The sequence below is a fragment of the Tamandua tetradactyla genome, chromosome 11 (assembly GCF_023851605.1).
Source record: "Tamandua tetradactyla isolate mTamTet1 chromosome 11, mTamTet1.pri, whole genome shotgun sequence".
NCBI lineage: Eukaryota > Metazoa > Chordata > Mammalia > Pilosa > Myrmecophagidae > Tamandua > Tamandua tetradactyla.
The window spans coordinates 13,451,671-13,730,875 of NC_135337.1; the positions used below are offsets into that span (position 1 = coordinate 13,451,671).

At 42.4% G+C, this 279,205-nt stretch overlaps 7 protein-coding genes, 1 long non-coding RNA gene, 1 other non-coding gene and 2 pseudogenes across 19 annotated transcripts; 6 read left to right on the forward strand and 5 right to left on the reverse strand.

The window, feature by feature from the left end:
• Nucleotides 1-33,678: 33,678 nt before the first annotated feature.
• Nucleotides 33,679-34,578, reverse strand: LOC143649907 (small ribosomal subunit protein uS10m pseudogene; annotated as a pseudogene).
• Nucleotides 34,579-36,254: 1,676 nt separating this feature from the next.
• Nucleotides 36,255-64,921, forward strand: PSMA5 (proteasome 20S subunit alpha 5). Its single transcript, XM_077120005.1, has 9 exons — nucleotides 36,255-36,419; nucleotides 46,852-46,918; nucleotides 52,720-52,846; nucleotides 54,976-55,043; nucleotides 55,989-56,096; nucleotides 56,748-56,806; nucleotides 57,493-57,595; nucleotides 58,533-58,619; nucleotides 64,682-64,921. Exons 1-9 carry the CDS (start codon nucleotides 36,391-36,393, stop codon nucleotides 64,757-64,759), a joined length of 726 nt encoding a protein of 241 aa, XP_076976120.1. The 5' UTR covers nucleotides 36,255-36,390; the 3' UTR covers nucleotides 64,760-64,921.
• Nucleotides 64,922-69,184: 4,263 nt separating this feature from the next.
• SORT1 (sortilin 1) lies at nucleotides 69,185-146,328 on the forward strand. 6 transcript variants are annotated; one of them, XM_077120006.1, is made up of 21 exons: nucleotides 69,185-69,543; nucleotides 97,931-97,990; nucleotides 99,494-99,567; nucleotides 110,455-110,557; nucleotides 111,722-111,886; nucleotides 117,724-117,797; nucleotides 120,144-120,193; nucleotides 121,088-121,218; nucleotides 128,761-128,905; nucleotides 131,508-131,663; nucleotides 132,835-132,941; nucleotides 133,549-133,651; nucleotides 133,932-134,100; nucleotides 134,875-135,065; nucleotides 138,002-138,191; nucleotides 141,575-141,691; nucleotides 142,287-142,395; nucleotides 143,186-143,284; nucleotides 143,812-143,918; nucleotides 144,199-144,322; nucleotides 144,526-146,328. In XM_077120006.1, the coding sequence occupies exons 1-21, from the start codon at nucleotides 69,235-69,237 to the stop codon at nucleotides 144,538-144,540; spliced, it is 2,598 nt and encodes an 865-aa protein (XP_076976121.1). In that variant the 5' UTR covers nucleotides 69,185-69,234; the 3' UTR covers nucleotides 144,541-146,328. The 6 variants fall into 6 exon arrangements, with proteins under 6 accessions (XP_076976121.1, XP_076976122.1, XP_076976124.1 ...); XM_077120007.1 differs by having other exon boundaries at nucleotides 121,091-121,218; XM_077120011.1 differs by lacking the exon at nucleotides 69,185-69,543 and adding an exon at nucleotides 69,832-70,031.
• On the forward strand, nucleotides 91,242-92,771 carry LOC143650910 (RNA-binding protein FUS-like; annotated as a pseudogene).
• On the reverse strand, nucleotides 96,488-96,674 carry LOC143651136 (U2 spliceosomal RNA). Its single transcript, XR_013159871.1, has one exon. It is a non-coding gene; the product is annotated as a U2 spliceosomal RNA (small nuclear RNA).
• A 4,663-nt stretch (nucleotides 146,329-150,991) lies between the features above and the next one.
• Nucleotides 150,992-161,201, forward strand: MYBPHL (myosin binding protein H like). The gene is made up of 8 exons (XM_077119474.1): nucleotides 150,992-151,170; nucleotides 156,616-156,704; nucleotides 157,205-157,400; nucleotides 157,630-157,769; nucleotides 157,900-158,059; nucleotides 158,161-158,297; nucleotides 159,409-159,595; nucleotides 160,711-161,201. Exons 1-8 carry the CDS (start codon nucleotides 151,017-151,019, stop codon nucleotides 160,719-160,721), a joined length of 1,074 nt encoding a protein of 357 aa, XP_076975589.1. The 5' UTR covers nucleotides 150,992-151,016; the 3' UTR covers nucleotides 160,722-161,201.
• Nucleotides 161,202-166,670: 5,469 nt separating this feature from the next.
• On the forward strand, nucleotides 166,671-169,993 carry PSRC1 (proline and serine rich coiled-coil 1). Of its 2 annotated transcripts, XM_077120017.1 has the most exons (8): nucleotides 166,671-166,742; nucleotides 167,140-167,197; nucleotides 167,283-167,340; nucleotides 167,783-168,224; nucleotides 168,526-168,883; nucleotides 168,974-169,222; nucleotides 169,547-169,640; nucleotides 169,883-169,993. In XM_077120017.1, the coding sequence occupies exons 1-8, from the start codon at nucleotides 166,740-166,742 to the stop codon at nucleotides 169,884-169,886; spliced, it is 1,266 nt and encodes a 421-aa protein (XP_076976132.1). In that variant the 5' UTR covers nucleotides 166,671-166,739; the 3' UTR covers nucleotides 169,887-169,993. The 2 variants fall into 2 exon arrangements, with proteins under 2 accessions (XP_076976132.1, XP_076976134.1); XM_077120019.1 differs by lacking the exon at nucleotides 169,883-169,993 and having other exon boundaries at nucleotides 169,547-169,644.
• A 2,679-nt stretch (nucleotides 169,994-172,672) lies between these two features.
• CELSR2 (cadherin EGF LAG seven-pass G-type receptor 2) lies at nucleotides 172,673-198,263 on the reverse strand. 4 transcript variants are annotated; one of them, XM_077120013.1, is made up of 34 exons: nucleotides 194,821-198,263; nucleotides 189,732-190,379; nucleotides 187,634-187,856; nucleotides 187,082-187,197; nucleotides 186,781-186,869; nucleotides 186,183-186,340; nucleotides 185,631-185,794; nucleotides 185,301-185,426; nucleotides 184,769-184,935; nucleotides 184,220-184,507; nucleotides 183,953-184,127; nucleotides 183,570-183,711; nucleotides 183,273-183,393; nucleotides 182,130-182,313; nucleotides 181,847-181,948; nucleotides 181,019-181,113; nucleotides 180,437-180,646; nucleotides 179,666-179,849; nucleotides 179,440-179,568; nucleotides 179,172-179,352; nucleotides 178,874-179,041; nucleotides 178,645-178,771; nucleotides 178,321-178,521; nucleotides 177,822-177,996; nucleotides 177,439-177,551; nucleotides 177,238-177,317; nucleotides 177,022-177,148; nucleotides 176,782-176,904; nucleotides 176,068-176,195; nucleotides 175,737-175,825; nucleotides 175,475-175,654; nucleotides 175,166-175,336; nucleotides 174,803-175,037; nucleotides 172,673-174,382 (listed from the first exon to the last, which is right to left on the reverse strand). In XM_077120013.1, exons 1-34 carry the CDS (start codon nucleotides 198,119-198,121, stop codon nucleotides 173,743-173,745), a joined length of 9,360 nt encoding a protein of 3,119 aa, XP_076976128.1. In that variant the 5' UTR covers nucleotides 198,122-198,263; the 3' UTR covers nucleotides 172,673-173,742. The 4 variants fall into 4 exon arrangements, with proteins under 4 accessions (XP_076976128.1, XP_076976130.1, XP_076976129.1 ...); XM_077120015.1 differs by having other exon boundaries at nucleotides 173,935-174,050; nucleotides 194,821-198,262; XM_077120014.1 differs by having other exon boundaries at nucleotides 174,178-174,317; nucleotides 194,821-198,262.
• Nucleotides 188,543-190,184, forward strand: LOC143649912 (uncharacterized). Of its 2 annotated transcripts, none has more exons than XR_013159224.1 (3): nucleotides 188,543-188,772; nucleotides 189,149-189,216; nucleotides 189,839-190,184. It is a non-coding gene; the product is annotated as an uncharacterized LOC143649912 (long non-coding RNA). The 2 variants fall into 2 exon arrangements; XR_013159223.1 differs by having other exon boundaries at nucleotides 189,974-190,184.
• Nucleotides 198,264-208,774: 10,511 nt separating the features above from the next.
• SARS1 (seryl-tRNA synthetase 1) lies at nucleotides 208,775-230,948 on the reverse strand. Its single transcript, XM_077120020.1, has 11 exons — nucleotides 230,720-230,948; nucleotides 220,558-220,628; nucleotides 217,192-217,272; nucleotides 216,083-216,241; nucleotides 214,972-215,115; nucleotides 214,319-214,474; nucleotides 211,487-211,708; nucleotides 210,769-210,898; nucleotides 210,327-210,484; nucleotides 209,517-209,646; nucleotides 208,775-209,173 (listed from the first exon to the last, which is right to left on the reverse strand). The coding sequence occupies exons 1-11, from the start codon at nucleotides 230,853-230,855 to the stop codon at nucleotides 209,016-209,018; spliced, it is 1,545 nt and encodes a 514-aa protein (XP_076976135.1). The 5' UTR covers nucleotides 230,856-230,948; the 3' UTR covers nucleotides 208,775-209,015.
• Nucleotides 230,949-255,834: 24,886 nt separating this feature from the next.
• Nucleotides 255,835-257,782, reverse strand: LOC143649403 (26S proteasome non-ATPase regulatory subunit 5-like). Its single transcript, XM_077119475.1, is given in 5 exon segments — nucleotides 255,835-256,848; nucleotides 256,850-257,114; nucleotides 257,117-257,284; nucleotides 257,287-257,576; nucleotides 257,608-257,782. Coding segments are annotated over 5 exon segments (1,527 nt in total). The 5' UTR covers nucleotides 257,781-257,782; the 3' UTR covers nucleotides 255,835-256,217.
• Between the last annotated feature and the right edge of the window lie 21,423 nt (nucleotides 257,783-279,205).

Here is a 279,205-nt window from a genome sequence, read left to right on the forward strand (position 1 = left end):
GCCTTTTATTTCTTTTGCCTGTCTAATTTCCCCAGCTAGGATTTCTAGTACAATGTTGAATAATAATGGTGACAGTGGGCATCCTTGTCTTGCTCCCAATCTTAGGGAAAATGCTTTCAGTCTCTCACCATTAAGTATGATGCTGGCTCTGGGTTTTCATATATGCCCTTTCTGATATTGAGACAGTTTCTTTTGATTTCTAACTTTTGAAGTGCTTTTATCAGGAAAGGAGCTGGATTTTGTCAAATGCTTTTTCAGCATGAGATGATATAATCATGTGATTTTTCCCTTTTGATTTGTTAATGTGTTGTATTACATTGATTGATTTTCCTGTGTTGAACCACCCTTGCATTCTGGTGTAAACCCCACTTGGTAGTGATATATAATTCTTGTAATGTGTTGTTGGATTTGATTTGCTAATAGTTTGTTAAGAATTTTTACATCTATTTTCATTAGGGAGATTGGTCTGTGGTTTTCCTTTCTTGTAGCATCTATCTGGTTGCTGGTATTAGAGTGATTACAGCTTTATAAAAATGAGTTATGTAGTGTTCCTTTTCCCTCCATTTTTGGAAGAGTTTAAGCAGGATTGGTGTTAGTTCTTTTTGGAATGTTTGATAAAATTCACCTGTCAAGCCATCTGGTCCTGGGCTTTTCTTTGTGGGAAGATTTTTGATGACTGATTGAATCTCTTTGCTTGTAATTTGTTTGTTGAGCTCTTCTATTTCTTTTCAAGTGAGTATACATAATTCACGTGTTTCTAGAACTGTGTATATTTCACCTAAGTTGTCTAGTTTGTTGGCATATAGTTGTTCATTATATTCTCTTGTGATATTTTAAATTTCTTCATGCTCTGTGGTAATGACCCCCCTCTCATTTCTCATTTTGTTTGTGTCCTCTCTCTTTTTTTCTCTTTGTTATTCTAGCTAGAGGACCGTCAATTTTATTCAGTTTCTCAAAGAACCAATTTTTTGGTTTTGTTGATTCTTTCTATTGTTTTATTGTTCTCCAGTTTGTTTATTTCTGCTTTAATCTTTGCTCTTTCTCTTCTTTTATTTGCTTTGTGGTTAGTTTGCTGTTCTTTCTCTAAATTCTCTAGGTGAGCAGTTAAATCTTCAAGTTTTGCTCATTCTTGTTTATTCATATAGGCATTTAATACATTCAACACTGCCTTCACTGCATCCCCTAAGTTTTGATGTATTCTCATTTACCTCCAGTGAAATTTACTGATTTCACTAGCAATTTCTTCCTTGACTCACTGATTATTTAAGAGTAAATTGTTCAATCTCCATATAGTTGTGAAAATTATCATTCTTTGGTGATTATTAATTTCCAACTTCATTCCACTATGATCAGAGAAAGTGTTTTGGATAATTTCAATCTTATTAAACTTATAAAGACTCAGTTTGTGTCCCAGCATATGATCTATCCCGGAGAACATTCCAGGATTTGCTAGAGAAGAATGTATATCCTTGTGTTTTGGGATGTAATGATCTATACTTGTCTAATAGGTCTAATTCATTTATTCTATTGTTTAGGGTCTCTATTTCCATGTTGATCCTCTGTCTGGTTGTTATATCTATAGTGGAGAGTGGTGTATTGAAGTCTCCCACTATTACTGTTGAAATATCTGTAGCTCCCTTCAGTTTTGCCAATGTTTGTCTCATGTACTTTGGAGTTCCTTGATTGGGAATGTAAACATTTATAATTGTTGTTTCCTCTGGTGAATTGTCCCATTTATTGATATGTAGTGTCCTTCGTTGTCTCTTATGACATTTTTACATTTAAAATCTATTTTATCTGATATTAGTATAGCTATTCCTACTTTCTTTTGGTTACAGCATGCACAGAAGATCTTTGCCCAACCTTTCACTTTCAATCTAATTGTGTCCTTGAGTCTAAGATGTCTTTTGTAAACAGCATATAGATAGATTCTGTTTTTTAACTCATTCTGCCAGTCTGTACTTTTAATTGGTGAGTTTAGTCCATTAACTTTCAAAGTAATTACTGTAAAAGCAGTTCTTGGCTGTACCATCTCATCCTTTAGTTTTATTTGTCATTTTTATATATTCTTTGACTCCTCTCTCATTTCATCCTTTAAATTACCCTTACTTGTGCTCTTCAGTTCTGTGTCCTCCTCCAGATCTCCCTCTCCTGTCTTTTTGTTCAGCTGACAGGGCTCCCTTTAGTATTTCTTGTAGGGCAGGTCTCTTGTTGACTTGTTCTTTCAATCTTTGTGTGTCCTTGAAAATTTTAATCTCTCCTTCCATTTCTTAAAAATATTTTTATTGACAAATCTTCACACACATACAGTTCATACATGGTGTACAATCAATATCATCACATAGCTGTGTAATCATCACCATGATCAGTTTTTAGAACATGTGCCTCACTCTAGAAAAATAAGTAAAAAGAAAACGAAAAAACTCATACATCCCATACCCCTTACCCCTCCCTCTCACTGACCACTAGTATTTCAATCTACCCAATTTATTTTACCTTGTATTCCCTCCATTATTTATTTTTTATCCATATTTTTAAACTCATTGTCCATACCCTTGCTAAAAGGAGCATCAGACACAAGGTTTCCACAATCACACTGTAAAATTTATATCTCTATACAATTGTCTTCAAGAATCAAGGCTATTTGACACAGCTCCACAGCATTTCAGGTACTTCCCTCCAGCCACTCCAACACACCATAAACTAAAAAGGGAAATCTATATAATGCATAAGAATAATCTCCAGGATAACTTCTTGATTCTGTTTGAAATCTCTCAGCCACTGAACCTTTATTTAGTCTTATTTCTCTCTTCACCCTTTTCATAAAGAAAGTTTTCTCAATCCTTTGATGCCGGGTCTTTGCTCATCCCAGGAGTTCTGTCCCATGTTGCCAGGAAGTTTTACACCCCAGGAGTCATGCCCCACATAGCAGGGAGGGCAGTGAGCTCACTTGCTAAGTTGGCTTAGAGAGAGAGGCCACATCTGAGCAACAACAGAAACTGTTAGTCTCCCTCAATTTTGAAGGATAAACTTGGCTGGATAAAGAATTCTTGGCTGAAAGCCTTTCTTGTTCAGGATCTTAAATATATTATGCCATTGCCTTCTTTCTTCCATGGTGCCTGTTGAGTACACCAAAGTCAATCTTATATGTTTTTCCTTGTAGGCAGCAGATAGCTTTTCTCATGCTGCTTTCAGGGCTTTCTGCTTCTCTTCAACATTTGACAGTTTGATTAGTATGTGTCTTGGAATAGGTCCATTCAGAATTATTCTATTTGATTTGTTGGGCCTCTTTGATTTGCATATTTACATCTTTTATAAGGGTTGGGAAGTTTTCCCCAATTACAACTTTCCCAGCTGTTTACTCTTCTCTTCTCCTTCTGGAACACCAATGATTCTCATATTTGTACACCTCTTGTTGTATACCATTTTCCTAAGATCCAGTTGCATTTTCCCCCATCTTTCTTGCCATTTTTTCATTTGTGCACTCTAGTTCTATTCTTCTGTCTTCAAGCTCACTTATTTTTCCCTCTGCTTCTTTAAATCTGCTATTGTGATATAGAGAATCAAGATGGCAGCATAGCAATGTGTGCATTTTAGTTCGTCCTCCAGAATAACTACTAAATAACCAGAAACAGCAAAGAACAGCTCCTGGGGCCACATCAGTGACCAGACACACAGTGCACCCCAGTCTGGACCAGCTGGACTGGCTGTGAGCCCCCCTGGAACTGTGAGTTCCCCAAGCTGTGGCGGCCAGCAACCCTCCCCCACTGGCTACTTCCCAGAGGGGAAAGGAAAGAGACTTTACCAGCAGCAGGGGCTGAACCCAACCAAATGGCAATCATGGAATTAATTAACAAATTCTGAGTACTAAAAATAGGCCCCCAGCTCAGGTGAACCTGGTCAAAGTGGAGGTCGATCATCTTTGCCCCGGTACCAAGGGGGCAGGCCTGACAGAAAAAGGAACAAAAAAGGAAACAGAGGTTTTTGTGGCTGTGTTTCTACAAAGGCTTCATTGCCTTTGGATTCAGTGACAGGACTTCTCAGGCTGCAACCGCCCCAGGCATAGGCATAAACAAGCTCGTTTGAGGGCTTGTCTGGAGCCTGTGCCTTCCCCAGGGGAGGGGTGAAGCCCAACTCAGGTGGAATCCCTCCCTCAAGGAATTCAGACACCAGGGCTTGGTAATTTGAAGCCATTAAAACCAGCCTACAACCTCTCCTCTGTCTCCACCATGTCCCCAACAGGGAGAGTCTGCCAAAGTTAAAGGTACCACATCACCTTATGTTGGTGGGACCTGCAGGCAGACAAGCACCACATACTGGACAGGATAAGAAAAACAGAGCCCAGAGACTTCACAGGAAAGTCTGTCAACCTGCTGGGTCTCACCCTCAGGGAAAATTGATACAGGTGACTCTTTTCTCCTGATAGAAGGCCAGTTTGGTCTCGGAAAACCTGGCTGGGGTCTATAATACCTAAGTAGACCCTCCTACCAGTGGGGAGAAAAAGGCACCATACAAGCAGGGCAAGAAACAAGAAAACAAGAACTGAAAAATTCTCCTCTGTTAAACAAAACTTAAGCTAGAGGTCCAGAAAAAGCTGAACTGAATGTCAAAGAACAGATAGACAACAAATTCATCCAGCAAGAAAACCCTAGGTAAAAGAAGTGAAAGCAATCTCCAGAATAAACTAATTAAAGTAATCAAATGCCTAGACACCAGCAAAAAATAACAAATCACACTAGGAAAATTGAAGATATGGCCCAGTCAAAGGAACAAACCAACAATTCAAATGAGATACAGGAGCTGAAACAATTAATTCAGAATATACAAACAGACATGGAAAACCTCATCAAAAACCAAGTCAATGACTTGAGGGAGGATATAAAGAAGGCAAGGAATGAACAAAAAGAAGAAATTGAAAGTCTGAAAAAACAAATCACAGAACTTATGGGAATGAAAGGCACAGTAGAAGAGATGAAAGAAACAATGGAAACCTACAGTGGTAGATTTTGAGAGGCAGAGGATAGGATTAGTCAACTAAGGAGGATGGAACATCTGAAATCTGGCAAGAAAAAGAAAACATTGGGAAAATATGAGCAGGGACTCAGGGAATTGAAGGAAAATATGAAGTGCACGAATATACATGTTGTGGGTGTCAGAGAAGGAGAAGAGCAGGGAAAAGGAGGAGAAAAACTAATGGAGGAAATTATCACTGAAAATTTCCCAACTCTTATGAAAGTCTTAAAATTACAGATCTAAGAAGTGCAGCATACCTCAAAGAGAATAGATCCAAATAGATGTATTCCAAGACATTTACTAATCAGAATGTCAGAGGTCAAAGAGAAAGAGACTCTTGAAAGCAGCAAGAGAAAAGCAATCCATCACATACAAGGGAAGCCCAATAAGACTACGTGTAGATTTCTCAGCAGAAACCATGGAGGCAAGAAGACAGTGGAATGATATATTTAAATTATTAAAAGAGAAAAACTGCCAACCAAGAATTCTATATCCAGTGAAAATTGTCCTTCCAAAATGAGGGAGAAATTAAAACATTTTCAGACAAAAAATCACTGAGAGAATTTGTGACCAAGAGACCACTCTGCAAGAAATACTAAAGGGAGCACTAGAGACAGATATGAAAAGAGAGAAGAGAGAGGTGTGGAGAAGAGAGTAGAAAGGAAGACTATGAGTAAAGGTAAAAAGAAGGAAAATTAGATATGACATATAAAATCCAAAAGGCAAAATGGTAGAAGAAAGTACTACCTGTACAGTAATAACACTAAATGTTAATGGATTAAACTCCCCAATCAAAAGACATAGACTAGCAGAATGGATTAAAAAACAGGACCCATCTATATGCTATCTCTATTCAAAGGACATGAGGGCAAGGACACAACGGACATTTGCACACCAATGTTTATAGCAGCATTATTTACAATTACCAAGAGATGGAAACAGCCAAAATGTCCATCAACAGACTGGTGGCTAAACAAACTGTGATATATACATACGATGGAATATTATGTAGCCGTAAGACAGAATAAAGTTATGAAGTATATAACAACATGGATGGACCCTAAGGGCATTATACTGAGTGAGATAAGCCAAAAACAAAAGGACAAATACTGTATGGTCTCACTGATATGAACTGACATTAGTGAATAAACTTGGAATATTTCCTTGGTAACAGAGACCATCAGGAGATAGAAATAGGGTAAGATATTGGGTAATTGGAGCTGAAGGGATACAGATTGTGTAACAGGACTGAACATAAAAACTCAGAAATGGACAGCACAATACTACCTAACTGTAATACAATTATGTTAAAACACTGAATGAAGCTGAATGCGAGAATGATAGAGGGAGGAGGGCTGGGGGCATAAATGAAATCAGAAAGAAAGATAAATGATAAAGATTGAGATGGTGTGAATCAGAATGCCTAGAGTGCATAACGATAGTGACTAAATGTACAAATTAAAAAAAGTTTTTGCATGAGGAAGAACTAAGGAGTGTTATGACTGCAGGGTGCTAAAACTAGATGGTAATTAATATTTTAAAATTTCAACTACTGTGTGAGACTAAAGCAAAAAAAAATGTTTATTTGGTACAAAATTTATATTTTGACTTGTGCATTTCCTAATATAACTTATGTAGATAGCTTGGTTGAACAACATAAGTACATGTGGAACCTTGGGTAGGACATGAGATTTTGTTGGTTTGTCCAGAGTGATGCCCCAATGAATCCCAGAGTGATCTGATCAGTGAGTGGAAAAATATTTGCAAAGGCCCCTTCAGGGAATGGTGAGAACAGGGAGAAATTCAACTTCCCCAAGTTGAATTCTTGATATTCTCACAAACAGTGTGGACAACCAAAGCTATAGGCTGAGACCCCAGTCTTGGGGTTTGTTCATATGAAACTTAACCCCACAAAGGATAGGTCAAGTCTACTTAAAATTACTTAAAAATAGGTCAAGCCTAAGAATCACCCTCAAGAGAATCTCTTTTGTTGCTCAGATGTGGCCTCTCTCTCCAGCCAACACATCAAGAAAACTCACCACCCTCCCCCTGTCTACGTGGGACATGACTCCCAGGGGGTGAACCTTCCTGGCGATGTGGGACAGAAATCCTAGAATGAGCTGAGACTCAGCATCAAGGGATTGAGAAAAACCCTAGAATGAGATGAGACCCGGCACCAGGGGATTGAGAAAGCCTTCTCAACCAAAAGGGGGAAGAGTGAAATGAGGCAAAGTGTCAAAGGCTGAGAGATTCCAAACAGAGTCGAGAGGTTATCTTGGAGGTTATTCTTACGCATTAAGTAGGTATCACCTTGTTATCCAAGATGTAATAGAAAGGCTGGAGGGAACTGCCTGAAAGTGTAGAGCTGTGTTCCAGTAGCCATGTTTCTTGATGATGACTGTATAATGATATAGCTTTCACAATGTGACTGTGTGATTGTCTGAAAACCTTGTGTCTGACGCTCCTTTTATCTACCTTGTCAACAGACGAGTAGAACATATGGAATAAAAATAAATAATAGGGGGAACAAATGTAAAAATAAATTTAGTTTGAAATGTTAGTGATCAATGAAAGGGAGGGGTAAGGGTATGGTATGTATATATATTTTTTCTGTTTTCATTTTATTTTTCTGTTGTCTTTTTATTTCTTTTTCTGAATTGATGCAAATGTTCTAAGAAATGATCATGATGATGAATATGCAACTATGTGATGATATTGTGAATTACTGATTATATACGTAGAATGGAATGATCATATATTAAGAACGTTTGTGTTTCCTTCTGGTAATTTTTTATTAATAAAAATATATATTTTTAAATCTGCTATTGTGTGTCTCTAGTATATTTCTAATTTAGTCTACTGTATCTTTCAATTATGTAAGAGCTGCCATTTTTCTATTTAATCTTTAGAATTCTTCTTTGTGCTCTTCTAGTGTCTTCTTGATATCCTTAATTTCTTTATAAATATCCTTAAATAGTTATTTCATCTTCTCTGTCCTCTCTGGAATTTTGATTTGCTCATTTGGCTGGGCCATTCCTGCTTGATCTTCATGTGCTTTTTTATTTTCTGTTGTGTTTGGGACATTTGATTATCTTAATATGGTTATTTTGCAAGTTGGTTTCCTTCACTTGTCTAAACTTTTGTGTTTACTTGGTTTTGTGTTGAATCTTTCCTTATGCACTTGGTTTGTCAGTTATTCCCCACCAAACCAAGGTTTGGATCTCATGTAGGGGATATAATTCAACTTAAGGGTCTATTAGAAGCTAGGCCAGGGTGCATGCGTACTTCAGTGCTTCAGTTGCCCACCATGTGGGAGACCTGGGCTTGACTCCCAGCCCATGCACCCCCAAAAAGAGAAAAAAATAATAATAAAATAAAATAAGAATATTATAAAATATGAAAAAACAACAAGAACAACAACAAAATACACTTCAACTATAGTAGGCCCTAGTATCAGGAGATACCCCAACATATATTGGTAGTGAACTCCACAGACTGGTGCCCACCAGAGGGAGAGAAAATTTAAGGAAAAAAAAGAAAAAAGAAAAAAATAAGAAAAAATATTAATAAAAATAAATGAAATAAAATATAATAATTAAAAATAATATATAAAATAAGTAAAAAAATAGCAGGAGACCCAGGTTCGATTCCCAGCCCATGCACTTCCCCCCACCAAAAAAAATTCAACAAATGGTGCTTCAATAATGGGATATTCACATGGAAAAGGAATGAAATGTGACCCCCACCATACAGCATATAAAAAATTAGTAAAAAATAAAGAATCAATAAAAATATAATATATATATATAAATAAAAACAATTATATATTTATATATATTTAGAAAGAGAATATTAGGAAAATATAGAAACTATATTAGGAAAAATATATATTAAAACCTAGGTAGATAGGGAGTTAGCCTGCCTGCACTTTCCCCTTCTTCCCAGCAGGTGGTGGCCCCGAGGCACCTCCTCCCCTCAGGCTTCCCCCTCCCCAAACTGCAGCAGTTGGCATGGGTTTACTACTTCTCACTAGCAGGCAGTAAGTACTGGATGGAGATGGCCTAAGGATACAAAGACTGAGATAAGGAAGGGAGAACTGTGGTGCATACATACACTGGACTACTGAGCAGCCACAAGAAGGAATGAAGTTGTGAGGCACTAGGTGAATGAGACTTAAGGACGGTATATTGAATAAAATGGCAGAAACAAAAAGACACCATAATTAATATTCCATGTAATTATGGTGTTCAATTAAACTGAATGTAAAAGTTAAATTAAGTAATGAGCTAATCAAAATATAAATTTGGCACCAAATAAACCTCTCTCCTTTTGGTCTCACCAGAAGTTGTAGTTTTAAAATATGGACCATATCATCCTTTACCTAGTGTTCTGATTTACCTTAGTCCTATCCAAATCAGTTTCATTCATATCTCTAGCTGAAGTCTGATCACTTTTTCAGCTTTGTAAATAGTTGCTGTATGGGATAATGCTGACTTTCACAGCCTCAGAGTTCTAAATTTGAGTCTCAGGTGTCACATAAATACCTGAAGTTTCAGGAAACGACCAGATTATATACAGCTCAGTGTCATGGAATTTAGAAATAACAGTTACAACTCCTGGATATATGTGACTGCTGTAAGAGCTTACAATCTAGGACCCTTTACAATAGGCCTCAACCTGATAATCCATGCTCTCAAGTTCAGTTCCCTGGGTTTTTATGTTATGGTTAGACCATATGAATGAGGCATGATAATGTTTGTCTTTTTAAAGAGGGCATGAGATCCTGTTAATTTACACAGGTTAGTATGATATCTTGATATATTCCAGAGTAATTTGGACAGAGAATAAAGAAGTATTTGCAAAGTCTCCTTGGGGGACTGAGAAGAAAGGAGGAAATACTCAACCTCCCCATCTGGGGAATTCCTGATATTCTCACAAGCAGTGGAGACAACCAATTCAATAGGTTGAGCTTCAATCATGGGGTTTGTTCCTATGAAACTTATTCGTGCAAAATAGAAACTAATTCTACTTATAAATTATGCCTAACAGTCATCCCCAGAAAACCTCTTTTGTTGCTTACCTGTGGCCTCTCTCTCTAAGCCAACTCGGCAGGTGAATTCACTGTCCTCCCTGTTACATGGGACATGATTCCCAGGGGTGTAAATCTCCCTGGCAACATGGGACAGAACAAAAGGGAGAAGAGAAATGAGACAAAATATGTATATCTGTGCAACCAGATCACCATCTCAGCCAACGGCTGGGGCAGGCTGGAGTGGAGGGATGATACGTTCCCTTCAATCACACCTCCCCTCACGCCACAGCCCACCCAGGTAGGGATCACTATTGATTGGCCCACCCTGCTCTCCCTGGCTGCATACACCCCCACCTCTCTCCTCCCCCAGATACTCTAGAGACCCTGCTTGTTTACTTACACTCCAGACTGCAGTTTTGGTAATTTTCTTCCCATCCCCTATCTTGTTCTGTAGAGGTGGAGTGAACTCAATTCACTCTGTTTTGCCATCTCCCTGGAAGTTCTATTCTATTGTTTTTCATGTCTGTCCTTGTGCCAATACCATGCTGTTTTGATTATTGTAGTTTTGTGATAAGTTTTAAGATCAGGAAGTATGAGTCTTCCAACTTCATTCTTCTTTTTCAAGATGGCTTTGGCTATTGGGGTCTTTTACCCTTCCATATAAATGTGATGGCTGGCTTTTCCATTTCTGCAAAGAAACCTTTTGCAATTTTGATTCAGATCGTGTTGAAACTGTAAATTGCTTTGGGTAGGATTGACATCTTAACAATACTGAGTTTTCCAATCCATGAATATGGAATGTCCTTCCATTTATTTTAGGGCTTCAACTTCTTTTAGCAATTTTTTATAGTTTTTTGTGTACAAGTCTTTGACATCTTTGGTTAAATTTATTCCTAGGTATTTGATTCTTTTAGATGGTACTGTAAATGATTTTTTTCTTGATTTCTTCTTCTGATTGTTCATTACTAGTATGTAGAAACACTACTGATTTTTGCATGCCGATCTGGTGCCCCACCACTTTGCTAAATTCATTATTTGTTCTACGAACTTCGTTGTGGATTTTTCAGGATTTTCTTTACATGGGATCATGCCATTCACAAATAGGTAAAGTTTTACTTCTTTCATTCCAATTTGGATGACTTTTATTCTTTCTCTTGCTTGATTGTTCTAGCTAGAATTTCCAGTACAGTGTTGAATAACTGTGGTGACAGTAGACATCCTTTCCTTTTCCTTGATATGAGAGGGAAAGCTTTCAGTCTTTCACCATTCAATATAATGTCAGCTGTGGGTTTTTCATAGAAATTTCCTTCTAATCCTAGTTTTCTAAGTGTTTGTTTGTTTCTTTAATCAAGAAGAGGTGCTGAAAGGAAGCAACAAGAAATATATCCAAATTCCACATACTGTTATACAGTTCATAACAGAGTTTTTACCTGGAAAATATACATTGAATTAATACATTAATCAAATAATAATTCAGAAAAAGAAGAGGTGCTGGATTTTGTCAATTGCCTTTTCAATGCAGAAAATTGATGCAAATTGAGATGATCATGTGGTTTCTTTTCTTTGTTCTGTTAATTTGGCGTACTACATTTATTGATTTTTCCTATGTTGACCATTCTTTCATACCTGGGCTAAATCCCACTTGATTGCCATGTATAATTCTTTTGATGTACTGTTGGATTCAGTTTGCTAGTATTTTATTTGTAAGGGATATTGGTCTGTATTTTTCTTTTTTATGATTTTTTTAAAATCTGGCTTTGGTCTGAGGTGATGTTTGCCTCATAGAATGAGTTAGGTAGTGTTCCCTCCTCTTCAATTTTTTGGAAGAGTTTGAGCAGGATAGGTATTAATTCTTCTTGGAATGTTTGGTAAAATTCACCTCTGAAACCTGAGCTTTTCTTTCTTAGGGGGTTTTTGATTATTGACTCATTTTCTTTACTAGTTTTGATTTGCTGAGCTCTTGTACTTCTTATTAAATCAGTGTAGATAGTTTGTGTGCTTCTAGGAATTTGCCCATTTCATTGAGGTTATCTAATTTGTTGGCATATACTTGTTCATAGTATCTATCATCTTATACTCCTTTTTATTCCCCTGGGGTTGGCAGTAATATCCCCCCCTCTTTACATTTCTGATTTTAGATACTTGTGTCCTTTCTTTTCCTTTGTCAGTCTAGCTGAAGATGTGTGAATTTTATTGATCTTTTCAAAGAATCAACATTTGGTTGTGTTGATTCTACTGGTTTTTTAAAGTTTCATTTCTATTTCATTTCATTTATTTCATTTATCTCTGCTCTAATCTTTACTTCCTTCCTTCTACTCACTTTGGGTTTAGTTTGTTCTTTTTCTAGATCCTCTAGCTTTGACATAAAGTCTTGGGTTTGAGATATTTCTTCTTTTCTAATGCCAGCATTCAGAGCTATAAATTCCATTCTTAGTAGTATCATTTCTGCATCCCATAAGTTTTAGTAGGCTGTGTTTTCATTTTCATTGCCTCAAGATATTTTCTAATTTCCCTTGCAATTTCTTCTTTGACCCATTGGTTGCTTAAGCATACATTATTTGATTTCCACATTTTTTGAATTTTCCATTTTTTCCTCTGTTACTGAATTCTAGCTGCATTCCATTGAGTTGGAATAGATGAATTGCGTGACTTCAATATTTTTCAATTTATTGAATATTTTGTGTGTGTGTGACCAAAGGCATGATCTGTCCTGGAGAATGATCCACATGCACTCAAGAAGAATTGTGTATTCTGTGGCTGTTGGGTGAAGTGTTCTATATATGTCTATTAGTTCTAGCTTGTTTAGAATATTGCCCAATTTTTTTATTGATCTTCTGTCTAGATGTTCTATCCATTATTGAAAGTTGTATATTGAAATCTCCTACTTTAAATGTAGAACCATCTATTTCTTCCTACAAATCTGTCAATATTTGCTCCATATTTTTCTTTTTTAGAAATCATACCATTCTACATATGCAATCAGTAATTCTTAACATCATCACATAGATGAATGATCATCGTTTCTTAGTACATTTGCATCGGTTTAGAAGAACTAGCAACACAACAGGAAAAGATATAGAATGTTAATATAGAGAAAAAAATAAAAGTAACAATAATAGTAAAAAAAAACAAACAAACCTATAGCTCAGATGCAGCTTCATTCAGTGTTTTAACATGCTTACTTTACAATTAGGTATTATTGTGCTGTCCATTTTTGAGTTTTTGTATCTAGTCCTGTTGGACAGTCTGTATCCCTTCAGCTCCAATTACCCATTATCTTACCCTGTTTCTAACTCCTGCTGGTCTCTTTACCAATGACATATTCCAAGTTTATTCTCGAATGTCAGTTCACATCAGTGGGACCATACAGTATTTGTCCTTTAGTTTTTGGCTAGACTCACTCAGCATAATGTTCTCTAGGTCCATCCATGTTATTACGAGCTTCATAAGTTTATCCTGTCTTAAAGCTGCATAATATTCCATCGTATGTATATACCACAGTTTGTTTAGCCACTCTTCTGTTGATGGACATTTTGGCTGTTTCCATCTCTTTGCACTTGTAAATAACGCTGCTATAAACATTGGTGTGCAAATGTCCGTTTGAGTCTTTGCCCTTAAGTCCTTTGAGTAGATACCTAGCAATGGTATTGCTGGGTCGTATGGCAATTCTATATTCAGCTTTTTGAGGAACCGCCAAACTGCCTTCCACAGTGGTTGCACCATTTGACATTCCCACCAACAGTGGATAAGTATGCCTCTTTCTCCGCATCCTCTCCAGTACTTGTCATTTTCTGTTTTGTTGATAATGGCCATTCTGGTGGGTGTGAGATGATATCTCATTGTGGTTTTGATTTGCATTTCTCTAGTGGCCAGGGACATTGAGCATCTCTTCATGTGCCTTTTGGCCATTTGTATTTCCTCTTCTGAGAGGTGTCTGTTCAAGTCTTTTTCCCATTTTGTAATTGGGTTGGCTGTCTTTTTGTTGTTGTTGAATTGAACAATCTCTTCATAAATTCTGGATACTAGACCTTTATCTGATATGTCGTTTCCAAATATTGTCTCCCATTGTGTAGGCTGTCTTTCTACTTTCTTGATGAAGTTCTTCGATGCACAAAAGTGTTTAATTTTGAGGAGCTCCCATTTATTTATTTCCTTCTTCAGTGCTCTTACTTTAGGTTTAAGGTCCATAAAACCGCCTCCAATTGTAAGTTTCATAAGATATCTCCCTACATTTTCCTCTAACTGTTTTATGGTTTTACACCTAATGTTTAGATCTTTGATCCATTTTGAGTTAACTTTTGTATAGGGTGTGAGATACGGGTCCTCTTTCATTCTTTTGCATATGGATATCCAGTTCTCTAGGCACCATTTATTGAAGAGACTGTTCTGTCCCAGGTGAGTTGGCTTGACTGCCTTATCAAAGATCAAATGTCCATAGATGAGAGGGTCTATATCTGAGCACTCTATTCGATTCCATTGGTCGATATATCTATCTTCATGCCAATACCATGCTGTTTTGACCACTGTGGCTTCATAATATGCCTTAAAGTCAGGCAGTGCGAGACCTCCAGCTTTGTTTTTTTTCCTCAAGATGTTTTTAACAATTCGGGGCACCCTGCCCTTCCAGATAAATTTGCTTATTGGTTTTTCTATTTCTGAAAAATAAGTTGTTAGGATTTTGATTGGTATTGCATTGAATCTGTAGATCAATTTAGGTAGGATTGACATCTTAACTATATTTAGTCTTCCAATCCATGAACGCAGTATGCCCTTCCATCTATTTAGGTCTTCTGTGATTTCTTTTAACAGTTTTTTGTAGTTTTCTTTATATAGGTTTTTTGTCTCTTTAGTTAAATTTATTCCTAGGTATTTTATTCTTTTAGTTGCAATTGTAAATGGGATTCGTTTCTTGATTTCCCCCTCAGCTTGTTCATTACTAGTGTATAGAAATGCTACAGATTTTTGAATGTTGATCTTGTAACCTGCTACTTTGCTGTACTCATTTATTAGCTCTAGTAGTTTTGTTGTGGATTTTTCCGGGTGTTCGACGTATAGTATCATATCGTCTGCAAACAGTGATAGTTTTACTTCTTCCTTTCCAATTTTGATGCCTTGTATTTCTTTTTCTTGTCTAATTGCTCTGGCTAGAACCTCCAACATGATGTTGAATAATAGTGGTGATAGTGGACATCCTTGTCTTGTTCCTGATCTTAGGGGGAAAGTTTTCAATTTTTCCCCATTGAGGATGATATTAGCTGTGGGTTTTTCATATATTCCCTCTATCATTTTAAGGAAGTTCCCTTGTATTCCTATCTTTTGAAGTGTTTTCAACAGGAAAGGATGTTGAATCTTGTCAAATGCCTTCTCTGCATCAATTGAGATGATCATGTGATTTTTCTGCTTTGATTTGTTGATATGGTGTATTACATTAATTGATTTTCTTATGTTGAACCATCCTTGCATACCTGGGATGAATCCTACTTGGTCATGATGTATAATTCTTTTAATGTGTTGTTGGATACGATTTGCTAGAATTTTATTGAGGATTTTTGCATCTATATTCATTAGAGAGATTGGTCTGTAGTTTTCTTTTTTTGTAATATCTTTGCCTGGTTTTGGTATGAGGGTGATGTTGGCTTCATAGAATGAATTAGGTAGTTTTCCCTCCACTTCGATTTTTTTGAAGAGTTTGAGGAGAGTTGGTACTAATTCTTTCTGGAATGTTTGATAGAATTCACATGTGAAGCCGTCTGGTCCTGGACTTTTCTTTTTAGGAAGCTTTTGAATGACTAATTCAATTTCTTTACTTGTGATTGGTTTGTTGAGGTCATCTATTTCTTCTTGAGTCAAAGTTGGTTGTTCATGTCTTTCCAGGAACCCGTCCATTTCATCTAAATTGTTGTATTTATTAGCGTAAAGTTGTTCATAGTATCCTGTTATTACCTCCTTTATTTCTGTGAGGTCAGTAGTTATGTCTCCTCTTCCATTTCTGATCTTATTTATTTGCATCCTCTCTCTTCTTCTTTTTGTCAATCTTGCTAAGGGCCCATCAATCTTATTGATTTTCTCATAGAACCAACTTCTGGTCTTATTGATTTTCTCTATTGTTTTCATGTTTTCAATTTCATTTATTTCTGCTCTAATCTTTGTTATTTCTTTCCTTTAGCTTGCTTTCGGATTAGTTTGCTGTTCTTTCTCCAGTTCTTCCAAGTGGACAGTTAATTCCTGAATTTTTGCCTTTTCTTCTTTTCTGATATAGGCATTTAGGGCAATAAATTTCCCTCTTAGCACTGCCTTTGCTGCGTCCTGTAAGTTTTGATATGTTGTGTTTTCATTTTCATTCGCCTCGAGGTATTTACTAATTTCTCTTGCAATTTCTTCTTTGACCCACTCGTTGTTTAAGAGTGTGTTGTTGGGCCTCCATGTATTTGTGAATTTTCTGGCACTCCGCCTATTATTGATTTCCAACTTCATTCCTTTATGATCCGAGAAAGTGTTGTGCATGATTTCAGTCTTTTTAAATTTGTTAAGACTTGCTTTGTGACCCAGCATATGGTCTATCTTTGAGAATGATCCATGAGCACTTGAGAAAAAGGTGTATCCTGCTGTTGTGGGATGTAATGTCCTATAAATGTCTGTTAAGTCTAGCTCATTTATAGTAATATTCAGATTCTCTATTTCTTTATTGATCCTCTGTCTAGATGTTCTGTCCATTGATGAGAGTGGGGAATTGAAGTCTCCAACTATTATGGTATATGTGTCTATTTCCCTTTTCAGTGTTTGCAGTGTATTCCTCACGTATTTTGGGGCATTCTGGTTCGGTGCGTAAATATTTATGATTGTTATGTCTTCTTGTTTAAGTGTTCCTTTTATTAGTATATAGTGTCCTTCTTTGTCTCTTTTAACTATTTTACATTTGAAGTCTAATTTGTTGGATATTAGTATAGCCACTCCTGCTCTTTTCTGGTTGTTATTTGTATGAAATATCTTTTCCCAACCTTTCACTTTCAACCTATGTTTATCTTTGGGTCTAAGATGTGTTTCCTATAGACAGCATATGGAAGGATCCTGTTTTTTAATCCATTCTGCCATTCTATGTCTTTTGATTGGGGAATTCAGTCCATTAACATTTAGTGTTATTACTGTTTGGATGATATTTTCCTCTACCATTTTGCCTTTTGTATTATATATATATCATATCTGACTTTCCTTCTTTCTACACTCTTCTCCATACCTCTGTCTTCTGTCTTTTCGTATCTGACTCTAGTGCTCCCTTTAGTATTTCTTGCAGAGCTGGTCTCTTGGTCACAAATTCTCTCAGTGACTTTTTGTCTGAGAATGTTTTAATTTCTCCCTCATTTTTGAAGGACAATTTTGCTGGATATAGGAGTCTTGGTTGGCAGTTTTTCTCTTTTAGTAATTTAAATATATTATCCCACTGTCTTCTAGCTTCCATGGTTTCTGCTGAGAAATCTACACATAGTCTTATTGGGTTTCCCTTGTATGTGATGGATTGTTTTTCTCTTGCTGCTTTCAAGATCCTCTCTTTCTCTTTGACCTCTGACATTCTAACTAGTAAGTGTCTTGGAGAACGCCTATTTGGGTCTAATCTCTTTGGTGTGTGCTGCACTTCTTGGATCTGTAATTTTACGTCTTTCATAAGAGTTGGGAAGTTTTCAGTGATAATTTCTTCCATTAGTTTTTCTCCTCCTTTTCCCTTCTCTTCTCTTTTCTGGGACACCCACAACGCGTATATTTGTGTGGTTCATATTGTCCTTGAGTTCCCTGATACCCTGTTCAAATTTTTCCATTCTTTTCCCGATAGTTTCTGTTTCTTTTTGGAATTCAGATGTTCCATCCTCCAAATCACTAATTCTATCTTCTGTCTCTTTAAATCTATCATTGTAGGTATCCATTGTTTTTTCCATCTTTTCTATTTTATCCTTCACTTCCATAAGTTCTGTGATTTGTTTTTTCAGTTTTTCTATTTCTTCTTTTTGTTCAGCCCATGTGTTCTTCATGTCCTCCCTCAATTTATTGATTTGGTTTTTGAAGAGGTTTTCCATTTCTGTTCGTATATTCAGCATTAGTTGTCTCAGCTCCTGTATCTCATTTGAACTATTGGTTTGTTCCTTTGACTGGGCCATATTTTCAATTTTCTGAGCGTGATCCGTTATCTTCTGCTGGCGTCTGGGCATTTAGTCAGATTTCCCTGGGTGTTGGACCCAACAGGTTGAAAGATTTTTCTGTGAAATCTCTGGGTTCTGTTTTTCTTATCCTGCCCAGTAGGTGGCCCTCGTGGCACACGTTTGTCTGCGGGTCCCACCAATAAAAGGTGCTGTGGGTCCTTTAACTTTGGAAAACTCTCACTGTGGGGGAGGTTCGCCAGCCGAAGCGGCTTGGAAGAGTGCCAGCCGGCCCAGGGGTCCGAACGCGGGGAGGGTCGCCGGCCGCCGCAGCCTGTGAGAGCGCCCGTCCGAATTTCCTAGTCGGCCCGGGGTGCCAAGCATGGCGGGAGGGCGCCAGCCGCCATGGCTCGGGAGAGTGCACCAATCCCATCCAGACCGGGAAGTCACGTGTTTGGAAGGGACCCCGCCCCCCTGTCACCATTCTCCGCGGATTGGGGATTTCCGATCCAATTCTCTCAGTTGGTCTGGGGGGCCGCGCGTGGTTGGGGCGCCAGCCGCCATGGCTTGAGGGGACCGCCTGCCCAATTGTCCCAGCTGGCCCGGGAAGGAGGAAGGGAGGGCCTCTGGCCGCTTGCCGCCCCGCCTGGGGAAGCCCGCGCCCCTCGGCGATCTCATCGGAGCGGGTTCTCTCAGCCAGTCAGCCGTTCCAGGATGGGGTACGCTGTCTTTTTGATCTCTGTCGTGGCTCCGGGAGCTGTTCTGTATCATTTCTACTCCCCTAGTAGCTGTTCTGGAGGAGGAACTAAGATCCGCGCGTCTTAGTAAGCCGCCATCTTCTCCGGAAGTCCCCTTGCTCCATATTTTTGCAGCGCTGCTATTAGGTGATATATATTTATAAATGTTACATGTTGTTGAATTGATTCCTTTATTAGTATATAATAATTTTTATCCCTCCCAACAGTTTTTTACTTACAGATTATTGTGTCTTATATTAGTATAGCTACTCCAGCTCTCATTTAATTACTTCTTTCATGGTATTTTTTCCATTCTTTCACGTTCAACCTACTTATGTCTTTCAATTTAAGGTAAGTCTCTTGTAAACAGCATATAGTTGGATCATGCTTTTTTATCCATTCTGTCAACCCCTACCTTTTGACTGAGGAGTTTAATCCATTCACATTTAAAGTAACTATGTATAGTGCAGTATTTTCTTTTGCCATTTTGCTATTTCGTGTTTGTAAGACATATCTTTTCTTTTGGCCCTCAATTCTTCCATTAATGCCTAATTCTATACTTATTTTTTATTATGCCATTTTGAATTTATTGTACCATTTTTAATTGAAATTACATAACATACAGTACAATACAATGATATTGACATTAATAATTACCCATATGGATAACTTCTAGATGAGGCCTTTATTTCTGTATGCTGCTTTGATCGACTATCTAGTGTCCTTTCCTTTCATTGTGAAGAACTTCCACTAGCATTGCATGTAGGGCAGGTCAAGAGATAATGAACTTCCTCAGCTTTTGTTGAATGAATGTCTTAATCTCTCCTTCATTTTTGACATAAAGTCTTGCCAGATACAAAATTCTTTGTTGGTAATTGTTTTGTTTCAGCACATTAAATATTTCATACGACTGCCTTCTTGTCTTCATGGTTTCTGATGAGAAATTGGCACTTAATCTTATTGGTAATCCCCTCATACATAACTCATTGCTTTACTCTTGCAGTTTTCAAAACTCTCTCCTTATCCTTGGCCTTGGACAATTTGATTACTCTGTATCTGGGCATGGTTCTCTTTGAGGTTATTACGTTTTCTTGAAGGTGCATTAAATTTGGGAAGTTTTCTGCAATCATTTGGAATATTCCTTCTGCCACTTTCTCTTCTCCTTCTGGGACTCCCATAATGTATACATTGGTACATTCAATGGTGTCTAACAGGTTTCTTAGGCTTTGTTCATTCCTTTTTATTCTTTTTCCTTTCTGCTCCTTAGATGAAAAGAAAATAGAATCATTTCAGTTTTCTTTCCCTGTATTTTCCTTTATTTCCTTGAGCATATTAAGGATCATTATTTTAAAGTCTCTGTCTGATAAGCCCGAACTCTGTCCTCTTTCTTAATGGTTTCTGAATTTTCATCTTCTTCTTTTGGATAGGCCATCATTTCCTGTTTCTTTTTTGTCTTGTAATCTTGTGTTACACGCTGTACCTTTTAATGTTTTATAGTGTTAATTCTGGACTCAGTGCCTAAGTTGTCTATTACTAAAGTTTATACACAGCTAGTGATATGACAGATTTTTTAAATGCCTGAGCTAATCAAAACAAACATTTCAAGGCAAAAGCACCTTTCACTGTTTTTGCAAACTGGCTTTCTTTGCTTGGTGGTCTCCTTCAGAGCTTAACCCTCCTATCAATATGACCAGCTCAAGGCAAAGGGGAAGTGTAGGGCCTTTTCTGTCTTATCAGAACCTGCTTGGGTCTACAGCCAGAAAGCCTGCATCTTTTCCTAGGATTGTCCTTGCTAGAGACCTTAAGAATCCCCCTCTTTACAGTTTACAGGAGTTTGAGTAAAGGTCTCCTTGACTTCCTTTGAAATAGAATTTCTCTCCTCCCTGGGTGCTCTCGAGTGTCTGGACATGGTTCTTTTTGAGTTTATCATGTTTTGATAAAGCCACATTATCAAATAATGTGGGCAGTCATTTGTTGCAGGCCACTTCAACTTAATTGTTTCTCACACTGTCCCAGCTGTCTCTACCCTCAGGGCAAAATCTTGGAAGGCGAGCCTGAGATATGTTCCCAGATCAGTCTCTCAGACTTCTTTTCAATAGATAGGCACTGTCATACCTGCATCTCAGTATGCACAGGGGCCACTCTGCTACATTTGAAATAGGGCCAGGGCCCATCAATGGCAGTGCAAGCTGGCTCCACCCTGTGTTGTGGGGGGAGTGCCAGCAAGAAACCAGGAGCTTCTATAGCTTTTGAAACTATGTTCTCTTATTCAGCACTTGTCCGGTTAATAGCTGCCCTTTAACTATTTCCTGTAGTATTTAGGAATATTATTGCCTTTAGGATTTCTCTGCAACCTTTGCCCAAGGTGGACTGGAATAATGGCTTCCCTGGAGCTGGCCCCCAGCAATTAGAAGTAGCTGATCAAAGATAGAGATTTAGGATCAGAACACACATTTCCTGCAGTTGGAGATCTAGTTCTTCATGCCCCACTCTTATATCAGCAAGCCAGGTCAAAAGCCTAAGCTCCAGTCCCCACTCTGGCCTTTCAGGAGATTGGGGGAACTGTGGGGAGTGTGAAATGCCCTGGTCTTTGTGGCAATTTACCAGCCTCTTCCTCTGGCTCCCTCTTGCTGCTGCACAGTGTTCCTCTAGACACCAGAGTTTCGAAATAGTTGATTCAGAGAGTTCCTGACAGTTTGATAGTTGTTTTGGTGGAAGGACTGATTCCTGGAGCTTCCTCTTCCACTATCTTCCCACAATCCTATAAAACAGGTCTTGAATCTGTTTAGTTTTCACCATCTCCACTGCTATCACCCTAGCCCAACCTATGACCACATTTTACTTGGACTATTGCAATATTGTCCATCTATTTCTCTGTATCCATTCTTATACCCCTTCAATACATTCCTCACATTGAAGCCATTATGACCTTTTTTAAGTGCAAATTTTATCATATCATTCTCTTACTTATAACCCTTTAGAGGCTCCCCAATTTCTCTTAGGATGTTAGAGAACCTTAGCATGGTAGACAAAGAAGCCTTGCATGATCTGGTTCTCACAGCCTATCTAGCATGCTTTCTTCCATGCCCCCTCATTCAATGGGCTCCAGTCACACTGTCCTTCTCTTTTCCTGAAGGTGCCAAGCTCCTTCCTATCTCAGAGTTTTCATACATGCAGTTCTTTCTACTTTGAACACTCCCTATGCCCTATTCCAATCTCCATCAACCTCTTACCATGGGACAGGAGTTGCTCCCTGAATAAGACACAGCCCCCTTCTCTTAAGAAGCTCACAGTTTAATAAGAGAAAGATGTGCAACAAAAAAATTCCAGCATAACATGATAAATGCAATAGAAACCTGATCAAGGGAGGAAATATTTATCTATCTATGGGTGTCATGAAAGGGTATTTAAGGAGAAGGACCAGTATGTCCCAAGAACAGAGGCAAAAAACACATGAGGAGATATAAGCAGTTTGGTACTGTTGGAGGTAAAGGCAGGGGTTGCAGGGTGGGAGGAGATGTGGCTGGAGATTATTGGCTTGAGTTTTATCCAATATGCAAAGGGGTTACCCTAAAAAAAAGATTTTAAGTAGTAAAGAGACATGAGCAGATATCAACAATAGCAAGACCTAAATAGAGGAAGGTGAAAGCAGAAAGTCAAGCAGAAGAATACTATAACAGAGCAAGCAAGTAATGACTGCAAGTGAAAGAAACTGGACTGAAGAGATCTTTAAGAGGTAGAATAGTTAGACCTTGGTGACTGAATCCAACAGATAAATTCCATGTCCCTATGGAGCTCACATTGTAGTAGGGGAGGCAGATAATACATCAAATAAATAAATAGAGACATGATAGAATCCCTGCAGTGAGCTATGAAAGATAATAAAACAGTGTAAAGGCACAGCAAGTAAAAAAGTTGTTTTAGATAGGGTTCCCCGGAGGAGGTGACAGTTGACTGTTATAAGCAAACAAGCCATGTAAATATCTGGAGAAAGATTATTTCAGGCAGAGCAAACAGCACATGCAAAGGCCCAGAAGTGGAAGAGTGTTTGGCACACATTGAGGAACAGCAAGGCTAGTGTGGCTAAACACAGCAAAAAAAAGAAGGGGAGCAAGGGAGGAGATAAGGTCAGAATATAGCAAGAGGCAAGATCATGAGGGCCTGGTAGACCATGGAAAGTACTTTGGATTTTATTTTAAGTGTGATATGAATCACTGGAGTGTTTTTAAAAATATATAAAAATATCTTTAAAATAGTTGCTCTATTACTAATCTTTGGAAAGAAAATAAAATGCTATGTGCACGAAAGGACAAAATCCTATACAACAGATGCAGTTTTGGCATATAAAGAGACGTGAAGGCTGAGACGGTCTTAGAACATGTTAAGATGGTGGCATTTTAGTTGGGTTCAAAATGGCAGGAGTGATAAGAATGTGTCATTGAAAAATGGCATGTATTTTCATAACATTTGTATATTGACTACTTCATCTTGCTTTGTGATGCCTTTACCTACAAACCAAGGACTGCTTCCCATTTTTTCTGCTCCTCCACTTTGCCATCATCCTTCCTTCCCATGGCAGCTCATTCTATGCTTCTAACCACACACCTCCATATTATTCTGACCTTGTCTACATCAAGCAAAGTGCCCTGAGTTATCCAGGAACAACAGCCCAATGTACTGACTATTATTCTGTGCACCCCCAGAGGGTCTGTTGAAGGAGCTTCTGCATGCCACAGCAGTAGAGGAAGCCCCATGTACTTCCAAGGTAAGACTGCCTTTCCTTGTCTGAGATAGAACTTTGATCTTCTTGGTTTCCTTCTTTTTCAAATCTATTCAGATATGGAAATACGGCCATGTACATAGATGATATATACAATTTGCTTGGTGGATACAGTGCTCAATGGGAGTCTATTACTAATTGAGCCAAGATTCATGAGGGAAATTACATGTGGCAGCACCAGTTATATAATATGGTAGAGGGTATATTCCTCAGCAGCAATATCTTTTCATTAGATTAAGAATTCCATAATTGCCCACCAAAATGGACTTGAGAGATACATCATCCAGAAAAGCTCATGTCTTTTCCATAGCAGTCATTGGAGGGTTTTGAACAGGGGAGTAACATGTTCTATTTCACATTGTAAAAGGTTACTTTAAATGGATTGTAGTGGGGAAAGAGTGGAGGCAGGGTAGCAAGTTAGGAAAGAAAGGATAGATGTGAAATATGATGGTGGTTTGAACTCGTAGTAGTGATTGAGGTGGTAAGAAATGACCAGATTCAGGATAAATTTCGAAGGGATGTGATGATGGATTGAATGAGGACATTAGAGAAAGAGAGGAATCAATGATGATCCCAACATTTGTGGCCTGAGCAATAGGGTGAGTTGTAGAGTAACTTAATGGGATGAAAAAGACTGGAAGACAGGAAATCATGAGGTCTGTTTTGGATATGTTTACTGCTAGACATCCAAATAGAGTAGTTATTAGAGATATGAATGTGGAATTCAGGAGAGAAGTTGAGGCTGAAAGTGTGCATTTTTGGAGTCGATAGCATATAGATGATTTTATTTTAATTTTTTCTTGTTTTCATTTTGTTTTATATAGATGATAGATGATATCTTACATGATAGAATTGTTTAAGGTTTTCTAAGAAATGAGCTGTAGAAAAAAATTAGTTAAAGTCTAAGGATGGAACACTAGAATATTTCAACACTTAAAGGGTGAGGTGAGAAAGGATTAAACAGAGACTGAAAAGGAGTGGCCAATGAGGTAGGAAGAAAACCAGGAGGATGGAAGCAGGTAAAGACAATTTTTTAAGAAAGAGGGAATGATCAACTGGTGAAATGCTGCTGTTAAGTCAAGTAGGTTGAAAACTGGATTTGACAACATAAAGGGTACTGGTGACATGAGCAGTATAAGAAGAGTAATAAGGATAAAAGCCATATTGGAGTAGGGTAAGATAAAATAGGAAGGCAGGAAGAAGTTTCACTCTCTAAAAGGGAGCAAAGAAGTAATATCGTAACTGTAGCTGGAAAGACATGGTATTAAGTAGGAGGGATTTCTCAAGAAGGGATGGAAAACTGGTGATGCAAAACAGAGGACAAGTGTGGAGGCAAAGTCCTTGAGTAGGGGGGTTCTGTGATATTTTGATATTTAGGACTGGGGCTCAATAGAAAGGTGGAGGCTGTAGATTCTGATTTTTTAATAATTAACATACTTATGATAGTGACAAATGTGGGAGTGAATGGAATTGCTTAAGGAGAGTGAAAAACAGAAGCCAAGGACAGAATCATAAGGAATCAAAAATGTTAAGGGCAGAAGGGGAGAAGATTCAGGAAGGAAGGCTGATAAGAAATGTCCTTTCTCCATTTATTATTATTATTATTATTGGTATGCTGTATGGCGGGAGTCACATTTCATTCTTTTTCCTTGTGAGTATCGTGCTATTGCAGCACCATTTGTTGAAATTTTTTTTGTTTGTTTTTTTGTTAGTTTGCTTTGTTTGGGAAGTGCATGGGCTGGAAATCAAACCTGGGTCTCTGGCATGGCAGGAGAGAATTCTAGCACTGAACTACCCTTGCACCCTTCTCCAATCATTTTTATACCTGCGCCACATGGCATATTTTTTCACCTCTCATGCCTGGAAAGTCTTCTTTCCCCAGATTCATCCCTATTTCTCATAGTACTTCATACATACCTTTACTGGCACTTATCTCACTGCATTAACATCAAATGCCTGCTTCCTCTATCAACTTGTGAAGCAAGTCCCCTGGTTGGAAGCTATGTTATATGGACTTGTTATATGGACTTCTATGCCTGTAGTTCAGGCATTACACAAGCCCCAGGGAGTGGTGCTGGATGATGCTCTGTGGGTGGGAAATGGAAACTATAAGAATGAACCACTCACTCCTTCAGGATGAAAGGGAACCGATGTAGTTGACTTACCATCAAATGACCAGTTGGTCCCCTTGAGCAACAGTATCTTTTGGTGGTGTTGGTGGGGGGCGGGTCTCAGCATTTGTCTCATGCTAACAGGTTAGATATTTGAAGGCAACAGTAGCCATAGCAATCTTGGAAAGTCAGAGTCCATATTTTGGGGGCCCATACATAGCCTTCATCCCTGCCACTGTGGCTACTTCATTTATGTGCCAATTATGCTGGTTCCAAAGTAGCCAACAATGAATGCTGGTAATGTCCACTGGCAAGTTTTTTTTTTTTTTTATTTTTTTAATTGTTTGGTGGCTCTTCCCTAGTGGATGCAATTTGTGATACAAAAATCTTTACATTTCACGACCACTCCTATATATTCATCCACATGATCTTAACCCAGACCTACTTGTCTTTGATTTCCCAATTTTTCCTTTCCAGGCCCCCTACCAGAAGGCTTGGTCATTAGCCATTGCCAAGGAATCTATTTATATTCTTAATTTGATCTACTTCTCCTCATACACAAAGTAGATGACTAGGGACAATGCTTGCACTTCCACGCATTGGAAAGATTTCCCCCTTACCACTGATTTTCAAAACCATTAAAGAAATATGGCTATAATGCAGCCACTATCTAGTTTTGGCTTGTACCCACATACAAGGATGATCCATAGTTAGGGATGGAATCAAGTCCCCAACCAAAGGCATGTTCAGGTCCCAACCCCTGGTCCTGTGTGAACCATTTGTAAATAGGGCCTTTGAAGATATTATTAAAGTGTGCCCAAACTGAATTGAGGGTAGATCTTGATCAATATAGCTAAAGTCCTTATAAGCAAAGGAAATTAAACACAGAAGGAGAAGCTACAGAGAGTAGCCAGAAGCTGGAAGTCAAAGGAGCCCAGAAGAGAAAGGAAATGCCACTGTTATATGCATTGCCATATGACATAAAATTTAAGGACCAAGGAGAGAAGACAGCCAGCCCCAGAATGTCACAATTTGGGGGAGAAAGAATTGTCTTGTTGATACCTCCAGGTTCACTTCTCCTAGAGCTCAAAACTATGAACCAATAAATTCCCATTGTTTAAACCAACTCATTGTATGGTATTTATTTTAGTAGCTGGGAAACGAAACACCTTTTTCTTTTACTCTCCTCCTTCAGCTGGTCATATAGGAAAACCCACCCCTTCCCCTATCCCCACCACCACCCAATACACCACTAGGTATGAGCTGGGGGAGGAGTAGTGGTGCAGCTGTGGTGGGTGACATGTGGGTCTGAACTACCTGCTCATGTAGCTTACATGTGCTGTCTAGTCTTGTTTGGGCTTGATCCCTGATGTTCTATTCTTATCTTACAATAGATACTGCTGGTTCTGTCTAAACTAACAGACCCCAGCTCATAATAGGCAGTTTTGGATGTATGGTTACTTGGTGCCTGTGTTAATCAGGGTTCTCTAGAGAAACAGAACCAACAGGAGAGATCTGTAATATGAGATTTACAAAGGTATCTCATGCAACCATGGGTATAGAAGAGTCCAAAATCCATAGGGCAGGCTATGAAGCTGGTGGCTCCGATGAAAGGTCTGGACAAACTCCACAGGAGAGGTTCGCTGACTGAAGAAGCAGTGAAAGAGTCTTTCTTCTTCCTTAAAAGCCTTCAAATTATTGGATTAGCTCATTGTGGGAGATAATCTAAGGCTTGTATTAGTTGATCACAGATATAATCAGCCAGAGATGCAATCAACTGACTGATGATTTAATACACCAACCTTCTGGTTTAGCAACGAGCCAGGAAATACTCTTGCAGCAACCGTCAGGCCAGTGTTTGCCTGACCAGACAACTGGGAATAATCACTTGGCCAAGGTGATGTCAGAACCTAACAATCACAGTGTCCTATGGCAATGTGTTCTGTCTCCACCAAGGCCCAATATCACACTAGAATACTCAAAAGGTATATAAATCTCTGCTACAGAAGATATGGCTTTGCTCCAGAATCGCAGGGGCTGCACTGCAGTTTTTCCACTGGGGCTTGCCATAAGCTCAAAACTGCCATCTTTTCCCATCTCTGACAACTACCATACAACAGAGTCTACTGGAATATATGGCCCAAGTTAAAGAAATGCTTTTACTGTAGGCTGGACCTTCTGAAGAGCACTCATCCTGTTCTGGGCCTGGAACCTAAAATGTCACCAAGTATATGGGCCACAGTGGTATTCCCAAGGGTGGAATGTATTACACTAGGACATAAAGAGAAACAGCTGGAACTGTGCTTTCTTCTTTGTGGTAAGGGGATACAAGATGCAACAATCTGTCTTTTACTTTGGAGGGATATACTGACACACCTCTGGCTCCTGGCTCCTTGAAAACCTCATTGAAGTGGCAGGCCCTTGAATCACTGTAGCATTTTACCTAGTCTCTGAGGCACATATGCCTTACCAAGGTCTCCAGCATACTAGCTATTTCTTGCTTCTCCTGCCTGACCACCATAATATCATCAGTGTAATGGATCAGTGTGATATTCTATGGGATGTCTAAGAGGTTCAGATTTCTTTGGATTATATTATGCAGAGGACAGAGAGTTAACCTAGCTTTGGAGCAAAACTGTAAATGATTATTGTCAACTGTCCCACATGAAGGCAGACTATTTCTGATGTTCTTTTCTAATTAGAATGAAAAAGAATGCACTGAACAAATCACTGGCCATATACTATGTACCTGATACCTTATTAATCTGCTCTAACAATAAAACCATGTCCAGCACAGCAGCTGTGATTGGGGCTATTACTTGCTTAAGCTTGCAGTAGTGTGCAGTCTTTCTCTTAGGAGCCATCTGATTTCTGCAGGAGCCAGAATGACTTAATTAAATGGAGATATGATAGGGACTATCCCCTCTACCCCCACAGCCTCTAGGTCTTTTATGGTTGCACTAATCTCCACCATACCCCTGGTATGTAACGTTGTTTTGTATTTACCATGCTGGCTGGGGGTGGAAGGGGTCATTTTCAGGTATTTTCACTCAGTCTTTCCCACTATGATAGCTCTTAACTCACAAGTTAAAGATCTAATGAGGGTATTACTCTGTCAAGTATATCAGTTCTAATTATAAACTTGGGACCTGGAAAAATGATCACTGACCCAGTGGACCCCACTGTATGCTGGATGTCAGACAGGACTCTATTTATTATCCAGCCTTCCTAATCATGCTATGATGATGCTCTGGTCCTCAGGATATCAGTGTGAACTCAGATTTGAATTGTCTGCTCATTTTTCTGTCCCATGTAAGTGGCCATAGAGAAAGGCCTGGCAGAATCATTATGTATATCTTGCTCCAGTGCTGCAGAGTCTTTCTTTCTAGGAGCATGTGTGCTGGCTTGAAAGGAAGTATGCCCCCTAAGAAAAGCCATGTTTTAATATAAGTTCCATTTCATAAAGGTAGAATAATCTCTATTCAATGCTGTATGTTTGAAACTGTAATGAGATCATCTCCCTGGATGATGTGATTTAGTTAAGAACGGTTGTTAAATTGGATTAGGGGATGACATGTCTCCACCCATTTGAGTGGGTCTTGATTAGTTTCTGAAGTCCTATAAAAGAGGAAACATTTTGGAGAATGAGAGATTCAGAGAGAGCAGAGAATGCTGCAGCACCACGAAGCAGAGAATTCATTGGAGATGAAGAAGGAAAATGCCTCCCGGGGAGCTTCATGAAACCAGAAGTCAGGAGAGGAAGCTAGCAGATTACGCTGTATTCACCATGTGCCCTTCCAGCCGAGAGAGAAGCCCTGACTGTGTTCGCCATGTGCCTTCTCACTTGAGAGAGAAACCCTGAACTTCATCGGCCTTCTTAAACCAAGGTATCTTTCCCTGGTTGCCTTTGATTGGACATTTCTATAGACTTGTTTTAATTGGGACATTTTCTTGGCCTTAGAACTGTAAACTAGCAACTCATTAAATTACCCCTTTTAAAAGCCATTCTGTTTCTGGTATATTGCATTCCAGCAGCGAGCAAACTAGAACAGCATACCACCTCTTGGGTCATCAGGTTTCAGATCTTGAGTCATCAGTTCAGATTCAGGAACTGAACAAGAGATAGTGACTTTTTTGGGGATGACTACCTTCAGTCTCCTGCTCCTTCATTTTTGCATTTTTTTTAGTTGTAGTAACTAGCACCCATACTGGCTTCTTGCCTATTTTGCCCCTAGGGATGCCATGCTCTACAACCAGCTCTATAGTTCCCTATAGGGTCTTGGCTAAGGGTCAAGCCCTCTTGGCTGCCATTGCCAGGTATTGCTGGTCATTATGATAATTGTAGCTTCTGGCTTCTGATGACTAAGTGCTACCATCTTGTTCCTAATACTTGGAGGTGGGGTGTGTGTTGAATCAGTCCCATGAATATTAATGAACCCATATCTGTGACTGTCTCTCTTACTGTCAAGCAAGGACTTCAGAAAATTTCTTATTGATGCCTTTGCCCCATTCACCAGAGTGATTTTTTGTTTGTTTTTTGTATGGGCAGGCACCGGGAATTAAACTGGGTCTCCGGCCTGGCAGGCGAGAGAACTCTGCCACTGAGCCATTGTTGCCCACCCTCAGAGTGTTTTTGATTCTTTGGTGAATGGTATGTCTTCTGGGTCCTCCTGTGGAACATATTCCTCTGATAGGTCTTATGGCCTCACATATTATATCGATTCCAGCATGCCTACTTTCCTCAGCCTTTTTATTTATTTCTCTACTATAAGCCAGCACAACTCAGACATTTCTTCTTTGCTCAGCATAGGTCATCACTTTCTCCAAGTTTCTAAGAGCCCCACCAGCAGTGAGTTTGTACCACCATCTGCTGGAGTCCTTGCCAGGTGTTAAGTCCTATGTCCCTAGAAAGCACTCCAAGTCAATGAATTCTTGATTATCTAGTCTCATATATTACAGACTCTTTGATCAAACAACCTCAAAATCCAATCCCAGAGGTACTCCTCTGGCTTCAGACTGTGTATGTGAGCTAATTCTTTTAGCTCCTTTATGTATAATCTCTTTCCCCCTTTATCAGACCCAGCATGTTCCCAGCAGGGTTATGCTAGGATTTAACTCCAGTTATCGGCTTGGCAGCCAGGAGACAAGATAGGGGCAACTCTTTTTTGCCTTGTGGCAGAGAGGCGCTGTAGTATTTCCCAACGTGGAGAACTTACTAACTCTACCTCTGCAAGCTTTGAAACTTCAGAGAGGTCTGCAGAGCTAATATCCTTAAGGATGTCCATTAAGGATCCCCATGCCTTGTTTTAGGGTCTCAGGTTTCTCCAGTCAGGACCCTGATCTGCTTTGGCTGTGTACTTAAATGTTTCTGGAGCTCTGTGATCCTAAGTATCATATCCTGAGTCTATGGCTCAAATGTGTTAGCTTTTCCACTGCAGGAGACAAAAGCCTCTTTGTAAACTACTAACAAGAGGCCCTCTGTCTCTCACACTTTTAGCCATTAACCAAGGGTGACCCTTAGTTTCTCATTATCCCTCTTCAGAGTGTCAATAGAACTTAGCAGCAACCGGCCAACTCCACTGTCCTCATAGGCACTGTTCCCCCATATATTTCAAATGTCTGAAATTGTATCTACAAGGCACTCCCCTCCATTGGAACGTATTCCCACGTCACCACCAGTTAAATCTTGAGATATTGGCCCGCCACCTTGTGCTAGGAACTACCCATACCCTCATACCACTCAGGATGGCATGCTCTTTGCCCACTGGATAGCAAATGAACCAGTCCTGAAACCCCTTCTTATTATCTGTTCCCTTGGACCTCTCCTGGCACCACTTGTGTTAGTCTGGGCTCTCTGAAAAGCAGGTGCCAAGATGAGACTTGACGTGCAAGAAAAGATTTATTGGGGGAAATTTCTGAGAAAGATAAAAGGGGACAGAGCAGAAGGTGAAAGAGTCTGAAAACAGTAATGCAGGGCTGACACCTATGAAGGAGGGGGTAAAGAAGGGAGGGTTGGATTGGCAGAGTCTCAGACTGCAGCTCAGTTCTAAAAAATTTTCAACCAGGCTGATGGGTAGTCCTTGAGCCAAAGCTGCCTATTAGAAGACTGCTAAGTTTTGCAGGAATGGGCCTGCATTAGTACTCATGCTGTGTGTAGTCACTGACTAGGACTGGTCAACTCTTTCTTGGGGGGGGGGGGGGGTTGCAAGAATCAAAGCTAGTTAAGCCCTCCCACATCCTTGAGCTGAAAACATTTTGCTATTGAAAATATTCTTACAAAATGACTGAAGTAAAAAAATCACCTACAGGGTGAAGAAACCAAAACTAAAATATCTTTTTATGCAAATAACAAAATAGCTGCTGTACAATGAGATACCACCTCATACCTATAATAATGGCTGCTATTAAACAAACAGGAAACTATAAATGTTGGAGAGGATGTGGATAAACTGGGACACCTATGCACTGCTGATGGGGATGCATAATAGTGCAGCCACTATAGAAGACTATTTGGTGGTTCCTTAGGAAACTAAATATTGAGTTGCCCTATGACCCAGCAATAGCATTACTTGGTATATACCCAGAAGAGGCGAAAGCAATGATACAAACAGACATTTGCACAACGATGTTCACAGCAGCATTATTCACAATTGCCAAAAGATGGAAACAAACCAAATGCCCATCAACAGAGAAGTGGAACAACAAAATGTGGTCTATACGTACGATGGATTATGCAAAATGATGTCCTGAACTACATGACAAGATGGATGAGCCTTGAGAACATAATGTTGAGTGAAATTAGCCAGACACCAAAGGACAGATACTGTATGATTCCACTTTTATGACGAGCATAAAGGTATAATCAGAGGCTTATAATATAGAATATAGGGGACTTGGAAATACATAGAAGCTAGAGATGGGTGAACTGTTAGCTAATGAGGTTGAACTCCAAGCTAAGGGGATAGGAGTAAAGATGGTTCTCCAGTGGGTCTAGAAGTAATATTACCATATTGAAGATGAACAAGATCAAAAGGGGTTGTATAGACCTATGTGTCCTACTGATTCACACTAGAAATATGAATGAGTTCTTGTAAGAATTACTTCAAAGATATGATTCTCGTATAGAGTGTTTAAGTCCAGGGTACAGGGTCCTTTAATCCTGTATAGATTATTGTAATGTCTGGATACATCCTCGACAGATATTAAGCAGATAATCAAAAAGTACTGGCAAGGTGGGTAATGGTGGTGCCCTGGCAGAGTTCTTGCCTGCCATGCCAGAGACCCAGGTTCAATTCCCAGTGCCTGCCCATGCCAAAAAAAAAAAAAAAAAAAAAAAAAAGGAAAAAGTATTGGCTAAGACCCCTGAGGGATGGGAGAAAAAACATGGAATTATTAAACTTCACCATCAGGGAATCCCCGATACTGTTCAAACTTTAGGGACATCCAAATCAATAGGCTATGTCCTCGATCATGAGGCTTACTTTTGTGAAGCTTACGTAGGTAGCGGAGAAGCTTAGACCACCTACAGGCATGCCTAAGAGTTACTTCTGGAGGATATCTTTTTTTGGTCAGATGTGGCCTCAGTCTCTCTAAGCCCAACTCTCCAAGTGAAATGATTGCCTTCCCCACCATGTGGGACATGACATCCAGGGATGTCTATGAATCCAGACCTGACACAGTGGGTCAACAATCAATCCTGACCAAAAGGGGGAAAAGAAGTATAATTAATAAAGTATCAATGGCAGAGAAAGTTCAAATAGGGTCAAGAGGCTACTCTGGAGGTTGCTCTTATGCAAGTTTCAGGTAGACCTTGCTACCTATCATAACCTACCAACCCAAATAACTTTTTTTTGAACATTAGCAGCCTAACAAAATATAAATTTTATTCTTTTTTTTGGCTCAAAGTAGTCAAATGGTTTGTTCACATTTGTTAAAATCAGATCTGAAACAATGACATGCATAAAAGAACAGATAAAATAGTTATTTTGCTGCAGTCTATCATTAAAGTTACATTCTCTGCTCTTCACTGATTAAAACAGAGTAGTTAGGTGGATTCAAAATGATCTCAGCTGGAAAACAATCTTCATTGAAACATGCACATCTGGTTCACCCTCATTTCAAACTCAAGGCATAAATGGCCTCTTTAAGCCTTTATGGTTTGCTTGCTTCATTTTCTTCTGATATCGTTTTCCAGATTGGCTCCTTGATGTGTTCTGGTAACTGTTCTAATTTTGTCTTTGTAACCTCCATGGCAACTCCTTCAGGTAAGTTTCGCTGTATATATTCCAAGTAGACATCTGCTGTACTTCCAGTTAGATGTTCTAACTCTAAACATCTGTAAAGTGTTCTCATTTCATACTGAACTCTGTGCTTCTTGAAAATATGTACTGATTTGAGAAGAGTAAATCGTTCTATTTTCCTTGGAGGTTCGTGTGCTTTAATAGAGATACCAAGTTCTTTAGCAGCAAGCACGGCAAAATATTCATAACTGTCCAATATGGCCTTATCATGGCCTTTTACTAAAACTGACAGGTGCTTATATAATGTGTCTGGTTCATCAGAAATGGTTATCATAGGCTTAGACAAATCCTTGGGAACGTCAATATGTAGGTTCGAAAACTGTACCCACTTTATATTGGTACTGAGAAGAAAACCACCATTTTTGGCTGTACTGCTCTTAGAACTGTTTACAGAAAAGTTCCCCGAACTCTTCCAAAAGCTCCCGCACACCTCCCAAACCGCCGCTCGGGCCGCCATCTTGCGGTTTCGATCCAAATAACTTTTTTTTTTTTTTTTTAAACATTTTCTTATTTTATTATATTTTGTTTGTTTGTTTGTTTTTTACATGGGCTGGGGCCGGGAATCGAACCGGGGTCCTCCGGCATAGCAGGCAAGCACTCTTGCCCGCTGAGCCACCGCGGCCCGCCCTCCAAATAACTTTTTAATGAAACAATTATTTATTGAGTATTTGTGGGCAAGGCATTATGCGAGGTGCTGGATTTTTATCCTATAATGACCCACTCTATTGGGAGAACAAGATTTCCCTTCTGACCCATAACCAGCTACCTGCAGCTACTCTTAATTTACAATATTTAGAGCACAAACACATTTACCCAGAGAGATTCCACATTCAAGTACATTCTATGAGACAATTCATCACTGTATGGGCTGGAGAGCACCTTGCATTCCTGGGTGCTCAGGAAATATTATGCTCAAACACCTATACAATAATTTCCAAAGAACTCTGAAGAGCAACTTTAGTGAATTTATGACCGTTTTCCAAAAGAAAAGCCACACTAGCTGACAAGAAAGCTAGAGAGTACTATTCTTTTCTCAGAAATGTAATAGATCCCTGAGGATCTGCTGTTTGGAATACTTCCTCAGTTTTATTAGTGCCAAACATTTCATTGGTTTGGGACCACAAAACTAAATTTCTGTTGAATTTACGAAGGAAGACAGGAAATAAATTATGTAAACAAACATTAATATCTAAAAGGCATATCTCTTCATTTCCCCCACCCTTGAAATGGCTTTGGTGACTTAAATTAAGGTAGGGCCAAGCATTTTTACCTAACAGATACAGCCCTGGAACGTTACTAATAACTGGAAATTACTAATAACTGGGCACTTCCCTTTCAATCATATACTGCTCATTAAATGAATTAAATAGCTATCTTTCTCGAACAAGTAATTCATTTATTGTCTCTATGAGGCTGTGAAGTTACTTTCCCATTCTTAGTAAATGGAAGCAAGATGCACAGAAAAAGAATACACAGTCTGCCAGTTCTTCACGAATGACAGAAAGAGCAGTAAACAATCTGAACCCCGGATCCAGGGCTCTGGGTCACCAGATCTGAAACCTGTACAAAGAGCGGATGGGGAGAGACATCGAAGGAAGAGCTTAATTAGCCATGGTACCTTGAAGACTTTCAGACTAAAACCTATCAACTTTTCTCAACAAACGAGCCAGCTAGGGGTTGGCTGAGGCGAACGCTCTCGCCCACGGCGCCGGCTCAGACCGACTCGAGCGCACCCCATCTCCGCCCAAATCGAGTCACGGAACCATCGTCACGACTCCAAGGACCAATACCGCGCCAGCGCCTGAAGAGCCGGGAATCCCGCGAAGGGCTGAGCGAGCACGAAGGAAAAAGTATGCTCTGCCTGGCATAGTGGGAGCCAGCAAAGTACCTATCAGAGTTCTGATAGCCCCCAAGTCCGTACGCGCTCTCCCCGCGGCCAATCTTCGGCGGGCTTTACATCCTCTAAAGTGACGCTCTCACCACACGCCTCTGATTCCAAGCGCCCGGGGCAACCACCGGCCACTTAAAGCGGAAGGACAACTCTAGCTACGTCCTCCCTGGACCAACCACTGCCTGGAGGGGAAGCACGTTAGCCCTATCACCTCGGCGGGAACTATAATCAGCCAATAGGATGCAAGCAAAGGAGGGCGGGCTGAAGGGGTCGCGGACGCACGCGCAGTTGGGTGCCGGGCCCTGGATTCTGTAGCTGTGTGAGTGAGTTAGGTACTGGCGGAATCGTGTTGGCCCTCGGGATCCCGGGATAGCCGCTGCTGCCGTCTCCTGCCCTCGCCATGTTCCTCACCCGGTCTGAGTACGACAGGTCCGTGCGGCGGGGAGAGCTTGAGTCGGGGTTCTGGGCGGGCAAGCACGGGGCCCGGCGTCGGCCTCGGCCTGGGTTCTGCCGTGTCATGGGGCTCCCCAGGAAACCGCGTCTGGCTGGGTCTGGGAATCCCTTGCCTTTCCTAGCTACTCTCTGAGCTGGGTTTGGCCGTCTCTGCCGCTCTTGCGCTACCGCTGAGTCACGGCTGGGTCCTAACTCGGTGTGAAAACGAGCAGCTCCGGTTTGTGCTGGGAAGACGGCTGAGGACCCGAGACTCCGACCTTTAACCCGGGGAAGACCGGGGGGGTCATTCCCCCTCCCCCGGTTCATCTCTTCTTGCCGAGTGCGACTGCGTTTTCAAATAATTTAAACGTGCTGCCTGAAAGGAAAAGTAACTGGGGATCTCCTAAATTGCTTGATAATTTCAGCTCCCGTTCTCTGAGAATACCCTCGTTTTCTATTTCTTAGCTGTGGGGACAGAGCAGCCCTTCCTCTGACAGGGATGTAGTAAGGCATGCTGGGATGTCTAGTTCCTGCGAAAGCTCCAAGGCGGTCCCAACTGTTCCCAGATATTTTATTGTCTAGGGTCTGTGATTTTTGTAGGAATTGAAATTTAAGGTGGTTCTCAAGAGATTTCACTTGTTGATTCCACTTGACCTAGACTTTTTTGGGGTTTGTTTAAATAAAATTTTAAAGGAAGTTAATTTTAGCGTGCGTTAAAGGCCAAATCTAATGTTTTTGAAAGTTAAATTTGTAAGAATATTGTGTTCGTTCAAAAAAAAAACTTTTAAGGGCTTGAGAATGTTAAAGCGATATTACATTGCACATGTTTATGCTGTGACATTTTTGCTTTCAGTTTCTGTTTTGATCAGTTAAGTTTTTATATAGATAATTGTTTCAAAGAACGCCCTGAAAAACAGGTGTTTTCTTTGTACTAGGTGGTTTGAGAAGCTGCATTTCTTGTGAAATATACGTCAAAGTTTTGTCACCTGGGACTACCACATTTTCATCCTTTTACTGACTTATAGAAGATGTGTGTTAAGTTTGAAACTGACATCTTTTTCTTGCTGTTCTATAAAATGACTTTTGTTACTCAAAATTTACCTTCCAGGCCATTGAAGAGAATCATCTTTGGGTGATACAATTTTTAAAAAAATATTTTTATTGAGATATCTTTACACACATACAGTTCATCCAAAGAATACAATCAGTGATTCACAGTACCATCACATGGTTGTGTATTCATCACCATGATCATTTTTAGAACATTTGCATCACTTCTGAAAGAGAAATAAGAAAAAAACTCATGTGTTCCATACCCCTTAACACTCCATCTCATTGACCACTAGTATTTCAGTCTACCCCCCCCCTTTTTTTTTTACCCTGTATCCTGCATCCCTATTATTTATTTATTTATGGTCTTTTTTTTTTTTTTTAACTTATCTGTCCATACCCTGGATAAGGGGAACATCAGACACAAGGTTTTTGCAATCACACAGTCATATTGTCTTCAAGAATCAAGGCTACTGGGATACAGTTCAGCAGTTTTAAGTACTTCCCTCTAGCCGCTCCAATACACCATAAACTAAAAAGGGATATCTATATAATGCATATGAATGACCTCCAGGATAATCTCTTGATTGTGTTTGAAATCTCTCAGCCACTGAAACTTTATTTTATTTCTCTCTTCCCCGTTTTGATGAAGAAGGCTTTCTTAATCCCATGATGCCCGGTCCCAGCTCATCTCCGGGAGTTCTGTCCCACCTTGCCAGGGAAATTTACACCACTGGGAGTCATGCTGTAGTAGTGGGGAGAGCAGAGAGTTCATCTGCCTCATTGGCTTAGAGAGAGAGGCCACATCTGAGCAACAAGAGAGGTTCTCTGGGTGTGACTTAATTGTAAGTAGGCTTAGCTTCTCCTTTGCGGGAATAAGTTTCATAGCATTGAAACCCAAGATTGAGAGCTCAGCCTATTGAATTTGCTGTCTCCACTGCTTGTGAGAATATCAGCAATTCCCCAGGTGGGGAAGTTTAGTATTTCCTTCTTTCTCCCCAGTCCTCCAAAGTTGCTTTGCAAATACTTTCTTATTCTCTGCCCCAATTACTCTGCCTGTATCCAGGCATCACACTAACCTAGTGGAAATCAACAAGATCTCATGCCCTATTTAAGATTCCATGTAAATAATCTTCAAATAAATCGACCATACAATTTAAATTAGGTAATATGCTAAACAAAATACAAATTTTCCACCAAATAAGCATCTCTTCCTTTGGTCTTACACAGAAGTTGAAGTTTCTGAATATGGGTCATACCATCCTTTATCCTGTATTCTGATTTACCTTAATCCTATCCAGAACAGCTTCATTCATATTTCTGGTTGAAGTCTGGTTACCTTTTCAACTTTTTTGACAGTTGCTTTATGAGGTAATGCTGACTTTCATAGCTTCAGAGCTCTAACTCTTAGTCGCAGGTATCACATAAATACCTAAAGTTTCAGGGAAGGAAAGGTTATAAACAAATAGCTCAGTATATAAGAATTTATAAGTAACAGTTACAACTCCAGAATAGATGTGACTGCTGTAAAAGCTTACAATCTAGGAACCTTTACAGTGGGCTCCAACCAGATAACCCATGCTCTCAGTCTCGGCTCTCTGAGTTTGTATATTATCGTGAGTCTATGAGTGAAGAATGGACGAACTATATTAGTGAGACATGATAGTATTTGTCTTTTTGTTTCTGACATTTCATTCAACATACTGTCCTAAAGTTTCATTCACTTAATTTAAGCATGCCTCACAATTTCATTCTTTATTGCAGCCACTCAGTAGTCTGTTGTTTGTATATGCCACAAATCCCCCTTCCATTCCTCAGTCATTGTATCCTTAGGCCACTCTATCCATTGCTAATCTGCAGGCACTATGCAAATGTCCATTCATATTCCGATTCTCAGTTTCTCTTTGTACTTAGCATAGGGGTTGCAGGATTCTATGGCATCCCCACCCCTAGCCTCCGGTGGAATCACCCTACCCTCCAGGTGAATAGGTACATCTCTTCGCATTTTCTCTAGCACTGGTTTCTCTCTATTCATTTTTAAGCAGTTTTATTAGTACGTCATACAATTCAACCTAGGTAAATAGCCACACCTTTGCTGTCATAATCTATAGGAAGACATTTCCTTTTCTTTACAAAGAATCCGTGCCCCTCCCCCATATTCCCTGCTTGTTGACATTTAATTTTGGCATAATGCCTTTGTTACATTCAGTGGAAGCATATTGCAGTGTTACTGTTGACTACAAACCCTAGCTTGCATTGATTGTATTCTTTCCTGTATACCATCTCATTTTCAACACCTTGAAGTATTGACATTTATTTGTTCTACTTCATGCAGAAACATTCTTATATTTGTAAATTCAATCACTTGTCGTTGTCTACTCTAGACATTCCTAAGTTATTCCATCTCAGTCTTTATCCTCTATCTTTCCTTCTGGTGTCAAACGTGCCTCCCGCCCTTCTCCCTTAACCATACTCAAATTCAGCTTCATTCAGTATATTTATGTTACTATGCACAATACTGTCCAATGGTAGTGCAATAATATGGTTGATATAATTTTGAGTTAGGGTGTGTACATGGTGGAAATGTTAATCCTAATCAGAAAGTCTTTGTTAAGTTAAATGGTCATTTACTTAACATATTCATTGACTACTTTTGGTTGTTTATTTTTGTGTCTTCACAAAATATAAGACAAGAATGCCTAAGACACACACTTTTTTATTCACTTAGCTAATGTATTTAAGTGCTTGCTATGTACAAGGCACTGTTCAAAGTGCTGGTCATACAATGGTGAACAAAACCAAGATCCTTGCCCTCATATAGGAATCTGTTTCTTAAAGAACCGTTTACAAAAGTAGTGTACTATGAAACAAATTATTAACATCATTAGAGAAATTCAGATCAACACTACAGGAGTTTTAGGGAGAGAGATTGCATTCAAAAGTAGTGGCTCATGGAAGACTTCACAAAGGAGCTGATACTAAAACTGGGTTTTGAGAAAGGGTAAGATTTGAATAAATAGAAACAGTGAGGGTAAATGTATTTCAGGCAGAAAGTATGGGATGAACAAAAGAGATGCAGTGGGAAAGCACGGTACTTGTTTGGGAAAAGTCCAGTCTGGTGGGTACATAGGATATATGTATGGGAATAACAGTAGAAATGGGAGAAACAGGATAGTGCTAGATATTAGATGGTTTTTAATACAGGATCAGAGTTTAGGTTTATTCTGTAGGCAATTTGGACCCTTAATTTTTGTTTTAAGAAGTTACATAGTCACATACTATGTTTTATAGGGATTAATTCACTTGAGTAGAGGAAAGAGCGAGTCGATATCAGTTAGGAGGCTATTACAGTACTTAGGTGAAAGGTGATGAGAAGGTTGAGAATGTAAGGAAGAGAGTGAAGAGGTTCTGTGGAGGAGGAATTGATATGAATTGATATGACTTGGCATATTGTTGGATATGGGGGAGGAGAGAGCAATGAGTCAGATCATTAAGAACTTTCTAGTTTAGGAAACTAGGAGATTGGAGGTGTTTTAAAGTGAAAATGAAGGCGAAATGGCCGGAGATGAAGGTGATTTTGCAAGGGGGCCCAAATTTATTTATTTATTTTATTATTATCAAAGCAAAACAACATACAAACATGAACATTCTTAACATACAAACGTTCCCTGCATGGTGTACAATCAGTGACTCATAATATCATCACATAGTGGTATATTCATCACCATGATCATTTTTTAGAACGTTTACATCACTCCAGAAAAAGATAAAAAGAAAAAAGTCATACCTACCACACCCCTTACCCAACCCTCTCATTGACCGCTAATATTTCCATCTACTCAGTATATTTTTTTTGGGGGGGGGGCTGAATTTTAAGGTGTTACTTTTTCAGATTGGAAAATGTTGAGTGTTAAGTATTAATGGGACATCAGGTGGAAATGTTCAGCCTCTCTTAGATTATTCAAGAGAGGTCAAATTGGTTATAGAGATATGGGAATAGTTGGTGTTTGGCATAGATGAAATAATTCAAGAAGACTGTAAAGTTGTAGAAGCAGTTCAAGAACAAAACCCATAATAGGTAACTTCCCTAGGGTGACATTCTTGAATTAGAGTGAAAATACTACATTCACATTGTTCTTTACAATTTACAGTTTGTTTGTACACTATGTGATTCAATACCTAAGTGTCTTCTGCTGGACTCAGGATGGGCATTATTATTTCTACTTTTCAGTTGAGAAAATTAAAGTTCAGATCAGTTGTGACATACTTTTTACTTAGCTAGCAAGTGAAATTAGTACTCAATTCCAGGTTTTTCTGACCTCAGACTTTTCAAAATATTCATTAGAGCCCTAAACTTCACCGTAATGACCTCGGGCAAATGGTAGACGAGCATGGTGGGATTCTTCCCCACCCCTGATTTAGCTAGTATAATTCCCAAAGATAGTATGAATGGAGTATTTGAGAGCTTGGTCTTTAGTCAGATTGCCTGAGATTTAATTCCAGCTCTGCCTCTTATATGCCAAGTGACTGACCAGATTAACCTTTGTGCCTCATCTGCCTTAGAAAACCCACTTCATAGGACTGTTTTGAGAATTAAGTGAATTCAGTCATTTTATAATAGTGTTATTAATCAGTTTATAACAGTGCCAGGCATTTAGTAAATGTTTAGTCAATGTCAGGTCTTGTTATCATCTGTTTTGTGTATTGGGATATGTATAAAATTTCTTTTGAAAAAAATTCCTTTAATAAACACAATTTGAAAACACCGTACTGTATGTCATGTTACCTGTTTAAAGTATAGACTGTAAATCAAGGATCACACCCATTTTCATTCTTTTGTTAAAACATATTTTTTTAACTTTTTATTTTGAAAAGCTTTTTATTTTCAAACTCAAAGGACAGTTACAAAACTAATACAACCCCATGCAGAGAATTCCAATATACCCCTAATTCCCAGATGCCCACATCCATCAGTGTTCCCATTTTGCTATCTTTGCTTTAATATCTGTCTGTCTAGCCAGTCATCTGTGAATCCATTTTCTGAGCACTTCAGTGTAGATTGTGTACATCATGCTCCTTGAACCCTTAATACTGCCATGTACATTTCCTAAGGACAAGAATATTCACTTACATAACCACCTTTTGCAGTTACCAAGTTCAGGAAATTTAACATTAATATAAAGCGTATAGTCTATATTTCAATTTTTTCATGTACTCCAGTAATGTCCTTTTTTATTTTTAATTTTTTTCCTTTATTAGAGAAGTTGAGGGTTTGCAGAACAATTATGCATAAAATACAAGATTCTCATATATCACCCCACAATAATGTCCTTGTGAGCCATTTACTCCTCCATTATTAGGTTCTGTCTAGGATCATATATTATATTTCATTATCATTGTCTCTTTAGTTCTTTCTTTTTTTTAACCATGGAAACAAGTGTACAACATAAACTTTCCTATCTCAACCACTCACAAGTATACCATTCAATAGGATTAATTATATTTAATGTGGCGGTACTCTTACCACCTTCCATTACTAAAACTTCCCCATCTCCTCAAAAAGAAATCCCATACCTAATGCATTAGATCCCCATCCCTGCCCCCACACCTGCCCCCTGCTCCTGGCAACCTGTATTCTACTTTCTTATCTCTGTTACTTATACATTCTCCAATATGTCCATTGTAGTTACCACGGGGCTTAAATTTTACATTCAGATCTATAACAATCTTGTTTGCTTTGATACCAACTTAACCTCAATATATAGACAATGTTCCTATGCCCCTTTCCCCTCACCTTTATATAATTCTTGTCACAAGTTACATTATTTTTTTCATTTTTTAAAATTAATTTTTAAATTAAAAAAATGTAACAGGTACAAACGTTCTTAACATATGATCATTCCTTTCTACATATATAGTCAATAATTCACAATATCATCACATAGTTGCATATTCATCATGATCATTTCTTAGAACCTTTGCATCAATTCAGAAAAAGTAATAAAAAGACAACAGAAAAAAAATTCATATATACCATACCCCTTACCCTCCCTTTCTCTGATCACTAGCATTTCAATCTACTAAATTTATTTTAACATTCTTCCCCCTATTTATTTTTATGCCGTATGTTTTACTTGTCTGTTGATAAGGTAGATAAAAGGAGCATCAGACACAAGGTTTTCACAATCACACAGTCACATCATGAAAGCTGTATCATTATACAGTCATCTTCAAGAAACATGGCTACTGGAACACAGCTCTACATTTTCAGGCAGTTCCCTCCAGTCTCTCCATTACATCTCAACTAACAAGGTGATATCTATTTAAACGCATAAGAGTAACTTCCAGGATAACCTCTCGACTCTGTTTGGAATCTCTTAGCCATTGACACTTTATTTTGTCTTATTTCTCTCTTCCCCCTTTTGGTCGAGAAGGTTTTCTCAGTCCCTTGATGCTGAGTCCCAGCTCATTCTAGGATTTCTTTCCCACATTGCCAGGAAGGTCCACACCCCTGGGAGTCATGTCCCACGTAGATGGGGCGGGCAGGGAGGGGGGTGGTGAGTTTGCTTGTTGTGTTGGCTGGAGAGAGAGGCCACATCTGAGCAACAAAAGAGGTTCTCTTGGGGGGTGATCCTTAGGCCTAATTTTAAGTACGCTTGACCTGTTCTTTGTGAGGTTAAGTTTCATATGAATTACTTTTTATATGTTATGAGTTCAGAACCACTGAATTATTATTATTGCATTTGTGCATTTGTCTTTTAGATCCTGAAGGAAGTAAAAAGTGCAATTAATTACAAACCAAAAAATATAATAGAACTGGCTTTTTTTTTTTTTTTTTTTTTTTGCATGAGCAGGCACTGAGAATCAAACCCGGCTCTCCAGCATGGCAGGTGAGAACTCTGCCTGCTGAGCTACCGTGGCCCACCCAGAACTGGCATTTATGTTTAACCATGTTGTTATTTTTACTGGAGATCTTTATTTCTTCATGTGGCTTTAGTCTATTGTCTATTGTCCTTTCCTTTCAACCTGCAGAGCTCACTTTATCATCTCTTGTAAAATGGTCTAGTGGTGACTAACTTCCTCAGCTTTTTTTGTCTGAGAATGTGTTAATCTTTCCCTCATTTTTGCAAAACAGTTTTGTTGGATATAGAATTCTTGGTTGACAGTTTTTTTCCTTTCAGCACATTATGTCATCCTACTACCTCTTGCTGCCATGGTTTCCCATGAGAAAAGGGCATTTACTCTAACTGAAGTTTCCTTGTATGTGACATGTTGTTTCTCTTTTGTGGTTTTCAGAATTCTTTTTTTATCTTTGGTATTCAGTAGTTTGATTGCAATATGTCATGGTGTGGGTCTATTTGGGTTTATCATTGAGTGCCTTGGATGTGTAGTTTCATATCTTTTGTTATATTTGGGGGCAGTTTTCAGCTTTTTTTTTTTTTTTATATTCTCTCTGCCCCCTTTTCTCTTTCTTCTGGGATTCCCACAATGGGTGTATTGGTATGCCGATGCAATGGTGTGTCCCACAGGTTACTCAGAGTTTATTCACTTTTCTTCATTCTTTCTTCCTTCTGTTTCTCAAATTGGGTGATTTAGGTGGGTTTACTTTCAAGTTTACTGATTTTTTTCTTCTGCCAGCTCCTATTGTTGAATCCCCTAGGGAATTTTTAAATTTCTATTACTATAGTCTTCAGCTGTTTGGTTCCTTTCATAATTCCTCTGGTTCCTTTTCATACTATCCATCTCTCTGTTGATATTCTCTCTGGTGATCTAACATTTTCCTGGTTTCCTTTATTTCTTTGTCTGTGTTTTCCTTTAGCTTTTTGAGCACATGTAGGACCATTTTTAAAGTTTTTATCTTGTATGTCCCAGGTCTGATAGTCTTCATTGATGGTTTTTAATGCTTTTATCTTCTGCTTTGCCTGGACCCTCACTTCTGTTTCTTTGTATGTTTTGTAATTTTTTGTTGAAACTTGGACATTTTGATATTTTAATGTGTTAATCACTGGATTTTAGATTCGGAAGCACCTGTCTGTTCTTTAAACTTGTATCCAGGTAGTGTTATGAGAGAGCTTTCCTTGAGTGCCAATAGCTAATGAAAAAAAGAAAGGAAAAAAGTAACACCTTTCCCTGTCTTTGTAGGTTGACTTATACCTGTGAGCTCCTTCAGAGTTTATCCGTACATTAAATCAAAGCCAAAGTGTGTGGGTGTCCCTGATCCTTTCTGCATAAATGTGTTGTCTTTGGCATGTACTTGTGACCCTTGGAATTCCCCTATTTACTTGGATGTAACCATTACCCTACTTCATTAGGAAACAGTTTCTTCATGGGCCTGGGCAGTGTACAACATGTAATCTGTTACTCCAGTCAGCCGTGACTTGACTACTCTCCCACAACATTCTCTACAGAGCTCTGTTAGTTGCTTTCTACAGGCAGGGCAAGTTCTGGGAAAACAAGCCTGCAACAAGTATTCTAGTTCAGTCCCTCAGGCTACCAACAGATAGATTGGGCCAGACTTACATGGCCTTAGTGTTTGTTCAAGAGTGACTGTTCCCTCTGGAACTAAGCTGAGCAATCCACACTGGGAGTATAGGTCAGCTTTGCGCCAGGCCTGTAAGGGGATGTGAGAGGGGCCCCCAAGGGGACTAGGAGTATCTGACCACTTCTAAGTTGCTCTTTTCTTTGAAGACTATGTGTGGGGCAGAATCCTGAAGCTTCTCATTCTGCCACCTTGAGCCAAGCAGGCCAAAGTGTCCATTGTATACTGGAGGCTTTTATAGATAAAACCATGATTGGTGCTGCTTCTCCACAGGGATTTCTAACAAATTGAAACAAGGAAAGGTGGGGAAGTATTTGGAGAGAAAAGCAGTCTGACCTGTTAATTGACATAAATAGGTATTATAGGCTTTAGGAACTTCACAGATTTCAATCTATTTTTAAGATAACAATACTAATTCATATAAATAAATAGAGAAATGTGCCTGTGATTAATTTACTAAAAAGTAAGGTTATAACATTAATGCATTTATTGGGAAGAAGGTAAAAATAAATGCGCATTTTCTTGGGAATTAATAGTTTTAGGCAATTCTAAGTTGATTTAGGGTTGAAGCGGAAAAGTCACCTGCTCTCATTTGATCAATTTGAGGACTTTCTGGGAATAGGGGAGAGGTATACTCTGCATGTGGGTTCCATTCCCTTAAGACGCTGCTAATTTATCAAAAAGTAGCAAAAGTTTGTTGAGGGCAAAGAAAAAAAATAACAGTAATATACATATTTTGTAGTCAGCCATGTAAGCTCGATGTCGAGGAACTTGAGTTTAGTATCTCTGTGGATAGTTTTTCTGGCAATTTTTAATCCTTTTTTTTTTCCTTTAATTTAGGGGTGTGAATACTTTTTCTCCTGAAGGAAGATTATTTCAAGTGGAATATGCCATTGAGGCTATCAAGGTATAGTAGCAAGTAGCATCTGTGAAATTTTGTGGCAACGTAACACTGTTGGCAGGACATACATTTGGAATAAGTGTCTTTTAGTCATTCCTTTAGATTCCCTTTAGCCAATCATTATTAAACATTTTTATAACAATTTCAATCCGATCCTTTAGCATTATTTCAAAACTATTTGAGTATACGGACAGAATAAGAGGTTCATCTTATAATCTTGTAACATAAAATGTAATGGTTCAGGGCAGGTGATGGTGGCAGCAGTGGCAGAGTTCTTGCCTGCCATGCCGGAGACCAGGGTTCAATTCCTGGTGCCTGCTCATGCAAAAAAAAAAAAGGTATTAAAAAAATTAGTTAGAAAATATGCTATCTGTACCTAAAATTAGTTATCGAAGTGGAATCTATATTTGTTGGATTATGAGTAATCTTAAAAGCTTTTCAGTTGGTGGGTCTTTAAGAAGAAACCTATCAAAAAAACAGTTATAGGAAACATGGGTACCAAAAATCTTGAAATCTAGTGTTGAGAAGGAACCACTGGGGAATGCTTAAAATGAAAAAGAAGGATATCTAGGCTCTACCCTAAAAATTCTGATTTAGTTGTCTGGGCCAAGGCCCAGTTGTCAGTATTTTTAAGGATTCTTCCTAGTGATTCTAATGTTTAGCCTGGTTTGAGAATCAGTGATCTAGTTCAGCACTTCACTCTGTGCTTGAATCACATCTGTATCCCCCAGTAGTCTTTATTTGTATAATCTCTGCTTATGTAATTCTAGTGACAGAATTTTTCCTTAGAATATAGCTCATTCTATTTGTATACAGTTCACATGATTTGGAAATTTATCCTTGTATTTTATCAGAAGTACAGCCTCCTAAATTTTCTTTCATTTTTGTCTTTGAATCACACAAGATGTTTAAACCTCTTGCATAAGACAATTCCTAGGGAGAGCTATATTCCCCTCTCAGTTACCTCCTCTAGAATAGTGTTATTTTGGGAAATGGTTGTGTAAGGATATGGAAAAGTGCAAAAGAGATTCCGACTAGTTGAAGATTTAGAAGTAAAGAGGAAGCATTTTAGTGGGACAGAAAATATGAGCCAGCTACAAGTGTCTATTTCTATTTCTGATAATCTGTTATATATTGAAAATATACATTACTATGAAGTATATGATTGTCACAATTCTAAGTTATAGCATTATCTTGAACCTCAATTTAAGACAACAGTTCTTACAAATCAAGAGTAATCCTCATTTTGAGGCGAACTTCTTTTAAATTCCTTAGGGCTAGTTTGCCTAGCGATGATCTGATCTTTGTGGCCCTAGTTTGGACTAGGGTAGAGATAGTGATATGGCTCTTAGTGATGTTACTTAACCTGTGTGAAAATTCAGACCTGGTTGTTTCCTTGGCAGCTTATAAGGGACAAATGAGAAAGCACTATGATAAATGTAAGGTTTTGGTATTATGAAAGGAGGTGGAGAACACCTAAAAATGTATGACAGGAAGAAATTATCACTTGGAGGTACAATACAATGGCAATACTTAGAACTGTTTTAGCAAATAATTGGCTTAAATATTTTTTTGTTTAGGCCTTAGCCATTGACTTTTCATTATGGAGATTGAAATTTTAGAGTAGCTTTTTGGGGGAAGGAATGGGAATCTCTTACAATACCAAAATTCCAGTATTGTACTGAGATCCAATAACCATTTGGATATTGGTTACTATGCTTATGAGTTACATATTTAAGAAATACTACCTATAGTCAGATGTCTTTCAATGTTCGCGCTCCCCAGTTCCCAACAAAGGGGGAGGGAGAGAGAAATTTAGGCAGAATTGTAATGTAATATGTGGGGGGAAATGTAAGTGTATTTTATAAAATTAACCATCTCAAAATACTGACCTTTTTTGGAATGAAAGTTTAAGAAGTTATTTAAGTTGGATACCAGGTTGAACAGGACTAGAATTTATTCTCATGCTCTAAGAGCACCTGCTCCCCTAAATAATTATAGCTCCTGGGACTATTGGCATTTTGGGTTGGATAATTCTTTATTGTGGGAGGTTGTTCTGTGTATTGTAGGATGTTTAACAGCATTCCTGGCCTCCATCCCTTAGGGGCCAGTAGTACCCATCCCCGAGTTGTGACACTGAAAAATATCTCCAGACTTTGCCAGTTGGCCCCTATTTAAACCCCTGGTTAAGAACCACTGAGCCAGATAAAGTAAAACAAGATGAATTCTATTCTGTCTTGTCCAATTGGGTATTCACGTTCAGCACACTATACATAAAACAGAAGACAACTAAGTACTAAATTAAATTCTGTGGCAGCAGTTTCAGACTTTCTTTTTTAAGGTATACACACAACAGGGAAATAGTTCTATAAATAGTGTGATAATATCCTTTCCTTCCCCCCATTTTCAGCTCTTCAGAGGCCACACTTTAAACTCTTTTAGCTGATAATTGGCTTATTTTTGTTGTTTAGGCCTTATCTATTCGCTTTTCATTATGGAGATTGAGGATTTTGACCCCTGTAATACACACACACATTTCCTCCTGGGGTTATTGGTGGACAACACTCTTAATATCTCATATATTTAATAATTTTATTAAATCATTGTTAAACATCTATATTAGCATGACTATGACTGCTATTCACAGCTAAACCATTGTGTGTTCTATGATTATTTTTCTGTTCCTGTGCAACATTGTTTTCCATGGAGTTAATGATAAAGTTTAATTTGCTTACTTTAGTTTGTACAGATCAGTAATTCATCTCTAAAGTCTGCCCAGTTTATGCAGATATCCTCTCAAAACATCCAGACACATTAACTATCCTATTAAGGCTCCCTGAAGAAGTCATGGAGCTTTCTGACATGGTCCAATAAGGATTGATTGTTCTCTGAGCCTGTTGCACAGCTGTAGACTTAAGATCTTCTACCAATATCATCCTAGGGAATCCTTTCAACTCCCTCTTGTGTTGGATGCTGTGTCATCTTCTTTCTTGATTTATTCCCTCAGTTTGATGAAAAGCATTCTATAGTTTCATAAGAAACCATTTTTAATGTTTGAGCTCTTGTTTTTTCTATTTCTTTATCCTGTTCTTTTTTAATGGATGACATACCTTATTTTTCTTTAAGGATTAAAAAAGATTTTTTTTTCAAATTTTTTTCTCTTGAATTGTTCACATTATTTAGAGCCATATGCTTTATAAACTGCTGCTCTTGACCCATTAGTGGGTATTGAAATGTTCATGAAGAACATTTCTGTTTTTAAGAAGTGGAACAGAGCTGTCAGTATCAGGATGCCTTGCTGATGGTATCAGAAAGTGCTTTTTTTCTGCTATATGTGTGTATATATATATATATATATATTATCTGTACCCAATTGTGTGCTTTGGCTATGATATAAAATTATTTCCTAGTGTGAATTTTGGTCAAGGTTTGAAAACTGCTGCTCTATGGACAACTGCTTCGATTCTTATTTCATGCCTGGACAATATTTCTGGCTGCTGACGTCTGAGAACTGAGTTGGATATAAATGATTGGGGTTCCTAACATTAAATTTATAAATTGTTACTTAATACCCCTGTTTTCTTCAACTGTATGTACAGTTATCTTCAGCTGTGTCTAGTGTCCTCCAATCCAGTGACCCTCTGTTTTACCCTCTCCAGAGAATAAATGTAGAATGTTTTGCAGGATTAGAGGGGTAGGGGGCAGTCTTCTAGCTTTGTGGCATAAGAGAGGGAACCTGGGAATCTGTTTTATTTGTTTTAATTTAATTTTTCTTTTTCCTTAATTATGGAAGTTCTAGATTTACAGAAAAATCATGCATAAAATAGCGAATTCCCATATATTCCCCTATTACTAGTGTGGTACATTTATTTTTATAATCGTATTATTAACTGTAGTTCATGGTTTACATTAGGGCTCACTTCTATTTCTTAAGTAGACATGAGACCGATCTTCCAATTTTTAGCCCCTCCTTCATTTACATTTCCAGAGGTACTTGTTACCACAATTTCCTCAGCCTTTTGGGGGGTCCCATGATACAAATAAGATTGTTTCTTGACTTTCCCCATTGCAGGTTTAGGATTTGATTCTCAGGTCTGCTAAGTAAATTATCACTTGACCTATCTGCTGTCTACCTTCAAAATTTTGTTGCTGTGGTCTCTCCCATTCTGTTTGTCCTAGTGGATTTGTGCACCCCCCTCCTTTTTTTAAGGCTTTTAACCTTGTATTATAAGTCTTGAGGAGGAATCAGGACTAATGTATATATTCAGCCTGCTCCTTTAACTAGACATATGCGCACCCATTTTTTATGCAAAATGTTTTGACTATTCATCTCCTTTATCATGCGTGTATCCATTAAGAAAATATACGATAAAGGGTGCATGGATGGTTCAGTGGTAGAATGCTCATATACCATGCAGGAGACCCGGGCTCGATTCCTGGCTCATGTACCCTCCCCTACCAAAAAAAAAAAGTATACACAATAAAAAATTGATGTACATCTAATGACAACTGATAACCTCTATGTGTGAAACATGATCAGTCTGCAGACATGTTAAACCTGTTACATATAAAGATTCACGAACTGCTTTAGAATCTTTTGCAATAACTGAGGCCTCTGGGAGCCTGAGGCTCACACTTGGCAGTTATTGCTCTGAGGAACTAATTAAATATAATGTAAATTCAGGAAAGAAATCTCATATAGTCTTGGAATGCTTTATGAATGATGGGTGAGATTTGGATAGGCAGAGGGAAGATTGCAACCTAAGCAGGAGAGAGCCTGAACAAGGTGAAAAGGTAGAGGATAGGATTGGAAAAGACAAGTAAAATCACGTTTTGGGACCTCTGGAAGCTTATTTGGATTTTATCATATAGGGAGATTGTTGTTTCTTGAGAGAAGAAGAAATATAATTAAAGTATTTTAGTAGGTCATTCAGGCCATACATATGAAAGATACATTATGATAGAGTGAAATATGGGGACACTAAACCGGAAACTATTGAAGTAATCTAGGCATGTAATAAGAATGACATTTGTTGCTCATTTATTATGTGCTGGGCACCACTTTTAGCATTTTATGTTAATATATTTAGTCTTGATGAAGTTAAAATTATTATCATTATCTTCATTTTGCAGATAAGAAAATTGAGGCACAGAGAGCTGGTGACTAGTATCGTGGCTTGTAGGTGGAGAGATTAAGCTATAATGTGAACCGTTAGTGATGTAGAATGATTCAATTCATGTTTTATAGTGGTTGTAGTTGTGGTGTTTCTCTTCTTTTTCTTTCTTTCTTTAAAAATAAATTACTTTTCTGGGTGGGCCACGGTGTCTTAGCAGGCAGAGTTCTCACCTGCCATTGGTTTGATTCCTGCATGCAAAAAAAAAAAAAAAAAGAAAAATTACTTTTTTGGAGGTCATGTATGTTTGGGGAATACTTCCTTTTATAGACCAAGATATCAGATGTGAAGAAATCAGCTCTTTAAAAAAATTAAGTGTTTGATTACTTTCTTGCCTGCTGTGTTTAGAACTTTAGAGTCTACCCCCACCCCCCAGATATTGACATTAGAGTTGATTTTTTTTTCCAAATGCTTTCAAGACCTTTTTGAGTTTCTCCCTTAGATGCACAAAACTGTAAATCAATGCTCTTGCCATTGATAGCAATAGTATATTACTTCTTAGGGTGTTCCTTTTTCTCTCTGCATACTAGATGTGCTGAGTGAAGCTTTTATCTTGTGAAGATATGCAGAAATTCCTGGTGAGTATATTAGACTATTCCTTGATCTATACTTGGTAATCATGTTTCTCTTTAGCTTGGCTCTACAGCCATTGGGATCCAGACATCAGAGGGTGTGTGCCTGGCTGTGGAGAAGAGAATTACCTCCCCACTCATGGAGCCCAGCAGCATTGAGAAAATTGTAGAGATTGATGCTCACATAGGTAAGGAATGGGGGAAAGTTATTCTGTAGCATTTGGTCTGGGTTAATTAGCCTTTCATGAAACCAAGTTCTCTTCTCAAGAACCTCAAATTTAGACTTGACAGATGTGATATTTGTTGGAATATGTAAAGATTGGATCATAGGCTGGCTCCCTGTGATGGTTGGGTCTTCATTGACACATAATGTTAGCCCTGATGGGGTGCCACCTGATCTAGGACCAGAGGTTCATATGTAGAAAGCTAGAGGTACCTACTGAGAAAACAGGAATTCTGAAAGTTATCTTCAGAGTTATAATTCCCTTGTATAACTTCTGGCATCATTGTAGCATTACAAAATGAATAGTTCTACTTACTTATAGATGGCATTTTAGTTGGCTATGCAAATTTTCTTAACTTATCTTTCCTTAACCTATCTAGTTATCTGCTTAATGGAACAGGTAAAATACTTGTTTGAAGGCATCAGAACCAAATGCCATGGTGATTTGGGAGCTTGAAGTAATCTCTTCCATAGATATAAAAACTGAGATTTAAATCTTTTAGAATTAGACATTGTGTCTGCTTTATTTGAAGTCACCTGACTGTTGTATTAGGTCATTGTTACTTTATTCAACAAACTGAAAACAGCTATATATCAGACACTGTGCTAGACATTAAGGATACAAAGAAGAATAAGATACAGTCCTTGTCTTCTAGGAGCATCCAGTCTAATAGTGGAAGTGGACATATAATAAGTAAATACAATTAAGTGATATTGGTATTCAGAAAGACTGTGTTTAATTAGTGCTCATTAAAGGCACAAAGGAGGAAATGATTGGTTCTGTGTGGAGCCAATGGTAGTGACACTTTCATAAAAGGATTCAAAGAAAGTGGTGCTTGAGCTGAGTTTAATTCTGAAAGATAATTGCTTTCGAGGTGAACAAATGTCTGGGTATAGCAGGGGAAATCATTCTAGTTTGAGGGAGTAAAATGCGTTAAGTCTTAGTGATGTAAAATATACCAAGGCACAAACAGTTCAGTATGACTGAGAGGTGGAGTATGGCAAGAGATGGGTCTGGGGTCCAACAGTGGATGTCCTTTCTTACCATGCTAAGGAACTTGAACTTGTCCTTTTGCATTGATAAGGAAGGTTTTAAGCAATGAGGTAATGTGGTCAGATTTGAATTTTAGAAAGATTACTCTGATAAAGAGTGTCAAACCCCCCTCAATAGGGGTTGAGACTGGAAGCAGGGAGACCAGTTAGGAAATTTTCCTAATAGTGCAGACAAAGAGGTGATGAAGACTTTAACCAAGGCTGTGGCAAGGAAACAGAACTAATGACAGACAGATTAGGTTAATCAGGTAAAGATTGATAGAATTTGGGATCTGATTGGTCATCAGGGCCAAGGAGGAAGATGGAGTCCAGAAGAGAAACAACTACATATCAAACACTGTGCTAGATACTAGAAATACAAGAGGAATAAGATATAATCTTTGAGTTGAGTTGAGGAGTCTGTGTTACATCCAGGTATATATATTAAGGGGGTCTTTTGGCCTTATGGGTCTGAAATTTGGGAGAAAGACCTAGGCTAGAGATTTAGATATGATTTATTGGCATATAAAGTAACAGGAAAAGTAACAGTTGTGGCCACCATCTTGGCATCTTGGACCACCAGGCAAAATGTCTCTAATACAACTAGCTAGTTTGTATTTCAGACAGGTAGGTAAAAGACTTGATTTTATTCTAGGGTTTTCCACTGTAGCCATGGTGAGATAGTTATTTTTCTTTATTTCTCAGGTTGGGACATTAGTATTTGCTTAGTTTGGTACTTTATCAAGGTCTAGAAAGAGTGCTAAAAGGATGCTTAGGGATGTAGTATGTGCAAACTTGTTTCTGTGTATTTGAGCTGCTGCTTTTCTCTGTCTCCTGTCTTAACAGCTGGACTTCCTTGTTATTGTGGATGGTTTTTCATTTCTTTATATTGTAATTATACTTGGGTTCAGTACGGATCATTCCCATCTAATCTATTGGGTGTACTCCCGTGGGATTGCTGAGTGGCTACCATGGTTCCACTCCAGAATTTCAGTATTTCCCACGTGGATGAAAGTTCTACAAACATCTGGCCACTGGGTCACTGTTGCTTTTACATTGCAGGTTGTGCCATGAGTGGGCTAATTGCTGATGCTAAGACTTTAATTGATAAAGCCAGAGTGGAAACCCAGGTAAAATTAGCATCATCTCTTCTTTTTACCATGATGCTTGAGTTGCTTGCTTGGTGGTGATATAGCTGCCTGAGCTATATTGCAGGTATCTGTCAATATCAGATACAATTCTTGGGAGTGATTTTGGGTAGAATTCTCAATTCTAACTTACTGAGGCTTAGAGTCTGGCCATCCAGCTATTGCAGTTTTAAGGAATCCCTTATCAATAGTACTGACACTTGCTTGCTACTTTTTGGTTGCCTCACTTTAAATAAAGCATGAATTGTGCTCATTCAGTACCCTAATGGACTTTCTGTGGAGGCACCAAAGCAGGAGGTAGTTCTCGCTAAAGAAATTTCTTCTTCCAATTGCCTTTGTTGCCAGGTTTGTAATTAACATCTCTTCTGTGGTGAATAATGATTTCTACAAGCTGACTGATCAATAATGCTGATTTATTTATTTATTTATTTTTTAACTGAGTACCTACTGCCTGGAGAGTAGACGAGTAAGAAAAAAAAGATGATTGGCAAAAACTTATTTGCAGGTTTGCTGTCAGTACCATATTCTGTTGTCAAAATAAGTGGTTTAACTTAAATACCAACAAAATGTAAGATGGTTCCTTTGAAGGAAAGTAGTATTTGGCTATCAGCATTCACTTTGTGAGAATACTGAGCTTGGTACTCGGAGTAGTTAACCATATTTTCAAGGGCGTAATCTTTTATTCAGTCATTGCTTAGACTCCTTTTCATTATAAGTTAATTTCCAGAACTATTTCTCATCCTCTCATCCAGTTCCAAGCATTCAAATTTAGTCTGGTCTTTTTACCCTGGTCATGTTAATAAAAGGAAAATAAACTCGAGCCTTCAGTTCCCAAGCATAGTTCAGAGGAATATGTGTAAGGAGATGGTATGCTGCTTTAATGATCTTTTTATTAGAAGGCTAGACCATTCTTTGCTCTTCTTTTAGAACCATTGGTTCACCTACAATGAAACAATGACAGTGGAGAGTGTGACCCAGGCTGTGTCCAACCTTGCTCTGCAGTTTGGAGAAGAAGATGCAGATCCAGGTGCCATGGTGAGTGTATTGCTTGTGTCAAGCTTTTTTACTGTTTTATGGTATTTAGGACGTTTACCTTCTGAACATATTTTTATTAGTCTCCCCATCCCCTTTACTTTGTAGCCATTTCTTTTTTTTCTTTTTCTTTCTTAATTTTTTAAAAATATTTTTATTGAGAAATCTTCACACACACACGTTCTGTATATGGTGTACAGTTAGTGGCTCACAGCATCATCACGTAGTTGTCTGTTCATCACCATGATCATTTTTTTAGAACATTTGCATCACTCCAGAAAAAGAAATAAAAAGAAAAAACTTGTACATCCACTATCCTTTTCCCCTCCCTCTCATTGACCTGTAGTACTTTCATCTACCCAATTTATTTTACCCTTTGTCCCTCTGTTATTTATTTATTTTTTATCCATCTATTTTTACTCATCTGTCCATACCCTGGATAAAAAGAGCATCAGACACAGGTTTTCACAACCACACAGTCACATTGTAAAAGTTATATCTTTATACAATCATCTTTAAGAATGAAGGCTACTGGAACACAGCTTGAACAGTTTCGGTTACTTCCCTGCAGCCACTCCAATACACTATAAACTGAAAAAGAGATATCTATGTAATTGTAGCCATTTCTTAATACACTTTGCTCTTTGGTTCTAGTCTCGTCCCTTTGGAGTAGCACTGTTATTTGGAGGCGTTGATGAGAAAGGACCCCAGCTGTAAGTACCACTTGCCATATTTTTTTCTACTTCCTTTTCTGGGAAATTTTTTAAATTTGGAATGGGGACTGGTAATTTAAATCAACTGAGAAGATTGTTTTACCATTGTGAATGTTCTAAGAAATGATCATGGTGATAAATAAATAACCATGTGATGATATTGTGAGTTATTGACTGTGTACCAAGATTGAAGTGATCATATGGTAAGGATGTGTTTGTATGTTGTTATGTTTAAAAAAAAAAAGAATAGCTTCGAACTTAGTATTCATACAAAGATAAATTTGAGAATTCTATGCAGAATTCCCCTATTGTAAGAAGTCCTCATTCTGGAAAGAATTAGAATTAACTTTGTTACTATAGCAAGGATGTGTTTAAAGCTGTTGTTGGAATTTTTATCTGGTCCTCATCCTCAAATATTTTTTAAAATAGGAATACACAAGTGCCATACTTTATACAATATGTTTCTTTCCTAACCCTCTGAGGAAGTTACTAGTTTTCAAATACATTTTTTGAAAGATCTAGTTTCTCCAGACATTGAACATCTTTTTTGATCTGTGCCCTAGTAATTCAGTGGATTTTCCTGGCTGCAGGGCTAAGCAATTATACTTTTTTCAATGAGAAGCTCGTTAAGTAAAATGCCAATACCCTTAAGTATTTTAATCATCTTCTTTCTGGGGGCTTTGTAGGTTTCACATGGACCCTTCTGGGACTTTTGTACAGTGTGATGCTCGAGCAATTGGCTCTGCTTCAGAGGGTGCCCAGAGTTCCTTGCAAGAAGTTTACCACAAGGTAAGTAAGCATTCTCACAACTTTTATTTATTTTTTTAATAAAGGTATAATTTATATACAATATACAAACCTTAAGAGTTCAGTTCTGTGCGTTTTGACCCTTGTAAACAAGATACTGAAGTCTTTTATCAACCCCAAAATGCTTGTCCCCTTTGCAGTCACTCTCTCCTCCTCCCCCACAACCAGTGCCTTCTGTAACTGTAAATTAGCTTTGTCTATTCTTGTGTTGGAATCATACAGTTTGTATAGAATAAAATGTTTTTTAGATCATTCATATTGTTGCATGTTTCAGTAGTCCATACCTTTTTATTGCTGAGTAGTATTCCATGATCTAAACGTACTACAATTTATCTTTTACCCCCTCACAGTTTTACTTAGCAGTTTATACTTCCTAAGTCTGACTCTTGAAGCAGATGGGCTTTTGGCACCTTTCTTTGTTGGATGGGAAGATTTAGTTTTGGATAATTTGTAGGTGTGGTTGAAAACTGCCATGCTTATCATTCAGGTGACTCACACTGGGATACTGATCACATCAACTCCTAATAATAGTGATTTCATACATGGAAGAAATTAGGTACAGAATGGGATAATTATTATTCACTGGATATCACCAACATAACATTGTCTTGTTTCTAAATTAAAAAAAGATAACTAGGGAAGTTTTGCCCTTTCCCCTTTCTCAAAAATCATTTATCTTATGAAAGTTGGCAGTTCTTTTGTGATTCCAAATAAAGCATTTTTTTCTCTAAATAAATGAATTTTACTTATTTACCATTTGCTTGAATTCTAGAGATACTGGTAATATATTGTACTAATTTAGATGCTTTATTTATTGATATTTACTAACTCATTTCTTCAGGTAGAGAACGGAAATCTTTGAGGGAAGGAGGAGTTATGCATAATTAATGGCTAATCTTCTTACTCTCTTTGTTTCAAGTCTATGACTCTGAAAGAAGCCATCAAATCTTCACTCATCATTCTCAAACAAGTAATGGAGGAGAAACTGAATGCAACTAATATAGAGGTAGTTTTTGTTTTTAATGACTTTATTCAGATATCATTGCTTCTAAAATGCTATGAAATAGATCAAGATAATTATATTTTTGTATGCTAAGTTTTTAAGAAGTTACTATCTCCTTTTAATAAGTAGCTTTAGTAAAATGGTGGTGGCCGAAGCTAGAATTTGATGAGTTAAAGAGTGAAGAGGTAATGAAATAGAGAAAAGAAGATACACTGCTCTTTCTCAAGAAGTTTTATTAGTGTCAGCAGAAGGCAGAATTAAAGAAGATAATTTTTGTATTTTTAAAGATGGGAAGAGATTTGAAAACATTTTTGTAGACTGAGAAGAAACTACTGGATTAAAAAAAATTAAGAAATAAAAACGGGTTAGATTGTGATACAAAAGTTCTAGAAGAGGGAAGGCATGAAACAAATGAAGGAGTTGGAATTGAAAAGTAGAATTCATTCAGCATTATATTGAGTATTCATTATATGCTAGGTGCCAGGGATATAAATATGGAAAGTCTAGTTCTTATTTAAGTAGTGTACTGCCTAGTGAAGGAAATATATAGATCATAACAGCTTGGGATGATACTTCTATAATAGCAGTAAGAACAGAGTGCCATGGGAACATATAACTTTGGAGCATTAGAAAAGCTTCATGGAAGAGGTTATGTCTGGAGAAAGGATTCCAGGAAGGGGGAACAGCATGTACAGAGGCTTAGAGATGTACAATAACCTTGTGCATATAAAGGGACTTTGAGGGTTTAGATTGACTACTGGGCTATGGGTTGTACATAGGATGGGAAATAGCAAGAGATGAGATTGGAGCGGCATAGACCAGGATTTGAATGTATTTGTAGGGAATGCTAAGAGTAGACAAGAGACAAGGAAACACTGGGTCCTCATTGGGTAGAAGGAATCCAGGTTGAAAGTCCTTAGTGGATGTGGAGATGAGTTTAAAATGAGTTTAGAGAAATGCTCTCATCTGGTAGCGCAGACTAGGAAGAAGGTGTGTTTATTGAAGGAAAGTTGCATACTGGTATGGAAATGTAGTGGGGGCAAAAGCATACCACCACCATCTCCTAGCCCCAGCTTGCAGAGAACAATGGGAAATGAACTTTTCCTAAAAGGGTTATGAGCAAAAAATATTAAGGAAATCCAGATTTCTGATAAGGTACTGACAGAGTATACTGGAACATTCTGGAATATTCACCAGTAGAGCCAGGTTCCAGAAGCTGCTGTGAAAGGGGCAGAATTGGATTATAAAATAAGGGTTGGCCTAAAAGTGAGGAGGCAGTTGAAAGAGGATGGTGGAGGGCAGTTGGTTTGCTCCATGAATGGAAGGGGTGTTTCACATGGTTCTGCAGTGGAAAAACTTTATAAATTTGGTGGTGTTGCAACGTTTTAGCAAAGATTTGAAATTACTTCATCTTATCTGTTTATCCTACTGATATCAGAGACAAAGAGGTACAACAAATGCAGTGATACCCCTATCTTGACTCCTAGGATGGATTTTGTGGTTCCTTTCTAGTACTTTGTGTTCTTTGTTACTGAATGAGCTAGGGTCTTGACATTTCTGGTAAGACTGTTTCTTACACCTCAGAGAAATTCAATTAGCTCTCTTGATTTCACAATGAAGGCTCTAAAGCCTGTTTGGTTTAGTTCCCCTGTAGCTGCAGAGATAGTTTCCAGCTCATTCAGTTTCAGTGCAGCTATGGTGTTGCTTTGCAAGGGCTCCAAATTAAGAGCCTGGATAACTGGGTTGTTTCTCATCCAGGTTCTATCATTAACCACATGTTTGGCCTTGGTATTTAACTCCCTTGATTTTGGTGTTCTTCACAGTTATAAAAGGGGCACTTCTTTTCCAAGACTAACGGCTCCACCAGTATTCTAACTCATGTTCCCAAACCTGGATGTCCATCAGAGTCTTTGGAAACAAGGCCCCCAAATTTGTGTTTCTGAAAGCTGCTCCAGATGATCCTGATGGTCAGTCTAAGAAAGACAGGCATTTGGGAGCCACTGCCTTAGGTCCCATCCTCCTCTTCCTCCCTTGGGTCCTTGCTCCATCAGTTGTCCCTTAGATCTCCACCCTTCCCATCTCTACCTGTTTCTTCCCCTTAGCAAAGGAGAATATCCAGGTTGCATCTTTCTTTTAAAAAATAAAACAATAAAATCACCTCTGTTAACCTCTCCCACATCTAGTATACTTTTTTAAAAAATCAGCTTTGCTGAGATATAACTTACATACAGTAAGATGCACCCATTTTAAATATAGTTATTGAATTTTAAAAATGTATAACTCCTGTACCCACCATCACAGTCAAGATCTAAAGCATTTCTATCATCCCAGAGTTCCCTCATGCCCCTTTTTAGTCAAGCCCTCCTCTCCATTGATCTGCTGTCATTATCATTTTGCCTGTTATAGAATTTCATATAAATGGAATCGTAATATTTTGTGTCTTGCTTCTTTCAGTCAGCACGTTTTTGAGGTCTGCATTATTGTGTATCAGTAGTGCTACTTTTTTTGCTCAGTGCTGTTCTGTTCATCCTATTTTTTAACCTTCTTTTCAAGTCTCTTCGAAACAAATTTGCATTCAGTATCTCTGCTGCCTCACCTTACAATTATTTCTCCATCATACCATTTGTTTCTGCTCTTATTTCCCTGAAACTGCTCCTTGAAACAGATGACTCCTGTTTATCAGATCTTCTTGGTCACTTTTTGGACCTTAATTTGACCCTTTCTGAAGCAGACACCACAAATTTGACCATTCTAAACCTAAACTCATTATCTTTGGGGAAAACCATTTTCTTTTCTTATGTTTAATACTGGTTGATAATCATCAATGTACCTGTCACCGCCACCTGAAACTTGAAAGTATTTGACTTCCTTTTCCCCTTCACTAAATCATGTCTTTACCCTCATAAATAGCTCGTATTAATGCCCCCTCTCCATCCTCACTCCCCGTGCCTTCTGTATTCAGACTCTTTTTTCTCCTGCTATGTATATTTTCAGAGGTCTCCTATCTAGCTGCCTCCACCCTTGCCTTCCCCCATTTCAGTCCATTTTTTTTCCCATTATCATACTGGAGTGGATTTTCTAAATTGCATATTTGGTCTTGTTTTTTTTCCACTTAATAAACCTTCTCTTACTCCTACTGTGTACAAGATAAATTCCAAATTTCTTTAATGGCATAATTCGCTACTTTATAAATCATTGTATGTTTAATTTATTAGGAATGGATTTTATAAATTAATTATTACTCAAATAAGTGAAAGAAAATATCTGTTTACCTGCTTCACAGAGGTTTTTTGGAGAGTAAAGTGGGATAATAAATAAAAAAGCATCTTTCGAACTGCATTATGTAAATGCATTCATCATTATACAAATGCAAGGGGTTATTTTTACACATCTAGTGATGAATAACTATATATATTGTACTTTTAAATTTAAATATATGTATAAATTTAAATATATATATTGTATTTTTAAATTTTTAAGTGTTTATATTACATTGGTAAATATTAGCAACACTATTAGAAAGTTGAAAAGAAGATCTTTCACTTTATCACATCAGTTGTATTCTAGTCCTTGCTAAAGTTGCTCCATACTCTTGTGTGTGTGTGTGTGTGTGTGTGTGTGTTCCCTGCACCAGCAACATCAGCATCACCAGGGAATTTTGTTAAAAATGCAAATTCTCAGGTCCCACCCATCCTGAATCAGAAACTCTAGGGATGGGGTGTTTTTTTTAAATATATATATATATAGAGAGAGAGAGAGAGAAATATCCACATACATACAGTCCAATCATATTATGCAATTAGTGACTTACAATATCATCACATATATTCTTGGTGTATTCCTCACCATGATCATTTTTAGAACATTTGCATCAGTCCAGAAAAGGGAATAAAAAGAGGGAAAAATAAAAGATGTCACATCTGATGTGATACCTATTCATCATATATCCCATGCCCCTTACCCCTCCCTCTCATTGACCCATGGTATTTCAGTCTACCCAATTTTTACCCTATTATTTTTCTCTTTATTTTTTTTTTCTCTCATCTTTCTATACCCTGAATAAAAAGAGCAACAGACAAGGTTTTCACAATCACATAGTTACACTGTAAAAGCTTTATACTTATACAACCTTCTTCAAAAGTCAAAACTACTGGAACAGAGTTCAGCAGTTTCAGGTACTTCCCTCTAGCCACTGCAATACACCATAAACCAAAAAGGGATATCTATATAATACATAAGAATAACCTCCAGGATAACCTCTTGACTCTGGAATTTCTCAGCCACTGAGACTTTATTGTGCTCATTTCTCTCTTCCCCCTTGGGTCAAGAAGGCTTTCTCATTCCCATGATGCCAGGTCCTGGCTCATCCTTAGGGGTCAGGTCCCAGTTGCCAGGGAGAGTTACACCCTGGGAGTCATTGGGGGTGTTGGGGTAGGCAGTGAGTTCACCTGCCAAATTGGCTTAGAGAGAGGGGCCACATCTGAGCAACAAAAAGGTTCTCTGCAGGTGACTCTTACGCATAATTATCACTAGGCTTAGCTTCTCTTTTGCAGGAATAAGCTCATTTAGTGATGAAAAACTTCTTGAAGGCAGTACTTGATTCAGTCCTGTTAATGATTTGCAACCTGATTCTATAGAAATATTGTGTTCTACTCAGTTTTCCAGTTTCTTTTTTTTAGTAGCTGTGAGCCATGAGTAACCTGATAAAAAAAATTCTAGAGGCCCTCAGTCTCTAGTTTTTATCTGTCTCTCTGTCCTTGTCTTTGATCATCAAGTAAAGATATTTTACATTAAGAGAACTGGTAGTAATGCTTTTATTTTTAAATTTCCTTGTATTAGAACTTATGGTCTATATGGACTTGTAAATTTTTACACATATTTTGCAAATATAGTGTGACTCTTCTGACATACCATGTAATTGGATATATGTTTTGGGAGAATCTAGTAGAGACTGCAGGCTTTGAAAAGAGAACTTTTTTTTTTTACTGTGTTCTCAGACTAGATCTTCAGGTGTTTTAAGTTGTATGGTAGTCATTTTCTAAATTTTACCTGTAGATGAAGTAGGGAATAATAAACATGTAACTATATTATGCTAATTATGCCTGGCAGCTTATCCGTATTAAATAATACATGAGAAATGCCATAGTATTCTTAATTTTAAAATTAAAAAAATAACAAAATAAAGAAATGACATTTAAAACATAATTAAATATAAAAACTCTTTGAGTACATGCGATGTGGCACCTGTTCCTCAGGATTGCTCCCTAAACAAGGACTGTTTTTTTAACAGAGGTGATAGTTTTTGTTAAATTGAAAACTAATCATCTTCTGATCTTTATCTTTTGTTGCTTACATAGATTATAATCTGAATTGCTATGTGTTACTGATATTCTTCAGTTACAGCTGATTTTCTGTGTCATTGTTAATGGCATTTTTTCATGGTCAATCCTTTTATTATTAAGTTGCTACATGGAAAATTTTATAGAAAACAATATCTAATAAGAGTTAATAGGTTATTTAGTGTTTATTATGTTCTAGGCACTGTTCTAAGTACTTTACCTGTATTAATGCATTTATTCCTCACAACAACTCTTATGTGTCAGGTAGGATTTTTCTCCATTTTAAAGATGGGGAAACTGAGGCACAGAGTGACCAAGTAACCCAAGGTCACACACAAGTTCAGCTTGAAAGTGGTTAAAATATATCTCTACAGAAATTTTTAATAGGAAAAAAGTACTGACCCCATAAACTTTGCTGTATTGTGTGTGTGTGAGAGAGAGAGAGAACTTTGTGAAGTAACTTCAAGAAGTGAGAATGACACTAGGCATTTGCTTAACTCTTGTGTGGTAGTTAATCTCAAAATAGAAAATCGGTCAATAAGAATTTTATTTTGGAATCAGAGCTATTTTAGGGACCTATGGCCTGGAAAGGAGATCCCTGGGACAGCAGATCCCTTAGCTCTTAATGAACAGTTGCATCACCAACACAGCTTCTCCAGGCCATGCTAGGGTGATCAGCAGGGTAATTGAGCCCAGCTCATTAACCCTTCCCTATTTTCTTTCCAGCTAGCTACAGTGCAGCCTGGCCAGAATTTCCACATGTTCACAAAGGAAGAACTTGAAGAGGTTATCAAGGACATTTAAGAAAGTGTGATCCTCAGAACTTCTGGAACAATTTCAGTTCTCCCAGTTGCCCTCAAGTTTTATTTCCAGCTCCTGTTTCTAAGAAAATCTCCAGTGTATGAGCATTTTTTTATGATGTCTGTACATAAAGGCAATTCTGAAAATAAAGAGAATTTAAAAATATTTGTTAATAGACTGTCTTACATTGCAGTCTTTTGTTTGAAATACTTATGTTAGGGGGAAGAAAGGGTAGTGGTATTAATTTTCCTATCCTACGAGAATGTCTATTCTAAAATTCTTTTAATGACTGTCGAGAATCCTTTGGCATTGGCAAGTGAACTCAGACTAGTCCAGCTCCCCCCAGTGGTTTATAGATGTTAATGCCACTGTAAACGCGTTTCAATCCTGTAGTAGTTTCTCTTGAGTAAATATGTATTTTCGCTCTTTCCTTTTGTGGAAAAGATGCTACTAATTGACTGTTGAGAGGATTCGTTTTGTGGTCCTCTCCAAAACACTGATGGGTTATAGTAAGTCGTCTACACTGTTGTACCAGGCCTTGTGTCTTGATAGACATTGGTGTTATGTCTAGAGAAAGGGCACAGATTTTTTTTTTACACTAGTAGAAGTAGATTCTCTCAGTCTATGGAAAATTAAAGTTATAGGAGAGCTAATTTCATAATATGGTAAAGCTAATTTACACACACACACGGACACACAACTGTGTGCAATTGTATGTGTGTATATCTGGAAAAGAGAACATGCAGGATCTTTCCAAATGCTCATAGAGCAGTCACAACAATTGTACATCAGAACTCCTCTAATTTGGAATTAAGAATGATAGGAACATAATTAAGATAAAGGGTACAATTTGAAAAGAGATTTTCCTTTTATGAAGTTAAGGACTATAAAAGAAAGAAATTCATGATCTTGGTCTCATTGGCAATCCACTACAAATCTCAGAAGTAATTCACATTAGACTTAGGGATGGGTTATATAATTATCCCCATTACAGCTTCCATCATATGATTGGTTGAGATTATTTAAAGACTCAATCTATTTGAGCCTTAAAAATGACCATACAATAAAATAAAAATAAAAAGAAATATAAAACAAAACCAAAAAAATGACCATATGAAGTAGGTATCATTATCCCTACCTTAAGATTCAGAATCTGAGGCCCTGTGCCATAGACACAGAAAATTTGCTGCTGAGATTTGAACTGGTTTCCTATCGCCAGCTCTTCTTGATTTTATAATGCCAGGCCCCTTGAAACCAAATATTTTCTGAGTATTAGGGAGAAATATGGAAATTTGAAATGTACTTCTAATATCCATAATGTGGTAGTCCACCGGTGGATAAGGCAGAACTGGTTGGTGGTAATTCACTAGTGAGAACCCCAGAATTACTTGCTGGGATCTATGTATTGGGTTCATTAACATTTGTAAGAAACTACTCTATGATGTGAAATACATTCTGATTATTTGAGTAGGCTGAATTCTTATTAAATTCATACTGTAGTTTCAGCAAAAAATAATTTGTGGTTATGTACATTTGGAAGCTGCAATGACAGGAAACAAATTTAGAAGAATTTTGCCCTAGACGCACTCATAAGGAAAGGAAACTATTATATATTGTCACCAATGTTCTGGGGACTATTCTAATGATTTTAATCTACTATCTTAGTGAATATAACATGTTCATATATATATATATATATAATATCATGTTCTTAGTTTCTTTGATGTTCACTATTTTATTAAACCCTAGTGGAAAATAGCATGAAAAACTAATTATCAAATGTATTGGGTACCAACTGTATGTCAGGTACTCTTAAGCATTGGGCATAGAGCTGTGATATGGTTTGTGTTTTCATGAAGCTCAGACAATCAGTATTCCCTTTTAGCTTAGTTTAGGTCAAAGTAGAAATGGACCAAGCACACTGCTTAAGGGAGAGGTGAGAGAGGTGTGTGTCTGAATCACATGAATTATGTAGGGAAGAAAAATACCAAGAAGTAGCTCTTAGCCCAGAGCTTCAGCTTATACTACATTTTCCTCCCACTGCCTGGGAAGTTTATTTGTATCTGAGAGTACAACTAGTAAAACAGTAAATATACCCTCTAAATTATAATGCATATTCTTCAAAGAGTTAGACCTTTGATTTTCTGTAGAAAATCAAATACAAAAAATTAAACATTTCTACAAGGTTTCTTCTTGTGTCCATTTAAATAGAAGGAATGATCTTACTAGGAAAAGCAATGGTTTTGTGATGTGTAATCGCTTTCTATTCATCTTTCTCCTAGAGAATTTATCTTAGAGAAAAGTTTAGTTTCAATAAGATAAATACACATATTTTGGTCCTACAAGTAAGATAAGATCTTATGTGCAGTGTTTCATAAGGGAGAATTGATAGTGAAAAGTTTTTGTATTTAGTGCCTGCTATTAAACAAAATTGAAATACTATATTCATTTGCTCATTTTTTTCAGTTCCTAAACCTAACCCGTTCCCCAGCAGTTGATAATTTGAGGAAGGAAATATATATATATATATATGTATATACTATAAGCATATAATAGCTATTAAAAATGGAAGGTACTAGATAATTGCAACACCTTAATATTCAATTTAGAGTTAAATCTGCATAGGATAATTCCTTTAAAATAATCTTTTATTAAGTGTATTTGGTAATTTCTCCAAGAGATGGCACTGTCGAGTTGGCTCTTTTCAGACAGTAAGACAATAGACCATTCATCTTTGTGTCACCTAAACAAAGAAATATTCCTTTTAATCCCTCTTCTCCCACTAATCACATGCTACTAGAACTGACTGTCTTGTGATCTACTCCATAATTGGCATAGATTAAAAAATAATCTGTATTTTAAAAAATAGTTCCGGAAAGGAGAATATTGTTCACTAGATTTCATGGCGCTTTATCTTGTCCGTTCAGTAGCTAAGAACTTAGAGGACTATTCTAGTGATTTTACCATCCTCAGGTGGCACTCAAAAATATTTTTCAGGCGGGCCACGGCGGCTCAGCAGGGAGAGTTCTCGCCTGCCATGCCAGAGACCCGGGTTGGTTTCCCGGTGCCTGCCCATGAGAAAAAAAAAAAAGAGTGAAAAAACTACCCACAGAATGGGAGAAAAAAAAAAAATATATATATATATATACACATATATACATACATATAAGATATATATATTTTTTTTCACTTCGAACCTGACCAGAAGGATTTTGATGTAAAAATTGGGTTAGGTGCACCACACCATTTCGCTCTACAATGAATATACTCTCATTTGTGTTTACTGCCAGTTTATAGTTAAAAGATAATTTTCAGTTACTTTCTTTATTTGGATGTAACATTTTGCATATTTTTTGTATCTTTCTCTTTGCTACCTTTTATATTGAACATCTATCATTCTGAAGGGATGGAGTCAGATTAAAGATCCAGAACTAGTTTTATTTGTGCTGCACGTTCTAAAAGTTGTTTGCAGTTTCTACAGTAAAGGGTGCAGCGTGGGGGGGTTGTTTTATTTATTGGGGGCGGATGCTAATTTAGGGGACATCATAAACAGAAAGCCAAATTTGTGCATTGCATTCACTGCACGGTTAAGGCATATGGTAAAGATAAATATGCATCTATGAAATGACCAAATACAAGGTAAGCATTTCCCCCTTTTTCCTGCCCCTAATGTCTAAGCTACTTTCTCACTCCAGGAAAATCAGTAATTATGCCTTTGGCCTACCTCCCTGTAGAAGAGGAAGGCGAATGAGGCCATATGTAGTGGAAAGACTTTCTTCACTTTTGCATGAGTCACGGATGTCCTGATGTCTATCTGCCTCTGGAGGATTTGGCCCACACAGTTCGCGTTCACCTTGGCAGCAAGGCTGCTGCTTCAGCAGACAATGGGCGCCCCAGTGCGCGGGGGTTAAAAACCTGAAGCACCAGTTTACGACGAAGCCCCCTGTTGCAGCTGAGCGAGCTCAGGAATTCCCTGAGATTTTCCAGGCGCTGCCGCAACCGAAGGAATTTTAAGGGAATTAAATTCCCTTAAAATTCCCTGTCTCTAGGGAAAGGGAGGGGACTAACCCAGCCTTAACTTGAGGGTAACAGAAAAAATACCAAGGAGAGCGGGGGGCTTCGCGGGAAGGTGGGGAACGCTCCCTAAGCGAACTCTGGAAGCCCGGCCCCAGAGACGCCGGGCGAGGGCGCGGGGGAGGGGCGGGGGGAGGGATGACCTCAGCCGTCTCTGCCACGTTCCAGCCAATCAGTCCTGCATCCTGGCATCCGAATCCAGGACCCCCTAAGCCAGCGGCGACGCGGGCCAATAAGGAGTGGACCGGGGAAGAAGGACAGGCGATCAGCCTACGGGGGCGGAGAGGCCCGGCTGCGCGTATCCAAGGAGCGCCAGGCTCGGGCTCGGGGGTGTGGCGCGGCGCCGGCGGGGGTGGGCGGGCGCGCCGGGCGGCAGGTGTCGGCGGCGTCGGCATTCGGCGGCGATGGAGCAGCCCCGGGGAGCTGCGGACAGCCCCTTGCGCTGGCCCCACGGCCTCAGCCTCCTCTTCCTCCTCCTCCAACTGTTGTCGCCCGCGACCCTCGGCCAGGACCGGCTGGACGCGCCGCCGCCGCCTGCTGCGCCGCTGCCGCGCTGGTCCGGCCCCGTCGGGGTGAGCTGGGGGCTGCGCGCGGCCGCGGCCGGGGGCCCGTTTCCCCGCGGCGGCCGTTGGCGCCGCAGCGTGCTAGGCGAGGACGAGGACTGCGGCCGGGTCCGGGACTTCGTGGCCAGGCTGGCCAACAACACGCACCAGGTGAGTGGGCGCCGCCCGGACTGCGAGGTGCCGCCCCCGGGGCCCCTCGCGGCCGCCTCTACGGCGGGGACCCCCATTCTTTTCCTCGCGCGCTTCGCGTCTCGGAGGAGAAGGAGACCCCGGGCTGCTCGCGGGCCTGGCCCCGCCCGTGCACCCCGCCCGCGGCCCCGAAACTGCGGCGTTGGAGTTGGGCTCGGGCGGCCCCCGGACCCGCTGCCGGCACGCCTGTGTTTCGTCACAGGACAGGCAATCTTAGACTTTTCACGGCATTCTTTTTTTTTTAAGTTGTCAAAATCTCTTGAGCGTCATTGTTTTCCGTCTGTAAACAATCAGGATCCAAAACGCTAATGTCTACCAGGAAGCTGGAGAAAGCAGATACCTCTGAAGTGCTTGGAGAAGTTGGGCTCGGAAGTAAAGGTGTGCCCTCTCTGGATCACTGCTTTCAGGGGGACAGAAACCCGAAGAGCAGTTGCTGGACGACACTTTTTGTACGTGTGTGTGTGTTTTAATAGTTAGAGAAAGGTGCAGGTTCGGAAATGAGATGACAGTACATATGTGATCTTCTTCAAACCTGGCTTTCTGTCGTGGACATCCCACTCAGGCCAAAATGTCCATATCCAGCCTTCTCAGTATTTCCAACAGTAAGATAGACGTCGCAGAGATTCTGCTTTGAGTCAGTTCCTAGTCAGAAGTTTCAAAATCGTGGCAGTTTCTCTGGCCGTGGGGACAAGTAGCTCAACCTTTGTACACTACTGGATTGACAAGGCCGGTTGTTAGGGATGTCCTGGCTCCTTGCTTCAGTCCAACTTGGGCGTCTTCCTCATGTTTTTCTCAAGTTAACGATTTAGTTGTTGCCACCCACATGTGCATAATGTACCCACATGTGCATAATGTACTTTCATTTTAATGTATTTTCTCCCTCATAGTCTTGCCTGTTTTCTCCACTTTATTTATCATGATTGTCCTTTTTCCTCTTTCAAAGAGAATTGCTGTGTTGTCCTTGTGTTGCTTTGTCCACATTGCACATCAGCCGAGCCTCAGTTTACCCTTGAACTGTCTTTCTCCCTCTTCCTGGGCCATACTTGTTATCCGTGACATAGTTCTCACATCGGGGACCCAGGGCACTCTTGGGTCAAGGCACAGACATTCTGAAATAATTCAACTTTATGCAGCCCAAGCAGTTGGAAGAAGGTAGCCAAGTTAGCACTGAAGGGTGGGTGGGTCCGTTTTGTGCATGTTGATTACTGATGGGGTGGAAGATTTACTGAGAAGTCTTCCTCTTTGATGAGGAAAAAAAAAATTGTGTAGATTTCTTTCTCACAGCTGGGGGTTGAGAAAGACTTTACAACACTGATGCTTAAATTATCCCAAGACAACTTCCGTTTTTGTGACAGCTAGATTTTGCATTCTCACTTCACATTTCAGGTTCTTCCCTTGCTGGATGGATCACCTTTAGGTCTGGTGCTATTCCTGGATTTATTCCTTTAGTCACAGTCTTCTGTGGTTGGTTTGAATTGATATGTCATTTCTAATACATTGATTCTTAAAGTAAAAAGTTGAGAAAACTGATTCAGGGGGCTCTTAGGCCAAATCTACTCCAGAGCAGATCTGAAACCATTCATTTATTGAAGACTATGTAAAGAGACTCCCTCTAATTTTTTCATTTTATTTAGCTAGTTTCCAATGATTTTTTCTAGTTTCTATTTTTTTTTTCATTCTTTTTTCAGTGACCTAATTAAAAATAGCTATTTTTGTATTGGTTAAGCATGTATGGTCTCTTCTTCAGGAATCCCATTTTTTGTTGTTGTTGTTAGTTGATATCTGATCAAAAGTAGAGCCATTGTTAGTAGGCTTCACCTTAAAAATGGTTAGGTAAAGTAGCTGTTAAAGATTCTGTTTCCTGAACCAAGAATTGTTATCTAATTGTCTGCTTTGCTTTTTCATTCTCTATTTTTGTAAGTCATAATAAGTCTTACAGACTGTATATAGAGCTCTTGTATTTTGGGATCCTTTTATAAAAAGTGTGAAAGAAAAGTATCAGCATGGCAGACCAACTTTTTATCAGAAATATTGTACACTTTTGTACAGCTGGGGAAGGGACGTGTCATTTTCTCTATAAGGCAACAGAATTCAATTCTGAAGAAAAATCAAAGATTCTTGATTTTCTTATTTTTTGTAAATTGATGCTGTTCATTTCAAGTCATATTAATTTTATATAAACAATATATGTGAATGCTCACGAAACACCCAGATTTCTGCTAGATACTGGGGGTGCTGTAGATGTCCTCCCCTACTCCCAGAGATATTTCAGACTGGAGAATGAAAATCTCCAGCACATTTTAGCAAATCTCCTAGACCTGTTGTTGTGACTTATTTTGCTTGTGAGAATATATTGGCATTTAATTAATCTTCTTAAAATAAAATAATACTAAAGCATGATAGTGCTTTTGGTCTTTTTGTTTTAGGAAACCTGTGCCCTACTAACTCAGGGTTCTACACTCATGAAATCCAACAGTTTGTTCTCTAGCCTCCTTATTTCTCTCTGGGAGGTTTTCTTTCATATCGTTCCCCACCCCCCCACCCCCCCACCCCCAATCTCTTGATTTTAAATTTCACATGTACTGGATTTAATTATTGTGGACAGTATATATTTTTCATATAGAGGTCATCATGATTAAATGCTGTCTTTTAGGATTTGAGGAAGGACAGATAAATATTTTCTCTTCTGTTTATATTACTATGAAAAATTTGTAACAACTTTATGAGAAAGAAGGCAGGAGTAAAAATATTGGCTATTCCCTTAGGGACATGTAAATCAAAACCACAAGGAGATACCATTTCACACCCACTGGAATGGCTACTATTAAAAATGGAAAATTACAGGTATTGGAGAGGATGTGGAGAAATAGGAACACTTATTCATTGTTGGTGGAAATGTAAAATGGTGCAGCCACTGTGGAAAACAGTTTGGTGGTTCCTCAGAAAGTTAAACATAGAATTACCATTACCTGCCATCTCGCTTCTAGGTACATACCCAAAAGAAATTGAAAGCAGGGACTTGAACAGATATTTATACACAGATATTCATAGTGGCATCAACCCAAGTGTCCATCAACTGATGAATGAGATAAATAAAATGTGTATATACATACAGTGGAATATTATTCAGCTTAAAAAGGAGTGAAGTTCTGATACATGTGGCAACATGGATGAACCTTGAATACATCATGTTGAATAAAATAAGGCAGACAGAAAGGGACAAAAATTGTGTGATTTCGCTAATATGAAATAATTAGGATATGCTAATTCATAGAGTTGGAAACTAGGACACAGGCTACTAGAAGCTGGGATGGGGAATGGGGAGTGTTTTAGTTTGTTAATACTGCTGGAAATGTGATATGCAATGAAATGGATTGGCTTTTAAAAGGGAATTTATTAAGTTACAAGTTTACAGCTCTAAGGCCATAAAAATGTCCAAACTAAAGCGTCCAGAGAAAGATATCTTGATTCAGGAAAGGCGATGGCCTGCTGGAACTCCTCTGTCAGCTGGGAAGGCATGTGGCTGGCGTCTGCTGGTCCTTTGGCTTCTGGTTTCAAACAGCTTCCCCGGGAGCATTTTCTTGTTGCTTATCCAGTGTTTCTGTGTCTGCTCTGAGTTTTTTCCAAAATAATTCCCTACTTTAGGACTCCAGTAAGCAGGTTAAGACCCACCTTAAATGGGAGGTGATACATCTCCATGGAAACCACCTAATCAAAAGGTTCCACCCCCTAATTGGGTCAGTCACATCTCCATGGAAACAACTTAATCAAAAAGATCACACCCTAAACTATAGGTCTGTCCCCACCAGTGTGGTTTAGGATTGAAAGGATATGGCTTTTCTAGGCTACACACCCTACTCAAACCAGCACAGGGAGTTCATACATAATTGGTACCGAGTTTCTGACTAGGGTGGTGGTGAAGTTTTGGTATGGATGGGGGTGATGGTAGCATAACATTGTGAATGTTACACTGAATTGTATATTTGAAATCTGTTAAAAAGGGAAACTTTAGGTTGTATATTCTCAGAATAAAAAATTTGAAAATCCCTTAGACCTGCCCAACCCAAAGAGAACCCTAATATAAACTATGGGCTATAGTTAATAGTCTAATTATAGTGTTCTTTTATCACTTATAACAAAGGTACCACACTAATGAAAAATGTTAATAATAGAGAAAACTATGGAGGGGACGTATATGGGCTCTCTGTACTTTTTGCATGATTTTCTGTAAACCTACAACTCATAAAAATGTGTATGTATGTATATATATATGTATATGTTTATGTATATACTGTTATTAAAAACAGAAAACAAAAGGGATGACCAGAAAGCAAAGGAAGAAAATAGCTGCTTGGGCCTTACCAAAAGTTACACTCCCTAATTTTGTTCTGAGGGCTTGACATATATCAGGAAAAGGCAGTATTTCACAGCGGGCCTGGCTCTGGGGCCAGCCTGTTTGTATTCAAATCCTGGCTCTGCTGTTTTATTAGCTGTGTTATCTTGGGTAAGTTATTTAACTCTCTCTGAGTTCTAATGTATAAAATGGAGATAATAAGAGTACTTAATTCATAGAATGATTGAGTGTGTGTGTGTTAATGTTTGTATTAATGCACTAGAACAGCGAGCATAATCAGTATTCAGTAAGTAGTTAGCTGTTATTTTTATTATTTATCATTTATAAAGGCCCTTTTCAGAGGCTTAATAAATAGACTTCCTTTCAAACCTAAAACTTTACATGCTATGCTTATAATTGATTCTTTCCTGCAAGTGTTTGGAGTGTCTATGACATGTATAACCTTTGTACATAAGAGAAATTGAGCAACCCTAGAAGATGTTATTAATGTTGGTTGCTAAGTTGGGTTGCTGCAAAACACTCCTGCGAGCACCCTTTTGAGGGTGGGCATGAAACTGTTTTAAAGAAACAGATGAAATGCCTTGGCCAGAATCATGGTGGTGGCCGACAGAATCTCCTTACCTCTCATCCCGGTGTCAGACAATTTGGCGATTTCTTTAAAACTTTTAAAACTTCTGATTAATAAAGCCAGGAGCTGTTGTTCATTTTCTGTCCTCTCTCTTCTGTTACTAACTACTTCCCAACTTCTGCCCCAACATCAGTGTGCTTGGTTTCTTAAATAAACAGGCCCCAGAGAGAGGCTTGTGTTGTTTGGGGTGTCAGCTCCGAGAAGAATGCGTGTGTGTTTGCTGTGGTGCTGGCAGGCCTGAGTGCAGGCCAGCAGGGCCCAGTGTCCCTTCAGAGGCTTCATGGAGCTGCTACCCCTGCCTGTCGTGGTGATGTCAGATCTGTGTAATTCCCAGAAATCCGAGGGCCAGCACCTTTACTGCTTCAGAACTTCCTGCACTCTCATTTATTCTAGTATTTAGCCTCACTACATACCACCTTGCCAAGCACCCACACCCCGACTTCTAGTTTATTTAATCTACTTTTGTATCCTGTTTCTTCCATTTGTTTTGGGGTCAAGGTATGTATGTGAATTTTATAGGGTCTCCTTCTTAGTCCTGTTTGAACAGAGTGCGCAGAACCTTCCTGAAAAGTTCTCTCCCATACAGCACACTAGTGAGACCTTTAACCCATCGAGGGGTGTTAAAACGATGTCTGCATTGGGGATTTCAGTGAGAAGCGTCAGCAGATTTGATGAAGTACAATTCATCTCTGGGAAGGGTAAGTCTTCATCTGAGGTTTGGTTGGGGTGAAAGTAGAGAGCTGGCCAGGTACGACAAATAGCCTGAAGAGAACGCAGTGTAACAATTGAGTGGGTTCTCTGTTGACGCGAATATCTGGCTCCGTGCATGGTGATCTTTAATTAGAAGTCTATATGAGTCTCATGTCTGTTTGTGGAAATAATTGGAAGAAGGCTTATGTTCTGGCCAATTTCTAAAGGCTGTTTTCTTTTTACAACGGTAATCATGAAAATGACAATAACAATAGACTCTCTATCCTGCTGTTTTGAGCAGATCTTTCATGTCAGGGTTACAAAAGCAATCAGCAGTTGCTTCTGGGCTGTGCTGGTTCCCAGTCAGCCCTGTCCACAGGTTTGGGGTCTCAGCGGGTGACTGCCGCGACCGCAGTGCTGCCCTTGCCCTGGTTTGCCTGTTACTCTTGTGCAGTCGCCATCCGGAACGGTGCCTGGCACTGAGGTGCAGTGATCAGAACAGGAGAGCCGTGCCTCCTCTTGTTTCTCCCCACCCCCACTCCTCAAGAAATTGCTGTGTTTTGAGGCTGGTGAAATGATGTTCAGATGTTTTATGTGACTAGGGGGTCCTAAATGGATAGGACCTCCAGTGTCAAAGCCGACAAAACCACTGAATTTGACACGTAATTTTTCTAAAGAGGGCTCTGAGGCATCACCTCCCAAAAGAACATGAAATAGAGATTGCATTTATAAATTTCTATTTCTGTCCCTTTTGTAACTAATGGTCCTAGTGCATATTTTACCCCCTTTTTTAAAGTGTGGTGAATTTGATCTTCCCACTGTGTGCCTTGCTGATCCATATGGAGGCGGATTTGGGTACTAATGAGGTTTGAAGAACAATCAGATCAATTTCAGTCAGTTCTAGGCAGCTTTTTGGTGTTTTCGTAATGACTACCCTCACAGTTGGGTTAGTAACACGTGGCTTTCAGCTAGTTGGGTTGAATGAATCTTTATGACAGACACTCTACTCCCATAAAGGTTGTTAGGTGAATGCTAGACCCATTTTTTCTTAAGATTGAGGCTGTTTTTCCCTCTCCGCCTATACCCCCAGGTCTCAAGAAACCATAGTAAAAGTAAAATTTTAACATTCATACTTTGGTGTTCTACTGGGAGAGTTTTCTCTGAATATAATTTATTTTCTGTTTTGCCTTTCAGTATTTGGCCCTCATCCTCATTTACAACATGAGAAATTTTGGACTAGATTTTGTATGTCTTTAAAAATTCTGTGATTCATCTTGGTATTCTCACAGGCAGTGGGGACAGCCAAAGCAATAGGCCAAGCCTCCAGTCTTAGGGTTTGTTCATGTGAAACTTAATCCTGCAAAAGATAGGCTAAACCTACTTAAGATTAGGCCCAAGAGTCACCCCCAAGAGAATCTCTTCTGTTGCTCAGATGTGGCCTTTCTCTCTTGGCCGACACAGCAAGCAAACTCACCACCCTCCCCCTGTCTACATGGGACATGACCCCCAGGAGTGTGGACCTTCCTGGCACCGTGGGGCAGAAATCCTAGAATGAGCTGAGACTCAGCATCAAGGGATTGAGAAAATCTTCTTGACCAAAAGGGGCAAGAGCAGAATGAGTCAAAATAAAGTGTCAATGGCTAAGAGAATCCGAACAGAGTTGAGAGGTTATCCTGGAGGTTATTCTTATGCATTAAATAGATATCACCCATTTAGCTAAGGTGTAACGGAGAGGCTGGAGGAAACTGCCTGAAAATGTGGAGCTATGCTCCGGTGGCCATGTTTCTTGAAGATAATTATATGATGATATGGCTGTCGCAGTGTGACGCCGTGGTTGTGAGAGCCTTGTGTCTGATGCTCCTTTTGTCTACCTTATCAATGGACAAGTAAAACACATGGATTAAAAATAAATAAAGAATAGGGGGAACAAATGTTAAAATAAATTTAGTAGATTGAAATGCTGGTGATTGGTGAAGGGAAGGGGGTAAGGGGTATGGTATGTATGAATTTTTTTCTGTTTTCTTCTTATTGCTTTTTCTGAATTGATGCAGATGTTCTAAGAAATGACCATGATGATGAATATACAACTGTGTGATGATAGTGTGAGTTATTGATTATATAACAAGAATGGAACAGTCATATGATAAGAATGTGTTTGTATGTGGTTATGTATCATACATAAAAAATAAAGTTAAAAAAAAAACACTGTATACCATTCTATCTTATGCTCATTAAAAAAAAAAAAATCTGTGATTCCTATGAAAGAATAGGAGGCCAGAAGTTGTGATCACAAGTGTTCATAGGTTGAGTCCAAATTTAGAAGCAAATTGAGGCTCTTCTGCTTCAGAGATGAACTTGAACATAGCCAGGATTTCACATCTGGGGGTGATTTGTTACCACCTCCAGTGCTTACTTCAGTGAATATAAGTGTTCTCAAAGATAGCAGGAGTATTCCTTTCATATAGTTATGAAAGGCATTGACTCTCTTATTTGGGGGAGCAAGGCTTTATTATTCCTTGGGAGCAATGCTTTATTATTCCTTGTTGGCTGAAAAATCTAATACCAAGAAAAGCTACTAGCTTGGATAGTCCAAAAGCAAACCTTGTAGATATATTTAGCAATAAATTTCTTTCTTCCTTCCCTGCAGTATGATGCCAAAACTGGGGCTTTTTTTGTCTTGGCTTCCTGTGTGTTTGAAAATAGATGGTCGGCTTATCACCAGTATACTCAGCCTTGTGCTAGTTAGAAACTTACGTGTGATTATTTGGCTTGTTTCATTTTCATTAGAAGAAAATTATTTATGCCTTTGCTTTTTCTAGGACTTATGGATATTCTCTCTCTCTTATGTTTGCTTTTGTTGAAAATTTTATTCTTTTCTTCCTGTCTCTTCTAAAAAACCCAGTTCTTATGTTGTACCTGAGCCAGACTGCAAGTCTTGTTCAATAGTGAGATCATCCTGAAGGATGACCCATCCCGGCTGACCTGGGAAGGGAAATTTTAATTAAGTTTAATATTTCCCAGACAAGGTAGAACAATTCAAATGTCTATTTAGTACCTATTACTTGTCATAATACAGAATTCAAAACACAGATAAATTGCAAAATTTAAAAGAGATTTCAATTCTCAGTTTGAGTCCTGGGTCTGCTGCTTCATAGCTGTGTGATCATGAACAAATTATTTGACACTTGTCTTCTCTGACCTTTTTGGTTCTGCTTTTTATTGTTTGTTTTGTATTTTTACTAGAGACAGCTTTTAGGATTCTTTGGAGAGTCATTATGAGAAGTTTTATCAAGAGGCTTTGTTAAATGTAAAATATTATGTCATTGTCATCATTAAAACACTTATTAAGCCATCTGCTGTGTAATAAGTGCTGCACTCTTCCTTGCCCTCAAGAAGCTTGAATCTCATGGAGTCCAGAACTGTGCACAAGCAAAGTTAAACATTAAAGGTATTGGCATTGGTGCCGTCTTAAGATTTGGGTGTACAAAGACATCTAGCTGGGAGTTTGGAAGAAGGCATGAGCACTATAGTTCAGTGGTCTGGGAGAGATGGAGAGAGAATCAAGATGGAGGTGATTCTTAGAGAGATCTGTAAGGTGGAGCCTTTACAGATGGGTCTGTATGGAGGTAGAAATCCATGAAGGGAGGAAAATCCAAGATATATCAGGGAATGGCAAATGGAACATTTATGTTGGGGAAAAGTAGTTCTTGAGGAACATTACTAAAGTTTCCAAGAAAACATACAGAGAAGTCAAAAAAGATAGCTCTTTGGAGAAATAGAAAGACAGGAGTGAGTGAGGAGTTTGGCATAAGAACGTACTGTTGAAAATATTTTAATATCAGGCTAGAGCTGGAAAAACCAGAGGTGAAGATGGAGAGCTGAAAAGAGTTGCTCTTTCAGAGGTGTCCGTTGCTGTGGGCTTGGAGGTGTATATGGAATGGGAGAGCAGGATAGAGAGCAGGGTAGTCCGTCTTTTATGGTACTTGAAGCTCTCAAGTTTCCAAGGATCACTTGTTGACTCCTGGACCTTACTAAAGAATGTGAGCCAAGGCATGAGAAACCCAGGAGCTATGAGCTATCTAATAGTGATGCCCATAAGCAGATTTCTCTTCTGAACATTTATGAACAAGGAGAAGGTTAAACTCTTGCCAATAATGTGCTTAACACTTTAAATTATAGATTGTTAGGCTGATCAGCTGGTCAGATTCCTTACTTTGACAAGGTTAAATAACTCCTGTACTGATCGAGAACTAGGGGTGAGACAGTGAGAGTGAGATAGAGAGACGCGCATGTCTCAAGTTGATGCTGCATTTGGAAGAACCACTGAGATGTGTTAAATCAGCGCATTTGTCTTTAGGGATTGGTCATATAGTTGTGAAATATATTCTACCAGCCAAGGTCACAAGTAGACAGAGCAGTCCTTCTGAGCCTCAGTTCCCCATCCTAGAAAATGGAGCATTATCATGAGGCTCTGAACATACAATGGGAAAGTTTCAAAGATCTTGAAGCACTATATTTATATGATTTGTATAATTTCTTAATTATACAAATTAATTAATTATACCTGTTGGTCTGTCATAGCATCCATCTGGGTCCTCCAGGACCCACTTGTAAGCCAAATGATCCTAATAAATACAACCCTTGAACCAGCTCCAGAGGCACATGAGCATAAAAGGAGACAGATGAGGCATGAATGTATTTGGTTTTTTCACTTGGCAGGGCTGGGTGACAGGCTTGCGTGGGGGTGGCAAGAATGAGAGTGAGTCAAGATTGGCAGAAATGTAAGAAGCATATGTGTTCTTTATTTAACCTTCATGATTGCATCAATTTTTCAACTTGTTAGTATGGTTGATAGTTTCTGTATGTGTTTGGCAGTGCTTAAGGGAGAATGTAATTTCAGGTGTCAGACAAACTTAGATACAAACTTCAGTGATGACTGTGGACAAATTAATGTCTCTGACCTCAGTCTTTTCAGCTATAAAATAGAAATAATAATAATACTACCTCCTAGGGTTACCATGAGAATTAAATGAGAGACCAGGAGATTTAGCATGTATTCATCCTTAATTTAGGGTTTCTTATATTGGTTATCTCCACAAAGCTTCGGCTGCATTACCAATTAGATGCCCAAATATTTGTGTATGTGCTTAACATTATTTTTTCATAGATGTAATATTCCTATAGAATTTTCATGAGTATTTGCAGAAACTATATCTGGAATAAGAAATATGTACTACGTATGTCCATGGACTCAGAATTTTAAAAAAATAGTGAGGGGAGTTGTGAGGAACAGACTGCTTATCCAAAGTGTCTTTCTTGAAACTTCGGAAGTGGAGGAGAAGATAATAATCAACATCATCTGATACGTGGTCATCTACTTATAATAGTTCTAAATAGATACTGTTATTTACTTATAGTATTAAACAACATCCAATTATAAAAATAACATTATTTATAAATTAATAACTATTTGTCTACTCCTTCATTCAGCTTCAGTTTATTAGAGTTAGAAACCATGGTTTTAAATCAACAGCTCTGAAATAGTACCTTGCCTATTTCATCCCCACTCATCAACTGAACAGCCACTATTAGCTTGTGCTCTGCTGTCCCCTGTAAAGTTTTAAGAAATTGTAACAAGAGATTTGATAGGTATTTCTCATGAACTTTGCTTGGAAGGATAGCAGACCAGAGTACTGATGGAGTTATTTTTTATTATGTGCTTATCTTTTTAGTGTAATATTTCAGCATTTCCTGGCTTTTGCTATCCCTTGTACTAGTTAAAGTGACCTTCTTACCAGTCCCTTAATCTTGCCATATTTTCTGGAGTGTCTCTGTGTTTGTTCTCACGGTATTCTGCCTGTCTGAATGCCCTTGAAGCTTCGTCATTTTTTCTCTTCTATCCTGTAACATTTAACCGTGCTATGAAACACAGCACTTGCAGTATTCTAACTTGTATTCAGTTTCATTTGTATAAGTTTTATTCCTCAGATTATAAATTATAAATTCTTAAAGGTAGGAACCAAGCCTTGAACCACTCTTGCTTCATACAGTGCTGGAGAAAGAATAGTCATTAAATACTATGTTATGTAATCTGGAATCAGACATGAGTCTGAATCCTTGCTCTGCCACTTACCACCTGTGTGGCTTTGAGCAAATTATTCAACCTCTCTGAGCCTGCTCCTTCATCTGTAAAGTGACATATATAATGAGTGCTCAGTAAAAATTAAATTGTCTTTATTTGTTAATTCACCAGTTGCTTCTTGAGCACCGTTCATGTGTTAGGCACTGTACTGAATCCTGGGAACAGGTGTGGAACAAAGCAGACGTGACCCCTGCCTTTGGGGAGCTTACGAACCAATAGAGAAAACAGACATTACACAACTATGTAATTATAAATTCGGCAAGTTCCAAGAAGAAAAAAAAGTAACCACAGGAGAATAATAGTTGTTTTAGAGATGGGCATTAGGAAGGCCTTGCTGAGAAGTTATTTCAACTGATGAGTAGAGTTTTGCTACTAAAGATGAGTAAAGTTTTGCCAGGAGGAGTGTCCTAGGCAGAGAGAACAGCATGTTCAAAGGCCCTGGGACTAGAAAGAGCTTGCTGTGCTCAAAGATCTGGAAGAAGGCCAGCGTGGTTGTAGCAGAGGGCCTGAGGGGGTTAGTTCCCGAGCTGCTGGTGAGACTGAGAGCCTTTATGGTCCTGTTATAATTTAACTAACAACTGGAGCATATCTCTTTGTCACATTCTTTTCTTTGAAATGGAACTAAGATGTAAAAATTTTGAAATTCAGCTAATTTATTGGGCAGAATTAGGGAATTGTTTCACGTAAGTGAAATTTTCAAAACCGAAAGTTTGCTCTTTTGAGTGCCAAAAGTTTTTTTTTTTCTTTTTAGTGGGAATTGTTCTAAAATAACTCTCTGCTTTCTTTATTCAGCAGTATGACCCTGGATCATTAGGAAGAGATTAAATTATGCTATACCATGATTCACAGGATTATAATGTAGTTTGATATTAATTCCCTCAAGGGCTGTAGAGATATTGCCCTTTCCTTGAACACCGGAATATTGTGGAGCAGGAAGCCTTCTTTTTTTTTTTTTTTTTAACCAATATATAGCAGTCGGAAAGCAAACTGAGGATTAAATTATTGATGAGTCAGATAATTTTAAAGCTTGGAGAGCCTGGCAATGTTGCTGCAGCCCCCTTACATTGGTGGTGAAGCTAGGTTGCATTGCCCAAGTTGACACAACCTTAGGCAGAGCTGGAGATAAAATTCAGGCCGACTCATTCTTAGCCCAGTCTTCTCTGTATCATTCTGCCTCTCAGAAAACTCTGAATAATTGAATAGATTTGAAAACTTATACAGTATTTTATGTTTAGCTTTTTTATTTCTAAGAATAGTCTCCATGAGAACTGGAACATGTGTGATCTTATTTTTGGCTCAGGTTTATGATCCCAGCAGCACCTTATTTAAAAGAACTGTATTCTGTACAGATTTTCTCCCTGCCTGCAAGAGCACAGCCCAGTTATGCCCCAGCTTGCTCTTGAGCAACACTGTGCCCTCCCCGATGTTCCGTATTCGGGGTTTGGAAGCCTAATCCTAAATTCCCAGTTTTTATGGGAGTACTAGTTAGTACTTACCTTTGTTTCTTATTTCATCTGATTCTCATTATCTCTGAGTGAAGAATCATAGTTCAGTTTTACTCCTGAGGTGATAGGTTCCCAAGAGGGAAAATGTTTTGTGCCTACTTTCCCAACCATTTGGACTAAGCTTAGTGTCCTTTTTTAGTTACATTTTCACTGTGCCGGGCTGTCTTTTTTCGATTACATGTCTAGTGTGTTTAGCATTACTTTTGAGACTTCTGTAAGAAGTTTGTTTTTAGAGGCTAAGCCCCATAGCACAGAGCATGTATCATCATCACTGTTTCCCTAGTGCCCAAGTAGGATCCAGCTTATGGTAGGGATGAAGACATATTTGTTGAATGTAGGAATATGTTTGAAGAATGCCCTTATTTGGTTCACTTCCTTCTTTGCTTGTCAGAGAGGCTGTCCCTGATGGTGTGATGTTCAGGCCATGTGCAAGTGGCCTTTAAAACCGGGGCATGCCATGTGAAAATTGACCCATGGTCAGTTGTGCCAGTGTTACTTCTCTCAGTATTTTACTTTGGATCGGGCATGTAACTAAAGATAGGATGAAGTTTCGCATTACTGAGTTTTTTCCAAGCAGCAGGGACTCTCGGGACCAATTTCATGTTCTTAAGCTATAGTGACAGTAATTTAATTACTTCTAGTTTAATTAGATGTGAAGACAAAGTTATTTCCATGAGGAATGGTGGTGTTTTGTGGCCTTTCTTCATTCCTGGACACAACTAGGGATTGTGCATGTGACCAGAAAATGGACATTTGTGTTAGTTCATGGTCTCCAAAACATGTGGACCTCCTGCTTTAAGGTGGTAGGTGATGAATGGGTGGATGAGTCTTGCATCATCAGCCATCATGACGAGTGTATTTTAGAGGAGACAGTACAGGTGTCCCCTACTTTCAAACATAATGAGTTCCTGAAAAACTATTTGACAGTCAGTTGGCAACAGTTACTCCCTGTTGTCTAGAGCTTCCCTATGGGGCTGGCCGTGTCACCTGGGGCCCTAGAAATCACTGTTGGATAGGTGATAAACAAAAGGTTATATGAAGCTCTGAGTAGATAGTTTATCTTTATGATATTGCATTAGGATGTTAGGATAACTATTCTTCACCTGTAAGATCCAGGTATACTAATATCTCATGGGGTAGTTATGTGGATTAAATGATTATGATTATGTGTGTAAAATTATTAGCACGATGGAGGGCATGTGGGAAATGCCTAATAGACACTAGCTCAATGGACATCAAAGTATATAACATCTTTTATAAAGGTATGTAGCTGTCATCTTATGATAAATGCCTAAGAGTAGGGTTGCTAGGTCACATGGCATAGGCATTTTCAGTTCTGATTCGTATCACCAGATAGCTCTCCAGAAAAGTTAAAGCAGTTTATATTCCCACTGAGAGTAGACGAAAGTGCTCTGGTCTTCACAACTTCTCTGGATGCGTTTTGTCAAGCCTTTTAATCTTTGCCAGTCTACAAGATGAAAAAAGTCGTTACATTATTTTTCTTTGATTTTAATGAGGTTGAACAGCTTTTCGTATGTTTTTTGGCCATTTCTATGTCCTTTTACAGAGTGCTTTTCATGTCCTTTGCGTGTTTTCCTTTTGAGGTCTTTGCCTTATTTTTCCTGATTTGAAGACCCTTTCTATGTTAACCCTTTGTCATACTGCAAATAATTTTTCTGTTTCAACTTTCTCTTTGGTGCTTTTCCATTTAAATTTTTATGTATAGTCAAAATAATTCTTACTTTATATTATGGATTCTTGTTTTTGTATCATTCTTTATAAAAGTCTTCTTCTAAGATTATAAAAATATTCTAGTCTTTTTTATGTTTTAACTTTTTTTCACATTTAAATCTTTGCTTTATCTGGAATTTATTTGGAAATAGGGGTAAGAAAGGAGTTAGGAATCCAGCCTTTTATTTTTTCCAAATAGGCAGTTGTTGCATAATCTTTATTAAATAAACCATCTTTTAATACTAACTTCTATTCGTAGCTTTATCATAAACTAAAAGAAACCTCAGTCTATTCCTGTTTTGTTCTATTGATCTGTCTTGTCTATTCCTATGCCAGTAACCAGTTTTAATAATATATATACCTTATATTTATATATAATTTTAGATTCTTTGTTTTACATCTTTGTCTTATTTTCCAGAATAGAAGTACTTGAAGTGTTTATTACACCATTTTAGGCCCTTGGTGAAATAAATGTTTAGTCTCTTCTAGCTTCTGGGAGCTAGTATCTGCCAAGTTATTTGAGTCAGGCTGGTTGTAAGAATGATTCCTTTTCATACTTCTTAAGCAGGCACGTGAGTCTTTGTACTCCTATCTCTTAGGGACACAGGAACCTTTAGAGTATTTGGTAAGTGTAGGAGTTGTCTTGGGAATACAGTGAAGATCTTTCAATCTTTGGGTCTGAGCCAGGCTTCTGCAGCTTTGTGCACTTGGAGTGCTAAGTTGTGCAGGACAGTGGGCATGAGCAGGTCACCGAGACAGCACAGGAAGCCAAGCAAGCTGCCCATAAATTAAGGGGCAGGCATTAAGGGTATGCCGGAGAGTGGAAGCATGGCACATACAGGAAAGTGCACAGGCTTTTCAGTATGGGTTAGGAGTTAATTGACCTTGGCAAACAAACTTGTTGAACCATAGCTTTCTCATCTGTAACATGGAGATAAATAAAGTCATTGACTTTGAAGGGTTCTGTGCCCCCCAGAACTTCCTGGAAATCAGAAAACAGATGGGGAATTAGGAAACATATGTGTTTCTGAGAAAAGATCAGGGTTCAGGTAAGAAATTGGGATAAGGTATAAGATCTTGAATTCACAGCAACTCCTCTGCCATGCCAGAAGCTTTTTCATATATTTTCTTCCTGTTGGAGAAGAAGCTGGTTACACAGAATATCCCTCATAGCACATGTCCCGCAGGTGAGACAATGTGTCTCTTTTGGGAAATAGCAAATAGGCTAACTTGGCAAAATGTGAGTTTGAGTTGAGAGTAAGCCCTAGCTCTTGGCTGTTCCTGTATTAAAGCAGTTTCAGCATCTGTATTGGAGTTTAAAGGCAGTGGTTGCCTCCTGTGTAGAAGAGCACTGTATACTAGGGAATTAATCTCTCTAGGAGCAGCAGTAATTTTATGCTCACCTTCTGCTGATAGAATCAAGTGGACATTTTCCACAACTCGTCTTAAACTTCTTGGTTTCTGAACTTCCTGCTTTAGAGACTAGGTAGTCTAAGTTTCTATGTTTGCTCTATGGCTCCTCTCTGGAAACTGACTTTTGGATTGTTAAATCACACAAGCAGCATATTTACATGGTTTCCCTTAATTTTTCTGTGTTTTAGGTACATTTGGCCAATTATTTACTGTGTGGTGGCCAGATTATGTTCTCTTTGTACCTCTTAGGCTCATTACTTTAGAACAACACAACTATTGTTTACCGGAAATAAAACATGCTTCCGCTAGCTGCACCTTGCATTTCAATTGTCATGTAAACAACTAACATATAACATTTTTTTTATTACAGTACTTAAGATAGACATTCATTTCTACTTTCTGTTGGCTAGACTCCCCTACTCCTAAATGATTTAATATAGTTTATTATTTTAGTATTGTAGGATATTCATTAGTAATATTTTGTAGGCTTGGCTTTTTCTCTTCCTAAAGGATTATTCTTCCTTTCCTTTCTTTCTAGTCACAAAGCTTTTTTCTCTGCTCATATTTCTTTTATTCATCCTACTTTGCCTTATGAGAACAATTGAACCATAACTTATTGGCTGATTATGTCAGCTCTGTATGCCACTGAAAACCATTGCTCTCTCAGTAAGTGACCCTGTGGCCTCATCTCAGCTTTCTTTGGGTCGTTCTTTTGTTCCTTAGGGGTCTTGGCAAACGTTTCTTTTTCTCTGTTTTCCTTAAATTTAAACACTAATTTGAGTGTACACTGATCTTTACATTCTTATTTGTTTATTTATTTAATGTTTAAGTGTGGTAAAATATACATAACAAGAATCATTTTAACCATTCTAAGCAGACAGTTCTTTGACATTAAGCACATTGACAATACTATGTAACTTTCACCCCTATGTATTTCAAGACTAGTTTCATCTTCCCCTAACCCTGGTGACCACTGTTCTGTTTTCTGTCTCTATGAATTTGCTTATTCTAATTGTTTAATATAAAAGAAATCATACAGTATTTGTCCTTTTATGTCTGACTTATTTCATTCAACATGATGTCTTAAAGGTTCATTCATGTTGGAGTATATAACAGCATGTTACTTCTTTTTACAGATGAACAACATTCCATCGATATACCGCATTTGTTTATCCATTCGTCAGTTAATGACACTTGGGTTGCTTCCACCTTTTGGCTATTGCAGTCAACATTGGTGAACAAATATCAGTCTGAACCCTGTTTTCAATTGTTTTGGGTTTATACCTAAAAGTGGGATTGTCAGTTCATGTAGTAATTCTATGTTTAACTGTCTGAGGAACTGTCAAGCTGTTTTCCACAGTGGCTAAACCAGTTTACGTTCCCACCAACAATGTATGAGGGTTCCTGTTTCTCTACATCCTTGCCAAAACTTGTTTTCAGTTTTTTTTTTAACTAATAGCCATCTTACTGAATGTGCAGTGGTATCTCATTGTAGTTTTAATTTGCATTTCTTTAATGGCTATTAATGTTGGACATCTTTTCATGTACTTATTGTGCCTTTGAATATTTTATTTGGGGAGATGTCTGTTCAGCTCCTTGGCCTATTTTTTTTTAATTGAGTTGTTTGTCTTTTTGTTGTTGAATTGTAGGAATTCTTTATACATTCTAAATCTTAAACCCTTGTCAGATATATTGTTTCCATGTATTTTTCCCATTCTGTAGTTTGTCTTTTCACTTTCTTGTGAAAGTGAATATCCTTTGATTCACAAAAGTTTTTACTTTTAATGAAGTCCGTTATATATATATTTTTTCTTTTGTTGTCTATGCTTTTGGTGTAAAATGTAAAAATCTGTTACCTACTTTAAGGTCCTGAAGATTATTTCCCTATGTTTTCTTGTAAGAGTTTTATAGTATTAGCTCTTATATTTAGGGCATTTATCCATTTTGAATTAATTTTTGTATATGGTGAGAGGTAGGTGGGGGTCCACATTCATTCTTTTGACAATTTCCAGTTTTCCCAGCAGTGCTTGTTGAAGGAATTGTTCTTTCCCCATTGAATGGTCTTGGCACCTTTGTCTAAAATCAACTGGCCAATGACATGTGAATTTAACTCTGGACTCTCAGTTCTTTTCCGTTGGTCTGTATGTCTAGCCTTATGCTGGTATCACATCTTTTAATTATTGTAGCTTTGTAGTATGTGGGCCAGAAAATGTGTGTCCTCCAACTTTGTTCTTCTTTTTCAAGCTTGTTTTGGCTGTCCAGGGCCCCTTTCACTTTCATATAAATTAGGGGGTCAGCTTTTCCATTTCTGCAAAAAAAGGCTACTAACATTTTGATAGGGATTGGGTTGAATTTCTAGATGACTTTAGGCAATATTGACATCTTAACAATATTAAGTCTTTGATCTGTGAACCTGGGGGGTCTTTCTATTTATTTAGATCTTCTTTCATTTCTTTCAGCATTATTTTGTAGTTTTCATTGTACAAGTCTTTTACCTCTTTAGTTAAATTTATTCCTAGGCATTTTATTCCTTTAGATACTATTATAAATAGAATTGTTTTCTTGATTTCTCTTTCAGATTGTTCATTACTGGTATATAGAAACTCAGCTGACTTCTGTGTGTTTATCTTTTATCCTTCAATTTTGCTGAATTCATTTATTAGTTCTAATAGCTTTCTTTTGGGTTATGTGGGATTTTCTTTATTTAGTATCATGTCTTCTACAAATAAGGATGATTTTACTTCTTCCTTTCTTGTTGGATGAGTTTTATTTCTTTCTCTTGCCTGATTGCTCTAGGACTAGAACTTCTAGTACAAATGATGAATATAGTGGTGACAGCAGGCATCCTTTTTTTGTTCCTGATCTTAGGGGTGGGGAAGGCTTTCAGTCTTTCAATATTGAGAATCTTGTTAGCTTTGGGTTTTTCATAAATGACCTTTATCATGTTAAGAAAGTCCCCTTCTATTCCTAATTTTCCAGGTGTTTTTATCATGAAAGAGGTTAGATTTTTGTCATATGCTTTTTCTTCATCAAACAAGATGATCGTGTAGGTTTTTCCTTCATTCTATACATATGGATTGATTTTTTTTATGTCAAACTATCTTTGCATTCCTGGAATAAATCTCACTTCATCATGGTGTATAGCCCTTTTAATATACTGTTAGATTTAGTTTGCCAGTAAATTTTTTTTTTTTGAGGACTTCTGCATCTATATTCATAAAGGATATTGGTCTGTAATTTTTTTTCTGTTTTTTGTGCTGTCTTTATCTGACTTTGATATCAGGGTAATGCTTGCCTCATAGAAAGAGTTAGGGAGTAATGGAATCCTCTTTAAATGTGTGATAGAATTCAGCAGTGAAACCACCTGGTCCTGGACTTTTCTCAGGAGGTTTTTGATTGCTGATTCCATCTCTTTACCTGTTATAGGTCTGCTGAGAGTTTCTATTTCTTCTTATGTCAGATTTGGTAGTTTAAATGTTTTTAGAAATTTGTCCATTTCATCTAAGTTTTCTAAGTTGCTGGCATACAGCTTTTTATTTCTGTGAGTTAGGTAGCATTGTCCCCACTTTCATTCCTATTTTAGTTATTTGTGTCCTCTCTCTCTTTTTATTTGTCTGGCTAAAGGTTTATTGATTTTATTGATCTTTTGAAAAGAACAACTTTTAGTTTTGTTAAGTTTTTTGTTTTTCTGTTTGCTGTTTCATTTATCTCTGTTCTAATCATTACTATTTCCTTCCTTCTACTAACTTTGGGTTTAGTTTGTTCTTGTTCTAGTTTCTTTAGGTATGAAGCTAGGTTATTGATTTGTGGTAATTCTTTTTTTTTTTAAGTAGACATACAGACTATAAATTTCCCTCTGAGCACTCCCTTCACTACATCCCATATGTTTTGATATGTTGTGTTTTGTTTTTGTTCATTTTAAGATACTTCCTGATGCCTGAAAATGTAGAGCTGTGTTCCAGTAGCCATGTTTCTTGAGGATGATTGAATAATGATACAGCTGTCACAATGTGACTGTGTGATTGTGAAAACCTTGTATCTGATGCTCCTTTTATCTACCTTGTTAACAAAGGAGTAGAGCATATGGAATAAAAATAAATAATAGGGGGAACAAATGCTAAAATAAATTTAGTTTGAAATGCTAGTGATCAATGAAAGCGAGGGTAAGGGGTATGGTAGGTATAATCTTTTTTTTTTTCTTTCCTGTGTTCATTTTATTTCTTTTTTCTATTGTCTTTTTATTTCTTTTTCTGAATTAATGCAAGTGTTCTAAGAAATGATGAATATGCAACTAAGTGACGATATTGTGAATTACTGATTATGTATGTTGTTTTATTTTATTTCTTTATTTTTTAATTAATAAATAAATTTTAAAAAAGATACTTCCTGATTTCCCTTGTTATTTTTCTTTAATCCATTGATTGTTTAAAAGTGTCTTGTTTCATGTTAAAATAAATTGGATAGAGGGAAATACTAGTGGTCAATGAGGAGGGTAAGGGGTATGATATGTATGAGCTTTCTCTTTTTTCTTTTTATTTCTTTTTTGGGAGTGATATCAGTGTTCTGAGAAATGATCATGGTGATGAATGTACAACTATGTGATGCTATTTTGAGCCATTGATTGCACACCAAGTATGAAATGTTCATGCATTAAGAATGTTTGTGTATGTGTGTTGATTGGTTTTATTAATAAAAAATTTAAAAAAAAAGAATGTATCGTTTAATATCCCAGACTACCAGCTTTTTCTCTTCCACTTAGGTTGACCTCTGGGCTCTGCCTAGGTTCCCCTTTTCTGCACTGTGTCTTGGAAATTCTTTCTAGGCAGTAAGCTGGGACAACTGTAGGGCCCTCCTTGTTCATTTCCTGTCTCTCAGAGAAAATTGAATGTCTGCCTGATGTCCAGTGTCTTGAAAACTGTTTATTTTTGTTTGTTTCTTCAGGCAGGAGAGTAAATCTGATCCTTGTTACTTCATCTTGGCCAGAACTGAAGTCCTCTCAGAACAGAACTTTTATTTACATTTCACACTCACTTCTGTTATGGGGAAGTTAAGTTGATTTGGCTATATCTTTTCAGCATCCTCCTTTTCAGAACTTCACAAGTTGTTTTTATAGAAAATTAATTCAATACTTAGTGAGTGCCTACTGTTTTCTTTGCTTGGTGTTGTTAAAATGAATAGACTTGATCCTTGCACTAGATGAGCTTCAGGTCTAGTGAGGGCAGCAAACAAGCTTTGGGTTGCTGTAATTAAAAGTAGTACATATTTTGAAAGATCTAAGATGCTACCACAAGGAAGAGTGAGCTGTACATTGTGTTAAATATGATAAATGACTTAGGCATGAGACCTGAATGGCTTTTTGTCAACACTTGTAAATTCTGTCTCCTAATCATGACTAGATTGTCTTCCCTTTTACTGGATATCTGAATTCGGTCTCCCAACTCTCTTGGACTTGTCTCCTTTGCATATCACCTTTTCTTTCTTCCTGTGCTTTGGTCTGCTGTAGAATCTGATTTCATTTTTCTCTTTTACTTTCACTACTACAGGAATGCTAGAGCCTAAAATAGGAAACGTTATGTCTTTTGTAGACATCATTGAGTTTTCTCAATAATGGTTGCACATTTTTGAAAGTAAATTTTAAGTGGTTAAGTCCTCGAGGTGTTGGTACTCTGTAGTGTTGGAAGCTTGTTGCTTGCATATGTGAACACATATGTGAACACAGCCTCAAACAGCTATACCCATCAGGCAACCCAAAGTCATGCCCAGCTTGGGCAGGGCTACTCCCAGCAAAGTAATCAGAAGAACAGAGTTAAAGTGGTTGCAGCCAGTCAGCAGACACTTCAGGCTATGGCCATAGCAACTAAGGATCTCATGGGCTGACTCTGAACACAGTTTATTTGCACCCAGTCAGCTCCCCAGGGGTATGGCTCAGTTGGTGGCTATGGCAGTAGCCAGAATTCCCAATCATCTTACAGGCAGCAGTCCTCCTACCCTGGCTTTGACCAGAACCCAGGTCTCCAGTAACACAGCGGGAAGTTATGGTAGCAGTGTTCAGAGCAACAATTATGGACAGCCCTAGAGTAGGGGCAGTTTCCAAAAGTGTGGCTATGGTGGACAGCAGCAAAACTCCTTTAATCCCCTTCGGAGCTTTGGAGAGCAAGAACCAGTACAGCAGTACAGTGGGGGAGTCAGAGGGGTTGTTTGGAGGTAACTACAGCCAAGATCAGTCATCTGTGAGTGGTGGTGGTGGTGGTGGAGGGGGTGGCGGTAGTTGTGGCAGTCAGGACCAGAGTAGTGGTGGCCAGCAGGGCCGTGGAGTTGCAAGTAGGGCACTGGTGGTGTTACAGCCATAGCAGTATTGGCTGTGAACCCAGGGGAAATGGAGATGGCTGTGGAGGCAGAGGTGGCATTGGTAGAAGTGACCATGGGTGGCTTCAATAAATTTGCTGGCCCTCAGGACCAAGGGTCATGTCATGATAATTTAGACAGCACCAACTTTGTGTGAGGCTTGGGTGAAAGTGTTACAATTGAGTCCACGGCTGATTGCTTCAAGCAGATAGATATTATTAAGACCGATAAGAAAATAAGGTGGCCTGTGATTAATCTGTACACAGGGAAGCAGGCAAGCTGAAGAGAGTGGCAGCAGTCTCATTTGATGACCTACCTATGAAAGCCTCTGTTAACTGGTTTGATGGTAAAGAATTCTCTGGGAATTCTATCCAGGTCTCTTTTTTTTTTTTTTTTAATAACTTTTTATTAAAAAAAATTAACAAACAAAACATTAAGATATCATTCCATTCTACATATACAATCAGTAATTCTTAATATCATCACATAGTTGCATATTCATCATTTCTTAGAACATTTGCATCGATCTAGAAAAAGAAATAAAAAGACAACAGAAAAAGAAATAAAATGATAATAGAGAAAAAAAAGACTATGCATACCACACCTCTTACCCCTCGCTTTCCTTTACCACTAGCATTTCAAACTAAATTTGTTTTAACATTTGTTCCCCCTATTATTTATTTTTATTCCGTATGCTCTACTCTTCTGTTGATATAGTAGCTAAAAGGAGCAGCAGACACAAGGTTTTCACATTCACAGAGTCTCATTGTGAAAGCTATATCATTGTTCAATCATCATCAAGAAACATGGCTACTGGAACACAGCACTACATTTTCAGGCAGTTCCCTCCAGCCTCTCCTCTACATCTTGAACAACAGGGTGATATCTACTTAATGCTTAAGAATAACCTCCAGGATAACCTCTCGACTCTGTTTCTATCTAGGTCTCTTATGCTACTCCATAAGCAGACTCCAATAAGAGTAGGGACAGTGGTCATGGAGGCCAAGGGCAAGGAGGACCCATGAGCCAGGGAGGCATTGGAGGTAGTGTTGGTGATTGTGATGGCCAGGAAAGATTCCCCAGGTGAGGTGGTGGCAGTGGAGAACAGCAGCAAGCAGTAGTGTCCTAATCCTACCTTTGAGAACATAAACTTCTCTTGGAGGAGTGACTGAAACTGTAAGGCCCTAAAGCAGATGGCCCAGGGAGGGACCAGGAGGTTCTTATATGGGGTAACTATGGAGACAGTCATTGCAGTGGCAAAGGAAGCTGTGCTCAGAATGGCTGCTAAGGCCATGGTGGGGGCCATGGAGACGTCCAAGAGGCTGGATGGCAGAGACAGTGGTGACTTTGGCCCTGGCAAAATGGACTCCAGGGGTTAGATCTCAGGCTCCAGACAGGCTCTTGGGAAGAGGCCACAATAGCCTGGCTTCTGAGGCTCTAGACAGTTTTACTTCCTTCCTCGTTATTTTATAACCTTCCCACTCCTGCCTGCCCTCAGGTTTTTTTTTTTGTCAGACTATGTCATTGTAGCCATATTTTTGATTCCCAATAAAAACCATCATTTTGGTTTAAAAGTTTTTGTATTGGTTATTGGGAGGCAGTGCTGTGGAGAGTTAAGGACAGCAGAAGACTGTAATTATAGTTAACAAATCTAGCCCATGTTTCCAGGGGAACTCTTAGGTGATAAATGAGAGCAGTTGTCATTTGAGTTGTTTATGCAAAGCTGAGGGTTGTTGTGACATCCAAAAATCTTCCTTCCCCTGCGATTGAGTAGTAGGAAAATGAGGGTGATGCCTTTGCACATTGGCTAGGTCAGGTGTATATTACATTGCCTGAAAAGTGAAAGCTAGGGATCCTGACTGGCTCAAAACTGACTATATTATAATCTTATCAAAACAACTATGAACTCCAGTGCAATCACTGGTAGAATTTTTCTTTTATCCTTTTCATTTGTTGTGATCAGAACCTTCCTTGGAAAAATAGCCTCTGTGTAGATTACTGCTGGCCCACGTAGTCTGTCTGGTGGTTGTGGTAGCTCTGGATGTTCCTACTTCTTCTCAAGAAACTTGTGGATTTAATTTCAGACACTGTATCCTTGCTCCAGAGAACATGCAGTCGTGCTCTGTATGGAATGTTTTACAAGGCACACTGCTGTCAGCTTTCAACCTTCTGGTTCCAGATGTCTGTAGCAGCCCTACTTTTTCTCAGATACTTGGCGATCCTACATGTATGAATAGCCTCTCTGTCTTGCAGAGGTAATAAGCAGCTCTGCCGGAGTGAGCATTTGAGAGTTAACCAGCATTTACTGAGCATGCCCTGTGTGTGGCACTGATTGTATAATTTCAGAGATTGTACCAGAGTTTCTTCTAACCTCAGAGGTACTTACGATACAGAGTGGAAATATTATAGGTGAATTCAGAGGCCCATTCAGCAAGACCACAGGAGAAAATCAAAAGATGTGCAAAGCAGCAGTTCATGTTTTGAGTTCCATTTCTTCAGACGTCTCTGTTGGAATTGGTGACTTGAGTGACCAGAGTGGCTGACATCCTGTCCTTTATGGACATGTTCTATTTTGAGATGTGAGTTTGTGGTTTGGAAAGGATCTATTAATCATTCGCAGCACGTGATTTTTGAGTGTACAAGTGTCATGGTAGGCCAGGGAAGTACCAAGGAAGTATGAAGTTACATCCTCTAAGGAATTTCTCTTATTTGGAAAGGCAGGGCATGTTTTAGAACCTTACTAAGATTTAAGTCTTCTTCTTAAACAACAAATAAGGCATAATCATCAACATTTAATAGACATGTCTGTTAAACTATTAATCCCCTAAGGAGTACAGCTTGAGGTATAGGGGCATGTGGAGGAAGGAGAAAGGTCTTCCTTTTTTACTATATACGCTTCTGATTGGAAATGTTTCCCAAGTGCATGCTTTTTTACAGTTATTTCCTTATTGTGATAAAATAATAAACAGTCCTCTCCCGCAGAGGGCATGGCATTGTTTGGTGAACCCTACTAGTCTGAGGGGCAACCCTGCAGTGTGCCATCCAGATCATATCTTATGACCTTTAGTTTTCTTTTCACTCATGAACCAGAGACCCAGGTTTCTTCAGGACTTCAAAGGATTGTTGGGAGGCAGGGAAATACATGTGCAAATCCCTCTCCCCTACCCAAGTTCCTATACTCGGCCTCATCCCACTAGCAAAAAGCACTAAACCCTCTCCCAGTTCTAGTTTGCTAGCTGCCAGAATGCAATATACCAGAAAGAAAATAGCTTTTAAAAAGGGGAATTTAATAAGTTGCTAGTTTACAGTTCTAAGGCCAAGAAAATGTCCTAAATAAAACAAGTCTATAGAAATGTCCAATCAAAGACATCCAGGGAACGATATCTTGGTTAAGAAGGCCGATGGATTTCAGGGTTTCTCTCTCAAGTGGAAGGGCACATGGTAAACACAGTCAGAGTTTCTCTCTTATCTAGAAAAGCACATGGTGAACACAGTCAGGATTCCTCTCTCATCTGGAAGGGCACATGGCGAACAAGGCGTCATCTGCTGGCTTCTTCTCCTGGCTTCCTGTTTCATGAAGCTCTCTGAGAGACATTTTCCTTCTTTGTCTCCAATTGCTGGCTGGTGGACTCTGCTTCTCGTGGCTATTTTGTTCTGCTCTGCTCTCACTGAATCTCTTTCATTCTCCAAAATGTTTCCACTTTGATAGGAGGACTCCAGAAACTTATCAACACCCACCCAAATGGGTGGAGACATGTCATCACCTAATCCAGCTTAACAACCACTCTTGATTAAATCACATCTCCAGGGAGATGATCTGATTATAGTTTCAAATATACAGTATTGAATAGGGATTCTTCTGCCTTGATGAAATGGGATTTTGATTAAAACATGGCTTTTCTAGGGTCCGTACATCCTTTCAAACCAGCACACCCCCAATAACACCCCCTGTCCTAATCTCTTAGCTTCCATCCTGAGGGAAAAATTTACACTCCCCATATAGGCTGCAGCAGCCCCTCTATACCACAAGTTATAGAAAGGATGATGCTGCCAAAAAGCCAAAAAGGTTCAGCTTTTCAACAACCAGTTTTCCCCCGAGGGGATGCACTGTTCCCGGAGGTGCTGCAGTACCAGATGTCTCTAGTGGGAGGCACCAGTTCCTATTTCCCATCCCTGCTCCAAAAACCCATTTAATTTATTGTCCTTGAATAGAGGACATATCAGATACTAAACTGATAGGAACAGGTACTATACTTGATTTTAGTCAAAAGGCCACGAAGCAATTCTATTGCTTTTTTGAAATTTTTATTTATCAGGTAAAAAATTGATAGGGACTAGAAAATTATACCTATAATGATGGCCATGAATATTTCTGCATGGTAGATATGAATTATTTATGTATTCTTTTTTATACCGCTCTATAATTATCCACCGTAAGCAGAAAGATAAAGTATTTGAAACATAGAACCTGAAATGCACCCGAATGACTAGTATAACTAATTTTCAACGTATTTACTATATTTTGGATATAATATACCTGCTTCTTTTTTTTCTCCTCACTCCCACCCCAAATCCATTAAGATGGTTCTGTTGTTGTAATTATTAAGTTAAAACGTGAAACAAGGGGATTTGCTTCTTCCTTTTGAACCTTGTTGTTTTGAGTGAATTAGCTTAGAAGCATAAGGAATCTAGCTTCTCTGACTATTTAGCTGTACTGTGAAGGCTGCCTAGAAAACTTTAAATTATGCTGACTGGGTTACAATTAAATCTATTAATGTGGGCTATGATCTCCTGTTTTAAAGCACTCTAGGCTCCAGATAGGTTCGTAGCCAAATAAGTCCTGAAACCCAGAGGGTGCAGCCTCTCCAGAACATCAGCTAGTTCTATCCCTCTATCCCATATTATCAACATCCCTTTCCAACATGAAAAAGTTAGAATGGGCATAGCCCAAATACCCCAAAAGATTGGGAAAAGATCAAAGGAGAAGGTGGAGTTATAACAGAGAAGATAGGATTTAACAAATGAGTATGATTGCTGAATCATTATATTAATATTTCTTTTAGTCTCCAGGGTCTTTGAGCAGCTAGAGGGAAAAATCTAAAATTGTGGAACTGTAACCTGTATATACCAAACTCTGATTGTTTGCAGCGTGCTTTGAAATGTATTGCTTTTTTGTATATATGTTATTTTTTACAAAAAAAAATGTAGTCTAGGAGTACTTTGCTATGTCTTTATATTTAGTTCTGTTGAGAACAAAAGTTAGATTACCCCCTTCTCCCCATCTGGTGCAAAGAAGCAAAATTCATCTGCTTAGCTTACTTTGTGTGTGAGAGAATTAAAATTTCCAAGTTATTTGTAATTCAGGTTAAATAGTTAAATCCTGTCTCTCCCAGCTTTTGTTCTGGGGATCCATATCCTCATCCAATTACGAATTTAATTACTCTGAACAGTAATGAAGATCTGAATTATTTAAGAAAGTCAAAGATTGAAGGAAAGTAGATGTCATTTCTAAGTGGATTCCATTTTCTTTTTCCTTATAGCATGTGTTTGATGATCTCAGTGGCTCAGTATCCTTGTCCTGGCTTGGAGATAGCACTGGGGTAAGTAATATTTTAGTTTATTAACTCAGCCTGGCAAGTAAAAGATGTAGATTTGGGGAGTTTAAGTATCACATGTTATTACTTTCTGAAACTGTCTGCAATGTGAGTTGCAGAAAATGGTTGTTTGCAGGGCAGACTTTCTGGAACGTATAGTTGGTTTGTTTTCCTTTAGAATTGGGGACATCTTGAGACCACCTTCTCTCATGATAGAGAATTGGATACATTTTTTTAGGCCTTGGCGGCTGCTTGGCATAAAATTGAACAAAAAGAAGGAAGAGGAAAGAGAGTGTTGCACACTGAGAAGGAAGCCTCTCAGTGCTAGGGGAACCTCCCATGTAGAAACAGAATTTCTCCTTCAACTGACTTGTTCCTGTGTCTTTCCCCACAGTTACTATTGAAGGGCTGTGGCTCCCATGGGCTCATGGCTGTCTTAACTCCAGTTGTCCCTGACCCTACCACCTAGGTGGTACTGCTGCTGGGGTTGGGAGAATGGAGTGATGGTCAGGCTCTGTCCCTCCTTGTGTGTGGCTGGTCCCCCAGAAGGAGGGTGCACTAAAGATGCGCTGCATCAGGACCTGGATTAGGGCTTGCTGTCCCTGGTTCTGTAATTATCTTGCTTGAACAAGGGCAGGAACCACATCCCAGGCCTCCTTCTATTCCAGAAATAATAGTATCATAGAATTGAGGCACATGATAGCTGTATCAGTAGCCCAAAGAAATACAAGTTTGGTACTGAAGAGCAAGTTATAAATTTCTATTTTAATTTATTTTTAAATCTCTGGTAGAATTTCTTTAAAGCATGTCTCTTTCTTCTAAAATTTAGGTTATTGATTTCCATGATTAATCCATTTATCTAGGATAGTTGATAGAGTTCTTGTTTTATGGCTATTTAAGACTCCCTATCTTCTTGTACTGATCTGTCCAAAATCTTTTCATAGTGCATATTTTTCCTTAGGAAAATAATTTTTATGTATTATTTATTTATTTATTTTATTTTGCATGGGCAGGCACCAGGAATCAAACTCAGGTATGGCAGGTGAGAACTCTGCCACTGAGCCACCATTGCACTGCCCAGAAAGGAATTTTCAAAAGTGGATTTAAGGGAGAACTAATAGCGGGGGGATGAAGAAATGGTTAGACAGATGTAGGTGACACAGTTAAACAGAACTTCTGAGGAACCATACCATTCTAGTCTCTGTAAGTAGAAAAGAAAGATGGCTTTCCTAAAATATTTTAAACCCTTCCTTTATCATATGTAGTTGAGTAGCTTTACCTCACTGCTTCGAGTGTAGGTGGTGGGGACCATCACAATGAAATGAGTTGAGGACACCTTGGGTCATTGTGAACCCTATTACCTTGGTCCTTCTTGGTTTCCGGGTATTTTATAGGCTACTACAAGGCAGGGTTATCAGTAGTCCTTCAGGTGATAGCTCAGTCCCGTCACACGCTAGCATGTGATTGGACTAACTTTCTTGTTGATTACATGCTTTTGTTTCTCTCCAGGTCATTCTAGTCTTGACTACCTTCCATGTACCACTGGTAATTATGACTTTTGGACAGTCCAAGCTGTATCGAAGGTGAGCTGTGTAACATGTGGTAGGATATTTGACCAAATAACACATTGTGAATGTAGGCTTTCCCTTTTCTAGATGTGATGCAGTCTAGCTGTTGATTTAGAAGATCTAGTCATCCTAATTAAAAAGTATATATATATATAATATATATATCTACTTAGCAACCTGAAGAAATATGAAAAGATAACCTTCTAGATTCCTAGATTTAGAAATATTAGATATTAGAAGGAGTTGACTGAGGGGCAGAATACTAAAAGAAGGTGAAGGAAGAATCTGTAGGAATATGTGTTTAAGTTAATTTAAATAGATTTTTATTTGCAGGAAGGTAGTATAGAATTTAACCAGCTTTCTATTTCTTAAAGCACAAAATGCCATTTTATATCCCTGAAATGAAAATCCTAATTGTACCTTCCAAGTGAATATTATTTATTTAAATTTTGAGCACCAAACAGATTATTTCTAGATTAGGGGAAAATCTCAGGTCACACCTACCAAAGTGCCTTATAGTGTTCATGCTGGGAATGACAGCGGTAGCATATGTTCTGAAGTCATAACCTATACTGCGAAGCTTTCAGTTGTCTTCTCAGAGGTATAGTTTGATAAGATAGTAGGTTCCTTTCTTCAACTATAAGATTCAGGATGAGCTAACTCCCAGAAAGTGGTGATTGTCTTCTCAACCATTTGTGTCTATCTCCTTTTCCCCCAAGAGACCTAAAAAAATATGATAGCCTAGAAAATGATATATAAACTTCCCCAAGACCAGGGGGTATCCCAAGAGTCATATTACTTTCTTCGAGTTCTTTATTTGACTGCTGGTCTGGGTCCAGGTGGGAGTGAACACATATTGAAGCCGTGAGTTGAATCAGCTTCCCCTCCCCAAGAGGTATGATCCTTGACTGCTGCTCCTGAGCCTGGAGCCAGCACTGTCTACCCTTTCAACACAGTGATGTTGGCTAAAACATTTAGGCATAATGGGTGGTTTTGTTTATTCAATTAGAACAATAGTTTAACCATTTCACACAGATGAGAAATTATGCTGTTTTGGGAGAAAAAAAAATACGTGGAAAAAATTTAACATCAGTAACTCTTTTGGATGTTTAAGAATCCTTGCCTAAGAATCATGAAATATTTATGAAGGTTTTTCTTATCAATTTATTTTTCAGAAATTATAGAAGCAATATAACCATATTATAAAATTCCTGGATAATTAAAGGAGAAAAAAATTCACCCTAAAAGCCAAGTGTAATCCTAACTTATTTACAGCTTGTCACCAAGATTTTTCTCCTTTAATGCTAATATTACGTGACTGTGTAGTCTTGGGAAGCAGCATGGAGCAGCATAAAGTTACCAGGTTGGAAAATAGGCCTGGAATTGAGTCCCAGCACTGTTACCTGTAAACAGAATGACCTTACATGAGTCATTTAACTTCCCTGAGACAGTCTGTCATCTGTAAGAGAGGAATGATGATAATGCCCACTTCAGAACAGTTGTAAGCCATGTTTTGAAGTGCCTGGCATGGAGTAAGAGCGTGGTACTGTTAGCTGCTGCCATGCCATTGACCTGGGATGACGATTATCCCGCATGTACTGGCACTGCTGTTAAAATAAATTGTTAAATTCACAGTTGTTTTTTAACAACTAAGTGTTAAAATGAATTGAAAGGCTTCCATGCTATTTGGTAAAAAGCACTTGATGCCAGAATAGGATATGTAAGTAGGATATCCTATTGCAGGTAAGTAGGTTAGGATTGGCTGATGGGATAGGATATGGGCATGATGAGGGAAAAGGGGAAGTATGATTTTCAGTTAAGGAAGTTGATAAATGATGATATCTTTAGTTGAGTTGGGAAGGATGAGTGAGAAGTAACTGTGGGGAGAAAAATCAGTAGTTCCATTTACATTAACCCAATTTAAGAAGCCTGTTAGATACATAGATAGAAATGTCAAATAGACCGTTGGATTAAAACAAAAAGCAGTTGCCTGCCCCCAAATGCCTCCATAGCCTTTACAATTACACACCCATACCCACAAATGTGCAGGTGTTACTAACATCAGGTATTAAATTTACATTCTTTCTGACTGGCCTATCCTCATACCATAATATTTTTTTCTGTCCCCTCTCCTACGAACCCATCATTTTTGTTAAATTAACAGAATTTATCTAATCATTGTTATGTTGACAGTTAAGTTATAGCTGCCTTTTTGTGTTACTAATGCTCCTGAAATAAATATGCATATTTATGTCAAAGTTGATGCTAACTTCTAGTTCTTTTTTTTTAACTTTTTTTAATTGTATAGTATGACATATATACAAAGAAAAGAAATAAAAAAGCAATAGTTTTCAAAGCACTCTTCAACAAGTGGTTACAGGACAGATCCCAGAGTTTGTCATAGGCTTCCATAAGAGCCTCTCATATTTTTTCTTCTAGCTGCTCCAGAATATAGGTGGCTAAAGGGCTTAAATACTTTTTTTATCATCACAATTGGCTTTTTTTCCTTCTTTTTTTGTGAAAAATATCATATATACATAAAAGCCATAAATTTCAAAGCACAGCGCCACAGTTAGTTGTAGAACATATTTCAGAATTTGACATGGGTTACAATTTCCCAATTTTAGGTTTTTACTTCTAACTGCCCTAAAATACTAGAGACTAAAAGAGATATCAATTTAATGATTCAGCATTCATATTCAGTTGTTAAGTCTTATCTTCTGTCTATAATTCCACCATCGCCTTTGATCTTTCCATATCTCTGTTTAGGGTTGTTTGGGCTATGGCAACTCTAAATTTTTTATTTTGGAAGGGTCTGTCACTAGTGTGGGGTAGGGAGATGGAACTGTCTGATGTTTTGGAGAGGCTGGGCTAGGTTTCAGGACTTACCTGGACCAGGGACCCATCTGGAGGTCATAGGTTTCTGGAAAGTTACTCTAGTGCCTGGAACCCTTGTGGAATCTTATATATTGCCCTAGGTGTTCTTTAGGATTGGCTGGAATGGTCCTGGTTGGGGGTTGGCAGGTTATGATAGGTAGCAAGGTCTACCTGAAACTTGCATAAGAGTAGCCTCCAGAGTAACCTCTCAACTCTATCTGAACTCTCTCTGCCACTGATACTTTATTAATTACATTTCTTTTCCCTCTTTTGGTCAGGATGGAATTGTTGATCCCACGGTGCCAGGTCTGGATTCATTCCTGGGAGTTATCTCCCATGTCACCACGGAGACTTTCCTGAATGTCATGTCCTATGTAGGGGGAAGGGTGATAATTTCACTTGCACAGTTGGGCTTAGAGAGACTGAGGCCACATCTGAGCAACAAAAGAGGTCCTCCAAAAGTAACTCTTAGGCATGCCTATAAGTAGTCTAAGCTTCTCCTCTACCTACATGAGCTTCACAAGAGTAAGCCTCTTGATTGAGGGCATGGCCTATTGATTTGAGTGTCCCTAAAGTTTGACACAGTATCAGTGGATTCCCTGATGGTAAGGTTTAATAGTTCCATATTCTTTCTCCCCTCCCTCAGGGGACTTTGCCAATACTTTTTGATTATCTCCTTAAAATACTCTAGGATGTTTCCAGGCATTACAATAGTCTATACAGGATTAAATGACCTTTTCTTATTCTGTGCTTCCTGTGTTTCAGTTGTTCAAATGAGCTATACAGGTAGGTTTAATTAGATTATGCACTACAGAAAATTTCAGTTCCAGATCAAGTAAATCTTTCTTCCATTGGTCTGAAAGAGTATGTGTGGTTCTAAAATATAGGCACTGTCTTCCTTACCCCTATGTTTTGAATTATTTTAACCCCAACCTGTTTGGCTTCATTCTTATCTCTAAATATCAGGCTGCATATATAAAATAGCCACTCAAAATCCAGAAATAATAATCCCCACTCTGGATTTAATGTGTCTGCTCTAAAAGCTTATAGTCTAGGCCTCTGTTTTCTTATAGGCATTTTCTAAAGGTGTTGTTTTTTTGTTTCTGGCTAATTTTGTCTCACCAAATGTCCCACATGTTCATTCACATCATTGCATGCCTCACGACATTGCTCCTTTTTGTAGCAGCCCAGCCTTCGTTCATAAGTATACACCATCATTCACCAGTCTACTTGTCTGTCAGTGCATCCTTCAGCCACCTGCGTTCATTGGGCATCATGTAGAGGGCCCAAAGCCCACAGTCCATCAACATTCTCAATTTTAGATAATTTCATTGTTCCCAAGAAACAGAAAACCAATAAACATACCCTTGCCAAATAGGAAATCTAAACCTCCTCTTAACTCTTGTCCCTCACCCCACTATTTACCTCTACTGTTGCTGTGATAGTGCTGATATTTAAAGTTTGATCGTAGCTTGTAGATGTAATAGCAGTTTTTCCCCTGTACCGTAGACTTAAACACTCTGTATATAAGAATCCGATCTTTGAAGTAATTTTTACAAGAACTCATTCATATTTCTTGTGTGAGTCAGTGGAACACGTAAGTCTATACAACCCCTTTCAATCTTGTTCATTTTCAATATGATAATATTACTTCTAGACCCACTAGAGAACCACCTTCACTTCTATCTATTCCCTTACATTGGAGTTCAACCTCATTAGCTAACTTTTTACCCATTGCTAGCTTATATGTATCTGTAAGTCCCCTATATTCTGTATTATAAGCCTCTGATTATACCTTTATGCTGGTCATAAAACTGGAATCAAACAGTATCTATCCTCTTGTGTCTGGCTAATTTCACTCAGCATCATGTCCTCAAGACTCATCCATCTTGTCATGTGCTTCAGGACATCATTTTGTCTTACTACTGCATAATATTCCATCGTATGTATATACCACGTTTTGTTGATCCACCCGTCTGTTGATAGGCATTTGGACTCGTCTGTTGATGGGCATTTAGTTTGGTTCCATCTTTTGGCAATTGTGAATAATGCTGCTGTGAATATCGGTGTGCAAATGTCTGTTTGTGTGGTTACTTTCAGCTCTTCTGGGTATTTACCAAGTAGTGCTATTGCTGGGTCATAGGGCAGCTCAATATTTAGTTTCCTAAGGAACCGTCAAACAGTCTTCCATAGTGGCTGCACCATTATACATTCCCATCAGCAGTGCATAAATGTCCCAGTTTCTCCACATCCTCTCCAACATTTATAGATTCCTGTTTGTTTAATAGCAGCCATTTGTATAGGTGTGAGGTGTTATCTCATTGTAGTCTTGATCAGCATTTCCCTTATAGCCAATGAAAATGAGCATCTCTTCATGTGCTTTTGAGCCATCTGTATTTGCTCTTCAGAAAAATGCCTATTTATATCTTTAGCCCATTTTATAATTGGGTTGTTTGTTCTTTTGTTGTTGAGTTGTATGATTTCTTTGTATATACAGAAAATCAAACCTTTGTCTGATACGTGATTTCCAAGTATTTTCTCCCGTTGAGTTGGCTGCCTCTTCACCTTTTTGATGAAGTCTTTTGAGGTGCAGAAGCATTTGATTTTGAGGAGTTCCCATTTATCTGTTTTTTCTTTTGTTGCTTGTGCTCTGGGTGTAAAGCTTAGGAAGCTACCTCCTATTACTAGGTCTTAAAGATGTTTCCCTACATTTTCTTCTAGAAGCTTGATGGTGCTAGTTTAGGTGTTTGATACACTTTGAATTGATTTTTGTGTAGGATGTAAGACAGGGATCCTGTTTCATTCTCTTGGCTATTAATATCCAGTTCTTCCTTGCCCAATTATTGAAAGGACTATGTTTCCCCAGTTCGGAGAATTTAGGGGCCTTGTCAAAAATCGTTTGACCATAAATTTGGTGGTCTCTTTCTGCACTCTTAATTCGATTGCATTGGTCAGTGCTCCTGTCTTTGTGCCAGTACATGCTGTTTTCACCACTGTGGCTTTATACTAGGTTTTATACCAGGTCAGGAAGTGCTAATCCTCCCTTCACTTGTAGTTCATTTTTTAGTTCATTTCTCCAAATGAACCCTATGTGTTTTGATGACTATTTACCAAACTCCTACATAGGTTGAATTATCTTTATATGCTTAGTAATTTAGCCACTTTTTACTTCCCTTCTGAACTCACTTTTTATTGTCTTCATTGCTCTTTAATCTTGTGGTTAGAACTAGACCTGTGGGTTCAGACAATCAAAAACAAAACCCAGTAACACTACTGAATGCCTCCTATCTTTTTCATCATGTGTTTGTCTAGTTTTTTAAGAAGGCTTTCCTTCTGTTGTATTTTCAGGGTTCTCTAGAGAAACAGAGCCAGCAGGAAAGATCTGTAAATATAAGATTTATAAAGGTATCTCATGCAACCATGGGAATGCAGAAGCCCAAAATCCATACGGCAGGCTCTGAAGCTGGCAACTCTGTTGGAGCATCTTGACAAGCTCCACAGGAGAGGCTCCCTGGTTGAAGAAGTAGAGACAATTTTCTTTCTTCCTTAAAAGTCTTCAACTAATTGAAGCAAATCCAACTGATTGGATTATCTTGTTTTGGGAGACACTCCTTAGTTGATCGCAGATGTGATCAGCCATAGGTGCAATCAGCTGACTGATGATTTCATATACCAGCCTTCAGTTTATCAAGCAGCCACGCAATATCCTTGCAGCAACGGTCAGGCCAGTGCTTGCCTGACCAGACAACTGGGCATAATCACCTGGCTAAGTTGACACCAGAACCTAACCATCACACTAGTATACAGACTTTACTAGAAAACAATCTGGTTTTGATATAGTATAATGTTACCAAGATCATTTTTCTTCACATTGCACAGCAGTTTTTTGTTTTTTTCAACAAGGTCATTTTGAATATTAATTATATCCTCCTTGCCATCAGTTGAAAACTTACTCTATGCCCTCTCTCAGAGTTTAGGTGGAAACTGTAAATATGCCTTTCCAATTGTGCTGGCTTGGGCTGAGGTGACTCATATTGCTGAACATGCCAGCGAAGAGGCACCTTTTTCTTCAGAAATGGAAAAGGGAAGGGGCAGTTTGATAAAAATGGGCTCTGCGTATGCTGTGCTTATTTGATTTAGAAATAAAAGCAGTTGCATCCATGCTGAAGACTCTTATTTTTGAAAGCTTTAATGGTTATATTGTTTTATTGGATTATCTGCTGACTCTTAAATGGTTAAAGGTTCATTTAGGATTCAGATAAAAGCAACTATTCACATGACACCTGTTCTGAGTAGTACAACAAGAAAGCTCATGGAATAGAGAGAACTTGCCTATGTTGCCTCTACAGTTAAAGGTAATATACTTCTGTCTTTAAATTGTGAAAAAGAATAGTTGAAGGGTTTTGGAGATAAAGTTTTGAGGACATTAATGATTATGTAGGTATAAGTTTTCAAGGATATTATAAAAAAAAACTCATAAGTACGGAGGTAGTAAAGCGAAAGTACAGCTAGTACAGTAAACCACTTTCTTAAAGTTATCTTGCATGACATCCTTTTTTCTTTTCTCTTAAAAAATCAGGCTTATTGAGATATAATTCACGTACCGTACAATTCTCCCTCCCTCCCCCATTTCAAGTGTATCATTACAGGGGTTTTTAGTATATTCACAGATATGTGCAACGGTCACTACAGTCAATTTTAGAACATTTTCATCATCTCAAAAAGAAACCTCATACCTTTTAGCTGTCTGTCCCCCCCACCCTTCTAATCCTAAGCAACCACTAATCTATTTTCTGTCTCTTAATATTTTTTTGTTCTGGGCATTTCATATGAATGGAATCATATGCTATGTAGTCCTTTGAGATTGCTTCTTTCACTTAGCATAATGTTTTTAAGGTTCATCCATGTAGTAGCATATATCAGTATTTCATTCCTTTTTATGGTTAAATAAAATTCCATTGTATGGTTATATTGAATTTTGTTTATCTGTTTGTCCGATGACGGTCATGGGAGTTGTTTTGCACTTTTTGGCTATTATGAAGAATGCAACTATGAACATTCGTGTACGAGTTTTTGTGTGGACATATGTGTTCATTTCTCTGGGATATAAACCTAGCAGCAAAATTGCTGGGTCATATGAAAACTGTGTGAACATTTGAGGAACCACCAGACTGTTTTCCAAAGCAGCTATACCATTTAACATGTGACAGCCTTTTTCTTTTTTTTTCCCATGGATAGGCACCAGGAATTGAACCCAAGTCTCCGGCATGGCAGGCAAGAACTCTGCTTACTGAGCCGCAGTGGCCCACCCTACGTGTGACAGTCTTTTAAATGATATTTTGGTTAAGTTTTCACTGTAATATATTTTTCTGCTTTTTAAAAAATAATAAAAATAAAGAAAAAGTTCATTAAAATATAATAATGGGATTTTACCTTTAATGGAACTCCATTTTTACAAACTTAGAGCACTTAAAAAATCATGAAACTAGGTGGTCTTCATCAGTTATGAAATTCTTCCCATTAAAATGCCTATTCTTGGCCAGGCCGTGGTGGCTCAGCAGGCAGCATTCTTGCCTGCCGTGCCAGAGACCAGTGTTCAATTCCCAGTGCCTGCCCACGCAAAAAAAAAAAAAAGAGTTGCTGTAGTAAAATGCCTATTCTTAAAGTTTTCTTGTCAATCATAGCAAAATAAGGACCCCAATACAAACTTAGGTTCCTTCTGTTAAGAAGTTCTGTAATTTTATTTATAATGCCTTATTCTCTTCTTCTAACTTGTATTTTCAAAATTTCTGCAGGAAACAGGCATCCTTTCAATAAGAATAAAATGCAAACTATTACATAAAAACACTGAGCTATCATCAAACATTCAGGGGGGTAGAGATTAAGGTATTTTAAGTTAAATTTAATGTGAACTCAAATACTGCCAATTTTACCTGGCAACTCTTTCAGGTCCATGATTCCTTTAGAACATTTTAATAAGCTATATTCTTCCTATGATCTTTTAGCTGGAAATCTCAATATAAGCTTTCCTAGTTAGTGAGAAACATGAAATTATATTTTTTTAAAATCATTTTTTAATAGTTTGCCATCACCCTTGTTGCTTTTATGTTACAACTTATAGTGACTTAATCATGGGAAAAATGAACTAAAGGAGCAGAGAAATGGTTAGGTCTGAAGGTCAATCTGATAAGGATATCTTATGCTTGTTTGTTGAGAAAAGTGAAATGTAAGATTTTCTGAAATGTTGTAGAACTCCTTTATTGTTACTTCTCATTAGATGTCTGCAGGTCACATGCCTGGTACCGTGAGTTCCTGTACCACATAAGGGAAAAGTGCTCCAAAAAAGTACTCAGCACCCCCTCAGAAGGGCTTCTGTAAGAATCCCCTTTTGGGTGCTTTATCTTATAGGAACTTAGATGCTGTTTTTTATCAGAAGTCTATACGATGATTACTTCTTTTTTCTTTCATTTGAATAATGCCTAGATTTTTCTTGTTCTTTTGGAGTCCTAGGCTCTATTCCAAAAGTATTTGGATTCATTATGGCACTATTTTCTTGATTTACAAACATCCTCATATTCTTATGCATGTTTACATCAGAGATACCTGCAAAGGTGACCATTTATTTTTGGTAACCAGAAGAGCCATATATTAGGGTTGATGCATAGAGTAATAGCTAAAACAACTTGTTTCCAAAGAAGATTTCATAAGGTTTTATTGTTAACTTATATTTTGACTGTTGTTAATTGTCATATGGAATTTGAAAAGTAAATTTATTTTTCAAACTGCTTCATTGATTTCTTCCTTATTATATATCTTCCTCATGCTGATAGAAAATAAAGCTACATTTAAAGAAAATGATATATTAAAATATATTTCTGGGCCAGAAGTGGTCTTGGCAGAATCTTTTCTCAGCCCATTTTGCTCCGTTTGTGTAACTAACCTGAGTAGTGAAGCAGGTGATTTTTTGTTTTGCACATTTTGCTTTCTTATTCTGAATGGTGGGAATGTTTTTGTTGGGCCAAGTTCTTAAAAAGTTAGTAGGCTTGCCAGCAGGTTTGTGGAGGTTCTCTGGGACTTGTTGTGAAGAAGGAGACATTTGTAATCAAGCTGCTGCAGCCACTTTTGAAAGTTGTTATGGGCAGTTGATGATATATACTATAGAGCTAGAAATTGTTTATGCCCGTCTCTTGGTCTCTATCAGGAAAATAAGAGCTGATCTTAGACTTTAAAGCCAAAAAAGGGATAACAGAGGATTCTGTGGATGATGCCTGATCCCCATTTTATTTAACTAGGAATTTTCTGCATTTGTATATATGTTAAGGGAGGGAAGAGTCATTTGGACAACTTAAAGAAGTGTCGTTTGCTTTAGAATACTGTCAGGGACTTACGTGTACATGAATAGATACTTCCCTCCTGTCTCCAACTTCTTCTTAGATCATCTCTACTGCCAGGTCACAAGTGAGTAAGTTCCCACATTGGTAATGGAAAAACACCTCACAAATAATTTTAAATTGTCTTTCTTTGGGGGCTGGAGTTAAGGATGTTTAGGAGCATCCCTGGCCTCTCCCTACTAGAGGCTAGTAACGTCTTACTCCTGGGTAATGATAATCAAAAATATGTCCAAGCGTTGCAAGTGTTCCCTGGGGTGTGTGTGTGTGTTCACCCATGCACGTACATGTGCACTAAAGTGCTGTGATTGAGACCCACTGGTCTAAAGAAGGACAGACCATTTCTTTCCTTAAAATCCCCCAAATTGCTCCCGTTTTGTCTCATTGACTCAACCTGGGCAGCTCCCCCATTTGTGAACCTGTCACTGGTGAGGGGGATGGGATTTTGCACAGACTTAGCAGGCCCACCACTGGAGCAAGGGATGGAATCAGCTCTCCTGAGATACGTGATCATGCCCTTCTGAGGGGGTGCTCAGTACTTAGAGAAAGTCGGCAGAAAGGGGAATAAAAGCCGAGTAGGAAGCCAGAAATGTCCACTACTGCTGTATCCTAAATTTGTCTTTTTCCCTCTTCTTAGTGAGGATTATGGAAAGAACTTTAAGGATATTACAAATCTCATCAATAACACCTTCATTCGGACTGAATTTGGCATGGCTATAGGTCCTGAGAACTCTGGAAAGGTGAGACTCAATTCATGCATGAATAAAACTTGTTCTAGATAGCACATGCTGGGGGGTCAGTATTAATATTGGAATGATCACTTGGTAAACAGTAATGTATTTAGTTTAATGTTCAGTTTAGTATTGCTATATTTTAAACTTAAACATACTTTAATACTGATCATAAAGGAATAGAATTAACGCACAGATTCCTTTTTGTTGTTGTTGGTCCCTGTTTAAGATACACCAAACCCTGTCATAATTAGGAAACAATTATTTAGCAACACAATGCAGACTCCCTAAGACAGCATCTTTAGTCTTTTGGAAACTGACTAATCTCTAAACTGACCAGGCTTGAATGTCTACTTTTCTCGGCCCTCCTGTTCTTGTCACCCAGATGTGTGTCTGCTCACCAAAATACAAGTGTAGAGCCTAGGTTATACACAGAAAGGGGGAGCTATCCAGCAGAGGAAATATCTGAGGATGTAGAGTTTTGCATGGAGGAAAACAAAGGATCGTAGAAACAGTATCCAATTTTAAAGAGAAAGATAACGTCAAAACACTGGAAGGACTTAACTGCGTCCTGAATGACATAACTCAGAGTATGCATGTTACATTGAAAACAAAGAGATCAGAATGTCAGGAATCAAGGATATTAGACAAAAAAATCTACAAAAAGTTTTAAAATCTACAAAGAATTTCAGTGAATGTCTCATGTGTCAGAGGTTCATTGCTGTGAATATGAGGTTCAGGTAACTGAAGCAAAGGTGAAGTCAGAAACACATCACATTCAGAAGGAAAATGCTCAGCTTAAAGAAAAGGAGCAATTGCAAGAAATTGAAGTTTGGAAAAAGTGCTTGCAGATCTCATTGAAGAAATCAAAACAGACATCTCAGATTTGAAAGAAACTTTGATTTCATGGATATAATATTTTTGATGTGAACTCACCCTCGTTAATAAAGTTTGAAATCTGCTTAATCTGAAAAAACTTCCCAGGCTCAAATTGACATATTCAGGATATTTTTTGATGAGACTAAGACTTGAGGAGTAGAGCGCAGTGACTAATATGTTTCTTTAACTCTGATAAAACTTTTGTAACTAATACCTGGCAAAAATGGTGCAGTGATTTCCTGTGCACTTTTAGCATTCATTATATTCCAACTGATCTTTCCTTTTCCTGATCAGGTGATTTTAACAGCAGAGGTATCTGGAGGAAGTCGTGGTGGGAGAATCTTCAGATCATCGGATTTTGCAAAGAATTTCGTTCAGACAGATCTCCCTTTCCATCCTCTGACTCAGATGATGTATAGCCCTCAGAATTCTGATTATCTTTTAGCCCTCAGCACTGAAGTAAGTCCAGTTCAAGAACTTGTACTGCCTTTCATTTTTTATAGTTTCAATATATACTGTCTTAAAAGGGTCCTGTAATGCTTTTATTCTGGATTTCTTCCTAGTGTCTCTTTATGGCATAAAGAATATATTTTTGCATTTTTCCTATTTAATAAAGGGCATGATCTAGTAGATTTGGTGTTATTTCTTCCAGGTAAGAATGATGTCTAGTGGTCATCACAATTCGTTCAAGTGAATAGATGTGTGTTATTGGAGTAATGAACTAGAAAACAGTTTGATGTAATCATTCTTACGCTGCAAAAGACAAACATGAATTGTCAAATTCCTAATTTTGTTACTGTTCCTTTGTATGGCCAAAGCGTATTTTTATAATTTTTTTCTTTTTTGTTAGTTTCTCAGTATTTACAGCATATTTCTTCGGTACTTGTCAGTCATGTATTAAATACTCAAAGTCTCAAATTCCTGCATCCCCATTGCATTCCCATGCTTACTCCAAAAACCAGCATTCCTCCCTGGCCCTTCCACCTCTCTTCTGAAAGTTTCCTGAGAAACACGTTCAGCTTTTCCTTTCCTGCAGGTTCTGTCTCATGTATCATGGATGTTAAAGGCCCAAAATGGCTGAGTTGCTAGACTGGGATAATCATAATTAACTGTTATGTTTATATGGCACTTTCTCACATACACATCTTAGTAAAGTGTGGTCTACTGACCAGCCACATCAGATAGAATCACCTGGAAAACTGGTTTAAAATGCAACTTCCTAGACCCCAATCCAGAGGTAGTAAATCAGTGACCTCTGGTTAGGGATGGGGGCTGGTAATTTTAGCAAGCTCCCCAGGTGAGCCTGCACACTAAAGTTTGAGAGCCAGTGCCCGAGTGACTTCTGGAGGCAGAAAAGGATCATCAGCTGTGGACAACTTGGGCTGAGCCTTGGGGGGAGAGATAGGGAAGAAGAAGAGCATTGGAAAAGGCCTCTAGGCTCCGGGCCTTCTGTGGGTAGGTTTTTGGGTAGAGGTAATCCTGGAGGGTTCAGGGAGGATCAGATTTATGCTTAGCCAAGAGAGGCCAGAGAAGGAAACTAGTTTGTTGGAATAGCCTTCTGTATTAGTTAGGGTTCTCTAAAGAAACAGAATCAACAGGGAATACTCGCAAATATAAAATTATAAAAGTGTCTCATGTAACCGCGGGAATGCAGAGTCCAAAATCTGCAGGGCAGGTTGTGAAGCCGACGACTCCAATGGAGGGTCTGGATGAACTCCACAGTAGAGGCTCACCAGCCGAAGCAGGAAGAGAGCCTTTCTCTTCTGAATCCTCCTTAAAAGTCTTCCCATGATTAGATTAAGCATCACCATTGCAGAGGACACTCCCCTTTGGCCGATTACAAATGGAATCAGCTGTGGATGCAGCTGCCGTGATCATGATCTAATTCTATGAAATGTCCTCATTGCAACAGACAGGCCAGCACTTGCCCAACCAGACAAACAGGTACTACAACTTGGCCAAGTTGACACATGAACCTGACAGTAACACCTTCAGATCCTAGAACGATAATTCCTGGAAATAGGCCTCCAGCAGATTTAGCTGAAGGCTGTTCAAGATAGCTAAGAGATCTCCACAGGATTGGACAGAACCATACATTTCTTCTCCCTTTGACCACCCTGTATTAGTCAGGGTTCTCTAGGGAAGAACCACCAGCATGGGAAGTCTGTAAATACAAGGTCTTATAAAGATATCTCCCATAACTGGGAATACATGAATCCAAATTCTGTAGGGCAGGCCGCAAGTTGACAGCTCCAGTGAAGGTCTTCATTGAATCCCCCAGGAGAGGCTGGTTGGTTGAAGTGGAGAGAGAGTTCTTCTGACTTCTCCTTTAAAGCTGTATTAGTTTGAAAGCTGCCACCAGAATGTGATACACCAGAACCAAACAGCTTTTAAAAAGGGAAATTAAATTGCAGGTGTACAGTTCTAAGACTGTGAAAATGTCCAGATTAAGGCAAGACTAGAAAAATGTCCAAATTAAGGCATCCGGGGATGCCTTGATTCATAAAGGCCAGGGTTTTTCTCTCAGCTGGAAAGGCACATGGCAATGTCTGCTAGCCTTCTCTCCAGGCTTCTCTCAGTGGCTTCCCCTGGGCTCTGTCCATTCTGTTGGCTCTGTCGGTTCTGGTGGCTCTGAGCTTTTTCCAAAATAGTTCCCTCTTAAAGGGCTCCACTAGCAATGGATAGAGGCATATCTCCATGGAGACTATCTAATCAAAAGTTACCACCCACAATTGGATGGGTCATATCCCCATGGAAACAATAAAAATGATTCCACCCAGCAATATTGAATGAGGATTAAAGGGCATGGCTTTTCTGGGGTACATAATAGCTTTAAACTGGCACAGAACCCTTCGATTGTTTCTAGAAAATATCACTGATTGTGGACGACACTCCCTCTGGACAACTGCAGATGTAATTAGCCATGGCTGCAATCAGTGTGCTGGTGATTTAATAATAAATAAAAATAATAAAAAACCAGTTGTCTTCTGGTTTATTAAACCAGCCACAAAATGTCCTTACAGTAACAGTTAGGCCAGTACTTGCTTGACCAGACAACTGAGTACCATCACCTACCCAAGTTGGCATGAGCCTAACCATAACACACCCCATCTCCATTACCATGTTTCTTAAGGTTATTAAAACTCTTCAGGAAGAGGCAGGCAGGCAGAATCTGCTTTTATACCTGAAATTTCTTCCACTTATGGGTAAGTTTGAAATCAGGGGAGAGAAGATGGACCAATTTGTACTAAAGTGCAAGTGACTGATATCAGCCCCTTTCCTGTCTGAATAGGTAGAATTAGGTAAATTAAAAACTCCTGAGAGGTGAACATTACCAAAGGAGGAAAAGTTCTAGAAAGAAGAATGTTGCTTGAGGGTAGGTGGGGCACTGAACACAAATGCCATCTAGAGCAGTCCCATTTCACTTCAGCTATACTGGGACATCTCTGCCCTACCTCCACTGTAGCTAGGCTTGATAGGCTCCTTTTGCCAATGGAGTTGACATGTCAATCTTCATCTGTTAAGTCTCTGTTACACTTGAAAGTGTTGGCCAGTCCCTCCTTTCAGAAACTCACTTGGTTGTCTTCTGTGGCATGACTCCTTTTATTTCTTCTCTTCCCTTGCTGGCCATATTTTCTTGGTCTCTTTCTTCAGTACTTTTTCAACCTGAACAATCTCTTCCATTTGTCTATGTCTTTAGCCCTGGCTTCTTCCTAGACTTCAGATTCCCATCCTGCTGCCCCCTGGGTATCTCTAGCTCAATGTCCTAGACAATCTCAGGCAATGTGACACTGAACTTCTTCCCTCCTGTTCCCTCAGGCATGCACTTCTTCCCTTATTCCTTATGCTAGTTTATACTGCCACAGTGCATCTTGTCCTCCAGTCAGAAACCCAGTGATCTGTTTCTACATGTCATGTACACACTACCCTCCACCATGGGAAAAGTCACCCAGTTGTACTGATTCTAGCTCCTAAATTCTTTCTGAGACTATTCCTTACTACCATGGGTCAGGGTCTCCTAAGTCTTACTGAACTAATGTGGCACTTCATTGCTTTTCCTGCTTCTAGTTTGAACCCTCTGAGATACATCTTTCCCATTCTCATCTCAGTATTCCACCTGAAAAAGCAAAACTGACCATGACATTCCCCTGCTTAAAACCCTCCATAGAAGGACACATTCAACTTCCCCATCTGGAGAATTCCTGATATTCTCACAAGCAGTGGGGACAGCCAGTTCATTAAGCTGAGCCTCGATCTTGGAGCTCGCCCCTTTGGAGCTTATTCCTGCAAAGGAGAGGCTAAGCCTACTGATAATTATGCCTAAGAGTCCCCCACCCACCCACCCCCAGAGAACCTCTTGTGTTGCTGAGGTGTGGCCTCTCTCTCTAGGCCAACTTGACAAGTAAACTCACCTCCCTCCCCCGCTACATGGGATATAATTCCCAGGAGTGTAAATCTCCTTAGCAACGTGAGACCTGACTCCCAGGGATGAGTCGGGACCTGGCATCATGGGAATGAGAAACCCTTCTTGACCAAAAGGGAGAAGAGAGAGAGGAGACAAAATAAAGTCTCGGTGGGTAAGAGAGTTCAAACATAATTGAAAGGTTATCCTGGAGTTATTCTTATGCATTATATAGATTTCCCTTTTTGATTTATGGTGCACTGGAGTGGCTGGAGGGAAGTAGCTGAAACTGGTGAGCTGTGTCGTGTAGCCTTGATTCTTGAAGATGGTTGTATGAAGATACAACTTCTACAGTGTGACTGTGTGATTGTGAAAACCTTGTGTCTGATGCTGTTTTTATCAAGGGCATAGCCACATGAGTAAAAAAAGAGAGTAAAATAAATAAATAATAGGGGAAGATAAAGGGTAAAAATGAGGTAGATTTAAGTACTGTGGGTCAATGAGAGGGACAGGTAAGGGGTATGGAATGTATGATTTCTTCTTTTTTCTTTTCATCTGTTTTTCTGAACTGATGCGAATGCTCTAAAAATGATCATGGTGAAGAATATACCACTATGTGATGATATTATGAGCCTGTGATTGAATAATATGATTGAACTGCGTGCGGATTTTTCTCAATAAAAATATTTAAAAAAATAAAGAAACCCTTCATAGAGCCTATAGGTTATCCTGGAGATTATTCTTATGCATTATAAAGATATCCCTTTTTAGTTTATGATATATTGGAGTGGCTAAAGGAAAGTATCTGAAACTGTTGAACTGTGTTCCAGTAGCCTTGATTCTTAAAGACAGTTAATTGCTTAACTGTATCACTTTTACAATGTGACCATGTGATTGTGAAAACCTTGTGGCTTATGCTCCCTTTATCCAGGGTATGGACTTACATGGTAAAAAAATAAGGACAAAAAGTAAATAAATAATAGGAGGGATAAGGGGTAAAAAAAATTGGATGGATTGCAATACTAGTGACCAATGAGAGGGAGGGCTAAAGGGTATGGGATGTATGGATTTTTTTCTTGTTATTTCTTTTTCTGGAGTGATACACATGTTCTAAAAGTGATTATGGCATTGATACACAACTATGTGATGATATTGTGAGCCATTGAGTGTATACTTTGGATAGACTGTATGGTGCTTGAAGATATCTCAATAAAAATATTTTTTAAAAAACCTTCATAGAGTGCCTCATATGCAATAAAGACCAGATTCTTCAGCATGGCATCGAAGGAAAGCTCTTCGCGAACACGCTGTCTATGAGCTGGTCCTTATCTCTTTCCCAGCATCAGCTTCTCCTTTCCTCACCTGGCATCTGTGCTCTATTAATATCTAGTGGCTTTCAGCTTCCCACACATACTGCTGTATCTAACTCCTCATCTCCCCATGCACCTTTTGGTTACACTGTTCATCATTTAAGATTCAGTTCAGCTGTTGTCTTCAGGAAACCTCTGGTGCAGTGATTGCCTTTCCCCATTTCTACCCCAGGCCATGTTTCCTTAGCCCTTACCATGCTGAATTGAACTTTCCTCTTTTCTTATCTATGCTCCTTGTTAGATTGTGAGCTCCTTGAGAACAGGCAGTGTGTCTTACTCATCTTTGTGTCTGCAGTGCAACATCTGGCGCCTGTCACATCGTAGGCACTCAGTAAGGCTTTGTAATTCTGAACTTCCGAGATCCTGGAGGGACCTGTATAAACTGTGTGTGTGTGTATATGGAGCTCAGGCAGCTCAGCTGGAACTTCAGACTGTCCTGAATGATTGGTTATGTATTATTAAAAGTTATGCAAGCAACTGCACAGGATAAAGCTGGAATTTTGATGTCATTTATAATCTTTCAGAATGGCCTGTGGGTGTCCAAGAATTTTGGGGGAAAATGGGAAGAAATCCACAAAGCAGTATGTTTGGCCAAATGGTGAGTAACAGAAAACTCCATCTGTGCAGAGCCCTAAACCTTTCCTGACAGTGCTGCCAAAAGCACGTAATAAATATTGAGGAATTAGTGTGTGCCAAGTACTCTGCAGGGTGCCTTAAGGGATCCCAGAGAGGGGTATGGCACAGAGCTTGACCTATAGGAGCTTCTGATTCTGCTGGGAAAAAGACTTAGTCTCACTAAATATTAGAATATGAAGTATAAGATAGGGCATGTGACCAAGTAGCTGCTGCCTGCAGAAGGTTTATTCTCCGTAAATGGTGACATCAATTGGGAGATTGTAAAATACAGCTTAAATTTGGGGACTTACATGCATCTCTGTGCCCAGATTCACACTCCCTCATCTAGAGATCCATTTCAGTTATGTAGAACACAGCAAGAAATCAGTAAGAATACCCAAAGAGCCTTCCAGACTGCCAGAGTCACGCTGCCATGCACCAAAGCTCATTCACTTCTCGGAGTGGGACCCCCTTTCCCCACTTTTGAACACATGCTCAAAGACGATATAGCGAAAGGGGCTCTTGCTTGGGAGTCCAGTCCCCTTTGTTCTAACCTGGCTGTATTGCCAGTGAGTGATTCCACCTTCCTAGACTTAAAGTTTTCGCCCTCTGTGAAAGGGGATTTGTTTGAGTAGATGGGGAGCCTATTTTAGAGCCTCTTCTTTCCCTTTGATTAATTTCAGCAAATTTCTTAATCTGGCTTCCCAATTTATAGCAGATTACTGGTAGAAATGGGATATATGACTGCTAATGACAAGCACATGACAGTATTAGAATTGACAGCTTGAGAGCTGGGAAAATGGTATTAGAACAGGCAAAAATTTAGACTATATAGCAGTATGAAATTATTGAGTACTGGATCAAGAAAGTACACATACTTCAGTGACTTCTAGTGGGAACCCTGTATTATAGTTTGATATAATGTTCATGTTGGTGACCTACAGTCCCAAGAAAGAGTTTAATATTTGGTATACTTTACTGAAAAAGTCAGGAGAATGTGTAATACAGATTTGAAATATATCTACTAAAATTAATGAAATATTAACCATGTTACTTAAAGTGGGCCTTTTCCCAAAAATGCTGGTTAAATGAGATCTTTATAAAAGCACTGTGCACATCCCACATCTGCTTTCATTTTTATATAATTTAATAAATTCTTGTACTGGTATCTTAATTTTATCAGGAAGGAAGTAATTTTTAAGTTAACTAAGTTAGCAAATTGTTTTGCTCCTGATGGACATAAAATTTGTAAACTATGCTCCAGTAAGACTACAATCATTTTGACCATTAAAACTAATCCTTAAAACGAAAAATGTATTTTTAAATGGCATTATATTTTGTGTCCTATGCAAAGTTTTCCAGTTTTGTAGTGAGGTTTTTGTTCAGTGTCTAATTATAAGGTCACTGTTTGCTCATCTTTTAGATCTTTGATCTCTAAGAATTTACAGCTCAGGGTTCTGAATGAACATGCTGAGACCCAGCATCTGTTGCTGTTGGTAATCTGTGAGCACTCTTAGAATCGGAATCCTATTTCCTGCAAACTCCCTTTCCAGCTTACCATGTAAATAATTCAACCTCTGACCTAGTTGTTTACTTGAGATAAAAGAGCTAACTTATTTAGTTCATACAAAGTATTGAACTAGGTTCTGAGGAGAAACCACAAAGCATAAAACCTAGGACCTGCTCTGAAGAAGCTGATAGTGTGGAAAGAGAGATAAGGCATGTACTATACAAATAAAATGACCAAACAGGAGTGCGCTCAAGCAGGGTTTCTCAGCCTTGACATTGTTGTCATTTGGGGCCAGACCATTCTTTCTGCATTGTGGGACATTTCGCAGCACCCCTGACCCTTGCCCACTGGATGCTAGTAATGCCCCACCGCCAAGTTGTGACAGGTTGAGAATCACTGCTTTAGAATGAAGCAATGAAGCCTTCCAGCTGGAGTGACAGGAAACACATCAGGGAAGAGCCATATTTTAAGCTGGAATCTGAAGATTGAGAGGGTAAGACTGACTTACATGAGTGGAAAGAATTTTAGGGAGGAAGCTGAGCAGAAGAGGCAGATTTAGAGGGTTTAAGTTGTCTGATCTGACCAGCTGGGAGTGTTCACAGGATGCAGTCCTGGGCTGTGGAAACCACTCGGAGCAGGGCTGTGGGCACCCTGGCTGCTGAGGCAGTGGAAGAATCAGGCATATAACACGTGAGAAGACTTGCAGCTGGTACCTGTACCTGAATTTATTCGGTTTGCTCGGGGCTCTGTGACTAAGAGAACCACAATCTGATAGTGGTCTTGATTTCTTTCTTTTCCCTATCTTTTGCCTTATTGTAGGGGATCAGAAAACATCATCTTCTTTACCACCTATATGAATGGCTCCTGCAGTAAGTATTTTAGTCTCAGAAAAGAGTCTTCTGTTGTCTATTCATGGTAGAATATTTTGGGTTATAAGAGGTAGAAACATAAAAGAAACTGCTGTCTTTCCAAAATTTCAATAGCTAAAGATAGGAGTTAAAGATTTTTTAAATCTTGAAAGTACAATCAAATTCCTACGCTGTGTTACAGATAACCTTGTCAGATAACAGTGTAGGCTATACACAGAGACGGTGTACTTATGTTAGCAGTACATTTACGTGAAGAAAATATTAGGCTACAAACAGTAACAAATTGTTTGTACTTCTGTGAGTTCTGTAAAAGAGCATGGATTGTATTTGTGTTAGTGGAAGCAGTTGGCTTCCCAATCGGTGGCACAGTTTCAAGCAGAAGTAAAATCTTTCATTTATTAATTTGACAAATATTTGAGTACCTGTTCTGTGTTGAACACTGTTCTTGGAACAGAGAGAATGAGATACACAAGGTCTCCTCTCACGGAGCTTGAATTCAAGTAGAAATGTCATATGATAATCAAGTAGAGATGTCATATGGTAAACAAAAAGGTCAAAACTCAAACAAGGCAATTAAAATAGAATAAATAATTTTAAGCTGGAACATGAAGAAATTAAAGCAGGATGCTATGGCCACAATATTTTTATGCAAAACTGTATTGAAATTAAGTAAACTTTACCTTTCTGCCTAGTATGAAGTGTCACATGTATAAAATAAAACACAAGTATGTATTCCCTATATTTAAAGCCTTTAAACATTTATATTGTCACTTGCTCAACATACATAGGATTAAAATCCCTTTAGCTGTAAATTAAGAACAATTCTAAAACATTTTTTAGAACTGGAGGCTCACTAGTCAGTGAAATGTTAAGTAATGTTTTGTCTTGTTTAAGAAGCTGACCTTGGGGCACTGGAATTATGGAGAACTTCAGACTTCGGAAAAACCTTCAAAACTATTGGTGTGAAAATCTATTCATTTGGTCTTGGGGGACGTTTCCTTTTTGCCTCTGTGATGGCTGATAAGGTAGGTGTTTTCCTCTTCAGGGTCTGGTATTTCTGTGAATGTGCCTCATACAGAGCCCTTTTACTATTTAGTATTGACAGTTTCTTATCATTTTGCAACATTTAATACCCCTTTTTAAGTATGGGAATACTTAAAATCCTTTTCATAGAAGCTGATTGGCTTTTCTGGGCTACTCTTTGAACTGCTGTCATCACACTAATTCTGGTATCTTTTTTGAGATGTGTAGACCCAGTATTTGGGCTTTGCCCTGACACGAATATCTGAAAAAAGCAAGCTACTTGCTCATTATCCAATAATAATAATAGAAATAGGTTACATTATTGAGTACCTACTAAGTGCTAGGTAGCTATTTTAGGTCCTAGGAATATAGCATGAACAAAACAGAAAACTTTCCTTCCCTCAGAGCTTATATCAAGTGGAGAGAGAAATACCGAGCAAGTAAATGTGATATAATATCCTGAAAAGATAAAAGCTATGAAGAAATCTAAAAAGGGTAAGGAAATAGGGAATGATGGGAACGGAGCCATAATACTTTAAATCAGGTAGTTTGGATGGGCAATCTGAGTTCTGAATGAAGTGAGAGTATAGGCTTCATGGTCATCTGGGAGAAGAGTGGGCTGAGGAAAGAGCAAGTGCAAACCATGTTTGTTATATGAAAGAAAAGGGGAGAAGAGCAGTGTGGCTGGAGCACAGAGAAGAGTTGTTGGAAGTGAGGTTAGAGAGGGAAAGCCAGGGGCCAGATCATACTGGGCTTCCGTGGGGCACTTGGCTGCTGTGCTTAGGTGTTGGGAAGCTGTTTTAGAGTGTTAGGAGCAGAGGATGACATGATTTGGCTTTTCTTTTGTCGGCATAGGTGTGTGTAAAGTAGCCTGACAGGGAGTAAGAATGGAAGGAGCAAAAACAGCTGGGAGGCTATTACAGTTAAGTTCAACTGCAGACGCAATAGTTTGGACCAGGCTATTAACAGTGAAGAAAGGAGAGGTGGTAAGATTGTGGATATATTTCTTTCAAATATATTGCCAGTAGGATGTAGTGATGCATTAAATGTGGATTGTGAGAGAATGAGAGGAACCAAAGAAAATTTTAGAGTCTTTAGCCTGTGCAGTTGGATGAATAGTAGTGCTGTATAACAACGTGTCAGACAGTACAGGGGGAGCGGGTTTGTGAGAGGTAGATCAGAATCAGTTTTGAATGTGAGATGCCTATTAGATATCTAAGTGAAAATGTCAAGAAAGCATTTAGGGATAGGAATCTCTCAGAATTATGTGGTATTTAAAACCATGTGACTGTTTATCTCCTAGAGGAAAGAGAAAGGGTGCAAAAGATTGAGCAAGCCCTGGCACCTCTTTCCAGGTTGGATGGAGAAGGAGACTCCAGAAAAGACTGAGAGGGAAGGAACTGGTGAGATTGGAGGAGATCAGGACAGTGTGGTTTCATGAAAACCAAGTGAAGAAAGTCTTTCAAGGAGGAGGAAGTGACTGGTGGTGATGAACTCAGCCGAGATGTTGAGTTCGATGAGTTCTGAGGATTATCCACTGGACTGAGCAGGGTGGAGGTGGTTGGTGAGCCTGACAGAATCGCTTTCATTGGAGTAGTGAAAGTCAAGAGCCGATTGGAGTGCGCTCCGAGAGAATTAGAAATGGGAAAGCAGACACGCTAAGTACAGATAGCTCCCTGAAGCAATTTTGTCATAATCCTCTCAACAACCACATAAGTTCATACCATTATCTCAGTTGTATAGATGAAATTTAGTAACTTGTCCAGGGTCACCCACTGTCAAACCCTGGTGGAAATCAGAGCAATTCCAGAGGCAGCCTTTTGAATCACTATCCTGTACTGCTACTGTCCACAAATTTAAATTCTCCTATGGACTTTTTTTTTTTTGAGAGACAATTCACTGTATATATTTTATTTACATGTACACTGTGTTAATGTGAATGGGATCACTTCTCTACTTGAGCTATTTTTAACCGAAGCAAAATAACCTAAGTAATACAAAGTGTTAAGTGCAGCATAAAGTTACAAAAACAAACATTCTAATTCTAGTTAGGAATATAATTATGATGTTATATTTTCAAAGATCCACAATTATGTTTAGGAAATCACACAAAACATACATCAGTGATTTGAATGAAATGCGTAAATTTGTACCAAAGCTTTGTAGTTACCAAAAAACAAAAAAATTACCAAAGAATGCACAAAATTAATATTTATTCCACTTTTGTGCATATTCCTGGATCCTTCACCAATGTTACGTGAAGGAAAAAACAAAATGAATAACTGAAATCAGAATCACTAATGTCATCAAGTAGGGAAATAAATTAAAACCTAGCAGCCAGCTAAGTACAGCAAAGACAGTGCTGTAAAGAGAAACAAAGAAAATTGCTAGAAAACTGTATGCATCATATTCTTTCAAATCAGCCAAATATACTTCTGCATACAATGGAACATAAACAGAATTTTTTTTTCTTTAAGTATAGAAATGCAAATTCATTTTTTAGTATTGTGTATAGGTAAATGTGTTTGTGATGGTAATTCTACTAAGCTATTACATAGTGGGCCAGTAACACGCTTAAGGATACTGGGCCAATGTGTACTATAATTCTTTGATTAGGATAGTGGATATGCTAGCCAAAATTAAAAACTAACAATAATAAATGAACACAGAAGTATAAGACAAAGGTGAATGAGACTTCTCTTATATATCTTAGCAACTTTTAGTTGGAAATCAAATTTAAATGCAGCCCACTCTGCTTTTTTTTTTATAATTTTTTAATTTTTTTAAAACATAACGGACAAATATGAACATTCTTACCAATGAGCATTCCATTCTTGGTATATAATCAATAACTCACAATGTCATCACATAGTTGTGTATTCATCACCATGATCATTTCTTAGAACATTTGCATCAATTCAGAAAAAGAAATAAAAAGAAAAAAGAAAAAAACTCTTACACACTATATCCCTTAACCCACCCTCTCATTGACTGCTAGTATTTCCATCTACCCAATATATTTTAGCCTTTTTTTCCCCTATTTTTTTTTCTATACCCTTACCACTCCCTTTCATTGAACACTAACATTTCATTCTATTTAATTTGTTCTAACATTTGTTCCCCCTATTATTTACTTATTTTTAATCCATATGTTTTACTCATCTGTCCATACCATAGATGAAAGGAGCATCAGACACAAGGTTTCACAATCACACAGTCACGTTGTGAAAGGTATATCATTATGCAGTCACCTCAAGAAACATGGCTACTGGAACATAGCTCTGTGTTTTCAGGCATTTCTCACCAGCCTCTCCACCATGCCTTAACTAAAAAGGTGATATCTGTATAATGTAAGAGGTAAGAATAACCTCCAGGATAAGCTCTCGACTCTTGTTTGAAATCTCTCAGCCATTGACACTTTATTTTGTCTCATTTCTCTCTTACCCCTTTTGGTCTAGCTCATTCTAGGATTTCTGTCCCACATTGCCAGGAAGGTCCACTCCCCTGGGAGTCGTGTCCCACGTGGAGAGGGGGGAGGGCAGTGAGTTTGCTTATCATGTTGGCTGAGAGAGAGAGGCCACATTTGCCACTGTGTTTTTGAAGAGCTTTGGTTCAGCTTCCAAATCTCGATTGCTTCACACAGTCTCCTATGAGAAACCTCAGAAGATGTTTTCTGCAAACTTGTTTTCGGTGGTGGAGCTGCTCTTAGTTGTGTCTGCATAGGACTGATAACCAGTCCTATGCAGATCTTTGGAGAAAGTCCTGATCTTTCCTTGTATATCCTTACATGTGTAACAGCTTCTGTGTTTTTACGTTCAGTAATCCATATTGCTATCTTATCTACTTTAGTAACTTTAACGGTGACTCCATATACATCAACACTGTAGTCTTCAAAAGATTCCCCAACTAGGTGAATGAACCCTAAGGGACAGTATGTTGAATGAAATAGCAGAAATGTAAAGACATACATTATCATGCCTCACTCATATGGACTAACTATAATATACAAACTCAGAGAATTCAAATCAATAGCATGGGTTATCAGGTTGGGGCCTATTTGTAAAGGGTCCTAGGTTGTAAGCTCTTATAGCAGTCACATATATTCAGGAGTTGTAACTGTTATTTCTGAATTCTGAGATACTGTACTATTTGACCTTAACCTGATTGATCCCTGAAACTTCGAGTATTTTTGTGACACCTGAAACTCTAACATAGAGCACTGAAGCTATGAAAGTCAGCACTACCCCATACAGCAACTGTTAAAAAAGTTGAAAAGGTGATCAAACTTCAACTCACAATATGATTGAAACTGATCTGGATAGGACTAAGGTAAATCAGAATACAGAGTAAAGAATGATATGGTCCATACTTTAAAACTTCATCCAAAGGAAGAGATGTTTATTTGGCACAAAATTTCTATTTTTGGTGGTGCATTATCTAATTGAACTTGAATGGTCATTTTATTTGAACACATAATTGCATGGGATCTTAAATAGGGCATGAGATCTTGTTAGTTTGTACAGGTTAGTGTGATGTTCCAATATATCCCAGAGTAATGTGGGCAGAGAATAAAAAAGTATTTGCAAAATTTACTTGGGGGACTAGGGAGAAAGGAAGAAACATTAAACTTCCCCATATGGGGGATTCCTGATATTCTCGCAAGCAGTGGGGACAACCAATTCAATAGGTTGAGCCCTTAATCTATTGAAACTTATTCCTGCAAAGGAGAAGCTAAGCCTACTTAAAATTATGCCTCCAAAGAGTCACCCCCAGAGAACCTCTTTTGTTGCTCAGATGTGGCCTCTCTAAGCCAACTCAACAGGTGAACTCATTGTCCCCCAACTATGTGGGACATGATTCTCAGTGGTGTAAATCTCCCCGGCAACATGGGACAGGACTCCTGGGATGAACTGGGACCCAGCATCATGGGATTGAGAAAGCCTTCTTGAAAAAGAGGGAGAAGAGAGAAATAAGACAAATAAAATTTCAGTGGCTGAGAGATTTCAAACAGTGTCGACAGGTTATCTTGGAGGTTATTCTTCTGCATAATATAGATATGCCTTTTTAGTTTATGAAACATTAGCATGGTTAGAGGGAAGTACCAAAAACTGTGAAATTGTGAACCAGTAGCCTTGATTCTTGAAAATGATTGTATGACTATATAGCTTTTACAGTGTAACTGTGATTGTGAAAACCTTATGTCTGATGCTCTTTTAATCCAACGTATGGGCACATCAGTAAAAAAATAAGGATAAATAAATAATGGGGGGGACGGTTATCGAGTGAAAAAATTGGGTACATTGAAATACTAGCGGTCAATGAGAGGGAAGGGTAAGGGGTATGGGATGTATGAGTTTTTTCTTTTTTCTCTTCAGTTCTTTTATCACTTTTCTGAGGTAATGCAAATATTCGAAAAATGATTATGGTGATGAATACAGAACTGTATGATGATATTGTGAGCCATTGATTGTGTACAATGGATAGACTATATGTGTGTGAAGATTTCCCAATAAAATAATTTTTAAAAAAAAGGAAAAAGATTCTCCAGTAAGGCACAATAGCAATTAAAGTCACTTCATCTCTGCTGTTTGTTTAGTGTAATTAGCCATCATCATCATCATTTGTTTTTTTCATCTTCCCACATAGGCTCAATACCATCCTTAAAGAGTGAGTAATCACAGTCAGTCGTTAAATTACTAGGCAACTAGTCGTTAAATTACTAGTCATTAAATTACTCAGTTGTACAGAGCCCAAAACTCTTCAACAGTATCAAACTTAGAGATCAAGTTGAAGGTTTGCTTGCTAAGTTTTGCTTTTATCATTTTTAAAAAACCAAGTGCCCATCTGTTCTGTAGGCTTTCTCAATCCCATGGTGCCAGGTCCCAGTTTAATATAGTGTTCTGGGTTAGCACCCTCTTGATTAGATTGTTTTTTTTTCTTCTGGGGGGATTAGGAGTAGGAGTGGTTTCTAGTTCCACAGTCGCCATCTTACATCGATCTCTCTCCTCTGGACTTTTGAACTGTAATTTCTACCTTGATAATAAGAGCAAGATTCAGAATAATTGGACGTCTAGGTATAAGTTAAATGTACTTGTCATTGAGCTGTACAGAATATATTTAACATAGAGAAGCTCTGGGACTAATTCTCATGACTTGGCTAAACTATGTCTAGTGGCTCTTTTAAGCTGTTTATCAGAGAGTTGATGGGCTTCTTAACAGACTCCTTTTGATGACTGAATACTCCTTGACTGGTTTCTTTGTAGAAATTTCTGACTCTCCTTGACCTCTTCCCAGCTTATACTTGTTCTCTTCATTATGGTTATTCTGAGAGACTTCCTTTGAGAAGAGGCATGTCACATCTTGGCTTCCCTTGTTAGCTCGCAAGCATGGTTTTCATCTCCATTTTCTTGACCCCTAATTGTCCAGTTTTTTTGGATTATGCCAAAAGTACCTCAGACTCTTATATAGCAGTAATCATTTTAAGAATCATCTGAGCTATTACTCCTAGGGATGAGCCTAGCCCTGTCACCATGGGATCAACAATGCCTTCCTGACCAAAAGAGGAAAAACAATTGTAATAAATAAGTTATCAATGGCTGAGAGAATTCAGATAGAGTCAAGAGGCAACTCTGGAGGCTACCTTTACTCAGGCTTCAGCTAGACATGCTACTTACTTGGTTGTCAGCCAAAACTGTTCCTACCAGTCCTAAAGAACACCTCAGGCTTTATCTGAGGTTCTACAAAGGTTCCATGCACAATGATTACTTTCCAGAAACCTACAATCTCCAGACAGGTTCCTAGTCCAGATAAGTCCTGAAACCCAAAGGGGCCAGCCTCTCCAGAACATCAGCTAGTTCTGTCTCCCTATCCCATATTATCGACAGCTCATTCCAACATGAAAAAGTTAGAATGGGGACAGCCCAGATACCCTTAAGAATTGGGAAAAAGATCAGAGGAGATCAAAGGAGAAGGTGGTGTTATAACAGAGAAGATAGGATCTAACAAATGAATACGATTGCTCAATCATTATATTGATATTTCTTTTAGTCTCCAATGTCTAGAAGGAAAAATCTAAAATTGTGAAATTGTAGCCCATGCCAAACTCTGAAATATGTACTATAACGAATTGTAGTGTGCTTTGAAATTTATTGCTTTTTTGTGTATGTTGCTTTTCACAATTAAAAAAATATTAAGAAAAAAAAGAATCATCTGAGCAAACATATGAGAATGACTATAAAGCCATGTTAGTGATGGTCCCATCAAACCCATGGCTGTATTGGAGAAATTGGAATGTCACCTCTTGGGAGGATTGTATTTTACAGGTCTATACCAAGATGGGCTTACAATAGAATGAATTGTTTCCTTGCCTGGAACTTTGCTAGAGGTTAGAAATTGCTATGGTAAGTGGTATTAGGACCTTACATATATAACACTTGTACCCAGTGGAGAAATTGATAATTATTAATAATAATTTCCATAATATCCATATCCCTGCATATGGCATCTTGGTGAAAATTGAAAGATAAATACTGCATTTGTTCCAGGACACAATAAGAAGGATCCACGTGTCCACAGATCAAGGTGACACTTGGAGCATGGCCCAGCTCCCCTCTGTGGGGCAGGAACAATTCTATTCTATTCTGGCAGCTAATGATGACATGGTGTTCATGCATGTGGATGAACCTGGAGGTAAGAGCTTTGCGGTAGCCCATTCCCAAATGCATAGCATATTGAACTTTGAGTAGCTTTCCCTCCTACATGTCAATTTTTCCTCTTACCCCTATGAACTTATTAGTGTCTTAATGAATACCTTATCTTAGAGATAACATATAGCCTCCATTAAAAAGACTACTTGTTTTGATGCACTAACATAGCTTTACATGTATACTCAAGTCTTCTAGAGCACTGCTATCCAGAGAATGGTTAGTGGTATAATTTCATGGAATCTTGACTAGGGTGTGAGATCTTGTTGATTTGAACAGGTTAGTGTGATATCCCAACATATCCCAGAATGGTTTGGGCAGAGAATAAAAAAATATTTGTGAAGTCCCCTTGGGGGACTGGGGAGAAAGGAAGAAACATTAAACTTCCACATCTGGGGAATTCCTGATATTCTCGCAAGCAGTGGGGCAAGTAAGTAGGCTGAGTCCTCTGTCTTGGGGCTTGACTCTACTGATAATTATTTCACCTGAGAGTCAGCACCAGAAAACCTCTTTTGTTGCTCTGATGTGGCCTCTCTCTCTAAGCCAACTCAGCAGATGAACTCACTGCCCTCTCTCTTATGTGGGACATAATTCCCAGGGGTGTAAATCTCCCTAGCTATGTTCCAGTAACCTTGTTTGTTTGTTTTTTTAATATTTATGAGAAATATCAATACACATACACAGTCTAACCATATTATACAATCAGTGGCTCACGATATCTTCACAGAATTGTGTATTCTTCACCATGATCATGATGATTTTTAGAACATTGATATCACTTGAAAAAAAGAAATAAAAAGAAAAAGGAACTCATAGATCCCATACCCCTTACCTCTCCCTCTCACTGATCCACAGTATTTCAACTATGCAATTTTTACCCTTTATCTCCCCCTATTATTTATTTATTTATTATCCTTATTTTATTTTTATTCATCTGTCCACACCCAGGATAAAAGGAGCATCAACACAAGGTTTTCACAATTGCACAGTCACATTGTTAAAGCTATATCATTATACAGTCGTCTTCAGGAATCAAAGCTATTGGAACACAGTTCAGCAGTTTCAGGTACTTCCCTCTAGCCACTCCAGTGCATCATAAACCAAAAAGGAGTATCTATATAATATGTAAGAATAATCTCCAGGATAACCTCTCAACTCTGTTTGAAATCTCTCAGCCATCGAGACTCATTTCTCTCTTCCCCTTTTTGGTCGAGAATACTTTGCCATTCCCATGATGCTGGATCCCGGCTCATCCCCAGGAGTCAGGTCCCACATTACCAGAGAGACTTACACCCCCAGGAGTCACACTCCGCCTAGGGAAGGGCAGTGCATTCACCTGCAGAGTTGGGTTAGAGAGAGGGGCCACATCTGAGCAACAAAAGAGATTCTCTGGGGTGACTCCTAGGCATAATTATCAGTAGATTTAGCTTCTCCTTTGCAGGAATAAGCTTCATAGGGGCGAGTCCCAAAATTGAGGGTTCAGCCTATTGGATTGATTGTCCCCACTGCTTGTGAAAGTATCAAGAGTTCCCCAGATGGGGAAGTTGAATATTTCCTCCTTTCTTTCCAGTTCCCCAAGGGGACTTTCCAGTAGCCTTAATTTTTGAAGATGATTATATAACTATACTGCTTTTACAGTATGACCGCGTAATTGTAAAAACCTTATGTCTGATGCCTCTTTTCTCCAGGGTATGGACAGATGAGTTAAAAAATAAGGATAAATAAATAATAGGGGGATAAGGGGTAAGAAAAGAAAGGGTACAGGGTAGATTGAAATACTAGTGGTGAATGAGAGGGAGGAATAAAGGGTATGGGATATATGAGTTTTTCTTTTTATTTCTTTTTGTTATCACTTTTTGGGAGTGATACAGATGTTCTAAAAATGATCGTGGTGATGAATACACAGCAGTGTGATGATATTGTGAGCCATTGATTGTATACTATGGATGGACTGTGTGTGTGTGAAGATTTCTCAATGAAAATATTTTTTAAAGAATGGTTGGAGGACTGTACTTAAATTTACAAACTGTGAGAAGTACAGAAATAAACTAAGAGCAAGCATTTAGGAACAATTATAGTTATTTGACAAAATAGTTTTATGCCTGTTGAATCTAATAATTTAAAAGTTAGGGCTTATATTGCATATCTTTTCTGTTTCACATTTCTAGCAATTAATTTTTATTGTATTTTATGAAAGTAAAGTATCAGTTTGTTACATATGGAAAGTTTTTTTTAAAAATAATCTTTGACCACAGATAATTTGAAAGCATTGTTCTAGAATATGAAGAAGTGTAGTATTTCTGCCAACAAAATATATCTTGGAAGAGCTTTTCTGTAGTGTCTGATTAATTTATTAAAAAAAACTAAGCATCTACTATATGCCAGTTAGTAAGCGAGATACAAGCATTAAAGATGTGCATGAAGTTCTTGAGACTCAGACTGTGATTAGTATCAGGTTTGTGTCTGCACCATGAGGAGGGATGGTTTGCTCATGTGTGCGGTTAGTCATGTATGTGGCTGGACTGTTGTTTTTCTCTCTGTTCTCTCCCAAAGCTTGGTGTTTTTGCTTGTTTGTTTGCCTATTTCAGATACCGGGTTTGGCACAATCTTTACCTCAGATGATCGAGGCATTGTCTATTCCAAGTCCTTGGACCGACATCTCTACACTACCACGGGCGGAGAGACAGACTTCACCAACGTGACCTCCCTCCGTGGAGTCTACATAACGAGTGTGCTCTCAGAAGGTGAGTCTTGGCACAGCTCTCCTTCTGCCCTGCCCTTCGCTGAGCCCTCTTGGTTTCAGGACTTATCTGGACCAGGGACCCATCTGGAGGTTGTAGGTTTCTGTAAAGTTACTCTAGTGCCTGGAACCCTTGTGGAATCTTATATATTGCCCTAGGTGTTCTTTAGGGTTGGCTGGAATGGTCCTGGTTGGGGGTTGACAGGTTATGATCTGACTATTCTTTTTAAAATTCCATTCTGCGCTTTCCCTCCACCCCTCAGAACTCCCAGTCCCATTTTTACTGTGCAAGTTTTTTTCCACAGCATTTATTTTCTAACCTACTATATAATTTACTTATTTACTACATCTAGTGTTTGTCTCACCCTACTGGAATACATATTTCATAAAGATTTTTCTCTGTTTTGATCACTGATCTATTCCCAAAGGCTTAGAACAGTTTCTCTCTTAGTAGCTGCTCAAATAATTGTTGAATAAATCAATTTTCTTATTTCCTTCATTTGCTTTCTTATATATTTTTCCTTGAAAACCTCTAAATTTAAACCTGCAGCAGTGTGTATCATTGAGAATAGAGAAGAGACATGATGGGGTAAAAAAAGAAAAGTTATTAGAAGGATATGAGGCAGTGGAAGGATAATAATTAAGAATTATTAATTCAGATTTATGCACACAACATTCAATTCTTGAGAGCCCTAAAACAAGTCAGGTATCATAGCATTCTCTGAGTAGAGATTAGGATGCTTTCCCATTGTAGGTTTTGCCTCCAAGCCAGCCATGCAAGGAAAGAGAAGGGACATCAGCACATTTGTGTTGATAAGGAGATAAAAAGTACCTTTTTATCAGGAATTTCAGTCCTAGTTGATTTCTGAATTCAGTTGGATCCTATTGAGATAGGAAACTTTCTTAACACAGCATATTTAGAATTGAAAATCTCTTGACATATAGGATACCCAACCATGTAAGGTATGTAATTGCATCTGTCCCCTGCAGTTCAGTAACTAAAATGCAGTGCTGCTCAGCTGCTCACAAACACTGAGCTAATTTGTTAGGGTCATACGCTTGTGGAGCTCCAGGGTTATAATGCAGTTATGAACTCTGGAGTTATGCGAAGTTAAACTGAATTTAATCAGATGCTTCCAGTATATCAGACATAATATCATTCTTTTCCCATTCAGATAATTCCATCCAGACTATGATAACTTTTGACCAAGGGGGAAGGTGGAAGCACCTGAGGAAGCCTGAAAATAGTGAATGTGATGCCACAGCAAAAAATAAGAATGAGGTTTGTTTACTCCAATTGTCATATATACTATAGCAAAATGACTCTTCTGTTCTGCTTCTACCAGTGCATAGGATTTTTAATCACTCTGCTTTGTACTTAATTAGTACAAATTAAGATGAAAAGTTTGGAAATGAGAGTAATTAGATTAAGTTAGAATTTTGGAAATAAGGATGGTGAGCAAAAGCAAAATGCTGGATTATTTACATTTTAAAGAAAAATAAAACCGAGAGGTAATGATTTGTGTTTTGCTAAGGTGCTCAGTGAAAACAGGTTAGACAGACAGGTGTATGATTAAATAGGGAAGAGCATCACTGCAGCGTCATGTGTGTCTGTCATACGCTAGGTATTCATCAGGTTTGTTTGGGTGGAATCATACTTGAAACATTGGTCAGAGGCTTTGATGTAATGCAGGAATGAAATAAACGAGGGCAGGTTACACACGAGAAAAGAACTGCATAATTTGCCCCCAGGTACACTGATGCTTTTCAGAATCAAGGGTATCCCACTGAGGTCCAGGGTAAAGTCAATGCTTTATTAGAAGGCTCTGCGAGAAGGGTAAAGAAATCGCATGCTTGGTTTTAATCTAAGCCCTGGTTTCTTTTCACAGTGCAGCCTTCATATTCATGCTTCTTACAGCATCTCCCAGAAGCTAAATGTTCCGATGACCCCACTCTCAGAGCCTAATGCTGTCGGCATAGTCATCGCTCATGGTAAGCAGCCCTCCAACTCCCTGCCACATGCAGGAGGATAGCTGGGCTCACTGTGGTGCTGTGGGAGAATTTCTTGCAGTGGTAACAATACTTTGAGTTTTTCCTAGACCCCCCCATCCGTGATAGCAGTATCACTTCTCCCCTTCTCAAATCTTCTGTGACTTGTTTTCTCCTACAAGAGGCCTCATGGAAAATAATCAGAATAAATGCATTCAGAGTTATTCTCTGAGCAGTAAACCACATAGCCAATTTGTAATGATAATGATGGATTGTGTTGCAGGTAGCGTGGGAGACGCCATCTCAGTGATGGTCCCGGATGTGTACATATCAGATGATGGGGGTTATTCCTGGACAAAGATGCTGGAAGGACCCCACTATTACACCATCCTGGATTCGGGAGGCATCATTGTGGCCATTGAGCACAGCACCCATCCTATCAATGTGATTAAGTATGCATGACTCAGTTCCACGCACACTGTCTTCATGGAGGGCAGCTGTGGGAATGGTCTCCAGGGTACTGGAGGGGAGCTGCAGACCCCAGTTCGGGTTTTTGCATCATACAGAACTGTAGAGAAGGTCTTAAAGGGATTGCATTTAGACAACTCTGATTAAATGGCTTTGAATTTTAGTCTGACTCTCTCTAGCTAACATATTATGTCACTTTTTTAAAATATTCTTTTTTCTCTATACAAAAATATTATAAAAATGTTCAGGCACTTTGGACTAGAGTTACATCTTATGTAACAAGTTATTATAATATGACTTTGTGGATTTAGAAGTCCATTCTTACCTGGCTTACTGCCCTCTATTTTGAAAGAATTTTTATGATGTTTACTTTCATGCTCTCTTAGTTAACTATAGGTATTAAAAATTAATGTAGGCAGTGCAAGGGTAGCTCAGTGGTAGAATTCTTGCCTGCCATGCAGGAGACCCAAGTTCGATTCCCGGCCCAGGCACTACCCAAACAAACAAGCAAACAAAAAAACCAAACAAAAATTCAACAAATGGTGCTGAATTTTTTTCCATACTCATGTGGAAAAAAATGAAATGTGACCCCCCACCATACAGCGTACAAAAAATAAATAAATAATGTAATTGTCAGTCAGCAAGCCCTCACCTAAATACAAGGGTTTTTTCCTGGTTTAGGATCAGACTGCTGGGGTGGTTTCCTGCTGCTCCCAGGATGGTGAGCCTCTGTCGCAATCTTCTAATTGTGGTTTCAGGTTCTCCACAGATGAAGGTCAGTGCTGGCAAACGTACACGTTCACGCAGGAGCCCATCTACTTCACAGGCCTGGCTTCAGAGCCTGGAGCACGTTCCATGAACATCAGCATTTGGGGTTTCACAGAATCTTTCCTGGCCCGCCAGTGGGTCTCCTACACCATCGATTTTAAAGACATACTTGAAAGGAACTGTGAGTATCTCCTTTGGTCTTTTCTACAACTCATTTTCCTAAATAACCAATTTGGTTTCACTTCTTTTGGTTGAAATAAGCAGTTGCTTATGAAAAGGGATTGGGGATCGTTCCTTGTGGGTAAGCCTGTAGTGGAATGTATCAGAGAAATAGCTTCTCTCTGTGGACTAGCACTGTTTAGTATTAGGATTTAAAATTTTCTGTTAGCAAAATTAAGAAATAAAAATAAAAGTGAAATTAATTTTAATAATACAATCATCTCAGTGTTGTCCAATATATTATTTCACCATATAAGCTCTATTAAAAATTAAGACATTTTATGTTCTTTTTTACAAACTAAGTCTTCAAAATCCAATGTATATTTTGTACTTAAAGTAAATCTAAACTTGGACCAGCCTACATGTGACTAAGGCTACAGAGACAGTTTAGCTTTTCACTGTTAAAAAGCTCTGCATATTTTTTATGAGACTTTTTTCCTACTTTTAAGAATAATGTGCCAAGAAGAAGAAGAATGCGTGCTTATTTTGTCTGAAAGAATTTCAGACGTTTGAGGGTTTTTACCCCTGATTAGGGAAATACAGTGAAACTCTTAAGAGGAAATTAGGGAAAACTTTGTGACAAAGAGTATCTAGTACATTGTGTCACTTGTTGAAATGTTGAAGTGAAGGTGTTCTCATGCAGAGTTTTGACTTGAATGTCACACACAGTGTGAAGCCCACGCTGTCCTTTTCAGAGTTCTGGGGTTTCAGACTAGAAGGTATGTCAGAGGCCCAGAAAATGGCTTTGGAAAATGAGTTAAAATGTTCCTTGCAAGGTATTCCTAAGGGATCACAGACAAAATCACACCCCCAATACCAAAGATGCTGACACTGTGCTGAAAAAATATGGAAGATTAAAGAAAAACTGGAGAAAAAGTGACCACCTTGTGAGCTATTGTGCCATGCTAGAATTATACAGTAAAGGACTTAATTAAGGTTCAAGACACTTCAGTTGAACTTCAGCCCTATTAGACTGTGGTGTGGGTCATTTCCTCTGAATGTTAATTCAGTGACTCCTGGAGGAGTTAGAAGCTCTTGGTTTGGACCTTCCTTTTCTAGAAGATTTTTCAATATGATTTAATATATAAGAATATAAAGGATTTATAAGCTTTGCCTGTCAGCAGACAATTCTACACTTAGCTCTAAATTTTACACTTAGCACTTGGCTCTAAAGTTGAACCCATTGTCATTAAGAGATTTGTTTAAAGATTTGTTAAAAGCACCTACTCTTTAACAAGCTCTATGTTCATCTTCCTTTCCCAAAGGATAAAAATTTAACCCACAGTCTTTAGGTCGTAGCCTTTGCGTTGTTTTCCCAGGAGCGAATGATACAATATACTATGCAAGAAACTGTTTTCATCAATAATTTATCTTTGAGAGCCAGTCCACTTGAGTTAGAAATCTAGAAAGAGAATATTTTCCTTTTTGTTTAAAGCAAACTCTAACCCATAGGGAAACTGAACCCATGCTCTTGCCTAGTTATTATCTTGCCCTAAATAAAAAGCTCTGATACCCTGAGTAGAAACCCTCTGTTGCTTACCTCTGACGCTCCCTCTGATGGAGGGCATGGGTGCACAGGACATATGGACAGCACTCTCTTAGTTTGGAAGGGACTCCAGAGGTCTCTGTCCAGCTTCCCACAACACAACAAACAGACCTTTTCTTGGTGCTCAGATGGAAGATGACAAGGAATGCTCTCTCTCTTTTTTTTTTATTAATTAAAGAAAAAAAAAGAAATTAACCCAACATTTAGAAATCATTCCATTCTACATATGCAATCAGTAATTCTTAACATCATCACATAGATGCATGATCATCATTTCTTAGTACATTTGCATCGATTTAGGAAAAGAACTAGCAAAACAACAGAAAAAGATATAGAATGTTAATATAGAGAAAAAAATAAAAATAATAATAGTAAAAAAAAGGAAAAAGAAAAAAAAAGACAAACAAACAGACAGACACAAAAAATAACCTATAGCTCAGATGCAGCTTCATTCAGTGTTTTAACATGATTACTTTACAATTAGGTATTATTGTGCTGTCCATTTTTGAGTTTTTGTATCTAGTCCTGTTGCACAGTCTGTATCCCTTCAGCTCCAATTATCCATTATCTTACCCTGTTTCTAACTCCTGCTGAACTCTATTACCAATGACATATTCCAAGTTTATTCTCGAGTGTCGATTCACATCATTGGGACCATACAGTATTTGTCTTTTAGTTTTTGGCTAGACTCACTCAGCATAATGTTCTCTAGGTCCATCCATGTTATTACATGCTTCATAAGTTTATCCTGCCTTAAAGCTGCATAATATTCCATCGTATGTATATACCACAGTTTGTTTAGCCACTCTTCTGTTGATGGAGATTTTGGCTGTTTCCATCTCTTTGCAATTGTAAATAACGCTGCTATAAACATTGGTGTGCAAATGTCCGTTTGTGTCTTTGCCCTTAAGTCCTTTGAGTAGATACCTAGCAATGGTATTGCTGGGTCGTATGGCAATTCTATATTCAGCTTTTTGAGGAACCGCCAAACTGCCTTCCACAGTGGTTGCACCATTTGACATTCCCACCAACAGTGGATAAGTGTGCCTCTTTCTCCGCATCCTCTCCAGCACTTGTCATTTTCTGTTTTGTTGATAATGGCCATTCTGGTGGGTGTGAGATGATATCTCATTGTGGTTTTGATTTGCATGAGGAATGCTCTCTTGACATGAGACAATGTCAGTTGCTTATGGGCTTCGGACTAATGTAACTTTGCACTTCCAAAATGAAGTGCCAGGTTGAGTCAGACATTTCCACTTTCTCTGTCTTTGCTCTTCCTGTAACCTGGCAGCTGCCTCGTGTGGAAGGGTTCTGTGCCGTGCAGTTTCCTGAATGGCCTGTCTGTCCTTTAGGTGAAGAGAAGGACTATACCGTATGGCTGGCTCACTCCACAGACCCTGGAGATTATGAAGATGGCTGCATTTTAGGCTTTAAAGAACAGTACCTACGGCTTCTCAAGTCGTCCGTCTGTCAGAATGGTCGGGAATATGTCGTGACCAAGCAGCCGTCCATCTGTCCCTGCTCCCTGGAGGACTTCCTCTGGTATCAGCATTCCTCAGATCCCTTCTCTTAGCCCCTTCCCCTGTTGGATGAGGTGAAAGTTGTGTAATAGGACTGAAAGATAAATCCTTTTCTTCCCTAAAAGTAGACAGCTGCTGCTGCTTACCTTCTAACGGGCAAGGTCATTGAGGAACAGAGAAGGGGAACCAAAGTTGTTAATAACAAGACAGGTAGTATTATCATACTGGACAGTTAATTATTGGACAGAACCAGTAAAAACCTCCAAAATCCTAAAATGATAAGGAAAGAAAGTATATAATAAGAAGGAAGAGAATAAAACAAAAGAATCTATAGAAAATGACAAGACAAAAGCACCAAGAAAAGTTGAACAGAAACAAAGAGGAAATTGGACTTTAGAGAGCAGCCTGGAAGCCTGGAAGCTTGAGTTCAGCAAGTAGGATACTAGGTATTAGGTCTTCGCAGGACTAGAAACTAGAGTGTGGTTGTGTTCTGAGATGAGCCCACATAGTATATCTATGGTCCGTACCCTCTGTCAAGGTTTAGATCCCATCAGGGTGGACCTCCTAGAGTTCAGGACTATTCTGGCTTAAGGATTAGCTACTTTGCTAGTATAGGGTTAATGTATTATACAAGGGCCAGGGAATCCCTACATAGCTTAAGTGAGGTCATTTTAGGGCAAATGAGAAAAACTGCTACACATCACATGTGATAACTTTTATAACTCATGACCTAAAAAAGATACTGACACAAGGTAAAAGTGGATCCTAAAGGATTTGAGCAAAGGAGGCAGGCAGATAACAGTCATGTCTTCCCACATCATATTCTCTTGAATGGCAGGTGACAGCAGAATACAGGTCTGAGCAAACACTGAGCTCAGTATACCTCCTTGAGTGACTTGTGTCTTTGTGTGAAATGGTCAAGGGTCCTCTCTTTCCTCTTTCCACAGGAAAAAATATCACTCGGATGATCTTTGGATTTACAGTAGGGCCAGACATTGTTGATGGTGTAAAATTATAAAGGGTTATCTCCCATCCTTTATTCCACATGTGCTAGGCTCTTAATTACCCAAGCTTTGGCTCTTTTCCAAACATGCCATGCTTCTCCAGAGCTCATGCCAGTGCACATGCTGTTTCTTCTGCCTGTAAAGTCCTTCCTCATTCTCTGCTTGACCCCATGCCTGGTAAATTCCTACTTGTCCTTTAATGCTTAGCTTAGATAGCACCTCTTTAAAAACCTTCCCTAGGACAGGCCACGGTCACTCAGCAGTTCTCACCTGCCAGCCGGAGACCCAGGTTCAATTCCTGGTGGCTGCCCATGCAAAAAAAAAGCCTTCCCTAGCTTTCCCTCGTCTGGACCCTTACAGTATGCCTATCATAGCATTTAATTATTTTAACTATTGTTTATAGATTTGATTCTACCATTAACCTCTAAACTCCATAAGGTCATATTACATTTGAAATAGTATAGTAGTCATTATAGCAGCTAACATTTATTGAGCACTAACTCTGTACCAGGCACGGTCCCAAGCAATTTATATTTAAACTCACCATGGCTTTAATCAACAAACTGTTGTTGTTTCCATTTTACAAAGGAAAAAACTAAGGTACAGAGAGGTTATGACTAACTTGCCCACAGTCACCCAGCCTGGAAGTGGCAGAGCTGGGATATGAACCTGGCAGTTCAGCCCCAGAGCCCACATACTGTACCACACATGCTTGATGAATGTGTGCTTTGCAAGTGGAAAGGTGCTGTCCCTGAAATTTTGCTTAAAATTTTTACCAGTAATTTCTGCCTGCTATCAGAGGAGTGGTGTCTTCTGCATCTTCCTACCTACTCACTCCCCTAAGTATTTCTCAGAAAAATCTTGAAGTACGAGCAGCAGCTAAATATTCCCCAAGTATTCATTAAATATTTACTGTGCACAGGGCAATGCACATGGTAATGGAAAGGTTGTTACAAACTCTGCCCTTATAAGACATGTACATAATTATGATGCAAAACAGAAGAGGATTTAGAGAAGGGATGGCATATTCCAGCTGGAGCTGGATGGAGATAGATCAAAGAGGGTTGCAATAAGGAGATAACATTTTAAGCTGAGCCTTGATGAGTGATAGAATGTGACCATGCAGGTGTGGGAAGAGGCAGGTCGTTAAAGCCTGTGGACTAGACACCAACAGCATGATCAGGGAAGGGTCTGCTAGAAGATAGGCCCTGAGCAGAAGTCAGAGTAGTCAGGATGAAGAAATAAATAGGGTCAGATGGGGGAGGGTGCCCAGGCTAAATTGTCAGCTTAGATGATGGGAAGGAAAGTGCATGGTCACACATAGGGAAATGATAAGGATGGACTGGCATGGAGGAGAAAATGTGATGTATTTGAACTGTTCTTTCATTTGAGATTCTGTCAGCATATTTATGTGGCAGTAGTCAGCAGGTATTTGGACATAAAGGATTAGCGTTCAAAAGGGAGGTGGACCCTGAAAGGTTTCAGTTGCAACCACAAATGGTTGAGGTCACTAAGGGAGAGTAGACAGAGAGAGAAAAGAAGAGAATGAACTATAGAACCTTGGAAAATGTCCGACTTTATGGAAAAGGAGGAGAGAAGAGCAGGCAGTGACCAGAAGCAGGTGCGTGCAGCTTTTCCAGTGTGGAAGCATGAAGGGGCACAGTGGATAGAGCCTCGGGCTCCACAGGACAGGTGGTCAGGGTGAGAGCACAGAGGGCTCCACTGAGCTAGATGACTGGTAAGCCTGGAGGTTGCCTTGGACATTCATTTTCAAGATTGCAGTGGTGGTGGAAGCCAAAATGTATGGGATAACAAAAACAGAAGAAGTAGGACAAGTATATAAAGGGTATTCATGTCGGAGGCCTCCCTCTTTTCAGAGTAAGAGGCAAGGACTGTCTGAGAAGCTAAGGGCCATAGAAGTGGGGAGAGTAGAAACAGTTTGACATAAACCCCAAGGGTAACAGAGTAATGAGCTATTTGGAGGTAAATAAAAGTAAATTAAAAAGTGAATAAAGGCCCCCCACAATTTAGGTCTGCTGTTCTCGCCACTGCTTCTCTGTGGCCTCCTCTGTCTGTCTGTCCCGGGGGTCCTAACATCTCTGCAGGCTGCGTTCAGCCTCTTCCCGGAGCCTGAGCCCCTGTGCAGGGTCCCAGCCTTGGGGCTTCTGGCCCGCGAGTGCCGAGCCCAGCAGGCACCATCTATCAGCTTTTTTCTCTCCCCAGTAAAGGCTTCTCCATGGCTGTTAACCGAAATAGATCTTCTTCAGAGATGCACGGGCCTTTCTGAGCTGCTTCCTAGCAACCCAAGACTGGGATTGCCACTGCCCCCACATAAATCTTCGTTGTCAGTCACTTAACTGTCAGCAACTTTAGAAGGTGTCTTACTTGCTGTCTCTTACAGTGATTTTGGCTACTTCCGTCCAGAAAATGAGTCGAAGTGTGTGGAGCAGCCAGAACTGAAGGGCCACGACCTAGAGCTTTGTCTGTACGGACGAGAAGAGCAGCTGACGACGAATGGGTAAGACGCTTCCTTCTCCCTCATCTTGACAGATGAATCTTCCCTGTTCAAGGTGAAAAGCAGCTTCTTTCCACACAGATCTGAGCAAATATTTGATAGCAGTCTAGAAAAGCACCACCTGATATAACCTTATACTACGACAGAAGTGCTCTGTAATCTGCTGAGTTCAGTATGGTAGCCAATAACCACATATAGCTGTTGGCACTTGAAATGCAACTAGTGTAACTAAGGAGTTGAATTTTTAACATTATTTAATTTTAATTAATTTAAATTTAAATAGCCAATACAGCTTATAAAATTTTCTACCTTATCCCCTTTTGTGCCACTTAAGCCCTTTCCCTTGGTGTCACATTTCTTTTGCATAGTTTCTTAAGGCAGAGAGAACAGGCATGTCCCTCATGGCAAGACCAGAGCCTTATAGTCTGCTCAGACCTAAAATGACACGTAATGCCCCCAAAACTCCTTATGGGACATCACCCCAGGCCTGAAAGATGGTGTAAGGACAATAAAATTTTCTGCAGCTTTTTTTAAGAAATAGGAAAGAATCCAGAAATACATCCTTATATTTTGTTAACAAGTCTTCTCTGCCTTCTAGGTACCGGAAAATTCCTGGAGACAAATGCCAAGGTGGGGTTAATCCAGTCCGGGAAGTAAAAGACTTGAAAAAGAAATGCACAAGCAACTTTTTGAGTCCAGAGAAGCAGGTATGTTAAAGTAGATCTGGTTTAGATACAAGTGTTCTGCCAGGAAAAATCAAAGGTATAGCATCAAAAAATTCATTACTGAATACAACGTGGCCAGACTACTTCCGGCAGGCGTAGGAATTATTAAGATGAAGGCTGGGTCACAACAATAAGCTCACCCTACTGAAAACTCCCTCTTGCTGGGAATAAAATGATATCTGTAAAGTTGTCATATCCCTGAGGCATAGAGCTGAGGATATCTCTGAGGCTCATAGTCATTTAGGAACAAGTCTCAGGAAGTGTAGCTTTAAACGGCCTTGACCTAGTGTTTTATGCATGTGGGAAAGAAGAGAACCGGGGAATAGGTAGAGTGGTTCACTGTGCTGAGTCATGGAAAGTGTATTTAGAATGAAGAACTGAACTATGTTAATAATGGGCTGGCTTTGATTTAGAAGCAAGTGGTGGGGCTGGCTACAAGTCTGGAATATTAAGCACTCTGGCCGGGATTTGGGAATACTGTAGAGAGGAAACCTCTTCAATGAGGACTGGGTCAGCATGGATGTGGGGCAGTAAACTCTGGGCTTCAGTTTTCTAATCTGCAAAATGAGAGGTTCAGCTGGACGATCTTCGGTCTCTTCCTCATTCACATTCTGAAGGGTGAGGGACTGACAAGGGGTGGGATTAAGAAAGCGTTGGGAGATGAGTGTGTGGGTGTGTGTATTTGTAAGGGGGCAAGTTCCTCCTTCTCTGCACCCCCTCCCCTGGACTCCTGATGGCTGTCCTCAGAGTGTTTGTGTGTCTGATTGCACAGGACTCCCGCTCACAGGGACACAACTTGTCCCAGAATCTAACTCCGCCTCCTCTTGGATACATTGTAAGCACACACTCCCTATCTCCCACCCAGAAGCAGGTAGGTCAAATGCCAACAATGATATGAAAAGGTTTATTTGTAGAAACATCCCAAAATAAGTAAAAAATCATATATATGTATATATACAAAAAATAAAACTTGGTGCTGTATAATGGCCCTATTCTAGATTCATTCAGCCCAATATTATCATAGTCTACCTTCCCACTCCACCCTGAAGCTCCAGGATTTGTGAACAGTGGTTCAGTATGAAACAGTCACAATTTCCATTTGACTTAGGCAGTCGCCAAGGCTTCCAGTGTTAACTTTGACCTTGAAGCTCCTACGTTTGCAGCATTCTGACAGCTTTAAGGCAGCCGGAGCTCTGATTTCCCCCTGCCAGTGATACTCTCCTGGTAGCACTGACATGGTTTTATCTTGGGGGGGTTGGAAACTTAGCCTCATAAACTGCCTGGGGACTGTGTAGATTGTTCATAGAGAAATGAGGGGCATGAGCAGCCTCTTTGAATTAAGCTCTAGAATATGCATTCCTAATAAATGCTTTTGTGTATATGTTTTAATTTATCAAGAATTCCCAGTCAAATTCTGTTCCCATTATCCTGGCTATTGTGGGATTGATGCTGGTCACTGTCGCAGCAGGAGTGCTCGTTGTGAAGAAATACGTCTGTGGGGGAAGGTAAGGAGCATGAGAGTGAATCGGAGGTGCTGCACTCAAACCAGAGAGTTGGCCAGGGACCTATGATCGAATCTGTCTTTGGCAGAAACCAGCTAGTTGAAATGATATTCCTGAAAAATCAGATCAAAATCTCATCTCTTTTATTTTCTATGTCAAGTATGGGCTGTGGTTCCTCGTGTATGACTCATTCTATGAGTGTAGAAAATTCAGAAAATCTGTAATCCTATGAGAAACACACCCCTTCTTGTCAATGAGAATTAATGGAGGTTTCTGTTTGCAGGTTCCTGGTGCATCGATATTCTGTGCTCCAGCAGCATGCAGAGGCCAACGGTGTGGACGGCGTGGATGCTTTGGACTCAGCCTCCCACACTAATAAAAGTGGCTATCATGATGACTCAGATGAGGTAAGATTATTTCTTCTTGAGGGGTTGTCCGAAAGTACAAAAGAAAGGTGATTAATCTCCTATTCATGGTAAAGATGCAATTGGGGCAAAGGAGGGTAAAAACTAGGAACAGCAGTTAATGCCTGTAAGACGAATTAGATGATTGCTTTCAAAATACGAATCCTTCAGACTGTCAATAATATGGTACATGTCTTTTTCTTCAGGACCTCCTGGAATAGCTCTTCAGAGGAGCTGGGACCAAGCATGGATGATGGAACCGCAGTACCTCTTACACTCCCTGTGGCTCCGACTTGGGGAAATAAATTTCCCATTGGGAGGGATCCAGCTCTGTTTCTGCTGCTTCCATCAAAGCCAAAAGGACCTACACTAAAGAAATGCAGGGTGGGGGTAGGGAAACCTAAACAGGCTTACACAATTGGCTCTAAGAGGGGGGAAAGCTTGTGATTTTTTTAAGTTCTGTCTTTCTGCAACATATGGGCTTTTTTTTTGTTTTTGTTTTTAAGGGAAATGAAATAGAATTTGAAGGGAACATTTAACTAACCTCACTCTCGCGTGTTTTGCATGGCACCTGCTACCTAGGGTAGCTGCCAACTCCAGCATCAACTCTCACAATATACTTGGTGCTGTTTTGGGCTCTGCTGGTGACATGAAGCAGATGCAGAGATGAAAACAGAGGCCACAATACCTGGCACAGCCTGGGCAGCCTTTCTTCCTCTGGGACAGCTCTCCTCCAAGAATACTGCCCACCAGCTCTTCACCCAGATTCCTGTTCCCCCCACCCCCAGGACCCTAGATCCCAGTGATTTTTCTTCCCATTTAATTAGGGAATACCCTTGTTAATTGCCCTTTGGCAACTCACTTAACCATGTGCTTCCAAAATACTAAATCCGGAAAATTTAAAGGGCAATATTTTTAGCTAAGGGCGTGGGCCAAGAGAGCAGCGGAGAATTGACTAGATTTAGCACCTATTAAAGCAGAAATTCTTGCCGCTTCCGAGATCTTTCATGCCATGCTTTGTATGTGTGCCAGTGGACTTGTTCAAGGGCAGGGTACAAATCTGCCCTTGATGTTTGCCCAGGCTGAATGATCTCTTCACTAGAGTTGATTTTTGAGGCCCAGTATAGCCCCTGAGGATTGGACATCACAGTCTTCCATTTCCCCTTTTGCCCTGTTGTGTTAGCTTATTATTAAATCATTAAAATAGCTGCTTATTTGCTTTTTCTTAGACTGCTGTTGTACATGGAGTCAAGGACTAGAGATATTTTCAGATTTATAAGCTTTTAAAATATATATACGTCAGAATTTTATTAACAGGCTCTCCTTCTCACCTTTTTTTTTTTCTAGTTTTGCCAAATAATTTATTGGCATGAAATTTCGGCTGAACCAGTTGAAAACACACTTCTAGCTTGGATCATGCTTTGTGTGATACATTAAGTTCCTTTTTTAAATTAAAGAAAGTTTTCCTTTTGACATTTTTCCAAATTAAATAAACTATAGAATGTAAATGGGGGTGGATTTTGGAATGGACATGTAATAATGGAAGGCTGTAATAATTAGTTTTAATACAACTTGACTATTTGCTATACAGGAATATAGTATAGTAAGTTTTTGTCCTAAGTATACCTACTGTGCTGGTCACAGTTTCTCCCAATAACTATGATTGGGACATTTTTCCTTTGGAGGCTGCCGTTTTGCTGCTAGTTCATTTTGTGGCTAGAAAGTCAGTGAAAAGTAAATGTGCCAAATTAACTTTTGTCAGAATGCATGAGCAGATGGCCACCAGAATGGATTAGCAGCAGCAGGAAAAGTGGGGAAGGGAGTAAATAAAGACTTTTAGAGAGTTTGAAATTGCAGTAAAATTAAATCAGGGAGCTTCAGTTAAAAAATGAAAGCAGGGTGGGTCACAGTGGCTCAGCAGGCGGAGTTCTCGCCTGCCATGCATAAGACCCGGGTTCGATTCCTGGTGCCTGCCCATGCAAAAAAAAAAAAAATGAAAGCAGGTTTTGTGAACAGAGTGAATGTTTTTGTTAAGGCCAGAAAGCACTGGTCTTTTAGGAAAAGCTTATTAAATTTGCATGGTTTTTAAATTTCAAGTAATTCCAAAGATATACCAGCTCACAGATGATAAAAATGTCAGACTTTCTCCCGCCCACACCTTCTGCCCAGAAAAGGCCCATTTACACCATATGCCTTTTCTCCCGGCGTATACCCAGTGTGGGTAGATGTGCTGATATATGGAAATTATCTTATTAATTTTAAAATGTAGAAAGTATCTATAATGGAAAAGTTAATTTTCTTCTCTAACCGTATATGATAAAGGCTTGTAATGATACCTGGGATTTCTGTAGACCTTGACAGTTTTCAGAGCACTTTCACTTGTATTATGTCATTTCAACCTCACAACATTCTTGCAAGATTTAAAAAAAAAAAAAAGACAGCTTATAATCCCCATTTTTAGGAGAAGAAGCCAAGGTACCATCATTGAGTAACTTGTCCGGGGTGCCTGTGTGTATTATAAGCAGGACCTGTTAATTGTCTAGAACTCTTGGAAGCCTTTGTACTAGCAAGTGCTGAGTACCTGGAGCACGGCCTCTTAGAGATGACTAACTGTTCTTTAGGATGGGATATTTTCTTTCAGAGCAGAATTTAGCACCTTGTTAGACTCTTGCCACCTTGATAAACAAAATTGTGTTCTCTTGTTTTTCATGGCTAAAATTAATGGTAGTTTCAAATATGCTTTTAGAAACTCCCCCCTCATCTGATTGAAGGTTCATTGTTCAAGAGTCCAGGGATGGAATCTTCATTCATGGGTCACCCATCTCTGTTCTCTTTGCTTTCAGTCCCTGATTGGCTACTTATTTGGTTTGAGTGCTGCTAACAAGCCCAGCTCATTCCCTTAATTGGCTAGTTAGCTTTTTCTATCTGGCTGTATCCCCAGCCAGAGAGTAAGACAGCCTAAATCCATTATAGCTTCTAGGGGAAAAGAAATTTCCAGTATGTTCCATGAATGTAAAGTTGGGAGCATTGATTTTGAAGGTAAATAGATCATTTTATAAACTCCAGGCAAGATGGTAGCAGAAGAGATTATTTCTGGAGGTTTTAGCACTGGGACTTGGCATCATCATGATCAGCTGGGCGTATCACATGGTCTGGAGTGATCAGAGCTAGTAAGTCCAGGCGCAGCACTCGCCAGCCCTTCCTGCTCTGGGAGCAAGTGTCTTGGGCCCAAGGGGAGTTTGGTTTTTAGTGAGACCAGGTCACTGAATGTCGCAGCTCCCTATCCAGAGACCAGGGATGGATCCACCTAGATTGTTAATTGATTAGAAATACCATTTAAAAGAATAAAGGTCTTTGGAGAATTGCGGCAGTTCTAGGGTAGGCTCAGGAGAGTCCATCAGTGATCTAAAACTGAAACTTAGAGTTTGCCATATGTCTCTAAATAGGCTTTCTAGTGTGTATCCCTTACTTTTAGGTTTTAGGGCCCCGACGTCCCTGAGAGCTGACCTTTCATCCTGACAGGTTAGTGAAGTGCTGGCCACCTCCAGCTCCTCACCAGGTCTGGAAATCTAGCTGTGTTCTCTCGTGACCTTCATCACTATACTACGATGAGAGGTGACCAGGCTGGCGAGGCTGTAGGCATTTATTTATTTTCTAGGCAAACCATCCAGGTATAGAGATTCTCATTCCCTTTTAGGAGGGCTCTAGAGAGCCCTGCCCTTGTAAGCAGTGGCCAGAGCCCATGCTCCTCACTGGTGGGACACCCCCTCGCTCCCTACAGAGTCAGGCACGTTGAACTGCTGTGACAGGAAGGGTTCAGCGGTCCGTTTTCTACCACCTTTCCTCAAGCAGAAGATAAGCATGGGCTCACACATCCTCTGAACAGAACCAAAGGTAAAGATTTGCCACGTGATGGAGTGACAGGGAGGGCTGAAGTCAGCAGGTGCTGGACTTTCTATTCCATCTGCCACTGACCTGCCTGGCTCAGGCAGCTCTGGGAGCCCCTCCTGGGGCCTGCCTTCATGGAAGATAATTGCAGTAGCAGAAGCACGTTGATTTCTTGGTTGTGTTGCATTATAACAATAAGTTAATCAGTACATTAATTTGAAATTGTTTTCAACGACTTGCTGTATGCATTTTTCCACACCAGTACATTCTTAAGCGTCCTTGCTTATATAGGATAACGTAAACTAATCTGTACCTTTATATATATATGTGTACATATATACATGTATAAACTGTATAGTGTACATGCTAATGATTTATTGATATGCCCCACATCTTTAATGCATTTCCCATCGTCCGCATGCCCTCGGTTTGTGGTAGGATGATGTCAGTGTTCCCTGATAATTCTGCCCACCTCTCCCGTGTTTGGGTGTCCAGGAAGGAGGGTTCTGTTCATACTCTCCTTCCTTTTGTGCACAGAAATGCTCAGGGTCCCCATGTGCCTGTTCAGCCCCCTCTTGTCTCTTCGTCCCCTTCTGAGCATGCGGTCCCTCCGTGTTCTGTACCCTCCCCACCCCCCCACCCCCAGCTGTGGGACAGCTGCCTTCCTACCAAAGTGTAAAGCAGTATTAAGACCATTACTGCATGTGCTCTAAAAATCCAGGTTTTCTGTTCCCTTGGGACAGAAAATTGCATGTAAGGTGGGATAATCAAATTTCAGTGACCCATGTCAGTTATACAACAGAGCCAGACTACGTGATAAGATTACACAAAATGGAAGTAAAACTCAAATTTCTTTAGCACTGTGTAAATAAATCTGGATATGTTTAACTTTGTACTGGTAATTTTCTGTATATTTGCAATATTTGGGTTAGAAATAAAACACTGCACTTTGTTACCTGACCTACTGAGATGACTATACTACAGTTTGTTAATGTGATAGCTTTTCCAGTTTTCTACTTCAAAAATCAAATTCCAGCAACAAGAATAAGACAAGTAAAGAGCCAGAACTGTACCTTTATAGCATGAAAGCTGTTAGTTTATGGGGAAAGCAATGCACTTTTTTCTTCTTTATGCTCATAAAGATACACCTTCCAAGGGTATTTGTAAGACCTTTCTTGTTCTTACTCCCAGAAGGCCTGACAAACCCACCCCACATGCCTCTGGTTTCAGTTGCTACACTCTGTCTCTCCTGCATTATTTTTTCCTTCTAACAGGTTTGACTGTTAGAAGAGAACAAGAGAAATAGGTCAGAGAAGCTTTCAAACTAGTCGTGATTTAACACAAGTCCAGCTTTTTACCATCCAGCCCTGGAGGTCAAGCCATAGGCACCCTCTTTAACCATCCTAGGCTCTGATAGACGAGCTCCTAGGCCTAAAGTTTATCTGCATGTTCTCCTGACCCTCAACCGCTATACAAGGTATAGCCAGAGAGGAGTTCTGTTCTTCGGCTTCCCGCCCTAAGATAACAGGTTTCCAGGAACTTGTTGACTTTGCCCCCAAATTGGGAGTGGAAGAAGGAATGAGTGAAGGGCCCATTCATTTGATCAAGCTTGTGCTTTATTATTATTTTTTTTCCATGAGGAAAATAAAGACGAAATACTGAGTTCTGGAGGTCAGAATGTGGGAGTATTATAGGAAAGGAAGTCATTTGGATGGCATGCAAAACATGTGGAAGGATGGTTTGGTAACCCTGGAAATCAGAGAGTACCTTTAGTGTGTAAGTAGCACCTACTGTGGGCTGGCCACTCCTATATTTTTATCACTTTATCCTCAACACAATTATGGCATCATTCCCTGTTTCACAGACCAGGAACCTGAGATTCTGAGTCTGGTTTGCCCAGGGGTAGGGTCACTTTGCTCATGAACGAGCCACATAGCCAAAAGTCACAGTCCAGTGCTCCAACCTTAGGCCCCTGGCTCTGCCCCTCCACCACTGCTGCCTCTCACGTTATTGTACTTCATCTCACGGGGAAGGGAGCCATTGACAGCTTTCAGAAGGAAGCTGCTGGCCTGACTTAAAAATAACTTATGGAGCAATTAGTCTCCTACAGTGTACTAAGCACTTTGTAAGATTACCTCTTTTAGTCCTGAGAAAAACCCTATGGTTATTAGTCCCATTTTACAGATGAGGAAACAGACTTAAGAGAGACTGTGACATGTTGCAAGTCACACAGCTAGTTGGCGATCAAGCCACAATTGGAGCCCAGGTAGTCTGACTTCAGTGTGCAGACCCCTTACCACCACCCTGCACTCTACTGCAAGTTGATAGGACTCTAAAACTCATGAAACGTGGGAGAAGAGAGAGGAAGAGCTGTTCAGGGTGTGCCTGTGAATCACCCGGCTTGTGAGCCCCTTTCCTGGGCTTGAATGCCCTGTTGGGTGAGCTGGAGATCAGGACTTGAGGCGTCATCCAATCCGGACGCCCTATTTGGATGGTCTGTGCTAAACAGCACCCCCCACCTCCCACCCCGCCCGATGGCTGTGTGAGGGATGTCATCTCTCTCCCAAGATAACAGGGCCACCTCCGCCCTCCTCCTGTAGCTATTCTGGGCTGCTCTCTGATCCCCCTCTCCCTAGCCCCTGCTTCAGCCCTTCTACTGAGAGTAGCTGAGTGGGAAAACCACCAGCCCAGTTACATAACCCTGCGGCTGGGACCCCGGGAGGCCAGGCCCAGAGCAGGTGTTCAGCCCCTCCCTCACCATCATCCGAGGAAATCTGCAGCTAGACCCCAGTCTCGGGGTGAGCCCGGCATGGAGGCAGCCTCGGCTCTGGAGGGGGCCTCCGAGTTCTCAGGACCTACACTGAAGGGAAAGGAAGCCAGCCCAGCCGATGCTGAACGTCCCCACGCTGCGTCTCGACAGGGGTCCGGCAGCCCCACTCCCCAGCTCCTGGCCCCCATAGAAGGTGACCCATGGCAGTTGGTGGGGTAGGGCGGATCGGGTGGGGGGAATTGGGGAAATTATCTTTACCGCCCTGCACCCTGTGAGGCTCTCACAGAGCTAAATCACTTTATGGGATTGGTGTTCAGGGCGGGCACGCATTAACTGGAGACCCCCAACCCCTTCCTTGATGGATTTTTGCTGCTGAAGTGTCTGCTGGATTTTTGCTTCTTAGCTAAGAGGCCAGCAAATATTGTTTGTGGCTTTTTACAGTGACTAAAAATTATTTGTTTATGCTTTTACCTTTTAAAAATGTCTTTCACGGGCACTTGGAGAACCTGATAGCCAGTCAGAAAGGGAAGGAGAGATGAGGGAAAAGGGGGGAAATCAAAAGCTTAAAACAACTGGGAGGCTAAGTGTGGAATAGAACAGTGACACTCTGCCCCTGCCTGGGCTAGGACCTAACCCCCTACCCCTCAGGAGCTCCCATGGGACACCCTAGCCTGACAGAATCGGAGTACGGAGTACCGTGGGAGTGGAGCCCTGCTGGGAAAAGCATTCGGCCTCCCCTCCATTGTGGGCTCTCTGAGCCTTTCAGCAAAGAGGCACTCTTAAACTATGAGGCTGCCGTGGCCCCTTGCGACCCCAGGCTTCCCAGCCAGCAGCCTTGCCCTCCCCCACACCCCAAACTCCGCTTCTCAACTGTCCTGGCTGAGGTTAGCAGCGGCGACCCTTATCTGGGAGCCAAGAGCAGGTACATCTCCCTCTGCTCCCGGCTCAGCAGACCCAGCGTGGAGGGCAGAAGCCCAGGGCCCGCCTTTCATGGAGAAAAGAGATAAACGAAAACATGGGTTTCTCCCTTGTTTAATCAGCAGAAGCAACCACAGGGCTGTATGAAATCCCTAAGAAAGTTACCTGCACATATATTCTGCTCTCAGCACTTTCGGAGTCTTTAAGTGCAGAGGATATAAAGACAAACAAGAAACCAGTGGAATCCCAAAGTAGGGAGAGGTGGTAGGAGAAAAGACACTGGACCTGGAGGCAAAGGTGGCGGTATGATTAGTAACACCTACCTAGCAGGGTAGTTGAAAGGATTGTCGCAGTAATCCAGAGTGCCTTGGAGGAAGCCAAACCAAGATGTGAACAGATAATAAAGCTTATTTCTAAATCAGGGATGAAGATAGGAGTTCCACCTCCAAATAGGGTTGCACCGGTTGCTTTCTCTCTAACCTCAACCTGACGGGAGAGGCTAGGTTTTCAGAAGCTGTTGGAATATCAAGGGCAGAGAGATGACCCAGTTTGCCCCACTGAAAAAGGGGTGGGGAGAGCAGAAGTTACTGTGAACATATCAAGCTGGGGTGATTGTGGCAGAAAACCAGCGTCTTCCCCACCAAGGCATAGCAGATGTGTCACAGGCAGAGAGGGAATGAGGGCCCATGCCTGCTGACTCCCCGACTTTTTCCACTGGCCTCCACAAAATCCGAGGGGAGGACCCCCAGCTCACCCATGCTTCTCCCCTCTGGCTACACAATGGGGAAGCAGTAGGCATCCCAGAGGCCACTGGTAATAAGGCCACCATTTGACACTTTGCAAAGTATGTTTCTATCTGTTATTTGCTTGGATAAAAACAAGACAATTCAAATCCTGGCTCTGTCCTGGGACCCTAGGTAAGTCTATCCACCTCTCTGGGCCTCTATTTTCTCATCCTTAAATTGAGGAGTAGAACTAAATCAATGGTTCTTAACCTTTTGGTGGTTTCAGAGTCCTAGGAAAATCTGGTGAAAGCTGTGGACTCACCCCAGGAAATATATACAGAACTGCTCAGGGAGTCAGCAGAGCCCCAGAAGCCCAACATCCTCAGGGTGCTGTGGGCCTCTGGTTGGGAGCGCCCAGACCAGACAACCCCTGAGTTTCCTGTGAGCTTCAAAGACTTTTCATCTTCTTAACTCCTCCTCTTTCCTCTAAGGAGCTTTGTGGGACCAAGCAGGGGAAAAATTGGGCCAGCATCAGAAGCAGAAATGAATTAATCAGAATAAACTGCCATGGGCCACCACGGAGCTGTGAGACAAGACGGCCTGCTACACGGCTAAATCAGCAGAAGTAGGTAGCTGGCATCGGGAAACAATCCTACGTCTATCCTCAGCATTACACTGAGGCATTGTGTCCTGGACACAAAGCCGGGCAAGGGGCCAGAGGAGAGCTTCCAAAATACAGAAAAAGCTGCATCCCTGATGTAGAGAAAATGTGACCCTGAGAGGAGGGAGCACCCAACTGCTGATTTCAGCATAATTACTCTGGCTGAGTCTCTTCTAACCGAGCTGATCTGTCTTCTAGGCATGAGACTTGGCTTGAGCAATATATGACTATTTCCCATGGAAAGAGAATAAGAAAATGGGCATAAACTTCAGCAGAAGGAAATTAGGGAAGATGTTAGGAGTTCCTGATCTGGAGGAGTTGGGATTTTTGAACTTGAAGTAGTCTTCTCTCACAATTTTTAAGGAAGAATTAGCAGTTTTCAGAGAGAAATAGAGTCCCAAGAGTGACACAACTCAGAAGCAAATGGCTCCCAGAGGACTTTTCAAAATGCCTTTCCCCCAAGATTTTATGAAGGGAGAAAACCAAACTTTGGCTGTTACACACCCGATCTCAGGAAACCTAGGCTCTGCGGTAGGGCTCAAAGCTTTAATTCACATCCCTCCAGGCATCTCAGGAGGCTAAAGATCTTGGGAGTCAGAGAAAGCCATGCCTTCCCAAGGTCAGTACAGTTAACACCTCTCTGGACCAAGGAAGTGTGAAAAGAGATGCCCCAAACACGCCAGCCCCGTATTAACATTCTTAGCAAAGGGTCGGATTGCTCTTGTTTGCTTGTACTGACAGCAAGTGCTGGGTTGAGCTGGGAAATGGCAGCAGATCTCGCTGCTGACGGAGCATCTGGGGCTGTCAAACACTCGCAGCCTCCAGCACTTTGTCAGCTGCTTCGGCCTCAAGCCTCTCCTCAGCCCTCCCAACGGGGGCCTGGGAGCCTGCTGAGAGCGGAGTTCTTGCCTTTTAATCCTCAGAGATGGAACACTCTAGTAACTTAAGTTGCCCCCCTATCAATTCATCCTGTAAGGGAATTCCACTTCCAAGCAGAGAATTGGCAAAGGAGGCCCCCAGGGAGGGAGAGAACATCATTTTAGCTGTCTCCCTATCTCTTCTCCCTACTCCAGCTAGGATCCCCTTTAGATCTCCAAGGCCATTTCCGTCCTTAGTTTATGCTCCCAATGAACCTATTTAATTTCTTTATCTTTGGTTCAGATAAAAGGTTAATATTTTTCAGGATACTCTTCTAAGAACCAACAAAAAAACTTGGTCAAGACAAATACATACATCAGCATGCATCTGTCTATAAAAGCCAGTCTCCTATCTGAGGTCTCAGAGTGGGGCTCAGATGGCACAAAGGTCCTGGTTCCTTTCTTCTCCGCAGTCTTTACAGTCCTTGGGTATGTCCCTCTCCTTTCCCTTCTTTGCGTCTTCTCTCCAGCGGTGAGCACTGGCAGAGCCCTGACTGGGGTGCCCAGTCCTAGAGGGACCCTGCAGGCTGGGTAAATGGACAGAGACCCCATGCACAGGTGGGGAATCCTTCCTTCATCCTGCCTGCAGAATATCAGTGTCAAAAAGAGCTTGATGAAGGGTGCAAGAATTCTTGATATTCTGCAGGCAGAGTGAGGAATGGCAGGCCTGCTTTCTCCCTAGCCTTGCCACGTCCCAACATGTTGAGATATTAACCCTCATTTCCAATTCTGCTGCCCCCTTTTACAAAAAACCCTTAAGACCAGCCTGGTCTCCACTCCTTGGCTGTTTGCCAAGACAGCCACAGGCAAGGAACAGTCACACAAACACTTCTGTTCTTCACGCCCACGCGCACCCTCCACCCCCCTGCAGGAACCACCAAAGGAGAACAGAGGGCACCCAGGCAGGGTCTCAAGGGGCTTGGGGCTACCAGGAGAATGCTCTCCTCGAGGCCGGGCCCTGAGCCGCACGAGGAGGGAGGCTGCAGCAGGGCCACCCAAGGCCCTTGATCATAAAACTCAGTTTCTGAGGTGAGGTGCGTCTGGGGAAACCCCAAGCCATACAGCAAAAATGGAAATGAGGTAAATAAAATGGACAGGGTGCCCTGTGTGTTTGCATTTGCATTTGCATTTGTTGAGAAAGGTTAGGGGGCGGCTGTGGGGGTGAGGCTGCTAGCCTCTGGACCCTGGTCTATGAACTGACATGTGGGATGATCATGGGAGAATCTTCGTTTCTTTTCTTTTCAGTTTCACTGTTTAAATGTTTACGTTTTATGATGTGATATTTAAACAGTTCACTGTGTAAGTAAACATACTTACATCCGGGGAATGTATTTACAGGTAAATGCATGTGGTCAAAAAAGCTTGGAATCCACCATCAAGCTGTCATACTGTTTGCCACAGGAGTGTGCCTGGGGTGGGCTTTTTCTAACTGCCGGGTGTGGACTGTGGGGGGGGGGGGGGCGTTGGTGGAAACTGAGTGCTGTCACACTCCTCTCAACACAACAGCTGAGGCCCGCCTCTGCCTGGGCCCAGAGAGGGCAGGACCCCCCAGGGGAGCCCAGATGCAATGTTTGAATTTCCCAACCGAGGCAGCCTGAGGCACCCCTAGAGGGAGTGATCACACCTGGTCATTCTCCAAACCTTGCACTCAGTGCTTTCTGGAGAGTCTCCTGTCTCACCCTGGAAACCAGTGGACTTAATCTAATCTCCAGCTCTCTCTGGGACAGTCCTGGGAGATCAAGGGGAAGTGAAGAGTGGACCTAATCTTTCCCAGATTTTATCTGTACAAAGTGATCCTCCCCATTGGGAGAACACTCCGCAGGTGCCTGGGAGCAGGACGGTCACAGAGGAAGGGACCAAGACGCCCGCTCCCTCTGCGCTGATGTCAGGGCATCGTGTGGAATCCAGGGTGTTGACCGAGCCTGCAGAATGGAAAGCATTCTCCTTGAGCCTGGTGCCACCCTGGGGGCCAGGGCCAACAATTTGGAGATCAGAATTCACTTTGAAAGTGGCCTTGATAGAAGGAGTGTTATTAAGGACCAATATAGAAGACGGGTAGAAAGAAAAGCCATACAAGACCGGAGTGGTCTGGGCACACACAGAAATACTTAACTGTTGCAAAGTCAACAGGTGAGGTTTATAAATTAAAAGAAGTAAACACCAGTTTTGCATCTTGTGCTCTTTCCCGCCAAGACACTAACGGCTGTCCAGGGAGAACTTTTGATCCATCTCTTATCCCTTAAATTCCAGCACGGCGATGGGAGCAATCTTCCCATTTGTTGACAAGAGGGACTAATTTGCTGCGAAATGTCTGGCTCATCCCATCCAGCTGAGTGCAGTGTCCACCTCTAAGCGCTACACTCTTCCCACCCAGCACAGGCTCACCACCTGCTGCTCTCTCTCTTTCCACCACTCAGAGCATCCCAAGATCTGGCTACCTCGGACACTGAGGCAGACCTACGTCCGGAAGGTTGGGGATACAGTGAACCTACTAATCCCATTCCAGGTGATCATGCCAGCCTCACGCCCGGGCCAGGGCTTTCGGTTTGGAAACGGATACCCAGAGCCCTGCTCGTAGGGGTGCAGCTGTCCTGCCTTGGACAGAGGGGGCCCACATCTCTGTGCACTCCTGAGGGTGGGTTCGGGTGGGTTCGGGTAGGTTGGGTTTGCCCCATGTGATGAGGTCAGGGCTCACCCACGTTTCTTCAGTCACAGAAGTCTGAAAACTCTCAGTCTGGAGAGCTCTTGGGAATTTGGCCCCAACTGCTCTGGGTGTCCAGTACCTAAACTCCCAGAGAGTGAGGACTCAAAACCATCCCCCTTTCCCATGACCTTTAGGCTGCTGCTGAAAGAAAGGAGTCCCTGGGGAGAATCTGACTTCTGATGGAACTTGCAGCTGCAAGTCAAGTCACTATGAGAAGAACATGGGGTGGGTCTGACCCCTACAGCAGCAGGGAGGGTCGAGTGGCCACTTGGGCTGTTCACGGTCTTCTCCGCCTTCCACAGGGCAGGCCCAAGCCTACCGCCACTTGGACCCATGATGGTCATGCCTTGGACTCCAGCCGTGTGACCGTGAGGAATGGGGAGCGGGACTCCATCCTCTTCATCCGGGAGGCCCAACGTGCTGACTCAGGCCGCTATGAGCTGAGTTTGCAGCTGGGCGAGTTGCAGGCCACTGCCTCCATTGACCTTCTGGTGATTGGTATGGCGGGGAGAGGGGGACAAGGGTGTCCTCAAGGGCTCCTGCTCCAGGCTGGGGAAGCTAGGGCGATGCCCATCTCCCTCAAGCCTGGGACGCAGTGGTGGGTGAAGGGAGAGGCAGCTACAGGAAACAGACCAGCTTGAGCAGTGAAAGGAGCTAGGGGCAGTCGTGAAGTGACCTCAATGCATGTGGGTGCACCACGCCCACCGCTGTGGCTTTGCCCTTTCAGAGAGGCCGGGCCCTCCTCAGAGTATAAAATTGGTGGATGTTTGGGGCTTCAGTGCTGCTCTGGAGTGGACACCTCCCCGAGACACGGGCAATACAGCACTGCTTGGATACACAGTGCAGAAGGCTGATGCAAAATCTGGGGTGAGGCTCTGCTTTGCGGGGGAGGGAGGCATAGGGCGTTCTGGAGTGGGGCTCGGGTAGCTCCTTGGGGTGGGCTGAGATGGGGCGAGTTCATAAATCTCATTTATGGCCTCTTCTGGGGCGCCCGCAGCTGTGGTTCACGGTGCTGGAGCGCCACCACCGCACCACCTGCTCCATCTCCGACCTCGTGGTCGGCAACTCCTACGCATTTCGCGTCTTCGCTGAGAACCAGTGTGGCCTCAGTGAAACAGCCCCCATCACGTCTGACCTCGCCCACATCCGGAAAGCAGGTAAGGCACAGAGACCCTGAGCTGGGGAGAGTGGAGAATGAATACGTGAAGAGGGATGGGGTGCTCAAACACGGCACCTGGCCCAACTTGGTCCCCTTCAGCTACAGTTCACAAGATGCAGGGGTTTACTCAGCGAGATTTCTCTGAAGCCCCAAAGTTCACCCAGCCTCTGGCAGACTGCACTGCAATCATTGGCTATGACACCCAGCTCTTCTGCTGTGTCCGTGCATCCCCCAAGGTGAGTGGGGAGTTCTAGGGGACTGCGTTGCCCTGTGTCCTGCTTCTGTCCTAACCGCAGCTGCATCCCAGAACATTCTAGTCAAAACATCTGCTACCAACACCATCTTCTGCCTCTTCAAATGCACATAATACAGGCACGGTCGGGCACTCGGAGTCTGAGACAGACTGATCTAGGTCATGTGTCCAGTTTTCTTTTTTAATGTTTCACTCCTCACACATGAGGATATCACTTACTGACCAGCTGGCAGTGAGGCATGAACCTCAAGTTGTCATCCCAGTTGGAGAGACGGAGCCCATGGGTTTCTCCTCACTCACCCGCCTAACGGCATTTGGTCCAAGGAGCATGCACATGCAGACCGCCTAGAATTCAGCCTTTGACCACAGATCTGAACAAGATTCTTTGTCTATTTACAGTCAGGTCACTGACCTCCACACATAAAACATCATTAACAAGTACCTTTATGTTTTAAATCCTGGGCCAGACTGTCTGGGTAACATCCTGCAGGATCAATAAGCTGTAGGGTATAAATCCTACAGTATCAATAACATCCTATAGTATCCATAAGGTATAACATCCTACGGTATCAGTAAACATGGTAGGGTATCAATACTTCCTAACCAAAGGGGAGAGCAACTCAGAAGCCAACAGCACAAACCGAATACGTACACATCACAATGTATGTATGAGAAAGAGAGCCTGACACCCAGCACTTAAGATCCGTGAAGGGGATGCTTGAGCGGGTTGGAAGAGAAGTTATCACTTTTCTTTAGATCAGGAATACTTTATGAAAGAGGTGAGGTTTCAGGTTTTGGTCTTTCAACCAAGAGAAGGGACTTTGGGGACTAATGAAGGTACTGAAAGGAGAACCCCTTCCCACAACATAAGGGGCTGGGAGCCTTCCAGAAGACCAGTTTCTCTTCTAGATCCTTTTGCCATCTCTCCTTCCCATCCTCTCCACCCTGCCGCCTGCTTTTAAAACATCCTACTCCTCCTGCTTCCCTTGATGGTCTGTCCCCAAACCGCGTAAGTGACGAGTCCCAAGACCTGAGCACAGGAAGAGCCACTGGTTCTCACCACCCCCTGCTGTCCCCTTACCTTCATTTTCCAGCCCAAGATCATCTGGCTGAAGAACAAGATGGATATACAAGGCAACCCCAAGTACAGAGCCCTCACTTACCTGGGAATCTGCTCCCTAGAAATCCGCAAGCCTGGTCCCTTCGATGGGGGGATCTACACCTGCAAGGCTGTTAACCGCCTGGGGGAGGCGTCTGTGGACTGTCGGGTGGATGTGAGAGGTAAGCGCAAGAGGAGAGCTGGTGCCTTCGGCTGCCAATCATCTCCTTTCGCCACATGTGGAAAAGTCTGGGGCCAGAAACAGAAGTCCAGGTGGAGAGGGCTTGGTTTGCTTCCCACTCCAGGCCTGTCATCAGGATGTGATATAGTTGAGGAGCCAGTGTTATTACCTACTATCTAATTTTTCATGATAATTCTGTAATACGGGAAGGCAAGAATAGGTATTTCCATTTTGCAAAGGAGAGACCGGAAGCACAGGGGAGGTGATTGGTTTACTCAAGAATTTCAATGCTGATTCATGGAAGAACTGGCACTATGGTGGAAAGGGTCCCGGACTTGGAATCCCAAGACCTGAGCCCAAATTCTAGCGAGTCTCTTCAGGCAATACTTTGCAGAATTGTTATGAACATTAAATGACCTAATGGTTGCAAAGGTACTTTTTGAATTGTAAAGCATCATTCAAATTATTATTATTATTACCCAATTCTCCTGGTCCTCACCCAGATTTTTTTCCTTCAACTATTCAATCTTCTTACTCCCATCCCAAGAAAGCTGCAGCTTTTATTTTGCTTTCTCCTTTTTTTTTTTTTTTTTGTTTCAAAGGTACATGTCCTCTCTATCTATTCAAAGTATCCGTTCATTTAGACAATACTGTCACCTTGTGCACATCTCCATCATGGCATTTAGTAAGTTCCCCAACCCCACCCCCACTCCCACATGGGGAGGCACTGGGATTCGAACCCGGGTCTCCAGCATGGCAGGCAAGAACTCTGCCACTGAGCCACCGTCGCAACACCCAGCCTTAGCAAGTTGCTTTATAATGATTTATTTACAGATCTGTTTCCCACTAAACTATAAGCACCATAAGGGCAGGGACAGTCTGATTCACCTTAATCTTATTCGCCCAATGCCTAGTTTACTGTCTAGTCCTAGTTCAGCATTTAACAGACTGTGGTCACTCTGCAGACCTCTGTTTTGCCTGAGTCAGGGTGAAGTGGGGAGACTCCATAACCAGCGCCATGGACCTGGAGTAGAATATTCCCTCCCAAGGCTCTGAAAGAAGGTTTCCCAGAGATTTCTGAGATGTTAACATTGGGAAATGTCTGAATTTTTGCAGCTCCTCATTGAGCTACTACCAAAGAAGATATGACCAATGCTGAAGAAGGTAAGAAAAGAGGAGCAGTGTGGCTAAGTGGATACTTCGTGTTTATGGCTAGCATTGGTGAATCAGGGACAGAGGTGCATTCCTCAGTCTTTCTACCATGCACTCACTGATGACCACATTTTTTAAAAAAATCACTTAACACTATCGATGTGGAAGCAATTTATCAAAGATGAAGTCAACTTTTGTTGCATACTCTGTATATCGATGATCCTCAAGTTGATGATAGAAATTGAGCCAAGCAATCCTCTGAAGAGCAGTGATACCATCTACCTAACTGTAAGGGGGCCCTGTCGGGGGGATGTGGGCAGGAATTGCAAGAAAAGATGTCAAGGCAACCATCAGGAGTGGAGGAATTGATAAAGGGGCACCACACCTGGTAACAAGGGCGCCAGGAGCCAGGACGCTGCTCCTGCCAATTAAGTATTTCTCCCTCAGTATCAGAAGCATGATAAGAAATAGATTTTTTTTTAACAGTTTGGAAAAAATGGACTCCTTTCCTTCCAAGGGAAGAAAATCACCATTAGATGTCATAATAATTTAACATTTGGGTATGCAGTCCCAAGCAGCGCATTATTAGCAAAGGCCAACCCAGATAATCATTTAGAATTTAATGGCATCTTCAGATTCTAAACCATTAGCAGTAGAAACATTGTGTATTAGCTGATAAATAAGGTGAGAAGAAGCGCATGAAAGAATTAAAGAGAACATGTTTCCAATGTCTCCTCTGATTTGCAGCTTCTGGCTCATGAAAGTTGAGAATGAATTAGATCCCACAAGGCATTTATTAAGACCATTGTTATATAGAAAAGCAAAACCCGTAAGGATGCGTGAAAAGTGCAGACTCCTGGGGAGAGCTCTCTCTGCCAATCGGCTTGCAGAGAATTCTCGCTCTGTACCGACCTCAGCGTGTTAGGGTTGAGTTAGCTGCCCTTTTACCTCTCTCACAGCCAGTGCCCAGCAAAGAAGCAGGGAAGCAGGCAACTCACAGCACAGGACCTCGGGATGGTGTCCAGAGTCCTGGATGGGCTCTAGCTGTTTGCTGTTGTGGCCACACACATAGCCTCTCTTTTCTGTGCCTCTAGGAAAACATGACAGTGGCAAGACTGTGTTTGTAAGAAGCTCCAGCACAACATCTGGTTCGCCACTTAAATAAATGTGTGGATCTTCAATGTATAAGTTTCCATCTGTTTAAGCCTTTTTTTTTCTTTTTAGAGAAGTTGTGGGTTTACTTCATGCGTAAAATACAGGATTCCCATACAACCTCCTACCACCAACACTTTGCATTGGTGTGGAACATTGTTGGCACAACTTTTTAATTGGGCTATTAACTAGAGTCTAATGTTTAACTTAGGGTTCACTGTATAGTGAGGTTCTGTGAATTTCTCTTCAAAATTTTATTCTGTTACTATTTAAGGAAATCTAACATTTCCCCTTTTAATCATATTCAGATATAAATTTCAGTTCTATTAATTGCACTCACTGTGTTGTGCTATCATCACCGCCATCCATTACCAAAAACATCTCAATCATTCCAAATAGGAACCCTGTACATTTTAAGCCTTAAATTCCCATTTCCTAATCCCACCCTGTCTCCTGGTAACCAAGATTCTAGATTCTGATTCTATGAGTTTGTGTTTAAGCATTTTTTAAAATATGAAAATCATGTAGAAAGTTTAGCCAGACTGTTTGGAATCTCAAGACCTTCAGACTCCTCCTTCTCTTCCCACATCCACATTCCCTTTCCTGGAGATTTCTAACACTGTCCTTTCCCTTAGAACATCTATGACGGAACTGAATTCAGCCCTGTACGTATACCAGATGCTAGAAAGCGATGCGGAGGGTGACTTGCTCACTTCCCAGTATAAATTGGGATGACAAGATGCACATCCCTTGCAAAGCAAACAGCAGCACACTCAAATGTGTACATAGTTAATTAAAAACAGAACACTAAGTCCTGAGGGCTTGGACGATACTGGGGAAGTTGGAGCAACGTCACGTGTTAAACCCTAGGGGAAAGAATAAAGGTGAGGTGGTCTTGCTTACATCTGTTTTTATTCTTATAACTAAGATATTGAAGGCATTGTGTGAAGTCTGCAAAAGATGGCCACCAACAATTCCTCCCAACCTTGAGCAGGTAATGTGCTCTTCCCATTGAGAGGTGGAATCTATTTCCCTTTCCCTTGAATCCGGGCATACACATGACTAGCTTTGACCAACAGCACAGAGGAAGTGATGCTGTATCAGTTCTGGGGCTAGGCCTTAAGAGGAAGCTGCTCATGGAAGCCAGCTGCTAAGTAAACAATCTCAGGCTAGACTGCCGAATTATGGAGGACAACCAAGAATCCCAGCTGATAGCCAGCACCAAGACCCTAGACAGGTGAGACCACCAAGGACCCTTTGACCTCAGTCAAGCCCAGTCAACACCTTTTGTAGTCGTCCCTGCAGAGCCCTGCACAAATTGCAAAATTATGAGCAAATAAATAGTTGCTTTTGTGTCAAGCCACTATGCTTTGGGGTGGTTTCTTGGCTACTCATAACAGTAGCCTAAGCATCAGGCACTGAACTAAGTGCTTTATCTCTTTTCATCTTCATGTTACAAATGAGGAAATTGAAATTTAGAAATGACAAACTGCCCCGAGTCATGCAGCTGGTAAGTAGCAGAGCTAGGATTTGAACTCAGTCTGTGTCCTAGTTCACTAGCTGCAGGAATGCAATATACCCGAAATGGAACGGCTTTTAAAAAGGGGGGATTTATTAAGTTGCAAATTTACAGTTCTAAGGCTGTGAGGATGTCCAAAGTAAAGCAAGTCGATAAAAATGTCCAAGTTAGGCACCAACAAGAAGTTACCTGCACTCAAGAAAGGCCGATGAAGTTCAGGGTTTCTCTCTCAACCAGAAGGGCACATGGCGAACACGGCGACTACCGCCGGCTTTCTCTCCAGGCTTTCTCTCCAGGCTTCTTGTTTCCTGAAGCTCCCCAGGAGGTGTTTTCCTTCCTCATCTCCACGGCTGGTGAACTCTCTGCTTCGTGGCTTTGTGGTGTTCTGGAACTTTCTCCAAAATGCTTCCTCTTTTAAAGGGTTCCAGTACACTAATCAAGACCCACCTGGAACGGGTGGAGTCACATCTCCTTCTAATCCAAGATTAATACCCACAGTTGGACGTGTCACATCTCCATGGAGATAATCGCATCCAAAGATTCCAGCCTGCATTGAGTAGGGATTAAAAAAACGTTGCTCCCACAAGATTAGATCAGGATTAAAACATGGCTTCTCTAGGGTACATAAACCCTTTCAAACTGGCACAGTCTGTCTGACTCCAAAGCCTTTCCCATCTCCTCTCGTCTCTTTCACCTCATGACCCCCAGGGTAGTTGGCCTGTGTCAGAATCATGGGTTTTAGAAAGAAGACATCTCCAGGAGGCCATAAATATTAAGCAAGTTTCGAGGAGGAAGGGGTTGTGATTTTGCTGAGAAGGATGTGGAGGCTTTTCTGGTCAGACTGAAGACACATTCCAGTTCTTCTCAAATGAGTTCTACAAGAGAATTAGGTCCAACATCCCTTGGCATCCATTATATGCCATAAATTAACTCCTTCCTGTGCCTCTAGAATGTCACTCGTTGTGTATTCTCCTTGGGATAAGTGAGGGAAAAAATCAGATAAACCATTTCTGTGGGGTTTAATGCACGCAGGGAACTCCTTTGCTGGGTAGATGTGGTGGGTCAGACTGCAGAGGGGCCGAGGTCAGGAAGGGGTGAATCACCCCCAGTTATGATGCCCTATGAATCAGTTAGATCTTAGGCTTCTGCCCGCAGCCCCAGACTCCTGCTGTTGGCTGAAATACTCAAGGGCCTTAAAGTTCATTATTCTCAACCTTTAAGATGACGAAATAAAATTTTCATACCGAATAAGACCTCCTGTCACAGCTATTCCTGCTTTCAAGGAGAACTGCACTGGAATCCTTAGTTTTTTCATTTATTCATTCAGCACAAATGGAGTACCCTCTGAGCTAAGGCCTACTACGTGGCTGGGAGTGGTTGTAATTTCTTCATTCATTCATTGTTTATTCAGTATCTTAAATATCTATCCTACACATCATTTTGAAGTTGAAGTGAGGGTGGGTGAAGAATTCTTCTGTCTGAAATCCATACTTTCTGGCTTTGTGGTCATTCTGACGGAGGAGAAAGCAGTTCCATTACTTTTATTTTGGTAATACAACAACTTCCCAAATCATAATGTGGTGACCAAAAAGTTGAGATAGGTTTCCTTTCGCGAAATTGACTTCCAATCTGCTAAAACTTCCTCCCTCACCTACAGGTGAGGCAATGTAGAGTTCCCCTACTCCGGCTGCTTTTAGGAGAGGAAAGAATGCAGTCAGTTAATAGCTTCTCCCCGCTCATCCCCCATCTCCCCTTCGCCACTACCCATCTGGAGAGGAGGCAGCTGCGGGCCCTGGTTTTCTCAATCTCCATAGACCCAAGATCCTAGAACCAACAATTAAAATTCCACTTTGACCAGCAAGCCTGCCTAGGGAGAGGCTATCCACTTCTCTCAGCAATTCGCTTATCATCGTATAAACTTGCCAGTTCCTGGTGTTCCCACCCTTTCCCTTATCACCTCCAGTAAATTACAAGGCCCCTTTGCTTGCTATGGCATTTATTACAGTAACATCTCCTGTCGGCATCGCCACTCAACTTCACAGATTACAAACCAGGAAATAAACAAAAAAAACCAACACATGGCCAAAGTAGGAGTTATAAATTCTGGGGACTAAAACTCAGGCTCTTTGTTTCCAAGAAAGCTTTTCAGCCATTCTTTAGGGCCTCTTTAATTTTTTAGACCATTTCTAAAAAGCTCTGTTAATTACTGGGGTACAGCCTACCCACCACAACATTTAGAAATAACAGAGAAGATATCTTTAATAAGTAGGCTTAAGAATTTTACCAACATAGCTTTTAGTTCAGTGATAGTTATAAATACCCTCCTTTAAAGGTCTCTAAGTACATGGTATAAAACTTGATGTTACTTAAGTGAAGTTATCCTCTTGTTAATGCCTTAAGTTGGGCATTTTCACGACCATAGGACTGTAACTGCAACTTAATAAATTCCCTTTGTAAAAGCCAAAACAAAACAAAACTTGACGTTCATAATTACCCTCCTGGCCAGCCTGTAAATAACTATCTTTCTCATTTTAAGTAAACAGAGGCTCAGAAAGGTCAAAGATTGTCAATCGGATGAATGTGAACTCACTTCTCCCAGTCTAAAGTGTCCACTGTGTTCCTCACACCTTGCCGCCTCAAATTTCGAATGTTCTTGCTTAAGGAGGCAAAGGAGAATGCACGTCTTCGAGAACCTCAATACGCCTAAACTATAAACGTTTAGCTGCTCCCATGACGTGCAAAAATCACAACTGAGGAGCACCTGGCAAATGCGACGCTTGCACACTAAGCGCGCCCGTGCAAACGAATTTTCTCAGGCCAAGCGTTGGTTTGGGTGCCAGCACGTGGGTGGGGAGCTGGGTAAGTGGGTGGGGAGCTGGGTAAATGGGCCCTTCCACCCAGCCGTCCCGGCCTGCAGAGGCGCCGAGCCCGCCTCCTGCACACCCGCCGCTCACCCGCCCTCTCCGGGACAAGGAGTAGAAGGAGGCGGAGGCGGAGAAGAGGCCGAGGGAGGATGGGGCGGGGCGGGGCGCGAGGCCGGCCCCCATTGGCCTGTTCCCCTGCGCTCCGCCACGAGGCCCCGCAGCCCGGCCGCGGCTTGGCCCTGCCGCCCCGCCTCCCGCGAGTCTTTCTCGGAGGGCTCCTCCGCCCCGCCCCGTCCGGCGGACTTCCGAGCTGCGGCCAGCCAGCGCCACGCCCCCTGGAGGCGGGGGATGCCGGGGCCCACCAATCACTGTGCGCCTGTGGCGGTGGGGGGTGGGGTCCGAGCAATTCGAATGGGGCCCCACCCCCTCGGGGCCGATTCCCGGGATTAGATCGTGCGATGGTAAGTCCCTGGACGCAGGAGGTGAGCTGGGGATGGGACTAGAAATCGGGGGGCTGGGCTGGGGGGTTGGGGTGGTGTGATGCCGCGGGGAATGGAAACGCTGCTTGAGGAGAAGAAGGAGCCGAAAGATGCCGGCGGGGATGGGGATGGGGCGCGCGGAGAGGCGGGCAGCCGGGGGAGGGGGGAGAAGGGGAGAGGCGGCAGGGGCAGCTCGCCCGGCCTTGCCTGGGCGGCCCGGTGGGTTCGGCAGGAGGTTCACGACGCGGGGCGGGCAGTTAAAGGGGCAGGAGCCACCCCTGGGGCGCCTGCATTATCCCCAACCCCTGGCTCGCCCCGAGTCGAGCTGGGAAGCCCTGGGCCAGATAGAGCCCGGTGGAAACCTGTGTTTTCTCTCCAGCTCGGATCTAAACTGCCGTTCGCTCCTGCAGGTTGGAACATGGATGGTTTGGAGGAAGGTAAGGAAACCGTGGAGGAATGGAAGAGGTGGTGAGATTGAGGGTCATGGGCCAGGACTGGCACTCATTCTTCTCTTCCCTTCAGATGTAAAGTTTATTGTGGATGAGACCTTGGACTTTGGAGGGTTGTCACTATCTGACAGGTACCATCCTCCTCTTTATCCTGCTTGTTTTCCTTCAACAACATCTGCCCGTCTCTAACCTCTTTCTCCTGAATTACTGGCCTCTGGAACTTAGACTGGTAACTTGGCCGGGTTTGGAGTGCTGGCACTGCTGGGTGGCTTTTTTAACTCCGGCATGATTGGGGAGGGGAGAAGGGATATAAAGCCTGGAGAATTTTTAGGTGTTAAGAAGGGTGAGTGGATTTGCTACATCCTCATCTTGGCATGATGTCAATGTCAGTAGATTCCCATGGACTATTGGACGTGCAGAACCAGGCACCCTGTCACCTAGAGGCCAGCTCTCCCAGCCAGCGTGGGCATCAGGGTTTGCTGGCTCTGTTGCAGGATTTTGCCCAGTTCTTTTAAACACAGCCTCCTGCTCTCTTTGCTGTGCGTGTGGTACCTGGTTTGTTTTCTGTCTCAGTCGTGAGGAGGAAGACATGGCTGCGTTGGTGACCCCAGAGAAGCCACTCCGACGGGGCCTATCCCACAGAAGCGACCCGAATGCGGTGGCCCCGGCCCCCCAGGCTCCGAGGATCAGCCTAGGCCCCCTCAGCCCGGAGAAGCTGGAGGAGATCCTGGACGAGGCCAACCGGCTGGCCTCCCGGCTGGAGCTGTGCGCCCTGCAGGAGCGGGAGGGCGCAGGCCAGGGCCCCGCGCTGCGCCGGGTGAAGCCCAGCCCTCGGCGGGAGACTTTTGTGCTGAAGGACAGTCCTGTCCGTGACCTGCTGCCCACCGTGAGCTCCTTGGCTCGGAGCACCCCCTCCCCTAACAGCCTGACCCCCCGACTCCGGAGCAGTGATAGGAAGGGATCAGCCAAGGCACTTCGGGCAGCGTCTGGAAAGCGGCCGTCCGGTGGGAAGAGGGTGAGTTTAGAGAGGTGGGTTCCCCTGGACACAACACATGACGTGGTGCAGGGGTAGAGTGGTTTCCTCACTGGTAAAATGAGGATAGTAATGTCTACCTCATGGAAAAGCATTGGTCTAAAGTAAGCTCTCAATAAAAGAGAGTGATGATGGTGATAATGGTGGTGACGATAGCAGCTAGCTCCTGCCGTGTCCTCAGTGGCTTCTAGGCAACTCTCTACCATTTATTTATGCCTTAATCAGCCAGTGGAAAAGATTCTTTCTCCATTCTAGTCCATATTTGTTTCTCTTTGTGTTTCAGGAGTTGCCCACTTGCAGTCTGTTCCCCACATCAAAAAGCCCAGCATCTCCCTCTCCCCTTGCCCGGTCATCTTCCTCTCCCCTTGCCCGATCATCTTCCTCTCCCCTTGCCCGATCATCTCCCTCTCCCCTTGCCCGATCATCTCCCTCTCCCCTTGCCCGGTCATCTTCCTCTCCCCTTGTCCGATCATCTCCCTCTCCCCTTGCCCGATCATCTTCCTCTCCCCTTGTCCGATCATCTCCTTCTCCCCTTGCCCGATCAACTCCTTCTCCCCTTGCCCGATCAACTCCTTCTCCCCTTGCCCGATCAACCCCTCCAATCCGGGGGAAAGCTGGGCCCAGTGGGAGAGTAATAGCAGGTGAGGAGACCTGGGCTGCAAAGCTGTGGGTGAATGGGGAGTAGGAAGGATGTGGACCTTTCCCTGAAATTCCTCTGCTCTCTCAACCAGCCCCAACCACCCTTGTCAGGCCCGTCCTGGCCCCACAGCCTTCTACCAGCAACTCTCAGCGCCTGGCCCGGCCACTGGGTGCAGCTGCCAAACCTTCAAGTCGACTGCCCGTTCCCTCGGCCATCCCCAGGCCTGCCAGCCGAATGCCACTCTCTGGCCGGAATGGCCCGCCTAGCAGATGTGGCCCACCGCCGGATGCTCTGACAGCTCGGAAAGGGCTTCCAAGACCAAGTGCTGCAGGACACAGAGGTGAGGAAGAATGGACGTGGGGGTAAGAAGAATCAGGAGGAAGAATACCTTTGCTTGTCCAGTTTGACCCCAGCCTCCCAGAGCAAGCAGCAGTGACCACTTTCTCCATCTTTATTAGAACTCTCTTTGAAGATGGAGAGACTAAGTTAAGGAGAGCAGGGGCTCGGCAAAGAGTTTGGGTCTTGATCCTCAAATATCTAATTTTTTTTTCACCTCGGGGTAGGGAGGGACCACTCTCAAACTCGCTCTGCTTTGGCCCAGTATTTCTTTCTGAGGTCAGTTGAGCTTTCTGTTAATTTGTTTCTTTTTTTAACCTCCATCAAGTTCCTGTCTCCCAGCGACCACATATTCCTGGCACTGGTGCCACTCGCAGCAGTCTGCAGCCACCCCGGAAAGTTGCAGTCCCAGGACCCACCAGGTAATACTGCCCAAGGTGCTCTCTGCCTCTCTCCCCTGCCATCCCAGGCATCCAGGCCATCAGGCACAGCAGCCCTGAATCCTTCGTGGGCCCTGTGGCAAGGTGAGGGCGAGGAGGGGAGGCTGGGGGATGGGGTTCCCATATCTTCCCAACTGGTGAGACCCTGAGGAATCACACTCAGCTGGGTGACATATGGCTTGAGAAAGCATGATTTAAAGCAGTTCCTTCTTCTGTCTCCTTAGGTAAAAGATCAGGACAGCGAGCAAGAATCCAGTAGCAAACCACTACAATCACTACTCAGATCGCCTCAACTTGCCTCTCAAGCCCTCTCCTCTGAGCAGGTGCTGACTCTAGAAGATTCTGGCCTAGGGACAGGAGGAAGAGACACTGCCCCTGCCCCCAGAAGTAGAGACCATGGGAGGTGGGGAGGATTAGGGTTGAGCTGAAAGGAAATCAACTCTCTGGGTTGAAAGAAACTTAAGGATGAGAGGATATTTCCCAGTAGTGAAATTAACAAACAGAAGATGAGAGAAATGCAGGCACCATGGTTGGGTGTTTTTTTTTCTCTTCCACTCCTCTTGCTTTCAACTCCAAAAAGCAACCAGGCATTGGTTCAGTGGATATTTACATGTGAATGGCCTCTGTGGCTCACCCGCCCCCCTGCTCTCCAAGGAGAAGTCTCCCTGAATCACATCCTCCACTGGACTTGGGCCTGGCCAGGTTGGAGAGGTAATAGCATTTGCCTGGTCTCCAGAACTTACTTCCTGTGAATTCTCTGACTCCAAACAGGCCAGTTTATGATAAACTTACTTCATCAGTCTGGATTTTTCTAAAATAAAGTGAATGTATTTTTTTGTATTTTCCATATATCTGAAAGTGGATCTTGCTCCAATTTTGAACAAACTTAGAGTAAATCTCTGTGTAATTCCAATGAAGGAGCGAGGACGGGCTTCCCTGAATAGGCCCTAAGACCTGGAGATTCTAGTTCATCAGGCTGTGATTCCCTGCTCCCCTTGGTATTAGATGGGAACTGGTGGCTTTTTCCCAGGAGTCACATATTAGAAGGTTCAGTTCAAGTTAAATATAGCTTAATTCGCAGTGTATGAGGCCGTCAAGCCAGGTTCTAGGTAAATTATTCATATTCTAAATGTGTCTTTTCCTAGCAAGAGAATAGGGCCTCCCAGCTTCTTGAATTTTGTGCTCTTGGATGGGAGGACCCTTCAGTGGGTAACTAGTGTCCCCCTTTCCTGATCACCTTGGCCAGAAAGTACTGGAACACCTTACATCATCAGAGTTGTCTGTGTTCTCTTATCTCCCCTGCTAGGCTTGAGGACTGGAACAAAGATCCATGAACCATTGCAATGCCTAATGTGGTGACTGTGGTTGAGAATTTCATTCATTTATTCAGGAATTTTGGAATTTTGAATGAATGACAAAGACTCACTTAACAGATTCAGCTTAGGGTCTCCCTTTACCCACAGTCTCTTGCAACCAAACCAATTCCTTGTGAGTTTTGAGGAGACTTTCCTTCTTGAAAGTCAGGTCATAATTTCAAGACGCCAGCAGGGAAATGAGCAAACGGACATTGGACTGCCAGCCAGTGCTCCCCCACCCTATGCCTTATGCCTACAGTATCCTAGTCAGGCATGGGCAGGGCCAGGGGCCCTGCAGTTTCTTCTTTTTATGGCTGATCTTAAGATTCATTTATTACCTTCACCTATATTACAATGAGAGTGCCTCGACATTCACCTTTTCCTAAGCCTCATCTCACAGCAATTCTTACAGCCTCTGGAATCTTGGTGGTGCAGGGGGGTGGATGTAGCAAAAGACACTGCGTTATTCGCTTCTGGAGAAGTTTGGCATAAAGCAAGAAAACCTCACCTGAGTTTCCTGGCTGTGTCCCATGCCAGTGACTAGTGAGCAGGGCCTTTTAATGACTTCCGGCCCTAAAGGAACAGTGGAGGATTGGTAAGCCCGGGACCACTGAGGCTTGGCCTGCAGGTGACCCATAGGTGTGGGCTGGGTGTGGGTAGAGGCAAAGCAAGCAATGGATCCATCTGCTGTTGCCACCTGGTGGCTGGAGAGGACATGGCATGTTCCCTTGGTCTTGGTTGTCTTGCATTTGGTTTGCCTCCCTGCTCCCCTCCCACTCCAAACCTGTTTTAGCTGCGCGTTCAGGAGGCAGTGCCAGCGGGGGAGGAGGCCTACCTGTCTTTCTGGTTCAGCTGCCGGCTTCCTTCCTTCCCTTCTGGCCTGGCTTTCTATTTTTTCTCTATCTCCACCCCCTACCCTAGCAACAAGAGAAGCCAGTGTTTATTGGCCTCTCACTATGCATCATGAACTGTTCTAAGCACTTTGCACATGTTAACTCATTTAATCCTCATAAAAGCTCAATTAGGCGGATGCTGTTATTCTCATTTTGTAGGCAGAGAAACTAAGGTTCACAGAGAGTAAGTCACTCAGTCTGGTCCTGGGGTTTGTGTTCTTAATCACTTAACCTGTGTTGCCCCATTTTAACCCCCTATCTAGTATGTGGAACAGACATTTGAAAAACTCATAATTTGGGAACAGAAGTAAGGCTACAGAGCACACAGTTAGCTACGGTATGAGGAGCTGCTTCATTTCCCAATGTGGGGGGAAAAAACCCCACAAAAAACAGCCAGGAAAGTGGCTTTGGGAAGTACCCAGTCGCTGAGCACCCTTGAATTCCCAGTAGCCCCACAGCCCTCCCTGTCTCCTGAATTATGCCCCCAGGAAACCTGTCCCTAAGGGGCTGGGTTGGGAATCTGGCCTGTTCCATGCAGTTGCCCAAGCACACCACCTTCCCACTGGCTGCCACGTCCTTGGAACCGCCAGGGCGTGGGGGCCTGCTGGGGTCGCTGGAGAGGCACCAGCTCAATGGCCAGTTGGTGTTGGAGTCTCCCTGACCACCAGGCCCTCTGCGGCCCTGGCTCTTTCTTTTGTTTTCCAGAGACCAGGCCTCCTCCCTCTGGGAGGACGTGGCGCCACACGGAAGCACACGACAACGGTGCTTGACCCGCACAGAACTAGTTTATTCATTCAGTAGTATGGATAGATGAAAACAAAAACAGAAACAAAACAACAAAACCCTACCATATTTACAGTAACAATCAAACTGTACAATCTGGTGGTTAGTATCAAGTTAGCATCCAGCATCTTTGTAATGTTTAAATCAAGTCTTCAGTAGTAAAAGCCACTTAAATTTTTAACCCTTTGCAGGAATTGTTGAAGGGAAAGGGCAGGGGAGGGGGTGATCCATGGCAGAAAAGCCAGAGACCAGCTTTACACTGAGAAACAGGAACACTGTTTCCGCCCACAGCCTCTTTTTTAGCCACCTGCTCCAGAAGGAAAGTCTGTGACAGGTCTGGAACGCATGCTTAGAAGTAATGGTGACTCAAATAAATAGCAGTTGGCAAAACTGAGGATGGGTGGAGGAGAGAGGGGGGCGGGGAGGCAGCCTGGCTCCAGGGGGATGGCATTGGGCTCCCAAGTCAGGGCTGCCGGGTTCACACCCAACGGTGACGGCCGCATCAGACCCCCGGGACAGGGCGCAAACCCATCCCAACACAAAAAAGCAAATAAATAAAAAAATATATATATTAACTCTCTCTTCGCAGGGTGGGGGGAGGGGATGGGGGAGACAGAGGAACAGACCTGGTCCTTTGAAGAAGAGAGCCAATTCCAATAACGGGTTAAAAATAGAACATATCTCAGAGGCCACAGCAGGTCAGACAAAGTGGAGTTTGTCTGATTTGGGGGGCGTGGGGAAGGGAGTGGAAACCAGAACCCAGACGTGAAACCTGTGCTTGGGACCACTCGGGGCGGCTGGACCGACTCTGCAGTTACTCCCGATCCCACCTCCCGATCCCACCGGCCCAACAGCAAAGAAGCGCAATTTAACACATGACTGGCCTTCCCCACGTGCGCGCGCGCGCGGGGCGGGCAGGAAAGATGAAGCACTTTTAGGTCAGCAAACTGAGCAAACGCCTGGGCTGCAGCACGTGGCCAGAGTCCAGGAGAAGGAGAAGGGCTGGGGTGGGCCCGCCCCCACGTGGGGGCACAGGCTCCCCTCACAATGTGTTCATGCAGCATTTGGGGGTCTGGGGGCGCTGAGTCCTTCTACCCCCTCGCCGGACAGGGCTTTTGCAGTTGCTGGGGGCGGCAGTACGGGCGGGGGTGAGGCCTGCCCTTTGCCCCCGACCCCTCGCCAGACTGAGGCCTGCCCGGGTGCAGCCCGCAGGGGTCGACACCCCGGGTGCATGTGGCTTTGTCCTTTCCTTTTGGTGATGGCAAATGAGGGCAGGCCCCTCGAGAGTCCCTCTCCTCCCAGAGGCACAGCAGATGGGAAACTGAGGAGAGGTTGGGAAGCATCCTGGGAGGTCCTATCCTCTTTGGGAAGGGAAAGGGGAATCAGTTTCCAGCATATAAAAAAATGAATCCCTGAAGTCATGAAGAGTGGAGATCCTTTTTTAAATTCTTTTTTTTTTTTTTCCTCTTTTCTGAAAAACTTTGTCTTGGAGATGTTGGCCCCAGGGGTCCAAAGTGCAGTGAGGGAGGGTAGCTGGGGGGGGGGGGTGTTGGCACTAGATGGCCTTAGGTGGGGCAGGAGCCCCTCCTGGCGGGGCCCGGGCTCCTCAGATAGACGTTTCGTCGCGGCTGTGGCAGGCGGTGGGGAGCGGGGGCAGGATAAAGCACAAGACAGGAGTGGGGCATGAGTGCAGCTGGGAAAGGTAAGGGGAGCCTCAGGGTGGAGGAACCACGGCCCAGGGTTAATGCAGGAAGTTAAAGAAGAGAAATCTGGAGAGGCAGAAAAGGAAGGTGACAGAAAAGGCAGACAGAAGGTTAGTGGAGTCAAGAGGACAGTGAGAAGCTTTCACCAGAAGAAGGAAGCAGAAAAGCCAGCCCAGCTCCCCGGCTTCCCTCGCTGTGCCCTCTGCTGGGTCAGCATGTCCGGAGCCCAGAGACAGGGCAGACCTCCCCAGGGCCCAGTGGGCACGTTGCAGTCGGACAGCTGACCACGTGCTGCCCATGTGTCCTCGGGCCAGCACAGCCCAGGGGAGAGGGGCCTGGGGAGGCAGCTCAGGGCCCAGCCAGGGGTCCGCGGAGGCTGCAGCATGTCCCGCCCTCCCAGCCACACTCACTCGGAGCCTGAAGAGTCCTCATCCACCGTGCCCGCCTTGATGCTCATGGCGATGGGCATGACCCCGTTCAGCTGCTCCTGGAGGCTCTGCCTGGGAGGGGGGCGGGGAGGGGGTCCGCCCCGGCTGCCCTCACTGGCTGAGGAGCCCCGGGAAGACCCAGTGCCCTGCTCCAGGGGCAGCCGCAGCAGGCTGCTCTTCTCACTGATGGTGGGCAGACACTTCTTCTTGAGGATGCCTGCGGGCCAGGAGGGCAGGCGCCATGAGGCACAGGCAGGGTCCGGAGAGCCCACGGCCACACACAGGGTGGCGGGAGCAGTGAGGGAGCAGACCAGGGGGAGCATGGCAGGTGGGGGAGGTGCTCACCTTTGTGAGGTTGGGCCAAAGGGCCTGGAAGGGGGCCCAGGGACCCCTCCCGAGAGAGGGCATCTCCGTTCTCCCAAGGCCGCTCCTCAGGGGCCCCGCTGCCACCGGTCTCCTTTGCTATGGCACCAAAGTCTCCTGGCCAGGGGGCCTTCCCAGACCCTGGGACCCCATCTGGTGGGAAAGGAAGTAGATGGGGCTGAGCGAAGAGGGACCGCTGGGAGAGTCACCACCTATTTCCTGCTTCCCCAGAGTCCCAGACCCTTGTCCCTCCACCACCCCCTGAAGGCCACAGCCCCGGTGCTGGCCCACCCTTGGGGGTACTGTGCAGGGGCAGTCTCTCGGCCCCAGGTCCCAACAGGCTGTCCCAGCCCGGCTCTCCGGGGAAGGCTGCCTCCTCCTCCTCCTCGCTGTCTGAAGAGTGGGTAGAGGCGTAGGAACCACTCTGGTCATCCTCCAGGGACAGGTCACTGTCAGAGTCCGAGTCAGGACCTGGGAGGTTGGGGAGAGCTCACAGCCAGGCCGCCCACCTCCGCCCACCCTCCCCGAAGCCCGGCAGCTGCCCCGCCCTCACCATGCTGCGGCTCTTGACCTTCCAAGAACAGGCCGCCCGGGTCCCCCAAGCCAGGGGGCCCTTGGCCAGGGCTCAGCGTGGACTCCTCCCTAAGAAGACAAGACCATGCCAGAGCGGTCAGCTTGGCCCTTGCCCAGAGTCCCGTTTATTCTCTTCCCTCCCTTGGGATTCCCAGTTCATGCCCTGTGCCCCTCGCTGCTTCTAATTCCAGCTGCCGCCTGTGTCAGCACTGTGTGCACTAACGGATCCCATGGCTGTCTGGTCTGGATCTGGCCTGCAGTGTCCTCCCCCCGCACTCCCCTTCCTCTCTCCTCCCCCCTCCAGGGCTCACCTCAGCAAGAAGGGGATGTAGCTGGGCTGACTCTTGCCGGAGCGGCTGGCGCTGTGCAGAGAGCCTGCAGAGTCTCCGTAGGGCTGGTACAGCCGCCCATCGGCATAGGGGCTGGGGCAGTTGTAGGACTAGGCAGGGAACAGAAAGGTCAGTGAGTTGGGGAGAGGCCAGGGTGGGGAGCAGGGAGAGGCGGCCCCAGGCTGGTAAGTGCCCTAAGCTCCACCTCCCACAGGCCCAGTTCTGAAACAGGGCGGCCCCTCATCTCTGCTGCCCTGCCCCCCATCAGGGCCTGGCAGGGGTCCTCACTCTGCTACAGGTGTGCCCGCCCTGTGCCCCTCCCCCCCAGTACCCCGGTGGGGCTTCGTAAAAGATGATAGCAGGAACTGTCTCCTGATAGCATCCTAGGAGATACAGCAAATTTACCAAAATTCACAAAGGATTCTCAGGTGCTGGCAACGCACTATTGCTTCTGCCACTTCCTCACCACACCCTTCCAAGTCCCACCTCCTCTCCCCTGAGTCAAAGTCTCCCCCACCCCCACCATCCCCTTCTTCCCAGACCACTCATATCATTTCACCACCCTTCCTACTTCTAGTAAGGGATGTAGAGGTGGGGAAAAGGAAGCGCGAAAGTGAGGCAAGAAGTACAGAGGACATGCTCCGTAGGCCTCCTGCCTCTTCCCTTCCGGAGACTGAGACACCTCCAGCCCCTCACCGAGGTCAAGGTAGACTTGGTGGTCAAAGCGGGGTCGGGGCTGGGCTTGCGGCTGCAGGCAAGCTTGAGCGCTCTCCGGACCTCCTTGCTAAGCACCACGTAGGAGAGGAAGATGAAGGGGCCCTGAAAGGGGAAAGGCAGTAACAGTTACTCGGACACCCCAGAGCCAGGTTTTCCTTCCCGTCTCCATGGGGTGTCCCACCGGGCATGGGTCCCTCCTGCCCCAGCTGGGTCAGGTACCTGGATGCAATTGCAGGCTGCAAAGAGGTAGTGGAAGAGGAGGGTGTCGCTGTTGACAGATAGCAGTGCCAGCAGCCAGGCGGCACTCAGCAGCAGGAGCACAGCGAAGGAGGGCTGCAGACCTGAGCTGGGAAGAGTCGCAGGCCGTGAGCACGGCCACAGGGCCTCCCACACTGCTGCCCACCCACCGCTTGGGCACCCACACCCTATGCTCACACAGGGCCTTTCTTCTCAAAGCCTTGCCGCTGGGCTGCACAGGAGGCCCGGGCCGCCAGGATGTACAGGAAGACGCTCATCTGGGCAGAGCAGGGAAGGGACAGGGGTGGGGGGACATCATCAGGGGACAGGCAGCTTCCCCCCACACCAGGAAGCTCAGTGGCCCCAGCTGTTCCTATAGAGGTTCTTCCCAGCACCTACCGAGACAGAGAAGGCCACGGGGCCGGCGAAACTCCAGATGAGTGTATCATAGATGGAGAGCCAGCAGAAGTCAGGGTTCCCGTAGCCCTCAGGATCCAGGCCCACAGCCAGACCTGTGAGTACCGAGACAACAGCACGGGAAGGGGGTGGTCAGGGGCTCAGGAATCAGAGCTGCAGCCAGGCGGGCTCCCAGGGCCCAGGCAAGGAGCCTGGAGGAGGGCTCAGCCCACCCTTGGTCCCTGCTGTCCTCCCCGGGATGGGGGACCTGCCCCGGGGGCTGGGGCTGGGCCTCGGGGCCTGGGCTAACTTGGAGGGATACCATGAAGAAAATGGCCTGGGGCCTAGGGATGAAAAGCCCCAAGCCCAGAACCGGGTGCAGATACCTGTGATGAAGGCGGGCACGCCCCAGCCCAGCATGTAGTAGAAGCGCATGGGGCCTGCGTTGACGTCGCGCACCTCAGTGAGCGCCCGGTACAGGTGCAAGGCCTCCAGCAGAGCCCAAGAAAAGGTGCAGAGGTACAAGAAGTGCAGCAGGATGGCAATGACTGTGCAAGCAAACTGAGGGCCCAGGCCACTCCAGGTCAGTGACCGGGATACACTCAGACCCTAGGCTCTACTTCAGGGCAGGTGGGTGAAGGCGGTCTGGGCGGTGGTCGGAAGGGACTTTGGGGGAAGTCTGGGCCAGGAGGAGGTATTGCTAAGGTACTGGGGAATCAAGGGGGAGCCAGAAAAGAGAAAACCGTGTGCCAGGCTCTCAGCTGGGCTTTCTCTGTTAATGCTGCAGGAGCAGGGACTGAGAGTGTGGGGCTGGAACAGGAATCACAAAGGAACCCGAGAGAGCTGGAAGCTGGGGAGGTCCCTGGGAGGGGAGGGGCACCTTACAGGGAGGTCGGCCTGGTTGATGCCCAGGAGGAAGACCAGCTGGGCCAGGCCCAGGGCGGCCGTCAGGTTCCGTCGGATGCCATGCTGGTTGGAACGCAGGGCACGCAGGGCCGTGAGGAACAGGAAGGTGAGCAGCAGGGTGGCCAAGGTGACTCCTAGGGCCACGTACGTCAGCGTCCTCAGCGGCAGGATCTCCCCATTCTGCCAGGTGGGAGACGGGCCCCGTGTGAGTCAGTAAGGACAGGGTCCCTGCACCCAGCCCAGTGCCCAGGAACCCCCCTCCCTGCCCCCTGCAGCTCCGCGGCTGCCCCCGGCGGGCCCCACCTCCCGCCGGGACACGTCCATGAGCACGGCGAAGCTCGTCATGTGGTTGCACTGGCAGCTGACATGGCTCTCGTTGCGGAAGACGACCTCACAGCCTCGGGCTGACCAGCCGCCGGTCCCGCTGACCCTGAGTCAGAAAGGCGGGGGTCAGGGAGACGGGAGGGTGTGGAGCCCGGGGGCCGGGGCTTGCAACCCAAAGCCTTGGTGGGGACGGGCAGCGCAGGCTCACAGGATCGAATGGTTCCAGAAGACGCAGATGGGCTTGGTCCGCTCCTCCGTCTCCAGCAGCCGGAACTGTACTGTGACCGGCTTGTCCAGGGCGCGCGGCAGAAGCTCCTCGTCGTCATGGACGCTGATGCTCACCACGGGTGTGTTAATGACCGGGCGTTTGGGAACTCTGGAGGTGTGGGGGGGGGCGCGGCCCACCGTCACCATGGCAACCCTGGCCCCTGGCCCCACGCCATTCCCCAGCACTCGCCCGCCTGACCTGCCCCCCACCCACCCGGCTTGCTTTCCCAGCTGCTCACCGCAGGCTGCGCTTGTCCGGGTCATAGTTATGGGGCAGCAGCCCAGCCAGGGTGCGGTAGATGATGACACTGGCCACGGCCTCCCCCTGGCTCAGCTCCGGGTGGCGCCGCTGCCGCCGCGCCAACTCCTCCGGCTCCTGGGCGTCTCCGGGGCCTGCAGGCCTGAGCGCGGGGGGCGCCTCTGGGAGGGGAACACAGGCACCCTCAGCCGGGTCCTCCCTGCCCGGGACGTCCCCGGCCCTCGACCAGCCCCCTGGCCACCACTGACCTCTGAAGACAGACTCAGGCAGGATGACCGTTGTCTCAAGGTCCGGGGGCCGCTCTCCCCGCAGCGCCTCATAGCGGGGCAGCTTAGCCCCAGCGAAGCTCCCCTTGTCTAAGCGCACAACCGAGATGACTAGGGAGGAGGGACGGCAGGCCCTGGGTGAGGTGGCCGGGCCCCGGGGGCTCCACAACTCCCTCCCACCCTCCCCAGCCCCAGCGCCCGGCCTCACCGATGTTGGGTGTGATGATGGTGAAGGGGCTTAGGTAGGTGTGCCGCATGTTCTGGGCCAGGGCGCTGGCGTAGGCCTCGTAGTGCTGCAGCAGCCAGGCAGTGCCGCCCTCCGTCTGCTGGATCAGCTCCCAGTGCCGCTTGTTGGCCGCGTCCAGAAGGGCACTGCCCACGCGCAGCAGATTCTGGGGTGGGCACGGCCATGGTGGGATGCGGCCACAGCCCCCCACTGTCTCATCGCCACCACCAAGCCCCAGCCTGGGAACAGACCAGCCCCTGGCTCCCTCCCCACCCCCCTGCAGTGCCCACCTCTGCCTCCACTGGGAAGCCCCCTTGCATTGCACGGCTCACCACAGGACGCTCTTTCTCTCTCTCTCTAACCTTTCCTCCAGGGACACTCTCTAAATCAAAGCTTTTCGGCCTCTGTGTCTGGGTCCCATACAGATGAATGGAGATAATGATTCCTTCCAATCCCTTGATACAGTTGGGCAGGGCTTCTGCTCAGAGAAGCCTGGTCAGACTGTGCCCCAATACAGTAATGATGCTTTTCTATCTGCGCTTTGATATGAAAAGGGTGGGGAAGAGGTGCTCTAAATTACCCGTGTGTGTGCCATGGCATGCGTGATCTCATGGAGGCCACAGCCCAGCTGAGAGCGCTCCCATAAGGTGCAGGTTGGGAGTTCCCCCTACTCTGCACCCCAGGTTCTCCGGGCCAGGCTTGCTCTCCGTGACCCCCACCTGAGTAGCCAGCCCTGTCTCCTCCAACGCCCACCTCGGTGAAGTGTACGTCCTGCGTGGCAGACAGCCCGAAGCCCCGCTGGGCGCTCTCATGGGCCAGCAGCCGCGTGGCCAGCTGGTAGGCCACCTTGACGTCGCTGCCAAAATAGCCGGCTGTGTGCTGCGTGGCGTTGCGCAGAAGCAAGGCCAGCCGCTGGGAGCGCCCCGAGTCCAGGCCCGACTCGTTCCGCTGCAGCCGCTCAGCCTAAGACATGGGGGCCAGCCAGAGAGGGGTCAGGGCAGGAGGGCAGGAATGAGGTGCCCGCAGGGCAGAAGTGGGATTCTGGAATGAAAGGGCCTCAGGCAAGTGGAGAAATGGCCCGCATTGCACGGCCCACTGCTGTCATCAGACGCTCTATTTCTAACCTTTCCTCCTAGGACACTCTCTGAGTAAGAGCTTCCCAGCCCAGCCAGCCCCTGTGCCCAGGCCCCACACAGGGCTGAGTTATTGATTCCTCCCAGCCCCTTGACACAGACGGAGAGGGGCTGGAATTCTTAAGGCTGGGGGAGGGGCAGGCACATGAGACTCCGGGGAAAAAAGAGGACAGAGTAGATGGAGGTGAGGAAGTTCACTTACAAAGCCCTTCAGCTCTGAGAAGGTGACTGAAGTGCAGTTGAAGAGGTTTGGGGGGAGCCAGCCCCTGTGCTCGTCGCAGTGGCGCACAGCAGTCCCTGGGGGAAAGTCAAGAGGGCTGGCATGGGGGAAACCCAAGAAGCCCCCGAGGCCTGGCTGAGAAAGACTGCTGGGGGGCAGCAACTCATGGGCCAGAGCCAGGGAGAGCAAACCAGGGCCCTGACCTCCTGTAGCCCAGGTGAAAACAGAAAGACACCTGTGTGTATGTGAAACACCAAAGGCCAAATCCCTGCATGAGCAGACCAAACTAGGGCTCTGGTAACATGGCACCGCCCTCTTAGCTCCCACATATGACTGACCCCCTCACCAGCCTCCACTCATGCTCTTGTGCCACTCACTGTCCCTAGGGTCTGCTCATAACCAATCCAAGGACCAGCAAGACCCCTAACCCAGGGTTGGGCCCCCATAACAACACCCAACACCCTTCACTCCCCAGATTGTCTTTCTAGGGGTGTATTATAGAGCTAGCTGAAGACAGTGACCTGGGTGAGTTATCTCTGAACTCCTAGGACCAGTCCTGGGACAGGCACATTGCAGCATTTTTAGCATTTTTGTTAAGAGTCCAAGATGCAGGCACCCCTGGGCAACCTTGGGCAAAGGGGAACAGTGAGCCAAGGCAGGACAGGCAAGAGGGTATTCAGGTCCTGGAGGTCAGAAAGCAGGAGCCCCAGGACGGCCATCAGGGGCTTCCTGCCCTTGCCCGCTGATGGTGGGTGCCTCCTCCCTCTCAGCCAAGCCCTAAATATCACATTTGAGGCCTGCAGCACCTACCAAAGGAGCCTCTGGGACAGGGGGCTGCAGCGGGCAGCCCAAAGCGGGTACGGGGCCACCAGATGCCAGCCTCGATTGCCCGCGGGCAGCTGTCGTAGTTCACTGCAGGGAAGAGGACATGGGTCACCCAGGAGCAGACTTCCCACTTTTTTTTTTTTTTTTTTGCAGCCTCCCTTTGCCCAGGTCCCCCCTCCCCGCCCCCCACAACCCACCCTCAGCATCCTCAGGCCTCCCTGGACCTGGCACAGAGCAGGGAGGGCCACCCCCCTCCCGGGAGCCCCACCTTCACAGCCATTGGTGGTGACCTCAGCAAAAGGGTTGTCACAGCGGTCACACTGCCGTCCAATGACGCCCGGCTTGCAGGGACACTGGCCATCCTCAGGGTCACAGACTCGGGACAGAGAGCCTGTGGGGTAGCAGTCGCACAGGAGGCAGGTGGGGCTGCCGGGGGGGCGGTAGTGGTTCTCCTGTGCGGATGAGGGAGTGAGGGTGTCACTGGGGTCCGTACAGCTGTGGCTCCTCCAGAGAGAGAGGCACCTGGACCTCGAGTGCCCCCAGCAGTATTCAAAATATTTAACAAATGGTAATGGTTTGAAATTTAACCCACAGATGAGATGCCAAGCCAATCAAAACAGGCTATACAGTTGCTTAATCTGTGTAGAATGTTTGACTAGGTTGAAGTAAACATTCGGAAATGAGAAGGTGAGGGGAGCACGTTATTGGAGGATAACGAACAGGGCTGAATGGTATGTAAGTGGGGCGGAAAGGGGAAGTTGAGAGTCATGCACGTCGTGAGAAGGAAGGTTGGAGGTCGAAACATGCATATATATCACACAGTGAATCCTGTAGTGGATAATGTCTATGGTTAACTGTACAAATATTAAAAAGTTCTTTCATGAACTAGAATAAATGTATGGCACCATTATACGGAGTTGATAATAGAGGAGTACATGGGAAAATAGTATCTATTGCATGCTATGGACTATAGTTCATAGTAATATTTACTATTCTTTCATCAACAGTAATAAATATGCCACACTGATATTAGGGGCCAATAGTAGGGGGGATAAGGAGTATGTGAGGATTTGGGTTTTCTTTTTTATTTCTATTTATTTTCTGGAATGATGAAAATGTTCCAAAATTGATCATGATGATGGACACACAGCTACATGATGGCACTGGGGGCCAGTGACTGTATGCTTTGGATGGTTTGAATGGTGAGTGAAAATATCTTAATAAAATTGCATTTTTTTAAAAATTAAAAACAGGCTACAAACGACTGGTACAGCTGGCCCAAAGCTCAGTGGTCCCCACCTCGCCCCAGACACACAAGGACAAACCCTCTCCCTGCTAGAGCAAAGGCTCATCCCAGGGTGGAGAGCAGAGGCCTGGACAGCCGCTGTAGAGCCTGGGTGGGGGCAGTCACCTTGCAGTGGCACTCGCCACTTGTCTTGTTGCAGTCTGGGTCAAAGCCTTTGCTGACGTCACAGTTGCATGGGCCGCACATGGGGTGTCCCCACCAGCCGCGGGGGCAAGGCTGGTCAATCCTGCAGAGAGAGGTCCGGACAGGCGTGAGCTCCTCTGTCGCTCCTGCTTGGTGGAGCCAGTGGTGGCCCCTATGACCATGGCTGTGACTTGGCCAGGCTCTCGGGGCTCTGAAGGACACGGCAGAGGGAGGCAGTGGCCACCGTGACCTGCTGCCCATTTGCCCTGGTCCACTCACCTGGTCTCACAGTATGGCCCAAGGTAATTTGGGGGACACTCGCAGGTATAGCCGTGGGGGGCACTGGGCTTACGGGTACACACAGACTGGTGCTCACAAGGGTTCAGGTCACACACGTTAGTACAGTTGTCGCCATAGTAACCTGGACCAGAAGGACCAGAAAAGCTCAATTCCCAGCCTCCCCTGGCAACGTCTCCCTTCAAACCCACCTTTGTCCACTATTATCCGCTCTGAGCATCCTGCCAGCTGGCTAAGGCTTCGCAGTGTAGGAAACTAAGGCTCAGAGAGGTGATGTGAGTGATCCCAGGTCACAAAGCAGAGCCAGAGTAAGACCCCAGACACCCCATAACCTGCCCCCTCATTTCCCTGGGTGCCCAGCACACCTGGATCACAGCTGCAGGAATAGCTGTCCCAGTCATCGCTGCAATAGCTGTTGGCAGGACACGGGTTTGAGTCGCAGGGGTCTGGCAAGCTGCAGCCTGGCTCCACGTTGATGCTTTCTCCGCGGCTGGGGTCCAGACTGCTACCACCCTCGGGTGTCTCACTTACCCGCACACCCTGGGGGTGACAAGGGCAGTGCCGGCCCTCAGTGGAGCGGTCCTCCGAGTGGTGGGGGGCGGGGGCTGGGAGGGCCGGGTTCACATGCTCACCTGCAGACAGCCCCGGAAGCCTCGGGCCACGCCGCCGGCTGGCCCGGGCACGCCCCCCACCGTGATGTTGCTGAGGTGCAGCCCGTGCAGCCGGGGGCCCAGGTTGCCCTCTGCCTGCTGCTGCCCATAGTCGAAGGACAGGATGGCATGGCCAGGGCCCCCGCTGGCTCCCAGTGCCAGCTGTGCATGGTGCCAGTCACCGTCATTGGCCCGGCCTGGCTCCAGCCGGAGGGATGAGGCCTGGAGCCCTGTGCCCTCCAAGCTCAGCACCACGTGGCCCTCCCGCAGCTGGAACCAGGGGAAAAGAAAAGAGGCTCAACAGCCCGCCTTGGTCTGTTCTTCTGCCAACCCGCCATCCCCCCTTCCTGGACCACCACCCTGCTGCCCAACTGTGGCCACAGAGAGGAAGAGTATTATTTCCCTCAGACCCCAACAGATGGCAGCACCGACCAACCAAATGGAGCCAGCCACCGGCTCAGTCCCAGGAAAGACCTAGTCCAGCCATCTCCCCGTGCAGCCCCAGGAGGCTACAGCAGGCCAGGGGCCCACCTGCAGGGTGATGGTGCTGCGCCCCCTGGTGACAGCCTGCAGCAGGATGCCGTCGGCCTGGCGCGTGCGGAACATGAGGCTGAGGTGCCAGGGCTGGGAGATGGGCAGTGAGAGGCCGTGCCAGGCGACCAGACTGCTGCCCAGAAAGCGCTGAGGGTTGGCCATTTCTGGGGAGGGAGAGAAAGGGAGGCGCTGGAGGGACGGAGCAACCACCTGCCGCAGGAGGCCTCGAGATGCCCCATGAGGGTGGGTCCAGGAGAGGGAGGGCTCTGCCCCTGCCAGCACCCCTTTCTCTCCCCTGGCCGGCCCCACCCTCCAGGGCACTTACCTGCCCTGCTCCCACCCCACGCTGTGCCCAGGCCTGCCTCTAACTGGGCCCTTTGTCTCCCATGCCACCCTCTCAGGGCTCTGCACCAACACGCTTTTCCACCCACATCCAGGCCCGGCAGACCCTGCCCAGTGCCTGCCCTGACCCTGCCCGTGCTCCCAGCCCTGCCCCCGGGTCTCGGCCCCTGACGCTGGCCCCTCCTACCTTGGGCACAGCTCTTGCCCCCGAAGCCCAGGGGGCACTCGCAGCTGAACGCATTCCACTGGTTCACACAGGTGCCCCCGTTGTGGCACGTGCTGCTGTCACACACGTTCCTCTTGGCCGGGCAGCCTGGAATGGAGGGAAGGGGCGTATTAGTGACCCCAGGCCAGAGCTCCAAACAGAAAACCTGTGACTATGGCTGGAGGGAGTTGTGAGACACCACACACACACACACACACACACACACACAAACGTGCTGGTGTTCCCACACCAAGCATGGCCTCTGCTGTTCGCACGGGGGCCCAGCCTCACCCCGACCCCCGGCCCCCGTACCCCGCAGGGTGCCGTTGTTGGCGATGAAGTCGGCCATGTCCACGTGCCGGCTGTCCACCTGGAGGTTCCTCATGCAGCCCACAAAGTGGCGGGTGCGGACGGGGAAGCTCTCTGGCAGGTCAGGCACCCCACCCAGCAGCAGCGGCCCCGTCAGGTCCAGAGACCTAGGGGAGCAAAAGCGGTGGCGGCAAGAGGGAGGGGGCAGGAGCTTCCTGTCCTTCCCTCTCCCCGCCACCTGCCCACCAGGCCAGAGAGAAGACCCTTCCAAGGGACCCTGAGAGCAACGTGAGGGGAAGGGGGATGCCCCCAGCCTGAAGCTGCTCCCTTCTCATACCTGCCACCTCCCCAGTCTGCCCCGCCCGGCCTTGCTCTAATTCCCTGATCTTGCCTTCCCCAGAGCCTGAGCAGAGAGGGGTTAAGGGAAGAAACAGGAGGGAAGGACCCCATTTGGCTTGGTCCCCACCCCCAAGTCCCCTAAAGCCCACGCTCTGCACCTACCCTCCCTGCCTGGGCCTGTACTGTGCCCCACCCCCCGGCCTCTCCCCTGCTCACTTCTTGCTGCCGCCCTGGGTGCCCTGAGCAGCACAGGAGTAGTTGCCCAGCACAGCTCCGAAGCGCAGGGCCACCCCTGTGTCACAGCCATCCACAGTTACCACAGCCACCTTCTGCTCCGATGGGCCCTGGGGGAGCCCCGTCTGGCCCAACAATGGCTGTGGACAGGGATGAGCAGAGAAAGGAAAGAGTGGGCAGAGAGCCCACTTGGTTCAGGGGCCAGACACAGAGACACACCAGCACACCCCTGTGCTGTACTCTGTATACATTTACTCACAGGTATGCCTTTGCGTGCACTTACACACACACTGTGCACACCCACGTACACACCAAGTGTGCCTATATGACTCAGTGCTCAGCTAGCTACTCTCAAGGTCCAGCCGTGTCTGCTGCCCACTTCATGGAGCAGGGAGCACCCAGCACGGCCCGGTGGGATGGGAATGCCCCAGAGGAGGCAACTCCCCACGGCCTCCCCTCCCTCAGCCTGAACTGGCACGCCCGCCCCTCTGGAGGCAGCAGCACCCACGGCTGAGTGTGCGGGCTGCACCTGAGCCAAGAGCAGGACCCTCAAACTCCCCTGTCCGCCTCCCACACCCACCTTATTGTAGTACTTCAGCTGCACCGTGTGCCACTGGCCATCACTGACGCCTCCGGGCACGAATGGGGACACTGTGGTGGTTGACTCCCCTGGGGAAGGGACCAGGTGAGCTGGGAGACCAGACGAGCGCTGGGAATGGGATGCGGGGGGGGGGGGGGGGGCGGGCGGGGGAAGATGTGCACTCGTGTCTGGGGCTGGGCCCAGGTTTGACTGGCAAAGTGTGTGGCTGGGACAAGCGGTCAGGGGCTGAGAGACACGGAGCCTTGGGGACATGGGCCCGGACAGGCAGTGACTGGCTCACCTGCAGAGAAGGTGAGCTGGATCTGCTCCTGAATCACCTCAAGGGCCACGAAGTCATGCCTCTCGTTGAAGCGCCCGTTGTACAACAGCAGCCCGTCGCGCTCCTTCGTAGCAAACCTGATCAGGAGTGGAGGTGGGGGGGTGGAGGCAGGGAATGCGGTGCCTACCTGGATGCTGGCACCCCAGCCACCTAACCAGCACCCAATCCATCCACAACTCTCCAAAGAGCTGGCACCCTTGCCAAGGCTGTGGGCCATGGGGCTAGAGTGTGGAAGATAAGTCCAAACTGGAACCCTGGCATCCTGGCTCCCCACCCCTGAGAGTTCTGGGGGAAAGTGGGCAGCAGACACTGGTGGGCACTGAAGGTCTGCTGCCAAGTTTGCAGGCAACTCCGAGTGCAGACCCAGCTCTGCCACCAACTTGTTCTGAGCCCTTTCTGGGCTTAACCACCTCTGCCTGACCCTCACCTTGTTGGCAGAGCAGGGGGCACTGCAGGTTCCCACTGTGTGCCCTGCCCCCACCGCCCAGTGCTCAGCCAGTCCCAGCCACTCACGAGAGGGCCAGGGTGAAGTGGAAGCGCTGGCGCAGGCCCCGGAAGGTGATGAAGGAGCGGGCAGGGAAGCTGCGCGTGGTCACCTGGCAGTAGGGCTTCTCGAAGTCTCCGGACAGGCAGTCGCACTTGAAGCCACCCACCAGAAGGTTAACACAGGTGCCCCCGTTCTTGCAGACACCCGGGGTGCAACGGCCTGAGCGGGCACTCACCTCACAGTGCTCACCTGGGCAAGGGCAGAGGTGGGGTATCAGGTACCTGAGCAGTGGAAGGGGAACTGGGGCCATCTCTCCCCCCTTGATACCTCCCAGGGACTCCTGTGACCCCACAATATTCCCAAATTCTCCCAAGCCCCACTGTCCCTCACATGTTCATCTCCTCTGAGCTCTACGAAGCCACAGCCCTGCCCTTTCCTGGTATCCCAAGCACTGCTCCTTTGTGCATTCTCTCTAAGCTCCCGGTCCCTTCCATAGCCCTGCTTGAGCCTCATGACCACTGGCCCTGATCCGAATAGCCTTCGGTGCTGTGGCTTCTGAGCAAGCCTGGGGATGCTCTGGCTCCTGCAGGGCTGGATGCACATGGAGGGGAAGGGCCCACAGGACAGCAGGACAGCTGCGGCCAGCCCTCCTTCCCTTTGGTGCTTCTGTCCCTGTTAGGCACCGAGATTGGTTTTCCTCCCTGGGGATGAGACCGGGCTTCTGTGTGGGTGTCCGAGTTATTGGGGAGGGGTGGGGGGGAAGGAAGCTGGGGATCCCCCTAGGAATGGGGCAGGGGATTCCCACAAAAGACTTATAAGCCCTAGGACTCAGACTAAGGACATCTGTGTACTTGGAAGAAACTTCAAGAAGTGCGGACTAAGTCCTGGGAGTGGCCTAGGATTTAATGGAGGGGCTGAAAATTTCAGTGGCATCAGATAGGAAAATCCACCCCTTTCGCTTCCTCACTGTTCCCAGATTCTAGAGATAGGTTCTCGGCTCCTGTGCCTAGTGACTGGCTCTTGTTTCCATGGAAACTGTTGTTCGCCTTCTCTAAACCCCTCTTCCCCATCCTCCTGGACAAAGACTCCCTCTCCCTTTCCCATCCCCCAAGCCCACACGCACCCTCCTTCCACCCACAGCATCAGCAGAGAAAAGTCAAGTCAGGCAAGTTATGGGCAGAAAGATGCAGCCAGGAAGGCAGTGGGGGCCGCCTACCTCAGACATGGATTGCCTGCCTATCTTGTCCCCAGTGCTGGCAGAGCCAGTGACATGGCTTTGGAGGAGAGGAAGCAAGGCTTAAGGCATCTGGCAAGGGTTCATGAGGGAGAGGAGAAAGGGATGTCCCGAGAAACAGGAGACTGCAGGGAGGGGTCAGAAGCACAGAGCAGAGGCAGGAGTGTCCCAGGGAGAGGCTAGGGACAGGAAACCTGCGTGTAATGACCCCAGGTCACAGGCCACCAGGGAGGTCTCCTGGCCAGGACCCATTCTGCCGAGGGCCTTCTGGAATACTCGATCTAATCCCTCAACCAAACCCCTCCAGTTTTCCCAGCTCTTCTGTGACTTCCCCTCAGTGCTTGGACAGAAAAGGACCTGCTGCTGCTCAGACAGGTAACTTGGCCAGCAGTGGAAGAGACTGAGTTCTAGGCCCAGTCTCACCTCAAAGCAAACTCAGAGCAGACCTGGAGCTAATCAAACTGAGAGGAGACCTGGAGCTAATCACCTAATCTCAGTGTGCCCTTAAATCAGAGCCAGCACTTTCCACAGGCCAGCTCTCTTCATGTATTAAATTAATTAAATTTATCCTCACAAACACCCTAGGGGGTAAGTAGGTTCATTATCTCCTTTTTAATACACTGAAGCACAGAGAGGTTAAGTAACTTGCCCAAGGTCACACAGCTACTAAGTAGCAAAGCTGGGCTATAAATCCAAGCAGTCTGCCTCCAGGGCTAACCCTGACCTCTCAGTTATGCTGAGCAGGTGTGTATGTGTGTGTGTGTGTGTGTGTGCGCGTGTAGGGAGTGGGGAGTGGAAGTCCTGCTCTGATTGCTCCACAACTTCCCGCACTTGGGTTTATTTATATTTATCACTGGGCCCCCGCAACAAGTCTCCCTCCCTTGGCTCACCGGTGTAGCCGTCGCGGCAGAGGCAGGTGTAGCCGCCCTCGCGGCTGCGACAGCGCCCGTGGAGGCCGCAGGGCCGCGAGTAGCAGAGGTCCACCTCGGTCTCGCAGTAGTCGCCGGTGAAGCCGGGCGGGCAGCGGCAGCGCAGGCCCCCGACGGGGTGGATGGGCCGGAAGAGCACAGAGGAGGAGGCGATGAAGGGCGCGGACGAGTCGAAGCGCAGCACCGACACGCAGCGCATGTAGTTCTCGCAGGGCTCGCGCAGGCAGATGTTGTCGTCGAAGGGCAGCACGCGCTGCGCGGAGATGGCCGTCAGCAGGCTGCGGTTGAGGTAGAGGCGCTCCTGCAGGTCCTCAGAGGGCAGGAAAGGCGGCCCGCCCCCAGGCCCCGCCGGCTGGCCCACCGACAGGCTCACGTTGAGGATGCGGCCGCCGGGGGCGTCGGTGTCGCGCTGCACGTTGAAGACCACCACGTGGTCCGGGGGTGTGGCCAGCGTGGCCGCCACGGCCTGGATGAAGAGACCCAGCAGCGGTGACAGGAAGCGCTCAGGGGACATGTCTTCCAGGCGCAGTGTGATGCTGTGCGTGAGCATCTCGTCGGTGATGATGGTGACGCGCAGCGCGCACTGGGCCGTCACGCTGTGCACGCCGTCTGCAGAGAGGCAAGTCGCATCAGGGTCGAGCGGGGCGGGGCTGCTCGGGCCAGGGCCTGGGGTGGGCCCACAGGATCACCCCGGTGTTCCTGCAGGAGGGCGCCGGTGGGGGCTGAAAGCCAGCCTGCCCACTGTGGCCCTGCTGGCCAAACTGGGCTCCCTTTCCCGATTGGCACGAAGGTGCCAAATGAAGGATGATACCTATGGGCAGAGTCATTCCTTGAGGTTTCAACCCCTGTAAACGCTGAAGGAGACTAAACTTTCAGTTCTCTTTACATACTTTTCCAAAATCTTCTGTCATGAGCCCTGGCACACCTTTTAATGTCTGTGCGCCTTTCCCTGTCCGAGCCTGGGTCCTGCTCCCTTATACCAAACTGAGGGATTCCCGGCCCAGGAACCCTCTTTGGTCTTTTTCTTACCTCCTTACAGGGTCAGAGTTCCATGGAAGACCCTCAGAAGTCATCCTCCCTCCACCCCACCCCACCCCACCACTTCCACAACCCTGACCCTAGCTGTGCACTCCTCCAACCCGCTGTGGCTGGGAGTGCGGGTGGGGGATATAGGGTGGGGTAACTGGGTCAGTGGGCCACGCAGATCCCTCCTACTGAGCCCCATGGCTGCTTGGGCGCAGGCCCACTATCCCCATGGCAACACCGCACACAAAGCATTCCTCCCGCCCAGCTCACGCGGCTGCTGAGGGAAGCCGGGGGAGCCCCACCCCAGGAAATCCAGCCGAGCCACCTTACCTGGTGGCAGCACCACCCACTGCCCTGATGCTAGAGTTAGGTCTAGTTGGGGGACAAGGCGGGAAGGAACTGGGGCCAGAGATGGAAAGGCCGGGGCAGCTCTCCACCTAGAAACCCCAGAGCCCCACTGGGCTGACCTCTCCCTTGGCCCTAGGGCCTCTAGTGACTCCTCACCCACGCTCTCTGGCTGTCCGTGTTACACTTGAATGCCTGTTACACCCCCCAGGGCCACACACTCACTTATAAGCAGCTAAGTATTAACACATACTTGCTGGTGTCTCACTCCGCCCACACACCCATACTCAACATCTAAGCTCAGAAATGCCACACACACCTGAATGCACATCCACACGGCAATGGATTTTATTCACCCCAAGAATGAACACTGGGAGTCAAGGAGAAAGGGAAATGACTTGGGAGGGCTAGAGAGGAAATTCATATTTTTATTTACTAAAATGCCATACACATAGTAGGTGTTCAGTAAACACTAAGATGTTGATGAGGGTCTATTAAGTCTCCATAATGAAGTAATAGTCTTTAAAACTCAGCTGCAGGGGCCCCGATTAGATATTAAAAAAGGACTCTCTAGCAGGAATGGGGCAGGAGTTGGGATTTCTAGGGTGCGGTGGGAATAAGAGAACAAGGAATCTGGGAATGAATTTTGCTTCTATCTGGTATCTACTCAAGGTGGCTGATACCCAACGGCTCAGTTGCACCTGGGAAGGGTGAAGACAGACACCCATCTCAGTCACGTCCTCAGCTCACTGCCCACCTGCTCTCCAGCCTCACCACTTGAGACTGTCCTGGCCTGCCCGCTTTCACCAGCAAACCTGCTTGTCATCACCTGCTTTTGCTCCTCCTGCTCTTGCCTCACAGCCACTGCACAGGCTCTTTCTTCCGATCTGTTCCCCCAAGACATTAGCCCACAACCCTCCTGATCTTCTAATCTGCCCTAAACTCACCTATTCCAGGAAGGAGCCCAGATTTATACCCTCAGGCTCTACTTTCCTCCCCCTTTCAGAATCCCCTGCACTCAGGTACAGGGCTGGCACAGGGCTCTTGTATATGTGGTGCATCTGCCAAATGATTCCTCGATGGGATATTCTCCTCTGGCTGAAAGAAGCCCCCGACTCCACACACATGCCCCTGCCTCACTGGGATGGGGTGGGGTGGGGAAGGGGCAGTCAAGACCAGTGATCAAGAAAAACCTCACCACCCTTCAGCTCTGAGAACAAACACTCCTTTCTATGTTCCCCTCCAGACTCTCAGGCCCCGTCTGCGCCCCTCACTCAGCGTGTCTGTTGCTTCCCATCTGGTCCACCATCTGTGGCCACCTGCCCCTCTGCTATGGTCCCCCCTCCCCAGCAATCAGCTTACTGCTGTCTCCTTTCTCTTTGCCCCTCTCCTCTGCCTTGATCTGTGTCACCCATCAGGTATAAACGCAGCAGTGGGAACAGGGTGGGAGGTACGTTACCTAAGTTGTCCTCCTGGTCAGGAAATACCCCTTGCGCCCAAAGCCTAGAGAAGTGCCAGGTCCCAGGCTGTGGCCGAATCCAACTCCAGCCCTCTTCCACTGGCAGATGTGCCAGTGGATGCTGTAGGCTTGGAGAGGATCTGCCTCTCTGGTGGGCCAGCAGGCCACGGGCAGGAGTGTCCCAGCAGGGGAAGAAAGAGGCAGGGAGGATTCAGGCTCCAGGAGAGCCATCCGGCCCAAGCTAGGGCAGCTGCTAGCAACAGGGAATAAGAGAGGGAGATGACAGAAGCAAAAACACAGAGGCCACACAAGGGAAGACAAAGGCCCAAGAAAAGAGCCAGTGATGGAGAAAGTGGGTGAGGAGGAGAGAGCCACACACGGGAGATGGGAGAGAGGGCAACAGAGAGAGGCAATGCAGCAGGGGCCTGAAAGAAAGGCAAGACAAAGAATAAGAGAAGGAAAACAAAGGGGCAGTGGGAGTCAGGTCCTCTTGCTCCAGCCTCCCTAAACTTTGGGGTTGCCATGGTGATTGCCTCCAAGGGTCAGGGCCTGGGGAGAGGGTGGGTCTAAGGCCAAAGTGGCTGCAGTGGCATTCAGAGCTGCCCTTAGCCTTACCCTCCGTTCTAAGGGAACCAAGATCTGGGCTCTGTCCTGGTAGGGAACCAAAGGCTGGGAAGGGGCCCTCCTCTGCCCCATTCCCCCAGTGTCCTGCTATACTTGCCTACAGCAGGCTTGGGGTGGAGGACAAGAGGGACAAGCCTTTCTTTTCCACCCCTGTCTCACCACCTCACGACCCATGGCATGGATCAGGATGTTGAATACAGGAAATCCAGTCTCCCACTTCCTTCTCCCAGGGAGGAAACTGAGGCATCAAGAGGCACAGAGCTTTGTCCACAGTACCTAAAAGCTCAGGCTCCCTAGCTCCAGGGGCCCCCTGAGGGGTGGGGATGTGCCTCTCACTCCCCTGCAGGCCCAGAGGCCAGCCCAGACTCCCTGGAGGTGGGTTAGGCCTGCCCGGCTCCCTTCCCTGAGGTGTCTGGAGGCTGAGCCCCACCTGGCTGGAGAGGGGAAGCCTGACCCACCCCACCTCCGCGGGGTGTGGCTAATAATGGGCCCATCAGGAGGTTCCCGAATGTCCCCAGGTTTGGGGAAGAGTCTTAGCTCCCTGAGTCTTGTCCCCTCCTCACCCGTCTCTTCACTCCCCATCGACAGAAGACAGCCTGCCCCCCACCCCGGGCTCATCTCCCCCAAGTCCTCCCCCAAGTCCAGGGAGTCTGCAGGCTGAGCGCTTGGCCAAGCAGCAGGAATGCCCCAGCCTGGGCCCTGGCCAGGCTCCCACGCGCTGTGACTCTGCTTTCTGATCAGGTGCCTTAGGGTCTCTGCCATCAGAGCCCAGCAGTCCCCTGACCCAACCCTGTCCCGACACCTCATTCCCTGAGCCTGGGTTGGTCACAAGCAGAAGAAGAGCCCATGGGGTGGCCAGGGGGTCCAGGAGGCCTCGGCCTGCTGTGGCTTCTCTGCAGCCCCTCCCCCAAGCCGGACCCCGAAAGGCCCAGGATCTCTGACAGTGGGGTCTGTTTGGACAGAGACAATAAGCTCTAGCCTCATTTCCTGCAGGAGCTCTGGAGGGGGGAGCCAGGCCAGGCCCTTTCTGCCTGGAGGGAAAAGAATGCGCTAGACAAAGTCCTGGTCAGCCAGTCTGTAGCTCAAGCCAGGAGGGAGAAGGGGTCTTGACCCCTCGGAGGCAGCCCCGTGCCCCCAGGGGCATCAGCTCTGTGGAGAGGCTGGATGAGATCACAGGAATATCCCGACCTGCTGTGAAGGGGCCCCGGGCTTGCCCCTTCTCCGCCACCGTCCTCTCTACCCCTCCCCCAGCTCCCTGGCCCCCAGTCTTCCACCCGCCTTTTTCCACAGTTCTTGGCAGCCCTCGCCAGGGCAGCCTCAGCACACTTCCCCCACCACGTCACAGGCTGGTAGGCAGGGGGGCAGCCAACCAAAGCCGCCCAGCCTAGCCTGGGGCGGCAGGTGGGGCCTGTCCCAGCCGCCAGGATTCCTGGGGCTTTTTCCCAAGCTGGTTCTTGCTCCCTCAACCTCTGTGCCAGGCACCGGGCAGAGAGGTGGGTCCACAGTTCCTCCTTGGATGGCTCTCCAGCCCCAGTGCCTGCCCAGGCCCTCCCCCCAAGGCCAGCTCCGCCCCGTGCCACCTGGGCCCTTCCTTACCTGACACCAGCACGCTCATGATGGCCTCCAGAGGCCGGTTGTTGTCCAGGGCCCGGCTGAGCCTCAGCTCCCCCGTGGAGGCATTGAGCAGGACCAGGCTGAGTTCATTTCCCCGCTCAAAGCTGTAGGTCAGGCTGTCCGAGACGTCGGGGTCATGGGCGGGCACGCGGCCGATGGCACCCCCAGGGAAGCTGCTCGAGCGGTTGGTGACATAGTTGTTGAAAAGGATCTCAAAGTTGCCCAGCACCGGTGGGTTGTCGTTGCGGTCAAGCAGGCGGACGTGGACAGTAGCCCGGCTCACCAGGGGAGCAGACGTGGCCTGGATGACCAGGACGTACTCGGGCCGGTCCTCGTAGTCTAAGTCCACCAGGGCGGTCAGCTCCCCGGAGAAGATGTCCAGCTGGAAGACCTCGGGGATGTTGCCCTCCACAATCTGGTACATGATCTGGGCGTTGGTGCCTTCGTCGGGGTCCGTGGCCGTGACTCGGGCCACGGCCAGCCCGATGGGGCTGTTCTCTTCCACAAACACGTCAAACTCGTCCTGCTCGAAAACAGGCGGATTGTCATTCACGTCCAACACGGTGACCGTCACTTCCATGGGCGTGCGGGCGGGGGGCATCCCCTTGTCCACCGCATACGCCCGCAAGGCGTACTGGGCCACGTTCTCACGGTCCAGCCTCCGCAGCGTCCGCACAATGCCCGACGTGGACTCCACGATAAAGTCGCCGTCTCCGTCGTCGCCCCCTTGGAAAGTATAGAAGACCCGGCCGTTGAGGCCGGAGTCGCGGTCAGTGGCTGAGATCTGCAGGACGCTGGTGAAGGGGGGCACGTCCTCGTAGACGCTGCCCTGGTAGGCATCCCGCAGGAACTGAGGGGCGTTGTCATTCACGTCACTCACCAGGATCTCCAGGTAGGTGGTATCCGACTTCTGGGGGATGCCATTGTCCCGCGCGGTGATGGCTAGGGTGTACGACACCTGGTCCTCGTAGTCCAGCTCGGCCTGGGTGGTGACAGCCCCCGTGTCCGCGTCAATGCGGAACTGGGGGATGCTGTCCTCCATGAAGTAGGTGATGCGGGCGTTCTCACCTGTGTCCTCGTCCGTGGCGCTGATCAGGGCCACCGTGGTGCCCGCGGGCCGGTCCTCGTTAACGTTCACCGTGTAGTGGGAGCTCTGAAAGACGGGGCGGTGGGTGTTGGCGTCGGTGACGTTTACCACGACCTGTGCCGTGTCCTGCCGGGTGCCGTCGGAGGCAGTGACAGCCAGGACATACTGCCGCTCCAGCTTGTAGTCCAGCGGCAGGGCGAGGGAGATCAGCCCCCCACCGCTCTGGCTGGTGATGGAGAAGCGGTTGCGGGTGTTGCCGCTGGTGATCTGGTAGGTGATGACGCTGTGGGCATCGCGGTCCACGGCTGACACCGTCACCACGCTGGTGCCCACGGCTGCGTCCTCGTTCAGGCGCACTGCATACTCTGGTTGGGTGAAGGTCGGGTTGTTGTCATTGACATCCAGGATGGTTACGCTGACACTGGCCGAGGCGCTGAGCGCCGGGGTGCCGTGATCTCGGGCCTCTACCCCGAAGCTGTAAAAATCGACCTCCTCCCGATCCAGCTCAGCAGCCACGGAGACCCAGCCTGTGCTGTTGTTGATGGTGAAGGGAAAGCCGTGCCCGACCCCAGCGAGGCGGTATTCCAGGCGGGCGTTGTCGCCGGCGTCGGCATCGATGGCCTGGACGTGCAGGACCAGGTAGCCTAAAGGGACACTCTCCAGGACGGTAGCCTGGAAAGGGGTGCTGACGAAGATGGGGGCGTTGTCATTGATATCCAGGACCTGCACCGTCACCAGGCCGGAGACGTTGGAGAGGGGGGGCCGGCCGCCATCCTGTGCCCGCACCCGCAGCGTGTACTCCTTTGTGGTCTCGTAGTCAAGGGGGCTCACCACATCCAGAGCCCCCGTCTGGGCATCCAGGTAAAACTGGCCCCGCGCATTGCCACTCATAATGCTGTAGTGCACCAGGGCGTTGCTGCCCTTGTCTCGGTCTGAGGCCGTGACCCGAAGCACCGGGGCCCCGGGGGTCACGTCCTCCCGCACCTGGACCACGTAGCGCTTCTCACTGAACTGGGGGGCATTGTCATTGTCATCCTCCACAGACAGGAAAACAGCGGCCGTGGCGCTCCGCGGACCCGGGTCCCGACCCTGGTCACTTGCCTCCACCGTCAGCTGGTAGGATTCCACCTCTTCCCGATCCACCGGGCCGCGGGTTCGGATCACGCCAGAGCGAGGGTCAATCTCAAAGACCTCAGAGGGGCTGCCCCTGGGCCCCTCCAGCAGGCGGTACACGATATTGGCGTTGGGAGGGGCGTCGCCATCGGTGGCCCTGACGGTGAGGACCTCGTAGCCAACCTCCAGGTTCTCCCTGAGGCTCTCCTTGTACTCCTGCTGCTCAAAAACAGGGTCGTGATCATTGGTGTCGGTCACCAGGATAGTGAGCGTGGCCAGGGCACTGCGACGGGGCAGCCCGTGATCCTGTGCCGTGACCCTGAAGACGTGAGTACTCTTGGTCTCGCGATCCAGCTCCTCCGCTGTGGTGACAGCACCAGTCGTTGGGTCCAGGGAGAAGAAGTGGTTGGAGCGGCTGTCGAAGAGGGCATCCATGGTGTACTCAAGCCGTCCTGCTTCTCCTTCGTCTGGGTCTATGGCCCGCAGGGAAGCCACGGGGGTTCCTGCCGGCTGGTTCTCAGGCACCGTGGCCTGGTAGCTGGGGGGCTGGAACTGCGGGGCTGTATTCACATTCCTTTTCCGACGCCCACCCATGGACTCTTCTGCTGACCTTTCTCCTGCTCCGCGCCGGGAGGCCTGCTCCAGCTTGCAGGATTGGCATCTCAGCCGTGGGGCCTTTAAGCAAGGGTGCTCGTGGGTCAGGGTGAGCGTGCCCTGTGGGGAGATGTGGCCTCCAATGCCTACGAGATGGCAGCTCCAGGGGCAGCCTTCAGGGGCTGGCGGCAGGGGGATGTGAGTCCCGGACTCTGGACACCAGATTCTCAGGCCATCGTGATGGGGCACCAGGTGGCCAATAAGCTCGGTCCCCGTGGGCCTACAGCGGCTGGTGTACAGCCAGAGGTTGGAGGCTGAGGCTGGACAGAGCCAGCCCACGGGGGCACAGGCCCCAGAGGAGCCGCGTCCCCCGGGCCCCAGGGAACGACAGGGCCCCACTTGGTCTCCCAGTAGCGGCGGCAGCAGCAGTAGTAGCAGAAGCGGCGGCAGTGGTGTTGGGAGGGTGGCGCGGGCAGCCAGGCCCGGCATCTCTCCCAGCTCCCGGCCAGCCGGGTCAACGGCGGTGGCGGCTCCTCCTCCGGCTCCTGCCGGCCCCGCCGCCCCTCATGCCCAGGCCAAGGCGCCGGTCCCCGGGGGCCGCCCCTGCGCCCCGCGGGGCCTGCGCCTCAACGGCTCGGCGGGCCCGGCACTGCGCTGTCCGACGCGCCCGGGCTCCCGCTGTTCCCGGAGCCGAGCCTGCGCCTGGGCCGCCACGACCACCGCGGGCGGGCGCCGAGTCTCCACCTGCCCGCTCGGCTCTGTCCACCTGCGTGCGCGGGCCCCGCGGCGCCCCCGGCCCAGGCGACCGCCCGGCTGTGGGGCCTCGGGCGCCCCCTCCGCCCCCGCGGGATCGCCTACCTGCGCCCGCGGAGCTGCCCGCCCGGACCCTGGCCCCGGCCCGGCCACCGCCGACGGCCCCGCTCCGCCCGCTCGCGCCCCGCGTCCCCGCCGCGGCTGTTGCCTGTCGCCGCGGCCCCGGGCCCAGCCCCGCGCTCCCTCGCCTCCCGGGCGGGCGGGCAGGGGAGCTCTGCAGAACCGCGGCCGCGGCGGTAGCTCATTACCATAGACCTGCTCGCGCCGCCGCAGCCCTTAAAGCGGCAACGCCGGGCGGCGCCGAATGCTGTGGGCCCCACCCAGCGCCCTCCTCCGCTCCGATGCTCCAGGATCCCCGCCGGCCAGAACCCCTCCCCCGCCCCCATCCCTGGGGCACTACTGGGTCTCTATCACAGCCTGCCGAGCAATTGACAGTCTGAAGCCAGAGAGCATATGGTGATGGTGACAGCAACCGAAGGGTTCGTAGTCGTTTTCAAGACATTTCGAAGGGCTCTTAGGGGCCAAGTCCCCACCAGGTAACACCCTTCAGAGACTGCTGTCCCCTCCCACAGGTCCCGGGTCACACTCAGCTAAAAGGGCCCTGCCCAACTGTGCAAAGCCTCCCCTAAATCCCAGAGAGACGTCCCGCCCCTCGCAGCCCACAGGGAGGTCCTGAGGTACCAGAACCCGCATTGACAGTGACACTGTGGCCTACCAAGGGCCCAGCTGCTGGAAGAATGACTCTAGCTTCATATTGGAGCCCACCTGGGGGAGGAAAGCCAGGAGTGTCAGACTGGGCAGGGACGCTGGTAGAAACATGCCAATTTCACAAGCTTCCGAGGCTCCGAGAGGGCGAGACCTGCACAGGGTCACAAGGCTCGTTGGGATGGAGACGAATTGCAGCCCAGGCTTCCTGAGTCCTAGGCCAGTGGCTTTCACCAGCCCCATAGGGCCTCCTGTCTGGAGAGATGACCCTTGGCCCCTTCCTCCAGCCCTCGCCATCGATGTCCAGCCGGCCCTCCCTCCCTCAGCTGGGGTCTGTGAGCAGCAAACAGTCCTGCCCAGTGTCCGGGTTCTGGAGCCTCTTCGCAGGACAGAGCCCGTGCATCATCCTCTCGAAGTGGGTGTGCAGGATCCCAGGAGTCCTCCGGGAGCTCCAGGTACGGGGGCTGGGCCTCTCAGGCCGAGAAGAAGAGCCGGGCAGGGGAGACTGAGGGTGATCCAGAAGGGGCTTCCTTCTCTAACGCCCCACCCTGGGGCTCCCAGGACTGCAAAGCCCTGGGTGGGCAGCAAGGGGTCTGCTCAGGTGGTAAGAGGCCCGGCCTGGGGAGGGGGCCCCCTAGCTCTATGAACTTAGTCATATTTCTGTGCCTCAATTTCCTTTTTGTAAAATGGAGATTGCAGAAGGCAAATGGTTTTCAAACATGTATTTAGCAGAACTCTTTTTTTATTTCAAATGAAATCTGAATAGAAATTCCTAAAATAAAACAGTCGCTTTGTGAATGCAATTAACACCACTGAATTGTATATTTGAAAGTGGTCAAAATGGGCAATTTTTTATGTAATATATATGTTACAACAATTTTTTTTTTAAAGTGGCAGTGGCTGGGTTGAAGTAGGGGGTGAGGGCTTCGCATAGCCCCACTGTGCTCTCAACCAGGCAATCCCTGGGCTGCTCTGTGAAACTTGAGGGCCTAGAGGAACCCAGTTTGAGAAACAGTGGACCAGTTGCTTTCTAAGACCCTCTGGTCACAGCTGTGTCCCTCTTGCTGAGTCACAGCAGGGGAGCCGCCAATCCTCTTGGGTCTCCGGGACCCCAGGCCACTTCCTTGTGACCAAACGGTGATGCTGGGGGTGAGAAGTTGGCTTTTCTTTTCTCCCTATGGGGAAAAGGAAAGGGCATGGGTTTTGGGTACAGCAGGAGGGATGCGGGTTAGACATTCCTCATAATGGTGGGTGAGAGGGGGAGAAGGAGATGGGAGGGGGCACATTGTTTAGGAGAATGCCCTCCCCTTTCTGGCTCTCTCCAAGGCCAGACGATGGCTGAAGCAGCCTCTGCAGGGCCCTGCCTTCCTGGATTTCCTTTGGCTCTGTAGTTTGGGAGGCTCTAGGAGCTGCGTGGGCATTTTGCTCCTTACCTAATAACCATGTGGCGCGGGGAATGCTCGGAAATTATACCATCTGTTAATTATGCCTTGAATTGGGATTGGGTAATGAGACTCTCGTTTCTGATGAAGGAGCCCTGGATTCATCTCTCTCCCTTTGTAGCTAAAATAAGCTTTCTGGGTGAGAGAGAACAGCAGCTTTGGCTCGGTATCATGGAATGTAGTTCTGGAGCCTGGCGCTGCAACAGGGGATTGCCAGCGAAGGCACTGGCTGAGGGAGCACCCCTCCCACTCCCACCCCTACCTCTCCCCCAGGTGACTGGTCTTTCTGCCCGATCCCTCCCCTTCATCCGCAAGCACATTTAATCCCCTCCCCACCCACCCCCAGGGCCACATCCTCATCCTCAAGGTTGCAAGGGGCCTCTGCCCCCACCCACTCCCATCTCTTCAGCTACTTCCACCTCCCAAAAGAGGGAAGGAAACTCTTATAAAAAGTCTTATATCCGTCACCATCACCCTGCATCTCAAATCAGGGGTGGTGTTGCCCCTGACCCTGGGGGAAGGGCTGCCTACTTCGTGGAACTTTCCAGCTATAAGAAATCTTAAACCTCACTCTCACACGAAGTGCAGCAAGGTCATGGCATCTATTGAAAGGACACTCACTGCTCTTCTAATTCAAACCTCCCAATACAGTGGAGGCTCAGAAGGGTGTGAAAGGGGCTCTCACCTGTTCGGATTCCACCTCCTTCTCACACAGGCTGCTTCCAGAGGGTCCCCAGACGTGGTGAGTGCACACTTGGGCAAGGTATGGCCCTGGTTCTCAACTGACAGGGTGGCAGAGGTGAAGTGCCCCGTGAAACAGAGAGGGCTAAAAGAATTCAGAGGACAGAGCAGTGAGGGCTGAAAGAATTCCCGGAGGACCTCCTGGAGGAAGTGGGACTTGGGCTGCATCTTGCAGAATTGAGGACAGCCTTCTTGGTAAGAGGAATTCATCAGCAGAGTCACTTCACCTGTGGGTTAAATATCTTCTCCAAAGTCATGCAGTTAGCAAATGGCAGAGCTGGGATTTGAACCCAGGCAATCTGCTCCAGAGTCCATGCTCTTAAGCAGTACACTATGAATGGGTGAAATGAATAAATCAGATAGGAGCTGCTTGGCTGGAGCTGAGATTGGGGTGAGGGTGCTGTGGCCTGGCATACCAGAGGGGCCGACAAGGGCCATAGGGGAAAGAGGGTGGGAAATAGGCCCTGTTGGGGGGGATCCATAGTTTCTGGAAGGGATTCAGTCTTGAGGGTAAAATTCTGGGACCTATAACCTGCTTGGAAGGAGCAGTGTGGAGAGAGGCTGTGATGGCGAGAGTCATGATGACCTTGAGTGGGTGGGCAGGGAGTTTCTCCAGCAGTCACAGGCTGGGAGAGAGAGGCCCTGGCACCTGATGCTGTTTCTGGGCTCGGTGCTGCTTTCTAAGGGGTGTGAGAGGCGGAAGGAGGCAGGCTGGCCTTGCAGGGCTCCAGGCATCTGCGCTCCTGGACTGTGGGAGAGGAGAAGGGGGATGGTGGAGGGGATGGGGCAGTGTAGAAAGGCCCAGAAAAGTGAGTGTCCTCCTGTCCCCACTTTGCTTCACAACTGGAGGGTGCACCCCTTGTGGGTCGGCACCCTTGTTTTTTTGCCCCTAATCCAGGTCTGACTCACGGTTGGGGGGGGTCATTGAATCAATTCTCTTTGTGTTTACTTCCCCCCAAACCAGTCTCCAACCAGCACTCAAGTAATCTTTTTTAAAAAAAACTAAAATATTTTTTGGATTTAAAAATTCTCCCCCAGTTTTTTATTTTAGAAAATTTCAAGGACTCAGAACAATGGAAAGAATGGTACAATGAATACCAAGACATCCTCCACCTGGATTCAATAAGTGTTACAGTTTTGACCCTTTGCTTTCTTCCAATTTTTGGAAAATGATGTGAAAGTGAGGTACAGGCATCATGGCATCTCACCCCCAAGCTCCCCAGTGGGTAGCTTTTATGAGTCAGGACCCTATCCTACACTCCCAGGAATAAGGATGATGTCTCCCAGTGTCATCTAACATCCACTTCAATTCAATATCCCTAACTGTCCCCCATAGAAGTTTTTTTGGGGGGTGGGTGCATGGTCTGGGAATCGAACCTGGGTCTCCTGCATGCGAGGCGAGCATTCTACCACTGAGCCACCCGTGCACCCTCATAGAAGTTTGATAGTTATTTATTTCAAACCAGACGTTGATTCATTGCATTTGGTCATCATGCCACTTTTCTTTTCTTTTTCTTTCTCTTTCCTTTTCTTCTAATTCTTTTTCTCCCTTGCTTCCCCCACCCCACACCCTTTGTGTGTATGTGTGTGTATGTGACACTGTTTGAAGAGTCAGACTAGTTTTTTTCATTGAACCTGCCACATTCTGGATTCGGGATTTATCTGACTATAGGGCTTCTCACGGTGTCCACAGAGTAATAATGAAAAATCTTGAATCGGAGCATGTTGCTCCCTCCTGCAAACCCTGCCCTGGGCTTCTCTGTTGTACCTTGAATAAAATCCAACTTCCTTATATTGGTCCACAAAGCCCCGTGTGTGGAGTGGCCCAGCCTCTTCTTACTCCTGCTCCTTCACTCTGTTCTGAATATGCTGGTTTCCTTCTAGCAGTTGAACCTGGCGGTCTTAAATGTCCCCTCCTTCATGGCACATGGCACAACTGGTAATCACATACAGTATTTACTTGGTTAACATCTGTCTTCTCCACTGCTCCACCGCAGTAAGCTTCAGGAGTCTTGGATACTTAGCACCTCATCTGGTACCTGGCACATAGTGGGCACTCCATAAATATCGATCAAATGAATGAATGAATGGATGGCTGGATGGATGGCGTAGAGGGTGGCTAGGCGTCCCTCCATGGCTGGAGCCACCATCTGTAGGCCAGAGGCTTTCTAGATTGCTCTACAGCTCTACTGAATTCATTCACTTTGAATCACCTATCTGACTTCCCAGTGCCAGCTGTAGCCAGAGATAGGTCTGCTGTCCTAACCCCATTAGATAGATAGACTTTCTTTGGGGCTCATTAAAATTGGCATTGAATACCTTATCCCAGAGCTAGGTTTAACTCACAGTACTGGTCCTGTTTGATGAGAGTGGTTCAAAGGCCCAGGATTCTGTACAGTCCATCCAAAATCCAGCTGAGATCAGTTTTGCCCCTTGAGCACAGAGGGGAAGAGATGGAACCTGGGGTAGAGCCATGAGCAGCAAATCCCAAAGCAACATCTGTAATAACTCAGTAAGTTTATGGAGCAGGCTTAAGGCCTCATGGGAGGTCGAGCAGTGTGCTGGGCTAGGGGAGAGAGAGGGACACAGACAAACAACACTCTGGCCTCAAGCAGCAGGCAGTCTATGCAGGCGGGTACAAGTGCTGTCAGGGCTATCAATGTTCAGTGTTCTGAGAGCCCCGAGAAGAGAGGGGTATGAGGGGGAGTGCCCCAGACAGGCATTCCAGAGAGAGCCAACAACATCAGCACCTGTGATGGGGGGAGATGCATGGGCAGTGGAGGGAGAGGTGAGGATTCGGGCAGGGCTGGAGCATGGAGCCCACGGTGGGGATGGATAACCCGAAAAACCTGTTAATCCCAGTGGGGCCACATTTTGATGAACCTGGACTCCAAGATGAAGTCTGGAGTTTATTTTGTAAGTTGTGGGGGGAGCGGGGACAAGGGGGAGGGCTGGTGGCAGGTGGCATGTGAAAGTATTTTAGCAGGAAAGGGCCTGATCATGGCTAGACCAGCTGCGGACCAGTCCAACGGAGTGAGGCGGCTGGCCCTGAGGACGGATGGGTCCCGCAGGTCAGCAGGGAGGTGGTTCTGATAGCCCAGTGTTGAGCAGAGCCTGTGTGAAGGAGCAGACTGCCAGGGGAGCAGAGCAAAACAATGAAGAGACTCAGTGGGTCCGGACCATAGGCAGGTTGCTAGGGACCACGAGGTTGGGGTGCCCAGGGTGCCTCCCAGGGGGTTGTTTTGGGTATCTGAATATTGAGAAGCCGGTGGGAGTGTGGAGTAGATAAGGGATGATGGTGAGCATCTTTTCATGTGCTTTTCAGCCATTTTTATATCTTTTTTTTTTAAAGAAATGTCCAATCCTTTGCATTTGGGAGCCCTATATATAAAGAGAGGTAGGAAAGCATGCAGAAAAAGCAAGGTGGAGCAAGGACCCAGAATCTGCATTTAGGGTCAGGTACTATTTCTGTCTTCTGCCCATTTCTCCAGCCTCAATTCAACTCTTCCCACACTCGCTGCACAACAGCCACTCAGGTCTTCTTCCTGCTTCCTCTCTTGTCTCATCTCTGGTCCTTTGCACATGCACTCCCCTTTGCAACATTCCACCTTCCTTCTGAGGGAAGTAGAGAATAGGAAGGCTGGGATGCCGATGAAGTAACAGAGCCCACAAAGTTCTTCCGTTCCTTTTATCTTTGAGAGAAAGATGGGGTCATAATTTGATGGGAGAGGCAGGACAGCAGGAAGGCTGTTCTAGGATGGGAAAAATGTAAAGTTGTCGGTACCTTGAGAAGTGGGGGAGGGCGGGAAAGGGAGATAGGAGGTCCAGGAGAGAGCTAGCAGAGGATTAAGGACTCGGAGAGGCAGAGTGCTGGTGAGATCCAGGGCAAGTAGACAAGGCATGGTTTTGGAAAATCAAGAAAAGCAAAAAAAATTTTTTTCTCTGAGACAAGATGGAGGGAAGAAAAGATGATCATTATTCTACAGGGGAGCTTAATTCTTTTTTAAAAGCAAGTCTTGCTGAAGGGTCACACCATCTTATCATCAATTTACACTTCAATGAAAATAATTCCCCAAACCATCTGACAGCAGGCTGGTGGGGGGAGGGGCCCTACGGAGAGACCGAGACTTTTCTCCAAAATGCTGGGTCTGCGAGCCGGCCAATCAGAGCCACTAAGGAGAGGAACTTCCCCTCTAGAAAAATGGCTTTCTCAGAATCTGAGGTCACTGAGACCCCTACCTCTGTCCTGCAGGTCCTGGACCCGGTGGTTGAGACCTGGAAGGGTAGTCGTCCTGGTCTCCTTTGCTGCCAGGAGGCTGGGGAGTCGCACCTTTCTAGGTTTCTGCAAGGAGGACCTGTCCACACTCAGGCCCCCCTGGGTGGGGGGCGGGGAGGAGACCGCTTAAAAGGGCGATGTCGGGGGGGGTGTCGGCCCCACCTGTACCTGGACAGTTCTGGCTGCAGGGACGTGTCCCCCTATTGTGTGTATCTGGGAGAGGCTGTTGGGGAACCCCATGCTGGGAGGTGGCTGGGGGAGTGGATTAGGCCCCTCATCCTGGCACAGGCTCTGACTTGCATTACATTTCTCTGGGGCCCATCCCAGTTTTGCCTGTCAGACTCATCCTGGGATCGCAGCCAGGGCTGCCCCAGGCCTGGGGTGGGAGAGGTGGGGGGGCGGTAGGAGGTGTTCTCAGGACCCGGGGCAGACTAGAGAACCTTCAGGGAAGGAAAAGCAAGCCGGGTCGCAGGGAGACTTTCAGTTCCAGGTGTGAGGTTTCACCACTCACCACTGGGAGAGTGTTTGGCTTCTGGGTAGCTGATATGCTGCCTTCCCAGCAGACTGAGCCTGGCTGTCCCCTTGGTCTCCTACTGGGTCCCCATGCAGTTGCCTTGGCTCTTTAGAATTTTTGTGTCTGGCTTCTGGTTGTCACCATCTCTTGGCAAAGACCAGCTTCTCAGTGTCGCTTCACTCTTTCCTGCAGCACCCAAACCTGCATCTTGGGCCCTGAGTTCCTGGGTGTGGGAACCAAGGGTTGGTGAGAGACCCAAGGCTCTGACTCACTCCACCTGGCTGTGGGGGTTGTGTGCTGAGGTAACTTGGGTAGCTGAGGTTGGAGATGGGGCAGGTCAAGGTGCCAGGGATGAGGGCATCGACTGTGGGTTGCAGAGGGAACTGCTAGGGTGGGGCCAAGGCATCTGGGCAGTTTCCCAAGTGCTTGGCCGGCCAGCCCACCCTAAACAACTTGCATCAGCCGCATCCCATTGCTTCAGGGAGGGAAGGAGTCGGCTTTTCAGTTCACTCCAGAGGAAGGCGAACCACACCTTTCCCAACCCACTGAGTTCTTTGACAGCAAAGGCTGTGTCCCTTTCAGTCTGTAACCCGTTTCCCGTGCCGGGCAGAGGGTGAGCACTCAGTAATTTGTGTGTGCCCGCCTGCCTGTGTGTTCTTGTGTAAGACCTGCAGGGAGGGACCTCAGCCACAGGGTCATCCTTTCCTTCACTGCTTAATGATTATTTTTCCTTTCTCTGGCTTGAAGAAAGGGATATAAAGAATGCCAGCTGACGGACCAGTTGGTTCACATGGCAGCTTTCACTGGCCTATTTTCTGTGCCTGCACTCATTCCTCTTCCACTAGTGAGACTCCCTGGCTGGTTTACACACTTTTCCCAGCTACAGGGCAGGCACAGGCGAAGGGTGGCATGGAGAGCTGGGCTGCCAGCAGCACAGGGCGGGAGGGTCTCCCAGCATACAGCATCAGTAAGTCTAGGCTCCAGGGGCAGCCAACATCAGAAAATGAGTCAGGTGAGAGGAGGTTAAATTGGCCAGTGCGGGGGAGTCAAGAGGCAGGCCTGGGCCCCCAGGGGCTCAGAGCCCCAGCTTCTGCCTTCCCACATTGCTAAATGGGCCAAGGAGAAGGAGGTGGCTCCTGACAGCAGGAAGGTCACAGATGCCAAGAGCCAAAGAGGGTACACGTAGGGAGCTGAGGAGGCAGATGTAGGGACCTCTAAGTCTAAAGCTAAGGCTGAGATGGGGGTGTTCAGAGCCATCTGCAAGTTTTTTAACCCAAAGCCTGACAGACTATTGAAGCCAAGGGTGCAAAACCCAGCCTCCTGCTCACTGTGTAAGCTGCCTTTCTTCAAACCAAGTAATTGAGGCTACAGCAATGTGAACTTCTGGTCCTTCTGCGTTACATATAGGTGCAGCTAGCTTTTTTGTCCTCTTGTCCTGGCTTTGTTATCCCAGAGAAAGGGGCAATATATTGTAGTATGGGCAAGCGGGTTGAGTGTGCTTGTGGGCCCCCCTAATTCGTGGAGTCAGACAAGGTAATAGAGCCACCCTTTCAGGGAGCCCAGCTCTGACAAGGCTTCCAGTAACAAGATGAAAAGGATCAGCTCCAAGCCCCCAGTGGAAAACCAAGCACGTGGTCTCCTTCCTCAGTGCCAGGACCCAGCAGACTGGGGGAGCTTGCTGCTTTGGGACGAGGGAAGCTGAGATGAAATAAAGCTTCCTTAGCAACAGACCAAGTTCAGGCTCCAGCTCTCAACCTCCCAAAGAAACACAACAAGCACAGCACTGCCAAGGAGTCTGGACTCCAGACCTCACCCGGCCACACCACTCAGCTCCCTCATCTCCTTGTGCTTATATCTTCCACACGATGGGACAGGTATGTCATGTCTCCACCCTACCTTCTGGGACTATCGTAAAGATAAAAGAGATCATGTGTAGGAAGTGTTCTAGGCTCTTAGGAGAGAAGCACTAAGCTAACATAAGGTGTTATTAGAGTAAAAGTGCTTGTAGATTGTAGGATGAAAGGCAGCAGGTAAATAAAGAGACTAAATATCGCCCTCCCCAGAGAAAGGATGACCTGGCTATTAGGGCAATAGTGGGAGCTCCAGAGAAGTGATTAAAATATTCTTCCTCCTTGTCTGACTCGATCCTTTGGAGTTGCAGCCACAAGCCAAGGTGCAGCTGGGCTCCCCACTTTGGGATGAATGGAAAGAGAGAAGCAGCTGCTAATCAGGTCCTGACCTGTGTTCTGGAATCTATGGGTTCCTTTGATTTAAATATAATCTCATCCACCCTGAGGCTTCACAGCCTCTTCCCTTTCCCTGGAGCACTTCCAGAAGTCCTATGAGGTTTTATACATTTGTTCTGGTCTCTAAGCTAGTCCTCTCTCGTTGCTTTTCATAGGAGCAAACATGTAAAGGAGGATGCCAGCCCTTGTCCTGGTAAGCCTGTGTGTCTAAGATTCGAAATTTCCACTTTCCCCTTGAGCCTTTATTAAATCTATCCCTGCTTTTACCTACCTTCTCAAAGGCTCTCATGTTTACATGCTCAATGGAGCAGTTTTGTTTAGAAGGAAAAGGAGAAATGAGTAAGGTCCCAGGGAGAACTGTCAGAGACAGAGTTAAAGCCCTGGGAAGAAGAGGGAGGTAGAGTATTGAGCCTTCCCCAGAGATGCTTTATTACATGGCTTTGTTAGTCAACAGTGATTAAATCCTATGCCCAAGCGCAGGGACAGGGGCATTTGCATCATACGTGGCAGACTGCTCCCCCTTTAGCTGTGCAGTCAGATGGGGCAGGCAGGGTGATGAGTGCGTGCTTGGCTTCCCCGCCTTGGAGTGGGCTCTGAGCTCCCAGCTGACAGAAAGGAAAGCATGGCAGGCTGGAGGAAGGAATGTTCAGGCATCAGTGACCTCCATACTCTGCAGCTGGCCTTCCAGGGTGACATCATCTGCAGCCACTTTCTTTTTGCTGCCCTCATGCTGCTTCTTCTGCTTCTTTGATGGCTCCTGGTCGATGGGCGCAGCCTTCACAAAGGGGATCAGTTCTTGGAGACCTGGAAGGGAAGAATCAACCAAATGATTTCTCAGAGAGTCAAAGCCCAAGGACTTCTGGGGAGAGCTCAACAAGACAATGATCCCACTGAACAATGGGGCGCCCATAATGGATACTGGTTTCATTTATCCTTTTCTCCCTGAATTTTAGCTGCAGTTGGACATTATACCTATACTAGCTACTTTTCAGTCACACCCCCTGAATTACCAGTACCAGGGACCAGGGGAGAGTTGGGGACTGTGTTTGAACAATAAAACTCTGAGTACATTCTGAATGGCGCCTGCGATTCAGAAGAGCATGACACTAAACACAAGCAGGAAGATGAGCTGGACTGAGAGTCTTACCTGGCGGCATGAACTCCTTTAATTTCTCAGGCACAGTAATGCCCTTCTCTGTCTGGTAGTTCTCCAGGATGGCGCAGATGGTGCGAGTAGTGGCACACATGGTAGCATTGAGCATATGGACAAATTCCACCTGGAAAAAGAGGGCCCCAGAAAGGACCGTTTCAGCTCAACTCTTGGCTGGTTTTCAGCTCAACTCTTGGCTGGTCTTATCGATAACCAGAAACCATCTACTCAAGAGCCAGAGCTGCAACTATCCAAACCAGAACAATGGGTTCTACCCATAATCAATTTTTCTAAACTCAAATTCTATTTAGTATTTATTTTAGAAAACTCCAGGAAGATTCCTCTGTCTCCAATAGTGAGAAGTGGCATGTCTCAATATTTTGAGAACTGGATCCAATTAGGCAACAGACCCTTTGAAGGAAGGAATAAACTACGATTGAGGCTTCTCTCTAACCACTTTTAGATTCCTGGCTTGGAAAAGATTAGGGCCTGAAAGTTGAGCCTGAGGAGACAAACTTAGAGGCTAAGGCCTTTTTGGGTGCAGAGAGGGCGTACACTGTCTCCAACTTGTTCTGTGTAGATAAACAGAAAGGAGGACAAAGTCAAAAAGAGAAAAGCTAGAATTGCCTTTTAAAATAGAAACAGATTTGTGTTTCTATCGAAAAGAACTCAGTCCTGATTCAGTAGAAGTCATCTCCAGATCCCTCTGTAGTTAGGATTGAGAAGCTCTGCCTTTTCCATGACTTGGGGAGGGTGGCCTTCTCTTGTAGTCTAGCTTTTATTCCTGACGCCCCAGGTGCCACGTACCTTGTCCATCATCTTCCTTGTCTGCCCGTATCGGATTCGGAGCCGGCGAGCCTGATAGTCGGTGCAGTTGGAACAGGAGACCAACTCTCGGAAGGCTCCCGAGCCTGGAAACCAGGCCTCCAGGTCGAGCTTCTTACTGGCAGCATGATTCAAAGAACCTGTAAGGAAAAAAGCCCTAGAATTCAGGAAGAGGAGGTGTATTTCGGAAGGCTAAACTTTAACAAAGCTGAAGGATTCTTTAACTCACATCCAACCCCAGAAGTGAAATCACACCCAGATATTCTTATCACCAAATACTCCCAAGTGAGCAGGGTGTGATGATTTAATTAAATGTGGGAAATGTGTTGGATTGGGAGCAATTTCTTTGTGTGGAGCTCAGCTGGTGAGGGTGGTGCTTGGGGGATGCCAGAAAGGGAAGCAGAGAAGATGCTGGGTCCCGTACCTGAGACGATATTCACAATGTGGTAGGGGATCCCTAGAGACTGGTAGAACTCCTCTGCAGTTGTAATCATCTCTTCAAACATCTCCCATGACTTGTTGTCATGGGGTGATGAGTAGACAAACTGTTCAATCTGCAAGAGGGACCCAAGGAGACGGTGACAATGGTTAAGAGTAAATAAACTGGAGGACTGAAGTAGGAGATAGGCTTGCAATGAGGACCTATTTCTACACCCCTGGGAGACAGGTGAGGCTGGGGCCCCCAGCAAGAGGAGTCGGTGCTGAGCTGGACTGGGACAGTGACAATGCTTATACTGAGAACTTACCACATACGAGCCAGGTGCTGTTCTGAGCGTTTTACTCATATTAACTAGTTTAATCCACCATGGGAGGCCTAGTGAAGTAGGTACTATTGTCATCCTCACTTCACAGAGGAGGAAACTGAGCACAGAGAGATTAAGCAACTGGCCCAATGTCCTGCAGCTAGTAAGTGATGGAGTTGACTTTTGAATTCAGACAGCCTGTTTCCAGCATTTGTGCTCATAACCTCTTCACTATGCGCTTCTCAAGCTCTTCCCTAGAAACATCGACATGGGCAGTGAGAGGCAATACTGGGGTCAGGGTGGACCTGAGCAATAGCGATCCTGTTCCTGCCTCTCCTCTCATCGCCCTGGACACACAGAGAGATGGTTCCCATCCCTTACCCTGGCCAATCTACTCACCTTCTCAAACTGATGGACTCGAAAGATGCCCCGCGTGTCGCGGCCATGGGAGCCCACCTCCTGGCGAAAACAGGTGGACAGGCCAGCGTACTTGATGGGCAGATCTTCTGGCTTTAGCCACTCGTCCCGGTGGAGAGCAGCAATGGGCTGCTCTGAGGTGGCAATCAGATATTTCTCATCATAGGAGTTGTCATCAGACTTTTCACTGCCTTTGCCAATCACCTGTAGGAAGAGAGGTCTTTACTAGCTAAGAGCGAGGGAAGGCACCTTCAGCTAGAACAGAAAGCTATAAGGGAGTATGAGTGATGGTCTGAGAAGAAATTTCCTTTAATCGCTGTCTGGGAGTGGATGCTAAAAGGACAGTAAGGAAGTGGGTCAGTTTAAAATGGGCTCCCTGCGGGCCACGGTGGCTCAGTGGCAGAGTTCTTGCCTGCCATGCCAGAGACCCAGGTTCGATTCCTGGTGCCTACCCATGCAAAAAAAAAAGATTTAAAATGGGCTCCCTGTCAGAGAGCAAAGAAATGCAAATTAAAATGAGATGGTATTTTTTCCTTAATGTTTTTAAGCAAAAAGTTAAAAAATAACATTAGGGCCAGTACTGGCAGACATGTAATAAAACCTGTGCTGGTAACAACATAAATTAATCACTCAACAAATGTTTGTGGAACATTTACTAAGGGGCAGTTTCTTTTTCTACGTGCTGGGCAAAAAGTGACATAGTCCCTGTTTTCTTAGGGCTTATGGACTAAGGTAGTGGTTACAATTCTTAAAATATGCACTTTGGTGTTCTTTGCATTAGAGAAAATAACGCAAAAGAAAAAAGCTACTGACAGGACAAAGTTCATGGTAATATTATTTATTTATAGCAAAAAAAGAAGTCCTCTAACTATTCAACAGGGGAACAGGTGACTGCTCTATGTCTATTCAAATAATATTATGTAACCATTAAAAATGATGATTATGAAAAACATGTAGTAACACAGAAAAAGGCTTTTGATATAATTACACATGTAAACAGCAATCTGTAACACCCACAACTTAACAACAAAAAGACAAACAACCCAATTAAAAAATGGGCAAAGGACTTGAAGAGAAGATATATAAATAACCAATAAGCACATGAAAAGATGGTCAACATCATTAGTCATTAGAGAAATGTAAATCAAAATCACAATGAACTATCACTTCTGGGGTAGTGGGAGGACAAGGCAAGGAGGGGTTAGATCAGTTCTACTTTTATGCTAGTATCCAAAAAAAAAAAAAAAAGGGGGATATAACAAACGTTGGGAAGGATGTGGAGAAAGTAGAACGCTTATCGTTGCTGGTACAGCTGCTTTGGAAAAGTGTAGCAGTTCCTCAAATAGCTAAACATTTTATCCTATTCCTAGGTATACTCAAAAGATTTGAAAACAGGGACTCAAACACATGTTTATATGCCAATGATCATAGCACCATTATTCACAAGAGCCGAAAGGTGGAAAGAACCTAGGTGTCTATCAATAGATAAACGGATAAATAAAATACGGTCTATACATAAAATGGAGTATTATTCAGCCATAAAAAGGAATGAAGTTCTGATGACAATATGGATGAACCTTGAAAACATTATACTAAGTGAAATAAGCCAGATACATAAGCCAGACACAGAGGACAAATATTACATATCCCACTTATAGGAAATCCCCAGAATAGGCAAATTCACAGAGACAGAAATAGACGGGAGATTACTAGGGGCTGGGGGTGGGGAGAAGGACGAGTTCTTCCTTAATGGGTAGAGAGTCTATTCGGGGTGATGAAAAAGTTTTGACCACAGATGGTGGCGATGGTTGTACAACATTGTGAATGCAACCAGTGTCACTGAATTGTACACTTAAAAACGGTTAGGGCGGGCCACGGTGGCTCACTGGCAGAGTTCTCGACTGCCATGCCAGAGACCCAGGTTCGATTCCCAGTGCCTGCCCATGTTAAAAGAAAAAAAAAAAAAACGGTTAAAATGTCAAATGTAATGATATATGTATATCATTACATTTGACATTTGTAATATTGACATTTGTAAATTGACATATACGAGATATATATATATATATATATAAAACCCCAATAAAATAAAGCAATCTATGTAACTTCATGCATTGTGATTATAAGCATATGAAAAGGGCACATGTATGAAATGTCCCAAAGAGAATATTAAAAAAATAATAATTATGTTAGGATAACACATTTACTGTAATAAAAAGAAAAAAAAAAGCAGGTGAGGAAACTTCCTCTGGGCCAATATTTAGCGACCTGGAAAATGGCCTTGCTATAGCTATTTTAATCTTCTGGCTCTCCCTAAGATGGTTGAGAAAAAAGCCACAAACTGTAAGTCACATGCATCCCAAAGATAGTATGTCTTGCCCTGTGGAAGATTCCAGTCTGGGTTCAGGAATGGGAGGACAGGAGAAGGAGATCAGCGTCACGTTTATAATTTCTTCCAGTCCAAGCACCCAACAAATGGGTTTCCTGGGCCACAGTGGTTCAGCAGGCAGAGTTCTCGCCTGCCATTGCAGAGACCCGAGTTCGATTCCCAGTGCCTGCCCATGCAAAAAAAGGGGGGGAGTTTCTTTTCTAAGCACATGGTATAAAAGTATGCTTAATTCAGATAAATCATATAATAGTTACCTGGGGAGAGAGAGAATAGGCTCTATATCTGTGCTGTCAGATATGGAAACCTCTAACCAACATTTTCCACCATTCCAGAAAGTTCTATTTGACACTGCTGCTCTGAATCACTGAGTGAAGTTAAGCTTCGTGATGTAAGAAGTCACCCTGCTGCACTGCCCAGACACTCACCTTATACAGCTCCTCATCGAACTGGCTGAGCTGTGCCACCTCCTGCATGACCTCCTTCCTCATGAAAAAGGGGGTGTAAATGGGAGTATAGCCCCGATTTCCCAAGGTGCGCAGGGCATACTGGATGAGCGCCTGTTCCAGGAATACCAGGACCCCCTAAAAGTACAGAGACACAGAACTATGTGGTTGGGTTCTGCTGCCGTCGTGTTCATCTGCCAGGATTTACACGCGGAAGCACGTGGGGCAATAGAGCATGACTTCCCAGAGCTACAAAGGAGGCCAACAAAGACCCGGGGCGGCAAAAATGGACTCAAAAGAGTCTTTCTTAATACCAAAGCCCAGCATATCATCCGTGCACTTGGTTAAGAGAATTCCCTTTAAGATAGCGAAGGGAAAGGAATTATTTACTGGGGTGCATGGGAGAGTGTTCTCATGCTAATTCTTAAAGCACTGGATTCATCTGTATATGCACAGCTACAAATGGATATGTATAAAAGTACAGTACTTCCAAAGAGAGAATTCCATCTAATTGCCAATAAATTTACAGTGAATACAATTGGTAGATCTGTGAGCCTCTTTGGAAGTTTTATTTTTCTGCATTTTTTTCCAGTTCCTTCTTCATAATCCTAGGTCCACTGGTTCCGGGCTCTTACCTTCAGGAAGTACCCCCGACTCCCAGCCACCACGGCACCCTTTTCGCCTTCAAAGCCATCTACCATCACCACCAGGTCCACGTGAGAATACTTCTTCCTGACGGTACAATCACCCCAAACCCTTTCTACTTTGTTGTCCGCATCCTAAGGAAAAGAGACCAGGAGAGAAAGATGCATGATTTCTTAATTCCACAACCTCTATCTTTCCAAACCCGATTCCAAGAACAAAATAGGTTTGTGATGCCATCGCTTAATTCATACTCTAGGTTCTGATCACTGTGCAGATTCTCAGAGAAGGGAATTTGCTGGAGGATCTGTATTCAATACAGAAATAATACTTTACAAAGTCCTAGAAGGGATTCTAGCCAGGAAACTGGATTCCTGATTTTCCAGGAGATTTGTAGTAGTCCCTTGTTTTTTTACCCTTTTAAATGGCTCCTTCTCGAAAGGCCTGTACAAGGACAACCCTTCCCGGACAATCAGCATCGCCTGGGGTGCAGATGAGAATGTAGTGTGGTTGCTTTTTTCCAGGCTCTCATTGGTCCTGGGGCCCTGACCTCCCAAGTCTGCTGGGGCTTGGCAGTCTCCAGCCCAACCTCCCTTGCAATGAGTTCACCAGGGAATGAATGAAAGAGGCACAGATGGGCTCTGCCACGGCTGGGGTGTCGGGGAACAAAGGCTGGGCTCAGAGCAGCTTTGTGCTGGGGAAGCTCCCGCTCAGCAGGGAACTTTTATTATGCAGATTTCCCTTCAACCTGCAGTTTCTCAGCAGGGTGTGGGTGAGGGGGTTAGGTTGATTTAGCAGATCTCTCCCACAAGAATTGCTGCTACCACGGGCAACACTCAGTGGAGGACAGCAGCCCTATTTAGAAGAGACTTCTGTGCCAGGAGTCTCCTCCTACCTGCTGTCTCTGCTACTTCCCAATCAGGCAAGGATCTGACTCCTTCAATTCTCAATTGGTGGGCAGAGGGACTACACAAAGAGCCTGCTGATGACACAAGGCCTATTACACAGAGTGCCAGTGTTTCACAGTTCTCTTCCTAACACCGCCCCCTTCCCAACAGACCGGAGCAAAGTAAGGCAGCCGCCTGCTGCAGCAAGGATGCCTACCTCATCGTTACTGATGGGCACAGAGGGATGCAGAAGGTTCCCGATTTCTCGGAGGTTCTCAAACCGCTCTGCTTCCAACTTGACCCGCTCAGCATCACACTTCAGGATGGCTTCATCGATGAGAAGTCGGACTTTTTTGATCTGTGAAACTTTCAGGCTCTGTGGACCAAAAGGCCAGGCCCATACTCAGGACACAGCGGGTCAAGGACAAAGGAGGAATAAGATTCCATTGTCCCAATCCTGATGTGCTCTAATGACAACCCTGGAGGCCACGTTTTAAGAACTGAAAACAAAGGCTTTCAAAGAATTGCGATTTATTTCACAGTTTCTGTGGTACAGGCCACTGGCACTTTCCTTTGGGTGCCTAAGGCAGAGAAGGATATATTTTTGGCCACTCTCACTCCTCCTATACATCCCAGGAGTTTTAATACTTCAGCTGTTCTAAGAGAACTTTCTCTTAGTTTGCACTTTCTGATTTACCTGATTGAACCAATTTAACATTCTATTTTGCACTATTTCCTTGGAAGATATTGCGTTTACTAAGAATAAGAGATCTTATATTAAACCTACCTGGTATTCCTTACTATAGGTGTTTCAAACTGTGCTGATTTCTTTGGAGGGCTCCTCAGCACTAAAGGCTTAAAAGGAAAAGCTCCCCTCCCAACCCAACCTAGCCCTTTAAGCACAGCAACTTCGCTTTTTTGTGTTAATGTTCTTGTAGTGCTTTTGTGTGAAGGGTTTCAAGAAGGGTTCAGTGACTAAAAAAACCTTGAAAATTCCACTCTAGGCCCATGGTAGTGAATATTACCGAATTACAGTAAATTGAAAAAATCCCTTGACTTTGTGAAACAGAGCACAAATTGCTGTTATATAAATCACGCACAGTTCAGCTTCTTTTTTCTATTCTCCATATCCTTGTCTTTCCCACCTCATCTGTCTCCATTTTTACTGTTCAATAAACACCTAAGTATAGCGCATAAAAAGAGCATATGGGGACATTTCCAAGGGTGCAGAGCGTCACTCCTTGTTGTCTATGAATAAAGTTAAGACCAAAGAACAGAAATCTCAACCTAGCTATGCGCATGCTCCAGGAAAGGATGATAACTTACAGCTAAAGTGTCGGCAGTAAGGTCATCAAGAGTCAATGCATCCTCTGGAATGGACTCTTCTTCTCCCACTGGCTCTTTTTTCTGCCAAAAGGGAAGAAAAAAACCCAAGAGTCCTAATCAAAGAAAAATACCAATATACTTTTATAAGTGCACACCAAATGAATATATCTAATTTTTTTGCACATATATATGTTTTAATTTTTTAATTTTTTTTTAAACATTAACAACATACAAACACGAACATTCTTACCACATGATCATTCCATTCTTGGTATAGAATCAAAACTCACAATATCATCACCATGATCATTTTAGAACATCTGCATCATTTCAGAAAAAGAAATAAAAAGAAAAGGAAAAAAAAAACCTCATACATACCATACCCCTTATCCCTCCCTCTCATTGATCGCTAGTATTTCCATCTGCCCAATAGAATATATCTAATATTAACAAACTAATCATAGAACGTTCTACATAACTTTCTGTAAAAGTTGTAGCACATGGGAGAAAACTGAGTAAATCTGAAGCCTGAAGTCAAACTTTCAGGCCCCTACTCTGCCACTTCCTTTTTGAACCTAGGCAAATCAATTAACCCGTCAGGCTTGGAGAGTTAACACTGTCAGGAACGTAAAGAATAATGGTTTGCCTTGGACACAGGACAGTGGTGGGAAACAGGGGTGTCTGAGAATGCTCATGAACTGTAAATTGCTGGAGAGGCTGCGTGGGGCTCAGGAGCAGGCACTGAACAGACACTTCTGTGGGAATCCTGGTCTATCTGCAAAGATTCCAGCACTAAAGCAAAAGGAAAAATAGGATGGGATGATGGAATAATAGAGGGCCAAATAAAATAAAACTTTTCAGGAAAAAAGTAATGGAATCTGGAACTAAGTTTAGAGCAAGCAAATCAATTTAGCAAAATGGGAGGGGTCTGCTGGGGCTCAATTTTTCCCCTCCAGTTTCTCTCTTCACCCTCTGTTATCAGATAGTGCCCATTCATTTCTAAATCTTGGAAAGCCATGGGGAGGATGTTTTAAGAATCAAATTCTTCTTAAAAAGAATGAAAGAAAATCAGCCAAAGGCCACATAATAGAAAGGTATATAAGACTTCAACAAAGCTTGAATAAAAGTAATTTGAGAAGATTTAGGGTCTCCTTTGCAAGTATAAATAAAAATGATATGTAGAAATCATGTTCAACGTCCTAAAGATTTTTTTTTCAATTCTACACATACAACAATGGCAGTTACGTTTATACAACTTCAAATTCCAATGTGCAAAACTATGTCATGAGATAGGACTAAATCTTCTAACTGAACTCTTTAAGGTTAATTATACATCCTTGTACACCAAAGTGAAAAGTCTAACCATAACACCATTCACACCCTTCAGAGACTCAGAGCAAAATCATCTTTAAAAAGCTGGAAAAGTTTGAAAATATTAGACTGAGTCTTGATAAGAACAATCACAGACTAATATAATGGTCTAAATCATAAGACTTCTGTACTGGTATTATAGACAGGGTGGGTATATGCTGAGTAAGGTCCCTATAAGGCTCCCTTGCTTGACAGTCTTTCAGGACAGCAAGTTTAAGTTCTGAGTTCAAGTTCCAGCTCTGCAACTAATTTAAGCTGCAATTAATCTACAAAGCGATTGCAGGCAAGTCCCTTAATTTCCCTAAATCCATTCTCTTACCTTTTAAATAGGGCTGATAAATGTACTAACTTTTCTTCAGGTTTTCAGCAAAGTTCAAAACCAAAGTGAGATGTATAAGAAAGGGTTCTGAACACTTGAACATGCTGTACAAATTAAAGCATGCTATTTATCACTACTTTTCCAGTGGCCAGCAAGAGAGAACACTCCCTGTTTGGGCTAGCAGTAAAGTCGGACGAAGAGTGTGATAGCAAATGAAAACACTCCCTCCCATTTCTTGCTCTGAAAAACACCCAGCTAGCAGTATCTGTATATACACCCCAAAGAAAACACTGGCAGAGATATACAGGGAAATTAGCATAATTCTGGGGCCTCTGACATGCAAATGATAAAGCATCAGCAGTCCCATACAGTGAGGAAACCATTATAATCTCTATCATTTTGCATAGCAAGTCACAAACGGTAAATGTAACAAAATCCTATTAAAGAGGGCAATGCAGACCACCACGAAGTTAGGTATAAGGTTGTCTTTTTGTTATGCTTTTTACTGGTTCAGACTCCTAAATCTTAGGAGTTTTTTGTTTAGTTTCGAGCTTTACAATTTAAAAATGATACAGTTTGTAGAGTATATTTAACAAATTTTTAAGTATTGATTATAAGGCTAAAAGGGTATTTTTAAAGACATGTTAAATAATGAACTATTAAATCATAGTAATATACACTATATAAAATACATGATTGATAATATTCAAGTTTAACAATTACTGCTCATACGAGAGGATAATTTACTCAGATCTGTAGTAATTCATTTATGTTTGCTCTAAAAACTCCAGCTTTTTTTTCTCCTTCAGCTATTTTATTTGTAAAATAAAACAATCAGAATAGAAAACCTTTTCTTAAAGTCCTTCTAAAAAACCTGACTGTGTAAGTTTGTACCTCTGAGGACACAGTTAAGTATTGTTTTTGTGCTCGCTCTTCCAAAAAAAGACATTAAAATACAGTGATTATTTTTCAGTTGCTCATCTTTTTTTTTTTTTTTTTAAAAAAGCTGGTACTGAAATTTAACCTTCTTCAAGTGTAGAAAGGAGTTTTGGATGAAGGCCAGTAAGCACTTGCCCAACACTGTTAACTCACAACTGCTGAATAACTACAATGTTTTAGGCGTTGTGCCAAGTACTTTACATTTAAAAAATTTAGTCCTTGCAATTCTCTCCTGTGAGTGAGTGTTAATATCGTCATTTTAAAGACAAGAAAACTGAGGCTGAGAAGCTAACTTGCCTAATGTTCCACAGCCATGCAGGAGAACAAACCGGAATTTGGACTCTCTATCTGTGCTTTTCATGAAGAAGCATAAGTACATAAGGATAAAAAATTTGCAGCTTGCTATAAAAAGAAAAGCTCCTCAGCACCATATGTTGAGTGCAAGAAATAGCTGGAAAGGGTAACGGGTAGAATTTTTCTTCCTAGTATAAGAACAGAATTCACAATGTATGACGAGTGAGGGAAAAATCATACCTGAAGGACAGGAGGTGGACTCGCCCACCTCGGAAAGTACCTTAGTTCTGTGTTCTCTCTGCTTCTTTATAAATTTTCCCCTTTGTGTGAAAATATATTTCTGTGAGATCAGTATCTCACAGAATTAGATACTAAATCAGAAATTATGTATTACCTAAAAACAAGATCAACTCACGCCTTTGGCCATTCCTCAGTTCTCTTACCTTCATTTTATCTCCAATTGTCTTGCTGCATAGGTTCTTCAGCTTGTTCAAGTTGTCTGCCCGAAATCTGCCTAAGAATAAAGAACCCAAGATTATACCAAAGAAACACCCATAATGAAGATACCCCCATCTCTTAATCGTGGCTCAGCCAAGTTCTGATCTTGGCTCAAGACCAAAATGCAGGCAGAGCTAAAGGACCTACCTTATGAAGTTGAGAAATCTTATAGCTTTTAGGGCCCAAATGTAATTGGCATATATTGGTGACTACAATAGGGCATCCATCCCCAGCAATTGGTGACAAGGAAAAGGCACCCTGGGACTGAAATTAAAAAGTGATAAGCACCTCACCATGATGGTACAGTAACATCTGAATAACAGACAACTGAGAAACCTGGAAAACACTTAAGTAATTCTAACCTGCCCAATTATATTAATACTCTTTTAAAGAAGCTATGTGGTGCAAACCAGAATTGAGAAAGAAGATGGTTATGCTTTTATTCCTACAAATTTAATTATTATGCCCCCATGCTAGATATGGTTACACATGTTATTTCTTTTGTTCTGGCACAATGCTCATCTGATAGCCTTCAGGATAATTTAATTTCTTATAATTCCATGTCTTTAGGGGAAGACAGTGCACTGATCAGCCAACAGAGATATTCTGACCCAAATTCATCAGTCTAACTCTGATCAGCAAAAGCTGGACCTCTTGCATTTAAGCATTAGGAGCAACATGGTAAAAATCAAGCTTTTGACAGGCAAAATTGATCCCTAGAAATGACACTGCACTTAGAAATAGTTTTTGGAAGGCTTTGCTTAATTATCCAATCAGCCTCCCTCTTTGATATCTCTTGTTTAATTAAACTTCAAAACGAAATGATATGACCACCTTCTCATTCATTTATTCACTATGACAAAATTACAGAGCTGGAGAACAGATTGGTGATTGTCAGGGGTTAGATGGGGATGGGGAAAGGGAATGGAAAGGGGTGTGACTACAAAGGGGTAGCAACAGGGATCTTTGCGGTGATAGAACAATTCGGTATCATTTTTTTTTTATTTTTGCAACTGAATGGTACATTTTATTTTTAGACATTTTAAGTAAAGTATAATCATCATAAAGCCTGTGTTTGTACAGTAAGTTCATAAACCAATTTAAAATTAAGGCAAACAAGGACAAAATAATCTACAGATAAAGATATCAGTGTTTCTTGAATTCTAAATATTAAACACTAACTTAAATACATTAGGTTAGCTATCAAAACTGTGGACATCCTCAAAATAGCAAGTAAAACTTATCAAATGTAATAAAATAAGGCATCAGCAACTAAGAGATCAACTAGAGGCTACTCTTATGCAAGCTTCAGTTAGACGGTGCTAATTGCCATGGTTTGTTAAACCCCAATCAACATCGCTCCTCTTGACTCTTAAGAACACCTCAAACTGAGACTCTATAAAGGTTTCATGCACTAGCTTTGCCTTCCTGGAACATATCTATCCCAGAGGATTCCTAGGTCAGATAAATTGCGCAACCCAGAGGGACCAGCCTCTCTAAGATTATCAATTAATTACATTCCCCTGTTCTTCAGTGTGGACACCCCTTCTCAACATGAAGAAGTTAGAACGGACATTGCCCAAAGATCTCTATAGATTGGGAGAAGGATTAAAGGAGGAGGAGGAGGTATAACAGAGAAAATGTGATTTAACAAACGAGTATGGTGCTGAATCACTATATTAATATTCCTCCTAGCCTCCAGTGTTTTGGAGCAGCTAGAAGGAAAAATCTGAGATGGTAGAATGGTAGCCATGACAAACTGTGGGATCTACTCTGTAACTACTTGTTGAAGTGTGCTTTGAAAATTACTGTTTCTTTTCTTTCTCTGCTTTGTATATATGTTATATTTTACAATAAAAAAAGTTTTTAAAAAAGAACGTTATTAGAAACAGCAACTTTGCTATACTCATAATCTATGTTGCTGAACGTTTTCAAGTTTTTGATCTTAAGAAAATATAAAAATACAAGTGTATTTACAATTAACATATGAAAATCTTATCTCTTATGATATCATAACTTTTAAAATCTGTTTTGTCAAATCCTCTTGACCAAAAGGGGGAAAAGTGAAATGAGACAAAATGTCAATGGCTGAGAGATTCCAAACAGAGTCCAGAGGTTATCCTGGAGGTTATTCTTATGCATTAAGTAGATATCACCTTGTTATCCAAGATGTAATGGAGAGGCTGGAGGAAACTGCCTGAAAATGTAGAGCTGTGTTCCAGTAGCCATGTTTCTTGATGATGATTGTATAATGGTGTAGCTTTCACAGTGTGACTGTGTGATTGTGAAAACCTTGTGTCTGATGCTCCTTTTATCTACCCTGTCAACAGATGAGTAGAACATATGGAATAAAAATAAATAATAGGGGGAACAAATGTTAAAATAAATTCAGTTTGAAATGCTAGTGATCAATGAAAGGGAGGAGTAAGGGGTATGGTGTGTATGGTTTTTTTTTTTCTGTTTTCGTTTTATTTTTCTGTTGTCTTTTTGTTTCTTTTTCTGAATTGATGCAAATGTTCTAAGAAATGATCAGGATGATGAATCTGCAGCTATGTAATGATATTGTGAATTACTGATTATATATGTAGAATGGAATGATCACATTGGGAATGTTTGTGTTTCTTTCTGTAATTTTTTTTAATTAATAAAAAATTTTTTTTTAAATCTGTTTTATCTAATATTACTAAAGCTACTTATGCTTTCTTTTAGTTACTGTATCTTCATTGTGGTGGTGGTTACACAAATCTACACATGGGATAACAGACCCACATGCGGGGGCATGCGTCAGTTCCTTGTTTTGATATTATACTACAGTTTATGTAAGTTGTTATCATTGGGACAAACTGGTAAAGGGTACACAGGAACTCTCTGTACTATTTCACAGGAATTCTCTGTACTATTTTTGCAACTTCCTGTGATTTTATAATTATTTACAATAACAAGTCAAAACAGAGCCAAATGAGTTGCTCTGAACAATAGGCCAAGAAGTGATCAGCTCCCAGATGGAAAGTCAATGCAACTCCCTCTGATATTTTGCTCTAGTATGATCTGGATGGAGAATTGGGGGACAGACAGGGAATGTGATGCTCTCCTGCCCACATTACCCTCCCTCCTTCCGCCTGCTTCTCTCCCTCCTCTCTCCCTTCTGCTTTCCTCTCTTTTTCTTTCTCTTTCTGTCTCTTTCTCTATTTCTCTTTTTCTTCCCTCCTTCCCCCCCAAAAAAAGAAAAACTTTATGGAACATGTGAAAAAAAATTAAGTCCCTCCTATTTGCAAAGCACTGTGCATGATGTTGGGGATATAAAAGAAAAAAAGACAGTTAAAAAAACAACATCATAACAATGTTGAATGTTTCAGTCATTGAATATATTTTTTCTATTTAGGTGTTCTTTAATTTCTCTGAGCAATGTTTTGTAGTTTTCAGTGCAGGAATCTTGAACATCATTTATGAAATTTACTTCTAGGTATCTGATGCTTTTTAGTTGTTACTTGCATATAAAAATACCATTGATTGTGAATATTAACTTGTATCCAGTGATCTTGCTGAATTTATTAAGTGCAATAGTTTGGATTCTACATACATAATTGTAAAATGCAAACAATGACAGCTTTACTTCTTCCTTTCCGATCCTTTCTTTCTTTCTTTTTGTCCTTTATTAAACTCTCCAAACTTCTAGCATGACACTGAATAGAAACAGTGATAGGGAACCCCCTCACCTTGTTCCCTCATGGAGGAGGCATTCACTATTTCGCCATTAAGAATGATGTTACCTATCAGACTTTTTTTAATACCTTTAAAAAAAGAAGTTCGCTTTTTATCCCTTATTTGCTATATTTTTGTCATGAACAACTGGATCTCCATATGAAAAAAAAAAGCTTTTATCCCTAGCTCACCCTACCTACCTAAATTAATGTGAGATGAATCACAAACCTAAATGTGAAAAGTTAACAAAGCTTCTAGAAGAAAAAGTCCAAGAATCTCTTCAGGACACTAGGATATGAAAATATCTCTTAACAGAAGAAAAGTACTAAAGATCAATAAATCAAACTTCATTAAAATTAAGAACTTTTATTCACCAAAAGACTGAAAAGAGTAAAAGGGCCAAGCCACAAACTGGGAGAAGGCATCTTCAGCATATATAACTGATACATATCCAGAATATGATATATATCCAGAATATATAAAAAAATTCCTACAAATCAGTAATAATAGAAAAAGACAGGCAATCCAACAGTACTAATATAAAAATGTTCTTTCAGAAATATAACAAATGTACCAAAATACTGCATGGTGTTATTAATAGGGTGGTACTGGGGGAAAAATACACTCTACTGTAAACTATGGACTATAATTAATAGTACAATTATAATACTCTTTCATCAATTGTAGCAAAGATAGCAAGACTAAGACAAAGTGTTAATAATGGGAGTTATATGGGAAGGCTGTATTTTTACATGATTTTTCTGCAAACATACAATACCTCTAAAAAAAATTAAAAATAAAAAGACAACCAAATAAAAATTGGACAAGAGGCTTAACAGGCACTTCTCAGAACAGGCTATCCAAATGCCAATAAGCATTTGAAAAGGTACTCAATATCTTCAGTTATCAGGAAAAAGCAAATTAAAATCACTATGAGATACCACTATATATCCATCAGAATGTCTAAATGATTTAGACATTAAATATTGGCAAGGACATACAGCTAGGGAATTCATGCATTGCAGATTAAGGTATCAGTTGAAACAGCCATTTTGGAAAACCATTTGGCAATATCTACTAAATCTAAACAGACGCATACCCTATGGCCCAGCAATTCGACACTATATATGCCCAACAGAAATGAGTATTTATGTCTACCAAAAGCCACATATAAGAATTCACTGCAGCTTATTCTTAAGATCCTCAAACTGATAACATTCCAAATATCTACCACTTTATACAATGAAGTGTTGTACAGTATGAAAATGAACCAACTATTACGACACTTAATGCAGATGAATTACACAGACATAATTTTGAGAGAAAGAAGCTGTTTCTATATACAAAAGTATATACCATATAAACCCATTTAGATCAAGTTCAAAATCAGGCAAAAGCAACTGACGGTGACAGAGGTCACATCACTGTTATGTCTGGAGCAGGGGGAATGACTAGGAGGGGGTCCCAGGGACCCCACTGCAGTGCCGCAGTGTCTTAGATCTTGTTCTGGGTGGAAGTTACGTGGGTGTAAAGATTTTATAAAATTCATCAAGTTGTACACTAAGATTTGTGTACTTTCTGAATACATTATATCTCAATTAAAAATAAGTTTAAGAAAGGTATGTATTCAAATAGTTCAAATGCCCCACAGAGATAACATATGGAGAGTACTGGACAAATGGAGCTGAGCTATGGGAGCAGAGCTGGGTAGGGAAGAAGGAAGATGGAAGTGGGGGCAGCACCCTGATAAGAATATGCCAGGTAGACAGAAATACTAGTGGTCAATGAGAGGGAGGGGTAAGGGGTATGGGGTATGGTATGTAGGAGTTTTTTCTTTTTATTTCTTTGGAGTGATGCAAATGTTCTAAAAAATGATCATCATGATGAATATACTACTCTGTGGTGATACTTTGAGCCACTGATTGAACACCATATTTGGAATGTTTGCATGTTAAGAATGTTCATATTTGCATGTTGTTCGGATTTGTCAATAAAAATAATAATAATAATAATAATAATAATTTCTCAGGGATTCTATGGAAAAAAAAAAAAAGAATACGCCAGGCAGCAGTCATGGCGTGTGAAAGAGCATCCAAAAGCACAGTGAGGCTAGAGCCAAGAGCAAAAGGGTGTATGAGGAAGAGTCGTAGACAATGAGGTGAGGAAGGCATAGGGGAGTTTGAAAACTGTATTAAGAAATTTGGAATTCTATGCTTTAAGGTTGAGCTGTCCAATACAGTAGTTACTAGTCACACGCGAGTATCAAACATTGGACGCATGGCATATCTGAATTGAGAGGTACTGTGAGTGTAAAATATTAGGAGGCATTGTAAATGTAAAATATGCACCAGGTTTTAAAGATCTATAAGAAAAAGAGTATGTAAAATGTCAATTTTTCTACTGATTAGTTGTTAAAATGTAATTATCTGAATGTATTGGGTTATATATAATACATTACTAAAATTAATTTTATCAGTTTCTCTTCATTTTTTAAAAGTGGCTACAAGATATTCTGTAAACCCACAACTTCTTTAAAAAAAAATTAAAAAATAAAAGAGTGGCCAGGACTCTAAAAAATAATAAATAAATAAAACTGGCATAGACCCTAGTCAGCAAACTTTATGGAAGCCTTCAGCAGCAAATCCATAGGCATTCGCCACCCTCGTCTGCATTGGAAATTCCTAAATTGTGAGATAAGCAAAATCGTAATCGCTAAAAGTATAGGAAAGAATTGCAACATTAAGTACAAAGTAAAAGTAATTAAAGAGTAATAAAAACATAGGCTACAAATTACGGCAGTTTAGAAGTTTCTGTTTCACTGGTGGCTACAGATCTTAAAGACTGTCATACAACGTAGTGGTGCAGGGCGTAGCTTATCTCTCCGAATCAAAGGTGTGGTTGAAGGGACAGTTATGGTCCTGCCAGAGTGTGTGTGGAAAAGTCTGCAGGTCACACACACACACTTGTCGCCTGATTTATATTCGTGCCTGACTCCAAGGCGATCACATCAAATAAAATATCCAACAAGCAAAAAAAAAAAAATGTGGCTACAAGAAAATTTACAATAGCAAATGTGGCTCACATTTTATTTCTATCTGACAGCAGTGCTCTAAGGTATTTAAGTGCCACTATAAGACATAGTCCTGCAAGTGCAATCATTAGATTTGCATTCCAGAAAGATCACCACCTGAAATGTGGCCTTGGGCTGGATGCGAATGGATGAGGACAGCACCCTTTGGGGAGGACAGAGTTCCTGTAGTTGTTTGCAGATTTCGAGATACAGGGCAACCTACTGGCTTTGGAAGTAGAATCAAGACAAATGCTTACCATGTATTCCAAACTGGCCTCACTGTACTACTTCTGAATAAAAAAGAATTCACAGTTCTAATTTCTGGAGTTAGAAGAGTTGTGGTAAACTCCAAACTCTAGTGTTCTATGTGGGGCCTAGAGATATGTGGGAAGTCTACAGGTAGACAAATAGGCATACTTGTAAAGACCGTGTGAAGCTTGTTGTGTCCTCAAAAAGGGAGAATGCTCTGAGGTTCTTAATGAGCTCCTGGATTATAAGTCCTTGCTGCAGCCAACATAAAAGAACCCCTTTCAGAACAAAGGAATGTCAATAATGCAGGGTATTGAAAATAGGTGGTAATTAATATTTTAAAACTTTAATTTATGTGTGAGACTAAAGCAAAAAATGTTTATTTGGTACAAAATTTATATTTCAACTAGTGCATTTCCTAATATGACTTATGTGGACAGCTTAACTGAACACCATAATTGAACCTTGAGTAGGGCATGAGATTTTGTAGGTTTGTCCAGAGTGATGCCTCAATAAATCCCAGAAGGATTTGAACAATGAGTAAAAAAGTATTTGCAAAGTCCCCGCAGGAGAATGGTGAGAAAGGGGGGAAATTCAACTTCCCCAAGTGGAGAATTCTTGATATTCTCACAAGCAGTGGGGACAACCAAAGCAATAGGCTGAGTCCCAATCTTGGGGTTTGTTCAAATGAAACTTAACCCCACAAAGGATAGGCTAAGCCTACTTAAAATTAGGCCTAAGCATCATGCCCAAGAGAACCTCTTTTGTTGCTCAGATGTGGCCTCTCTCTCTCAGCCAACACACTCACTGCCCTTCCCCTCTCTATGTGGGACGTGACTCCCAGGGGTGTGGACATTCCTGGCAACGTGGGACAGAAATCCTAGAATGAGCTGGGACTCAGCACCAAGGGATTGAGAAAACCTCTTGACCAAAAGGGGGAAGAGAGAAATGAGACAAAATAAAATGTCAATGGCTGAGAGATTCCAAACAGAGTTGAGAGGTTATCTTGGAGGTTATTTTTACACATTAGTTAAGAAGTAACAGAGAGGTTAGAGGGAACTGCCTGAAAATGTAGAGCTGTGTTCCAGTAGCCATGTTTCTTGAAGATGATTGTATAATGATATAACTTTCGCAATAGTGACTGCATGATTGTGAAAACCTTGTGTCTGATGCTCCTTTTTCTACCTTACAGACAGATGAGTAAAACATATGGATTAAAAATAAATAAATAATAGGGGAAACAAATGTTAAAATGAATCTAGTAGATTGAAATACTAGTGATCAATGAAAGGGAGGGGTAAGGGGTATGGTATGTATGAATTTTTTTCTGTTTTCTTTTTATTTCCTTTTCTGAATTCATGCAAGTGTTCTAAGAAATGATCATGATGTGAATATACAACTATGTGATGAAAAAAAGAATGTTCATATTGTATGTTGATTGGTTTTATTAATAAAAATTAAAAAGAAAATAAAAAAGAACCCCTTCTAGTGATCTGAATGTCAGATGCAAAAGAACCTCAAAACAAGATCTGTCAATCTCCATCTTGGGGCATCAAGTGATGGGTAAATCATTAACTCATTTGAATGCAAACAGAATATTGGTAGGGACTGTCAAGTAGATATGCTGAAAATAAAATATGACGAAGTGCCTTTCATAAAGAAGTGCAAAGCGCCCCAAACAAAGAAGATACTCAAGCATTCAACATATCAAGCTCTTTCCAGGGATCAGGTGAGGGGCTAGGTACTGGGATATACAGATTAATAAAAAACAATCCTGTCCCTAAAGAACTCATCTCCCTCACTAGATGTCCACTTGTCAGATAAAGGTCAGCATTTCCCACAATTGTACACATTAGATAGTACAAGAGACAAACATATTCAAAGTCATTTTACAGCTGGATAATGGCTGGACTGACACAAAAATCTGATACTCTTGACTTCTAGCTCAGTAAAATAATGCTCAGCCTAGTTTTATCCTAGACATAGAATGCGGCGAATTTTCATTCCATGGCAACTCAAAACTTCAGACTGAAGTGTGCGATCTCACGATCAAACTACTAAACTAGAGTAACTGCGGTATACAGAATCAGCAGACAAGCTAAGTTAAACAAATACTCTGTTGGCACTCACTACTTTTATAAATTTAGGAAAATCAATTTTCCTAATATAAATTCATCACATTCTTGGTCAGCGACTGTCATTGCAGTGTGCTGTCACAGACCTGGCTCGCAGCTGGTTGCAGACTTATTGCATCAGACACAAGGAATCACATGTGGCTTGATAGCATGCGGCCGACCAGTGACTACTCCAGCCAATCTTGGCAGAGGTTGACAGACAAAGCATTCTACGATTTTACCTAGCTTCGTGAAAGATGTCCGGATTAGTTCCAGGTTCTAGTCCAATCTGCCAAAAACTTTTCCGGAAAATTTCCACAAATCACAACAGCTTCAATAATTACAAGCCTTTCTTTTCCCTATGTCTAACCTACTGCAGAAAAGACTTCTCTTGATTTTTAAAAGTGTACCCATTAGTCAGGAGGATGGCCTTCCCCAAAGCTCCGGAATCAATGCCTTTAACCTGAGGCAGCCTCCAGAGTCCCAAAACGTGTCCAGTATGGGGTGGAGTGCTGGAGATATGACTTAGTCCCAGGCTGGTGACTTTGATCCTATGAAAGGAAGAAGACTCTGGCCTTGCTGAAGATGAGGAAAAGACCGAAGGCGACCAAAAATAAATGTTAGGAAGGAGAGAAGCCCCCACACCTCCCGCCCTGGCTTTCTTGTGACCACCCATCTGGTAGGGAGGCTTGACAGCTCACGACCCGCATGCGCCATGCTTCTGGGACGCAGAACAGAGATCCGCCCTAGGGACTCGCGGAAGGGACCTTGCGTAGCCTGCGCGGAAGGAAAAAGTGGGGGAGATCCCGGATCCCGAGATGTTTGGGGGGATAAGGAGGGCCTCGGAACCACCGCAAGTTGGGAAGAGGTCTGACGGGTGCGGGGGGACTGCGGCCTCAGAAGCGGTAACGGGATCAGAGAGATGAAGTTGGCGCTAGGATCAAGGGAGCAGCCGGACGATCCGGTACTTACATCGTCGCCACTCGCTGTCTGCCTTCACCAGCTGATCCACTAATCCCGGGTCCTTGAAGCGCTTTTCCTGCGTCTCTCGGATAAGTGCCGGGTCCCCTCCTTTATCCACCCGAAATAAATCCAGATCCAGCACCATCTTTCCTTCTCCGGTAAGGGAACTGAGGTCCGAATCTCAGCAGCCAGCCTGCGGCCGACGCACTGCGCCTGCGTACTGGCCGGCCCCGCCCCGCGCAGGCGCGGCGGGAGCCCGCAGGCGCCGCTTCTCGGCGCGGCGCTCCGGGTGTTGGAGGCGGGGCCGCGGGTGGATGGGTGGGGCGGATGCGGGTCGGCTTCTCAGGCCACGCCCGAGTCTGACGCGAGTAGCGGGCTCAGAGCTGACCCCTTCTGCAGAGGCTCTGATCTGCGCTAGAGACTGAGTATTTCAGTTCCTTCCTTATGCTGAGAGGTAGGTTTCAGGCTCGGCAGAGGCAGCCAGGGCGTGTCTCAAGTCTGTTCCTGGACTTGAAAGCTGGCCCGCCTCCAACTGATGCCAGTGTTGGGTCCTAAGACTGGGCCCTCTCCCTGAATCTCTGCCTCTTCTCTATTTTTATTTAAATTGTAAAATATGTTACATATATTTTTGTAGCATATATATGTATATGTTATATATATATTTTTTGTAACATATATACAAAGCAAAGAAAGAAAAAAGCACTAGTTTTCACTTAGTTACAGGACAGATCCCAGTTTATCATGGGGTACTATACCATCGTCTCAGGTTTTTCATTCTAGCTGCTTCTGAAGATAGGAGGCTAGAAGGAATGGTTTTTTTTCTCATCACAATCGACTTTTTTTGTGTGAGAAATACCATATATACAAAAAAAGCAATAAATTTCAAAGCACAGTACAATTGGTTGTAGAACAGATTTCAGAATTTGGTATGAGTTACAGTTCCACAATATTTGACTTTTACTTCTAGATGTTCTAAGATACTGAAGACTAAAAGAAATAATATAATCATTCAGCAGTCATACTCATTTGCTAAACCCTACCTTCTCTGTATAACTCCACCATCATCTTTGATCTTTCTCCCACTCTTTAGGGGTGTTTGGGCTATGGCCATTTTAACTTCTTCATATTGAAAGGGACTGTCACTAATATGGGTTAGGGAGATGGAACTAGCTGATGTTCTGGGAGGTTGGGCCCTCTAGGTTTCAGGACTTATCTGGTCCAGGGACCCATCAGGAAATTGTGGGTTTTTGGAAAGTTACCCTAGTGCATGGAACCTTTGTAGAATCTTATATATTGCCCTAGGTGTTCTTTAGGATTGACTGGAATGATTTTGGTTGGGGTTTGGCAGGTTATGATAGTAGCAATGTCTAACTGAAGCTTGCATAAGAGGGACCTCCAGTGTAGCCTCTCGACTCTATTTGAATTCTCTCAGCCACTAATACTTGATTAATTATACTTTTCCCCATTTTGGTCAGGATGGAATTGTTGATCCCTTGGTGCCAGGTCTGGATTCAACCCTGGGAGTCACCTCCCATGCTGCCAAGGAGGCTTTTACCCCTGGATGTCATGTCCCACATGGGGGGAGGGCAATGATTTCCCTTGCAGAGTTGGGCTTAGAGAGAGTGAGGTCACATCTGAGCAACAAAAAGAGGTCCTCTGGAAGTAACTCTTAGGCATACCTATAGATAGGCTAAGCTTCTCCGCTACCTACATAAGCTTCAGAAGAGTAAGCCTCAAGATCAAGGGCGTGGCCTATTGATTTGGGTGTCCCTATAGTTTGATACCATATCAGAGAATTTCCTGATGGTAAAGGTTAATAGTTCCATATTTTTTCTCTCATCCCTCAAGGGACTTTGCAAATACTTTTTGATTATCTGCTGAATATACTCTAGATAGTATCCAGGCATTGCATTAAGCTATACAGGATTAAAGGACCTCTTTCTTATTCTGTGCACCCTGTGTTTCATATGTTCAAATGAGCTACACAGATAGGTTGAGTTAGATTGTGTGCTACAGAAAATTACAGTTCCAAACCAAGTAAACCTTCTTTCCTTTAGTCTCAAAGAGTATGTGTGTTTCTAAAATACACACATTGTCTTCCTTACCCTGTGTTCTGAGTAACTTTAACCCCAACTGATTGACTTCGTTCTTATCTCTAAATATCAGGACATATATATACATTATTATTAATTCTGGATTCCAAGGGGCTGAAATATATATATCAGCCCCTTGGAATCCAGAAATAATAATAAACACTCTGGACTAAATGTGTCTGTTATAAAAGCTAGGCCCTTGTTTTCTTTTTATTTTTAAATTAATTTTTAAATTAAAAAAATAAATAACAACAGACACAAACATTCTTAACATATGATCATTCACTTCTACATATATAATCAGTAATTCACAATATCATCACATAGTCATGTATTCATCATCATGATCATTTCTTAGAACATTTGCATTAATTCAGAAAAAGAAATAAAAAGACAAAAGAAAAAAAATTCATATGTACCATACACCTTACCCCTCCCTTTCATTGATCACTAGCATTTCATTCTACCAAATTTGTTTTAACATTTGGTCTCCCTATTATTTATTTTTGTGCCATATGTTTTGCTCGTGTGTTGATAAGGTAGATAAAAGGAGCATCAGACACAAGGTTTTCACAATCACACAGTCACATTTTGAAAGCTATATCCTTATACAGTCATCTTCAAGAAACATGGTGTGCTGGTTTGAAAGGATGTACATCCCCTAGAAAAGCCATGTTTTAATCAAAATCCCATTTCATAAAGGTAGAATAATCCCTATTCAATAAGTATGTTTGAAACTGTAATTAGATCATCTCCCTGGATGATGTGATTTAGTCAAGAGTGGTTGTTAAACTGGATTAGGTGATGACATGTCTCCACCCGTTTGGGTGGGTCTTGATTGGTTTACTGGAGTCCTATAAAAGAGGAAACATTTTGGAGAATGGGAGATTCAGAGAGAGCAGAGAATGCTGCCGCACCACGAAGCAGAGAGTCCACCAGCCAGTGACCTTTGGAGATGAAGAAGGAAAATGCCTCCCAGGGAGCTCATGAAATCAAAGCCAGAAGAGAAATCTAGCAGATGATACCGTGTTCACCATATGCTTTTCCAGATGAGAGAGAAGCCCTGACTGTGTTCACCATGTGCCTTCTCACATGAGAGAGAAACTCTGAACTTCATCATCCTTCTTGACCCAAGACATCTTTCCCTGGGTGCCTTTGATTGGACATTTCTATAGACTTGTTTTAATTGGGACATTTTCTCGGCCTTAGAACTGTAAATCAGGAACTTATTAAATTCCCCTTTTTAAAAGCCATTCTGTTTCTGGTATATTGCATTCCAGCAGTTAGCAAACTAGAACACATGGCTACTGGAACACAGCTCTACATTTTCAGGCAGTTCCCCCCAGCCTGTTCATTACATCTTGACTAACAAGGTGATACCTATTTAATGCATAAGAATAACCTCCAGGAAAACCTCTCGACTCTGGAATCTCTCAGCCATTGACACTTTATTTTGTCTCATTTCTCTCTTCCCTTTTGGTCGAGAAGGTTTTCTCAATCCCTTGATGCTGAGTCTCAGCTCATTCTAGGATTTCTGTCCCATGTTACCAGGAAGGTCCACACCCCTGGGAGTCATGTCCCACGTAGACAGGGGGAGGGCAGTGAGTTTGCTTGTTGTGTTGGCTGGAGAGAGAGAGGCCACATAGGTTCTCTTGGGGGTGACTCTTAGGCCTAATTTTAAGTAAACTTGACCTATCCTTTGTGGGGTTAAGTTTCATATGAACAAACCCCAAGATTGGGGACTCAGCCTATTGCTTTGGTTGTCCCCACTGCTTGTAAGAATATTAAGAATTCTCCACTTGGGAAAGTTGAATTTTCCCCCTTTCTCACCATTTCTCCAAGGGGACTTTGCAAATACTTTTTTACTCACTGTTCAAATCACTCTGGGATTTATTGGGGCATCACTTTGGACAAACCTACAAAATCTTATGTCCTTGTTTTCTTGTAAGAATTTTCTAAAGGAGACCATACCATTGTTCTTCTCTTGTTTCTGACTTATTTTGCCTCACCAAATGTCCCACGTGTTCATTCACATCGTTGCTTGCCTCATGACTTCATTCCTTTTTCCTACTAGTACAACATCCGTTCATAAGTATACACCATCGTCGCCAGTCTTCTTCTCAGTCAGTGCATCCTTCAGCCAGGGATCATGTCTAGTGCCCAAAGTCCATAGTCTATCAACCCTCTCAATTTTAGATAATTTCATTGTTCTCAAGAGAAAGAAAACCAATAAACACACCCTCGCCAAATAGGAAATCTAATCCTCCTCTTAATTCTTGTTCCTCCCCCCCATTATTTACCTCTACTGTTGCTGTGGTAGTGTTGATGTTTTCCTGTTAAACATAGCCATATCATACAATAGCAGTGTCCCCCCGTACCCTGGACTTAGACACTCTTTGTACATGAATCATACCTTTGGAGTAGTTCTTGCAAGAACTAATTTATATTTCAAGGGTTAATCAGTGGGACACGTAGGTTTATACAACCCCTTCCAATTTTGTTCATCTTCAATATGGTAATATTACTTATAGACCCACTAGAGAACCACCTGCACTTCTATCTATTCTCTTACTTTGGAGTTCAACCTCATTAGCTCACCATTCACCCATCTCTAGCTTCTATGTATTGCTAAGTCACTATATTCTGTATTATAAACCTCTGATTTTACCTTTACCATGGTCATAGAGGTGGAACCATACAGAATCTAACCTTTTGTGTCTGGCTTATTTCACTCAGCGTTAAATCCTCAAGGCTCATCCATCTTGTCATGTGCGTCAGGACATCATTTCATCTTACTGCTGCATAATATTCCGTTGTATGTATAGACCACATTTCGTTGATCCACTCATCGGTTGATGGGCATCTGGTCTGTTTCCATCGTTTGGTGATTGTGAATAATGTTACTGTGAACATCGGTGTGCAAATGTCTGTTTGTGTCATTGCTTTTAGCTCTTCTGGGTAAATACCAAGTAGTGCTATTGCTGGGTCATAGGGCAACTCGATATTTCGTTTCCTAAGCAACCTCCAAACAGTCTTCCATAGTGGCTGCACCGTTATACATTCCCACCAGCAGTGCATAAGTGTCCCAATTTCTCCACATCCTCTCCAACATTTCATAGTTTTCTGTTTGTTTAAAATAAAGTGTCAGTGGCTGAGAGATTTCAGTCAAGAGGTTATCATGGAGGTTATTCTTATGCATTATATAGATATCCCCTTTTTAGTTTGAGGTGCATTAGAGAGGCTAGAGCGGAGGTACCTGAAACTGTAGAGCTGTGTTCCGTAGCCATGTTTCTTGAAGATCATTGTATAATGGTATAGCTTTCATATTGTGACTGTGTGATTGTGAAAACCTTGCGTCCAATGCTCCTTTTAACTACGGTATGGACAGATGAGTAAAATGTATGGATTAAAAATAAATAAATAAAAGGGGGAACAAATGTTAAAATAAATTGAGTAGATTGAAATACTAGTCATGAAATACTAGTCATCAATGAAAGGGAGTGATAAGGGGTATAGAAAAAAATTGGGGAACAAAGGTTAAAATATATTGGGTAGATGGAAATACTAGTGGTCAATGAGAGGGAAGGGGAAGGGGAATGGTATGTATGAGTTTTTTCTTTTTATTTCTGTTTCTGGAGTGATGCAAACGTCCTAAGAAATGATCATGGTGATGAATATACAACTATGTGATGATATTGTGAGTCATTGATTATATATGAAGAATGGAATGTTTGTATGTGAAGAATGTTCATGTTTGTAATGTTTTGTCAATAAAAAAAATTTTCTGTGTTTTCATAATATCTCAAAATTGTGAACAACCTCAAGACTATATTGACTATCAAGCTCTGGAAAATATACTATGATTGTCTAATTTGTCCCAAGCATAAATCCAGGGAAACTTTTCCATTGCTCTCAAGGACATTTCCTTTTACTTAGTGAAATTCAGAAATTAGATCTTATTCAATTATCCCTAGTCCAAGGGTATTAATATTTTAATAATGATGTGTTTACTATGGTTACCCTTGCAAAGGTACTTTTAGAAAAATACAATTTTTTTTCTTTTTTTTATTAATTAAAGAAAAAAAAAGAAATTAACCCAACATTTAGAAATCATTCCATTCTACATATGCAATCAGGAATTCTTAACATCATCACATAGATGCATGATCATCATTTCTTAGTACATTTGCATCGATTTAGGAAAAGAACTAGCAAAACAACAGAAAAAGATATAGAATGTTAATATAGAGAAAAATAATAATAGTAAAAAAAAAAAAGAAAAGGAAAAAGAAAGAAAAAACACACAAACAAACAGACAGACAAAAAAAAAAAAACCTATACCTCAGATGCAGCTTCATTCAGTGTTTTAACATGATTACTTTACAATTAGGTATTATTGTGCTGTCCATTTTTGAGTTTTTGTATCTAGTCCTGTTGCACAGTCTGTATCCCATCAGCTCCAATTACCCATTATCTTACCCTGTTTCTAACTCTTGCTGGACTCTGTTACCAATGACATATTCCAAGTTTATTCTCGAATGTCGGTTCACATCAGTGGGACCATACAGTATTTGTCCTTTAGTTTTTGGCTAGACTCACTCAGCATAATGTTCTCTAGGTCCATCCATGTTATTACATGCTTCATAAGTTTATCCTGTCTTAAAGCTGCATAATATTCCATCATATGTATATACCACAGTTTGTTTAGCCACTCGTCTGTTGATGGACATTTTGGCTGTTTCCATCTCTTTGCAATTGTAAATAACGCTGCTATAAACACTGGTGTGCAAATGTCCGTTTGTGTCTTTGCCCTTAAGTCCTTTGAGTAGATACCTAGCAATGGTATTGCTGGGTCGTATGGCAATTCTATATTCAGCTTTTTGAGGAACCGCCAAACTGCCTTCCACAGTGGTTGCCCCATTTGACATTCCCACCAACAGTGGATAAGTGTGCCTCTTTCTCCGCATCCTCTCCAGCACTTGTCATTTTCTGTTTTGTTGATATTGGCCATTCTGGTGGGTGTGAGATGATATCTCATTGTGGTTTTGATTTGCATTTCTCTAATGGCCAGGGACATTGAGCATCCCTTCATGTGCCTTTTGGCCATTTGTATTTCCTCTTCTGATAGGTGTCTGTTCAAGTCTTTTTCCCATTTTGTAATTGGGTTGGCTGTCTTTTTGTTGTTGTTGAGTTGAACAATCTCTTTATAAATTCTGGATACTAGACCTTTATCTGATATGTCATTTCCAAATATTGTCTCCCATTGTGTAGGCTGTCTTTCTACTTTCTTGATGAAGTTCTTTGATGCACAAAAGTGTTTAATTTTGAGGAGCTCCCATTTATTTATTTCCTTCTTCAGTGCTCTTGCTTTAGGTGTAAGGTCCATAAAACCGCCTCCAATTGTAAGTTTCATAAGATATCTCCCAACATTTTCCTCTAACTGTTTTATAGTCTTAGACCTAATGTTTAGATCTTTGATCCATTTTGAGTTAACTTTTGTATAGGGTGTGAGATATGGGTCTTCTTTCATTCTTTTGAATATGGATATCCAGTTCTCTAGGCACCATTTATTGAAGAGACTGTTCTGTCCCAGGTGAGTTGGCTTGACTGCCTTATCAAAGATCAAATGTCCATAGATGAGAGGATCTATATCTGAACACTCTATTCGATTCCATTGGTCGATATATCTATCTTTATGCCAATACCATGCTGTTTTGACCACTGTGGCTTCATAATATGCCTTAAAGTCAGGCAGCGCGAGACCTCCAGCTTCGTTTTTTTTCCTCAAGATGTTTTTAGCACTTCGGGGCACCCTGCCCTTCCAGATAAATTTGCTTATTGGTTTTTCTATTTCTGAAAAATAAGTTGTTGGGATTTTGATTGGTGTTGCATTGAATCTGTAAATCAATTTAGGTAGGATTGACATCTTAACTATATTTAGTTTTCCAATCCATGAACACGGTATGCCCTTCCATCAATTTAGGTCTTCTGTGATTTCTTTTAGTTTTTTGTAGTTTTCTTTATATAGGTTTTTTGTCTCTTTAGTTAAATTTATTCCTAGGTATTTTATTCTTTTAGTTGCAATTGTAAATGGGATTCATTTCTTGATTTCCCCCTCAGCTTGTTCATTGCTAGTGTATAGAAATGCTACAGATTTTTGAATGTTGATCTTGTAACCTGCCTCTTTGCTGTACTCATTTATTAGCTCTAGTAGTTTTGTTGTGGATTTTTCCGGGTTTTCAACATATAGTATCATATCATCTGCAAACAGTGATAGTTTTACTTCTTCCTTTCCAATTTTGATGTCTTGTATTTCTTTTTCTTGTCTAATTGCTCTGGCTAGCACTTCCAACACGATGTTGAATAATAGTGGTGATAATGGACATCCTTGTCTTGTTCCTGATCTTAGGGGGTAAGTTTTCAATTTTTCCCCATTGAGGATGATATTAGCTGTGGGTTTTTCATATATTCCCTCTATCATTTTAAGGAAGTTCCCTTGTATTCCTATCCTTTGAAGTGTTTTCAACAGGAAAGGATGTTGAATCTTGTCAAATGCTTTCTCTGCATCAATTGAGATGATCATGTGATTTTTCTGTTTTGATTTGTTGATATGGTGTATTACATTAATTGATTTTCTTATGTTGAACCATCCTTGCATACCTGGGATGAATCCTACTTGGTCATGATGTATAATTCTTTTAATGTGTTGTTGGATACGATTTGCTAGAATTTTATTGAGGATTTTTGCATCTATATTCATTAGAGAGATTGGTGTGTAGTTTTCTTTTTTTGTAATATCTTTGCCTGGTTTTGGTATGAGGGTGATTTTGGCTTCATAGAATGAATTAGGTAGTTTTCCCTCCACTTCGATTTTTTTGAAGAATTTGAGGAGAGTTGGTACTAATTCTTTCTGGAATGTTTGATAGAATTCACATGTGAAGCCATCTGGTCCTGGACTTTTGTTTTTAGGAAGCTTTTGAATGACTAATTCAATTTCTTTACTTGTGATTGGTTTGTTGAGGTCATCTATTTCTTCTTGAGTCAAAGTTGGTTGTTCATGTCTTTCCAGGAACCCGTCCATTTCATCTAAATTGTTGTATTTATTAGTGTAAAGTTGTTCATAGTATCCTGTTATTACCTCCTTTATTTCTGTGAGGTCAGTAGTTATGTCTCCTCTTCCATTACTGATCTTATTTATTTGCATCCTCTCTCTTCTTCTTTTTGTCAATCTTGCTAAGGGCCCATCAATCTTATTGATTTTCTCATAGAACCAACTTCTGGTCTTATTGATTTTCTCTATTGTTTTCAATTTCATTTATTTCTGCTCTAATCTTTGTTATTTCTTTCCTTTTGCTTGCTTTGGGATTCGTTTGCTGTTCTTTCTCCAGTTCTTCCAAGCGGACAGTTAATTCCTGCATTTTTGCCTTTTCTTCTTTTCTGATATAGGCATTTAGGGCAATAAATTTCCCTCTTAGCACTGCCTTTGCTGCATCCCGTGAGTTTTGATACGTTGTGTTTTCGTTTTCATTCACCTCGAGGTATTTACTAATTTCTCTTGCAATTTCTTCTTTGACCCACTCGTTGTTTAAGAGTGTGTTGTTGAGCCTCCAGGTATTTGTGAATTTTCTGGCATTCCGCCTATTATTGATTTCCAACTTCATTCCTTTATGATCCGAGAATGTGTTGTGTATGATTTCAATCTTTTTAAATGTGTTAAGACTTGCTTTGTGACCCAGCATATGGTCTATCTTTGAGAATGATCCATGAGCACTTGAGAAAAAGGTGTATCCTGCTGTTGTGGGATGTAATGTCCTATAAATGTCTGTTAAGTCCAGTTCATTTATAGTAATATTCAGATTCTCTATTTCTTTATTGATCCTCTGTCTAGATGTTCTATCCATTGATGAGAGTAGTGAATTGAAGTCTCCAACTATTATGGTATATGTGTCTATTTCCCTTTTCAGTGTTTGCAGTGTATTCCTCACGTATTTAGGGGCATTCCGGTTCGGTGCATAAATATTTATGGTTGTTATGTCTTCTTGTTTAAGTGTTCCTTTTATTAGTAGATAGTGTCCTTCTTTGGCACTTTTAACTGTTTTACATTTGAAGTCTAATTTGTTGGATATTAGTATAGCTACTCCTGCTCTTTTCTGGTTGTTATTTGCATGAAATATCTTTTCCCAACCTTTCACTTTCAACCTATGTTTATCTTTGGGTCTAAGATGTGTTTCCTGTAGACAGCATATAGAAGGATCCTGTTTTTTAATCCATTCTGCCAGTCTATGTCTTTTGATTGGGGAATTCAGTCCATTAACATTTAGTGTTATTACTGTTTGGATGATATTTTCCTCTACCATTTTGTCTTTTGGATTATGTACATGATATCCGATTTTCCTTCTTTCTACACTCTTCTCCATACCTCTGTCTTCTGTCTTTTCATATCTGACTCCAGTGTTCCCTTTAGTATTTCTTGCAGAGCTGGTCTCTTGGTCACAAATTCTCTCAATGGCTTTTTGTCTGAAAATGTTTTAATTTCTCCCTCATTTTTGAAGGACAATTTTGTTGGATATAGAACTCTTGGTTGGCAGTTTTTCTCTTTTAGTAATTTAAATATATCATCCCACTGTCTTCTAGCTTCCATGGTTTCTGCTGAGAAATCTACACATAGTCTTATTGGGTTTCCCTTGTATGTGATGGATTGTTTTTCTCTTGCTGCTTTCAAGATCCTCTCTTTCTCTTTGACTTCTGACATTCTAACTAGTAAGTTTCTTGGAGAACGCCTATTTGGGTCTATTCTCTTTGGGGTGCACTGCACTTCTTGGATCTGTAATTTTAGGTCTTTCATAAGAGTTGGAAAATTTTCAGTGATAATTTCTTCCATTAGTTTTTCTCCTCCTTTTCCCTTCTCTTCTCCTTCTGGGACACCCACAACACGTATATTTGTGCGGTTCATATTGTCCTTCAGTTCCCTGATCCCCTGCTCAAATTTTTCCATTTTTTTCCCGATATTTTCTGTTTCTTTTTGGAATTCAGATGTTCCATCCTCCAAATCACTAATTCTATCTTCTGTCTCTTTAAATCTATCATAGTAGGTATCCATTGTTTTTTCCATCTTTTCTACTTTATCCTTCACTTCCATGAGTTCTGTGATTTGTTTTTTCAGTTTTTCTGTTTCTTCTTTTTGTTCAGCCCATGTCTTCTTCATGTCCTCCCTCAATTTATCGATTTTGTTTTTGAAGAGGTTTTCCATTTCTGTTCGTATATTCAGCATTAGTTGTCTCAGCTCCTGTATCTCATTTGAACTATTGGTTTGTTCCTTTGACTGGGCCATTTTTTCAATTTTCTGAGCGTGATCCGTTATCTTCTGCTGGCGCCTGGGCATTTAGTCAGATTACCCTGGGTGTTGGACCCAACAGGTTGAAAGATTTTTCTGTGAAATCTCTGGGTTCTGTTTTTCTTATCCTGCCCAGTAGGTGGCGCTCGTGGCACTCGTTTGTCTGCGCGTCCCACCAGTAAAAGTTGCTGTGGGTCTTTTAACTTTGGAAGACTCTCGCCGTGGGGGAGGTTCGACAGCCGAAGCGGCTTGGAAGAGTGCCAGCTGGCCGGGGATCCGAATGTGGTGAGGGTCGCTGGCCGCCACAGCCCGGGAGAGCGCCCATCCGAATCTCCTAGCCGGCCCGGGCGCCAAGCGTGGTGGGAGGGCGCCACCGCTGCGGTCCGGGAGAGTGCACCATTCCCAGCCGGACCGGGAAGCCACGTGTTTGGAAGGGACCCTGGTCACCGTTCTCTGCGGCCTAGGGATCTCCGATCCAATTCTCCCAGTTGGTCCGGGGGGCCACATGTGGGGGGGGGCGCCAGCCGCCGCGGCTTGAGGGGACCGCCTGTCCAATTCTCCCAGTTGGCCCAGGAAGGAGGAAGGGAGGGACTCCGGCCGCTTACCGCCCTGGCCCGGGGATGCCCGCGCCCCTCGGCGATCTCACCAGAGCGGGTTCTCCCAGCCAGTCAGCCGTTCCAGAATGGGGTACGCTGTCTTCTTGATCTCTATCGTGGCTCCGGGAGCTGTTCTGTATCGTTTCTACTCCCCTAGTAGCTGTTCTGGAGGAGGAACTAAGACCCGCGCATCTTACTAAGCCGCCATCTTCTCCGGAAGTCAGAAAAATACAATTTTAAATTGGGGGATTCTTTCAGAACAAACATGACCTATTCTGCAGCATTTATTCTCTGCTTGCCAAATCAAATTTCCAGGCCCATAGCTCCCTCATCTTTCTGCACAAACCCTTCCCCATAGCTGCCTGGCTGGTTAGTCCTAGGAATTGGTGAGACAGAAAGAATGAGGTCTGGTCTACTGAACTTGGTTTAAAAAGTTTTAAATGAGGCAGTGGGATTCAAGACCCCTTAGGAGGTCTTAGTGGCTTTGAGTGTTCTATGCTCATCCTTTACGTTTCTCCCACTATTAGATCTGTTTCACTTAAAGCTGTGACCCCTACATTTGGAAAGGTCTTTGCCTTTTCCTGAGGCAGCCCTCTTGCAGCTCTTTTTTGCCATAGGGAGATTCCAGGGACTGTTTCTTTCTAATGGCCAGGTTTGTTTACAGTAATTACAAAAACTAAGAATTTGCACTGGTGTCTAGAGGTTTTTTTTGTTTCTTTTCTTTTTCTCTGGGACTTCAGGAGTATTAATTTATGTATATTAGTATATAAAATTTATATATGTGCTTGTCTATCTTTAAGCAATTCAAATTGTGCTCTTTAATAATTTTTTAAATTTTGTTATTACCATCTGGAGGTATGATTGAGCAAGCAGACACGAATAGAAAGTTAGTCACATGCAGAAAATTGGAAACAGAAATACACTTTTGAGAGGGACAGATGAAGGATTGGATATACATCATTTCATCCCATTTATGCTCTTTTTGTAGATAACTTTACCTATAATATAATGTCCTTTTCTATAGAACCATTTTCAAATCATTTCTTTCCTGATTCTAAATCATACTGAGGTTAGACTGTTTTACAGAAAAAAACCTTTTTTTTCTCATAGGCTCGTAATAAAAACTTCTCAGTTTTTCAAAATATAGCACAAAGGCCAGTATTCAGGAATGCTGTTAGAATTAGAATTTCCCATTTTAAAGAATTTCCACAATCAGTAACCAATTAGGAACACTCGAAGAATACAAATGCAGTAGCACACCAACTAACAATTTTTAACAGACACTTGTAACTGAGAAATTAAGAATTAACAAATGATTATGATTACTGAATCACTATATAGATGTTTTTCTTTCTAATTGTAGAATAGGCAGAAGTTAATATCTGAAATTGCTGAAACTCAACTGGTCTCACTCTTGTTTACAGTTGTGATTGTAATGGTTATTCTAGCCTAGTCTTAGCCCTGTTTGTATTTGCTATTGTAATGGTAACAACCCCATCCCCCTTATTTAAATCCCCCTTATTTGAACTCCTTAGACATGGGGAGACAGATTTTTGGGCTGATATCTGCTCTCCTGCTTTGCACATAGCATTAAATTCTCTCTCTTTGAAGCCCTTAGTGTCATGGATTGGATGTTATGCACACCGGGCACAGAGCCTGCCATTTTTGTCTAGTATCAGATTGGTAACCCAGATGGGACAAAGAATCCTAAGAAGGAGTCCATGGTCCAAAGTCTGCCACCTTAGAAGGACAGGTAAACAGGTACCAGCCTCTTGTGGTCCCTAGACTCCTTTTAGTTTGGAGGCTTGGTAACCAGGTTTTCTCTATTCTGCTGGCACTCTAGACCCTCGTCACCTTGAAAAGCTTCAAAGAGAGAAACAGTTTCTAGTTCCAAGTCTGGATGTGTGACTGGATGAATGGGTCATCAAGGCAGAAGCAGATTGGGCAGTTAGTATGGCAGTTGGAGGCCCCTGGACTTGGACTTGAAGCCCTGGGTCCCAATTCCAGAATGATCCCCATTGCTGTGACCTCTGCACCTTTCTGTTTTCTGGGTACCATTCTATATGGGGTTCGATGCCCTTGACCTGTGTTTGTCTGCATGGGTTTCAAGGCCCTAAACTGTATTTGCGTATACTGGATTTAAGACCCTGCCTGAGTTTGTCTGTTGAGTATACTCCTGGAAAACAAGTGATCCAACAATGAGTTGGTATTTAATGAAATTAAGCATGCCTGTTTTAACTGTTCACTGGTGTGTTACCTAGGCATAGTAAGTGTTTAATGTCTGATTGTTAATTGGTGTGTTGGTTTACTTATTAACTGGTGTGTTACTTAAATGTATAAGTGTTAAATTTCTGTTTGAATTGTTAGTTGGCTTAGTATTATGTTTGTATTTTTCAATGGTTCCTGGTTGGTTACTGATTACTGAATTCTTTAGAATGGAAAATTCTAATTCTGGTAGCCTTCCTAAATGTAGACCTTTGGGTTGTATTTTGAAAAGTTGGAAAGATTTTAATTATGACCCTATGAAAAAACAAGGAATGATTTATTTCTGTAACATAGTCTGGCCTCGGTATGATATAAAATCAGAAGAGAAATGGCCTGCCCAAGAATAGCTGTATAGGAAAAACACTGTATTACAGTTAGAGTAAGGAAAAAGAGAGACTTTTTCACTGCTTCTTCAGCCAGTGAGCCTCTCCTGTGGAATTTGTCCAGACCCTTCCTCATAGTTGGCAGCTTCACAGCCTGCCCTACGGTTTTTGGACTCTTCCATTCCATGGTTGCATGAGACATCTTTATTTTCTATTTTTGCATGGACAGGCATTGGGAAACAAAGAGACATTTTTTTAAATCTCATATGTACAGCTCTCTCCTGGTAGTTCTGTTTCTCTAGACAGTCCTGACTGTTACAATGAAAAAATGTAAAATCTTTCCATAAAGACTGGTGGAAAACTGAAAAATGTCCTTCCTTGTGCTGGTTTGAAGTCACTATGTACCCCATAATGGACCCCAGGAGAAACAAAAAGTACCAGTGGAAACAGAGAGCCATTGTGAAACCAGAACTCAGGAGAAATGGACCAGCAGATGTCACCATGTGCCTTTACATGTGACAGAGGAACCCTGGATGCCAATAGCCTTTCCTCCAAGAGGGTATCTCCCTTTTGATGCCTTAATTTGGACATTTTTATGGCATTGGAACTGTAAATTTGTAACCCAATGAATCCCCCTTGAAAAAGCCAACCTATTTCTAGTATATTGCATTCTGGCAGCAGTTCATAAGATCTGATAGAACCTTCATTAACACCTTCATCTGCTCCACCTGTGCCCTGTAATGGAGAGGCCAGTGGGTTAGAAAAGAAGGAAGCTTCCTTACCTGCTCCTCCTCCTCTGCATCCCGCTATAGGTAAAAGATACTGAGATAGAAATGGTCTCCCCCTCCTATACTAGCCAGGGTACTCAATTTGACCTGAGCTGTTCTTTAAAACCAACAGCAGAGGGACACTTATGCACTGCTCATGGGAATGTATAATGATGCAGCCGCTATGGAAGACAGTTTGGTGTTTCCTTCAGAAGCAAAATTTTGAGTTTCCCTATGACCTGGCAATACCACTATTTGGTATATACCCAGAAGAGCTGAAAGCATTGATACGGACATTTGTGCACTGATGTTCATAGCAGCATTATTCACAGTCGCCAACAGATGGAAACAATCCAAGTGCCCATCAACAGATGAGTTGATTAACAAAATGTTAACATACATATGATGGGATATTATGCAGCAGTAAGATGAAATGAGGTCCTGAATCACATGACAAGATGAATGAGCCTTGAGGACATAATGCTGAGTGAAATAAGCCAGTCACAAAATGATAGAAGATTCCACTTTTATGACCAGGGTAAAGGTATAATCAGAGGCTTATAATACAGAATATAGGGGATCTAGAGATACATGAAAGCTAGAGATGGGTGAATCATTAGCTAATGAAGTTGAACTAAAATGTGAGGGAATAGATAAAAGTGAAGGTGTTTCACTAGTAGGTCTATAAATAATATTACCATATTGAAGGTGAACATGATTGAGAGAGAATATATAGACTCATATGTCCCACTGATTAATATTACAAATATAAATAAGTTCTCACATGAACTACTGCAAAAGTATGAATCTTGTACAAAGAGGATATAGGGAAAACTGTTATTGCATGCTACGGGCTGTGTTTAGCAGGAAAACATCAACAGTACCACAGCAGTACCAGGGGTAAATAATGGGAGGTGGGACAAGAGTTAAGGGGAGGTTTAGATTTCCTTTTCAGTGAGGTTATATTTATTGGTTTTCTTTCTCTTAGGAATGATGAAATTATCTAAAATTGAGAGTGTTGATGGGCTGTGGACTTTGGGCATACATGGTCCCCAATGATGGAAGTGGCTGGAGGATGCACTGACTGAGAAGTAGATTGATAAACGATGGTGTATACATATGATTGAATATTGTGCTGCCACAAAAATGAATGAAGTTGTAAGGTATACAACATTGTGAATGAACCTTTGGGACTTTTGGTTAGGCAAAGGAAGCCAGAAAAAAAAGAGCAAATGTTGTATGGTCTCATTATAAGAAAACTGGGGTCTAGGTTGTAAGCTCTTACAGCAGTCATATTTAGTCTGGAGCGGTAATTGTTATTTCTGGATTTTTTTTTGTTGTTGTTGTTGTTGTTGACAGGTCACTTTATCTAGAAAGACTAGTCATTCGTGTATAACTTTTTTTTTTTTTTTGAAATTTTTTTTTATTAATTAAAAAAAGAATTAACAAAACAATTAGAAATCGTTCCAATCTACATGTACAATCAGTAATTCTTAATAACATCACATAGTTGCATATTCATCATTTCTTAGTACATTTGCATCGATTTAGAAAAAGAAATAAAAAGACAACAGAATAAGAATTAAAACAATAATAGAAAGAAAAAAAAAAAACAAAAAACCTATACCTCACATGCAGCTTCATTCAGTGTTTTAACATAATTGCATTACAATTGGGTAGTATTGTGCTGTCCATTTCTGAGTTTTTATATCCAGTCCCGTTGTACAGTCTGTATCCCTTCAGCTCCAATTATCCCTTCTCTTTTTTTTTTTTCTTTTAATTAACGGAAAAAAAGAAATTAACCCAACCTTTAGAGATCATACCATTCTACATATGCAATCATTAATTCTTAACATCATCACATAGATGCATGATCATCATTTCTTAGTACATTTGCATTGGTTTAGAAGAACTAGCAGCATAACCGAGAAAGATATAGAATGTTAATATAGAGAAAAAAATAAAAGTAATAATAGTAAAATCAAAACAAAACAAAACAAAACAAAACAAAAACCTATAGCTCAGATGCAGCTTCATTCAGTGTTTTAACATGATTACTTTACAATTAGGTATTATTGTGCTGTCCATTTTTGAGTTTTTGTATCTAGTCCTGTTGCACAGTCTGTATCCCTTCAGCTCCAATTACCCATTATCTTACCCTGTTTTTAACTCTTGCTGGACTCTGTTACCAATGACATATTCCAAGTTTATTCTCGAATGTCGGTTCACATCAGTGGGACCATACAGTATTTGTCCTTTAGTTTTTGGCTAGACTCACTCAGCATAATGTTCTCTAGGTCCATCCATGTTATTACATGCTTCATAAGTTTATCCTGTCTTAAAGCTGCATAGTATTCCATCGTATGTATATATCACAGTTTGTTTAGCCACTCTTCTGTTGATGGAGATTTCGGCTGTTTCCATCTCTTTGCAATTGTAAATAACGCTGCTATAAACATCGGTGTGCAAATGTCCGTTTGTGTCTTTGCCCTTAAGTCCTTTTTTTTTTTTAATTTTTTTTATTAATCAAAAAAAAGAAAAGAAATTAACACAACATTTAGAAATCATTCCATTCTACAAATGCACTCAGTAATTCTTAGTATCATCACATAGATATGTGATCATCATTTCTTAGTACATTTGCATCGATTTAGGAAAAGAACTAGCAAAACAGCAGAAAAAGATATAGAATGTTAATATAGAAAAGAGAATTAAAATAATAATACTAATAATGTATATATATATATAAAAAGGAAAAAGAAAAAAAACAAAAACAAAAGATACAAACACACAAACAAACAAACAACCGTATTTCAGGTGCAGCTTCATTCAGTGTTCCAACCTAGTTACATTACACTTAGGTATTATTGTGCTGTCCATTTTTGAGTTTTTGTATCTAGTCCTGTTGCACAGTCTGTATCCCTTCAGCTCCAATTACCCATTATCTTACCCTGTTTCTAACTCCTGCTGGTCTCTGTTACCAATGATATATTCCAAGCTGATTCTCGAATGTCGGTTCACATCAGTGGGACCTTACAGTATTTGTCCTTTAGTTTTGGGCTAGACTCACTCAGCATAATGTTCTCTAGGTCCATCCATGTTATTACATGCTTCATAAGTTTAGTCTGTCTTAAAGCTGCATAATATTCCATCGTAGGTATACGCCACAGTTTGTTTAGCCACCCGTCTGCCGATGGACATTTTGGCTGTTTCCATCTCTTTGCAATTGTAGATAATGCTGCTATAAACACTGGTGTGCAAATGTCCGTCTGTGTCTTTGCCCTTAAGTCCTTTGAGTAGATACTTAGCAGTGGTATTGCTGGGTCGTAATCCATTCTGCCATTCTATGTCTTTTGATTGGGAAATTCAGTCCATTAACTTTTAGTATTATTACTGTTTGGATAATATTTTCCTCTACCATTTTGGCTTTTGTATTATATATATCATATCTGATTTTCCTTCTTTCTACACTTTACTCCATACCTCTCTCTTCTGTCTTTTCGTATCTGACTCTAGTGCTCCCTTTAGTATTTCTTGCAGAGCTGGTCTCTTGGTCACAAATTCTCTCAGTGACTTTTTGTCTGAGAATGTTTTAATTTCTCCTTCATTTTTGAAGGACAATTTTGCTGGATATAGGAGTCTTGGTTGGCAGTTTTTCTCTTTTAGTAATTTAAATATATCATCCCACTGTCTTCTAGCTTCCATGGTTTCTGCTGAGAAATCTACACATAGTCTTATTGGGTTTCCCTTGTATGTGACAGATTGTTTTTCTCTTGCTGCTTTCAAGATCCTCTCTTTCTCTCTGACCTCTGACATTCTAACTAGTAAGTATCTTGGAGAACGCCTATTTGGGTCTATTCTCTTTGGGGTGCGCTGCACTTCTTGGATCTGCAAATTTAGGTCTTTCATAAGAGTTGGGAAATTTTCAGTGATAATTTCTTCCATTAGTTTTTCTCCTCCTTTTCCCTTCTCTTCTCCTTCTGGGACACCCACAACACGTATATTTGTGCGGTTCATATTGTCCTTCAGTTCCCTGATCCCCTGCTCAAGTTTTTCCATTCTTTTCCCTATAGTTTCTGTTTCTTTTTGGAATTCAGATGTTCCATCCTCCAGTTCACTAATTGTAGCTTCTGTCTCTTTAGATCTACCATTGTAGGTATCCATTGTTTTTTCCAGTTTTTCTTCTTTGTCCTTCACTCCCATAAGTTCTGTGATTTGTTTTTTCAGATTTTCTATTTCTTCTTTTTGTTCAGCCCATGTCTTCTTCATGTCCTCCCTCAATTTATTGATTTGGTTTTTGAAGAGTTTTTCCATTTCTGTTCGTATATTCAGCATTAGTTGTCTCAGCTCCTGTATCTCATTTGAACTATTGGTTTGTTCCTTTGACTGGGCCATATCTTCAATTTTCCGAGCGTCATCCATTATTTTCTGCTGGTGTCTGGGCATTTGATCAGATTTCCCTGGGTGTGGGACCCAGCTGGTTGAAAGCTTTTTCTGTGAAATCTCTGGGCTCTGTTTTTCTTTTCCTGCCCAGTAGGTGGCGCTCGTGGCACTCGTCTGTCTGCACGGCAGTCGGCCCGGGAAACCGCGCGTGGAGGCGGGGGTCGCTGGCCGCCGCGGCTTGGGGGAGTGCCGGTCCAAATTGCCCAGCTGGCCCGAGATGCCAAGCGTGGCGGGAGGGCCCCGCTATCCAACGTTCCCAGTCAGACCGGGGAGCCACGTGCGTGGAGGGGACCCCAGTCGCCAGCCGCCCCGGCCAGGAAAACGTGCGCCCCTCGGGTATCTCACCGCAGTGGATTCTCCCTGCCCGTTCAGCCGTTCCAGAATGGGGTACGCTGTCTTTTTGGTCTCTGTCGTGACTCCGGGAGCTGTTTCGTATTGTTTCTGTTTCTTTAGTTGCTTTTCTGGAGGAGGAACTAAGACCCGCGCGTCTTACTAAGCCGCCATCTTCTCCGGAAGTCCTATTTCTGGATTTTGAGAGGCTGTTTCATATATGTATAGCCTGGTATTAAGAGATAAAAATGAAGCTGATCAAGGTGGGATTAAGGCAATTCAGAATACAGAGGTAAGAAAGACATTGTCTATATTTTAGAACCTCATCTACTCTTTGAAACCAAAGAAAGAAAAGTTTATTTTGTCCAAAGCCTAAATTTTCAGTAGCACATAATCTAACTCAAAATGTCTAGGTAGATCATTTAAACAATCCAAACACACGGAGCCCAGAATAAGAATGAGGGCCTTTAATCCTGTATAGTTTAGTGTAATGTCTGGATAAATCCCAGAGTATATTAAGTAGTTAATCAAAAGGTACTGGCAAAGTCCCTTGAGGGATGGGACAAAAAAATATGGAACTATTAAACTTTACCACTGAGGAAATCCCTGATACTGTATAAAACATCAGGGACACCCAAATCAATAGGCCAAGCCTTTGATCTTGAGGCTTACCCTTCTGAAATTTATGTATTAATGGAAAAGCTTAACCTACCTATAGGCATGCCTAAGTGTTACTTCCAGAGGACCTCTTTTGTTGCTCAGAAGTGGCCTCACTCACTCTAAACCCAGTTCTGCAAGTGAAATCATTGCCCCCCTGCCATACATGGGACATGACATCCAAGGGTGAAAGTCTCCCTGGCTGCATGGGAGATGACTTCCAGAGATGAATCTGTTCCTTGTACAGTGAAATCAACAATGCCATCTTTACCAAAGCGGGGGAAAAATCTAACAAATAAGATATCAGTGGCTGAGAGAGTTCAAATACAGTTGAGAAGCTATTCTGGAGGTCACTTGTATGCAAGCTTCAGTTAGACATTTCTACCTACCATAACTCACCAAAACCCAACCAAAACCATTCCTGCCAATCCTAAAGAATTCCTAGGGTGATAAGATTCTACACAGTTCCATGTACTAGGATAACTTTCCAGAAACCTACAACCTCCAAATTGTTCCCTGGACCAGATAAGTCCTGAAATGAAGAGGGGCCAGCCTCTCCAGAACATCAACTAGTTCCATCCTACTATTCCATTTTATCAACAGTCTCTTCCAACATGAAAAAGTTAGAATAGTCATAGCCCAAATACCCCTAAAGAGTGGGAGAAAGATCAAGGGTGATGGTGGAGTTATACAGAGAAGTTAGGGTTTAATAAATGAGTATATTTGAATCGTTATATTTTTTTATTCCCTAGTATCTTAGAGCGGCTAGAAGTAAAAACCTAAAATTTTGGAATTTTAACCCATACCAAATTCTGAAATCTGTTCTACAACTAATTGTTGCTATGTGCTTTGAAATATTGCTTTTTTGTTTATATGTTATTTTTCACAAAAAGGAAAAATAAAGTCTTTTGTGATGATGAATGCACAGCTATATGGAAAAATAAATAAAGGAATTCCAGTCAAAAAAAAAAAGGAAGAAAAAGCCAGCAACAGCTGCAGGGCCATTGGCAAAACTTCTACCCCTCTGGCAAGCGTGTTGCCCGATTCAGCTTCCTAGGTTCTTGGCCATACCGCAAGAAAGAATTCAAGGGCACGGCACAGCACAGAGTCAGCAGGCAGAAAATTTATTGGGTGCACATGTGAGAGAACATGCAGGCACTTGCAAAGACAGAGGTGAGAAAAGCTAGAAGCCATGGCAAAGAAAGAAAAGCTAAAGGCCATTTGCTTTTATAGATTAGCTTTACCTACTCCCCCTCCCCCTTCTTTTCTCAGGGCTTTTTCTCCTACCCTCTTTTCTCTCTAGGACAGTGCCTTATGGTAGATGGTGCGTTTGGGTGGGTCAGTTGGCTCCACCTTCTTCTGTATATGACTCACTTAGGTAGGGGTCTGTGCTGGTTTGAAAGAAAGTATGCCCCCTAAGAAAAGCCATGTTTTAATATAAATCTCATTTCTTAAAGGCAGAATAATCCCTATTCAATACTGTATATTTAAAACTGTAATGAGATCATCTCCCTGGTTGATGTGATTTAGTCAAGAGTGGTTGTTAAACTGGATTAGGGGATGACATGTCTCCACCCATTTGAGTGGGTCTTGATTAGTTTCTGAAGTCCTATAAAAGAGGAGAATGAGAGATTCAGAGAGAGCAACACTACAAAGCAGAGAGTCCACCAGCCAGCGACCTTTGGAGATGAAGAAGGAAGACACCTCCCGGGGAGCTTCATGAACTAGGAAGCCAGGAGAGAAAGCTAGCAGATGACGCTGTGTTCGCCATGTGCTCTTCCAGCTGAGAGAGAAGCCCTGTGTTCGCGATGTGCCTTCTCACTTGAGAGAGAAACCCTGAACTTCATCGGCCTTCTTGAACCAAGGTATCTTTCCCTAGATGCCTTTGATTGGACATTTCTTTAGACTTGTTTTAATTGGGACATTTTCTCGACCTTAGAACTGTAAACTAGCAACTCATTAAATTCCCCTTTTTAAAAGCCATTCCGTTTCTGGTATATTGCATTCCAGCAGCTAGCAAACTAGAACAGGGTCCTTTGGCTCCTGGTGGGTCTGCTGCTATGGGGTGTTTCCTATAAGTTAGTACTACTGGGCAGGGTTTCTGTGCAAGACATGGGCCCAACTGCAATTAACCGTCCTTGCTCAAGGGCTTCTCTCCCCTCTCAGGTCCCTGTTCTAGCCTGTCTCAACTGTAATGGGTATAGAAAACTAGGGAGGCCTGAGAGGATTTGCAATATTCAAGCAAATCAGAAAGGATGGAAAAGTAGGATTCAAATTAGTGAGTTTTTATATTTCTATGTTTCTGTTTTTGTGTGTGTTTCTTAACTCCCTAGTTGTGTCTGTTTGTGTGAAGTATATTTTCCTACCTCTGGATGGTAATACCAAATTGGCAAAGAAAAATTCTTAAAATATTTCTATTTAAATTACTTAAAGATAAATAAGCACACACACACTCAAACACACACACTCCTGGAGTCTCACCCCTACCTGAAAAAAAAAAAGCACAATGAAAACACCCCAGGCACCAGGGTTCAAAGCTTCAGTACTGTAATCACTGTAAACAAACATGGACACTAGAAAGAGATTATCCCTGGAATTCCCTGAATAGAGGGCTGCCTCAGGGAAAGGCAAAGATTCTTTCCAATTGTTGGGGTCACACCGTTAGTTGAAATAGATCAATAATTGGAAATAATTAAAAGAAGTACATAGGTTTAGTTGAACATCATAAGTATATGGAATCTTTTTTTTTTAAAGCAACAGTTCTATTTATACTGGAAGAAATACTGAATTGAAAGAAAAAAGCTCTTAAATTGTGGCTCAGAGGAGCAGAGTGAAGAAAAATGTAACCTTATTGACAGGTTTAATTCATTATAACATAAATGTCACTACTTTCATCCCTAATGCTTCTTAAAAAATTTTTTTTTATTTTTAAATTTTTAAAAAAATATGTTACAAGAACACAAACATTCCCAACATAAGATCATTCCATTCTACATATATAATCAGCAATTCACAACATCATCACATAGTTGCATATTCATCATCATGATCATTTCTTAGAACATTTGCATCAATTCAGAAAAAGAAATAAAAAGACAATAGAAAAATAAAATGAAAACAGAAAAAAGATTATACATACCATACCCCTTACTCCTCCCTTTCATTGATCACTAGCATTTCAAACTAAATTTATCTTAACATTTGTTCCCCCATTATTTATTTTTATTCCATATGTTCTACTCGTCTGTTGACAAGGTAGAGAAAAGGAGCATCAGACACAAGGTTTTCACAATCACACAGTCACATTGTGAAAGCTATATCATTATACAATCATCATCAAGAAACATGGCTACTGGAACACAGCTCTACATTTTCAGGCAATTCCCTCCAGCCTCTCCATTACATCTTGGATAACAAGGTGATATCTACTTAATGCATAAGAATAACCTCCAGATAATCTCTCGACTCTGTTTAGAGTCTCTCAGCCATTGATACTTTGTCTCATTTCACTCTTCCCCCTTTTGGTAGAGAAGGTTTTCTCAATCCCTTGATGCTGAGTCTCAGCTCATTCTAGGATTTCTGTCCCATGTTGCCAAGAAGAGCTACATCCCTGGGAGTCATGTCCCACATAGGCAGGGGGAGGGTGGTGTGTTTGCTTGCTGTGTTGGCTGGAGAGAGAGGCCAAATCTGAGCAACAAAAGAGGTTCTTTTGGGGGTGACTGTTAGGCCTAATTTTAAGTAGGCTTGACCTATCCTTTGTGGGGTTGTTTCATATGAACAAACCCCAAGATTGGGACTCAGCCTATTGCTTTGGTTGTCCCCACTGCTTGTGAGAATATCAAGAATTCTCCACTTGGGGAAGTTGAATTTTCCTCCATTCTCACCATTCTTGGCAAATACTTTTCCACTCACTGATCAAATCACTCTGGGATTCATTGGGGCATCACTCTGGACAAACCAACAAAATCTCACGTCCTACCCAAGGTTCTGTGTACTTATGTTGTTCAACCAAGCTATCTACCTAAGTTATCTTAGGAAATGCACTAGTCAGAATATAAATTTTGTACCAAATAAACACTTTTTGCTCTAGTCTCACACATAAGTTGAAATTTTTTTTTATTTGTTTAGATTTATTTTATGTCTTTTTTTCAAAGGAATAAAAGTAATTTAAAAATCAAAGGAGAACTTAGTAAAATTATTTATTCTTAGCATATAGAACATAATTTTAAGATTCCATATTACTTATTTTTCAAAGCATATTTATGTCCAAGTCTTTGAAAGCAGATTGAAAGGGGAAAAAAGCACCAAAAGGGGACAAAAGTTGTGAAAAGAACTCCGAAATAATTTAGTTCTATTCTACTTTAAGAAGATTTTTAATAAGACAGTGGGTATATCCATGGAAGTTTTCTGGGAGGTGAACCATGTAACTTCCATTTTGTTGCAAAGATTAAGGCAAAGAAATCTGAAAAATATATGGTTTAATTAAGACCAAGTTTTCCTGCTTTCAATGCACACCAAAACTCCTGGTTCCATACAATATATCAATGTAGAAATACAACAAATGTTGGTGATAAAATTATGTATATTCCATGATAATTCTGGAGGGAGGTAAGTCTTAGTTTTATACAATGCAGACGGAGACAAATTTCTTTGAAGTTCTAGTCAATAAATGGTCCTCTATATTAGATTCAAGAAGAAATCATTCAGCTCCTTCCACTGCTGTCATGGAAACAGGCTTCACATAGTATGGACCTTCACTCAGGTAAGTCCTGAGCTTTAAATAATTCGGGTTCCCAAAGATTTCTGCAATTGTCTTGGAATTGGCAAGTGCTTTTACTAGTTCATACTTGGCATCCTTTGAAGCTTTGTCATGTTCCACAGACCGGTCTATCACATATTCTACAAAACCTGGACTGTTAAACATAAGTTTCTGAGCCCAGAGTTGGTTTGCAATGGCTGTGAACACTTTTAAGGCAGCACAATGTAGTTCAGGGAAGGGCTGATTACTGATGCCACGGAAGAGTTCCAGTGGATCCCGAGATAAAAAGGAAAACCAGGATTCTGTCATCCTCAGGAGGTCATCAGTTTGCTGCTCAGGTGGTAAATACAGAAGAGATGAAACTGCATCCAAACACCTAATTTTTAGCTCGGTTGAGGCATTCTTTGCTTCATGTCCTATTTTTGTGAGCAAACGTTCAAAGCAAGTTCCTGTTTTCTGTAAAACCTGTTTTCCTTCTACATTGGATCCCAGGATTCCAATTGTGTCCACTGCTACACCAATCATGGTAGGGTCTTGACATTCTGTCATTTCAAAGACCTTTTCCACAAAGAGGATAACGCTCACAGATCTGTTGAGGACTATCCATTATAGCCAAATTTCCAAAAAACTTCACAAACCCTGGCAAACAGAAGCTAGAGAAAGGGTCTGAATCTGCCCCAACAATTAGGTTAGAAATCTGGTCAATTACTCCTTCTTGTGCAAGGTACTGTCGCCCATGATGAGTATATGCCAGTGATGTCGCCATTTCTATACAGGTAGCTCTGACCAGAACATCCTCACCCGTCAGCTCTCGGAGGAGCTGGGTTACCAGTCCGCTGTACAGTACTTTAAAGATTCTAGTGACATAGAAGATATCTCTACAATTAGCTCATATACTCTGTATCGAACAATGTCATTTGTTTTCATTACACTTTTCATATCATCCAGCAGATTGCTTTCAAATAAAGCCTCTAGTCCAGCTTGGGTTAGTGAGATTCTTGACAGGCATTGATGGCCGCTTTAGCTACAGATAGATTCTCTCCACCAATACAATATATGATTTGTTTTAGTAACACAGAATTATTTAGAATCTCAGTAACAGCATCAGAATTTTCAACAATTCTTCTAACCTGGGACAGAGTGAGGATTTTTACTGAATCATCAGGGTGAGTCAGTCCTCTCTGTAGGTCAGCTCTAAGGTTCCGTGCCACATGAACTGGCTCCACAGCTTGAAGCAATCTCTCCAGAATGGATACACACAAAGCAGTCCGTTCACGCCACTACCCAGGTCCTGTCTCTCTCCCCTGCTGAAGTTCAAGGGTCCTCTCACCGATGGTTCTCGTTGAGCAGGGAGAAAAGCGGGCTAAGGTGCAGCTCTGCCACTTGCTCGCGAAGATCACTGAGCGGCACGGTCTGTAGTACCCACTGAAGTGCGCGGAGCTCCTCTAACGGCGCTTCTAGCCGCGACACCTGCCTGAGAAGAGCGAGCGCCTGGGCGGCCATGACTCCCCTTCCGCAGGGGCTAAGCAGCCTAGTCCATAAGTTGAAATTTTAAAATACTAATTACCATCAATTTTCAGCACCCTGCAGTAATGACATTCCTTTTTTCTTCCTCATGTAAAAACATTTTTTAAATTTGTACGTTTAGTCACTGTCAATATACACTCTAGGCATTCCTAGATTACACCCTCTCAATCTTTATCATCTATCTTTCTTTTGATTTCATTTATGCCCCCATCCCTCCTCCCTCTATCATTCTCACATTCAGCTTCATTCAGTGTTTTAACATAATTGTATTACAGTCAGGTAGTATTGTGCTGTTCATTTCTGAGTTTTTATATTCAGTCCTGTTGCACAATCTGTATTCCTTCAGCTCCTATTACCCAATATCTTATCCTGTTTCTATCTCCTGATGGTCTCTATTACAACAAAATATTCCAAGTTTATTCACTAATGTCAGCCATATCAGTGAGACTATACAGTATTTGTCCTTTTGTTTTTGGCTAATCTCAGTAAGCATAATGTCCTTAAGGTCCATCCATGTTGTTACATACTTCATAAGTTTATTCTGTCTTACAGCTGCATAATATTCCATCTTATGTATATATCACAGTTTGTTTAGCCACTCGTCTGTTGATGGACATTTTGGCTGTGTCCATCTCTTGGTAATTGTAAATAATGCTGCTATAACCATTGGTGTGCAAATGTCTGTTTGTGTCCTTGCCCTCATGTCCTTTGAGTAGAGACAGCATATAGATGGGTCCTGTTTTTTAATCCATTCTGCCAGTCTATCTCTTTTGATTGGGGAGTTTAATCCATTAATATTTAGTGTTATTACTGTATGGGTAGTACTCTCTTCTACCATTTTGCCTTTTGGATTTTATATGTCATATCTAATTTTCCTTCTTTTTACCTTTACTCGTAGTCTTCCTTTCTACACTCTTCCCCACACCTCTCTCTTCTGTCTTTTTGTATCTGTCTCTAGTGCTCCCTTTAGTATTTCTTGCAGAGCTGGTCTCTTGGTCACAAATTCTCTCAGTGATTTTTTGTCTGAAAATGTTTTAATTTTTCCCTCATTTTTGAAGGACAGTTTTGCTGGATATAGAATTCTTAGTTGGAGGTTTTTCTCTTTTAATGATTTAAGTATATCATCCCACTGTCTTCTAGCCTCCATGGTTTCTGCTGAGAAATCTATGCATAGTCTTATTGGGCTTCCCTAGTATGTGATGGATAGCTGTTCTCTTGCTGCTTTCAAGATTCCATCTTTCTTTTTGACCTCTGACATTCTGATTTGTAAGTGTCTTGGAGTACGTCTATTTGGATCTATGCTCTTTGGGGCACACTGCACTTCTTGGATCTGTAATTTTAAGTCTTTCATAAGAGTTGGGAAATTTTCAGTGATAATTTCCCCCATTAGTTTTTCTCCTCCTTTTCCCTTCTCTTCTCCTTCTGGGACAGTCACAACACGTATATTCATGAGCTTCATATTGTCCTTCAATTCCCTGAGTCCCTGCTCATATTTTTCCATTTTTTCCCTATATATTATTTTTCTTGTTGGATTTCATATGTTCTGTCCTCCACTTCACTAATCCTATCTTCTGCCTCTTGAAATCTACCATTGTAGGTTTCCATTGTTTTTTTTCATCTCTTCTACTGTGCCTTTCATTCCAATAAGTTCTGTGATTTGTTTTTTCAGACTTTTGATTTCTTCTTTTTGTTCATTCCTTGCCTTCTTTATATCCTCCCTCAATTCACTGATTTGGTTTTTGATGAGGTTTTCCATGTCTGTTCGTATATTCTGAATTAATTGTTTCAGTTTCTGTATCTCATTTGAGTTGTTGGTTTGTTCCTTTGACTGAGCCATATCTTCAATTTTCCTAGTGTGATTGCTATTTTTGCTGGCTTCTAGACATTTGATTACCTTAATTAGTTTATTCTGGAGATTGCTTTTACCTAGGGTTTTCTTTTTTTTTTTTTTAATCTGCCAAGTTAACTTGTTTCTTTCTCTTTATTTTTATAATTTTTTATTAATAAAAAAAATTACTAGAAACGCAAACATCCTTAATATATGCTTATTCCGCTCTACTATATAATCACTAATTCACAGTATCATCACATAGTTGCATATTCATCATCATGATCATTTCTTAGAACATTTGCATCAATTCAGAAAAAGAAATACAAAGAAAACAGAAAAAATTCATACATACCATACCCCTTACCCCTTCTCTTTCATTAATCATTAGCATTTCAATCTACTAAATTTATTTTAACATTTATTCCCCCTATTATTTATTTATTTTTAATCCATATGTTTTACTCATCTGTCCATACCATAGATAAAAGGAGCATCAGACACAAGGTTTTCACAATCACACAGTCACATTGCAAAAGCTATATCATTATACAATCATCTTCAAGAAACATGGCTACTGGAATACAGCTCTACATTTTCAGGCAGTTCCCTCCAGCCTCTCCATTACATCTCAGCTAACAAGGTGATATCTATTCAATGCATAAGAATAACCTCCAGGATAACCTCTCGACTCTTTGGAATCTCTCAGCCATTGACACTTTATTTTGTCTCATTTCGCTCTTCCCCCTTTTGGTTGAGAAGATTTTCTCAGTCCCTTGGTGCTGAGTCCCAGCTCATTCTAGGGTTTCTGTCCCACATTGCCAGGAAGGTTCACACCCCTGGGAGTCATGTCCCACATAGAGAGGGGAGGGCAGTGAGTTTACTTGTCATGTTGGCTGGAGAGAGAGGCCACATCTGAGCAACAAAAGAGGTTCTCTTGGGGATGACTCTTAGGCCTAATTGTAAGTAATGTTAAGATGTGGCCTCTCTCTCTCAGCCAACATGACAAGCAAACTCACTGCCCTCCCCCTCTCTATGTGGGACATGACTCCCAGGGGTGTGGCCTTTCCTGGCAATGTGGGACAGAAATCCTAGAATGAGCTGGGACTCAGCACCAAGGGACTGAGAAAACGTTCTCAACCAAAAGGGGGGGGGTGGAGAGAAATGAGACAAAATAAAGTGTCAATGGCTGAGAGATTCCAAACAGAGTTGAGAGGTTATCCTGGAGGTTATTCTTACACATTAAATAAATATCACCTTTTTAGTTAAGGTGTAACAGAGAGGCTAGAGGGAACTGCCTGAAAATGTAGAGCTGTGTTGCAGTTGCCATGTCTCTTGAAGATGACTGTATAATGATCCAGCTTTTGCAATGTGACTGTGTGATTGTGAAAACCTTGTGTCTAATGCTCCTTTTATCTATGGTATGGACAGATGAGTAAAACATATGGATTAAAAATAAATAAATAATAGCAGGAACAAATGTTAAACTGAATTTAGCAGATTGAAATATTAGTGATCAATGAAAGGGAATGGTAAGAGGTATAGAAAAAAAATAGGGCAAACAAAGGCTAAAATATATTGGGTAGATGGAAATACTAGTGGTCAGTGAGAAGGAGGGATAAGGGGTATGGTATGTATGGATTTTTTCCTGTTTTCCTTTTATTTCCTTTTCTGAGTTCATGCAAATGTTCTAAGAAATGATCATGATGACGAATATGCAACAATGTGATGATATTGTGAATTACTGATTATATATGTAGAATAGAATGATTATAAGTTAAGAATGTTTGTGTTTGTTGTTATATTTTTTAAAAATTTAAAAATTAATAATAAATAAATAAATAATAGGGGGAACAAATGTTAAAATAAATTTAGTAGATTGAAATGGTACTGATCAATGAAAGGGAATGGTAAGGGGTATAGAAAAAATAGGGGAATAGCAGTCAGTGAGCGGGAGGGGTAAGGAGTATGGTGTGTATGATTTTTTTTCTTTTTTGTTTTTCTTTTTCTGAATTGATGCAAATGTTCTAAAAAATGATCACAGTGATGAATATACAATTATGTGATGATATTGTGAGTTATTGATTATATAGCAAGAACGGAATGATCATATGGTAAGAATGTTTGTGTTTCTATGTTGTTATGTTTAAAAATAAAAATAAATAAATAAATAAGGAGGAAGAGAGAAATGAGACAAGTTAAAGTGTCAGTGGCTGAGCAATTTCCAACAGAGTTGAGAGGTTATCCTGAAGGTTATTCTATCCCCCCCTTTTTTTTAAACTTTTTAAATTGTATAATATAACATATATACAAAACAAAGAAATAAAAAAGCAAGAGTTTTCAAAGCACTCTTCAATAAGTAGTTACAGGACAGATCCCAGATTTGTCATGGGCTCTACCACACAATCTTCTCAGATTTTTCCTTCTAACTGGTTCAGAATGTAGGAAGCTAGAAGGAATAAATATTTCTTTATCATCACAATTGACTTTTTTCTTTTTTGTGAAAAATAACATAAGTACAAAAAACCAATAAATTTCAAAGCACAGGACCACAATTAGTCATAGAACAGATTTCAAAGTTTGACACAATTTTAGGTTTTTACTTCTAGCTGCTCTAAGATACCGAAGACTAAAAGAAATATCAGTTTAATGATTCAGCAATCATACTCATTTGCTAAATCTTATTGTCTCTGTATAACTCCACTATGCCAGTTTGAGAGGATTTATGTACCCTAGGAAAGCCATGTTTTTTTTGGGGGAGGGGGGGGGGTGGACATGCATGGTCCGGGAATCAAACACAGGTCTCCTGTATGGAAGGTGAGTAGTCTACCACCAAACCACCTGTACACCCTAGATTAGTTTAATCCTAGTCAGTTTTGTGAGAGCAACAGTTTCTTCTAATCCGTATTCAGTACTACAGGTTGGAAACTTGATTAGGTTATCCCTATTGAGAAATGACTCAATCAGTTGTTTGTGGTAAACTTGGTTAGATGGAGATAGGTCTCCACCCATTCAGCGTGGGTCCTGATTAGTTTACTGGAATCCTATAAAAGAGGAGACATTTGGGGAGAGTTCCTTTTGGGAATGAGGACAGAGCAACAGAACCACGACAGAAGGACAAGAGAGCCACAGAGTCCACCCACCAGCGACCTTTGGAGATGAAGAAGGAAAATGCCTCCTGGGGAGCTTCGTGAAGCAAGAGGCCTGGGAGGAAGCCAGTAGACTTTCCCCTGTTTGCCATGTGCCTTTCCAAAGGAAAGAGAAAGCCTGAACCTCATCGACCTTCTTGAACCAAGGTATCTTTCCCTGGATGCCTTAGATCAGACATTTTATAGACTTGCTTTTGGACCTTTCCATGGTCTTAGAACTGTAAACTAGCAACTTATTAAATTCCCCCTTTTAAAAGCCATTCCAGTTCTGGTAAATCATATTCTGGCAGCTAGCAAACTAGAATATCCACCATCATCTTTGATCTTTCTGTCCTTCTTTTTAGGAATATTTGGGCTATGGCCATTCTAACTTTTTCATGTTGGAAGGAGCTGCCAATAATAGAGGGTAGAGAGATGGAACTAGCTGATGTTCTTGAGAGGCTAGGCCTCTAGGTTTCAGGACTTATCTGGTCCAGGACCCATCTGGAGGTTGTAGGTTTCTGGAAGGCTACTCTAGTGCATGGAACCTTTGTAGAATCTTAACATATTGCCCTAGGTGTTCTTTAGGATTGGCTGGAATGATTTTAATTGGGGTTTTGCAAGTTATGATAGGTAGCAATGTCTAACTGAAGCTTGCATAAGAGCAACCTCCAGAGTAGCCTCTAACTCTATTTGAACTCTCTAAATATCCCTTTTTAATTTATGATGTATTGAAATAGCTGGAGGGAAGTACCTGAAACTGTTGAGCTGCGTGTTCCAGTAGCCTTGATTCTTGAAGATGATTATATAAAGATATAACTTTTACAGTGTGACTGTGTGATTGTGAAAACTTTGTGTCTGATGCTCCTTTTATATAGGATATGGACAGATGAGTTTAAAAAAAGGATAAAAATAAATAATAGGGGGATAAGGGGTAAAATAAACTGGGTAGAGTGAAACACTAGTGGTCGGTGAGAGGAAGGGGTAGGGGATTGGGATGTATGAGCTGGGTTTTTTTTCAAAGAGCTCTCTCATTATACACTCATCTCAAAGAGGTTTTACAAGAAGGTTTATTTAAGATATTTTTAGTCTGTTATCATATTTAGCATTTGATTGCTCTTTAGCATACAAAAATGGTTAAAACCAATGGGGGAACAAGGTTAAATAGGAGGAACAAAGGTTAAAATAAATTCAGTAGATTGAAATACTAGTGGTCAGTGAGAAGGAGGGGTAAGGGATATGGCGTGTATGGGTTTTTTCTTTTTTCCTTTTTTATTTCTTTTGCTGGAGAGATACAAATATTCAAAAAATGGTCATGGTGATAAATACACAGCTATGTGATGACATTATGAGCCATTGATTGTAACCATGTATAGAATGTTTGTATGTCAAGAATGTTTGTATGTTTGTTTGTTGTTTACAATAAAAATATTTTTAAATAAGAGTGAGAAAAAAACAAAAAACAAAAAAACCTTACAATTCATGGTTAATGGCAGATCACATAGTAGGCATTGCCTAGATTTTAATTCTTTGATGTCACAGCTATAAAAGGATTTATTCTTTTGAGGACATTGATTGCAGTTCATGAATTTAAATTTTTAAACTTATTAAAACATCATAGATTTTATTCTTCTAATTTTTTTCATTAAATTGTCAAATTGTTTTTGCAATATGAAGGTTTGATGCCAGCATTTTTCTTTTGTATTAACTTAATTTGCTTTTTTAAAAAATTTTTTATGTTAAATATAACATGTATACAAAGAAAAAAAGAAAAAGTAATAATTTTCAAAGTACACTTCAGCAAGTAGATACAGAACAGATATCAGAGTTTGTTATGGGTTACCATTCCACTATTTCAGATTTTTCTTTCTGTCTGCTCCAAAACACTGGATGCTAGAAGAAATTTTTTTTTCTTTTTTCTTTTTAAAAATAACATACGTACAAAAAAGTAATAAATTTGAAAGCACGTTGAAACAATTAGTTGTAGAACAGATTTTAGAGTTTGGTGTGGGTTACAATTCCACAATTTTAGGTTTTTACTTCTAGCTGCTCTAAGATACTGGAGACTGAAGAAATATCAATATAATGATTCAGCAATCATACTCACTTGTTAAACCCGACCTTCTCTGTATCACCTTTGATCTTTCTCCCACTCTTTAGAGGTAGTTGGGCTGTGGCCATTCTAACTTTTTCATGTTGCAAGGGGCTGTCAATAATATGAGACAGGGGGATGGAACTAGTTGATGTTCTGGAGGGGCTGGGGGATGTAAAGGTTCTAAAAATGATCATGGTGATGATATATAACTAAGTGATGATATTGTGAGCCATGTATGGACTGTGTATGAAGATTTGTCAATAAAAATTTTTTTTTTAAAAAAAGAAGCTCATAGGAACTCTCATCAACACTAAGCCCTCCTCAGGGGTTTTAAATCCCACAACCTCAATTAAAACTTTTTTTTTTTTTCCACATTTTTTTTTAATTAATTAAAAAAAGAATTAACAAAACAATTAGAAATCATTCCAATCTACATGTACAATCAGTAATTCTTAATAACATCACATAGTTGCATATTCATCATTTCTTAGTACATTTGCATCGATTTAGAAAAAGAAATAAAAAGACCACAGAATAAGAATTAAAACAATAATAGAAAGAAAAAAAACAAAAAAAACAAGAACAAAAAACCTATACCTCACATGCAGCTTCATTCAGTGTTTTAACATAATTGCATTACAATTGGGTAGTATTGTGCTGTCCATTTCTGAGCTTTTATATCCAGTCCCGTTGTACAGTCTGTATCCCTTCATCTCCAATTATCCCTTCTCTTTTTTTTTTTTTTTTTTAATTAACGGAAAAAAAGAAATTAACCCAACAACCTCAATTAAAACTTTTTTAAAAATTTTTTTAATTTTATTTTTTTTAATACCAAAAAACACCAAACAAACGCAAACATTCCTATTTTGATCATTCCATTCTACATATACAATCAGTAATTCACAGTATTATCACATAGTTGCATATTCATCATCACGATAATTTCTTGGAACATTTGTACTATTCAGAAAAAGAAATAAAATGAAAACCAGAAGAAAAAATTACCCCTCCCTTTCATTGATCACTAGCATTTCAAACTTAATTTATTTTAGCATTTGTTCCCTCTTTTTCAATTGAAACTTTTAAAACCAGACCTCATTCTTTCTGCCTCACCTAGCCATGCCCCAAGGGCCTAACCAGCTAAGGCAGCTATGGGGAAAGGATTGATGCAGAAAGATGGAGGAGGTGTGGACTTGGTTTAGAATTCTTTCTCCTGGGCCTGGAAGTTAGAAACAGTAGGCACAGAGGAAATGTTGCGGGATAGGACATGTTTGTTCTGAAAAAATTTCCCAATTTAAAATTATTTTTACCAATAATACCTTAGCGAGGGTAACCACAGTAAACAAATCATTATTCAAATATAAATAGCTTGGGATAGGGGTAATTGAACAAGATTTAACTGCAAAATTTCAGTAAGTAAGAGAAATTGTCCTTGAAAGCTATGGAAAAGTTTTCCTCGATTTATGCTTCGGACAAATTATACAAATATATATTTTCCAGAGTTTGATGCATTTGTGGTTGTTCACCATTTTAGGATATTGTGAAAACAAAGTTGTTTTTTAACCTCCGATAGTAAAAGGAGCATTATATCTATTAGTTATTTAAGATGGTGAAAAATATATTTGTGTTTAATGAAATTAAATTATTAACTTTACAAACTTTTAAAAATAATTATGCTTTGTAGGATGTTTAAAGACAGTATAGAAGATTTTTTCAGTAATTTAAGGTATGTGGATATGTGAAGTATTCAGGATGTGCTTTGTTAAAGAAAGGGGTGTAATTCTGTCCTTGAGAATGTGTGGGACAAAGCCTGGTGAATATGAAAAGTTATGAAAGTGAATTTTGTTTATCATGGTCAATACTGACCAAAATTTGGTAAGCTTGTCTAAGGGAGTATTGTTACTGGACAAAGCCCTGTCTGGTTCTTTTACTTAATAACGAATTCCTGAGACACCTGGGTTTCAAAGAGAGAAAGAGTTCATCACTAGGCACATAGTAGGAGAGCAGATGGCCTAGTGGCCCAAATCTATCTCCACAAACTGCAGTGATTCTGATAGTTTTATTAAAAAAACTATGGGCAGGGCTTAGGATAATGAACAGAGTGGCCTCAAGATGATGTAATTAGAGCATGCCCAGATTGATTACATGCTTTGTCAGAGAATGTATATGAGAAAATGGCAGAATGAGGTATAGGTGACTTGTAGGTGAAAATCTAAGCTACTGTGCATGTCACACAGGCTCAGTTTGGTTAGATCCAGTCTCAGTAGTCAAGATAACTTTGGATTTGGGGTGGGTTTGTTCTGGGCTGACCCAAGACCCTTCATTAATAAACATTAGGGGCTGTCTTTAGCGATTACAGGACTCTGAAGTTGAAAAACTGGATAGCAGGGTACAAGTGAAGGTTAGTTACAAGGTTTTTACAGTCACAGGGGCAGAAAATAAGGGCTATACAATCATCAGAGATCAAGGCAGCTGGATTATGATTTAGAGATGTCAGAAATTTCCCTTTCTCTACTCCAATATACCAGAAAGCCAAAAAGGAATATCTACATAATGATTCAGTAATCAAAATCATCCCATAAATCCCAATTTCTAGATTACAGTGTCATTTTATAAATGGTTAGTTTTAATGTGTAACACAAGACCTGAATGGATATAGAAGGTTCTAGAAGGGATGTGAAAGTGAATTATTTGTCAAAGTCAATGCTGACCAAAAATTTGATAGGTTTGTTATAATATTTTGTAAGAGGTTTTCATGTTAAACTATATATTCATACAAAACTTTCATTTTCTCTCTGTTAATGCAGATTGTTGGTCTGTTCTTAATGTATTATTGTAAAAGTTTTTCTTAATCATCTGAGTATTCCGTTTCAAAGACAAAGATTCTACATCATATTTGAATACATTCTCATAGATATTTATGCTGCTCCTCTTATCCTTTATTTTTAGAAGAATTTTTTTGTCACTTTGGTTAAATAAGAAATGTTGTTTTACAGTAACCCATTCCCAGTTAGCATAGTGTTCAAAACTGACAACTTTTGACATTTTGCTCTTCCAAAATTGAACCCTAAAGGATGTCTTTTACTTGAAATTGTTGCAGAGGATTTGTTCTTTTACTTTGTAAAAGTGAGGTGATATTACATAGGAAGTATTTGGGAGGTATTACTGTAATTAAAAGGGATTTCTATCCTTCTGTTAACGTAATGTATATGGGTGAAATGCTATTCATATATTTGGAGATTTTATAAATTTCCTAAAGATTTGGCAGTGTTCTTACTGTCCACGTTTGTTCCAGTTTGAAAGGATTATGTGCCCTAAAAAAGCCATGTTTTAGTCTTGATCCATCTTGTGAAGGCAGCCATTTCTTTTAATCCCTATCCAACACTGTAGGTTGGAAAATTGATTAGATGAACTCCACTGAGATGTGACGTGCCCGATTGTGTGTATTAACCTTTGACTAGTGGGAGATGTGACTCTACCCATTCCAGGTGGGTCTTCATTAATTTACTGGAATCCTTTAAAAGAGGAAAGGTTTTAGAAAGAGACACAGAACCCATGCAGCCAGAGACCTTTGGAGATGAAGAAGTAACATGCCCCTGGGGAGTGTTCTAGTTTGCTAGCTGCCAGAATGCAACACACCAGAGATGGCTTGGCTTTTAATAAAAGGGGATTTATTTCGTTAGTTATTCAGAGGAAAGGCAGCTAGCTTTCAACTGAGGTTCTTTATTATGTGGGAAGGCACAGGATGGTCTCTGCTGGCCTTCTCTCCAGGCCTCTGGGTTCCAACGACTTTCCCTGGGGTGATTTCTTTCTTCATCTCCAAGGGCCTGAGCTGAGCTGCAAGTGCTGAGATGCGGTATGCTGAGCTGCTTGGGCTGTGCTACGTTGCGCTCTCTCATTTAAGCACCAGCCAATTAAATCAAACATCATTCATTGCAGCAGGCACGCCTCCTAGCTGACTGCAGATGTAATCAGCAACAGATGAGGTTCATATACCATTGGCTCATGTCCACAGCAATAGATCTAGGCACCTTCACCTGGCCAAATCTAACTACCACAGGGAGCTTCATAAAACAAGAAGCCTGGAGAGAAAACTAGCAGACATCACCATGTTCACCACATGCCTTCCAGTTGACAGAGAAACTCTGAACTTCACTGGCCTTTCTTGAGTGAAGGTAACCTCTTGTTGGTGTCTTAATTTGGGCATTCTTATAGACTTGCTTTAATTGGGGCCTTTTCAGAACCTTAGAACTGTAAACTTGCAACTTAATAAATTCCCCCTTAAAAAAGCCATTCTATTTCTGGAATACCATATTCTGGCAGCTTTCAAACTAGAACAATGTTTTATCCAGATAGTGATTTGCATGATGTTAGGCAAAAGTATGACATTGTTAGTCATGGTTTTAGTTATTCTTAAAAGAAGGCTGCAATTCATGGAAACAACCAAATTCACTTGTCAGTTACACTACTTTGCATTAATGTGTCTCTGAAGATCAGCTATAAGTTAGAACTTCATCTTCAATTAAAAGGGACCTTTAAAGAAACAAGGCAAGTATATAAAGTATGTTCTACCTATTAATTAACATAACCCTGATAAATGTATAAAGGTGAGACAGGAAAAACTTCTGCTACAGTTTGTTATTGAAGACCCCAAAAGAAGTCAAATGTCAAATGTTTTTATTTTTAAAAATGGCTTCTTTTTGAACATGCTTATAAGAAAATTAGGTCCTAGATCGTAAGCTCTTACAGCAGTAACATTTATTCCTGAGTTTTAACTGTTATTTCTAAATTCTGAGTTATTCTGCTCTTTGTGTATAATCTGGTAGTTCCCTGGAACTTTGGGTATCTGTGACACTTGAGACTCAGCACTAGAGTCCTCCATCTCTGAAAGTGAGTATTATTCCATTCAGCAAGTTTTAAAGAAGCTGAAAAAAAGTTCAGACTTCAATTAGAGATATGAATGAAGCTAATCTGATTAGGACAAATGTAAATCACAATACAGGGTAAAAGATGATATTGTTCTAACTTCTGTGTGAGACCAAACGAAGAGGTGCTTATCTTGTCCAAAATTTAAATTTTCTGTAACATGCTCTCTAATTTAACCTGTTTATTTAAACAACCTAACTCAGCTTTATTTGCTAGGGAACCTAGAATAGAGAATAAGATATTCGAATTCTGTACAGGATAATGTAATATTCTGATGCTTTTTAGAGTATTTTGGGCATATAATGAAAAAAGTATTTGCAAAGTCCCTTGAGGGACTGGAGAAAGAAAGCATGATACTATTAAACTTCCCTACCTGATGAATTCCTACTATTTTCTTAAGCAATAGGGGCTCCCGATTTAATAAGCCAAGCCCTCAATCTTGAGGCTTGCTCTTATAAGACTTATTTTTGTAAAGGCAAAGCTAAGCCTGTTTAATGCCTAAGAATCACCCCCAGAGACCCTCTTTTGTTGTTCTGATGTGCTCTCTCTAAGCCAAACTCTACAAATAAACTCACTACCTTCCCCCCAACATGGGACCTGACTTCCAGCGGTATAAGTCTCCTGGCAATGTGGTACATGACTTTCCAAGAAGATGAGCCCAGCCCTAGAATCATGGTATTGATTGACCAAAAGGGGGAAAAGAAATAAAACAAAGTAGAGTTTCAGTGGCTAAAAGATTTCAAATAGAGTTGAGAGGTCATTCTGGAAATTACTGTTATGCATGTTTCAGCCAGATGTTACAAAATGCCATAGTATTGGTTTATTAAAGCTGCTGAAATGCAATATACCAGAAATGGAACTGCATTTTTTTTTTGGAACAGCTTTTTAAAAAGGAATTTATTAGGTTGCAGGTTTACAGTTCTAAGGCTGTGAAAATGTCCAAACTAAGGCATCCAGGGAAAGATACCTTGACTCAAGAAAGGGCAAACAAAGTTCGGGATTTCTCTCTCAGCTGTGAAGGCACAGGGTGAAATCTGCTAGTTTTCTCTCTCGGCTTCTTCAAACAGCTTCCATGGGGACATTTTCTTTCTGCATCACCAAAGGTCTCTGGCTGTGTAGGCTCTGTCAGCTCTCTTGCTTCTGAGGTTTCTCTAAAATGTTTCCCCTTTCAAAGACTCCAGTAAACTAATCAAAACCCACCTTAAATGGGTGGAGTCACATCTCCACCTAATCAAAAAGTCACACCCACGACTGGGTGTGTCACATCTCCATGGAAACAATCCAGTCAAAAGTCACACCCACAATTGAGTGAATTTTATCTCCATGGAAAAACTCTAATCAAAAGGTCCCACCTACAATAGTGAATCAGGATTAGAAGAACAACCCTGATTATGCCAAGCCCTAAGCAACAGTGTTCCTGAAATCCCCAAGAAACACTCCAGGCTCTTTTATTTAAACCTATAATTTTCAATTTACTTATTAAATTATTCTTCAGAGACTTAAAGCTTCTGGATTGTTCCTAATCCAGTTTAACCCTGAAACCCAGATGTACCACTGTCTTGAAGAACAAAAATCAGTTTTATTTCTCTACCCCATAATGACAATACCCCTTTTCAGCATGAGGAGTTAGAATGGTTGTTCCCCAGATATCCCTCGAGGTTGAGGAATGGACAAAAGTAAAAGGGAGGAATTATAACTGAGATATTAAGAATTAACAAATGATTATGATTACTAAATCATTATATAGATGTTTTTCTTTCTATGTTGTAGAATAGACAGATATTAATACCTGAAATTAATGAACCTCAGCTGTTTCACCCTTGTTTTTGCTTTCTATTGTAATGCTTATCCTAGCCTAGTCTCAGCCCTGTTTATACTTCTATTATAATGGTAACAACTCCATCCCCCTACCTTGTTTGAATCCATAAAAGTCCTGAACTCCTTAGACTCAGGGAGATAGATTTTTGGACTAATAGGTCATCTCCTCTCCTGCTTCATGCACAGCATTAAGCTTTTTCTCTGCTTGAAACCCCAGTGTCGTGGATTGGCTGTTATGCACGTCAGGCAGAGAATCCACTGCTTTTGTCTAGTATCACACTTGACACTTACTATATATAACATGCCAATTAATAAGTAGACCAAACACAGTGACAATTAAACAGGCATCATACACTTTCTTAATTTCATTAAATATCAGTTAATGGTTTGGTCACTTATTTTGTTTTAGGTGTATACTCAGTCGACAAATTCTGGGGGCCTTGAACCTAGTTTAGAATGGAACGAAAAAAATAAAGAAACCAGAAAAGTATAGATGTCAAAGCAAAGGGGGATCATTCTGGAAGCAGGACTAGGCCTTAAAACCAAGTCCAGAGGGCTCAAACTGCCGTACTGACTTCCTGACCTACCTCTACCTTGGCAACCCGCTCACCCAGTCTGACGTCCGAACTTGGAATGGAAACTTTCTCTCATTGAAGATTTTTAGGCCCTGAGGATCTAGAGGCTGACAGAGCAGAGAAAAACCCAGTTATCAGGCCTCTAGACTAAAAGACTTAGTAGCTGCAAAAGGCTCAATTACTGCATTTACCTATCCTACTACGGCTCCAGAAATTCAGGCAGTTGGACTACTTAGGAATGTTTGTCCCATCTGGGTCACCAAATTGATACTGGTCAAAAGTGGTGGGTTCTCTGCCCGATGTGCTCAAATGACCAACTCCTGAGACACCAGGGTTTCAAAGAAAAAGTTTTTGCTAGGTACAAAGCAGGAGATCGATGGTCTATTGGCCTCAAAATCTGTCTCTCCGAAGTGCAGTAACACCAATAGTTTTATAGTATCAAAAGATAGGCGGACTGAATATAAAAACTCAGAAATGGACAGCACAATACTACCTAACTGTAATGTAATTATGTTAAAACATGGAATGAAGCTGCATGTGAGAATGATAGAGGGAGGAGGGCTGGTGACATAAATGAAATCAGAAAGAAAGATAGATGTTAAAGATCGAGATGGTATGATCTAGGAATGCCTAGAGTGTATAATAATAGTGAAATGTACAATGTACAAATTTTAAAAATGTTTTTGCATGAGGAAGAACAAAGGAATGTCATTATTGCAGGGTGCTGAAAATAGAAGATAATTAATACTTTAAAATTTCTCCTTATGTGTGAGACTAAAGCAAAAAATGTTTATTTGTTACAAAATTTATATTTTGACTAGAGCATTTCCTAATATAACTCATGTAGACAGTTTGATTGAATGTCATGAGTACTTGGAATCTCATGTAGGACATGAGATTTTGTTGGTTTGTCCAGAGTGATGCCCTGATGAATCCCAGAGTGATTTGATCAGTGACTGGAAAAGTATTTGCAAGCCCCCTTCGGGGAATGGTGAGAGTGGGGAGAAATTCAACTTCCCCAAGTTGAATTCTTGATATTCTCACAAGCTTTGGACAACCAAAGCTATAGGCTAAGCCCCCAGTCTTGGGGTCTGTTCATATGAAACTTAACCCCACAAAGGATAGGTCAAGTCTACTTAAAATTTAGGCCTAAGAGTCACCCCCAAGAGAGCCTCTTTTGTTGCTCAGATGTGGCCTCTCTCTCCAGCCAACATGACGAACAGTCTCACCACGCTCCCCCTCTCTGTGTGGGACATGACTCCCAGGGGTGTGGACTTTCCTGGCCACGTGGGACAGAGATCCTGGAATGAGCTGAGACTCAGCATCAAGAGACTGAGAAAAACCCTAGAATGAGCTGAGAATTAACATCAAGGAATTGAGAGAACCTTCTCGACCAAAGGGGGAAGAGTGAAATGAGACTAAGTGTCAATGGCTGAGAGATTCCAAACAGAGTCGAGAGGTTATCCTGGAGGTTATTCTTATGCATTAAGTAGATATCACCTTGTTGTTCAAGATGTAGCGGAGAGGCTGGAGGGAAGTGCCTGAAAATGTAGAGCTGTGTTCCAGTAGCCATGTTTCTTGATGACGATTGAACAATGATAAAGCTTTCACAATGAGACTCTGTGAATGTGAAAACCTTGTGTCTGATGCTCCTTTTAGCTATTATATCAACAGAAGAGTAGAACATATGGAATAAAAATAAATAATAGGGGGAACAAATGTTAAAATAAATTTAGTTTAAAATGCTAGTGGTAAATGAAAGCGAGGGGTAGGGGGTATGGTATGTATAATCTTTTTTTTTTCTCTGTTATCGTTTTATTTCTTTTTCTGTTGTCTTTTTATTTCTTTTTCTAAATCGATGCAAATGTTCTAAGAAATGATGAATATGCAACTATGTGATGATATTAAGAATTACTGATTGTATATGTAGAATGGAATGATATCTTAATGTTTTGTTTGTTAATTTTTTTAATTAATAAAAAAAGTTAAAAAAATTATTAATCAGTTTTCTTTGGGAGGAGACTTTTAATTTATATTGTATACATTTTTGTATTGTTTGAATTTTTGACAATAAGCACATATTACTTTTTTGGTTTGTTTACTTTTTTATTGGGATATAACATGCACATAGTAAAGTTTGTAAATCTTAAATGTACAACTTGATGTTGTATTAGCACCCAGAAGAAAATATAGAGCATTTCCAACACCTCCAAAGGCTCCCTTGTACCCCTTGCCAGTTGATAAACTCCAGTTTAACCACCTCTCTGATTTATATCATCACAGATAAGTTTTGCTGGTTCTTGAACTTCACATAAATGGAATCAGACCCATTGTATTCTTTTGTATCTGGCTTCTGTCACTCAACATTTTTTTTTTTTTTGAAGTTCATCCATGTTGTTGTGAGCCACAGTTTTGTTTGCTCTTTTTGTATTATTGGGTGGTATTCCATTGTATAAATATAGTACAATTCATTGATGCATTCTACTACCGATGGACATTTGGGTTATTTCCTGTTTTGGCTCTTATAAATAAAGCTGCTATGCATATTCTTGTACAAAAAAAAAAAAAGATAGGCGGGTTTGAAGATAATGAGCACAGTGGTCTAAATGATGTAATTAAGGGTGAGCTAATCATTAAGCATGTGCAGATTAATTCCTTGCAAGTCACAGAACATATGTAAGAAAATGGGGGTCTTAATATGATGATGGGCGTGATTTTTATTATTATAATGAGATATAGGTCACCTATAGGTTAATGGTCAAGCTACTGTGCATGCCAGGTGCGTCTATTTTCTAGACTTATCATGATAGCTTTGGGATTGCATTGGGTTAGCTCTGGGCTGACTCAAGGCCCTTCATTAATAAACATTAGGGATTGTCTTTAGTGATTATAATACTCTAAATTTGAAAAGCCATATAAAAGGGGTACAATTGAGGGTCAGTCGCGAGGTTTATATAATCACAAGAGCACAAGAGAAAGGTTATTTAATTGTTATCAGAGATCAAGACAGCTGGATTACAGTTCAGAGATTTCAAGTGTTTCCTTCTGTCTAATATACCAGAAAGTTAAAAAGGAATATCTATATAATGATCCAATAATCATAATCATCCCCCAAATCCTAACTTCTCGGTTATAGAACCCTGGAATGGGAAATGTGTCCTTTATTTTCTGTTGAGGAAATGGTGGCCTAGGGAAGTGAAGCAATGGAGCTGAAACAGGCCACAGGGAAATGCCTAACATAGCCGAACGCCTGGCTTGCCCCTTCGTTAGCATTTCTTGGCAGAAAATGGGTCCTGGAGGAACTTGGCTAAAACAAGTGTCTTTTTCTTATAGAGCAGAGACCACTGTATATTTGCATCTCTATCTCTGGGACCTGGCACTGTACCTTTCACATGGCTTTGTGAGTTGTGGTGAGTAGGAGGTTAGAAGCTTGTTGTAGTTTCAGGGAATAGCACCCTCAGTGAGATATTGTCTTGGAGCTCCTGGGCAGCTAATGGGTAGCATAAGGGCACTGAGCACCTGCAGAGAGTGAGCAAAAAAAGAGAGCAGGGCACTAAACCATAGCTGTGGTCATCTGTCCTTGGTTTTTGCCAGTTACAAACTAGCTAATGTGGGAGGGCTCTCCTGGGCCTCACTTGAGCACCTCTTTGTGTCCTTCTATTTTGTATCTGAGGTAAGAGTTCTTAGCATTTGACAAACAAGCCCAATCCTGTCTCTCCCCTGCTGGAAGCCTTCAGTGGGCTACCTGTTGCCCTCAGAATAATGTCCAAACATAACTTGCAAAATCCTTCATGATCTGTACCTACCAACTTCTCTGATATATTCCCTTTTTATCTCTTGGCATTTCCCTCTCACACTCCTAGCTCAGTTACACTGAACTACTTGTGGCTCCCCTGCCTAGTCTCTGAAGCCTTTGCAAAACCTCCTTCTACCTGAAACTTCCTTTCCCTCTGTTCTTCCAAACTGCCTAATTCCCGGAAGTCTTATCTGACACCCTCTTCACCCGCCCCCACCCCAGCCCCAGCTTTGTCAGGTGCCCCTCTGGGTTCCTGCACTACCGTTAGCATTTATCATACTTCAGAAGCAATTGACAACCCAACCCCCAGCCCCAGAGACCCACTCCCTTCTATTTGAAAGCTACAGGAACAAAGCAAGTTCATGTTGCTGACCTTGGGCAGCCCAGGAGGAACAATAAAAAACAGTATGGGGGGCAGGGAATGCTGCCGGGACCTGGGGGGGCACTGCTCCAGCCTCTCCCTCTGATGTAGGCAGAATGAAGCATCACTTCTTCCCGTCACAGTGTATTGTACAGGGAGTTGCATTTTATGTGGAATTATTACCTTCAGCACTGAAATGAAGTTAGTTGACATTCCACATTTTCCTTGAATAACTCTGAAGTAGCCCATAAGGTTTGGTGTGTGCAGCTCTGTACACCAGTTTCTCTGTCTCTTCAGTAGTCCCTGTAGCTCAATGGTTCTCAATTAATTAAACGTCCGTGTAAGTTTAGACCAAGTCATGGTATCTTCTTGCCTGGCCATCTGACAGTGTGTTTCACCTCTTTGTCAGTGATTAAGAAACCCTTAAACTCATTCCCCTCCATGATTTCAAGCTTGATTGTGTCTGTTGCTGGTTTGTTGCATTGGGATACTGCAGAATATATGGTTGAGTTCATGTAAATGAACTGCAGTATTCCCCGGTAACTGATTGTTCACAATTGCATTCCTAGTGGGTGAGCCAGGGAAGGTTTCACAGAGGGGTGACTTTGCAGGCTGGGGGTGGGGGGCTGCCAGGTGAAAAGGAAGGGGAGAGGTAGAGGAAGGAGTATAAGCCAAGGTAGGGAGACATGAAGGAGCTGCTGTCTGAGAACAGAAGTTCAGTGTGGTTAGAGTATAGGGATGTGGGAAGAAAGCCTTTAGGGTGGGCTGTTGGGGACCTTGTAGGCCACATTACTGGGTCTGTTGGAGACTCAGTTTCTTCGCTTATTAAAATGGGGGATTACACCCCACTACCCACCCCTCGGCAATGCTGAGGAATAAGCAATGCAGTCAATGAAAGTCCAGGACTTGACATACAGAGATGCTAAATGGATGCTAGTTTCCTTTCCTGTTTTCCTTCTAAAAGTTATGAATTTATCCTGTAAGCAGGGGTGATATTCAACATGTTTAGCCAGCAGTACAACCCAGACAAAACAGATGTGGATTCTAAACAATGGGCCCCGGAGTACAGATAGGTACCTGCTGATTGTCTCTCTTACCTGTCGGCACTAAGGAACCGTCAGAGGTTTTTGCACGTTTGAGTGACATCAAGTATGTATTAGAGAAAGGATTCTGGTTGCCAAGTAGAGAGTTCACTGCAGAGTGGGAGGCAATGGGAGAAGAGAGACCTGTCTGAAGGCTAACAATTACTCCACAACCCTAAAGTAGAACATCTGGCACTTTGTAATGCTCAGTGAAAACTGAATTCCAGAACTCATCCCGCTTGAGAGAGTTGTGTGTGTGTGTCCAGTATTCTCAAGTAGAATGAAGGAAAGTGCAGAAGGAGGAAAACAGAAAATGATAGGTCCTTGATGGCATCAAGGATTTTATCCACATCTAGTCTATAATAATCTACCTCACACCCAAACAAGCTAATCTTACTTGCATTTGTGGATATCTTCTTATGTGGCTGGTCTCGATGCCACCTGAGAGAAAATTAAACCAGAAAGGAAGGGAACTAACATACTACCTGTTTTATGAGTTATCACTTTTGATCCTTACCCAATTTGGGGAGGTAAGGTATAATTAGATGCACTTTATTATTGTGGAAACTGAGGCTTTGGTTATTAGCTAATGATCTCTAGCCCAGGCTCATCTTGTTTCAAACTCCATGCTTTTTTCTCTGTGTCACTCTGAGGATCCCAAGGACATTTGTCTATTTCCCACTCACCCATCCAGCCACCTGACCCATGATTAAAAAATAATAATAATAATAAAAACACCTTGAAATGTATGTTTTTATTGCACACAAAAAATGTGACATGCAATACCCATCCCCTAACAAACTACAAACTCTTGGAATACATAGTAAAAAGGAAATCTAAACAGCTCCGATAAGACAAAAATTTGGTTTCACAAAGCTGAAAAACCCATTACAAATTTCCATTGTATAAATATAGTCAGTCTTATCTTCAATACAGGATCAGACAAAAGAAGAAATTTTGTTGGCATAAGAAATCCCCTGGTCCTTGAATATACCACAGTCTTTATTTAAATCCCCAGTGAAATACAGGTGATCCTACAAGATGAGAGTTTACTTGTAGGCTCTAGCACTCAAGGTAACCAAATGGGATTGGTTTAAAAACTTTATCTCCTAAACCCACATTCCCTCCAGTAGCTTGTACAATCCACTCTAGCCCAGATATAAGGGATAAAATGCTTGCTTTCTCCCATATAAAATCTAACATGTGTCTGTTCTAAAATTGATTATGGCGATGGATGCACAACTCTGTTAATATGCTTAAAGCCATTGAATTCTAGCTACAGTGTATGGTATATGAATCCTATCTGAATAAAGTTGTTTTAAAAATCTAACATGTCGAAAGTTGCCAGAGGAGCAGCAGGTGAATCTGATAGCATAACTCAGGAGTTTCTGACAGGTCACAGGAAAGATGGATAGAAGATGGTGCAGTAAAAGATGGTAAAAAGGAGATCTTTGTGGTATTATGACTAAATAAGTGGAGTTTGAGGTTGCTGGGGCAGCACTCAGTTTCAAGCAGAATGAAGAAGTCAAAAGGGACGTACTTTTTCCTACCCCTTCCAAAATAGTCTGAGGACTTTCTGTGACCTTTGTCACAAAAGAAAGTCATCCAGTGGAAAAACAGGTACTAAGGGCATTGCTGCAGCTACAGAAGAGCTTAGGCTTGATGTCAGGAGCTGAATTAGTATCTGTGTCCACTGGGAGAGATTCCAACATTGCCACAAGTTCAGCGCCTGACACCCACAAAAGGAGGGTGAATTTGGGTACCCAAAGCAAAGCTTCAAGATTTATTGAAC

Coding starts and splice junctions, on each gene's coding strand:
- PSMA5 (XM_077120005.1), top strand. CDS start 36,391: ATGTTCCTCACCCGGTCTGAGTACGACAG. Junction 36,420..46,851: donor ACCCGGTCTGAGTACGACAG/GTCCGTGCGGCG, acceptor CCTTTAATTTAG/GGGTGTGAATACTTTTTCTC. Junction 57,596..58,532: donor TGCAAGAAGTTTACCACAAG/GTAAGTAAGCAT, acceptor CTTTGTTTCAAG/TCTATGACTCTGAAAGAAGC.
- SORT1 (XM_077120006.1), top strand. CDS start 69,235: ATGGAGCAGCCCCGGGGAGCTGCGGACAGCCCCTTGCGCTGGCCCCAC. Junction 110,558..111,721: donor GTCCTGAGAACTCTGGAAAG/GTGAGACTCAAT, acceptor TTTCCTGATCAG/GTGATTTTAACAGCAGAGGT. Junction 135,066..138,001: donor AGACATACTTGAAAGGAACT/GTGAGTATCTCC, acceptor TCTGTCCTTTAG/GTGAAGAGAAGGACTATACC.
- MYBPHL (XM_077119474.1), top strand. CDS start 151,017: ATGGAGGCAGCCTCGGCTCTGGAGGGGGCCTCCGAGTTCTCAGGACCT. Junction 151,171..156,615: donor GCTCCTGGCCCCCATAGAAG/GTGACCCATGGC, acceptor TCCACCACTCAG/AGCATCCCAAGATCTGGCTA. Junction 156,705..157,204: donor ACCTACTAATCCCATTCCAG/GTGATCATGCCA, acceptor CGCCTTCCACAG/GGCAGGCCCAAGCCTACCGC.
- PSRC1 (XM_077120017.1), top strand. Junction 168,225..168,525: donor GGCCGTCCGGTGGGAAGAGG/GTGAGTTTAGAG, acceptor TTTGTGTTTCAG/GAGTTGCCCACTTGCAGTCT. Junction 168,884..168,973: donor CAGTGGGAGAGTAATAGCAG/GTGAGGAGACCT, acceptor TCTCTCAACCAG/CCCCAACCACCCTTGTCAGG.
- CELSR2 (XM_077120013.1), bottom strand. CDS start 198,121: ATGCCGGGCCTGGCTGCCCGCGCCACCCTCCCAACACCACTGCCGCCG. Junction 184,128..184,219: donor GCTTCCGGGGCTGTCTGCAG/GTGAGCATGTGA, acceptor TGTCACCCCCAG/GGTGTGCGGGTAAGTGAGAC. Junction 177,997..178,320: donor TCAACCAGGCCGACCTCCCT/GTAAGGTGCCCC, acceptor CTGGGCCCTCAG/TTTGCTTGCACAGTCATTGC.
- SARS1 (XM_077120020.1), bottom strand. CDS start 230,855: ATGGTGCTGGATCTGGATTTATTTCGGGTGGATAAAGGAGGGGACCCG. Junction 215,116..216,082: donor TGCCCATCAGTAACGATGAG/GTAGGCATCCTT, acceptor TCTTTTCCTTAG/GATGCGGACAACAAAGTAGA. Junction 211,709..214,318: donor TCGATGAGGAGCTGTATAAG/GTGAGTGTCTGG, acceptor CTCTTCCTACAG/GTGATTGGCAAAGGCAGTGA.